Below are 243,793 nucleotides of genomic sequence, written 5' to 3' on the forward strand. Positions count from 1 at the left end.
TCTGAAAACTCAGTAATGCATTCACGACTGCTCTCAACTCCAGACGATTGATAGGCCAAGTCGCTTTGAGCAGGGTTCAAGAATCCTGAGTCACCCAACCCAGGCAATGGGCCCTCATCCCGAAAATTGGAAGGACTGAGCCATCACGCCAAGCTGTCCCTGGCTCGACCCAACCAAGGGAGATGCTGCTGATAATCCAGAGAAGTCGGTGACCATCTGCTCAACAGGAAGATCTGAAGAAGGTCGCATGTGAGCCCTTACCCACGGGATGCCTTCTAAGGTGGTCGCCATGGAACCGAGGAGCTGCACAAAGTCCCACACCCGCAAGGGACCGGACTTGGGAAAGTAACTTGACTCGCCAACTATCGGGTAGAAACACTTTTCCCTGTTTCGTATCGAACCAAACTCTGAGGTATTCCAGATTCTGCGAAGGAAGATGACTCTTGTCTCTGTTGATGACCCAACCCAAGGATTGAAGAAGCGCAATCACTGGTCGGTGACCAACCGACTCTCCTGCTCCTTAGACACCCGAATTAGCCAGCTGTTGAGATAGGGATGAACCTGAATCCATTCCTTCCGTAAAAAGGCCGCCACCACAACCATGACCTTGGAGAAAGTGCATGGGGCTGTGGCCATTCCAAAAGGAAGAGCCCGAAACTGGAAGTGCCGCCCTAGAACAGCAAACCTGAGAAACCGCTGATGCGGTTGCCAAATGGGACTGTGCAAGTAAGCCTCTTTCAGATCGAGAGCGGTCAAGAACTCACCCAGCTGTACTGCAGCAATAACTGCTCGCAACGTTTCCATGCAGAAGTGGCGAGCTTGCAAAAACTTGTTCACTTTCATAAGATTGACAATAGGCCGAAAGGTCCCTCCCTTCTTTGGAACCATGAAGATGATGTAATAGCGGCCTGAGCGCATTTCCAGAGGGGGAACGGGCATAATTGCCCCTATTCGAAGCAGATCTTGTAAGACTTGCAACACTGCTGTCCGTTTGGACCACGAAAGACTGCAGGACTCCAGAAAAAAAGTCTGTGACGGGTGAGAAAAATTCTAACTTGTAACCCTCTCGAACCACATTGAGGAACCAGGGGCTCCGGTCGGCCGTTTGTCAGATCAAAAGGAAGAGCGCTGATTAAAGCGGGGACGCTGAAAAGCAGTGGTAGAACGCCCTGTGCGATACCATCGCGCCTCCGAAAATGAGCTTTTGACGATCCCTGCCTGGAACTAGGCTTGGGGCTTGGGTCTTGGGTCTGTCCTCGGGAAGACACTGAGATTTGGAATCTTCTCCAAATCCTCACTAAACAGCAACTTCCCCCGGAAAGGCAACTTGATGAGTTGCTGCTTAGAAGCCATATCAGCTGCCCAATGCTGAAGCCACAAAAGGCGTCGGGAGAAAACAGCCAGGCCCCTGAGATTGGCCGAAGCCCGAACCAAATCATACAAAGCATCCGCCAAATACACGCTATATCCATTTGAGACAACTGTGGAGCTCTAGAAGGATCCACCTCCAGATCAGCTTCCATAACAGAATGGAGCCAACTGAGACAGGCCCTAGCCACATACGAACTGCACACGGACGCCTGAAGAGCCAAGGTGGGCCACTTCAAAGGCCTGCTTCAAGGAAGATTCTAGACGTCTATCTTGCATATCCTTGCGTGCCACACCACTTTCCACTGGCAGCGTAGTTTTCTTAGTGACAGCCGTCACTAAGGCATCCACCTTAAGAAGAGCTGAAACCGGATACAGACGGGACATAGCCCTGGCCACTTTAAGCACCCCATATGGGTCTGCCCATTGAGCTGAAATCAGCTCCTCAATAGCCTCATGTACCGGAAAAGCCTTAGAAGGGCATCTGTACTGGCCATTTTGGGATTGAACGCCTGAGAGGCAGCCACCTCCGGGTCTTCAATATTTAAAGCTTCTAAGGCCTGGGAAATAAAGGACAATTCCTCCTTATGAAAAACGCACACAGCTCCTCCCCCTCATCCAGGGCTATCTGTCTCCCTTCAGAAAGAGCCCCTAGCGACGGGGCCGTAGTCACGGGAACAAAAGACCCCTCCTCGGACACTGAAGAGACCTTCCGTCTCTTAAGGGAAGCAATCTCCTCCAGAGACAAACTCAAAACTCCCTGGCCACCCCCAGAAACCTCTGAGGCAGGAGCTGGGACAGAAGGGGGAAGGGACCGCTTCAGCATATAAGCCTGATGTAAAAGCAAAACAAACTCAAGAGAAAACAGGTCTCCTGAAGAAGATAACCCTGTAACCATGCTCCCAGGATTAAAAGCAGACGTACCAGGCACTGCTAAGAGCTCTCCCAACGAAGGAGAAGAAACAGGGTCAGAAGCCGCTTCAGAAACCGCCTCAGCGCGGGAAAGCACTCCTTCAAGAGAAGGCAAAGGCCCCTCCAACACCACCACGTCAGCGCACCCAGCGCTCCAGAGACCCGCAGCCAACTGCTGTTTCCCACATCAGGAACAGCGTTTAATCGCCTCCGCTGCCATCTGACCCGCCCGAAGCCAGAAATAACCCCAGCACTTACCTGCTGCTGCGAGAAGCGCGGGACCTGCACTTAGAAGTCGAGGAAAACGCTCCGACTCTGCAGTAAGACAGGACTCAAACAGGCAACTGCAAACACAAATACCCTTCGCTTCGTGAAGAACCCTCTCTTCCCCTGTACTTTTTTTTTAAGTAAATTTATGGTTTGTTTTTTAAGTGAGGAGGTAGGAAAGGAGAAGAGAGTAGCAGAAGCCTGTAGAGAGGGAATATGGAGTGTTGCAAGGACTCAGAGACTGAGTATGCTCCCAAAGCTGACACCCTCAGTCAGGCACCCCCTGCTCAAATTGGCCAGCGGCCCAGGAGCCCCTCAGTAGCCTTGGATCCAGGAGCTGGAGAGAAGCCATCCACCACCTGCTGGAGACAGAGATATACTAACTGAGAAAGGGGCTGGCCGTCAGGCATCACTGCCTTCAGTTTGTTTATCTCTATCTCCACCTGCTGGTAGGCGGACTTAACCCACCAGTTCCTGGATTCATCTGCTGCTGGTGACAAGTAATCCATGTTGAAGCGAAACAATATACATGTGTGATAAAGGCTTTAGGCCTTTAGACAGACCTCACAATACACAAGAAAATCCACAACAGAGTGAAACCATTAAATGTTCGGAGTATGGTAAAAGCTTTGGTTGGAAAGAAAGCTTCAGACGCCATCAGAGAATCCACACAGGGATGAAACCATTTATATGCACTGAGGAGGTAAAAGCTTCATTTGCAATGTTATAAAAAATAGAAAGCTAGCCATCAGGTAGAATAATGGAAAAGTGAGATCCCAGGAAAGCAATAGGGCACTCTAGGAGGCACTGATGTGGACTTTGTAAAATGCTCTCAGGTATACATCTGATCATTGCTCCCTTACCTTGTCTGCTAAGCCCCCCAAAACCCACCACCCCCAACTGTACACCACTAGCATATCCCTTACGGGTGAAGGGGGCACCTATATATGAGTACAGTGAGTTTTGGAGGGCTCACAGTTTCCTCTACAAGTGTAACAGGTAGGGGGATGTAAGAGCCTGGATCCACCACTAGACTACTCCAGGGACCTGCATGCTGTTCTAATGGATCTGAGTATAACTACTGAGGGAGGCACAGAGGCTGGCAAGTAATGTTTTTCATTACATTTTTTTTTTTTTTGGGGGGGGGGGGGGGGGGGGTTAGTAACCACTATGGGAAAAAGGGGAGGTCATTCCTGATTTCCTCCAGTGGTCATCTGGTTATTTAGGGCACCTTTTTGTGCCTTATTTGTAATAAAACCAGGTCTAGCTCAAAATGTCTAAGTTTTAGTCCTGGACGTTTGTGTTTTGTTCCATTATGGCTGAAAAATGTCTAAGTCTTAGGAACGCCCAAGTTCTGCCCTGAACACGGCTCTGGCACTCCCCCTTGAGACTGGGACGCACTTCTGAAGGTCTTCAGAGAAAAACATCTAAAAATAGGTTTTGAAAATACTGATTTGGACGTTTTTTTGAGAGCAAAATGTCCAAATGCAGACATGCCACTTTTTGGACATTTTTCTCTTTTGAAAATGAGCCTGATAGTATACTACTTACAATGTCAACACAATATGTAATAGAACATATTAATTGACGCTGTAGAGTATAAGCAAAGCTGGACCATAAAGATAGATAAGAGAGTAAGAGGAGTTAGAAAATAAGGTGACTAATTTAAAGAACGCTAGTGTAGGAGTAGATGAATACTTGATTATTGTTTCTCTTTGGCATTTCTGGGCCACAGACTGTAGAAATCCACCCAGCCCTGTCCTTAGGTTCCAACTACTAAAGTTGCCGTTGAAGTCCACTCCAGCCTATCCAAATCCATCTCGTCATTTGCGGAACACAGACCCTAAGTCTGCCTGGCATTGTCCTCATGTTCCAAATTAATGGATTTTCTGTGAAAGCCCTCTCCAGTCCATCCTAAACTGTACAAGCTTGCCCAGCACTGTCCTTAGTCTTCACAGCTAGAGTCGCCATCTAAGTGCCACTTGACATGCAAACACACGTGCAGCCATTTGTTTTGGGGTTTTTTTTACACCCATCCATTTTCTAATTAGAGATCTTCTATGTTGATCTCACGCCCTTTTTAATTTTGTTACCATTTCTCCACCACCTCCCTTGGGAGGGCATTCCAGGCATCTACCACCCTCTCCTGCAAAAATGTTTTCTTCTTTAAGGGGTCCTTTTACCAAGTTGCGGTAAAAGGGGCCCTGTACTAGCGGTGGGGGCTGTTTTTACCACAGTGGGTAAAAAGGCAGGAAAAAGAAATTACCATGCGGTAAGATTTCAGTTACTGCATGGCCATGAGCAGTAAGTGCTCCCTGCTACCCACTGAGGTGGCAGTAAAGGCTCCCGCACTAACGCGGAGATAACCGGGTAGCGTGTCTTGCTGCCTGATTACTGCTGGGTTCGTGCCTGTGGAAATATTTTTCAAATATTTCTGCTAGTGCTGGATATGCTGCATGTTGGGGGTGGAACTATCACTGGCGCCTGGGTTGGGCCAACGGTCGCTCGATTGGCATGCGGTAAGCCCGGGGTGGGCTCACTGCCGCTTTGTAAAAGGGCCCCTAAATATTTTGTTTTTTGTTAATATTTATAGCATTGTGATTCCTTTTGCTAATCTAGTGCTTAGCTTGTATATTTTCTTGTGAAATTTCTGAAATACAAATTTAGAAAAAAAAAGTCAATAAAAGAGAGAATAATACTCTGACGTATTTAAAATTTTGCACTCTTTAACACTAACGTGTGCAAAGCAAGGAATGTTCAGTTACCATAAAGGGAAGGCTTTTTATTACCCTGTGCTAAAGATTTGATTAGGTTACATTATTATGAAGGATTTATCTCTCTCATTTTGATTCAAGAGTTACAAGCATTTCAAATAACATCAGAACAATCAGGAAAATGACGTTAGAAATTATATTTAAAATTAAAAGTTAAGACCCACCCCGTCTAGTAAACAAGTAAGTTTTCAAGGTTTTACGAAATAAAAAAAATAATTCTTCATCAGGTGTAATTCTGTAGTACTTACTACTACTATTACACATTTCTATAGCGCTACTAGACTTACGCAGCGCTGTACAAATTAACATGAAAAGACAGTCCCTGCTCAACAGAGCTTACAATCTAAATTGGACAGACGAACAGACAGCTAGGGGTGGGGAAATTGCAGTGGTAGTGATAGGGGTGATAAGTGAGGGTGTTGAGTAGATTGTAAGCTCGTTGAGCAGGGACTGTCCTGCTATGTTAAATTGTACAGCGCTGCGTAACACTAGTAGCGCTTTAGAAATGTTAAGCAGTAGTAGTACTTGCAACTTGCTGATTAACCAATGTCCATTTCTATTTTTTTTTTTTTTAATATAATTTAAGAAATCAATAGCGAACGGCCTTCCGGACGACGCCAACCGCGATGAACTCACACGGATACGCTCAGCCTCCGCCTCCACGTAGTAGGTTTATCCAACCAGTGTAATCTCAGCACTGGGCTGCCCCGCCCCGCAATAAAAGGGCCTCTCCGAAGGCGCATGCGCACCTCTAGCACGGCAGCGGCCGCCGCAGCGAAGGAAGTAAAAAGCCTACCCGCGCGCGCCGCGTACCAACGTCAGTGGGCGCCTCTGCTGATGAGTCGCAACCGCGCGTGAGCCGCTGCAGTAGTAGCTGAGCCTCGCGCGCGCACACACACACGGAGGAGACGGCCTGACGAGCTTTTTTTTACTTAGCACCAACGGCCGGAGAGGAGCAGCCGCCGCCGCCACGAGACAGCCGCTGTCACCATGCCCAAGAATAAAGGTGACGGCAACCACTGTCTGGCGTCCCTCTTGGGGTAGGCCTCGGCCTCCGGCCTGTGCGGGCCGTGCTGCGCCTTCCCTCTCTTCTTACACTAGTTGGGGGAGGGGGGGTTCCTGGTCTCCAAAAGCCTTGTCGGGTGTCCCGCTAGATGTTAAGTAGTAGTAGGTGGTATGAAGAAGAAGAAGAGGAGCAGCCTTCGTATCTGGAGAGGCCTTTGGCCCGTGGGAAAGGCTGTTCGCTGGGGTTCCTGGGGACAGGTTTAGCTGGAGTCGTTTCAACAGAGAACTCGCGGCCAGTTCTCGCCTCGGAAAATGGCCGAAATCCACTGGATGGATGGGGGATGGGGGGGAGGGGGTTTAAGTAGAGAACAAAATAAAGCATGGAAAAGAAAATAAGATGACACCTTTTTTATTGGACATAACTTAATATATTTCTTGATTAGCTTTCGAAGGTTGCCCTTCTTCCTCAGATCGGAAATAAACAAATGTGGTAGCTGACAGTGTATATAAGTGAAAACATTCAAGCATTACTATGACAGTAAAATAGATACCATTGGAGATTCTACATGGAATGTTGCTACTATTGGAGATTCTACATGGAATGTTGCTATTATTGGAGATTCTACATGGAATGTTGCTACTATTGGAGATTCTACATGGAATGTTGCTATTCCACTAGCAACATTCCATGTAGAAGGCTGCGCAGGCTTCTGATTCTGTGAGTCTGACGTCCTGCACATACGTGCAGGACGTCAGACTCACAGAAGCAGAAGCCTGCGCGGCCACATTGGTGATCTGCAAGGGCCGACTTCTACATGGAATGTTGCTAGTGGAATAGCAACATTCCATGTAGAATCTCAAACAGTAGCAACAGTGGAGGAGTGGCCTAGTGGTTAGGGTGGTGGACTTTGGTCCTGGGGAACTGAGGAACTGAGTTTGATTCCCACTTCAGGCACAGACAGCTCCTTGTGGCTCTGGGCAAGTCACTTAACCCTCCATTGTTCCATGTAAGCCGCATTGAGCCTGCCATGAGTGGGAAAGCGCAGGGTACAAATGTAACAAAAATAAAATAGATACTATTGGAGATTCTACATGGAATGTTGCTACTATTGGAGATTCTACATGGAATGTTGCTATTCCACTAGCAACATTCCATGTAGAAGGCTGCGCAGGCTTCTGATTCTGTGAGTCTGACGTGCAGGACGTCAGACTCACAGAAGCAGAAGCCTGCGCGGCCACATTGGTGATCTGCAAGGGCCGACTTCTACATGGAATGTTGCTAGTGGAATAGCAACATTCCATGTAGAATCTCAAACAGTAGCAACAGTGGAGGAGTGGCCTAGTGGTTAGGGTGGTGGACTTTGGTCCTGAGGAACTGAGTTTGATTCCCACTTCAGGCACAGGCAGCTCCTTGTGGCTCTGGGCAAGTCACTTAACCCTCCATTGTTCCATGTAAGCCGCATTGAGCCTGCCATGAGTGGGAAAGCGCAGGGTACAAATGTAACAAAAATAAAATAGATACTATTGGAGATTCTACATGGAATGTTGCTACTATTGGAGATTCTACATGGAATGTTGCTATTCCACTAGCAACATTCCATGTAGAAGGCTGCGCAGGCTTCTGTTTCTGTGAGTCTGACGTCCTGCACGTACGTGCAGGACGTCAGACTCACAAAAACAGAAGCCTGCGCGGCCACATTGGTGATCTGCAAGGGCCGACTTCTACATGGAATGTTGCTAGTGGAATAGCAACATTCCATGTAGAATCTATAGAAATCAAACAAAATAAAGCATGGAAAAGAAAATAAGATGATACCTTTTTTTTATTGGACATAACTTAATATATTTCTTGATTAGCTTTCGAAGGTTGCCCTTCTTCCTCAGATCTGACGAAGAAGGGCAACCTTCGAAAGCTAATCTGGGTTTAAAAAAAAAAAGTTGGGACAAATTCCTGGAGGAAAAGTCCATAGTCGGCTATTGAGACAGACATGGGAAGCAACTGCTTGCCCTGGGATTCGTAGTATGGAGTGTTGCCACGATTTGGGTTTCTGCCGGGTACTTGTGACCTGACTTGGCCACTGTTTGGAAAACAGGATACTGGGCTAGATGGGCCATTGGTCTGACTCAGTATGGCTCCTCCTTATGTTCTTATGAATAGCTCCTGCTGTCCCATCCAGTTTCGGCACTGACAAGCCCATTGAGAGTGAAGTTCGTATCTAAACCCCACCTGACATGAAAACAGAGCTTGTGTCTCTTTTTCTGGGTTTTTTTTTCGCAGCGTGTTATTTCTAGTAAAAAAAAAAAAGGTGCCGGTACTCAAATGCTAGGCCACCCTTCAGGGGTGGTGGGGTGATCGCTGAGGGACCCACCCCACAATAGCCAGGCCCCTTTCAATTAGTCACAGAATCTATGACAAGACAGAATTGGTGTGTAGAGCCTGAATTCTTTCATTAAAACTTGGGGTTCATGGGTCAATTTTAGCAGACAGTGGAAAAGGTGCAGGTACTCAGTACCTCCAAGTACCCCCTCAAAAAAAGCCCCGGTTTTTCGGTTCAAAATGTAATGGAAGCTCGATGCCACCTTTCTTTAAAATCAGCTAAAAAATAATTACTAGCGACTGGTTGGCCAAAAACATGATAGAGCTTGTCACTTTTTGGTGACTGATTCAAGGAGAACTTAATTAACTAATATCACAGAAACTTGTGACCCATGTGGAATGAATTGTAGCTTCAAGCCATTCCTCACTGGACACTTGTCTCACAAAGCGCTAAATAGAAAATAATTGTGCCTATCTAGTCCGTCCATCCCCATCAACTATTAAATTCTTAATCTCTTAAGTACATTAAGTATCCCCTACTGAAACCGACCCAAGCATCTAGTATCCTGTTTCCAGTAGTGGCCAGTGCAGTTCATAAGTATCTAGCAAGAACCCAAAATAGTAAAAAAGCTTTTATGCTGCTTATACTAAGTACGTGTGGATTTTCCAAAGTCCATAATGGCTTATGGACTTTTCTGTAAACATCAATCCAGTTCAGTATAAGTTCTTATGTATCGCTATTCCCCAACAAATGGTTCAATGTGGTTTGCAAAAGAACATAAAATTAGTAGTGCAACTAGCAATGAAACGGGAGACGACGGATTAGAGGGATTTCCCGTTTTGTAAAACTTTGTGGGGGTTTTTAAACACTGCTATGCTAACTGCTTTGACAATATTCAAGGTGACAAAGTGATACAAATGCTCAAGAACAGGTGTTACCTCACTCATTCACTGTTTCCAGATTGTTTATGAATGTTTAAAAGAAAAAAAAAAGTGTTCACAGCACAGACCCCTGGATAATCCCACTATTTACTCTTCTCCATTAAGAATGCTGGCCATTTAATCCTACTGTGTTATTTTTAACAATTTCTTAATCCACAGCAGGAGACTGATTCCTATTCCATAACTTTCTGATTTCTTCAGGAGTAGTTCATGGGGCATTTTGTCAAATGTATTTTGAAAATCCCTCTCTTTAAAGATTCTTTGTGCTTGTCCCATGATTTTTGAATTAGATGTAATCCTTGTTTTCACTACTTCCACTGGGAGGCGGTTCCATGTATGTACCACTCCTTCTGTAGAGAAGTAGGTCATTAGATTACTCTTGAGTCTGTCCCTTTTCACCCTTGTTCTGTATTGTCTTGTTCCAGAACTTATCACACTTGCCTACTGTGCATTTATGGAATTTCGTCTTTCTTCTCCTGTCTTCTGAAGTTTGTCTATTGAGATCTGTCTGTATATGCTTTATGACAAAGGCCACCAATCATTTTAGTAACCAACTTCTAGATCAGTGGTTCTGATAGGAGGTATCACTAAGAATTTGGTGTAGTTAGCAAGCCTGTATTTCCCTTTACAACCATCACTGCCTGCAAGCTAGGAAGACCAGCAGTCGAGTCAGGTTCTTGAAATCCCTTTAACTGATCCCTATTTCTGCTTCTTTACCACCCCCAGCCCCAACTGAATGTGTTGTAGGTCTGCTGTTCATAGGTTTTGTTTGCTATATAATTTCCGAGTAGCATATATGCAGGTTTTACAGAAGAAAGGTTGAGGCAGTCTCTAGATTGGCTTTTGTTTCTACATTTTTGAAGGTACCCTTTGCATAATTGTACACAGTATTCTAAATGAGACCTAACCCTTACCGTTCAGTGAATCCAGACTGCCCCTATCGGACCGACTGTTCACTTGTCTATTAGATTGTAAGCTCTTTGAGCAGGGACTGTCTCTCTTTGTTAAATTGTACAGTGCTGCGTAACCCTAGTAGCGCTCTAGAAATGTTTAGTAGTAGTAGTAGATGCACTAACATCTGTCTTTTGCTGCCTCTTAAGTCTGCTAACCTTTTATCCCTAAAGGGAAAGGGGATGCGATTTGATTACTGCCTTTCTGTGGTTTGCGTATTATTTACAGGTACTTATTTTGTACCTGGGACAATGGAGGGTTAAGTGACTTGCCCATGGTCACAAGGAGCTGGTGAGAATCAAACCCGGTTCCCCTGATTCTTGGGCTTCTGCACTAAATAGGTAACTTCTAGAAGCGGGGTCTGACCGATAAGGAGAAGCTCACATGGTACTGCAGATCTGTCTGTTTTGTAGTTACTCCAGCATTCTGAGATTTCCCAAGCAGTAAGTGATAACTAAAAATCTGTATTGCAGAAATGTGCTGCTTAATGATTCAACTATATCAAGTGAAAATTGTACTAAACTATTTTTAAGTAATTGAAGCAGCTCTCTATTTTAAGAATCATAAAAGATCACTTGATAGTATTGGGACATATTTTTAAATTTTGATTTTTACACAAATGTCCACCAAAAAAAGGTGAATGACTGGGGAACACTCTTCCTCTGTGCAAGAAAGAGGATCTGGCGTCCATCTTTTATTTTTTTTTGATAATACGGTTTGTGCCGGGCAAATGCATCGGATTTGAGCTGGGCAGTTTCGTTTTCCAGCGATAATGGAAACCAAAGGCGCCCAGCTCAAAAACGAACAAATCCAAGGCATTGGGTCGAGGGAGGGGCCAGGATTCGTAGTGCACTGGTCCCCCTCACATGCCAGGCCACCAGCCGGGCACCCTAGAGGGCACTTGTAAGAAGTTAAAAAAAAAATTGTAGTACCTCCCAAGTCCGTAGCTCCCACCCCTTGGGTGCTGAGCCCCTCAAATCCCCCACCCCCCAAAAAAAACTCACTGCCCACAACTCTACACCATTATCATAGCCCTTATGGCTGAAGGGGGGGCACCTACATGTGGGTACAGTGGGTTTTGGGGGCGGTTTGGAGGGCTCCCATTTACCACCACAAGTGTAACGGGGGGGGGGATGGGCCTGGGTCCACCTGCCTGAAGTGCACTGCACCCACTAACAACTGCTCCAGGGACCTGCATACTGCTGTGATGGAGCTGGGTATGGCATTTGAGGGTGGCATACAGGCTGGAATAAAAGTTCTTAAAGTTTATTTTATGGTGGGAGGGGGTTAGTGACCACTGGGGGAGTCAGGGGTGATCATCCCCGATTCCCTCCCGTGGTCATGTGGTCATTTAGGGTACTTCGTGAAAAAAAAGGATAAAAAAAAGACCCAAATTCACGGTAAAAACGCCTTTCTTTTTTCGATTATCAGCCGAGGGCGCCCATCTCTCCTCAGCCGATAACCACGCCCCAGTCCCGTCTTCACCACGCCTCCGTCAACTGATTGCAGTTGAAGACGCCCAAAATCAGCTTTTGATTATACCGATTTGGGCGCCCATCTCCCGATTTGGGTCAAAATCTGGGCGCCCATCACTTTCGAAAATAAGGCGGATAGGCTCTTAAGTTGAAAGAGGATTTTTAAGTTAAGCATATAACTTCTGTTTTTTCAAATTGCATTTTCTGCAAAAGTAGGAAATATTTTCACTGGATGACTTACAGAAACTATGCTCGCAATAATTCTTTACACCTTTGACTATTGCAAGTCCCTTTAATTGGGGCTAAGACTTCTCTTTCAAAGCTTCAATTGTTGCAAAATATTGCAGCTAGACTAATCTAAGGAATATGTTTACTAAGGTGCGTTAGCATTTCTAACGCAACTTTAAATTTAAGACACGTTAAACACTTAATGTGCCTATACATTTCTGTGGGCGCATTAGTGTTTAATGCGCGTAAACCATTTACGCGCGTTAAAAACGCTAACGCACCCATAGCGCACCTTAGTAAACATAGGCGTAAATAAACTAAACTAAATTCAAGCACATTGCTCCCTTGTTGAGAGGTTTCCATTAGCTTTCTGTATGGACTTGAATTGAACTTAAATTGCTATGTCTTGCTTTTAAAATGTTATAGGGATTTATTCTGTCCTACAGTACAGGCTTGATTATCTGACATAAACGGAACTGACCTGTTGGTTAAGTGAAAAGTCAGATAATATAGTAAACACTACATAATTCCCGCAAACAATGCATAAACAAAGGCATAGAGTTCCCAATTAAAAAAAAAATTTTCTAAAACAAAGATTTGTAATAGAAATAAATGTGATGATGTCACCGTGGTGGGGGGGGTGGCTGTTGAATATGCTGGATGGTTGGATTAGCGAAGGATGAATAATCGAGACTAGTACAATTTGGGGTTTTTTTGTTCATTTTAAAATTCATAGCTATTCCAAATATAAACTTCAAATTCATAGCTATTCCAGTCAATTGCAACACAAGTATAAACTTCAGCTTCCTGCTGTTTCATGTTTACATCTCTCATCTACTTATGAGAAATGACTTATCTCTACACCTATTCTAAGGAATGCTTTAACAACTGAAATTCGAATGGAGCATAATTATTTGAGATGTCTTGGGGGTAGGGGAATCAGGCGAATTCCCCCCGGGACAATTCCCACTTATGGGGAACAATTCCCACCAAGGACTTTTCCCTCTTGGTCCTTCCCCACCCTCCCTAGTCTCTTTATTGACCATAGCTTCTTTCTTGTATCGGGTCCCGTAAGTCCTGGTGGTGGTTTTTGTTTTTTTTCGGGGTTTTTTTAAATGGTGTCTGGAGCAAGGATGTTAGAACAGCATACGGATGTACACAGAGGACGTATTATCGTATTATAGCGGAATAACTTTTCATAGATAGAGTAGTAATTTGTTATAAATCGTAGTTAGTGTGTTTATTTTGAGGGGCTGAATTAGGTTGAAACCTCATTCTCTATTTCTGTGGATAAAACTCTCATCCTTCCTGTGTCATCAGCTCGTAACCTTGGGGTCATCTTCGGTTCCTCCCTCTCCTTCTCTGCAAATACTTAGCAGACTGCTAAAACCTGTCGTTTCTTTCTCTATAATATCAGCAAAATTCGCCCTTTCTGAGCACACTACCAGAACCCTCATCCACACCTCTCGATTAGACTATTGCAACTTGCTTCTCACAGGTCTCCCACTTAGCCATCTTTCTCCTCTTCAGTCTGTTCAAAATTCTGCTGCACGACTAATATTCCACCAGTGTCGTTATGCTTATATTAGCCCTCTCAAGTCACTTCACTGGCTTCCTATCCGTTTCCGCATCTCTTATTGACCTATAAGTGCATTCACTCTGCAGCTCCTCAGTACCTCTCCACTCTCATCTCTCCCTACATTCCTCCCTGGTAACTCCGTTCACTGGGTAAATCTCTCTTATCTGCACCCTTCTCCACTGCTAACTCCAGACTCCGTTCCTTTTATCTTGCTGCAACATATGCCTGGAATAGACTTCCTGAGCCGGTACGTCAAGCTCCATCTCTGGCCGTCTTCAAATCTAAGCTAAAAGCCCACCTTTTTGACGCTGCTTTTAACTCCGAACCCTTATTTTATCATCCTCACTTTAATATTCCCTTATCTCTTGTTTGTCCAGTTTGTCTGTCCTAATTAGATTGTAAGCTCCGTCGAGCAGGGACTGTGTCTTCATGTTCAAGTGTACAGCACTGCGTACGTCTAGTAGCGCTTTAGAAATAAGTAGTAGTAGTTTGGGGGCGGGAGGAGGGGTATTCTCCCCCCCCCCCCCCCCCCCCGCATCAGCTGCAGTTTGTATTTACTTATGATATTTAGATCCTGGATTAAACATGAATTAGGTTGAAACCTAGTTTGGGGAGGGTGAAGGGGCATTGCCCCCCCCATCTCAAACTATATGTCTGGAAGGGGAAAGGGATGTTTAAAAAATAATGTTGTGGGGGGGGGGGGGGGTGAGGGGTTACTGGTCCCTCAAATGATCTGGAAGAGAAAAAGGAGGGAGATTACTTCTTTGTATTTTTTGGGTTATGTGTGGGAATTGTCCTCCCTGGTGTGGTGGGAATTGTCCGGTGGGAGCTGACCTACAGCCATCGGAAGCTGTTAAAATCCTGGTTATTTCAGAAATATCTTTTATGAATTTAGATCACAATTATTTCCTTTGTTAGTCTGAATAGATTTTGTTCATGAATTGCAAACTATCCTGAGCAATGTGGTCGATGGTATAGTAAAAAAGTTTTATTACTATAAGCTGGAATTAATTGAAAAGGGATACAAGTGCAGGAGAAGAGTAGAGCAACAAAAAATAAACTTAAAAAGGAAGAAATATAAAGAAATCTTTCATCCAGCCTCTTAAAAATGCTGACTGGAAGTTTTGCAAAAGTTTTTCAAAGCTGTTTACACCCTGCAAGTTGCTTTAGGAGCTTTAAACTGTATTAGGCTCTTAAAACCAAGCCTTTGTAAGAAAGATCAGAATGCATTTGTATGGCTTGTGATTGTTTCCTGCTGCAGTTAGTAAAGTAGTATTCTAGTAAACAATTGTTGCAGTGGCTTTGAAGAGTTCTACTGCATTTTGTTTTAAAGTCACCTTTTCTGACTTGCGTGAAATAAATTTTCAGCTTCATAAAGTGTTGGTAGCTCTTTGACAAGTTTGTGAGACTTGGTGTGTCGTCTTATGTTGGTCAATTTTATTGTGATGTTGGATTCAAATTGTAATCTTTTCTCTCTTGTACAGATTTTATAGCACATGAAGACCTTGACTTTTTCTTTTTTCATCTGTCTAGGTAAGGGAGGTAAAAACAGACGACGTGGTAAGAATGAAAACGAGTCGGAAAAGAGAGAGCTAGTATTTAAGGAAGATGGACAAGGTGAGAATTTTGTTTTACTTAAACTGCAGTAGTAATGGGCATGGCCCTGTGGTTGAGACACTGTTAGCAGTACATAAGAACTAACTCAATGGCTGGGTGTGCTGTGGAGGTGGCACATTTAAGCCCTGGGTGGAAAGGAAGCTTTTGTTGCTGTAGTGGTTCACAACTACTGAGCACTGTTAAGTTATTGTCTCCTCTCTCCCACTGCTGGAGCAAACAAGGTAGCTTTATTGTCCAAGCCACAACAGTTTGAACAAGTGGGATTGTGTGCCCTTCTTGCCAACATAAGGAGGTGAACAAAGTTTTCCAGTGACACCACTGAGATATGGGCTGGTGCCTTCTGTAACTCAAGTATTTCTCTACCTCCAGCAGATTGTAAGGGTTTTTCAGGCTAGTGCTGGTCCTAGCCCTGGCTCCCCAGTTCACAGGCTACTTCTTATTTCTGTGGTCGAGCTTAGTGGCCACACTCCAATCCTTGGTATTAGTCATGGCCAGTCAAAAGTGGAGCTCATTCTCAGCAGCCTCCAGCTAGCACCCAAGGATGCTGAGTCTCCACAGAGACCTGGCCTGTTGGGGTGTTGGTCCCCATCTTCCCTCCCTCCCCCTGCTTCTGTTAAGAGCTCTCCAGGAGCACCCTGCAGAGCTAGGCTGCACTTAGATCCTCAGTGTATATTTTAGAGTGTCTAAGCTTCCTAGCTTTACTTTATTTCCCTGCTGTTCAGGGAAATAGTTTTTGTTTAAAAAATTTTGTTGAGAAAAGCAGCAGAGCCATCCCAGAGAACCCACCAGTGTAGAGCACCACCTATACGTACAATAGAAATGTTTCCGAAATGTTACGTTCTTCAATAGTATATTTTCTAATCAATATGCCCTATTTTGGGAAATTAAATACTCTGTTGGATGATGTATAATGTAACATTGAAATAGATATTTAGCCAGTGTTTTTGCTCTGTTTTTCTTTTCCTGCAGAGTATGCCCAGGTGATCAAGATGCTGGGGAATGGCCGATTGGAAGCAATGTGTTTTGATGGTGTAAAGAGGTTATGTCATATTAGAGGAAAATTACGAAAGAAGGTGACTAGACTCTTCAAATTTTTAAGTCTAGTTTTATAGATCAAAATTTGTGACTATATCTGACAGTGATAAAGAAAATATGAGAAACCAAGTTTAAGTAGACAGTTACCCTGCTTGCGGAACCAGGCTTCCTACTATTGTGGAAAGGCACCAATGAAAATTATTGTGGTGTTCTTAAATGTTAGGGTTAGTGCAGGCCTTGACATTTTCTTTGATCGTTGAAGTTTCCTAAAAATGTAGGAGCCAACCAATGAAAACCCAGACAGTGTCTACCCGCCTCCACCACCCTCTAGACTAGAGATTATATGTATATATTTTTCCATTTTGTGTCTATGAGAAAAGAGAGCTTAATGCATCAGGCCCTTCCTTATCCTGCTAGGCAATTCCAGGCCAGTGGGTTGAGTCCCCCCCTACCAACAGGTGGAGGTAGATACACTGGTGATGTCACTGGAGTAGTCCAGTTTAAGGGCTGGTGTAACCTGGAATTCTCTAATATTTCTTTACCTCCAGTGGATGGTGTAATTTTTATTTGGTGCAGCATGCTGCAACCCCCTGGAATTCAGTCTAAAAACTGCTTCTCTTGATATTGAATTCTTAGGCTGGCGTGCTCCTGGGGTTTGGACCAAAATTTGCTTTACCTATTCCTCCCCAATGCTGAGTGGGCAGAGTGCCAAACATTGGCGCTATTCCTGCAGCAAACCCTACATCAGCTCAGAGCTAGCGGTAGGGTTTGTGAAGCATTGGGGAGGAATAGGGAGCTCTGACCAGCATGCATTTGCATTCTTGCAGGCCCCCCCCCCCCCCCCCCCCCAAAAAAAAAAAAAAAATCCCCCCACATGCCAGTTTTCCATGGTGGCCCAGTTGTCTTCCCCCCTCCCGAGACGAGGGCACAGGATATCCAGCCTCCCTAAACTCCCCATGCCCCCAAAAAATCTCTGGTGGCTCAAGTGGGCTGCTAAGATAAGCACCCCCCCCCCCCCCCCCCCCAGTACCTCTGCTTTGGAGAGTAGCACTCCCTCCCCTCCCTTCAAATGCAATGCGATGCTCTGCCCAGCGCATCCCAGGATGCACTAGGCAGGGCGCAGTGCCCCCCGCCCCAGCATGGGGGCTGGAGATCTGGTGGGCTTCTCTACCATATAAGGGAGTTTCTCCCTTTTCTCAGAGAACAAGCAGGCTTCTTCTCAAATGTTGGTCGACGTCTGCGGCGGCCCAGGAAACCGGCAAAACTTTGCAAGTAATGCAAAAAAAACCTTCGAGAACGCTCCATCACGCGAACGGCTTCACGTCCGCAGCGCGAGCATGTCATCCTCAGTTTGTTTTCATCCGCATCTGAGGTGACACGGTATTCAGCTATGTTCCTTTTGGCCCAGGAGACTTTTTGCGTGTTACCGCTTCCTTGTTCTTCTTTTTCTTCTCGTTTTTTGTTTCGACAAAATAAAAAAATTAAAGTTTATTTTCCCTTTATTTTCCTTAGTTTTTCTCACTAAAGTTTGTTTCCTTTTTCGCCGCGGCTGGCTTTTAGGCTTCTCGGCCGGGTTTTGTTTTCCTTCTTGTACCTTTTTACTGGCATCAACGAGTCTTTTAATTTCGCAGCCGCCGTTTTTCCGTCCATGTCATCGAGGACACCCAGCGGTTTCAAGCGTTGTACTCTGTGCAGCCGGACCATCTCTGGTACCGACCCCCAGTCGTTTCTCCAGTGCCTTGGGCCCGATCATCTTCCAGCTGCTTGTAGGCTGTGTCCTTTAATGAAAAAACGGACCCAAGTGTCTCGGGAGGCTCAACGGGAAAAACCTTTTGCTGATTGGTCCGGTCCTTTGGCATCGGTACAGAGGTCTGCAGCGTCAATGTCGAGGGAAGCATCGACTTCAAGAGCACAGGTAATGGCTGCCGAATGACCACATAGCGCTTGGAGCAGCGAGGCATCGAGTGGGTCTCCACCTGTCTCGAGTCCTACTGCTATGCAGGCCCCCCGGGACCGACCTTCGTCAGACCCGGCCCCAAGGAGGCGTGAGGATTCCACATCCTCCTCTTCGGTACCGAGGAGTCTCAATGACAGCCGTCGAGCGAAGGCTAAGAAGCACCGTCATCGATCTCCTATGCGCGGTACCGAGAGCTCCAGGGAACCGAGGGATTCAGCACCGGAGAAGTGTCAGCGCCGAGAGGACCGCTCACCCTCTACAGAGGAGGTGCCGATGCGTCTGTCTTCTGGCAGCCTGGTACCGGCTGTCGATCCCCCTCAGATTCTGTTACCGACTCCTGCACCGGCCCCCCCCAGCCTTTTCCGATGGAGGCTCTCAACGAGCGCATCAGGGCCCTTCTTCCAGAGCTTCTGGAGGGATTGCTGCGCCAGTCTACTTTGGTGCCAGGGGTGCTTGCGCCTTCTGCACCGACTGTTGAAGCAGCATCTGGTCCTTCGCCTGTGGTGAGGTCCCCTTCCTCTGCCATCCGGGTCGACATCCCCCTCAAGGTCGTCGTTCCTCGACGTCGAGACAGGCTCGGGTTCGGGCTGCTCTTAGAGAGATTTTGTCCGATACTGATGATGAGCGCTCGTGGAAGGAAGAGGAAGATCCCAGATACTTTTCTGAAGAAGAGTCCTATGGGGTCCCCTCTGATCCTACTTTGCCAATTGAAAGAAGGATGTCTCTGCCTGAGAGTCTTTTTTTCCTCCTTTGTTTAGGCAGTGTCTAAGGATATTCCCTTCCCTATGGAGGTTGTGGATGAGCCCAGGGCCGAGATGCTCGAGGTCTTGGATTATCCTTCTCCACCTACAGAGGTTGCAACGGCTCCCTTGCATAACACACTCAGGGAAGTTCTTATGCGAAACTGGTCGTTCCCTTTCTCTAATCCAGTGGTCCCCAGAAAAGCTGAGTCCCAGTGCAGAGTCCATGGAGAGCCAGTAATGGTGAAGTCTCAGCTACCTCACGATTCCATGTTGGTGGATTCTGCTCTCAGGAGAGCCAAGAGTACTAGGGACTATGCCTCGGTGCCGCCAGGCAGAGAGTCTAGGACCTTGGATTCTTTTGGGAGAAAGATGTATCAGGCCGCAATGCTCGCATTCAAGATTCAAACATACCAGCTCTACATGAACATCCACTTGCGGAACTCAGTAAGGCAACTGTCCAGTTTGGTCGAAGCGCTTCCTCCGCAACTCGCTGAACTTTTTCACCAGGTGGTCAGGCAGCAGAAGGTGTGTCAAATTCCTGGCCAGGGGTACTTACAACACTTTTGATGTGGCATCCCAAGTAGCTGCTCAAGGTATAGTGATGCGCAGACTCTCATGGCTGCGCGTCTCTGACCTGGATCATAAGACCCAGCAGCGAATGGCAGATGTTCCTTGCCGGGGGGGATAACCTTTTTGGAGAAAAAGTAGAGAATATGATCGATCAGATCAAGAAGCACCATGATGCTATGGATTCTCTCTCCCGCCGGGCGTCTTCTGCTACCACCTCCTCATCTAGGAGGTTTTTTTGGAGAGAAGAGGAGTGCTCCCTATTCCTATAATAGGCATAGGTACACTCCTGCTTCTTGGCAGCCTGTCCAGGCTCAGTCCCAGCGCGTTCGTTCCCGTCAACGGTGTGCACCTAAGGTCCCTGCGGCTCCCCAGCAAAAGCAAGGAACGGGCTTTTGACTGGCTCCAGTGCAGCATAGCCTCAGAAGGAAGTGTCCGTGCCAGACGACTTGCCGGTCGGGGTGAGGTTGATATTTTTTCACCAAAGCTGGCCTCTCATAACCTCTGGTGGGTTCTTCAAATAGTCTGGTCAGGATACACCCTCAATCTGGAATCCAAACCTCCGAATTGCTCACTGGGAGCTCGCTCATACAGCTCCAAGCACAAGCAGTTACTTGTAGAGGAACTCTCCGCCCTTCTAAAAGCCAGTGCGGTCGAACCTGTTGCACCAGGGGAAGAAGGGCTGGGATTCTATTCCAGGTACTTCCTCGTGCAAAAGAAAACGGGGGATGCGTCCCATCCTAGACCTAAGGGCCCTGAACAAATTCCTAGTCCGAGAAAACTTCAGGATGGTTTCCCTCGACACCCTTCTTCCTATGATTCAGGAAAATGATTGGCTATGCTCTCTGGACTTGAAGGATGCCTATACCCACATCTCGATAACACCCAGCTCTTCGATTTCGGTTGGGAACTCGGCATTTTCAGTACTGTGTACTGCCTTTTGGTCTCGCGTCTGCGCCCAGGGTTTTCTCAAAGTGCCTGGCAGTTGTCGCAGCATCGCTACGCAGACTGGGAGTGCATGTGTTCCCTTCTCTCTTCGATTGCCTGGTGAAGAGCACCTCGGAGGCAGGCGCTCTAAAGTCCATGTGGATGACTATTCTGGTGCTAGAGCTACTGGGGTTCGTGATCAATTATCCCAAGTCCCATCTTGTCCCGGTTCAAAAATTGGAGTTCATTGGAGCTCTGTTGGACACACAGACGTCTCGAGCTTATCTTCCCCAGGCAAGGGCAGACAATCTACTGGCCCTCGTGTCCATGGCTCAACCGTCTCAACAGATCACAGCTCAGCAGATGTTGAGACTCTTAGGACACATGGAGGCATATTTTCAAAGCACTTACCCTTCCAAAGTTCCATAGAAACCTATGGAACTTTGGAAGGCTGTGCTTTGAAAATATGCCTCATGGCCTCCACAGTTCATGTAATTCCCATGGCACGCCTACATATGAGATCAGCTCAATGGACCCTAGCTTCCCAGTGGTGCTAGGCCACAGGGGATCTAGAGGATGTAATCCATCTCTCCACCGACCTTTGCAGTTCCCTTCAGTGGTGGACCATTCGATCCAATTTGACCTTGGGACGTCCATTCCAAATTCCTCAGCCACAAAAAGTGCTGACGACAGATGCATCCCTCCTGGGGTGGGGAGCTCATGTAGAGGGACTTCACACTCAAGGAGCTTGGTCCTTTCAGGAAAAGGGTCTTCAGATCAACCTCCTGGAACTACGAGCGATCTCAAGGCTTTCAGAGATCGGCTGTCCAACCAAATCATTCTGATTCAGACAATCAGGTTGCTATGTATTACACCAACAAGCAGGGGGCACCAGATCTCGCCCTCTGTCAGGAAGCCGTCCAGATGTGGCTTTGGGCGCGCCATCACGGCATGTTTCTCCAAGCCATGTATCTGGCAGGCGTAAACAACAGTCTGGCCGACAGCTTGAGCAGCATCATGCAACCTCACGAGTGGTCGCTCAACATGGGCGTTGTCCACAAAATCTTCCGAGCGTGGGGCACCCCCTCAGTGGATCTTTTTGCCACTCAGATCAATCACAAAGTCCCTCAGTTCTGTTCCAGACTTCAGGTACACGACAGACTAGCATCAGATGCCTTTCTCCTGCATTGGGGGACAGGCCTTCTGTATGTATATCTTCCCATACCTCTAGTAGGGAAGACTTTGCTGAAACTCAAGCAAGACCGCGGAACAGTGATCTGTTTGCTCCCTTCTGGCCTCATCAGATCTGGTTTCCTCCTCTTCTGGCGTTGTCCTCCAAAGAACCGTGGAGATTGGAGTGTTTGCCGACCCTCATCACCCAGAACGAGGAGTCGCTTCTACATCCCAACCTCCAGTCTCTGGCTCTCATGGCCTGGATGTTGAGAGCTTAGATGTTGCCCCCTTGGGTCTCTGCGTGTCTCCCGAGTCTTGCTTGCTTCCAGGAAAGATTCTACGAAAAAGTGTTATTGTTTCAAATGGAGGAGATTTGTCGTCTGGTGTGACAGCAAGGCCCTAGATCCTTTTTCTTGTCCTACACGGTCCCTGCTTGAATACCTTCTATACTTATCAGAGTCTGGTCTCAAGACCAACTCTGTAAGAGTTCACCTTAGTGCAATTAGTGCTTATCGTCGTGTAGAGGGTAAGCCTATCTCTGGACAGCCTTTAGTTCGCTTCATGAGAGGTTTGCTTTTGTCAAAGCCCCCTGTCAAACCTCCACCAGTGTCATGGGATCTCAACGTCGTTCTCACCCAATTGGGACTAATGGAAAGAAAATTATCAGGTAAGAACTAATTTTACCTTCTGCAAGTTCATTTTTCAATTCTGTCAGTACTCTGGGATGTATGCCATCTGGTCCAGGCAATTTGCTACTCTTCAGTTTGTCAAATCGTCCCATTACATCTCCCAAGTTTACAGAGATTTGTTTCTCTGACTAGCATTGAATACCATTTCTGGCACTGGTATCTCTTCCACATTTGCCTCCATGAAAACCAAAGCAAAGAACTTAATCTCTCTATTGCCTTATGTTCCCTAAGTGCCCCTTTTACCCTTGGTCATCTAGCAGTCCAATTGATTTTAGTTTTCAACATTTTTATTGATGACAATCAAAATAAAATACATTCCACATCTGGGCTAAATAACATATCAACATTATAACATATATAACAGAAAGCCAATGATTGAGTCCGTCATCAATTTTTATTTGCTTTTTGTTTCTAATATACCTAAAAAAGTTTTCACTCTGTGTTTTACTTCAACGCCTTCAAATCTTCAAAGTCTCTTTGCCTTTCTTATCAGCGCGTTGCGTTTCACTAGTCATTCCTCATACTCTTTTTCTTTTTTTCTTTTTTTTTCAGTCTGATCCATTTTCTGAAGTATTTTCTTTTGGCTCCAATAGCTTCCTTTACCTCACTTTTTAACCGTGCCAGCTGTCGTTTGGCCTTCCTTCCTCCTTTTTTTTAATACATGTAATATTTCTTGTTTGGGCTTCCAGGGTAGTGTTTGAATAGCATCCATGCCTGATGTAAATTTTTGACTTCTTCAGCTGTGCTTCTAAGTTCGGGGGGAGGGGGGTTCCGTTTTTTTTTTTTTTTTTTTTACTATTCTCATTTTATCATAGTCTCCTTTTTGAAAGTTAAATGCTGACATATTGTATTACTCCAGAGATTATATTAAATCTGGTCATGTTATGGTCAGTGTTATCATGTGGCCCCAGCAACATTACCTCCTACACTAGATCATGCACTCCACTAAGGTTTAAGTCTAGAACTATTCCCCCCTCTTGTTAAAGCAGTCTTTGATTTCATCAAGAAATGTTACTTCCCTAGCATTCACTAATGTAACATTTACCCGGTTAATATCAGGGTAATTGAAATTATTGTGTTCCCTGGTTTGTTAGCCTCCCTAATTTTTTATTTTATTTTATTTTTGTTACATTTGTACCCCGCACTTTCCCACTCATAGCAGGTTCAATGTGGCTTACATATTATATACAGGTACTTATTTGTACCTGGGGCAATGGAGGGTTAAGTGACTTGCCCAGAGTCACAAGGAGCTGCCTGTGCCTGCAGTGGGAATCGAACCCAGTTCCCCAGGACCAAAGTCCACCACACTAACCACTAGGCCACTCCTGTCCCATCTGATAACACTTCAGCATTTGTCGATTCCAAGATGTGTTGTGTCCTGCAGAGTTTTGTCTGTTCAATTCAAGGCCCTCCTTAATATATAATGCTACCCCTCCACCAATTCAATCCACCCTATCAGTACGATATAATTTGTACCCTGGTATGACAGTGTCCCATTGGTTATCTTCCTTCCACCATATCTCAGAGATGCCTATTATCTCTTTTCATTTAGTGCAATATATTCTCCCCTCTTATTTCTTAGGCTTCTGGTATTTGCATATAGACATTTCAAGCAATGTTGTTCCTAACTACAACTTGCTCAGCAGTTGGCAGAGATGATTTGCAATCTAGTCTACTGATTTCTATTGCAACTTCTCTATCGGGATACTCTTATCTTCCCTGTTTTTGTGATATCTTATAAAGAAACCTTGTTCTGAACCATGCACTTTTAAACAACTGTCAGCCTTCCCCCAGTTTGTAGTTTAAAAGCTGCTCTTTCCTTTAAAAATGTTGATACTAGTAGCCTGGTTCCACCCGGGTTAAGGTAGAACTCATCTTTCAGGAATAGGCTCCCCCTTCCCCAGAATGTTGCTCAGTTCCTAACAAATCTCCTCCTCCCTGCACCATCGCTCATCCACGCATTGAGACTTTGGAGCTCAGCTTGTGTCTTGGGTCCTGCATGTGGAACGGGGAACACTTCTGAAAATGCTAACCTGGAGGTTCTGGATTTGAGCTTTCTACCTATCTCCCCACATTTTCCTGTGTTATTGGTACCCATATGTACGAAGACCACAAATGTAGTGGTACATTTGAGCAGTTTGAATATGAAAGAGGGAGATGGGACAGTAGCAGAGTTGATGAGGTTCAGTGAAGGTTTTTTGATAAGTGGTATAATCATAGCTTGTTTGAAGGAAGAGGGGATAGTTTCCATGGCAAGTGATTGAGGATGTGGCAGATGGAGGGTATGACAGAAGAGGAGCTAGAACGGAGTTTCTGGGTGGAAATGGGGTCAGAGGAATAAGTAGCTTGTTTTAGGAAAAGATGGACTGTTTCCTTCTCTGTGAGATTCCATAATTAAACTGTGTAGTGCATAACTCTGGTGTTGGTCTCAAGACTTGAGGCTAATGCAAGAAAATTCAGCATTGCATGTCTTAAAAATGAGAGCTGCACATGCAAGGGTGGAACAGCGCATGTTTCTTTGAAGCAGTGGCCAGGTCGGGGATGAAATCCTAGGTACCAAAATTTTTGTGTTTTTTTTTTTTTTTGAGGGGGGGGGTTGGAACTGGATGACTTGGCTTCTGTGGTTAAGCACTGATTTAGTTAAATTCATACTACCACACTTCAAAGATTGCATCTTATTGTACCAACGCTTTTTTTTTTTTTTGCCCTAAAGTCCAGTATGCAGCATAAACCTCCATTCTCCGAGGACAAGCAGGCTGCTTGTTCTCACTGATGGGGTGACGTCCACGGCAGCCCCTCCAATCGGAAACTTCACTAGCAAAGTCCTTTGCTAGCCCTCGCGCGCCCGCGCGCACCGCGCATGCGCGGCCGTCTTCCCGCCCGAAACCGGCTCGAGCCGGCCAGTCTTCTTTTGTCCGCACTCGGTACGGTCGTGTTTTCGCCGTGTCGAGCCCCGGAAAGTCGACCTCGCGCGTCCAATTTGTTTTGAACGTGTTTTTTCCTTCGGGAAAGCTTTGTCCTAGTCGGGAAGTGCTCCGGAAACCCCCCGCCGGGTTTCGTGTAAATCCTCCCCGTACTTCCAGCTTTTTTGCCCCGGTAAGTTTTCTTTCGTCGTCGGGTAGGCCTCTTTTCGGCCTCGGTCGAGATTTTTTCTCCCTCTAAATTTGGTGCTCCAAATTTCGCCATTTCGGCTTTTGATTTCGCCGGCGTGATTTTTCCGCCCATGACATCGAAGCCTTCCAGCGGCTTCAAGAAGTGCACCCAGTGCGCCCGGGTTATCTCGCTCACTGATCGACACTCGTCGTGTCTTCAGTGTCTGGGGGCCGAGCACCGCCCTCAGAACTGCAGTCTGTGTTCCCTGCTTCAAAGGCGGACTCAGGTAGCGAGACTAGCCCAGTGGAACGTGTTGTTCTCGGGCTCTTCGTCGGCATCGGCACCGGGATCTTCGAGTGCATCGACGTCGTCAGCGTCCAGACCATCTTCCTCGGCCGCCCCTGCATCGAGTGCATCGAGGCATCGGGCCTCTGCATCGGCGCCGAGACATCGGATAGCTGCATCGACGTCGGTGGTACCAGGACCTCGTCTGCTGATGTCGTCGGACGGTGGTGCATCGGGTGGAGTGCAGGTGAGGGCTGTCCATTCCCCCGCTGGTGGCGGTGAGCCCTCGGGTGGGTCTCCTCCTACCCTGAGGGCTCCTGCGGTACAGCCCCCCCGAGATCGACCTTCTTCAGTCTCGGCCCCGAGGAAGCGACGGATGGATTCGACGTCCTCCTCGTCGGTGCCGGGGAGCTCTGGTGACATGCTTCGGAAGAAATCGAAGAAGCATCGACACCGGTCTCCTCCCCGTGTCGGCACCGAGAGCTCTGGGTCGCCGAGGGATTCGGCACCCAGCAGGCATCGGCACCGAGAGGACCGCTCACCCTCTGTTCAGGAGGTGTCGATGCGCTCCGCTCTGGACAGCCCGGAACAGCCTCCACGCCCGGAACAGGTACTGACGTCGACGCCTGCATCGACCTCTCAGCCTTTCTCTGCAGCCGCTCTAAACGAGAGCCCCCGGGCCGTTCTCCCAGAGATTCTGGGAGAGCTGTTGCGCCCTACCCCTCCGGTACCGGCGGTGCTTGCGCCACCGGTACCGTCGAGCGTGGCGCCGGCTGGCCCATCGCCCAGGTTGAGGTCCCCGACGTCGGTACCCGCGTGCGGTACCGACCGCGGCCACCTCCCAGGAAGGCTCCCCGACTACGTCGGCGGAGGGAGCTTCGCCGATGCGGGCGAGGGAGTCTACCTCTCGACGCCCCCTCGTGGACGGGGTTCCACGGAGTCGAGCAGGGCGAGGTTGCAGACACAGGTCCGTGAACTTGTGTCTGACACCGAGGGTGAGGCCTCGTGGGAGGAAGAGGAAGATCCCAGATATTTCTCTGACGAGGAGTCTGAGGGTCTTCCGTCTGATCCCACTCCCTCTCCTGAGAGACAGCTTTCTCCTCCCGAGAGTCTGTCTTTTGCCTCCTTTGTCCGGGAGATGTCTACGGCCATCCCCTTCCCGGTGGTTGTGGAGGACGAGCCCAGGGCTGAAATGTTTGAGCTCCTGGACTATCCTTCTCCACCTAAGGAAGCGTCCACTGTTCCCTTGCACCATGTCCTGAAGAAGACATTGCTTGCGAACTGGACCAAGCCATTAACTAATCCCCACATTCCCAAGAAGATCGAGTCCCAGTACCGGATCCATGGGGACCCAGAGCTGATGCGCACTCAGTTGCCTCATGACTCTGGAGTTGTGGATTTGGCCCTAAAGAAGGCTAAGAGTTCTAGGGAACATGCTTCGGCGCCCCCGGGCAAGGACGCTAGAACCTTAGACTCCTTTGGGAGGAAGGCCTACCATTCCTCTATGCTCGTGTCCAAGATCCAGTCTTACCAGCTCTACACGAGCATACACATGCGGAATAATGTGCGGCAGTTGGCGGGCTTGGTTGATGCTCTTCCCCCTGAGCAAGCCAAGCCTTTTCAGGAGGTGGTCAGGCAGCTGAAGGCGTGCAGAAAATTCCTGGCCAGAGGAGTTTATGACACTTTTGATGTTGCGTCCAGGGCCGCTGCTCAAGGTGTGGTGATGCGCAGGCTCTCATGGCTGCGTGCCGCCGACCTGGAGAATAGAATCCAGCAGCGGATTGCGGACTCGCCTTGCCGTGCGGATAACATTTTTGGCGAAAAAGTCGAGCAGGTGGTAGAGTCTCTCCACCAGCGGGACACCGCATTCGACAAGTTCGCCCGCCGGCAGCCTTCAGCTTCTACCTCTACAGGTAGACGATTTTTCGGGGGAAGGAAGACTGTTCCCTATACTTCTGGCAAGCGTAGGTACAATCCTCCTTCCCGACAGCCTGCGGCCCAGGCTAAGCCCCAGCGCGCTCGCTCTCGTCAGCAGCGTGCGAATCAGCAAGGCCCCGCGGCTCCCCAGCAAAAGCAAGGGGCGAGCTTTTGACTGGCTCCAGCAGAGCATAGCCGACATCCAAGTGTCAGTGCCGGGCGACCTGCCTGTCGGAGGGAGGTTGAAAGTTTTTCACCAAAGGTGGCCTCTCATAACCTCCGATCAGTGGGTTCTCCAAATAGTCCGGCAAGGATACACCCTCAATTTGGCCTCACAACCTCCAAATTGTCCACCGGGAGCTCAGTCCTACAGCTTCCAGCACAAGCAGGTACTTGCAGAGGAACTCTCCGCCCTTCTCAGCGCCAATGCGGTCGAGCCCGTGCCATCCGGGCAAGAAGGGCTGGGGTTCTATTCCAGGTACTTCCTTGTGGAAAAGAAAACAGGGGGGATGCGTCCCATCCTAGACCTAAGGGCCCTGAACAAATATCTCGTAAAAGAAAAGTTCAGGATGCTTTCCCTGGGCACCCTTCTCCCCATGATTCAGCAAAACGATTGGCTATGCTCTCTGGACTTGAAGGATGCCTACACACACATCCCGATACTGCCAGCTCACAGACAGTATCTGCGATTTCAGCTGGGCGCACGCCACTTCCAGTACTGTGTGCTACCCTTTGGGCTCGCCTCTGCGCCCAGGGTGTTCACAAAGTGCCTAGCTGTGGTAGCAGCGGCGCTTCGCAGGCTGGGGGTGCACGTGTTCCCATATCTCGACGATTGGCTGGTGAAGAACACATCCGAGGCAGGAGCCCTGCAGTCCATGCAGATGACTATTCGCCTCCTGGAGCTACTGGGGTTTGTGATAAATTACCCAAAGTCCCATCTTCTCCCAGTGCAGAAACTCGAATTCATCGGAGCCCTGCTGGATTCTCGGACGGCTCGCGCCTATCTCCCAGAGGCGAGGGCCAACAACTTGTTGTCCCTCGTCTCGCGGGTGCGAGCGTCCCAGCAGATCACAGCTCGGCAGATGTTGAGATTGCTGGGCCACATGGCTTCCACAGTTCATGTGACTCCCATGGCCCGCCTTCACATGCGATCTGCTCAATGGACCCTAGCCTCCCAGTGGTATCAGGCCGCCGGGGGTCTAGAGGACGTGATCCACCTGTCCACGAGTTTTCTCGAATCCCTGTATTGGTGGACGATTTGCTCCAATTTGACTCTGGGACGTCCCTTCCAAATTCCTCAGCCTCAAAAAGTGCTGACCACGGATGCGTCTCTCCTGGGATGGGGAGCTCATGTCGATGGGCTTCACACCCAAGGAAGGTGGTCCCTCCAAGAAAGCGATCTACAGATCAATCTTCTGGAGTTGCGAGCGATCTGGAACGCTCTGAAGGCTTTCAGAGATCGGCTGTCCCACCAAATTATCCAAATTCAGACAGACAATCAGGTTGCCATGTACTATGTCAACAAGCAGGGGGGCACCGGATCTCGCCCCCTGTGTCAGGAAGCCGTCAGCATGTGGCTCTGGGCTCGCCGTCAAGGCATGGTGCTCCAAGCCACATATCTGGCAGGCGGTAAACAACAGTCTGGCCGACAGGTTGAGCAGGATTATGCAACCTCACGAGTGGTCGCTCAATTCCCGTGTGGTGCGACAGATCTTCCAGGCGTGGGGCACCCCCCTGGTGGATCTCTTCGCATCTCAAGTGAACCACAAGGTCCCTCAGTTCTGTTCCAGGCTTCAGGCCCACGGCAGACTGGCGTCGGACGCCTTCCTCCTGGATTGGGGGGAAGGTCTGCTGTATGCTTATCCTCCCATTCCTCTGGTGGGGAAGACTTTGTTGAAACTCAAGCAAGACCGAGGCACCATGATTCTGATTGCTCCCTTTTGGCCGCGTCAGATCTGGTTCCCTCTTCTTCTGGAGTTATCCTCCGAAGAACCGTGGAGATTGGAGTGTTTTCCGACCCTCATCACGCAGGACGAAGGGGCTCTTCTGCATCCCAACCTCCAGTCCCTGGCTCTCACGGCCTGGATGTTGAGGGCGTAGACTTTGCCTCTTTGGGTCTGCCAGAGGGTGTCTCCCGCATCTTGCTTGCTTCCAGGAAAGACTCCACTAAGAGAAGTTACTTCTTTCATTGGAGGAGGTTTGCCGTCTGGTGTGACAGCAAGGCCCTAGATCCTCGCTCTTGTCCTACACAGACCCTGCTTGAATACCTTCTCCACTTGTCTGAGTCTGGTCTGAAGACCAACTCCGTAAGGGTTCACCTTAGTGCAATCAGTGCATACCATTACCAAGTGGAAGGTAAGCCGATCTCAGGACAGCCTTTAGTTGTTCGCTTCATGAGAGGTTTGCTTTTGTCAAAGCCCCCTGTCAAGCCTCCTACAGTGTCATGGGATCTCAATGTCGTTCTCACCCAGCTGATGAAACCTCCTTTCGAGCCACTGAATTCCTGCCATCCGAAGTACTTGACCTGGAAGGTCATTTTCTTGGTGGCAGTTACCTCGGCTCGTAGAGTCAGTGAGCTTCAGGCCCTGGTAGCCCAGGCCCCTTACACCAAATTTCATCACAACAGAGTAGTCCTCCGCACTCACCCTAAGTTTCTGCCAAAGGTTGTGTCGGAGTTCCATCTGAACCAGTCAATTGTCTTGCCAACATTCTTTCCCCGTCCTCATTCCTGCCCTGCTGAACGTCAGCTGCACACATTGGACTGCAAGAGAGCATTGGCCTTCTATCTGGAGCGGACACAGCCCCACAGACAGTCCGCCCAATTGTTTGTTTCTTTTGATCCCAACAAGAGGGGAGTGGCTGTAGGGAAACGCACCATATCCAATTGGCTAGCAGATTGCATTTCCTTCACTTACGCCCAGGCTGGGCTGGCTCTTGAGGGTCATGTCACGGCTCATAATGTTAGAGCCATGGCAGCGTCGGTAGCCCACTTGAAGTCAGCCACCATGGAGGAAATTTGCAAAGCTGCGACGTGGTCATCTGTCCACACATTCACATCTCATTACTGCCTGCAGCAGGATACCCGACGTGACAGTCGGTTCGGGCAGTCAGTTCTTCAGAACCTGTTTGGGCTTTAGGATCCAACTCCACCCCCCGAGGGCCCTGTTTGTTCTGTTCCAGGCTACACTCTCAGTTAGTTGGTAAATTTTTTAGGTCAATCTCAGTTATGTCCTCGCCGTTGCGAGGCCCAATTGACCAATGTTGTTGTTTTGAGTGAGCCTGGGGGCTAGGGATACCCCATCAGTGAGAACAAGCAGCCTGCTTGTCCTCGGAGAAAGCGAATGCTACATACCTGTAGAAGGTATTCTCCGAGGACAGCAGGCTGATTGTTCTCACAAACCCGCCCGCCTCCCCTTTGGAGTTGTGTCTTCCCTTAAGAGTTTGTCTTGCTACATACTGGACTGGCCGGCTCGAGCCGGTTTCGGGCGGGAAGACTGCCGCGCATGCGCGGTGCGCGCGGGCGCGCGAGGGCTAGCAAAGGACTTTGCTAGTGAAGTTTCCGATTGGAGGGGCTGCCGTGGACGTCACCCCATCAGTGAGAACAATCAGCCTGCTGTCCTCGGAGAATACCTTCTACAGGTATGTAGCATTCGCTTTATCTCGAAAGCATTAGGAATCATGCCAGTTATCTAAGAGCTCTTTCCATACACTGTACAGCGTAAGAAGGAAGTGGGACAGAGCAAAGCTACTGTGCTACCTACTCCAATCCCTGAAGGCGCTACTTAAGAAGGTTGCTTAAACCAGGGCTCAACAAATCCTAAGTGCCAGGTCCACCATGGTGACTAGAAATTTGTTTCTGGTGCCTGAGATTGTTGTCCCCAATTTTTGTGGTTGACATCACCACTGCCAGAGCAGGAATTTCATCTTCTGTGCTTTGTGCATTCTGAGTCTGAGCTGCGCTGGAACTGTTGGGCTAATATCGGGTTTCTCAAGATCAGTATGAGAATTCTTGCAGCACATGACTCAGATTCATACACAACGCACATAGGAGAAAGTTCTTGCTGTCCAGGAGCAAGGTAAGGGGTAACAGCCATGAGGGTTAAAGGGAGAGGAGGAGAGAGGCGCTGGGACTATTGTGGCAGCTGACTAAATACGGAGGGTGTGGAGGGCAGCTAACTGACTTGCTAGGGTATAGTCTGGGGAGGGTGGAGGCAGCCAACTGGCTTACTGGGCTGTAGGTTGAGGGGAGGGGGTAGAAAGTGACTGCTTCCAGAGTGATGAGGCCTTGCTAAGGGTGGGCAATATAAGGGAGATGGGAGTCAGACTGACAGGAGATATGGGGGGTTGATTGCTGCAGTGTATTTTTTTTCCATTGGTGTTCAGAACTGTGTTCAGGACCTGATTTACTAAGCTTAATTTTCCTTTGGGCAAGGAAGAAGAAAATAGCCTTGGTAAATCGGACCCATAAAGGAGCTGGTATAGACTTCAGAGGAGGCAGTGGTGGTGGGTGAAGAGGGTTGAGAGAGGTCTCAACCAGGTTTTGGGGCTGGCTCCTAAATACAAAAAAATTTTGTCAAAGCCTGGCTTAAGCATTTCCAAAGAGTTAAATGCCAGATAAGTCTAAGAATGGAAAAGAAGAGAACTTTGGTTGGGGATTGCCTTATTTCCCTCCCCACCCACCCGCCCCCCCACCCCCCCCCCCCCCCCCCCCCCCCCAATGGGCCCAAAGTGATTCACATAATGGAGCTTTTGATTTTACTCCTAAGAAATGGAAGCATATATGCTCAATCACATGGAAGAGTAAAGGGTCAAAAATAGAAGTCATGGCCAACTTGCAGAGATATCAACTTCCAAGAAAAGCAGATAGGGAGAATGGTTAGTATGAAACATTGAGGATTTAGTGCATCTTAGTTATAATTGGGGTTAGTGTAAAATTTCTGAGCTTAGGCTATAGACTTTTCTGTTGTGGAGGAGGAGTGATCATCTTGCGCTGATCAAGTTTGTGCTGCTGCTGATAGTTAATACGTACCTCCCAGTTAAAACATTGTAGGCAGGGGAACAAGACAGACTGGTGTACAAAAATGGGCTTTATATGATAAGATTTACTAGGTTTCTATATGTGAGATTCATTAGCATACATTTTGTCCAAAAACCAGGACCAGAGGAGAATGTAGTGTCTTAATTCATTTTGATCATCCAGTGTTACTGTAGATACATCAGGTTTCTAGCTCTGTACAAAGATAAAACATGGAGTCCACCTTGTGAGGTTTGTGCATCATTCAAATGAAGCTTCTGAAATAACCAAAAATGTCCCCCACACCGCAGATTGTTTGAGGGACAGAATAGCCTCTGTGGTTTTATACAGGCAGCTTTCATCAGAATTCCTTTTGATCAGTGTTGATATGCAATTTCTATATTTACAGTTATCCATGTTGTACTTTCTCAGCTACTTTCTGATTGAATTTAAACTTTTTGCGCTAAGGATCAGTTGAACACATTGCTAGAATTAGATTAGTCAATTGACTGTTTTGATAAATCCTAATATTTTGACTTTCAGGTGTGGATAAATACGTCCGATATTATATTGGTTGGGTTAAGAGATTACCAGGTGGGTGCTTTCTATAACATTTATCATTTTAAATTATGATGTCTCATCTGTGTGTATAAAACTTTACTATACTATATAAAAAAAACTGAAGGAAATGAAAGATAATTTATATTCTAGATTAGTATTTGCTTTTCCTCCCTTTTGGCTTGAAAGTTGACAATGGGCTTTACCAGACATTTAATATCTACTATAATAAAACTCACCCTCAACGTTCTGAGGACAGTGACGTCAGTGAAGCCAAGCCTTGACTTCCTTCAAAAGGTTCGAAGGTTCGTGGTGGTGAAGCCACCAAAATCGCTCCGGGCCCCGCCCTCGAGGGCGGAGCAATGGCAGAACAACGAAGGGGTTGGCAGGGAGGGAGGCGGGGTCGGAAATCGCTCTGGGCCCCACCCTCGCGTCAAACGTCATGACGGGGGCGGAGCAATGGCAGAACATCGAAGGGGTTGGCCAGGGAGGGAGGGGAGGGGTGTTACCGACAAAAACCTTGCTAGCGCCCGTTTCATTTGCTCAGAAACGGGCCTCTTTTACTAGTCTTTAATTTTTCCTTGTTGGCTTTCGCTCCCGTTTGGATTGAATGTTGACAGTGGGCTTTACCAAATCCAGGAGAGAGTTTGAAAGATATTTCATGCTTTTGCTACATTTAATATTTTTAAATATTTTCTTGCTGGCTTTCCATCCTTTTTGGATTGAATGTTAACAATGGGCTTTACCAAACACCTATTAATAAGTTGTTGCTAAAAAATCACTAGTTAAACATAATATCCTAAGAACTACTACTACTAAACATTTCTAGAGCGCTACTAGGGTTACGCAGCGCTGAACATGAGAATTTACACAGGGTCAGACCAGGGTCCTTCAAGCGCAGTATGTTTCCAACAGTGTCAGTTCAAGTCACACATACCTGACAGGATCTCTTAAAATAGCAAGATTCCATTCTACTTATACCCATGAATAAGAAGTAGCTCCCCCCACCCCCAAAAAAGTATGCTTTTAGTAGTAGTTTATGGATTCGAACAGAGCTATTCTAACTGCTTTTACCGCATCCTCCAGCAACAAATTCAAGCTTAATTATGTGCTAAATTTTTAAGTTCATTTTAAGTGTTCTACTAGTGAACTTCCTGGCATGTCCCCTAGTCTTTGTACTTTTTGAAAGAATAAACAGTTGATATGCATTCTACCCATACCATTCCACTCAAGATTTTGTTAGATCTCGGTCGTCTCTTCTTGAAGCTGAAAAACCTTAACCTCTTTAGCTATTCCTCAGTCAGTCCATCCCCTTTGCTCTTCGCTGACCCTCTTCTGGTTTTGCTATATCTTTTTGAGATACAACAGTTGCAACAAGGAGAGAGAGAGACCTTAAGAATATTCTTATTTTATTTTCTGTTGTTTTCCAAATAATTTGTAACATAACATTTGCTCTTTTGCCTCTTTTGGCTGCTGGCACACAATGAGCAGAAGATTTCAATGTGTCGCCCACGGTGAAACTCGGATCTCTTTCCTAAGAGGTGACCTCTAAGTGAAACCTAGCTGCTGTTTGGGCTATTCTTTCCTATGTGGTTACCTTTTTGCACTTACTCAGGTGCAACTACAATTTGGGTAAGCACTTTCCATTCTCCGAGGACAAGCAGACCATGTTCTTGCATGTGGGTAACATCATTCACATCGCTGGAACAGAGCATTAAAAAAAGCTAATAACTGCTTTAAGAGCATGCACAACATCCCCACCGCTCATGCACGAGAGCCTGCCCGCCCACCTCAAGCATGCGAGACCATCAGTTTCTTCTCGGCAATTGTGAGGAGATGATGTGCTTTCTGTGGCTCCTCACACTGTCCAGTGTGTGAGGTGTGTTTTTTAGAGCATATAGTGCCTTCCTGGGGAGATTTTTTTTTTTTTTTTTTTTAAATCATCTTTCACCATATTTTTTGGTCCCTTTTCGGTTTAGATGGGTTTTTTTCCCCCCACACTTTTTAGGCCCTCTTAGGCCTGAGCTCCAATGGGCATTCGTCCCTAATTTTTTTGTGTGCTTTGCCCCTTTTTTTCTGGCACCATCGAGCCATTTGATTTGGCCATGACTGTTTTTCCCTTCCACTGTCATCGAAGGTTCCCAATGGCTTTAAGCACTGTACCTGGTGCAATAGGACCATCTCTGACAAAGATATTCCTGGTGTCTTGGGGCCTGAGCATATCCCTTCCAACTGTGTTGTGTCTTCATATGAAGACAATAACCCATCTGACCAGAGAGGCTGAACGAGAAACCTTTTGGAGCCTGGTCTGAGTCTCGACATCATCTAGAGTTGCATTACTACTACTACTACTATTTAGCATTTCTGTAGCGCTACAAGGTGTACGGAGCGCTGCACAAACATAGAAGAAAGACAGTCCCTGCTCAAAGAGCTTACAATCTAATAGACAAAAAATAAAGTAAGCAAATCAAATCGGTCCATATGGTTGCTATGCCTATTTCTAACACTGGGAATGGATATGCATCAGGTGGGTCTCCATCTGCCTCGATGCCGACTGCTATGCAGGGCCCCCACAACCTGTCTGAATCGGACCCATTCTCATTGGCACAGAGGATGACCAGCATTGGGCAAAGGCCAAACGGCATCAGCATTGATTTCCCCTTTGACACATGGTGCCGAAAGCTCTAGGTTGCCAAAGGAACCCCCGTCCTCGAGAAGCATTGGTGCCAGGAGGACCACTTCCATATAAGAAGTGTTGATGCACAGGTCTCCATGCAGCCAGGACCTTGCACCCATTTCGAACCTAGCAGTTCAGCAGCCTGTCTTTGACCTGACGCCCCAGCCTTTCCTGATGGTCTGTCTCAGTGAGCACATCTGGGTCATGTTCCATGAGCAGTTAGCAAGGCTTTTACAACAGACTGGATCAGTTTCTGCAGTGCTTGTGCCTGCTGCCCCACAAAGACCCTCGACCTGCAGTGAGGACTGATGCAAGTGTCATGTGCGGCTTTGGTATCAACAGCCTCCCATGCTGGCATCCCTTTGACGTTGGTGGAGGAAGTTTCGCCAGAGTCAAGGATGGAGCCGACACCTCGAAGCCCAGCTTGAGGGCGTGGGTCCTTTGTATCGAGGCAGGCTCAGTCTCTGGTCTCCCATGAGGAGTTCTTAACTGTCACCAATAAGGAGCACTCCTGTGAGTCTGAGGATACAAGATACTTCTCAGAGGGGGAGTCCAAGGGTATCCCACCTGTCTCCTCCTTTCCTGATGAAAGAAGAAAATCTGAACCTGAGAGCCTTTCCTTTCTATCTTTTGTCGGGGAAATGGCGGCTGCCATTCCTGTTCATTTAGAGATGAGGACGAGCCCAGGGCTGAGATGTTCAAGGTCCTGTACTACGATTCCCCTCCTAGAGGTTGTTTTTGTACTTGGGGCAATGGAGGTTTAAGTGACTTGCCCAGAGTCACAAGGAACTGCAGTGTGAATTAAACCCAGTTCTCCAGTTTCTCTGCACAGTGCACTAACCATTAGGCAACTCTGTCACTCCCCTTCATTCATATCCTTTCTCCTTTTTGAAAGATGTTTTTTTGGCTATAATAGCCTCTTTCACCTTATGTTTTAACCCTGCCAGCTGTTTGACCTTCCTTCTACCTTTAATATTTTTGATCTGGATTTCTGATAAGGTATTTTTAAACAGTATCCATGCCAAATGTAAATTCTTAACTTCTGCAACTGCTCCTATTCCCCCCCACCCCCCCACACTTTTTTTTTTATCAGTTTCCTTTTTGAAAGTTATTTTTGGGAAGTGAGAGCATTGCACCCGTAATCCTTTTCTGGTGCTTGCTTTTCCAGTCTGAGTATAATAGTCTGCAGTAATCATTTTATACCTATAATGTGCTTAAAACTATATAACCAGTGAAACATTCCTGAAATTGTTTATTTTTTCTAGAAGATGTTCTAAAAAACTAAAAAAAAAAAAAAAAGTTAATATTAATACATTCTTGAAATAGTAGCAAGTATGAATCTGTATTTGGAGAGCATGAAATTCTTTCAATTTTTCTTTAAACAGTTGTAAAGCAATATACAAAATTGTGCTTTGGGGAGGGGGAAATGTGTAAGAGTAGTAAATTGAGTATAATTTCTTGGTGTGGAGCAGTTCATTCAGATACATTATTTGTGCTAGGATAACAAAGCTGACGTCATTCTAAAATACAATGCAGATGAAGCCAGAAGTCTAAAAGCCTATGGAGAACTTCCAGAGCATGGTAAGAGCAGTTTGGTTATGCATGAGATTTCTGAGTGCCAGTGACCAGAAAGCATTTTCACCTTTACACTGTCATTTCTTTATAGCTAAAATCAATGAAACGGACACATTTGGCCCTGGTGATGATGATGAAATCCAGTTTGATGATATTGGGGATGATGATGAAGATATTGATGATGTAAGTAGGAATAACATGAGTACTTTATCTCTAGAAATCTGAGCAACCTCATTTCTTAATTCAAAAATTAGTTGGATTGTAACTGGATCCCAACTGGAATAGACTCCCTGAGCCGGTACGTCAGGCTCAGTCTCTGGCTGTCTTCAAGTCTAGGCTTAAAGCCCACCTCTTTGCTACTGCTTTCGACTCCTAACCATGACTCTCTTACTCAACACCCTCACTTATCACCCCTACCACTGCAATTTCCCCACCCCTAGCTGTCTGTTCGTCTGTCCAATTTAGATTGTAAGCTCTGTTGAGCAGGGACTGTATTTTCATGTTCATTTGTACAGCGCTGCGTAAGTCTAGTAGCGCTATAGAAATGTTTAATAGTAGTAGTATGAGCCAAGTATAGGACAGTCAAGCCATTGTGACATCACTGATAAGGTTGGCTCTTAGGCATTGGTGGACTGAGGCATTATGACATCACAATGTCAGCTCTGGTTAAATCACCGCAGTTCCTCAGTACCTTTCCGCTCTCATCTCTCCCTACACTCCTCCCCGTGAACTCCGTTCGCTGGGTAAATGTCTCCTGTCGTCCCCCTTCTCCCCCACTGCTAACTCCCGGCTCCATTCCTTCTATCTCGCTGCTCCCTATGCCTGGAATAGACTCCCTGAGCCAGTACGTCAGGCTCAGTCTCTGGCTGTCTTCAAGTCTAGGCTTAAAGCCCACCTCTTTGCTACTGCTTTCGACTCCTAACCATGACTCTCTTACTCAACACCCTCACTTATCACCCCTACCACTGCAATTTCCCCCACCCCTAGCTGTCTGTTCATCTCTCCAATTTAGAGTGTAAGCTCTGTTGAGCAGGGACTGTCTTTTTCATGTTCATTTGTACAGCGCTGCGTAAGTCTAGTAGCGCTATAGAAATGTTTAATAGTAGTAGGTTTATTTTTTCAAACATCTTTGTTTATACCCTACACTGTCTAGTAAAGTGTTCTATTACATATTGTGTTGACATTGTAAGTAGTATACTATGCCATACTTTGTATTGTTTGAATATTTTTACTGCTGTAATTGTCTATTGCTTTGATTTATTCTTACGGTACACCACCTTGAGTGAATTCTTTCAAAGAGGCAGTAAATAAATCCTAATACATAAATAGTGTATTGAGATAATGGCGACTGATCCTTATGTGATGTTGTCGACCAATCTGCTCTCTGGTTCTTTACTGCTTTAGTAGTGTATTGTTTATCTCTAGATCTTTGAAGAAGGAACAATAGTTAAAACATGGTTTGAGACGATGAATGTGCAGATTTCTAGAGTGAAAACTATCACCATCTTCCCCACATTTTGACCTTTTTCTTATCGGTGCTTTCTGCATTAGTCCTCCAAATTTCTCTGTTTCTTCTACTGATAGGCACATTGTCCTCCTTCCTCTATTTATCTTGTACTTAATCCAACTACCACCGCCACTGTACACCGCCTTGAGTGAATTCCTTCAAAAAGGCGGTAAATAAATCCTAATAAAAAATACCAGACCGTTTCCCAGAGCTTATAACCAAGATAGTGACAAAGGTCAAGCAAGATTTTTAGTTAATGTTCATAAAGTTTCCAGAGGAAAATTGAGGGGTACTGCTGCTGAGTAGGAATCAGTATTAAGTAGTCATGCAGAATGGTTCTCTAGGACTGCAGGCTAATTCATTTTCTTTTGTTCAAATAATTCTTAAAAGTAATGAGAGAAGGGAAGGGTGGAAGGTGACTACACTTGGCTTTACTTGTGCCTGCCACCTAAGAGGGGATGGTTTTATTTAGCATTACAAAGTATGTATCCCACAAAGATATTCTTCTTGCCAACATAAACCAAATCATTAGTAATTTCTCCTAGATATTATCACTCATGTAAGCGTAGTAGTTGTCAAGTGAAGCTTTAATTTGATACTTTTTTTAATATATCCAAAATGTACTCTAAACTTGGTTTATATATTTTTTCTTTACAGATCTGACGAGTGAAGATTAATCCCATTCCAGTTTCACAATTATTCTACAATATACTGAGTGAACTCTTCCCACTGAAGACACTTTGTGCCCAATAAAATGATTTTCAATATTTGTTTTAATGTATTTATATTTGTGTAGAGGCTGGGATTGATTGTCTAGAAAATGAAAGCATCACATTCATTGTCATCTGGGCTATTTGTTTAATTTAGTTTACACACATGGGTGTAAGACATAACTACATTTACTGTAAAACATTATGATGACATTTCATCCCTACAATTTCTGTAGACTGTTTTAAAATAAAAATTGAGTTTCTGGTAAATTACGGATATTCGATTCAAATATTTTGTTCAGTTCTATGTCCCGTCCTTAGATATGTCTCTGGGAATTCTTTCCCTTAGCTAGCTCACAGAGATCAATACTCCAGATAACAAGGATTTGCAGTTAAATTAGTAATATTGTGTTTTTCATGTTTAGTAGTATGGGAATATTTTTCTACACATTTTGATACAAAACATGCATTGTTTCAAAAAGATTGTACATCTTGCCACCAAGATGGCAAGGTCTCCAATCAGTAGCAATTTTCTGTCAATTCATATTGCTGTTATCCTGTATAGAGTAATTGCAAAAGTTCAACACTGGGTGGTGCTCAAATTACTGAATATTTCATTCATACATTCAACACTTGTTGCTGTGTAGACGGTTTTGGGGATTTGGGGAGATTTTTTTTTCCTGATTTAAAAGTGAATAGCTAATTAACATGTGATGTGTTGCGTGTATATCTTGAATGATATTTTTACATTATGGAAAGGCTCCTATGAATAGTAGCTTTACAGTATGCCATCAAGGACGTTCACACTGTGTTAAACTAGCAAAAAAAAATTGTATTTACTGTGGAAATAATTCTGTATTGTATTTCATATAGGTATGTTGGAATTGGATAATGATGGCGCATCCTCCAATCCAGAGGCCTTCTTTGACTTACAAATTAGATCCTCCTAGCTTGACAGAAGGATCTTGATCTCGTGATTAAAAAAAAAAAAAAGGAGAAATGCTTCTGTATTTTTGGTGCTCAAATGCCAAATCTGATATTTTTCCATTTCTTCTATTTGCAGTTTCTCTAGTATCCATATAGTCTTCAGAGGCATTACTGAGATGTTCTGTTTGTGTTGGATATCTGAGTTAGATCTGATGAGGGAAGTGTACATTTAAAGATAATGCTTGTTTTTATGCTAATAACATTTTAAAATCTTCCTCATGGTGTGAAGGTAACTCAGTTAAATGAACTGTGTGGTACGGTTTGGTAATTGGATGTGTAAACTTTAAAAATTACACTGTGTAAATGGGAGAAATAGCTAAAATTCATGTAGGACGTTCTAAAGAGTAATTTTTGTTCAGAGATAAGCTGAGAAGTAAAATAGATAATGAAAAATATCCTTCATAATGGAAGAAGCATGACTATGAAGCTTAATAAAAACAGATGTCATACATATATCCATATGTTTTACTTGTTTGTCTTTTTTACTTTAACATATTTTGCTAAAATAAAATGACTGTGTACCCAGCTTGTTAGATATACAGTTGGATGTGAAAGTTGGAACCCTTGGTCAAATTGTATGTTTCAATGAAACCTGAAGGGAACTGAAGCTGACACAATCTCTACATTGTACAAAGTTAAGCACAGCATTTTTCTGAAATTTTTAATTCATAATTACTATTTATTGGCTGATTTATAAAGATTAAAAATAAAAGTGAATATGGCTTGTGCAAAAGCTTGGATACTTTCCAGTTGATTCATTAGTACTCTTTGTTTAAGATGTTAATAAGATCCAAAAAGGTTTACTTGTTTCAGTAATAAAGGATCTAGAAAAATCTTTTCGTGATAATCTTTCATTAAAGGGTCCTTTTACTAAGGTGGGCTGTGCTAGTGTAGGCGCATGTTTTGGGTGTGCGCAGATCCATTTTTCAGCGCACCTGTAAAAAGGGCTCTCTTTTATTTTTTGCCAAAAATGGATCTGCGGCAAAATAAAAATTTGCGCGTGTCCATTTTGGGTCTCAGACCTTAACGCCAGCCATTGACTTAGCGGTAAGGTCTCTCACATTAACCGTGCAGTAATTGCCTACGCATGTCAAGTCGGAGTTAACTCCCAATTTTCACCATGTACCAGAGAATAAAATATATTTTCTGGCGTTCATAGCAGACACGTCAAAAATGAAATTACCGCACAGGCCATGCGGTAGCCAGGTGGTAACTCCAAATTTATGCACATTGGGCACACGTAGGTACCTACGCAGCTTTGTAAAAGGGCTCCTAAGCCAGGACCCCGATTTTTGCATGTTTAAGGTTAGGGAACTCTTACATCCCAACATCAGGTCTCCAGCCCTCACTGCCTGGTGTTAAGAAGGTCATATTTTGTTCAACATCTAATTCTTCTGGCTTCTTGGAGAAATTTCAGAAGAGGTCTTTGGTTTTAAGTGAGAGAAACTTGCCATTTGGGGTGATGGGTCCTAAATTCCCCTTTCCTATCCCACACAAGCTGCTTGAATACCTTCCCCATTTATTAGGTTTGAAAACCTACTCCATTAGGGTGCAACTGGTCCATATTACCATGTAGAAAGTAAACCATCTCTCTACAGCCTGTTCATTTTAAGCCAGGCTTGCATCTTTTGATGGCTTCCTGCCATTTTTTTTTTTTTTTTTTGGGGGGGGGGGGGGGGGGGGGGGGTACTGATGGTACTGATCCAGAGGAGGAAAGCTCCTATTGAACTAGAAGAATCTTGTGATCTGAAGTAGCTGACCAAGAAATTATTTTTGGTGGTCATGTCAGCATGTGGAGGCAGACACTGATCCACCCTACTCCAGTTTTTTTTTTTTTTATGGGGGTGCATCTTAAGTTCTGCCTAAATGTGGTTTGCGCGCCACCTTAACCAGTCAATCATCATTCTAACATTTTTCCCCAAGCCACATATCCTCTGAGGTTTAGACTGTAACTCCATCCTTTGAAGTCTCTTCTTATTTCCAGGTTGCCTTCATTTGTTGTTGTCCATTGGTTATGTTTTATTCATTTCCCCCTTTATTTTAAGGCAGCTTGTATCTAGGGATTTTCTTGCATGAGGACTATATATCCTGCTTGTTCTCGGAGCAAGTCAAGCTGCTTGCCAGTAACAGGTGTGCTCAGAGGACAAGCAGGACAGTGTGTTCTCACAAATGGGAGTTGACATCAGACGGATCCTTGGTGCGGATGCTACTCAATTCTATCTCGTAAGAAGCCTTTTGCAGCATCACACTGCACATGTGCAGGTGTCTTCCCACCCAGCATGAGTACGTGGGACCAGCAATCTTGTTTTCCAAGGAGCAGAGAGGTTGTGTCTGCAAGCTGTCCTCACCATATGTTGGCTTTATTGGTTTTTTTCTCCTGCCAGTTGGTGTCGTCTAGTTTAAAGCTTTATATGGAACTGAGATAAAGTCATGCAATGACACAAATGCAAGAACCCCTTCATGTGTTGCATTGCTCTGGAAAGCATGGAGCTGTGACAGCTTGTTTATATTCGCTCTGGGTGTAATCCAAGCATGACGGATGCCTTATGCTGTCCTGAGAGCATGTTCTCATCTTCACTTTCCTTGAAGATTGCAAATTTCTCATAATTTAAAAACATCTTGTAGTAGTGCAAATGCCTTTCTTTGCTGTGCCATTAGGTGTGAACTGTGGCATCTTGTTTGCAGTATAGGCATGTAGAGCAGCTGTTAAATAAGTACATAAGTATTGCCATACTGGGAAAGACCAAAGGTCCATCGAGCCCAGCATCCAGTTTCCAACAGTGGCCAATCCAGGTCACAAATACCTGGCAAGATCCCAAAAAATGTACAAAACATTTTATACTGCTTATCCCAGAAATAGTGGATTTTCCCCAAGTCCATTTAATAACGGTCTCTGGACTTTTCCTTTAGGAAGCTGTCCAAACCTTTTTTTAAACTCCGCTAAGCTAACCACCTTTACCAGTATAGCCAGAGGGTGGTGGATGCTTGGAATGCTCTCCCACGGGAGGTGGTGGAGAGGAAAACGGTAACGGAATTCAAACGCGGGGGATAAACATAAAGGAATCCTGTTCCGAGGGAATGGATCCTCAGAAGCTTAGCCGAGATTGGGTGGCAGGGCTGCTGGTTGGGAGGCGGGGATAGTGCTGGGCAGACTTATACGGTCTGTGCCCTGAAAATGACAGATACAAATCAAGGTAAGGTACACACAAAAAGTAGCACATATGAGTTTATCTTGTTGGGCAGACTGGATGGACCGTGCAGGTGTTTTTTTGCTGTCATTTACTATGTTTACCACATTCTCTGGCAACGAATTCCAGAGTTTAATTACACATTGAATGAAGAAAACGTTTCTCCGATTTGTTTTAAATTTACTACATTGTAGCTTCATCGCATGCCCCCTAGTCCTAGTATTTTTGGAAAGCGTGAACAGACACTTCACATCTACCCGTTCAACTCCTCATTATTTTATTAGACCTCTATCATATCTCCCCTCAGCCGCCTTTTCTCCAAGCTGAAGAGCCCTAACCACTTTAGCGTTTCCTCATAGGGAAGTCGTCCCATCCCCTTTATCATTTTCGTTGGCCTTTTCTGCACCTTTTCTAATTCCACTATATCTTTTTTGAGATGTGGCGACCAGAATTGAACACAATATTTGAGGTACGGTCGCACCATGGAGCGATACAAAGGCATTTATAACATCCTCATTTTTGTTTTCCATTCCTTTCCTAATAATACCTAACATTCTATTTGCTTTCTTAGCCACAGCAGCACACTGAGCATAATCTTTAATATCAATCTTAGCAGAGTAAAACAAAACAATACATCATAATAAAAAGCAACTCCAAGTCAGAGTGATCAAAAGCTTGCATAAATATACTTTTCAATTTCTTCTGAAAGAGGGAATAATTTGATTTCCACAAATAGGGAGCCTTTAAAATAATAGCCAAATGGGCTACCTGCACTAGAGGAACCCATTTTGCAGGGGTTCTTAAGCTGTGTTCTGTGGATGGGGAAAAAACGTACAATTTTATTTTCCCTTACCTCTGACTGAAATTTAGCTTTTCATCCAATAATGAATATAGGCTAGAATTTAATTTATGGCCTCTAGACTCCAAAACAGTTTAACTTCAATAAACCTCACCATCTAAAATGATTATACCCTAAAACAGCAACACCAGAATACATTTACTTATAAATTACCTTGTTCACTGAAAATGTGTAGTTGATAGTGGTCAATGCATGTTTGTTTTTTTAAATATTCTGATAACTGTATTTGAGCATAATCATTTGTAATATAATCTATATGTATATTATTTTTTTGTATTCTGAGAAGGGGTTCTTAACTTTCACCAGACTCTCTAAGGGGTCCATGGCACAAAAAATGTTAAGAACTCCTGCCATAACATTTTTCCCACTAGATCTAACAGAGTGTATAGTCTGTGGACTAATCGATAAGTTTGCTAAATAAGATGGAGAGCCATGATACAGAACAAAATTGCAAATTTTAAATAGATGAATCTCTTCACCAAGGCATTTAATAAAACCCAATCAATCGATGGGGGAAAAAATAATCTTGACAAAAATAGAAAGCCAAGGCAATGCTCAGGAACCAGAGAAACGTTCTCGAGATACACAATGTGCAACCAACCCAGCTGCAATCCTTGAAGTGAACTACCCAGTAATCCACACAAGTGGGGTCTGCAGTAGTCCTACTAACAAAGAATCATAGAACTATATGAAAATCTGCAAAGGATTTATAGTGAATCCTCCTATCCAACTGCTATTAAAAAATTCTCACCACTTCCTTAATGTAAGGTTTAAACGTTAACTCAGAGTCCAACAAAACTCCAAGACTCTGTACTTCAGTCCAAACAGAAATTTCACAATCATCTATTTTAACAACAGTATGCTCTGGAAGCAAAGGTTGACTAACCCACAGAATCTCAGTCTTTGCAAGATTTGAGACTAAGAGATGTAGTTATTAATGGGAGCTAATGTTAAGACATATGATTTTAGACTATAAATGTATATACGAGGTAATCTCTTTAACCAAATTAATGTCAATCTAGAAAATTAGGAGATTCACAATAATATGCATCAAAAGGTCTGACTGAAGAACAGAGGAAAGGCCTCGAGAAGCCCCCAGCATATCTACAAACTTCGGGGGCTGGGCTTCTTCATCATTGTCCAGAAAACCTCTGTGTGTGTGTTACTAATTTCTAGTATTTTTTTCAATTATATTCCTTTACTTTTGTCTTTCGTTTTCTAATAAATCGCTTAATACATTCAAATCAACACCAGACATTACTTAGCTTTATCAGATGTCTAGGCATGCGAATCCTTCTTACACTCTGACCACAACCAACGATGGCCGCCGTTTCGAAGACCTGCCTCAGGGTTCAGTGGTCTGTGTATGATCTCCGCAATGCATAGTGATTTTTCGAATCTAGCCCGTTATAAACCATAAAATTATATTGCTCTGTTTATCACCCTCCTCTCACCTATACACCCCCATCCTGTTAGACTATCACTGAAATGCTTGGATGTTTCACTTATATATACTGTAATCTACCACATTTGCTTATTTCCGATCTGAAGAAGAAGGGCAACCTTCGAAAGCTAATCAAGAAATGTATTAAGTTATGTCCATTAAAAAAGGTATCATCTTCTTTTCTTTTCCATGTTTTATTTTGTTTGATTTCTATTGATTGTATAATTCTAGTAATGTGTTGGTGAAAGTCTAATTGATCTTCAAGAATACGGGCTTCACACAGATCTTTCTGGTGCCTAAGTTTAGGTATCATCTACAGAATCCGGCCCTATGTGCACACTTCTGATGACATTCATACCGGAACAAAAAACTAAAAAACATGAAAATTTTCTGGCTGCCCATTCCTATTGGGTAACCTTTCCAAAAACATATAACTGCTTGAATACAAATGTTTCCAAATTGTCTAAAGGAAATTTTTTTGACTACAGTCACCTTCAAACCTTCTGACAACTTTATGTTGATTTCTTACAAACTGTTGCCAGTTCAGATGGGCAGGTAAGCAACATTCTTTAGTGATGAATAAACTTCTCTCCCAGCACAAAACACGAGATTTTTGCCTGAGAAGAATGACACAAAACCAGATGAGTTAAGACATGCATTGAACAGCACGCTCTGCAGAACTGTCTGTTTTCTTCATGGGTAACTAATTCAACACATTAGCATTTACAAGAGGTTGCATGTTCAGGCTAAAGTGAAAAATAATTACTTATAATTAATTGGGTAACATTCTGGGGAAGGGGGAGCCTATTCCGAAAGGATGGGCTCCACCTTAACCAGGATGGGACCAGGCTGCTGGCATCAGCATTTAAAAAGGAGATAGAGCAGATTTTAAACTAGAAATGGGGGGAAGGCTGACAGACGCTCAAAACCGCATGGTTTGGGATAAGGTATCTTTCAAAGATATCACCAAAACAGGGACGATAGGGTATCCTGATAGTGAGGTTGCAAAAGAGACCGTAGTAGATCAGGTGTCAAATAAAAATAAAAAATCAGACAAAAGATTGCAAATTAATACTGTCAAGTACTAAGCATGATGTAAATAGGAATAACAAACATAGTTTGAAATGTCTAAATGCGAATGCCAGGAGCCTAAGAAATAAGAAGGGAGTTAGAATATATTGCACTAAATGAAAAATTAGATATAATAGGCATCTCTGAGACCTGGTGGAAGGAGGATAACCAGTGGGACACTGTCATACTGGGGTACAAATTATATCATAGTAATAGGGTGGATCGAATTGGTGGAGGGGTAGCATTGTATATTAATGAGAGCCTTGAATCAAATAGATTGAAATTTCTGCAGGAAACAAAACACTTCTTGGAATCATTGTGGATTGAAATTCCATGTGTAAAGGGGAAAAGGATAGTGATAGGAGTGCACTACCATCCGCCTGGCCAGGATGAACAGATGGATGCAGAAATGTTAAAGGAAATTAGGAACGCAAACAAACTGGGCAAACTGGGCAACACAATAATAATGGGTGATTTCAATTACCCCGATATTGACTGGGTAAATGTAACATCGGGGCACGCTAGGGAGGTAAACTTCCTTGATGAAATCAAGGACAGCTTTATGGAGCAGCTGGTACAGGAGCCGACGAGAGAAGGAAAAATTCTAGACCTAGTCCTTAGTGGAGCGCATGATCTGGTAGGGAGATAATGGTGCTGGGGCTGCTTGATAACAGTGATCAAAAATATTATCGAATTTGATACTAGCCTTGAAGTAAGTATTCATAGGAAATCAAATGTGTTAGCGTTTAACTTTAAAAAAGGAGACTATGATAAAATGAGAAGAACGATGAAAAAAAAACTTAGAGGAGCAGCTGCGAGGGTCAAAAGTTTACATCAGGCGTGGATGCTGTTCAAAAACACCATCCTGGAAGCCCAGGCCAAATATATTCCGTGTATTAAAAAAGGATGACAAAAGACCAAACAACAACCGGCATGGTTAAAAAGTGAGGTGAAAGAAGCTATTAGAGCTAAAAGAAAATCCTTCAGAAAATGGAAGAAGGAACCGACTGAAAATAATAAGAAATGGCATAAGGAATGTCAAGTCAAATGCAAAGTGCTGATAAGGAAGGCTAAGAGGGACTTTGAAAAAAAGATTGCGTTGGAGGCAAAAACACATAGTAAAAATTTTTTTTTAGGTATATTAAAAGCAGGAAAGCGGCAAAAGGATCAGTTGGACCGCTAGATGACCGAGGAGTAAAAGGGGCGATCAGGGAAGACAAAGTCGTAGCAGAGAGATTAATTCTTTGCTTCAGTCTTCACCAAGGAAAATTTGGGTGGGATACCGGTGCCAGAAATGGTATTCGAAGCTGACGAGTCGGAGAAACTTAATGAATTCTCTGTAAACCTGGAGGATGTAATGGAGCAGTTCTACAAACTGAAGAGTAGCAAATCTCCTGGACCAAATGGTATTCATCCCAGATTACTGATAGAACTGAAAAATGAGCTTGCGGAGCTATTGTAATATGTAATTTATGCTTAAAATCGAGTGTGGTACCGGAAGATTGTAGGGTGGCCAATGTAACGCCGATTTTTAAAATAAAGGTTCCAGAGGAGATCCGTGAAATTATAGACCGGTGAGTCTGATGTCGGTGCCGGGCAAAATGGTAGAGACTATTGTGTTAATTGTACAGCGCTGCGTAACCCTAGTAGCGCTTTAGAAATGTTAAGTAGTAGTAGTAGTAGTAGTAGTAGTGAAGGGAAATCTTGCCTCACCAATCTACTACATTTCTTTGAAGGGGTGAACAAACATGTGGATAAAGGTGAGCCAGTTGATATTGTGTATCTGGATTTTCAGAAGGCGTTTGACAAAGTTCCTCGTGAAAGACTCCAGAGGAAATTGGAGAGTCACGGGATAGGAGGTAGTATTCTGTTGTGGATTAAAAACTGGTTAAAAGATAGAAAACAGAGAGTAGGGTTAAATAGTCAGTATTCTCAATGGAGAAGGGTAGTTAGTGGGGTTCTCCAGGGCTCTGTGCTGGGACCGCTGCTTTTTAACATATTTATAAATGACCTAGAGATGGGAGTAACTAGTGAGGTAATTAAATTTGCTGATGACACAAAGTTATTCAAAGTTGTTAAATTGAGAGAAGATTGTGAAAAATTACAAGAGGACCTTACGAGACTGGGCGTCTAAATGGCAGATGACGTTTAATGTGAGCAAGTGCAAAGTGATGCATGTGGGAAAGAGGAACCCGAATAATAGCTATGTCATGCAAGGTTCCATGTTAGGAGTCACAGACCAAGAAAGGGATCTAGGTGTCGTCGTTGATGATACGTTGAAACCTTCTGCTCAGTGTGCTGCTGCGGCTCGGAAAGCAAATAGAATGTTAGGTATTATTAGGAAAGGAATGGAAAACAAAAATGAGGATGTTATAATGCCTTTGTATCGCACCTCAAATATTGTGTCCAATTCTGGTCACGGTATCTCAAAAAAGATATAGTGGAATTAGAAAAGGTGCAGAGAAGGGTGACGAAAATGATAAAGGGGATGGGACGACTTTCCTATGAGGAAAGGCTAAAGTGGCTAGGGCTCTTCAGTTTGGAGAAAAGGCGGCTGAGGGGAGAAATGATAGAGGTTGATAAAATAATGAGTGGAGTTCAACGGGTAGATGTGAAGCGTTTGATTACGCTTTCCAAAAATACTAGGACTAGGGGGCATGCGATGAAGCTACAATGTAGTAAATTTAAAACGAATCGGAGAAAATGTTTCTTCACTCAATGTGTAATTAAACTCTGGAATTCGTTGCCACAGAATGTGGTAAAGGCAGTTAACTTAGCGGAGTTTAAAAGAGGTTTGGACGGCTTCCTAAAGGAAAAGTCCATAGACCATTATTAAATTGGAGTTGGGTCTGGGACAAACAGCATAAAATGTTTTGTACATTTTTGGGATCTTGCTGGGTATTTGTGACCTGGATTGGCCACTGTTGGAAACAGGATGCTGGGCTTGATGGACCTTTGGCCTTTCCCAGTATGGCAACACTTATGTACTTATCTTACATTTTATACATGCGAATCAATATCAACATCCAATAACAATATTAAACTAACATTAAACAATCCCCAACCACAATATATTTACTGTATTCCTGCACAACCCCCACCCCACCCCCCACTCTTTACTATCTATAGTCTTTGATTTATTTTGAACCTTCTGTCTTCTGACCCCAAACCATCCCTTTGTTCCTTCCCTCTCCCCCTCCCCTCTTCTCCCATCATCTCCCTGCCTCTGTTCCTTCCCAGGTCTTAAAGGGATATACTTAATCCCTCCCCCAATCAATTGTCAAAGGTAAATACTATTAGTTAATTGAGGTTTTTGTCTTCATGTTTAAAGATTGTCTTCCTACATTAAGAGACAGTAGAAATACAATATTTTACTGGAATTCATATTCAGAAACTATCAAGAGAATAGCATTAGTTTTTTTAGCCTTTGATGTCTTGACGCACATATCCGTTCTTATGGAGAATATTTAAGTAAGAACTTACTCTGTCTCTCTGTATTCGAAGAAGTCAAATAATTATTTTATTTGCTCCCAGTAAATCATCTATTGGAGAGCTGAAATCCCAAATGCAGGTCTTGGTGGAAAGGAAAAGTATTGTTACCAGAACCCATTTTTTGCTGTATTGTTTCCATTATCTTGACTTATGTGGTGAAATAATGGCAGGGCTTCCCCACCCACTGGAAAGATGCAGCTGTTACAGGGCTAAGGATGTAGGTCTGTCACAGATAATCTGTGGATGAAGCTTCATCCGTTGCTAAGCAGAGGAGAATTTAGGTGTATTTTCTTACCAAGATGGAAACGGCTTAACCTGCCCTGGCATTAAAAATTGGAAGTCTCTTACATGACTTCATAGAAGCACATGCCAGGGCTGACTCATAGAGCTTCCAAGCAACCCAGTTCAATGAAGGAGATCTTAGGCTGGCCCTGGATTTTTGATGCCCCATTTTGATACATTCTGCAATCAGATGGTAAAAATGGTATAGATCGAAAAGAGAAGGGGTCCAAGGACAGATCCCTGAGGAACTCCAACAGAGAGCGGGATGGGGGTGGAGGAAGAACCATGAGAGTGTACTCTGAAGGTACGGTGGGAGAGATAAGAGGAGAACCAGGAGAGGACAGAGCCCTGGAGCCCAAATGAAGACAGTGTGGCAAGAAGTAAGTTATGATTGACAGTGTCAAAAGCAGCGGATAGGTCGAGGAGGATGAGGATGGAGCAGTGGCCTTTGGATTTGGCAAGGAACAGGTCACTACAGACTTTAGTGAGTGCCGTTTCTGTCGAGTGTAGAGGGCGAAAACCAGATTGAAGCGGATCGAGGATGGCATGAGAGGAGAGAAAATCGAGGCAGCGGCTGTGAACGGCGCATTCAAGTGTCTTGGAGAGGAAGGGTAGGAGGGAGATGGGGCGATAGTTGGAGGGACAGGTAGGGTCAAGTGATGATTTTTTGAGGAGTGGTGTGACTACAGCATGTTGGAAGGTGTCAGGGACGGTTGCAGTGGAGAGAGAGAAGTTGAGGATATGGCAGATGGAGGGGGTGATGGTAGGAGAGATGGTGTTGAGTAAGTTGGTGGGGATGGGGTCAGAGGAACAGGTGGTGCATTTCGAGGAGGAAAGAAGGAATAAACTTCCTCAGCCCATACGCCAAGCCCCCTCCCTGCCCATCTTCAAATCCTTGCTCAAAGCCCATCTCTTCAATGTCACCTTCGGCACCTAACCATTTCAACTCTACCCAGGAATCTAGACTGCCCCAATTTGTCTGTCCGCACATACTGTCCATCTCCTTTCTCTCTTCTACCACCCTGCCCCTGTCCAGCAATTTTCCTTCGCACCATCCCCCTCCCATTTATGGCCACCTGCCCACCCTCTTCTCCCCCCAACATCCCCCTTTTTCTTCTTGCCACCCTGCGTGGTTTAAGTCTTTTTTAATTTTCCTCCGTCCCAGCGGCCGCGTCATTTCAAAGCCCTGCCAGTCTCTAGCCTTCCCTCCCTTTGTGAGTTCGTTCCCGCAGAGTCCCGCCCTCGAGGAAATGACATCAGGAGGCGGGACTCCGCGGGAACAAACTCACGAAGGGAGGGAAGGCTAGAGACGATGTCTCCAATCTCGTCTCTATCCTCCTCCTCCCCCTCTCTTCCCTCCCCTTCTCTTGTGCCCTCTGGAATGCCCACTCGGTCTGCAACAAACTGCCCTTCACCCACGATCTCTTCATCTCTCGTTCCCTTCAACTGCTCACCCTAACTGAAACCTGGCTCTCCCCGGACGACTCGGCCTCAGTCGCGGCCCTTTGCCATGGAGGCTATCTCTTCTCCCACACTCCCCGCCCAGTTGGCCGCAGTGGAGGCGTCGGGCTACTACTTTCGCCCTCCTGTAGTTTCCAACCCCTCTCCTACCGCAGTCTCACTGCTTCTCATCCTTTGAAGCACACTCCATCCGGCTATTCTACCCATTGCCACTCAGAGTGGCAGTCATTTACCGCCCCCCTAATAAATCCCTCTCTTCCTTCCTCACCGACTTCGATGCCTGGCTTTCCGTTTTTCTTGAACCCTCATCTCCGTCACTCATTCTCGGAGACTTTAACATACACGTTGATGACCAATCCGACCCTCACGCGTCTCAGTTCCTCACTCTAACATCCTCCTTCAACCTCCAGCTATGCTCCACCGCCTCGACTCACCGAGACGGCCACTGTCTTGACCTCGTCCTCTCCTCCTCCGGCTCCCCCTCCAATTTCCACACTTCAGCTCTTCCTATCTCGGATCATCACCTGATCACCTTCACACTTCTTCACACCCCACCTCAGCCCCGTCCAACTCTAACCACTACCTCCAGGAATCTCCAGGCTATTGACCCTCCCACCTTATCCTCTTGTATCTCCAATCTCCTCCCCTCCATCTTGTCCTCCGAGTCTGTCGACAAGGCTGTCTCCGCATACAATGTCACTCTCTCCTCTGCTCTGGACACCTTCGCTCCATCCACCTCCCGTCCCACAAATAGGCATATTTTCAAAGCACTTAGCCTTCCAAAGTTCCATAGGTTTCTATGGAACTTTGGAAGGCTAAGTGCTTTGAAAATATGCCTCATGGCGTACTAATCCCCAGCCTTGGCTGACCCCTTGCATCCGCTACCTTTGTTCCTGCACCCAATCTGCCGAACGCCTCTGGAGGAAATCTCGCACCCATTCAGATTTCCTTCACTACAAATTCATGCTATCCTCCCTCCACTCCTTCCTATTCCTTGCCAAACAGGACTATTACACCCAACTGAACAATTCTCTCAGCTCCAACCCCCGTCGTCTCTTCGCCACCCTTAACTCCCTCCTCAAAGTGCTCTCCGCTCCTACCCCCCCTCACTCTCCCCTCAATCACTGGCCGATTACTTCCGCGACAAGGTGCAAAAGATCAACCTTGAGTTCACTACCAAACCATCTCCTCCTTTTCACCCTTCAACCCTCGACTAACCAACCCAGGCCTCTTTCTCCTCCTTTCCGGACATCACCGAGGAGGAAACCGCTCGCCTTCTTTCCTGCTCGAAAAGTACCACCTGTTCCTCTGATCCCATCCCCACCAACTTACTTAACACCATCTCTCATACTGTCACCCCCTCCATCTGTCATATCCTCAACCTCTCTCTCTCCACTGCAACTGTCCCTGACACCTTCAAGCACGCCGTAGTCACACCTCTCCTCAAAAAACCATCACTTGACTCTACCTGTCCCTCCAACTACCGCCCCATTTCCCTCCTACCCTTCCTCTCCAAAATACTTGAGCGTGCCGTTCACAGCCGCTGCCTTGATTTTCTCTCCTCTCATGCCATCCTCGATCCACTTCAATCCGGTTTTCGCCCTCTACACTCGACAGAAACAGCACTCTCTAAAGTCTGTAATGACCTGTTCCTTGCCAAATCCAGAGGCCACTACTCCATCCTCATCCTCCTCGATCTATCCGCCGCTTTTGACACTGTCAATCATGATCTACTCCTTGCCACACTGTCCTCATTCGGGTTCCAGGGCTCTGTCCTCTCCTGGTTCTCCTCCTATCTCTCCCACCGCACCTTCAGAATTCACTCCCATGGATCCTCCTCCACCCCCATCCCGCTATCTGTTGGTGTTCCCCAGGGATCTGTCCTTGGACCCCTTCTCTTCTCAATCTACACCTCTTCCCTGGGCTCCCTCATCTCATCTCATGGCTTCCAGTATCATCTCTATGTGGACAACACCCAGCTGTATCTCTCCACACCAGACATCACCGCGGAGACCCAGGCAAAGGTATCAGCCTGCTTAACCGACATTGCTACATGGATGTCCAACCACCACCTGAAACTGAACATGTCCAAGACTGAGCTCATCGTCTTTCCACCAAAACCCACTTCTCCTCTTCCTCCTTCTATCTCAGTGGATAACACCCTCATCCTCCTCGTCTCATCTGCCCGCAACCTCGGAGTCATCTTCGACTCCTCCCTCTCCTTCTCAGCACACATCCAGCAGATAGCCAAGACCTGTCGCTTCTTCCTCTTCAACATCAGCAAAATTCGCCCTTTCCTCTCTGAACACACCACCCGAACTCTCGTCCACGCTCTCATTACCTCCCGACTCAACTACTGCAACTTACTCCTCACCGGACTCCCACTTAGACATCTATCCCCCCTTCAATCTGTTCAGAACTCTGCTGCACGTCTTATATTCCGCCAGAACTGATATACTCATATCACCCCTCTTCTCAGGTCACTTCACTGGCTTCCAATCCGATACCACATTCAGTTCAAGCTCCTCCTTCTTACCTACAAATGTACTCAATCTGCTGCCCCTCACTACCTCTCTACCCTCATCTCCCCTTATGTTCCCACCCGAAACCTCCGTTCACAGGACAAATCCCTCCTCTCAGTACCCTTCTCCACCACTGCCAACTCCAGGCTCCGCCCATTCTGCCTCGCCTCACCCTATGCCTGGAACAACCTTCCTGAGCCCCTACGTCAAGCCCCCTCCCTGCCCATCTTCAAGTCTCTGCTTAAAGCCCACCTCTTCAATGCTGCCTTCGGCACCTAACTCTTACCTTCAGGATATCCGGACTGCCCCAAATTGACTGCCCCATCGTATCGTCTACTCACTTGTCCTTTAGATTGTAAGCTCTTTGAGCAGGGCCTGTCCTTTTATGTTAAATTGTACAGCGCTGCGTAACCCTAGTAGTGCTTTAGAAATGTTAAGTAGTAGTAGTAGGAGGAGGAGCAGGGCTTTGAAATGACGCGGCCGCTGGGATGGAGGTAAATAAAAGAAGTAAACCCCCAAAGGCGGCGCAGTATGGCGGTGCAGCACCGCAGCAGTGCCCTTGAAGGCAGGTGACCTCCCTGCGATGCTTACCCCTCTTACCGGGTTTGACCGGCCCTGAGCAGCGTGGTGGTACTACCCACCCCTAATGCGCTGTCATTTTTGTAGCACCAGAGTGTACCCGGCAGTAATCGAGCAGTGCCGCGTGCTGCCCGGTTACTGCCGTGTTAATGCGGGATCCCTTACCGCCACCGCAATGTGTGGCAGCAAGGGCTCCTCCCCAAAATGGCTGCGTGGCACTTGCCACACGGCCATTTCCTGCAGAAAGGCAAGACTTCCGTTTTACCAGTTGCGGTAAAAGCGGGCCTCGGCACGCTTGTAAAGCACGTGCTGATGCCAGCACCGGCCCATAATAGGCTGACCTAAGGATGATGGGTTAGGTTGGGCAAAATGACCTGGAACCCACTTCAAGGGGTTAAGGTCAGACAATTGTGACTCAAGTTCAACCATTTGGCAATAGTTATCAAATGACTATTGATAGGTGCCATATGCAGTTATGCAGAAACACATCATCGGCAAAAAAGACCCCCCCCTGGCACTTAGAGATTGAACCAAGGCTGTTTATGGATTCAAAACCAAATTAAACTATAGGAAAGACAGTATCAATCCCTGAAGTACCCCACAACCTAAGGGAAATGCACTAGAGGTCTGTGATTGAAATGACACTAAGACTGAAAATCCAAAAATGATTTAAATCAACAAAAGGCCCTTACCACAAACCCAAAAAAACGATGATCAATTTCAATTGTCAACTGGAAAACCTCTATCAGATAAATTTTAAGAAGTTCTAAGGGTGTCAAAAAATGTGTAACAGGGAAATTTAAAAACTTCACATTTTGGGCTCTATTCTCCATTAGTAAATGAATGGCTGCTAGACAATTCTTGGTAGTTGCAGAAACAGCTGGTTGAGTAGGTCATCTGAGATTCCACCTTGTCTAACCATTGTTCCAATGTTATTGTGTTTATACAATCATTCGGGTCCCAGCACACAGGGGCAGGAGACCACAGACCAGTAGCATAGCCATAGGTAGGCCTGGGTGGGCTGGGGTCCACCAACTTAGGGCTCAGGCCCACACAACAGTAGCACACGTTTGGCAGTAGCTGATGGAGATCCCAAGCTCCGCCAGCTGAAAACTTCCCCCTGATGCTCTCCACAATACTGGCACCTGCGCATGCTCAGTTTTCAGTGCATGCCTGCTGCAGACTGCCATGGTAGAAAGAAGCATTTTTCCACCAGCTGAGATATTATTTTGGTGTGTGGGGGAGAACACTTGGTGCCTACCCACTTCTTGCCTAGGCCCACCAAAATCTGCTGTCTGGCTACGCCCCTGCCACAGACCGAGGGAGGAGCAGTCAGACTTAAATCAAAGCTCCTCGAATCACACACAGGAAGGTAAGGGGGTAGGCGCGGTGGCCCAAATGTGTGGGGGGGCCCAAGTTCGGGGAACAGTCGGTGGTCCTGCCCCAGGCCCGGCTGTGTCTCTCGGTGGCCCTGATTGTGATCTGCTGAGAGTAAGAATTCTTGGATGAATGAAACGTAGATGTTTGCCAATAAATACATCCCCCCTCCGGTGCTGTCCCTGGCCCCCTCCAGTGCTCTTCCCCCCACCCTCAATCAAAACAAAGGAAATACCTGAGCTGGTGGGGATCTGCAAGCCCCACCAGCCGAAGACCTCCTTCTGGCAACAACAACCCTTACACCCTGCGCAGCTGGTGGTAGCGTGCCGGAACCACTGACATGGCCAGCCTCCGCGTATGTGTCCAAACTGAGCATGTGCAAGGGATAGTACATCGGCAGCGGCTCAGCGACACTGCTGGCTGGATCAGGGTGTAAGTGTTCTTTTTGCTGGGCCTGGGAGGAGATCTTTGGCTGGTGGGGCTTGCCAGTCACGCCTACGGAGCACTGATTTCAGGTGAGCCTGACCCCAAAGTGGATGGGCCCCGGTCCTGGCCCACACAGAGACTGACCCTGGTGCCGGGCCCCCCCTTTGGAGGCTGGGCCCAGGGAATCTTGACCCCCCCCCCCTCTCAGCAGCCCTAATACACCCAAATTTAGATGCAAGTGGCCAAGCTCATGATGTAGAGAGGGTACACTGCGCAGCGCATCCTTTACGGAATACTATCTTAGCTGGATCATAACAGGGCCTAACTTTGGGTGCCATTCACTGAATATGGCCCATCCTACTATATAAATGAAGAGTGACCGACGTGCCACGCATGCGCAGAACGGCACAGCTGTTCTGCGCATGCACGTCACGTCACAAATCTCTTCCGAGTTCTGATGTTGACCGGTGAGCACCGGGTGGGCGGGGATCGTCCGACAGCAGCTCCGAGGCGCACTCCCTCTCCGACAGGTACGATGAGCTGCTGCCGCCGCCGCTGTGACCCGGGCGCTTTCCTCTGCCACCATCCCCCGGGGCGGCTTTCCTGGACGGGGGCTTGGCTGCACCCGGCGTTGCGCCAACCGCTTTCTTGCCCGTTTTAATGGGCTCAGCGGCTTGTACTTCATAAAATATAAGCATACTTGGTGATTGGTATATACAGAGGTATGAAGAGATAGAGTAGGAGGTTGACCACGGATACCAAAGACTGGAACAATAGACTTGGAAGTAAAAGCCTATCTTCACCGGCACGATCTTTTCAAACCAAAAGTCTTTTTCAAGACCATTATCTAACCCACTCCATCAAGGGATTGGATGTCCCGTATACAGTTTATTCGGTATTTCACCACATCAAGGCACTGGATGTTCTCTGTCTATACAGACTCCTGATGCAGGCCTAGCAGCCGAAACACAACGTTTGTGTTGAGTCTAGTTGCGCTATAGAAATGATAAGTAGTAGTAGTAGAGTCATTTTTTCAATAAACATTTTTTACTTCCAAGTCTATTGTTCCAGTCTTTGGTATCCGTGGACAACCTCCCACTCTTTCTCTTCATATCTCTGTGGTTTCTCGTGGGACGTTCGAGTTTTCCGCTTTGGCGGATTCTCCCGGATTGGTACATACACAAAGAGAGCTACTTCTGCTTTGGAGCACGGCCATGCGTGAGGTTGTTTAGGCATTTAGACAACATGTGCATTTATCTATCTTCATAGCCTCGGCACCCCCGTTGTAAAATTACCCTCCATGTGTTCCATAGTCTCTTCTGGGTGGCCGGAGTCACATTCTGGAGGGCTTCTAATTTTCCATTTATGCAGGGGCAGACTGACCATTGAAACAATAGGGCACTGCCCAAGGGCCTACAGTAATGGGGGGGGGGGCACTCTCCCCTAGCTTCCATCGACTTTAATCACTTCCGATAGGTGGTTAGGGGCCCATGACCCTTATTGGCCGAGGGCCCAGATCACTGTCAATCCGCCCTTGCATCAGTTATCGCATTTTCCCCTGGATTTGTGTGGTTTGTAAATATGAGCCAGTTCGCTGTTTATCAGACAACTGATGCGGATTAAAAAACAAAACAAAAAGAAACCACACAGAGTTGGGTGCCCAATCTTCCCTCCCTCTTGGAAAACAAGGAAGCAGCCTTCAAGGGGAAACATGCCAGCACACAGATCATTGGCCTGCAGCTATGAAAGCTCAGCCTGGTTTTTACCACACCACCTCTGCACGTCTCACTTGCATTTTCTGAGCTACTACCCACTGCTTGGAAAGACCATTGGGTTGTCTTTCTGTCCCTCTGCTTTCTTCTTAGACCTGTGTCACCAGGTGGCCCTGCCAGTCCCCTCCCTTACCTGGTGCTGCTGAGCTGGCAGGATCCCTATACAAAGTGGAGAACAGAAAGAAACCCACAGAAACCGAGAAATAAGTCTCAACCCTATCAAGGATCAATAAAAGGCATCACTGCCCCACCTCAGACGATTCCAGGACTTGAAAGCAGAGCTGCCAAGTTCCAGTAGGAAGACTTTTTGGCCTGGGTTTCTGCCAACCTTATCAGAGTGCATTATGGAACCTGCAGTACTGATGTCAATGAATAGACTCAAATTTGGGACAGTGAGTTTAAAACCAGGAGCAGCCACACAAGAATAGGAAACAGGACTACATTTCTATAGCGCTACAAGGCATACGCAGCGCTGTACACCACACACAAAAAGACAGTCCCTGCTCAAAGAGCTTACAATCTAGATAAGACAGGTAAACAGACAGGGGAAGGGAATAAAGAGGTGAGGATAAAAGGACAGGGCACGTGAAAGGACCGTCCAGAAACAGAAGCATAAGCAGTACAGGAGGGAGGGACAGAGAGAGAGAGACGTGGAAAGAGTGGGAGAGTGTCTCAGATAGAGGGAGGGAGGGAGGGGAAGGAGAGTACAAAAGGAGGAGGGGGAAGGGAGGACAAGCAGATAGCACAGGAGGCGGAGGAGAGAGAGAGAGTGTTCCGTGTTACTAATGGAAGATGGCGGAAAGGAGTGTAAGGACCTCGCCCGATCCCCGGCCGGCAGCAGGTAGGAGCGGGGGCAGAGGGGCCGAGGATCTATAGAATGTTCAGGGGAGGGGGAGCAGGTGTCTGCACTGCCGAGCCGGAGAGGGTTGCTCCCTCCTGCAGTGCGTGTGCGGCGGGGGAGGAAGAGGGGGGGAGGCTCCGATCTGTCAATCAATATCCGTCCCCCTCCCTGGTTGTCTCCTTTTTTTTGCTCCTGCCCGTCCCCCCCTCCCAGGTGCAGCACAGCTGTTTCCAGGCTCGGTTAAGCTGCAGGCCAGATGTTGCACTAGGAAGGGGGTTCGAGCCGCAGATCCCCAAAACAACTCAAGGGTTTGAAGGAGCACAAAATTTGAGAAATGTGGCGTTACGTTCTCCATACGATTCGGCCATAAATAAAACGCCTGTAAGCAATCTAAAGAGAAAATGAAGGTCGCTCAGCTTATTCGGATTCATTCATCCCTTCTCTCTCTGGCCTTTCTATTTAGTCACCTCTATCTACCAATTGAAATATTCTCAACTGGCTGTGACTGGGGGGTGTCAAACCTGGACAGGCAGGTTACAGGTCCCTTGTCACATACTGCTGATGTAATCCTCCATCAGGTCACTTCGACATAGTCCTGGTCTGAGTTGATTAAACCAGATTCCCTTTTCCCTGCTGCTTAAATATTGACTTTGGTCGGTGCAGCCGTATACTCAGGGCTTATATTATGGGATTTACACAGACGCATTGTTTCCTAGCTCAGCTTGGCTTGTTCATTAAGTTTCTCCCACATTCTCCATGCATTTTCTGTCTGAGGCTGTTCAGGGCTTTTATTTTTTTTCAAGGTGTTTTTGTTTGTTGTTAAAATTGCTCCTGACCAGGATTAGTTAGGTTGGTATTAAGCTGTTGTACACAGGTGCCAGTTACCTAGGTCAAGAGGGACACTTTGTGGTCAGTCCTGGGTTTAAAACTTGTATGGCAAAGCATTATGGTATTTGTAGTCCTTGATTCTACTATTGAAGGTTGTCATTAATCCAGGACAGGCCTCTCAATGTCTCCCTCCTGGAAACTCTGCAGCTCACACTTCCGTTTCTACCCTTAAGAGCATCAAATTCCCATCTGAGTTTACATTTTGTTAATCATTTCTTGGTCACTCTCTTTGGTTGTTCTTGTATGGTTACTTTTTAATTCCCGATGAGATATTGGGCTATTTGGGTTGACTCCAGAAACAAAACATGTCCCCCCTTTATAAAGACAGATGCGATTAAAATCTCATATGTACATTATGCATCCAACCCATGTGTTGCAGCTGAATTGAAAGAGACTTTACATTGAATATAGTCTGGGGGGGGGGAGGGGGGGAATCAAAGCTCCGGTGTGCAGTCTTCCAGGAACAAAAGTGTCAGAGGCCTGAGATTTAATATCTGTTATCATTGAACAAATGCAGTCATTTGTGACCTATAAATCTGCATTGGTTGTCGGCCTGTCCTGTTTACTAGTAAAATATAAACATCTTGCTGAGGTCCTGGAGTGTATCGAGTGTCAGACTGTGCCCGATTAAACAATTGTGCAGGATGTGGAAGGAGCATTAGCTGTATGAGACTGACACTACTGGGATCAGAGCCCCCTCCCCTCCCCACCCCACCACCCTTATCTGGAGGTTTCTCTTCTACACCAGGTGGAAGCCCTCTCCCTTCTAGATTCTAGGTTTCCTTCCTGCAGGTTAAGTAGTTCTGCAAATAAGGATTTAGCAGTAACAGTAGTGTGAGAAGGGATTTCTCCAAGGGGGAGGGGGTGGCCGGGGCAAAGTAATGTTTTGCATCACCCAACAGAATGCTGGAGTGGAGGGGAAATCTAAGCTAAAAGCCCACCTTTTTGATGCTGCTTTTAACTCCTAACCCTTGTTCACTTATTCAGAACCCTTATTTTATCATCCTCACTTTAATATTCCCTTATCTCTTGTTTGTCCTGTTTGTCTGTCCTAATTAGATTGTAAGCTCTGTCGAGCAGGGACTGTCTCTTCATGTTCAGTGTACACTATAGAAATGATATGTAGTAGTGGTAGTACTCTTTGGAATTCCGGAATCTTGTCACTCTTTGGGATTCCGGAATCTTGCCACTCTTTGTCCTTATCTGGCCTGTTTGTCTGTTCTGATTAGATTGTAAGCTCTGTCGAGCAGGGACTGTCTCTTCATGTTCAAGTGTACAGAGCTGCGTACGTCTAGTAGCACTATAGAAATAAGTAGTAGTAGTGAATGGCTAAGAAAATGGGGGGGGGGGGGCAAATGCCCCCTCTGTCTCTACACCCACGAGCAGTAGCCTGTTTGTAGAATTCTTTAAATTCATTCCGCTGCAGTTCCCTTGTGTGTTAGCAGGAAATTCCCCAGTGTTTGCTGCATTCCTATTGGTGGAGAAGGGCTATGTGGTCACAGGTGACATCACACCGCGCGTGAACCAATGAGATCCTAGTGGCTGCTCCTAAACGTTTGTGGTGCTGCAGGGTACACAGAGGGAAGAGCTGGCTTTTAAAAAGAATATAGTATTCACTGTGTTTTCCATTGTGTCTTTTAGTTATGTCTGAAAAGGCACCAGAGGCGTAGCCTATTGGATGGGTCCTTCCTTGTGCATGTGCCCCCTCCCTCCCACCCCCCTCCCAACCACACACCACAAATATTTTCCTGGAGATATTTTTTTTTAAGCACAAAGCAGAGAGTAGGAAAGGTAGTGTCTTCCAAACAACCGGAGACAACGTATGTAGAAAATCAAATCTTTATTCAATGGTAAACACTGACATACTTGACCCTGACTCATATTTTTTTAAGAACATGAGGGTTTTTTTTTTCACCTACCCACATCTTCTCCCTCTTCTCTGCGGCATCCCAGAATCTGCGGTCCTGTCTCTGAACTCTGTCCCTCCCCGATGTCAGTACGGGCATCCTTGGTGCCTGCAGCGATTCATTGTCGCTGTTTGCGCTGGTCCCGCAGGCTTCCATCCGCCATGTCCTGCCCTCGCTGACATCATTGCCTGTTTCCTGTCTGGCGGAACGAAGCAGATGGAAGCCTGCGGGGCCAGTGCCAGCAGCAAGAATGAATCGCTGCGGGCACTGAGGATACCTGTACCGACATCGGGGAGGGACAGAGTTCAGAGACAGGACCGCAGATTCTGGGATGCCGGGTTTCAGAGACCGGAATGCCGCGGAGGAGATGGGGGGGAAGAGAGCAGTGTGGCGTGATTTGTTGTGTGGTATTTTGGGAGTAACATTTATAAAAGCATACCTGATTGGCCCGTTGTGACTCCCAGTTCAAGTCTTCAGTCTGGACCTGCTGTCCAGGTGCGAGAAAGTTTTTTTTTTTTTTTTGTTCCATTTGTACCCTGCGCTTTCCCACTCATGGCAGGCTCAATGTGGCTTACATGGGGCAATGAAGGGTTAAGTGACTTGTTTTTGCATGAGAATGACACCTAGGTGGTTGGAGTTGAGGCCCATGGCTACAAGATCCAAGGGGAACCAGGCTAAGTATGACTGTTGCAGTGACCCAACTATGTTCATGGGGGAAGGGCAGATGGAGGGGAAAAATAAGGGGCAAAACAAACAAACAAAAAAATGCTGGCTTGTACAAATGAAGGGTTATTGCACCAAATCACAGCCTGGTTTCAACCGAGCTGAACTGAAAAATGCAACTGGAGAGAGCGGTTGGCTCAATAATTCAGAAAACCAATGAAAGAATACCTGTTGGCAGGAGATAAAGCACTCACGGGAAGGCGCTTCTAGGCAGGAATGATGTAATGTGAGTTGATCTAATGAAGACAAAGTACAGTTTGAGGTTGTACTTTCTGCAATGGGAGAAGCTGTGGGCTGGGCTATTGGGCTGTCAGGTTGTGTGTACGTCCCAGAGCTGCTTGCTATGTTCATTGCGGACTTAATATACCATCGTTCTGGGTACAATCAAAGCAGTATACGGTACTACAAATAGGAAAAGGAAAGACAGCATCATCATCAAACATTATAGAGAAATTTAAAAAAAGAGAGAGAGAGACAGGGGGTGGAGGGCAGGAGGCAGAGACTGACTGATGGCTCACAGACTGTGGTGGACCTGTGGTTGAACACTGAGGGGGAGATGCACTAAAAAATCGTTAACCGATTCCCTTAGCGAATCGGTAAGGAACGGGCATGCATCAAGGAAAAGGAATGCAAATGAGCTGCTCGTTGTAGCTCGCTTGCATTCTCTATTCCATCGGTAAACAGTCGGCCAGTCGAGCATGCGCAGAGCAGCCAAGCGTTATGCTGGCTGCTCTGCACATGCTAAATACGTCCAAAAAGCGCCCAACACTCATCTAAAAAAAAAAAAAAGCTGTGTGTCCCAAGTGCTTGTGCGGGACTTAAAATTTATGGCACCTTCGCTATGCCTGTGGCCGTCCCTGCGCCTCCCTGTGCCGCCTGGGAAAAGGAAGACGCCGCGCCACTCACCCTGCTCCACGGCCTGCTGCAGGAAGGCTCCAGTGTTCCTCCCTTCCGTGATCCCAGCTCAGCTGCCACCCTTCAACTCCCGTCCATCTTCCGCCCCTAGGTCTCTCTCAGCCAATCACAGCGCGTTTAGCTCTCACTGGTGTCAGCTAAACACGCTGTGATTGGCTGAGATGCCGTGGGGGAAGGGGGGCTCACAATCGTTCATTAGTCCTCTCTTCAGCTGCCAATGAGGAAGGGAAAAATGATTTAAAACAGAAGAGCGATAGTAAAAATTAAGAAGTACGACGTCCTTCTGTTGTTTTGCGTGAAGGACGTCTATAAAGGACATCCCGGATGAGCACTTGGACGATTGCGGTTTTTATTGTGAAGTGAAGGACGTCCAAAAAAAACGTCTTTGGAGTGGGGGTTTTCTTTTTCAGGTGAAGGACGTCCAAAAAGGACGTCTCTGCCGACATTTGTTTTTCTTTCCTTTGGCCCAACGAGAGGTGTAGACCTCCCGTTAGGTTTTCCACGGTAAGGGGATCGGAAAATGGTAGCGCATCTCATTATAATAGCCTTTGGATCATCTGCGTTCCGTTTTCGTTAGCTGCTACCGTGATCGGAAAATGGCTCGGACAAGCCTTTAGTGCGTGCCAGGGTTTACTACTTGCTCGTTAATGGCTCGTAAAGTTTAGTGCATCTGGCCCTGAGGGAGGGCAAACTAACACTGAAGAAAATTAAGAAGACAATGAAACTAGGGGTAAGAGAGCTCAGACCTTAAGGGAGTAGGAAGAGAATTTCAGAGAAAAGGAGCAAGGTAGAAGAAAGCTGAGGACAGGTGGAGTCCAACTGTGTGGAGAGACTCGAAAGCTGAGTGAAGAACGCAAGGGGGAGTGCGAGGGGTGATGAGACTTGCACGGTAAGGGGGGGTGGGAACCTGAGTGCAGAATCTTAAAAGTGAGAGTCAGGACTTTGTGAAGGATGCAAAGGAATCCTGTTCAGAAGGAAAGGATCCTCAGCAGCTTAACCGAGATTGGATAGCAGAGCCGGTGGTGGGAGGCGGGGCTGGAGGTTGGGAGGCGGGGATAGTGCGGGGCAGACTTATACGGTCTGTGCCAGAGCCAGTGGTGGGAGGCGGGACTGGAGGTTGGGAGGCAGGGATAGCGCTGGGCAGACTTATACGGTCTGTGCCAGAGCCGGTGGTGGGAGGCGGGGATAGTGCTGGGCAGACTTATACGGTCTTTGCCAGAGCCGGTGGTTGGGAGGCGGGGCTGGTGGTTGGGAGGCAGGGATAGCGCTGGGCAGACTTATACGGTCTGTGCCAGAGCCAGTGGTGGGAGGCGGGACTGGAGGTTGGGAGGCAGGGATAGCGCTGGGCAGACTTATACGGTCTGTGCCAGAGCCGGTGGTGGGAGGCGGGGATAGTGCTGGGCAGACTTATACGGTCTATGCCAGAGCCGGTGGTTGGGAGGCGGGGCTGGTGGTTGGGAGGCGGGGATAGTGCGGGGCAGACTTATACGGTCTGTGCCAGAGCCGGTGGTGGGAGGCAGGGATAGTGCTGGGCAGACTTTTATATGGTCTGTGCCAGAGCCAGTGGTGGGAGGCGGGACGAGGTTGGGAGGCAGGGATAGCGCTGGGCAGACTTATACGGTCTGTGCCAGAGCCGGTGGTGGGAGGCGGGGATAGTGCTGGGCAGACTTATACGGTCTATGCCCTGAAGAGCACAGGTACAAATCAAAGTAGGGTATACACAAAAGTAGCACACATGACTTGTCTTGTTGGGCAGACTGGATGGACCGTGCAGGTCGTTTTCTGCCGTCATCTACTATGTTACTATGATGCGGGATTTAATAGGTAGCCAATGATGCTGTCTCAGAAGAGGGCAGATGTTGTCAAAGCGTCTTGCATGGGAGAGAAGACGTACAGCAGTGTTCTGCACAGTTTGAAGTTTCCAGAGAGAGAGAGACGATCTGCAAAGATATGTTGCAGTAATCAAGCTTAGACGGTCCAAGGGCATAAAGAAGAGTGGCACAGCTTTCCTAGTGAGATAAGGCCTCAAAGAGCATATAAGTCGGAGAGAGAAGAAACAGCTTTTTACTGTGGAAGCAATGTGAGAAGAGAAGGTTAAGACACAATCAAAATGGACACCAGGATATTTGAAAGCATCCACCAACTGAATGGGGGAACCACTGATAACAGGAGAGAGGATATAGGAAGTCCTTTTCTGGTGGTGCTGCTGTTGTCACGGTGGGTTAATTCTTGCTATGATATATGCAAAATGATACACTGGGTGCAGTCTCGGCTTCTCCGATTTACTGCTGGTGCTTTCTCTCTTATTTGCATTGTGCCACAGAGAGCTTCCTGCTAAATTCACAACAAGCAAGGGTATAAGACTAAACCAAAAATTACCACTAAAATGTTTCATTTAAATTAACATACATAAGAAAACTGTGTGCATTAATTTTAAAGTGAAGAAAAATTACAGTTGATCTTCTAAAACAAATACAATAATCACTGGGCTGAAAATATATGTAAATATGCTTGAAAACCACATGGGAAACAGTGAAGATAACTTTAAAAAAAATCTCTTGACAATGCTTGATGTCTAAAAGTTTATTGTACAACCTATAGCCCAATTACCATCAGGTAAGCCCCCTGTGCTAAAAAATTAAAAATACTTTTTTGGCGCCGGAAATGCCATGCGGTGGGAGTCGGCATTATCAGCGTGTACAAAGCTCGCAGTAGCCCTACCGTAGCTTGGTAGAAGGGCACCTTAGTTAAGCACGTTGCCAGAGAATGTGGTAAAGGTGGTTAGCTTAGCGGAGTTTAAAAAAAGGTTTGGACGACTTCCTAAAGGAAAAGTCCATAGACCGTTATTAAATGAACTTGGAGGAAAATCCACTATTTCTGGGATAAGCAGTGTAAAATGTTTTGTACTTTTTGGGGATCTTGCCAGGTATTTGTGACCTGAATTGGCCACTGTTGGAAACAGGATGCAGGGCTTGATGGACCTTTTGGTCTTTCCCAGTGTGGCAATACTTATGTACTTATGGTTAGTGTTTAAACCCAGAACTGGCACCTAACTTTTGGTGCAACCATTTGCACCAACGGAAATGTGGCGCAAATGTACGTGACTAAATTTGGCGCATATCCCTGAAGCGTGTAAATGCTAGGATTACCCCCTTCCACCCATTTCTGTGCCCCGTTTTTTACTTGTGTGTAAAATTTAGGCACGGATCCTGCACTTAAATGTACACATTGGTGACATTTATAGAATTGTGGGGGTTGGTGCGTATTACCCTAGCGCCTAACTTTAAGTGACCCTTTGAGAATAATCCCCTATGTGTAGTTTTCTAGAGGTTGATATGAAAAAAAAATTGGTTTCTGTTAGTTTTTAGATCTCAGTGTTTTTCTGGTATTGTGATGTATGTTTACACAGTTCCAAATGGATGAGCTGTGCTACCTTGGTGTACCTTTTTATATACAGACCTTTTGATTTAAACAGATCACACCCAGTAATCAAATGTGTAACCATTCCAGCTGTGTGAATGTGTGTTCTTCTGTTTTGTTTTTTCCATTTCCTATCATATTTGTAGAAAACCTTTCCCAAAACATGGCATTGAATCCAGATGGCATCATAAGCATTCTGATTCATAAAGATCCATCAAGTCCCATATCCTGTTGCCAAAAGTGGCCAATTCACAGGTGTCTGGCAGAATCCCCCAAACTAGCAAGGTTTTTATGCTGCCAACCCCAGGGATAAGCAATGGTTTTTCCCCAGGTCTGCATCAATAATGGTATATAGACTTTTCCTCCAGGAACTTGTCCAAATCGTTTTTTTTAAACCCAGCTACATTAACTGCTTTTATCATACCCTCTAACAATAAGTTCCAAAGGAGTGGAGGAGTGGCCTAGTGGTTAGGGTGGTGGACTTTGGTCCTGAGGAACTGAGTTCGATTCCCACTTCAGGCACAGGCAGCTCCTTGTGACTCTGGGCAAGTCACTTAACCCTCCATTGCCCCATGTAAGCCGCATTGAGCCTGCCATGAGTGGGAAAGCGCAGGGTACAAATGTAACCAAAATAAAATAGATACTATTGGAGATTCTAGATGGAATGTTGCTATTCCACTAGCAACATTCCATGTAGAAGGCTGCGCAGGCTTCTGTTTCTGTGAGTCTGACGTCCTGCACGTACGTGCAGGACATCAGACTCACAGAAGCAGAAGCCTGCGCGGCCACATTGGTGATCTGCAAGGGCCGACTTCTACATAGAATGTTGCTAGTGGAGGAGTGGCCTAGTGATTAGGGTGGTGGACTTTGGTCCTGAGGAACTGAGTTCAATTCCCACTTCAGGCACAGGCAGCTCCTTGTGACTCTGGGCAAGTCACTTAACCCTCCATTGCCCCATGTAAGCCGCATTGAGCCTGCCATGAGTGGGAAAGCGCGGGGTACAAATGTAACAAAAATAAAATAGTTATGCATTGAGTGAAAATTCTTTGATTTGTTTAAATGTCCTAATTAGTAACTTCCATGTGCATGCTTCTAGTTTTTCTTACTTTTTGAAAGAATAAAACAACTGATTTTTTTCCCCATTCCAGTCCGCTCATTATTTTATAGACCTCTGTCATATCTTTATTTATTTCTTTGCTGCATTTATATCCCACATTTTCCCACCTCCCTCTGCTATCTCACCTCCATGAGGAAGAGTCCTAATCTCTTTAGCTTTTCCTTATAGGAGAGTCTTTCCATTCCCTCTTATCATTTTGGTCATCTCTTAATGCAATGATGAGAATTGCACACAATACTCAAGATGGTTTCTCACCATAGAGCGATAAAGAGACATTATGATATTCTCTGTCCCTTCTTAATAATTCTTAGCGTTTTATTTTCTGTGCTAGTAAGTATCCTCCTCCTCCCTGCTGGACATATGGACCAAGCCACAGGGGGAAATGCTGGGCTAGGGCCTCAGAGGAAAGGAATTTAACTTCCTGCCCCACTGCCTGCAAGGGCCGCCGAGAGACTGGGCTGGGCTCGGGGCAAGGCCGCCCCTGGGGCCCCGCCCCCTCTGTCCGCCACCGGGCCAGGCTCCCTGCATTGAAATCACAGCGCCTCTCACTTCAGTGTGAAAGCGCTGCAGGCAGCAGCAGATCGGAAGTTACGTCAGACGAGGGCGGGACACAGGGAGGGAAGGAGGCTCGAAGGGAGGCAATCTGCTGCTGCCTGCAGCGCTTTGACGCGGAGGTGAGAGGCACTGTGATTTCAATGCAGGGGGCTCGGCCCGGTTGCAGACGGTCGACGACGGAGGGCGGGTGGGAATGTGGCGCTGGGCCCCGGGAAATTTTGTCCCCCCTGTCCCCCCCTCTCGGCGGCCCTGCTGCCTGTTACCATTTTTCCTTCACCCAGAATCTTGACCCTCCAGGCAACCACATACTTCACCCAATGGAAGCACTGGCCCTGTGTGAAACCATACATGTGCACTTAGGGGGTCTGCTCGTGGTAAATGCTGAAATGCCCAGAGGAATATAATGGGCGTCTTGGCGTTTACCACCAGCTGTTTCTACTGCGAGCTAAAAAATGATAGTGCAGCTTAGGAAAAGACTCCCTTAAGTGCATCATTTTGCACTTGTCCACAATTAATTTCTTCTGCTATTTGGATGATGGATGCCCAGTCTTAACAATCTCACAAAGTCTTCTTGTGATTGAATAATTTTGTGTCATCTGTATATTTGATCACCGCACTTGTTCCCATTTCTAGGTCATTTAATAATGGTGAACCTGCTATAGATCCCTGGGGCACTCCACTGTTCATCTTTCTCCATCGAGAAAATCGATTAATCTCTGTTTTCCAGCTCTTAACCACTTCCCAATCCACAGTAGAATATTGCCTCCTATCTCATGGCTCTTTAATTTCCTCAATCTCTCATGAAGGACTTTGTCAAACGCTTTCTGAAAAAAATCTAGGGATACTATCCTGCTTATAATCGAACGAGAAAAACGCCCAAGTTCCGACCTAAATCGGGAGATGGGCGTTTTTCTCACAAAAACAAATAAAGCGGTATAATCGAAAGCCGAACTTTGGACGCTTTCAACTGCACTCCGTCGCGGATGCGGACAAAGTTGACGGGGGCGTGTCGGAGGCGTGGTGAAGGCGGAACTGGGGCGTGGTTATCACCCGAACAGAGATGGGCGCCTTTCGCCGATAATGGATACGTTTGTAGCTAGAATTTAGGGCACTTTTCCTGGACCCTGTTTTTTCACGAATAAGGCCCCAAAAAGTGCCCTAAATGACCAGATGACCCCCAGAGGGAGTCGGGGATGACCTCCCCTGACTCCCCCAGTGGTCACTAACCCCCTCCCACCACAAAAAAATGATGTTTCACAACTTTTTACTTTCACCGTCAAATGTCATACCCTCCTCCCAAGCAGCAGTATGCAGGTCCCTGGAGCAGTTGTTAGGGGGTGCAGTGGACGTCAGGCAGGTGGACCCAGGCCCATCCCCCCCCCTACCTGTTACAATTGTGCTGCTTAATGCTTAGTCGTCCAACCCCCCCAAACCCACTGTACCCACATGTAGGTGCCCCCCTTCACCTCTTAGGGCTATAGTAATGGTGTAGACTTGTGGGCAGTGGGTTTTGAGGGGGATTTGGGGGGCTCAACACCCAAGGGAAGGGTGCTATGCACCTGGGAGCTCTTTGACCTTTTTTTTTGTTTTTGTAAAAGTGCCCCCTAGGGTGCCCGGTTGGTGTCCTGGCATGTGAGGGGGACCAGTGCACTATGAATCCTGGCCCCTCCCACGAACAAATGCCATGGAGTTATTCGTTTTTGAGCTGGGCGATTTCATTTTCCATTATCGGTGAAAAGCAAAAACGCCCAGCTCACACCTTGGCGAATAAAACATGGGCGTCTATTTTTTTTGGAACATACGGTTCACTCCGCCCCTTCACGGACCCGTTCTCGGAGATAAACGCCCATGGAGATAGGCGTTTCTGTTCGATTATGCCCCTCAATATCAACTGGCTTACTTTTTTATCCACATGTTTATTCATACCTTCAAAAAAACATATAGTAGATTGGTGAAGCAAGGCTTGCCTTGGCCAAAATCTATGTTGGCTTTGTCCATGAAGCCAGTGTTTTTCAACTGGTATGGCCCGGCACATTGGTGTTCCACAGTCTGTGGGGATACCGCAAGGATCCCCTCCAGGTCTATGGGGATCCCATGGGTATCTCCTCCAGGTCATACACATCGCTACAGGGTGGCAAGTGCAACCCCTCAAAATTGCTTTGCCACCCTAAACAGAATCGGTGCACTTCCCCCTCAGGTTTGGATTTGCCTCAGTATCTTCCACCCCTTGGGTCTCTGTCCTCTCTGCTGCAATTCTACAAACTTTGCAGTTGCCAGCAGCTATTAGAAACAGGCCTTCCTTCGGTCAGCCCCAGGGTCCTTCCTTCTGATGCGACTTCCTTTTGCTGCATGGGAGTGACGTGGCAGTGAAAGGCAATGTTCTAATAGCTGCTGGCAACCGCAAAGTGTAGAATTGTGGTGGAGAGGAGAGGGAGGCCTGATGGGGTGGGAGGAGGAAGGTAGGCAAAAATATTGGACCCATGGGAGGGACCGGGGTTGGGGAGGAAGAGGAGGAGAGGTAATACAGAGGAAAATGAGTGGTGTTGCACATGTAGGGAAGAGGAGAAACAGGCTACACTTGACAGGAAGGGAAGAGGGGAGAGATCTGAGAAAGAGGTAACAAAATTGAAGAAAGCCTCATTGACCGACTTGGATAACATTGTGGTAGTGCATTCATCAGTTAAAGATAAACTATTGATCCATCGTAAACTGGAGCAATTTGAAAATCAGACTAGACATTTGAATCTTCAGTTACTTAATTTTCCCAAAACTTCTAGGGTTATAGACATTGGACGTTTTAAGAAATATCCTACTGATGTTTTGCATATACCTCAGGAAGTTATTCCCCCAATTAATAATTTATTGATCTATCAAAAAAGACACAGGGGTAAATGCGTCCAGCTATATTAGACGTCTATCAAGAACAAGTCTCGGACTGGGCCATTTTACTAGTTAGTTTTTTTTTTCTTTTTGAAGAATATGTAAATATTGTTATTCATTCATATTTCTGCAATTTACAATCTTTGGGGTCCTTTTACCAAGCCGTGATTAAAAAGTGACCAGCGCTGCTGTCATCATATGGGTTTTCCACGTGCTGTGGCCACAGTGCGGCAGCCACATGCTAACTTCCTAATTAGCACGTGACTCTTACCCATCACCTATTTAGTAGGCAGTAGGGGCTCCCACGCTAATCGGGCAGCACATAGTACCCGCACCCCCAGACACGCCTCCCACACCAACAGATTAAAAAATATATAAGGTGAGAGTAGCGCACACACTGATGGCCAAACTATTACAGGGCACCTTGGCAAGTCCCACGGCAGTGCTCTTCTACCGTACAGTAGGCAGGTACTAGTGTCTACCTCAGCTTAGTAAAATGGCCCCTAGGACTTGGGGGACACACAATAAAGCTACAAAGTAGTAAATTTTAAAACAAATCGGAGAAAATATTTTTTCACTCAACGTGTAATTAAACTCTGGAATTCATTGGTAGAGAATGTAGTAAAAGTGGTTAGCTTAGCGGGGTTTAAAAAACATTTGGATGGCTTCCTAAAGGAAAAGTCCATAGACCATTATTAAAATGGACTTGGGGAAAATCCACTACTTTTATTTCTAGGATAAGCAGCATAAAATGTATTGTAGTTTTTTGGGATCTTGCCAGGTACTTGTGACCTGGATTGGCCTCTGTTGGAAACAGGATGCTGGGCTTGATGGACCTTCAGTTTGTCCCAGTATGGCAATACTTATGTAAAACATGGATTTTTCTTGTCATGGCACGGGTGTCACAAAGGTGATTTTGGCTTTGGGTGCCACTTTTTTTTTTTTTTTTTTTTTACTACAAATTCCTCCTTTTTGGGTTTAAAGAGGACCATGCCAGGTCAGGCCTCCACATCTTCTGCTTAATGATGTGGGTTGATGTAAGATTCCCCATAGTTATCATGCTTAATGCCAGATTTCCTTTTTTTTTTTTTTTTTTTTTAATCATAAGTACATAAGTACATAAGTAGTGCCATACTGGGAAAGACCAAAGGTCCATCTAGCCCAGCATCCTGTCACCGACAGTGGCCAATCCAGGTCAAGGGCACCTGGCACGCTCCCCAAACGTAAAAACATTCCAGACAAGTTATACCTAAAAATGCGGAATTTTTCCAAGTCCATTTAATAGCGGTCTATGGACTTGTCCTTTAGGAATCTATCTAACCCCTTTTTAAACTCCGTCAAGCTAACCGCCCGTACCACGTTCTCCGGCAACGAATTCCAGAGTCTAATTACACGTTGGGTGAAGAAAAACTTTCTCCAATTCGTTTTAAATTTACCACACTGTAGCTTCAACTCATGCCCTCTAGTCCTAGTATTTTTGGATAGCGTGAACAGTCGCTTCACATCCACCCGATCCATTCCACTCATTATTTTATACACTTCTATCATATCTCCCCTCAGCCGTCTCTTCTCCAAGCTGAAAAGCCCTAGCCTTCTCAGCCTCTCTTCATAGGAAAGTCGTCCCATCCCCACTATCATTTTCGTCGCCCTTCGCTGTACCTTTTCCAATTCTACTATATCTTTTTTGAGATACGGAGACCAGTACTGAACACAATACTCCAGGTGCGGTCGCACCATGGAGCGATACAACGGCATTATAACATCCGCACACCTGGACTCCATACCCTTCCTAATAACACCCAACATTCTATTCACTTTCCTAGCCGCAGCAGCACACTGAGCAGAAGGTTTCAGCGTATCATCGACGACGACACCCAGATCCCTTTCTTGATCCGTAACTCCTAACGCGGAACCTTGCAAGATCCACCCAATGTCTTTATTTCCTCCCCCTCTCTTTTTGCAGTCTAAAGAATTAAGAATTTAAAGTTGTTTTTCATTTTTATTTATTGAAATTTTTCAATAAATTCAAACATGCGTAGGATAAGCATAAAGGAATCCTGTGCAGAAGGAATGGATCCTCAGGAGCTTAGTCGAGATCGGGAGGCGGGGCTGGTGGTTGGGAGGCGGGGATAGTACTGGGCAGACTTATACGGTCTGTGCCAGAGCCGGTGGTTGGGAGGCGGGGCTGGTGGTTGGGAGGCGGGGATAGTGCTGGGCAGACTTATATGGTCTGTGCCCTGAAGAGCACAGGTACAAATCAAAGTAGGGTATACACAAAAAGTAGCACATATGAGTTATCTTGTTGGGCAGACTGGATGGACCGTGCAGGTCTTTTTCTGCCGTCATTTACTTTGTTACTATGTTCTTGTACAGAAAATAAGGAAAAAGAGCTTCTTCAAAACAATAACCCTGAAATCATTAACCCTATCCTGGTCCAAGGCACTGTGGGGATGAGACCAAGCAGAAAAACAAAGGAAATAAAAGCATTCAACATGCAACACAATGAAGAAAAAACCCATTGTAACACGGTGCTCTCCAATTACAACTTACTATACAGACTTCAAGCTGCCTCTCCCCCCCCCCCCTCCCCCGGCAAGGTAGAGATGACCCTCCTGCTGTTAATAAAGGTGGAAAGCTGTGAGGGTTCAAAAACTTTACTTCAGGAAAAACAGTGCTCCTAACTGTAGAACACCTGTCTTAAGTAATAGAAAACTTTCTTCTTTTCTGGTTTTCTTTAGTAAGGTCAAGAAAATTCCAGACCTGGGATCCCAGAAACAAAACACCCCTCTTCTTAAAGAAAAGGCGAAGAAACCAATCGCGGTCGGCAGGTAAAGCAAGAGTAACTAGCAAAGTTGCAAAAGTCACCGATTCAGAGTCGGACGTCTCCAGAATCTCAGAGACGGTCCATTTCTGGGTAACGATTTGCTCGTGCCTGAGGAGGTTCTTTCTTTCCAGATGGCAGATAACCCCACTTGAGTTATAACTGAGGAATAGATTCATCTGGAACCAACAAAATCTCCTTACGATGGCGTTTTAAACGTATCATCATTTGTAACAAAAAGGCAGTCTAGGAAAACTAATAATCTGAAGATTAGGGAGCCTTGCACTAATGCTCCAAACTTTCAATCCTTTTCATTAAAGAATTTTCCTTAATTTTAAAGATGTATTCACCTCTTGTATAGATTTTTAATTGTACCTTACGTTCTTCTACGCATTGAAAGTTCTGATTCATCTGAGCTTTGAAGAGTATTTAAACTGGAGGCATGCAACTTGAACATTAAGCTTTAATACAGCAAGCTGTACAGATAACGCGTTACCAAAGTTAGCAACAGCCTCCCAAATTGATTCGTGTGAAAACTGTACGACTCTGAAGAGTGATTTCTGCAACCTGACCCATCACAGATAAAGATTGGCCCACAGCAGGTGCTACCTCATCTCCCAGTTTGGCCACTCTTGTCCTACCGGTTACTGCTGGTAGTTGACCAAAAGAGGAAGAAGACACATCCCCTTGCTTGAGTCCTTCCCTCCTGGCCCAAAAGCTTAAAGAATCCAGGTCTGGACTTGGGAGCTTTAGTCGCTATAGGCATAGCCAAAAGCACTCCCTGAATTGACCTGGAGGGCCCTCCCTGGTCAATCCCAAGAAACTGTCCATGACAAAGCTTGGTCTCCACTATAGAAGGCCCCAAACACTAAGGGGGGTAGTTCGTAAGTTGTGGTAAAAATGGGGTATCTTACCACAGGACTCGCTAACCTGCAGTATTTCATTACCACAAGTTAATTCATAGTTCATATTTATTTGATGTACTGCAACTAGGTCATTGACATCTAAGCAGTTTACATACAAACATAATACAAATCTGGGTAGATAAGACAAAGCATAGGAGAAACAGGGTGAGAGAAGTAGGTTGGGTTAGTGATGCCACAGTACACGAATTATGCAACTTGAGGTCAACATCGCAAGCAAATTGTTGATCCTCCACAGGAGCAGCAGACCACAAACCTGTGGCCCAATGTTCCTGAGGAACCTTCCTAAAGGGGCTGGAGCTGAAGTGTCTTTCCCTCACTCCTCTTAAAGGGTAGGTCTCCACACCCCCAGGCCTACTTCTTTGAATTCCTGGTAATCGGAGTTCTGGAGCAGTCTCCAGTCACTCTTCTGGCCTTGCTGGCGCTGGGTTCAAAATGCACTGCTGACTCCTAATGGTAGTCTCGTGGTAATACCTTTAGGGGTAAGGCTGCTATATACTGTAAGTCTTTTGCCCCCTATATGGTGGCTTGGTTCTTAGCAGTAGGCCCAAGAAATTACCAACAGAGGGCTGCTGGCACCATTTTGAACTTGGCTCCAGTAGAACCAAGGATGACTGGGGATTGCTTATGCCCCAGAAACCCTAGATTATCAGGGATTCTAAGAACAGGCCTGGTTGGGGGTGGGGAGAGAGATATAAACCTACAGGTGGGTGGTGGTCTTTCGGGTGGGCAGGTCTCTACATAGGGAAGAGGCAGTTTGAAGGGGGGTGTCTCTAAGGGGGAGGTCTTTTTTTTTGGGGGGGGGGGGGTATCCAGAGGAGGAGAAAATGCACACATCAGCTTTGGTCCCATTTAAACTGGTACTCAGGAGTACTGGACCACAAGTGAGCAGTCTGATGCTCCAGGGTTTACCACAAGCTGCATTACTCGATTTTCCTAATAATGAGATGTTTTGCATCTCATTATGTTTCCAGTGGAGTACTACTACTACTACTACTACTATTTAGCATTTCTATAGCGCTACAAGGCGTACGCAGCGCTGCACAAACATAGAAGAAAGACAGTCCCTGCTCAAAGAGCTTACAATCTAATAGACAAAAAATAAATAAAGTAATCAAATCAATTAATGTGTACAGGAAGGAGGAGAGGAGGGTAGGTGGAGGCGAGTGGTTACGAGTCAAAAGCAATGTTAAAGAGGTGGGCTTTCAGTCTAGATTTAAAGGTGGCCAAGGATGGGGCAAGACGTAGGGGCTCAGGAAGTTTATTCCAGGCGTAGGGTGCAGCGAGACAGAAGGCGCGAAGTCTGGAGTTGGCAATAGTGGAGAAGGGAACAGATAAGAAGGATTTATCCATGGAGCGGAGGGCACGGGAAGGGGTGTAGGGAAGGACGAGTGTGGAGAGATACTGGGGAGCAGCAGAGTGAGTACATTTATAGGTTAGTAGAAAAAGTTTGAACAGGATGCGAAAATGGATAGGGAGCCAGTGAAGCGACTTGAGGAGAGGGGTAGTATGAGTAAAGCGACCCTGGCGGAAGATGAGATGGGCAGCAGAGTTTTGAACCGATTGGAGAGGGGAGAGGTGACTAAGTGGGAGGCCAGCAAGAAGCAGATTGCAGTAGTCTAAACGAGAGGTGATGAGGGTTTTGGTAGAGTGCTCGGAAAGAAAGGGGCGGATTTTACGGATGTTGTAAAGAAAGAAACGACAGGTCTTGGCGGTCTGCTGGATATGAGCAGAGAAGGAGAGAGAAGAGTCAAAGATGACCCCAAGGTTTCGAGCTGAGGAGACAGGGAGAATGAGAGAGCCATCAACAGAAATAGAAAACGGGGGGAGCGGGGAGGTGGGTTTGGGGGGGGGGGACAACTAATATGCATTATAGTAATATAACGCACAATATTGCCATGTAATGCACGTAAAGAAGGAAATAGTATGCATTATTGCCTTAAATCACCCTAGTAACTAAAAATCGAGATCCAATGTAATTCCTGTAGCAGAGATCTAGCACTAGTCTCGCTGCCATATTCTGGATCACATGCAAATCTGTCTATCAATCTACCTGGTGGTCCAAAATAGCAGGATGGAAGCCTGAACTGCTGCTTATAATGTTCCTGGTTCAGTGTAGCTCATCTATTCCATTCTTTGTTAGAGGATAATCAATTCCCCAAAGAGCACTTTAACAGCATTGCATAATATAACTTTTGAGAGGAGGAGCGGCCTAGTGGTTAGGGTGGTGGACTTTGGTCCTGGGGAACTGAGGAACTGAGTTCAATTCCCACTTCAGGCACAGGCAGCTCCTTGTGACTCTGGGCAAGTCACTTAACCCTCCATTGCCCCATGTAAGCCGCATTGAGCCTGTAACAAAAATAAAATAGATACTATTGGAGATTCTACATGGAATGTTGCGACTATTGGAGATTCTACATGGAATGTTGCTATTCCACTAGCAACATTCCATGTAGAAGGCTGCGCAGGCTTCTGTTTCTGTGAGTCTGACGTCCTGCACGTATGTGCAGGACGTCAGGCTCACAGAAGCAGAAGCCTGCGCGGCCACATTGGTGATCTGCAAGGGCCGACTTCTACATGGACTGTTGCTAGTGGAATAGCAACATTCCATGTAGAATCTCAAATAGTAGCACCAGTGGAGGAGTGGCCTAGTGGTTAGGGTGGTGGACTTTGGTCCTGGGGAACTGAGGAACTGAGTTCGATTCCCACTTCAGGCACAGGCAGCTCCTTGTGACTCTGGGCAAGTCACTTAACCCTCCATTGCCCCATGTAAGCTGCATTGAGCCTGCCATGAGTGGGAAAGCGCGGGGTACAAATGTAACAAAATAAATAAATATTACCACCTTCAGCTCTCAGATCTGACTGGATCAGTATGTCTTTTGATATTCAAGTTGGCAGCATCCTAGTTGCTTTGCTGTGAGCAGTACTAAATAGTGAATGTCAGGCAGCCTGCTCACCAACCTTCTTGAGAGTGGAAGTGCTTCCCGAAAAATGGTTTCCTGCTTTTGACGGCTCTTAAGAGCTAGACATTGGCTAAATGTACACTGTGCAACTGATTTGACATGAGCACAAATGTATCAATATCGGTACCTAAGAGGATTCTTTAAAGCTTGCTTAGGTAAAGATTTGTTGCTGAGTAATGGTCCTTGAGTCAGCAGGATGTTTGTTTACTTGAATCTTTTGACGATTCTAATGACTTAGTTTTAATGTTTTTGGAATCGGGTTGTTTCCATTTGTATCAGCTTTGATCTCCTTTTAAGCAGCTTTGACTTCCTGGATGAACTGCCCTAATGCCAGAAGCTCCCTGGTGGTGTCTGTAAGGCAGGGCCCTTCCTTGATAGGCTTCCGATGGACAGTATCGAGGGCAAATGGAAAAAGAATGATCTGTCCTTCTTGACACATAAGAGCCTGAACAATTACATAAGTACATAAGTATTGCCATACTGGGAAAGACCAAAGGTCCATCGAGCCCAGCATCCTGTTTCCAACAGTGGCCAATCCAGGTCACAGATAACCGGCAAGATCCCAAAAATGTACAAAACATTTTATACTGCTTATCCCAGAAATAGTGGATTTTCCCCAAGTCCATTTAATAACGGTCTATGGACTTTTCCTTTAGGAAGCCGGCCAAACCTTTTTTAAAGTCCGCTAAGCTAACTGCCTTTACCACATTGTCTGGCAACAAATTCCAGAGTTTAATTACACGTTGAGTGAAGAAAACTTTTCGCTGATTCATTTTAAATTGACTACATTGTAGCTTCATCGCATGCCCCCTAGTCCTAGTATTTTTGGAAAGCGTGAACAGACGCTTCACATCTACCCATTCAACTCCACTCACTATTTTATAGACCTCTATCATATCTCCCCTCAGCTGCCTTTTCTCCAAGCTGAAGAGCCCTAGCCGCTTTAGCCTTTCCTCATAGGGAAGTCGTCCCATCCCCTTTATCATTTTCGTCGCCTTTGGTAGCTCAAAGGATTTGTCCCCCTTATCTTCCCATTCTCTTCCCTGTTGGAATGTGCATCATCCTCTGAACTTGACTTTAGTAGTTTAGGGTGTCAAAAACCTCAGCTGCTTTTGCCATTTCTTAGTATATTTAGGCTCTAGACTCCAATGACTGCAAAACATGGCTGCCAAATTGATATACAAGTCTTGTAAATCTGTTCAAGCTACACTTCTACTGATTCAGTTACAGTGGCTACTGTTTCAGGCTAGACTAATATTCAACGTGGGAAGCTTTAGTATGTATACAAGATTTTGAAAGTTACTAGTCCTGATAGTTTTATTTGTCTTTTCCCTGATTCCTTAAAATCTTAAGAACAAAGAATAATCTGATCCTACTTTTACAGTATAAGAAACAATTGGAAAAATTTTTATTGAGCTTCCGCAGTTTGGAATAGTTTACCTACAGCCCCTTGCTTTCAACCTTCTTATCTGGTTTTTCATCATTTGAAAACCACCTTTATTTTGTAGTTTTTCTTAAATATGCTTATTTGTACCTCTTTGGTTTTTCAGTTGTATTGTTTTATATTTTCTGGTACACTATTTCCTTTTTGTAATCTGCCCTGGACCTGAATGGAAAGAGGGTGGAATATAAACTTTAATACAGTACATAAGTAATGCCATACTGGGAAAAGACCAAAGGTCTATCGAGCCCAGAATCCTGTCCCCGACAGTGGCCAATCCAGGCCAAGGGCACCTGGCAAGCTTCCCAAACGTACAAACATTCTATACAATCAAGCCATTGTGACATCACTAATGAGGTTGGCTCTTATTGGTGGAATGAGCCACTATGACATCACAATAGGTTAAATCACTGCTCTATGTAATAAAAGTGAGCCAAGTAGAGGACATACAGTAAGTACATAAGTAATGCCATACTGGGAAAAGACCAAGGGTCCATCGAGCCCAGCATCCTGTCCCCGACAGCGGCCAATCCAGGCCAAGGGCACCTGGCAAGCTTCCCAAACGTACAAACATTCTATACGTTATTCCTGAAATTGTGGATTTTTCCCAAGACCATTGGACTTGTCCTTTAGGAAACCGTCCAACCCCTTTTTAAACTCTGCCAAGCTAACTGCCTTCACTACGTTCTCCGGCAATGAATTCCAGAGTTTAATTACGCGTTGGGTGAAGAAAAATTTTCTCCAATTTGTTTTAAATTTACTACATTGTGCATATTTTACGGACCATCGGGAACAATTACATGGAAGGTTTCTAGCTCACCTTGGGCTTCGGTGCATTGCTTCCAGGATGGAACTGAAAATGGAAAGGGATATGCTGTCAAATTTTATAAAACACTGAGGAAAAGGCAACTGTGTAATCTGTAACCATTTCAAAGTCCTCAGTATGCAGTAGGTCAAAATTCTTCTCCATGAGACCATGTGACTTTACTAAAGCATGCTAACACTCGTGCAAGAGTTAATGGTGCTTTTAACAGACTTTTAACACACACAAACTTGATTGCATGCGCCCCTAGCACTTTTAACAAGTCTGAACTAGCTCGGCAGAGTTATAATTCAAAAACTTAAGGTCATGAGATGCAAAACAGCTGTTGGCGCAGGGGAAAATGCACAAAAGTGAACACAGATGCATTAATGCAGAAAACAAGAGTGGAGTAGCAGCCTAAGGGTTAGTGCAGTGGGCTGAGAACCAGGGGAATTGGGTTCAGTTCCTGCTACAGCACCTTGTGACCTCAGGCAAGTCACTTAACCCTCCATTGTCCCAGGTACAAAACACTTAGATTGTGAGCTGTTAGGGAGAAAAAAATACCAGTATCAAACATATAAATGACAAGTGACCGACTCACCCGCAAATGCGCAGTAGAGACCGAACGTTGAGAGTGCAGAAGTCCAAGCCCCGCCTCCACCAGCAGTACAGCCCAATAGGGAGGAGGGCTTGGACATGGGCGTGGAAATCGAAGGAGGAGGGAGGGAAGGAGGGGGCAGAACTGAGGGAAACGGACGCAGCGATGGGAGGAGAACTGACGACACGACAGGAGGAATCACGGGAGGTAAAGAAAGCAGCTGAAGGAGGACACGACGATGGCGGAAAGAGGGGGGGCGACGGCGGGGGGGGGGGGGTGAAATGGCGGCAGAGGGGACGGCAGGGCAGAGGAGGTCACAATCGCGGTACACTTAGGAGATGGGTAGACATGGATGGGAGCCCGAGGATGGAGGGTAGGGGAGAGAACAGTTGATGGACACGGGTGGATGGAGCGGATGGGAGGGGGGAGAGGAGGGTTGCTGGACATGGGGGAAGGGCAAGGGAGAGAGCAGGGTTGGTGGACGGGGGGAGGCCATAGGAAAACAAAAAACTCGCCCGTTGTTACAGGGTTAACGGCTAGTATAATGCATAAGCCACTTTGGTTGTACCACAGAAAAGTAGTATATCAAATGCATAACCCTTAGCTAATGACTGATTTATTGTAGACCACCTGGCTGCCTGATCATAAGAGATTGATGGAGTCTAATAGTTTAAGAGGGACACTACCAATATCTGATACCTGATCTCGGGGCTTTACCGAGGGCTGTGAGAGTGGTATGGCCACACAGGGAAGGGGAGGGCACCAAACCTGCTCCATGTCTGTTGCCTCCTCTTGGCCATGGTGCATTGGGTGGGGTGGAGGTGCCGGGGACATGTTGCACAGAGCACAATTCCAGTTTGGTCTGGTCTTTCCTGATCTACCTCCTTTCCACATCCTCTCCCACTGCTTCCCAAAAGATTCTCTTCTCTTTAACCATCCGTGAATACTACTTTTATTCATTTTTATTTATTTAGTGCATTTGTATCCCACATTTTTCTCACCTATTTGCAGGCTCAAAGTGGCTTACATAGTTTTGTTATCATTGTTATTACAGGGTATCAGGTACAATTGGTAATGTGAAGCGGTTATAAGTAGGGACGAAAGAAGAAGGAAGGGATTGATTAGGGTAGTTATAGAAATCGGTCAGTCATTGAAAATGTTACAGAAAGGACTCTTTCCATTCAGCCGCATTTGACTGTCCAGGATCAACACCTGGCTGGTTAAATGCAGGATGACCAGCCATGTACCACTAAATATTGCCAGTAGCAGCTAGCTGGTTATATCAGGTGATTTTATAACCAGCTACCTGCCAATTTTTAAAATCAGACTGGCCAAGTTTGGTGGCCATGTTTGGCCGCATGAAACCTTGTAATATTTTTGGCCGGTCTGACTTTAATCGGCCAGTGTTTGGTTAAAGTCTGGCTGGCCAACGTTAATGGAAATGGTCCGGCTCTCGGCGCCAACCGTGGCAGTTAGCCTGTTTAACTTTTGTGGTCTGAAAATCGGCCTCTTTGTGATTTTTTTTTCTGAAGCATTAGTAATAAAAAAAAATATTGAACGTGTAGTAGCTTTCCAGAACTCCAGCATCTGATATATTGGGCTTCTAAAACGCACATCTACCGCAATATCTTTGTTGGGTCTTAAGTAATGGTCTACTAAGGCTCTAGCGTTCTGCAGAACCAGCCAAGGAACCAGTACAAGGAAGCTGATGGTGCTACCTGCACCTCTGACCATTTTAACCGCTATAAGGTCCTGTTGCAAGATTGCTGAGCGCTCAAATAGTATAAGAGGTGGTATGGTGGGCATTTTCAGGTCTGCTCTGCAAAGCAGCTTTTGCAGGTTGAAACAATGTTATCTACATTGATCTGCCTGAAAACTGTCCTCTCCCCCCCACCACCCCATTTTTATTCCCTCAACATTTCACCCAAATGTTGGCCTTCCCTCAACATTTCATCTCTCCAGAACTAGCGGGGGAAAAATACAAAGTCTAGCTTTGAACATGGCAGCAGTAATAATTTTGTGAATGAGCATGACTAGGCAAGCATGTGCTTATTTTTGGGTTTGGCTCGTGTCTTTTTCAGTTGTAGCTCAAGGTGAGTTACGTTCAGGTATAGTAGATTATGCCCTGTCCCTGGAGGGATTGTCGTCTGTCTGTACATGAGGCAGTGAAGGGTGAAGCGACTTGCCTCTGGTCACAAGAAGCCGTAGGGGAATTGGGCTCCCCTGGTTCTCAACCTGCTGCTCTAACCGTTAGACTACACCTCCACTCCAATGGAATGGCTTACTACTTAGAGCTGGAGAGCTGCCAAGTTACTCTGTCCTAATGGGGATTTTAGCCCAGTCCTGGATTTCTGATAAGCCTATCCTGGTGCATTATGGGACCTGCAGTACTCATTTCAACAGCTAAAATCGGGGAATATAAATAGCACACAGAGTTGGGATATAAGTTCAAAAACAGGACTGTCCAAAATGGCTCCCTCTGCAGCACTGGGCTGGAAATCTAGGCACATCATTTTCATCTTCCATTGCCTCGGATACTAAACAGAGAGGACAAGGGTAGACTGCCCGAAAGAATGAGATTTACAGGCAGTGTGTCTGAGAGATACATGTTCAAAGTGTTACGTGTGAAGAAAACTTCACAAATGAAAGAAGCAAAATTAAAATGATATTTAGCCTTTCTGAAAGCAGAAACAATATTAAAAACGTAAGTATTGCCATACTGGGACAGACCAAAGGTCCATCAAGCCCAGTATCCTGTTTTCATTCAACAGTGGGCAATCCAGGTCACAAATACCTGGCAAGGTCCCAAAACAGTACAATATATTTTAAGGCTGCTTATCCTAGAAATACGACAATTGGTAGAGATATATTAGACGGATCACTCAATAAATTTAGTTCAGGGGAAGTCTCATAACGTCGCTACCAATGACCAGCTAACTGCCGGTTTAATGCGACAATTCTAATCATAGACAACCCCCTACCTTCCACATTTTTTATTTTTTTACGTGATATGCTTAAAATAATCTCAAACTTGTGCAATTGTATGATTGAGTGACCACCATCGAATCAGTGGAAGTCTTCTTATACAAACATTTGATATCACCGGTCCTATTTATTATAGGTACTTTCAAAACACTTATCTGTGTGCATAAATCTCGAGCGATCCCAGGAGCTCTTACTATCCCGACAGGTCCTGTTTCGCTACGGAGCTTTGTCAAGGGACAGTCGGGACTAAACCGACTGGCCCTTGACAAAGCTCTGTAGCAAAACAGGACCTTTTAACCAGTTTTTAATCCACAATAGGACACTACCTTCTATCCCATGACTTTCTAATTTCCTCTGGAGTCTTTCATGAGGAAAATCCAGATACACAATATCGACCGGCTCACCTTTATCCGCATGTTTTTTTTTCACCCCTTCAAAGAAATGCAATAGATTGGTGAGGCAAAATTTCTCTTCACTAAATCCATGTTGGCATTGTCTCATTAATCCATGCTTTTGAATATGTTCTGTAATTTTGTTCTTCATAATAGTCTCTACCATTTTGCCTGGTACCGACATCAAGCTCACCGGTCTATAATTTTCCAGATCACCTCTGGACCTTTTTTTTTTTTTTTAAATCAGCGTTACGTTGGCCAGTTTTTCAAAGGAATTTGCCCAGGTAACTTAATAGCTAACTGGGGGCTCCTTTTATTGTTTATCGCTTGCTATCAAGCAGGGACTGTCTCTCTGTGTCAGGTGTTCAGTGCTGTGTGCGTCTGGTAGCGCTATACAAATGTTAATAAAAATAATAATAAACAGGAAGTACTGCTGGGCATTTAGGTGTATCTAAATTTTAGGTGTGCCGATACTGGATTATGCTACTATTCTATCACACAACATGAGGCCATTATAATAGTCTTTCACCACATGGCATTGGGGCTCCTAAATAGAGATGGCCACTTATAGAATTTCCCCTAAATTTCTTTGAAACTAACTTTTAAGGAAGCTATGCCAAGTTTTACTGATTGCAAAGATGATGTATATTGAAATAAGTGCCGTTTTCAGACCTTATCTAGAGAAGGGTCCCATCTGGGCCTAAAAAGCTGTTGGATACACTTCACACTTATTGAATAAATCTATCACAGCCTGCAAAGAAGGATGGTTTGGAGAGGATAAATATGCCCATTGGAGTGTTACGTACCACTTTTTTCTAATTAGGTGGACATCTTATGCCATTTAATGTTTCGTAATAAATGTTGATTTGAGAAAGGGGTAGAAGTGGACTCAGAAAGGGAGACAATGTGCCTTAAAGTTCTTGAAGGAAAAGTCCATAGTCTGTTATTGAGATGGACATGGAAGAAGCCACTGGTTGCCCTGGGATTGGTAGCATGGAATGTTACTACTCTTTGGTGTTCTATATGGAATCTTACTGCTATTGGGGGGTTCTACATGGAATGTTGCTACTCTTTGGGATTCTACATGGAATGTTGCTACTCTCTGGGATTCCGGAATCGTACTACTCTTTGGGATTCCAGATTCTTGTTGCTCTTTGGGATTCAGCATGGAATGTTGCTACTAATTGGGTTTCTGTCAGGTACTTGTGATCTGGATTGGCCACTGCTGGAAGCAGGATACTGGGCTAGACGGACCATCGGTCTGACCCAGTATGGCTGTTCTTATATTCTAAAGAATCTGCTTCCTAGGGAGAGACCATTCATTCAGGATATTTTTGAGAAGATTGTTGAGTATAAGAATCATTTCCATTATGGCTTCCATATGTGCATCGTCAACTTAATATTTCATTGTTAGCAAAAATAACCCATCATCCAGCTGACTCGTGGCATTCAGTGTGATAGTTGCTCCTTATTAATCATTTGGTTGGCACATACCAGGTATATGCAGGCAGATTTCATGGGATTGTCTTACTTTATTTATTTCTTTATATCCATTCTTGTTTTAGTTTTCTAACATGCTTTGTACCTAAATTATGAAGCAAGAAATTAAATGGCAAGAAGAGTTGCATAATGGGAGTTTACAATCCAGTCAAGACAGACTGACAGATGCACAGACACAACAGCAGAATACTAAGAACCTAATAAATAATGAAGCTATGATTTGGAAGGAACTAAAGTAGGCAGGCAATGGATGACACTGAGTGACTGGGAGCTGGGCAATTTGAAGCAAGCAAACGTGCAAGGAGATGACGTCAACAGAAAAGGACCAGTTGGCAGTGTTTAAAGTAAATTTATGTTTAAAGTAAAATTCGGACACAAATGAAACGGGCGCTAGCAAGGTTTTCCTTGGCTCCCCTGCAGCCACCCATGTCCAGCGACCCTTCTCTCCCCCTGCAGCCACCCATGTCCAGCGAACCTCCTCTCTCCCCTGCCCCCTCCTGCCACCCATGTCCAGTGACCCCCCCTGCCCCCCCTTCAGCCACCCATGTTCAGCGACCCTCCTCTGGACATGGATCAGCTGTGAGGCATGTTTCCCCCCCCCCCCCCCGGGTTCTGAAGTTGACATCATAATGGCTACGGTGATGTCAGCCTGATCTACGGAGCCTAGCAGACCAACTCGGAATAAGCCACGGTCCCAGGCAAGTCAGAACGTTGGAGGTGAGAATTATTATATAGGATGAATATCTTAACACAGTACAATTAACACGTTAAAAATTTTACTTAAGTGAAAGTAAAAACGTTATCACCTAAATATAATACTTTTTGAGTAAAAAAGTAAAAGTACCGCAACTACGCTGAATGCAACTATTAACGTGTTTATCCCAATAATTTTATTGCTCTAATTTTAATCCACTTCACTTTTAGTAAAACTAAGGGCCCCTTTTACTAAACCATGCATGGAAAATATGATAATGCCCATTTGTCATGCAGAGAATCACTAGCAAGGCTTAGTGAAAGGGGCCCTAAATTTTAAAAATGACTTGTCACTCGTGCGAGTGCACTTGTGAGTCATTAATCCAGCACAGCTACAAAGGTGTTCAACAGCTGCACTAGCCGGAAGTGGATTGTTCAGTCTGATAAAAAAAAAAGGTCCTTCAAATCAGGCCAGGCTACAATATTACTGATGCCTTTTGACAGGGTCTGTCAGTATTGATCAAGGGAATCTCTGTCTGAAACACTTGACTTCCGTATAGCAAAGAATACTTTATCATCATTGTCATTATCTATGTTAGAAGTAGTCCTAATTCATCACTTGTATCTTCATCTTAAGTTGTCATTGTGCTATCCAATTACCAAGAAAGCTTTCGCAAAGTTGGAATCATTGTCAAGCATGGAAACCCTTCAGTCTTAAGGCCAGACAAGCAGATTTCCTCTCTAAAGACTTAATCTAGGGGACAGTCACCCCAATGTAAGATTTCCAAGGGATGACCAGCAAGTCTGTTGTGGTAAAGACATATTAAATTATAGTCCCAATGTTCTTTGGCAGTGGAGTGGAGGAGTAGCCTAGTGGTTAGTGCAGTGGGCTTTGATCCTGGGGAACTGAGTTCAATTCCCACTGCAGCTCCTTGTGACTCTGGGCAAGTCACTTAACCCTTCATTGCCCCTGGTACAAAATAAGTACCTGAATATATGTAAACTGCTTTGAATGTAGTTGCAAAAACCTCAGAAAGGCGGTATATCAAGTCCCATTTCCCTTTCTCCCTTTCCCTTATGACATCACAATATCAGAAGTGAGCCAAGGCAATCAAGCCATTGTGACATCACTGATGAGGTTGGCTCTTATTGGTGGAATGAGGCATTATGACATCACAGTATCAGCTCCAGTGGAGGAGTAGCCTAGTGGTTAGTGCAGTGGACTTTGATCCTGGGAAACTGAGTTTGATTTCAACTGCAGCTCCTTGTGACTCTGGGCAAGTCACTTAACCCTCCGTTGCCCCTGGTACAAAATAAGTACCTGAATATATGTAAACTGCTTTGAATGTAGTTGCAAAAACCTCAGAAAGGTGGTATATCAAGCCCCATTTCCCTTTCCCTTTATAGTGGGAGCCTTACGAGCATGCAAATGAAATGCCCAACGCTAATCCTAATTTTTGAGTTTGAAACTTTTAATGCAGAGAATATACTATATTTTATATATTTCCCTACTAATATAGTAACAGACCTCAACTCACTTCACAAAAGAACTCAGTCTTATGGCTTACCAACATCGTCATCGGTCTTCGCTGTTGTCAACTTAAATTTAAATCCAACTTCATGAAGGGTCTTATGGGCTTGTCCCATGGATTTGTGAGTTCTACCACTGTATTTGGCTCCTATAACATCTGTTGGAAGTCTGTTCAAGCACACACCACCCTCTCGGTGGAAAAGAATGTTCTCATTTTCTTTTTGAACTGTTTGTTCTTGAGCTTTTCGGTTTGTGGAAAATGCTTCCTTCTGGTACGCTGATGTCTTCTAAATATTTGAATGTTTGTTTCAGATCTGTTCTTTACCGTCTTTCCAAAAATATATAGAATGCCCCGAACACAGTCTCACTGTATTTTTTTTTTGTAAATAAATTTTTGTTTAAATACTGACCCTGAAAGAGCCATGAACAGCAATTTATAAATTGGCACTAAAGATTGATGCCAGTTGTACACAGAAGTTATAGAAAAATAACACACATGTGATTGGCACCACTATTTGACAATTATGTGTACGTGCTATTTTATAATGTGTAGAAAAACAAACCGTGGGGGAGATATGATAGAGGTCTATAAAATAACGAGTGGAGTTGAACGGGTAGATGTGAAGCGTCTGTTCACGCTTTCCAAAAATACTAGGACTAGGGAGCATGCGATGAAGCTACAATGTAGTAAATTTAAAATGAATTGGAGAAACTTTTTCTTCACTCAACGTGTAATTAAACTCTGGAATTCGTTGCCAGAGAATGTGGTAAAGGCGGTTAGCTTAGCGGAGTTTAAAAAAGGTTTGGACGGCTTCCTAAAAGAAAAGTCCATAGACCGTTATTAAATGGACTTGGGGATAATCCACTATTTCTGGGATAAGCAGTATAAAATGTTTTGTACATTTTGGGGATCTTGCCTGGATTGGCCACTGTTGGAAACAGGATGCTGGGCTCGATGGACCTTTCGTCTTTCCCAGTATGGCGATACTTATGTACTAAAGAAATCCTCAAACAAGATGTTCAAAAAAATGTTTGTTGAAGTCTTCACACGACCTGACACGAATCGTGTTTTGACCAAAATGGCCTGCCTTGGTGGTCTAAACACTGCACAATGCTTGGAAAATGCTTTATCAAAATACTCCTAAAAGAGGTCAGAAATGGCAACTGCAATGCAGAAAAGACAGCGTCTTGCAGCTCGGCTCCAAAATCTCACTTTGCTCAGCAATGTAGTTGCAAGACATCGGTTGAGGGGAAAAAAAAAAAAAATAAAATCTACAAATAAAACCATATGGTTGCATTTGCAAGAATAATATTATATACAAAAATATATGTAAAATAACAGAGAAATAACGTGTGCCAACATCGCTTAGCACATTACAAGGGGTGTAAACGTGGGCAGCATATGGGCGAGTCATGGGCGTGTCTTTGAGATATGCAGGTAACTTCCTAGACTATCGCAAGTTTTATTTTATTTATTGCACTTGTATCCCACATTTTCCCACCTATTTGCAGGCTCAATGTGGCTTACAGAGATCTGTTATGGCATCGCCGTAACAGAGAAGAAACACAATTGGTGTTACAGAGGGATAGAAGAAGACAGGAGGATCAGGTTATGCAGCTATACAGTGAGACATTTTGAATAAAGGAGTGTAAGGGTTGTGTTCTAGTCATTATGGGTTCTCGTGGTAGGCTTTGTTAGAGAGAGGTTTTCAGAGCTTTGCGGAAGCTATTTAGTTTGTTGATCATTTTCAAAAGAGTTGGTAGTGCGTTCCACATCTTCGTGCTCATGTAGGAGAAGCTGGACGCTTGTGTTAGTTTGCACTTGACCCCTTTGCAGCTGGGAAAGTGCAGGTTGAGAAAGGTGCGGGAGGATCGTTTAGTATTTCTGGGTGGAAGGTCCACGAGATCTAGCATGTAGGTCGGGGCATCTCCATGAATGATTTTATGAACAATCGTTCAGATCTTGAACGTGGTACGTCCTTTCAGTGGGAGCCAGTGTAGGTTCTTTCTTAGGGGTTTTACACTTTCATATTTTGTTTTTCCGAATATGAGTCTGGCTGCAGTATTCTGGGCTGTCTGGAGTTTCTTGATGGTCTGTTTTTTACAGCCAGCGTAGAGTGAGTTGCAGTAGTCCAGGTGGCTTAGCACCAGGGATTGTATCAGGTTTCGAAAGATGGCTCTTGGGAAGAAAGGTTTTATTGTTTTGAGTTTCCACATGGAGTGGAACATCTTCTTTGTTGTAATCTTCACGTGGTTTTCGAGTGTGAGATTTTGGTCAATGGTGACTCCTAGAATTTTTAGATTGTTTGAGATGGGGAGTCCACTTCAGAGCACAATTAGGTGTCAACAGTTACAATGGCCATTGGTTTGGTGTCTAACAATGTCAACTTACACTAGTATTCTGTTATGGTATCTTGGTGCCAAGAAGCTATTGGCACTAAGTACATGGCATTGGGACACCTAAATCTTGGTGCCAGTTTAAAGAATTACCACTATAGTAAAGAGAATGACTGGCTTGTTTTCAGCCGGTTCTCAGACAAAGAAGGTTTTTAGGCTCTGAGCTGCCGGCAGCAAGTTGTCTAGAATTTATGCCCTGTACAGCGAAAAACGTCAAAGTACACAGCAAAGCAATTCAAAAAACGAAGCACAAAGGGCTCTCAAGAAAAGGTACAAGTGTGCCTTATTTATGACTCGACATGGGCCATGTTTCGGCATGAAACAACGCCTGCCTTGGGGAGTCAACTCAACAGCACAAAACACGTGAGCTGTTTATTCAAATTGTTATGCTCGATATATTGTCAATCCACTCTGAAAACTGAGAAACCCAAGCTTAATGCGGAGCAAACCACCATAGAAATGCTGGTAGAACTTATGCCCCCACATCTTCTGAGCCTTATCCGGTGCTCTCGTGGCTGGATCATGCCTCCTATCCAGTGCTGTGAGACGCACACTTAAAACATTTAGTAGGGCTCAGTGTTATGCACTTCCAGGCGAAAGGTCTTTGGGTCGATTCCCAGATTGTCTTCTACACCCTGGGTCTGCTGCAGAGGAGGCAAGCTTCCCCAGTCCCTATGGGGAGGAAGTAGAGGCTGAGATGTAAGCACAGAACCTAGGAGGTAATTTTCTAACACGGTGCCTCATAATTGGTGGCCTAATAATGCAAGTAGTGAGCTTATTCTACAAGGACACTTGTGTATGTCACAAGAAGTGGAGGAGTAACTAATGGTTAGTGCAGTGGACTGAAAACTAAGAGAGCTGGGTTCAATTTCCACTGCAGCTCCTTGTGACGACCCTGGGCAAGTCATTTAACCCTCCATTGCTCCAGGTACAAAACTTAAGATTGTGATCCCACTAGGGACAGAGAAAGTATCTGCGAATAATATACATAAACCCAGGGCTTTTTTTGAGGGGGTACTGAGTACCTGCACCTTTTCCATTGTCTGCTAAAATTGACCCATGGACACCAAGTTTTAATGGAAGAGCTCAGGCTCTACACACCAATTCAGCCTTGTCATAGATTCTGTGACTGGTTGCAGGGGGCCTGGCCACTGTGGGGTGGATCCCTCGGTGATCACCTCACTCCTGAAGGGTGACCTAGCATTTATGTACCAGCACCTTTTTTGCTAGTAAAAACGTACTGCATAAACCATTTTGATTGTACCACAGAAAGGTGGTATATAAAGAATACATGATAAATACTGACGTCAGCATGTCAAAATGTAGGTGCAAATGTTTATGACGGGTAAATGGCTCGTTTACATGTTCCCTAAGGACCCTGTTTACTAAGCCGCATTATAGGCGCGTTAGCATTTTTGACACGTGTTAACCATGTGCGCTCGTTAACCATGTACACGCGTACAATATCCTCATAGGCGCCTACACAGTTAGCGCGTGTGCTAATTGTAGGCACATTAAAAATGCTAGTAATGCACCTTAGTAAACAGGGCCCCTAAATGTGACATTTACTCATGCAGCAAAGGTTATTTATTTATTTGTAGCATTTGTATCCCACATTTTTCCCACCTATTTGCAGGCTCAATGTGGCTTACAATTGTTCCGTAATGGTGATCACCAGTTCCGGAAAAGAGAAATACATAGTTTAAGGTGAAGGAAGACAGAGTGGGTTAGGTATTCAAGTGAGGAAGTTCATTTTCATAATAAGAAATAAAAGGTAATGGGTAAAACTTCAGGCGTGATATATTATCTCGAACAGTGGAATATAAACTTCAAATCATGATAAAATTAGTACGGACGATTAGGAAAATAAAGAGTGGATCTAGTGTGAATTTGTTTACTATCAAATTAGGATGGAATTAATTGTGGTATGCTTTTTTTTTTTTCTGTTAAGTTGTCCATGAAAATGTCCACCTCACCTATGGCCCACTCATGCTCCCCTCTCGTGAACGCCCCTCTAATAGTTATGCACTATGCAATGGAGCGTATAATTCCAGAGCAGCCATGAGGTGCAAGGCTACCGTTTATGCACTAACCCACATGGATGGCAGTCAGGCTTATTTTCGAAAGTGATCGCCGGCGATCTTCCGACATAAATCGGGAGATGGCCGGCAATTTCTCAAAAGCGGCGAAATCGGTATAATTGAAAGCTGCTTTTTTGACACCATCGCCGCTTTCCCGTTGCCGAGCCGGTGAAATGTTCAAGGGGGCGTGTCGGTGGTGTAGCGAAGGCGGGCATGGGCGTGGCTAGCAGATGGGTGGCTTTCGCGGATAATGGGAAAAAAAAGCGGCGTTCATCAGTATTTCGCCAGGTTTACTTGGTCCTTTTATTTTCACGACCAAGCCTCAAAAAGGTGCCCCAACTCGCCAGATGACCACCGGAGGGAATGGGGGATGACCTCCCTGTAGTCCCCCAGTGGTCACCAACCCCCTGCCACACTATAAAAAAATAAAAACCTTTTTTGCCAGCCTGTGTGCCAGCCTCAAATGTCATACCCAGCTTCCTGACAGCAGTATGCAAGTCCATGGAGCAGCTTTTAATGGGTGCAGTGCACTTCAGGCAGGCAGACCCAGGCCCAACCCCCACCCCTACCTGTTACACTTGTGGTGCTAAGTGTTGTGCCCCCCTTCACCCATAAGGGCTATGGTAATGGTGTAGAGTTATGGGGAGTGGGTTTGGGGGGGCTCAGCACCCAAGGTAAGGGAGCTATGCACCTCGGAGCTATTTGTTTATTTTAAAAAAATTTTTAGAAGTGCCCCCTAGGGTGCCCGGTTGGTGTCCTGGCATGTGAGGGGGACCAGTGCACTACAAATGCTGGCTCCTCCCATGACCAAATGCCTTAGATTTCACCGGGTTTGAGATCACCAGCATTTTTTTCCATTATCGCTGAAAAACAAAACCGGCCATCTCAAACCCGGCGAACTCTGGCATTTGGCTGGGCTAAACTGTATTATCAGAAAAAAAAGATGGCCAGCCATCTTTTTTGATAATACAGTTCCGGCCAGCTGTTGCACCGCCGCCAAAATAGATCGCCGGCGACGTTCGATTATGCCCCTCAGTATCTCATGTAAATTTTGTTCTGGAGCGAGGGACTAGTGGCTGGATTTAGACCCCCATGCAGATGGCCTCTGGAAGTAGTCTTCATCTGTGGTTCCCAAACTCGAGCCTGTTACTGAAGTGACCACACTAGGAACTGTGGGAGCAGGAATGTATTTAAAGTTGAAGAAAGTGTGCGGGATTGTCCCAAGAGTTCAGAATTTTGGGGTGGCCATTTGGATGTGTTTAGGTGCAATGTTGGGGATACAAATGCATCCGAATCCAAAATTATGCCAATCAGACTCAAGGCTTGTGAGTTCCTGTATTGTGCGTAAATCAAGAGCCAAGCAATGCATTGTATTGCATTAGATTGCCGAGTATCCACATTGACGACATGGTAAAACCAAATACTTGAATTATTACACATGGAAAGGATGTCCATTGAAATAATGGGGCTTTTGAAGGTGTGGAGCCTTGTTTTAGAGACATTAATGATGAGAGTGTAACTTGCCTTGTTGAATAATTTTAGACGTTATCATGGTTGGGGGGGGGGGGAATTGGAATTTAAAGGGGGGAAATAAAATCTTATTTCATTGACTTAATGTGCCATATTGTACAACTTATATTGCTGTTTTGAAGAATTGGTGGCTGTCATGAAATAAAAGAAAAGTCCCCAGGTAGCTGCAAACGAAGGTTGAGGATGACTGAACCCCTGAACTTTATTCTACTTCCAGCTCATTTTGGAAGGAGAAAGATGAAACTGCTGATATGTTTAAAAAAAACCCAATTGGTAACTAGATGTGAGTCTCTTATACCAGATCTGCAGCTGGTCTAATTTGCAAGTTATATTTTCCTTAAATCATTAACTGTTGAAAAACCTCTAAGTTTGCAAAGAAATGCAAGGGGTAGAAAAAAAGGATTCTACAGAAAAACAGAAGAAAGTGTTCAGAACGCTTCCATAGCGGTTGACAGCTGCTAAACTTGGCATGAGGAGGGAAAACGACTGTTCTTGAAGTAGTCATCAAACCAGGTATCGTTAGTTTCCTGAACAAAGCCATAAAGAGAGGGGGAAAGTTGTTAATCATTTACTTTGTTTCACCTAGGGCTTCTGGTGGTATGTCCTGCATTTAGAACAACAGACAAAGCACTTAGAAATTCCACAGGTTACAATGCAGCTCTTTTTCAAAAAAGAAAAACATCAAAAAAGTGGCATAAATCTGCATTTGGATGTTTTTCATACAAAAAAAGTCCAAATTGGTATTTTCAAAACCAATTTTTAGATGTTTTTCTATGAAGTCCATCAGAAGTTCATTCAAATCAGGGTTGTGTTAAAGGCCCGTTTCTTTGAGAGATGAAACAGGCGCTAGCAAGGTTTTTGTGTGCAGCGACCGTCCTGTTCCCCGGCCCCCCCCCTGCAGGCACCCATGGCCAGGGACCCAGCTGTCCCCCAACCCCCCTCCAGGCAGGCACCTGTCCGCTGCTGTCGCTGGCGCTCCATCCCCGGCCCCCCCTGCAGCCACCCATGGCCAGGGACCCAGCTGTCCCCCAACCCCCCTGCAGGCAGGCACCTGTCCACTGCTGTCGCTCCATCCCCCGGCCCCCCCTGCAGTCACCCATGGCCAGGGATCCAGCTGTCCCCCAACCCCCCTCCAGGGACCTGTCCGCTGCTGTCGTTGGCACTCCGCGATGCGCATGTGAAAAATGGCCGGCGAGGGGCAGGGGGAGATGGCGTTTCGTGGAGTGTGTTTGCTCCGCCCTCGTCGTCATCACGTTGTGACGCGAGGGCGGGGCACACACTCTTGGGCAAACCGGATATCTCGCCCGCTTCAAAGTTCCGGTTGGAGGCTTCATAGAACGTTGGAGGTGCCTTTTATATATAGAAGATAAGGCACAAAAGGATGCCCTAAATGACCAGATGACCACTGGAGGGAATCAGGGGTGACCCACCCCTTCACTCATAAGGATTAATGTGGGCAGTGGGTTTTGGGGGGCTCAGCAGACGAGATAAGGGAGCAATTGCGAGATGTGTAACTGGGAGCATGTTTTTGAAGTCCACTGCAGTGCCCCATTTATCTTCTGGGATGTCTGGAAGACCAGTCTACGAAAAATGCTGTCCCCTCCAACATCCCAATGGCTTGATTTTCTACATTTTTCACTTGGGACGTTTTTGTTTTGAAAATGGACCAAAAAACAAAATGTCCAAAGCACAAAACCTTGTTAGAAACAGTATTTTCTAAAACAAAAGATATCTGTTTTTCTTTTTGGAAAATGAACTTTTCTTATTCAGAGTTTGGACGTTTTTTGCAAAACACCTAAAGTCGGACTTAGACGTCATATCAAAAATGCCCCTCCACGTAACTTTATAAGTCTAAGTGCTTACAAATAAGTGTGAGAATTCTGTTTTGTCTTTTTCTTTTTTTCTTTTGATGATTACTTTCTATCTGAATTTTTTTTTGTTTTTCTCGGAAATTTGCATCTGCAAAAGGATGTAAATTGTCAACCAGAGTAAAAGCAGCGCCAACACTCAACAGTCTTTTGTCATAAAGCATATGGGACAGAATCTAAATGTAGATACTTTGGAAGAAGGGCTGGGGAGAGAAGCAATTAAATACCTCCAAGGTATACATTCACAGGAAGCGAGTCTCTCGGTGTTGCCAGATGGGTCGGTTTCCCACCCAATTGGGCTGGTTTTTAAGCCAGGATGCTGGAAATTTTCGAAGGCTGCGGGCTGCGGGAAATTGGGCTTCTTTTTCGTTGCAGCTGTGCGGGGTTTGTGCTCTTTTCCGGGGCTTCTATTGGTCCAATTTGGTCCAATAGAAGCTTTTCCGGGGTTTCTATTGGTCCAATTTGGTCCAATAGAAGCTTTTCCAGGGTAGGGTTGACAGGGGCGGGGTTAATGACATCAGAGATGATGTCAGGGGCGGGGCTAACAACGGCAGAGGTGACGTCAGGGGCGGGGTTGGTGACGTTGGAGGCGGGGTTTGACTTTGGGTGGGTTTTGGGCTGGTTTAGGGCCAATTTTGGGTGGGGAAAATTTTTACTCTCTCCTTTTAATAGAATGGAAGCTCTGGAACAAGGGGCCAAAGTGGAAAGGAACAGACTCGGCAGTGAAAAGGGTGGTGGATGCACAGAACAGCTGTGCAGCAGAGGTGGCTGAGGTGAGGACTCTGAATTAAGGGATAGGGGGTGATATTTGATATACCGCCTTTCTGTGGTTATAATCAAAGTGGTTTACAGATTATAGGCAGGAACTTATTATGCACCTGGGGCAATGTAGGGTTAAGGGACTTGCCCAGAGCGGCAGTGGGAATTGAACCTGGTTCCCCAGATCAGTGCCGTAGCGAGGGCTAATGGCACCCGGGGCGGGTCGCAGTTGCGCAAACCCCCCCCCCCCCGGACCGCATTCTTACCTGTGGGAGGGCCGATCCGCCCCAAGTGCACGTCACTCGGAGCTGCGTCGGCCCCGCTGGTTCCCTGCTCTCTCTGCCCCAGAACAGGTTACTGTTCCGGGGCAGAGGGAGCAGGGAACCAGCGGGGCCGGCACCCCCCCCGAGCATGTGCACCCGGGGCGGACCGCCCCTCCCGCCCCCCCCTTCCTACGCCACTGCCCCAGATTCTCAGGCACTAACCATTAAGCTACTCCTCCACTCTAGGGGACAAGCACAGGAGGATCTCTGAGGGAGAGGACAGGATCATAAATTTGAGCAGTTGATGTGGACTGACAGACTGGATAGGCCATGTGGTCTGTTTCTGTTCTAAGTTTCTTTGTAGTTTCTAAGCTGGTACAGTAGCTACAGCCCTACCACCCACTCTCCATCCATGGCACACTCCCTCCCAAAAAATAAATTCAGAAAAATAAATGGCATGTAATTAGCTTGTCTGATATTCGGAAAGGCGAAATATGAAGGTGCTAGACCCCTTAGAGAAAAATTGCATTGGCTTCCACTGAAAGATCGTATTGCATTCAAGATATGTACCTTGGTTCATAAAATTATTTACGGAAATGCCCCATCTTACACGTCAGACCTAATAGATTTACCAGAGAGAAATAACAAAAGTTCATCACGCACTTTCTTAAACCTCCATTATCCCAACTGCAGAGGACTCAAATACAAATCAATACATGCATCTAGCTTTTCATACATCTGCACACAACTATGGAATGAATTACCGACCACCATACGAACAACACACGACCTGATGACCTTTCGGAAGTTACTGAAGACTTACTTGTTGAAAAAGACATACAAAAAAGATCCCCCATAGGAATTGACACCTAAGCTTCACTACTACTACTATTTAGCATTTCTATAGCGCTACAAAGCGTACGCAGCGCTACACAAACACAGAAGAAAGACAGTCCCTGCTCAAAGAGCTTACAATCTAATAGACAAAAATAAAGCAAGCAAATCAATTAATATATAGAGGAAAGAGGAGAGGAGGGTAGGTGGGGGCGAGTGGTTACAAGTCAAAAGCTATGTTAAAGAGGTGGGCTTTCAATCTAGATTTTAAAATGGTCAGGGATGGGGCAAGACGTAGGGGCTCAGGAAGTCTATTCCAGATATAATGGAACTGTTCTAATTTGTCTTTTAATTTACACCCTAATTATTGAACATTATATCTTGTCCTGATGTCATTATGTTATGTTGTAACTATTTATCTACTTCTTACTATACGTAATTTTCTTATGCACCTTAATTGCAACAATTCTGAAATTCTTCTCCGTTAATGTGATTGCCATGATATTCTTATGCACCCTATCTGTTATCTGTATTTTGATTTTCTTATTCCATCAATGTGAGTGTTGTTGTATTATATTGTAAGCCACATTGAGCCTGCAAATAGGTGGGAAAATGTGGGATATAAATGCGGCAAATAAGTACATAAATAAAATTACTGCAAGATGCTTTAGTGCATCCTGTGGTAAAGCCTTTTTCAGTGCACTAGTGCACCTTTAGTAATAAGGGGCCCCAATGTTTGTACACTCAATACTGCATGATGCCCAATCCAGATTCCGGTCGAGCCATAGCACAGAAACAGTATTAGTCACCCTTATGACCAAATTTAAACAAATAATAGCAACCGGGAACAATATACTCCTCCTACAATTTGACATGTCAAGCGCCTTCGACATGGTGGACCACGAAATCCTACTACACATACTTGAATACTTTGGCATTGGAGGAAATGTCCTGAACTGGTTCAAGGGGTTCCTAACCCTGCGCTCATATCAAGTCACATCACACTCAACCACGTCCAAGGCATGGACACCTGAATGTGGAGTTCCACAAGGATCACCTCTCTCACCAACTATTTTCAACCTAATGATGATCCCTTTAGCAAAACTCCTATCAAACCATAACCTCAATCCATATATATACGCCGATGATGTGACAATATACATCCCTTTCAAACAAGACATCAAAGAAATCTTCAACGAAATCAATCAAAGTCTACACGTCATGAACACATGGGCAGACACATTCCGTCTGAAATTAAATGCAGAAAAAACTCAATGCCTGGTACTCACCTCCCAATACAACACTAACGAATTCAACGCAATAAATACACCAAACCTAAACCTTCCAATCTCAGAAACGCTAAAAATCCTTGGAGTCACTATCGACCGCCACATAACACTTGAAACCCATGCAAACAACATAACTAAGAAGATGTTCTACTGCATGTGGAAACTGAAAAGGATAAGACCATTCTTCCCAAGATTCGTCTTTCGTAACCTAGTGCAATCCCTCGTCCTCAGCCATCTGGATTACTGCAACTCATTATATGCAAGCTGCAAAGAGCAAACACTGAGGAAACTTCAAACAGCCCAGAACACAGCAGCCAGACTCATCTTCGGAAAACCAAAATATGAAAGGGCAACACCACTACGAGAGAAACTACACTGGCTTCCACTTAAGGAACGCATCACTTTTAAGGTATGCACACTAGTCCACAAGATCATTCACGGCGAAGCCCCAGCCTACATGTCCGAGTTGATTGACCTACCACCCAGAAATGCTAGGAGATCTTCCCGAACATACCTCAACCTCCATTTCCCTACTTGCAAGGGCGTGAAATACAAGACGCTACACGCGTCAACCTTTTCTCACACGAGCACGCAGCTTTGGAACACACTGCCGCGCAACTTAAGAGCGATCCACGAACAAGCATCCTTCCGCAGATTACTGAAGACCCATCTATTTGAGACAATTTACGGAAAGAACCAAAACACATAAAGTCCACACTCACTGTTCATCAATGCATCATACATCCACTTATGATCTCTCATCCCCCATAATTCCACATTACTCATACATTTACTCACAGAAATATGTATACCATGTGCCTTTGTGTCTTAACACTGCCCTTAAGCTTCCCATTGTCTCCTCCCAATGTCTCAATGTTGATGTCCCATTGTGATATTCCTAATGATAATTCGATTATCTCGCATAACTTGTACAATGTAACCCATAACCAAGTTGTAACAAATTTATTTTCATTATTCATATCTTATTGTAAGCCACACTGAGCCCGCAAAGAGGTGGGAAAATGTGGGATACAAATGCAAAAAATAAATAAATAAATACCTGAGGGCAATGGAGGGTTAAGTGACTTGCCTAAGATCACAAGGAGCTGTAGTGGGGATTTGAACCCAATTCCCCTAGAGTTCAACCAGCTGCTCTAACCATTACACTGGCTTTTTCTGCCTTTTTTTTTTTTTTTTTTTTAGTTATTTAAATTTCACCCTCTGTACTATTAGGCTTGAATGGATGTTCCCAGTCTGGCCCAAGACCATAGAAGTCTTCCTTGCCTGATGCTGAGTCACCAGGAGCAGCAGCAGACAGTGACTCATCAATCGGAGTAGGAGCAGCAGGTCTCTGCCTCTACTCAAGGAGCTGAGTCTCTCTACCACTGCTTGAAGCAGGAAGAAGAGCCTCAAATCCACATGTATATAATTGAGCAAAGACTGAATAGAGATGGGGTGGGGAGGGGAAGCTGGAGAGGAGAAAAAATCTAGATGAGTGAGGGAGAGCAGAAAGCGCTGTCCCCGTGCCACCAGGGGAAAATCCACTGTTTTATTTTTAGAATAAGCAGCATAAAATGTATTGTACTGTTTTGGGATCTTGCCAGGTACTTGTGACCTGGATTGGCTAGTGCTGGAGGCAGGGTGCTGGGCTTGATGGACCTTCGGTCTGTCCCAGTGTGGCAATACTTATGTACCTACGGTAGATGGAGGGTGACCTAAAAACAATGCTCAGCCACGTGCACAAGTTATTCTTCCACCTCGCCCTTAAAAGCAAACATCCTCCTATCCCAGTTCAGATTTTGTTACTTGATTAACTTTACGTGGAAATAGGCCAGTTTATGTTAATGTGGAGTTTGGATGCATCAACAAAGTAGGATTCATTTTTAAGCTTTTAACATTTTTATTATTATTTTTTTAAATAAAAGATGAACAACAGAGAGAATTTATGCTCACAGGTGGTATCCGATGTATGTAAATCGCATAGACTGTGAACCAGGCATTTTGATTCTGTTAATGGAGAATGAGTGTAAAACATACTACTACTACTTAACATTTCTAGAGCGCTACTAGGGTTACGCAGCGCTGTACAATTTAACAAAGAGAGACGGTCCCTGCTCAAAGAGCTTACAATCTAATAGATAAGAGTGAGACAAATATAGGACAATCAAGCCATTGTGACATCACTGATGAGGTTGGCTCTTAGGCATTGGTGGAATGAGGCATTATGACATCACAATCTCAGCTCTGGATACCAGAGACTGAAACTCTTCACACTAAGGGGGGAAGTGGGCCAAGTATAGGACAGTCAAGCCATTGTGACATCACTGATGAGGTTGGCTCAGGCATTGGATGAATGAGGCATTATGACATCACAATCTCAGCTCTGGTTAAATCACTGCTATATGTAATACTACTACTACTACTTAACATTTCTAGAGCGCTACTAGGGTTACGCAGCGCTGTACAATTTAACAAAGAGAGACAGTCCCTGCTCAAAGAGCTTACAATCTAATAGATAAGAGTGAGACAAATATAGGACAATCAAGCCATTGTGACATCACTGATGAGGTTGGCTCTTAGGCATTGGTGGAATGAGGCATTATGACATCACAATCTCAGCTCTGGTTAAATCACTGCTATATGTAATACTACTACTACTACTTAACATTTCTAGAGCGCTACTAGGGTTACGCAGCGCTGTACAATTTAACAAAGAGAGACAGTCCCTGCTCAAAGAGTTTACAATCTAATAGACAAGTGAACGGTCGGTCCGATAGGGGCAGTCTGGATTCACTGAACGGTAAGGGTTAGGTGCCGAACGCAGCATTGAAGAGGTGGGCTTTAAGCAAAGACTTGAAGACGGGCAGGGAGGGGGCTTGGCGTAAGGGCTCAGGAAGGATGTTCCAAGTATAGGGTGAGGCGAGGCAGAATGAGCAGAGCCTGGAGTTGGCGGTGGTGGAGAAGGGTACTGAGAGGAGGGATTTATCCTGTGAACGGAGGTTACGGGCGGGAACGTAAGGGGAGATGAGGGTAGAAAGATAGTGAGGGGCAGCAGACTGAGTGCATTTGTAGGTAAGAAGGAGAAGCTTGAATTGAATGCGGTATCTGATCGGAAGCCAGTGAAGTGACCTGAGGAGAGGGGTGATATGAGTATATCGGTTCTGGTGGAATATGAGACGTGCAGCAGAGTTCTGAACAGATTGGAGGGGGGATAGATGGCTAAGTGGGAGGCCGGTGAGGAGTAGGTTGCAGTAGTCCAGGCGAGAGGTAATGAGAGCGTGGACGAGAGTTCGGGTGGTGTGTTCAGAGAGGAAAGGGCGAATTTTGCATACGTGACAAAATACCGTAACAAGCTTGTGCTATGGAAATTGCCAGCTTCCCGGCCATCTCAGGAGCTACATTTCCGCAAGCAGGGATGGAAATGCGCAGTTAGACATCTGCTTAGCCGCACGATGCAGAGAGTGCTTCGTGGAGAAGACGGCACCGCATGAATCTGAGCACAGGACACCGTTAGCTGTTCAGCCCCAAGGAAGAGTAGTTCACAGAAGGCTTTAAGATCAGCATAATGCAAGAACTTAAACATCAGGTCAGAGGAGGGTTAGACGGGCGAGTTCATTCTTCTGCAATAGTCTGAGAGGATTTAATGCCATTTTTTTTCCTGTGAGCATAACGTTACCTGCAACTTTTAAGGCAGAACAGGAAGGGGACACACAAAACTTGATCAATGAATGAACTCTGTTGCTTTTTGGGGGGCTGCCCACTACTACCACATCTTTCCTATCTTACGTTGTAGCTCCTTTACTTCTCTCTCCGATACTACATACCCCCTCCCCTTCCTTTTCTTCTCTCTATTCCTTTCCTTCATTTTTCTGTATCATATTAATTTGTTAGCCACTCAGATATTTTATGTGATGAGCGGAATACTAAGTGCTTAATAATAATAAATTTGGGGACATGGGCATAGCAGTGTTGGGTGGGCCTGAACCCAAAGTGGGTGGGAACAAGAACCTCACTCCTCACCCAGCATCTCCCCCTTCTCTCTCCTGTAGTCGCTCCAGAGTCTCTGAACTCTAACCCCCCCCCCCCAGCCCCTCCATACCTTTTCAATCTAAATTCAGTTCTATGCCAACAGTGAGTAGAGACTTGTATCCACTGGTTGTGCCGGCCCCGAGCCTGCCCTTGGAAGCAACTTCTCGTTTCCATGTAGGCAGCAGGTATGAGTCGCTGCTTGATGTCGGTGCAGAACCAGAAGATTTTAAAAGGTACAGAGGAGTGGAGTTGAGACCCTGGAACATCTATGAGGGAGAAATTCTGGGTGAGGGGCAGCGTTCTCATGGATACCCACTTTGTGCTCAGGTCCACCCAGAATTGGGCATCTGGCTACACCCCATGTCCCCTCCTGTCTGGAGGGGAGGGAGAGATGCTGGGAGTCTCCCTCTGGCGGGGCTTGGAAAGCTCTGCCAGCCACATCGGAGATGTGCGCTAGGTGGGCCTGTGCCACCCTGGCCCACCCACGGCTATGCCAGTGAGGTGACAGTTCAGTGCACAGATACAGACGGGGGAAAAATTGTATCTAATGCGTGTGCTAGATTGTTGTTCTGCTCATATAATATAGGCATGGCAAGAAATGTTTTTGCAAGTCTGATTTATCTGCAGAATAACATTTCAGGACATGCACAGATGCACTTCTTCCAGATATGTGCCCAGTACTAGCTACCCTCAGCACAGAACCTTCTGCACAGACAGGTTTACTCTGATTAGCTCAAAGCTCTGCAGCATGCTTCAGATTTGCACGTGATTAGTTGACTTCAGCAGGCAGAACTTTCTGATGCTTGTGTTGGAAGCTGTGCATTCGGCACACGGCACACAGCTCTAACATGTAGTACTCTCCTTCTCTGCTCATATCCAGCAGATTGCCAAGACCTGTCGTTTCTTTCTTTACAACATCCGTAAAATCCGCCCCTTTCTTTCCGAGCACTCTACCAAACCCTCATCCACACCCTTGTCACCTCTCGTTTAGACTACTGCAATCTGCTTCTTGCTGGCCTCCCACTTAGTCACCTCTCCCCTCTCCAGTCGGTTCAAAACTCTGCTGCCCGTCTCGTCTTCCGCCAGGGTCACTTTACTCATACTACCCCTCTCCTCAAGACCCTTCACTGGCTCCCTATCCGTTTTCGCATCCTGTTCAAACTTCTTCTACTAACCTATAAATGTATTCACTCTGCTGCTCCCCAGTATCTCTCCACACTCGTCCTTCCCTACACCCCTTCCCGTGCACTCCGCTCCATGGATAAATCCTTCTTATCTGTTCCCTTCTCCACTACTGCCAACTCCAGACTTCGCGCCTTTTGTCTCGCTGCACCCTACGCCTGGAATAAACTTCCTGAGCCCCTACGTCTTGCCCCATCCTTGGCCACCTTTAAATCTAGACTGAAAGCCCACCTCTTTAACATTGCTTTTGACTCGTAACCACTCGCCTCCACCTACCCTCCTCTCCTCCTTCCTGTACACATTAATTGATTTGATTACTTTATTTTTTGTCTATTAGATTGTAAGCTCTTTGAACAGGGACTGTCTTTCTTCTATGTTTGTGCAGCGCTGCGTACGCCTTGTAGCGCTATAGAAATGCTAAATAGTAGTAGTAGTAGTAGTAGTACTCAGCAGCGGTCCCTCATTGAGGTGGTGTTAGATTTTTGCAATGATGTCTGTGTGTACTGATTTTGTTTCACCAAATTCAGCTAATTTAATGAGCTGTTTTGCATGATGTTGCATTCAACAGCTCTCGAACAGTCTACAGCACATTTGGTCAATCTACAATATAAATACACTGATTCACTTTGTAAAATAAAAACCTAACCATAAAACAGCCCTATGATTTACACCTAGTTAGACCTGGTATAATTGTGGGCACCTAATTGCGACATGGGGGTGTGTAGCGTACAGTATTCTGGAAACTACATGCATAAGTGGTAGACACTTTCATTCTTCCCTGTATCAGGAATCTCGCTTTGGAACTCGCTCCCTCTGGCCATCAGAACAGAGGCTAACTACCTCACCTTCCGGAAGAGGCTAAAAACTTTCCTTTTCCAAAGACTGCTACATAACAAACATAACTCACTTAATCCTCCAGACCGACTAGAGAACTGTCAAATGAAACACCAACCATATATAACCAACAAGATACAATGTTCCACCTATACTATAGTAACATTGTACTCGCACAATGCCCTACTTATAATACAGTAACAACCTCTGTAAACTGTACTGAACCCTATACAGGGAATATTAGCGGTATATAAGACCTGAATTCACATACCCATGCCCCTCCAATGCTCTGCCCGCATATGCGTCCCCTTGTATTTATGCACCACGGCAGTGGTTCTCAAACCTGGGCCTGGAGGCACCCCAGCCAGTCAGGTTTTCAGGATATCCACAATGGATATTCATGGGAGAGATTTGCATCCCTCCCTCTCCTGCAGACAGGAGGGGACATGGGGCATAGCAGGATGGCCAGTTTTGGGTGGGCCTGAGCCCAAATTGGGTGGCCAGAAGAACCCTGCCCCTCACCCAGCATCTCTGCCTCCCTTCCCCTCAGTCATAGGTGTTTCAGAATGCATGCAAAATCTATCTCAACAATATTCATTGCGTTTGTCCTGAAAACCTGATTGGCTGGGGTGCCTCCCTACGGGTTAGATTCAAGTAAATGGTGTCCAAGGTTAGGTACGATGAACCAATTGCCCTCTACAGAATACTAGATTAGCGTATAATTTGCGTCTAACTTTGTGCGTGAGCACTTACGCCTGCCAAAAGCTGTTATAAATGCTCACACTCAATTGATAGCAGTTAGGCGCACAAATGCAGGTATTCTACAACACCAGGAGTAATTTCTGGAAACGTCCCTGACTCGCTCATGCCCCTCCCATGGCCTCACCCTCTTTGGGGTTGCATGCTATGACATGCATAACTGGAGGAGTGGCCTAGTGGTTAGAGCACCTGTCTTGAGGTTCAGAGGTGGCCGGTTCAAATCCCACTGCAGCTCCCTGTGATCTTGGGCAAATCACTTAACACTCCAATGTCCTCGGGTACAAAATTAGAGCCCTCCAGGGACAGAGAAATACCCAGTGTACCTATTGAGCCTACAAATAGGTGGGAAAATGTGGGATACAAATGTAATAAAGAAATAAAAATGTAACTCACAATGAGCTACTACTGAAAAAGGTGTGAGCAAAATCCAAATAAAAATTAACTCTTAATTACTGCCAATTAACACAAATTATTGGTTATCAGTAACTGAGTCAATTTGTACACAGATCTTGGAAACATGCCCAAATTTGGGCAAGCTGGGGGTATACCGCTCATGCAGTAGAATAGCCTTCGAACACTTGCGAGTGTATGTGGGGACCAAACACAATTGCCAGCAAAGAAAGGAAGTACAGAAATGACAAGTAATAGTAATTTTAACACTCTGGGATTAGATAGGTACTCTTCTCTCATCGATTCTCCTCTGCCCTCCCATCCATGGCCAGTGAATCTCCACTCCGCTCCTCTCACCTGCCCTCTTCTCCTTCCTGCCGCCCTGCCTTTAAGCCGTTCATGTTACTTGAGGTCACAGCGGCGGCAGGCTCAGCTTGTGTCGCCTCCAGTCTTCGCTTGTGTTCCCTCTCAGTGTCCCGCCCTCCTCTGATGTCATTTCATCTTTATGCGAGGGTGGGACACTGAGAAGGAAGGGAACGCTTGAGGAGAGCTGACGTTAGCTCATTTGCATGCTGTTACGAACCTAGCCAGCTAGCCATCCAGGGAGAGCCAAGACCTGTCGTTTCTTTCTTTACAACATCCGTAAAATCCGCCCCTTTCTTTCCGAGCACTCTACCAAAACCCTCATCCACACCCTTGTCACCTCTCGTTTAGACTACTGCAATCTGCTTCTTGCTGGCCTCCCACTTAGTCACCTCTCCCCTCTCTAGTCGGTTCAAAACTCTGCTGCCCGTCTCGTCTTCCGCCAGGGTCGCTTTACTCATACTACCCCTCCTCAAGACCCTTCACTGGCTCCCTATCCGTTTTCGCATCCTCTTCAAACTTCTTCTACTAACCTATAAATGTACTCACTCTGCTGCTCCCCAGTATCTCTCCACACTCATCCTTCCCTACACCCCTTCCCGTGCACTCCGCTCCATGGATAAATCCTTCTTATCTGTTCCCTTCTCCACTACTGCCAACTCCAGACTTCGCGCCTTCTGTCTCGCTGCACCCTACGCCTGGAATAAACTTCCTGAGCCCCTACGTCTTGCCCCATCCTTGGCCACCTTTAAATCTAGACTGAAAGCCCACCTCTTTAAATTGCTTTTGACTCGTAACCACTTGTAACCACTCGCCTCCACCTACCCTACCCTCCTCTCCTCCTTCCTGTACACATTAATTGATTTGATTACTTTATTTTTTGTCTATTAGATTGTAAGCTCTTTGAGCAGGGACTGTCTTTCTTCTATGTTTGTGCAGCGCTGCGTACGCCTTGTAGCGCTATAGAAATGCTAAATAGTAGTAGTAGTAGTAGGGAGGCAGAGTTGCCAATTATTATATAGAGATATTGGGAGTAATAGTAACAATGCAAATCGGAGACACTGTACTAATGGAAGATTACTCAAAAATGATAGAACCTTGAATTTATGTACCTATCAAGGTAGAGCAAAGATAACGCAGCCCTAGTCTTAGAGTTCACCTGACTTTCAAAGCACTATGCAATGAAAGAAAGAAACAGTTCAACCTGACAGACAGCAAAAAAAGTTTGCCTTTTTGCGGATGACACCAAGATTTCCAACAGATTGGACACCCCGGAGGGTGTGGAAAACATGAAAAAAGATCTGAAGAAGCTAGAGGAATGGTCTAACGTTTGGCAATTAAAATTCAATGCGAAGAAATGCAAAATGATGCACTTGGGGAGTAGAAATCCAAGGGAGACGTATGTGTTAGGCGGGGAGAGAGTCTGATAGGCACGGACGGGGAGAGGGATCTTGGGGTGATAGTATCTGAGGACCTGAAGGCGACGAAACAGTGCGACAAGGCGGTGGCAGTAGCTAGAAGATTGCTAGGCTGTATAGAGAGAGGAGTGACCAGCAGAAGAAAGGAGGTTTTAATGCCCCTGTATAAGACGTTGGTGAGGCCCCACCTGGAGTATTGTGTTCAGTTTTGGAGGCCGTATCTTGCGAAGGATGTTAAAAAAATGGAAGCGGTGCAAAGAAAAGCTACGAGGATGGTATGGGATTTACGTTCCAAGATGTATGAAGAGAGGCTTGCTGACCTGAACATGTACACCCTGGAGGAAAGGAGGAACAGGGGTGATATGATACAGACGTTCAAATATTTGAAAGGTATTAATCCGCAAACGAATCTTTTCCGGAGATGGGAAGGCGGTAGAACGAGAGGACATGAAATGAGATTGAAGGGGGCCAGACTCAGGAAAGATGTCGGGAAGTATTTTTTTACGGAGAGGGTGGTGGACGCTTGGAATGCCCTCCCGCGGGAGGTGGTGGAGATGAAAACGGTAACGGAGTTCAAACATGCGTGGGATATGCATAGAGGAATCCTGTGCAGAAGGAATGGATCCTCAGAAGCTTAGCTGAAATTGGGTGGCGGAGCAATTGGGGGGAAGAGGGGGTGGTGGTTGGGAGGCGAGGATAGGGGAAGGCAGACTTATAAGGTCTGTAACAGAGCCGGTGATGGGAGGCGGGACTGGTGGTTGGGAGGCGGGAAATACTGCTGGGCAGACTTATATGGTCTGTGCCCTGAAAAGGACAGGTACAAATTCAAGGTAAGGTATACACATATGAGTTTGTCATGGGCAGACTGGATGGACCATGCAGGTCTTTTTCTGCCGTCATCTATTATGTTACTATGTAACACCCTCACCCACTCACAAACACCGGATCCAGAAGCAGTCAGGGAGCTGTTGAACTCCTTTTGGAGAGGGCAGGTACCGTAGCTGGGATGGCAGGTGTTCTTCCTCTCAGGACAGCAGCAGTGGAGACCCCAGGCTGGTCAGTAGATGGTAGCTCTTCCTATATAGGTGAGCTTGCAGTTGGGGTGACCACTTCTATAATGAGCTGCCGTCCTGTGGCCAACATGGTTGGCTGTCTAACAACTGTCCTTGATAACAGCCAGCATAGACTGATATTGCTATAGAGCTGTTCTTATACCTTTGTTCTTGGGATTTGAAGAGTCATGCTGACAAGGACCAAATCTGTGGTTTTCCAATGTCTTTGAGGCCCAAAGACCTGGCTTCAGATGCCATTATTGTTTTTTTTTCTCTTGACCACGAAGGTCCCCAGCTCTCTTAAAAATAACAGTTATTTTACATAAGTATTGGCATACTGGGACAGACCAAAGGTCCATCAAGCCCAGCATCCTGTTTCCAACAGTGGCCAATCCAGGTCACAAATACCCGGAAAGATCCCAAAAAAGTACAAAACATTTTATACTGCTTATCCCAGAAATAGTGGATTTTCCCAAGTCCATTTAATAATGGTCTATGGACTTTTCCTTTAGGAAGCTGTCCAAACCTTTTTAAAACTCCGCTAAGCTAACCGCCTTTACCACATTCTCTGGCAACGAATTCCAGAGTTTAATTACACGTTGAGTGAAGAAAGATTTTCTCCAATTCGTTTTAAATTTACTACATTGTAGCTTCATCGCATGCCCCCTAGTCCTAGTAGTTTTGGAAAGCGTGAACAGACGCTTCACATCTACCCGTTCCACTCCACTCATTATTTTATAGACCTCTATCATATCTCCCCTCAGCTGCCTTTTCTCCAGGCTGAAGAGCCCTAGCCGCTTTAGCCTTTCCTCATAGGGAAGTCGTCCCATCCCCTTTATCATTTTCGTCGCCCTTCTCTGCACCTTTCCTAATTCCACTATATCTTTTTTGAGATGTGGCGACCAGAATTGAACACAATATTCGAGGTGCGGTCTCACCATGGAGCAATACAAAGGCATTATAACGTCCTCATTTTTGCTTTCCATTCCTTTCCTAATAATACCTAACATTCTATTTGCTTTCTTAGTTGCAGCTGTCTTTCATTAGCCATGGCGCATCAGCAATGTGCTTGAGGCCTACTGCATGAACAAGCCTCCGCATGAAAACTGGCATGGCCTAAGTCTGTAAGAAGTCAGGTTCACAATATAACGTACTGCCTTCCGTAGAGCCACTTTTAGCCCCACAAGTACTAGGTTTTTTTTGCTCATTTATGCTCATATAGGGCATTAGTCTGATTGCCTAGTTAAGAGGACTGTCCTTCACCTGATATTCAGGCCCCAATGCACAAAAGGCACCGTTAAATACCGAAGTGTCTATTTCCATGGTTAAAATTACTGATTTTTGAAACTGCGATCGATGCTCAAAGGAAATCGCACACAAATGAGATGTGTGGAAATTCTGCAAGCGGCTTGATAGGGAAGGAATCTAGCATGTGCACAGAACAGTTTCATGGAAAGCGTTGATCCACGCCTGCTCAAGACCAAAAACAAAAAGGGTAACAACCGGACTGAGCAGAGGCATGTCTGGAGGTGCGGTTGAGGGAGGAGTTTGCATTGATGCGCGACTTTGTTGAAATTAGTCACTTTATTTTCTAACTCCTCTAACTCTTACTGGGGCCATTTTACTGAGCTGCGTAAGCGTCTACGTGTGCCCGACGTGCGCCAAAATGGAGTTACCGCACGACTACCACGTGGCCCTTGTGATAAATTCATTTATGGCACGCGTCCTCTACACGCCCCCCCCAAAAAAGGTTTATTTCCTGGCGCACGTAGGTCATTACCGCCTGGTTAACACGTGAGACTTTACCACTAGGTCAATGGGTGACGGTAAGGTCTCAGACCCAAAATGGATGCGCGGCAATTTTGATTTTGCCGCATGTCCATTTTCCGTAAAAATTTTAAAAAGGTCTTTTTTTTTTTTTTTTTTACAGGCGTGCTGAAGAATGGATTGACGCGCACCTAAAACCTGTACCTTCACTACCACAAGCCATTTTTCAGCGCACCTTAGTAAAAGGACCCCTATGTGTTTCAGTTTTGGTTATACCCTACACTGTCAACTAAAACGTTCTATTACGTATTGTGTTGACATTGTAAGTAGTACACTATGCCATACTTTGTATTGTTTGAATATTTTTACTGCTGTAATTGTCTATTGCTCATGTTTAGTTGTTCTTACTGTACACCACCTTGAGTGAATTCCTTCAAAAAGGTGGTAAATAAGTCCTAAGAAATAAATAAGAAACCGTGTTGTAGGCGTGCATCCAGTGACATCACACGGAGTTTCCTCTTTTTCCACAACAACTTCTTAGCACTACTGTTACGGGTGGGACACACACATAATACATGCACACGACACATTTCACACACAGGTGTAGATATAATTAAAAAATGCAAGCAGACTGCTCCACTGAGAAGTCGCCCTCATGCAACGACAACTCCAGACCTGCTGGAACATTTTGAATGTTAAAGGTAGGCGCTGCTTTCTGTGTATTGAATGGAAGCTTCTGTGCATCACACGGAATATTAATGAGCTCATTTGCAATACTTTTGCATAGGATTATCGATAGCTGTTACCGTGAATGTTAAAAGAGATGCAGAACCTCAGTAGACGCTGAAGGATTGTGGATAGACGCAGAACCTCTCTGTGCAGTAGACGCTGAAGGATTGTCGATAGACGCAGAACCTCTCTGTGCAGTAGACGCTGAAGGATTGTCGATAGACACAGAACCTCTCTGTGTGTTAGACGCTGAAGGATTGTGGATAGACGCAGAACCTCTCTGTGTGTTAGACGCTGAAGGATTGTGGATAGACGCAGAACCTCTCTGTGCAGTAGACGCTGAAGGATTGTCGATAGACGCAGAACCTCTCTGTGCGTTAGACGCTGAAGGATTGTCGATAGACGCAGAACCTCTCTGTGCGTTAGACGCTGAAGGATTGTGGATAGACGCAGAACCTCTCTGTGCGTTAGACGCTGAAGGATTGTCGATAGACGCAGAACCTCTCTGTGCGTTAGACGCTGAATAATGTGCACCCTAGACTGACTAGAACCAGTCTAAATCGAACACTGCAAGCACAGTAAGCTTTGAGTATCGGGATCTCAGTCAGATACTTGGCCCGATACTGCCCCGTGTATTTTCACAGTGCATGGTAGTTAGAATTCTATGTTCAACGGCAGCCGGTGAACAAATAACTTGTTTTGATCATCAGCTAGTCTGTTGGTGCATGTAGAGAAATGGTTGGAAAGCCTGATGACTAACGTTTAAACTAATTTTCTTCAGGCTGTTATTTGCAGTGTTATGTAAGAGGTGACGGCTGCAATCTGCCTTGCTAATTTTTTCTCTTCTTTCTTTTCAAAAGCTCTGCACACAGAACAGCCTGTTCCATACGTCCCTGACATATTGCAATCGTGAATCAGAATTCCTCATTGCTAGAGACTCCTTCCTTTCCTGGCAGCATTGCCAGGAACAGGGTATATGAGATGGGAGCTTTTGTCTCCAAGTCTGGGGCTATTTATGGGTGTTTCACTAGGATAGTAGAACTCCTTTTTATGCAAAAGTTTGTCTGCTCTCTCAGCTGACTTCTGAACGGGTTAGCATTTTCCAGTTTCTAGCTAGTACAGATGATATTTACATACTGCTGTGGATTTTAGGGTGTCACCAGCTCCATCAATTCAGCTTTGCAGAGCCGGTGGGAGGAGGCGGGGCTGGTGGTTGGGAGGTGGGCCTTGTTCTGGGCAGACTTCTACGGTCTGTGCCCTGAAAATGGCAGAAACAAATCAAGGTCAGGTATACACATAAAGTAGCACATATGAGTTTAAATTGTTGGGCAGACTGGATGGACCGTGCAGGTCTTTTTCTGCCATCATCTGCTATGTTACTATGTAATGAGATTTATTTGAACTGACCTCCCCCCAGGGAAAAAAAAAAACCTGCTGAATTACATCTGATTATCTGTAGGCCTGCAGAAAACACCTCTGGTTTTGTATGCCAAAACACTTAATAGTGTCCAGTTTTAATAGTGATCACAGCCTTATAAAATGCACGTCGTGCACTATTTGCATCCTCTGGTCAGCCAGGCATGGTTTTAGAGTCCTTCCGCTCGCTCTTCATATATACAGGCTTGTTGTCTGGCTTTTTTTTTCTGTTTTGTTTTTTTGCCGCTGTTGTAACCTTGTTGTTGATGCTCTCACTCGGTCATGTCTTACCAGGGAGGGTAAAAGGCTCAGGGCAGATCTGTTGGAAAGGACCCTTCTGCTCTGAGGATCATCTACTATTACCTGAGGTGTCCTTCACAAGCACAACGTGGTCTGTTATGATTCCTTTCTACAACAGGAAGTGACATATCTTCTCAAGAAACCCAGAGGGTCTTTTACTCAGGCACATTAAATGTTAGAGACGTCAATGCATTCCTATGGGCCTCTCTAACGTTTAGGGTGCCCACAATTTTAGCGCGTGCTAAGAACACGAGCGCGCCTTAGTAAAAGACGCCCCCAATGATTATTCCATACACACTAATAGTGATCTTGCCAACCACTGTAAAACACAGCGTCATGCAACCTTCTAAATGTAATTGAATCAACGTAATCTCTAATAACTGTTAAATGTAAGCCACGTTGAACCGAAGCTCATTTTCTGAATAATTGTGGGATACAAGTATGAATGAGTACATAAATATCAGGGGTGGAGCTGCCGAGGTGGCACCGATTTTTCCTTTCCTCATCCCCAACGACTGTCTTGCAGATGACGAAGTTCAACAGAACGGACCACAGTGTCTCGCAACTAAAGTACAGTACCAAAGAAATGTGGCATACATTCTGTATCATGACAGATACCCACTTCATCTCTCTTGCCATGTCCCCCTAAAGTTTGTAATGTAACCCTGGGTGTTCAAGGTCAGCCCTGGACTGCTGCTGTCTCCTTCCTCCATGGCGACACAGAACCTATCGCTTATCTATCTTGCCACTGCTAATGAGGATGCAGCTTCAGGGGCGTAGCCAGACAGCAGATTTTGGGTGGGCCTAGGCAAGAAGTGGGTGGGCACCAAGTGTTCTCCCCCCAACACCAAAAAAATATCTCACCTGGTGGAAAAATGTTTCTCTGCACCTTGGCAGTCTGGGAGAGAAGTGTTTTTGTTACCATCAAGGGGAAGTCTGGCCAAGCTAAATGTGTGCTTCTGTTGGGGTGGGCCGAGGCCCACCCAGGCCCACCTGTGGCTACGCCACTGATGCAGCTCACTCTATAACACTCTCTGGCTGGTCCAGGTCTGCTGGCCTCCACTGTAGCAGTGTGCTGTTTTCTGGTGAAGTTCCAAGTTATTGCCTTTCAGGTACTTGGAAGAATTCTGCCCTCCCCCCCCCCCTGTTTTCCCATTCCAGGGCTGATGCAGTTGTGCTCTGCTTTGTCTTGCTCCCGCTCTCCTACTTTTGAAGGCAATTTGCTGCTTCAGGCTTTTTGTACCTCTGAACATGCTCTGCTGTTGAGAGGAGGACATGGACATCCTGGGTCACAAAGGACATTCTGAAGTCTATTTTCAAAGCCATTTACTTGGGTAACTACGAGCACTGCCGTGTGCATTGGGTATCATTGGATTAATGCAACAGTCATCTGTGGTCTTCAATCAGTAAACCTAGGACACCTTCAACTGATGCAGAACACTGCAGTAAACACTAATCGCAAATGCCAATTTGACCCCGCAACCCCTCTCTTACACAAGAAACACTACTTACCCATCACATCTAGGATGACTTGACCTAAGTTCTCAAGACGGTCTATAAGAATGCTCTTTTTCTGTTGCAGGTCTTGATGCCATGTGGACCCTCTAGGGTGCTCCGATCCACACATTGAAAGCTCTTAGTGATACCTTCATTCAAACAAATTTAGATTAGACACACAATTCAGCCTACCATCTGCAGTGTAGCTGGCCAACTCTTTGGAACAATCTTTCTCGTCATATTAGACAAGACGCTTCATGTTGTTGTAGATTTAAAAGCAGCCTAAAGACATAAGTAATTGGATCTTAGAATGTCATCAATCAGTTGCTGAGTGGGTGGGGCCTGGGATGCCTGAAGGAGCACCAGAGCTGGAATGTATTTTTCTCTTGTCTTGAAATTTATGTGCAATTGCTTTTGTTTGAGATTGACGTACTTCTTTCTTTTTTTAAATATTGCTTTGTTGTAAATTGCCGAGGAGCTCCGCTGATCAGAAGCGTATCGGCTCTGAATAAACTGAAATCTGAGCTGAGAATCACTTTTCTATAATCCAGCTAAAAGTTTAGAAATGTAGAAACGTGACAGTGGTCTGCCCATCATCAGTAACCACAAAGTCTTCCTTTTTCCTAAGGGATCCCACATGTTTGTCCCATGCTCTCTTAAATTCTGACACGGTCCTCATCTCCACACCCTCCACCGGGAGGCCATTCCATTACATAAGTACATAAGTATTGCCATACTGGGAAAGACCAAGGGTCCATCGAGCCCAGCATCCTGTTTCCAACAGTGGCCAATCCAGGTCACAAATACCCGGCAAGATCCCAAAAATGTACAAAACATTTTATACTGCTTATCCCAGAAATAGTGGATTTTCCACAAGTCCATTTAATAATGGTCTATGGACTTTTCTTTTAGGAAGCCATCCAAACCTTTTTTAAACTCTGCTAAGCTAACCACCTTTACCATTCCATTCATCCACCACCCTTTCTGTAAAAGAATATTTTCTTAGATTCCTCCTAAGCCTATTTCCTCTTTACTTCATTTTATGCCCCCATCATTCCAGAGTTTTCCATCTTTTGAAAAAGGTTCACCTCCTGTACATTAAACGTCTCCATTGTATCCCCTCTCTCCCATTTGTGCAAGCTTCCACAGTATGTGCACTTTAGTTGCGAAATGCATGCTTACAGTGTGACAAAATGGCATGTTTCCCTTTTACAGTAAACAAAAAAAGTGAGGTGAATCTGAAGAGGATATCAAGGAGTCTTTATTGTAAAACAAGCTGAAAAACGACCAGACACGGCCGTGTTTTGGCACAAAGGCCTGCCTCGGGGGTCTGGTAAATCTGTAATGTTATGGTAAAACATCTAACAAAAGAGTATTGTCAACATCCAGGCTGTTGAATCCTCAAGATGCGTCACGAACCCTTGCCGGTCGGACGGCTATTGCAGTTTAGTGTGTTTGCACCATCGAGGATGGCCTTTGTGCTGAAACACAGCTGTGTCGGGTCGTTTTCCAGCTTGTTTACAATAGTCTCCTTGATATCTACTACTACTACTACTATTTAGCATTTCTATAGCGCTACAAGGCATACGCAGCGCTGTACAAACATAGAAGAAAGACAGTCCCTGCTCAAAGAGCTTACAATCTAATAGACAAAAAATAAATAAAGTAAGCAAATCAAATCAATTAATGTGAACGGGAAGGAAGAGAGGAGGGTAGGTGGAGGCGAGTGGTTACAAGTGGTTACGAGTCAAAAGCAATGTTAAAGAGGTGGGTTTTCAGTCTAGATTTAAAGGTGGCCAAGGATGGGGCAAGACGTAGGGGCTCAGGAAGTTTATTCCAGGCGTAGGGTGCAGCGAGATAGAAGGCGCGAAGTCTGGAGTTGGCAGTAGTGGAGAAGGGAACAGATAAGAAGGATTTATCCATGGAGCGGAGTGCACGGGAAGGGGTGTAGGGAAGGACGAGTGTGGAGAGATACTGGGGAGCAGCAGAGTGAATACATTTATAGGTTAGTAGAAGAAGTTTGAACAGGATGCGAAAACGGATAGGGAGCCAGTGAAGGGTCTTGAGGAGAGGGGTAGTATGAGTAAAGCGACCCTGGCGGAAGATGAGACGGGCAGCAGAGTTTTGAACCGACTGGAGAGGGGAGAGGTGACTAAGTGGGAGGCCAGCAAGAAGCAGATTGCAGTAGTCTAAACGAGAGGTGACAAGGGTGTGGATGAGGGTTTTGGTAGAGTGCTCGGAAAGAAAGGGGCGGATTTTACGGATGTTGTAAAGAAAGAAACGACAGGTCTTGGCGGTCTGCTGGATATGAGCAGAGAAGGAGAGAGAAGAGTCAAAGATGACCCCAAGGTTTCGAGCTGAGGAGACAGGGAGAATGAGAGAGCCATCAACAGAAATAGAAAACGGGGGGGAGCGGTGAGGTGGGTTTGGGGGGGAAAATGAGAAGCTCGGTTTTGGTCATATTTAATTTCAGGTGGCGTTGAGACATCCAGGCAGCAATGTCAGACAAGCACGCTGAAACTTTGGTTTGGATGCAAGGTGAGATATCAGGGGTAGAAAGGTAGATTTGGGAGTCATCAGCATAGAGGTGGTAGGAAAAGCCATGGGATGAGATTAATGAACCAAGGGAAGAAGTGTAGATAGAAAAGAGGAGGGGACCAAGAACAGAACCCTGAGGTACGCCGACAGGCAGAGGGATAGAAGTAGAAGAGGATCCACCAGAGTGAACACTAAAGGTGCGGAGGGAGAGGTAGGAAGAGAACCAGGAAAGGACAGAGCCCTGGAATCCAAGTGAGGACAGGGTATCGAGAAGTATGCTGTGATCGACAGTGTCAAAAGCAGCGGAAAGATCAAGAAGAATGAGGATGGAATATTGACCTCTGGATTTAGCCAGTAATAGGTCATTGGAGACTTTAGTAAGCGCAGTTTCGGTTGAGTGGAGAGGGCGAAAACCAGATTGTAATGGGTCAAGAATAGCATGTGAGGAGAGAAAATCAAGGCAGCGGCGGTGAACAGCACGCTCAAGTAATTTGGAGAGAAAAGGAAGGAGGGAGATGGGTCGGTAATTAGAGGGACAAGTAGGGTCAAGTGAAGGCTTCTTAAGGAGAGGTGTTACCACAGCATGTTTAAAGGAAGCAGGGACAGTCGCAGTGGAAAGTGAGAGGTTGAGAATGTGACAGATAAAAGGAATAAGAGTAGGAGAGATGGCATTAAGAAGGTGGGTGGGAATGGGATCAGAGGAACAGGTGGTACATTTTGAGGAAGAAAGGAGAAGTGTAGTTTCCTCAATAGTAACTTCAGGAAAGGAGGAAAGGGAATGAGGGGAAGGAGAGAGAGGGGAACGGACTAGTGGAGGGAGAGCTGGTGAGGTAGAGAAAGCAAGGTTTATCTTTTGAACCTTGTTGTGAAAGAATTCAGCAAGGGTCTGAGGAGATAATGAAGGGGGAGTTGGGGGAGGGGGCACCTTGAGGAGAGAGTTCAATGTGGTGAAGAGAAGTCGAGGATTAGAGCCAAGAGAGTTGGTCAGTTGGATATAATAATCCTGTTTGGCACGTAAAAGAGCAGATTGGAAGGAGGTCAGCATGAACTTAAAGTGTAAGAAATCAGCAAGGGCCCGAGATTTCCGCCAGAGGCGTTCGGCGGAGCGGGTACAGGAACGTAGGTAGCGGATATTAGAAGTCAGCCAAGGTTGGGGTTTTGTACGCCTTACAGGGCGGGTCATCAAAGGTGCAAGAGTGTCTAAGGCAGAGGATAGAGTATTGTTGTAAGAAGAAACAGCCTCGTTGACAGACGTGGATGGTGCCACAGTAGAGAAGAGGTTTGAAACATGGGAGGATAGAGATGAAGGGTCAATGTCGTGAAGATTCCTAGATAAATTAGATAGGATAGGACGGGACTGGGAGGGAGGAGATTTAAGTGTGAAAGTTATAAGATGGTGATCAGAGAGGGGAAGATCGGAGGCAAGGAAACTAGAGGGTGAACAGTTGGAGGAGAAGATGAGATCAAGACAGTGACCATTTTGATGAGTGGGGGAGGTGGAGCATAGTTGGAGATTAAAGGACGACGTTAAAGCGAGTAACTTGGAAATATAAGAGTTGGAAGGATCATTAGCAGGAATATTAAAGTCACCAAGGATGAGAGAGGGGGAGGAAGGATCATGGAAGAAGGCAAGCCAGGCATCAAAGTCACTGAGAAAGGATGAAAGGGACTTATCAGGGGGACGATAAATGACCGCTATTCGAAGAGGCAGAGGAGAGAAAAGGCGGATAGAGTGGACTTCAAAGGAGGAAAAACAGTGAGATTGAGGTGGAAGAAGGGGTTGAAATCTGGAGGAGGGAGAGAGAAGTAGTCCAACACCGCCCCCACGGCCAGCAGAGCGAGGAGTATGTGAAAATAGATAACCGCCATGGCACAGGGCTGCGACTGAAGCAGAGTCATCAGGGCAGAGCCAGGTTTCTGTTATGGCGAGCAGATGGAGGTGACGCGAGATAAAGAGGTCCTGGATATAGGGGAGTTTGTTACAGATAGAGCGGGCATTCCATAGGGCGCAAGAGAAGGGCAGAGAAGAGGAGGGGAGTAGAGGAATAGAGATGAGGTTAGAGAGGTCACGGTGAGATCTGTAGAGTTTGGATAATAGTTGGTGAGGAGGGCCAGGATTGGGATTGATGTCACCAGCTGAGAGTAAGAGAAGGAGTAAAAGAGAGCGGAGGAGAGTAGGAGAGGTGTGGCCACGAAGGCGTCGAAGGCGAGAGGTATTTAGGTGGAATGGGGAAGGCAAAATGGAGGGAAGAAAGAGACGGAGATTAAAAGCCAAGAGGGAGGAAGAGGGTAGGAGAGAAGGTGAGGTGATGAAGTCAATGGATGGGAAGTGAGTTCCTGTAGCGGAGAGAGGTAGGGGGTGAGGGAAAAGATTAGGAAGGGACAGAGCTAGGAAGAGAATGTGAATAGGGGCCATAAATGATTAAGGTACTTAATCCTCTTTGGATTCACTTCACTTTTTTGTTTACTGCTCATGGTTACATGAGGTTTGCTCATAAGTACATAAGTAATGCCATACTGGGAAAAGACCAAAGGTCCATCGAGCCCAGCATCCTGTCCCCGACAGCGGCCAATCCAGGTCAAGGGCACCTGTTCTTGTCACAGTTTCCCTTTTCCACATTTGTAGATTGAGGTTGTGGTGTATGTGGAGTTGGGATTAGTGGTTGTGAGGTATGAATAGAATGTTTGCAGGGTGGGAGTGGGGGGTTCAGTGAGTGCTCACGAGAAACAGTCCAGTACAGCTTTATGTAGGTGGGAATGTCTGGGGCTATATGTATTTGGGAACAGAGTTGATACAAAGGTACTAGGCACCCTAGGCAAAACTTCAGCCCTGAGCCCCCCCCCCCCCCCCCCCCTCAATTTGCTTTCAGGTCCCTAGCACCCATGAGATTTTGATAAATAAATGAAATAACCATGGTCATTCTAACACCACCCCTCAGAACCGTCCCAGAAGAATGTATACTCAGACTTTGAAATATTAAACGATGTTCCTAACCCCATATCATCTCAGGAGTCAACAGCATTACTGTTCTTGCGACCACGTTTTTTTTTTTTAAACCTGCAATTTACTTGCACACAATATTTTACTCTGTTGGTATTTGCATTCCCAAGGACACTGTATTTTTAGTTGGGTTTTTTTGACTTGTAAAGTGTCTGCATGGGATTGTGTACGCTAATGTGACATCCATACCTTCTGCATTGATTTGTTGACTCCTGAGGAGGTTCCCCTGCATCAAAATTCAGATCTGTATTGAGTCCGACCAATAAAATTGCTTTTTACCCTTGAGTTGGAATTGTATTGGTCATTCTCTACTTTCATTTTTGCTCTGTGCCTTCATTTGTAGGGTTTTTTTTTTTTGCTCCCCTTTTCCTGTGGGTAAAAGTACTGGCTGATCTCTCTCAGACACACACACAGTCTGGTAGTCCTAATTTTGGCATGTGACAATGCCACAGTAGTTCTACCACGGTGTTGTAAAAGGGCCCCTTGGCTTGGCGTACACATGTGGACCGTGAAAAATTGCAGGAAGACCAGGCATCCGAATGGCAGACGAAATTGAATGTGGACAAATGTCAAGTGATAAGAATGATCTGAATCATTGCTACCTGACGCTAGGGTCCACCTTGGGGACTCAACACCCAAGAAAACGATCTGGGTGTCGTCGTAGATAAAACGCTGAAATCTTCTACCCAGTGTGTGACAGTAGCCACAAAAAGCAAACATGATGCTAGGAATTATTAGAAAAGAGATTAGTGAATAAGACCGAAAACACTATAATGCCTCTGTATCGCTCCATGGTGCGACCTCACCTGGACTATTGCATTCAATTCTGGTCTCCATTATATCTCAAAAAGATATAGCGGAATTAGAAAAGGTTCAATGAAGAGCGACCAAAATGATAAAGGGGATGGAACTCCTCCCGTATGAGGAAAGGCTAAAGAGATTAGATCTCTTCAGCTTGGAAGAGACAGATGAGGGGAGATATGATTGAGGTCTACAAAATCCTGAGTGGTGTAGAACGAGTAGAAGTAAATCAGTTTTTCTTTTACAAAGATTAGAGGACACGAGGAAGTTACATGGAAATACTGTTAAAACAAATAGGAGGAAAAGTTGTCACTCAATGAAACGTTAAGCTCTGGAACTCTTTGCCGGAGGATGTAGTAACAGTGGTTAGCATATCTAGGTTTGGAAACGTTCCTGGAGGAAAAGTCCATAGTCTGCTATTGAGACAGACATGGGAAAGCTATTGCTTGTCCTGGGATTGGTAGCATGGAATGTTGGTTAGCATATCTAGGTTTGAAAAAGTTCCTGGAGGAAAAGTCCATAGTCTGCTATTGAGACAGACATGGGAAAGCTATTGCTTGTCCTGGGATTGGTAGCATGGAATGTTGGTTAGCATATCTAGGTTTGAAAAAGTTCCTGGAGGAAAAGTCCATAGTCTGCTATTGAGACAGACATGGGAAAGCTACTGCTTGCCCTGGGATTGGTAGCATGGAATGTTGGTTAACATATCTAGGTTTGAAAAAGTTCCTGGAGGAAAAGTCCATAGTCTGCTATTGAGACAGACATGGGAAAACTACTGCTTGCCCTGGGATTGGTAGCATGGAATGTTGCTACTCTTTTTGAGATTCCAGAATGTTGCTACTATTTGGGTTTCTTTCAGGTACTTGTGACCTGGATTGGCCACTGTTGGAAACAGGATACTGGGCTAGATGGACCATTGGTCTGACCCAGTGTGACTTTTCTTATGTTCTTTTGAATTCAGTAATGGTATCTGGGTAAGTTATAAGCACTTGTGCATCAGCATTTAGGCATGATCGCTTAAATCGAGTAAAAGGCAGGCAGAAATGTTGATGCGTAACGTTGCAGAATTCTATGGGCTGGGCATCTACGTGAGGGACTTGCCTATGCTGTGCCCAAGTGTACACCTCTCACAGTTGTGTGAGCTATGCAGGTTGTGTGCTAAGTTTTTTGTTTTGTGTTGTTTTTTTTTAAATACCACTTAGCGGCCAATCAGAACTTATGCACGTGAATATTAAATCTATGTGTTATGGTTATAGAATTAGAGGACTTGAGAGCTTAAGCACAAAGAGAAATGGAACCTCTGGAAAGGGCTTTAAAATCTCTCCTCCCTCCCTCGCCCCCCCCCCCCCCCCCCCCCCCACTTCCCATTCCAAGGAAGAGGTAACCTGTCACTCACTGTAAGTTTATTTCACTTGTCTTGTGCCTAGTGACTTGACTGTTTTTTTTTTTTGCATTATTTATGGCCAGGACTGGGCCATTGCAGGTCCAGTGCAGTGTGTGCATTGCAGACAGCGGCTCATTGAAAACCTGAGCCAGCACAATATCCAGGCATGGGGTGAGGCTGCAGGGAGGAGGAGGAAGAGATAAAGGTTGGGACTGTAATAATCCTGCCTGTGTAAGCACTGCTGAAATAAAATCTCTAGAGACAGTCCTGTGATTAGTATCCTCTTCTGCCTGTACAGACAAGGTCCCCGTATACCCAGAGTTTGATATTGACTTCTGAATTGTGCTGATTCACTGCCTCTATTACACAGGCAAGATTCCTCTGCTTTCTCTCTGCATGACGTTGCAATGACATCAGATATATATATAGGCCATTGCAGCCTAGGAAAGAACAAACGCATTCCCTTTCTGTACCATACTTTGGACAGGTTGCTCAATTGATTAGACTAGATTGAGCCAGTCACTTTCTGTAGTCAGGTGAGCAGCGTGCCAGTAACCTTATGGTGGAGAAAATGAATGCTTCCAAACTACACAGACTCCCCTACATTATGCAAAGGGCCAAGCTTCATGGAATTAAACGTTAAAATTGTCATGCATCAGAGTGCATAAGAATTAGAGCAGAACTGCAAGAACAGCTCTTAACTTTGAGAACAGACTGTTTTTTTTTTACAAGGAATTCTGTTTATACAGAAACAAAATTTAGGACAGATGGAAGATCTCTGGCCCATCCGTACCAAATACAGTACTAAGCTTTACAATTTGTTCTTCTCTTAAAACCCTCTGTGCCAGGGGCGTAGCCAGACATCCAATTTTGGGTGGGCCTGGGCCCAAGATGGGTGGGCAGAAGAACCTTGCCCCGTCCCACAGGTGATTTGGTCTCTCCTACTCTTGCCTGCATGCCATGTGGTCTCTCAAACATCCCCCCTTCCCTGCATACCTTTTAAATAGCAGATTTTCACCAGCAGTGAGCAGCAACTAATACACACTGCTCATGTTGGCCCCACAGCCTTCCCTCTGATGCAGCTTCCTGTTTCCACCTAGGCAGAAATATATCAGAGGGAAGGCTGTGGGGCCGGTGCGAGCAGTACGTATGTCACTGCTCACTGCAGGCGAAGATCTGCTACTTACAAGGTATGCAGGAGGGACACTTGTTGGGAGTTTTCGGCTGGTGGGGCTTGGGGATCCCTGCCAGCCACATCATAGGTATGCTACTACTGGGTGGGCCTGAACCCAAAGTGGGTGGGCCTGGGCCCACCTTTGGCTACGCCACTGCTCTGTGCTTGTCCCAAGCTTTCTTGAATTCAGATCTAGTTTTTTTCATTTCCTCTGCTGGGAGGCTGTTCCACCCCTCTACCACCCTTTCCATAAAGAGGGATTTCTTTAGGTTACTTCTGAGTCTATCCCCTTTCACCTTTATCCTGTGCCCCCCTCATTCCAGAGCTTCCTTTCATTTGAACGAGACACGCCTCCTGTGTGTTTATGACATGGACATATTTAAAAGGTAGTGTTACATGCAGTTGTGGCAGCTAGTTCGCATCGTCCACCTCCATGCTAGCTGTCACAGTTGGCTATGCCTCTGCTCCACACCACGACCCACTCCTATCTGCATTAAGAAGGCAGTGGGGGGGGGGGGTTGTTTTTTATTTGGTTTTTGCTCTTTTTTTTTTTTTACTGTACAAGTGAGTTCTCAAAATAGTGTGCATAGACCATTCACACTGTCCAAATTCCTCACCGAGATCATCAAGGTTATGATCTCCATATCAGGAAATATTTACAGAAAATCTTCCCTTTTGCAGGTCAATTTGTTCATACCTGTCCATCCTGTGAAAGAGGGCAGAGACTTCATTTCAAGTATTTTCTGATGACAGAGAAGACAGGAGGATACTGCCTGATCCTTGATCTGAAGGCCCTGAACAAATATCTCACAAAATAAAAGTTTGGGATGGTTTCCTTAGGCTCCCTTATTACGCTCATACAAAAAGGGGACCAGCTATGTTGATCTAAAAGGTGCATACATGTACATTCACTACATCCAACCCACACAAGAAGTATCTGCAATTCATCATAGAGGAAATACCTTTACCAGTACAGCCAGAGAGTGGTGGATGCTTGGAATGCTACCAGTACAGCCAGAGAGTGGTGGATGCTTGGAATGCTCTCCCACGGGAGGTGGTGGAGAGGAAAACGGTAACAGAATTCAAACATGCGTGGGATAAACATAAAGGAATCCTGTTCCAAGGGAATGGATCCTCAGAAGCTGAGCCGGTGGTGGGAGGCGGGGCTGGTGGTTGGGAGGCGGGGATAGTGCTGGGCAGACTTATACGGTCTGTGCCCTGAAAATGACAGATACAAATCAAGGTAAGATATACACAAAAAGTAGCACATATGAGTTTATCTTGTTGGGCAGACTGGATGGACTGTGCAGGTCTTTTTCTGCCATCATCTACTATGTTACTATGTTACTTGCTAGTTTTGCACATGGTAGCCATTGGCACAGATCCCATGCTGATGTCTACTGTGTGGTAAAGCCTGTGCTAGCTGCTTAATGATGCTTAGTAAAAACAGCCCCTTTGTTCTTCAAGCATTTGATACATAATTTTTAGATTAATCATGATGTTTAGTTTTTGTAGATGTAAATTTGTTTTTTATTTTATGTTTTAATGTTGTCTATATTTCCTATGTTTTGTTGTTCGCCTCTTAGAAAATCGGGATATGCAGATTATAAACAAATTTAAAAGGTCACCAGAGCAAATGCTACTCCTGCAGCAAAACTATGGCTTCCGTTCTTGGGTGTTTTATAAATTGACAATTTAGGTGTTTGTTTTCCAGCTTGTTAAACAGTTCTATGAGGTATGTTGATCAATGTTTTCACACCACAGGTATGATTGTTGGATGACGTTTCTGTTGGAACCAAATATGTGCATTTGTATTATTTTAGAAGGCAGAAAAGGCACAAAAACTGAGTAAAGGATACAAGTCAGAGAGGGAGGAGAGAGTACTGAGGGATGTGGAGGCTGGTTTTTCTTTTTGGCATCAGGGGTATGTGTTAGGGCTCTGATTTAAGGTTTTAGCTAAGCATAATACGCCAAGACATCGCATACTGACGTAGTAAAACCCCCTTTATAGAGGAGTTTTCCATAGGACTTAGTTTATTTATTTATTTTGTAGCATTTGTATCCCACATTTTCCCATCTATTTGCAGGTTCAATGTGGCTTACATTGTTCCGTAATGGTGATCACCAATTCCGGAAAAGAGAAATATATAGTTAAGGTGGAGGAGACAGAGTGGGTTAGGTATTCAGCTAAAGAAAGTTCATTTTCATAATAAGAAATAAAAGGTATTGGATTAAACTTCATTCGTGATAAATTAGTATGGACAATCAGGAAATAAAGAGTTACGTTTTGTGTAGATCCGGTGCAAATTTTATTAACTGGCATTTAGGATGGATTATTTTGGTATGCTTTTTTGAATAGGTTGGTTTTCAATAATTTACGGAAATTAATTATATCGTGGGTTGTTTTTATGGATTTTGGCAATTCATTCCATAGTTGCGTGCTTAGCTAGGAGAAACTGGATGCATATGTTAATTTCTATTTTAGTCCTTTGCAGCTGGGATAGTGGAGATTCAGGAACGTACGTAATAATTTAGTAGAGTTCCTGGTTTGTGTGATTCCATGAAGCATTTTTTAAAAATTTAATATTTTATTGAAAACCACAAAGTACAATAAGATAAAAGTAATTATATACAACTTAGAAGGCATCAAAACATCACCCCAACAAATTAACAAGGTGTGGGGGGGGGGGGGGTTTCACCCATCTTGAACCCCCACAACAAGACATCCAAGCAAAAAATATCAGAGGCTAAAGGCTGGATCGCACATGTGGTTCCTTCATGGTGATCCCAAATCCACCACCAGGTAAAATCAACAATTTACAACACCCCAACCCCTCCCCCTTGCTCCACATCACAGATTTAAAAGATATGGCCCGATGTGGTACCCTGTCCCAAATTGATGACCTACGTTTGCTGAAATACTACTACTACTTATCATTTCTATAACGCTTCTAGACATACGCAGCGCTGTACACTTGAACATGAAGAGACAGTCCCTGCTCGACAGAGCTTACAATCTAATTAGGACAGACAAACAGTCCAGATAAGGACAAAGAGTAGCAAGATTCCGGAATCCCAAAGAATAGCAAGATTCTGTGCGGAATCCCAAAGAGTAGCAAGATTCCGGAATCCCAAAGACTACTACTACTACTTATCATTTCCATAGCGCTACTAGACTTACGCAACGCTGTACACTTGAACATGAAGAGACAGTCCCTGCTCGACAGAGCTTACAATCTAATTAGGACAGACAAACAAGAGATAAGGGAATATTAAGGTGAGGATGATAAAATAAGGGTTCTGAACAAGTGAATAAGGGTTAGCAGTTAAAAGCAGCATCAAAAAGGTGGGCTTTTAGCTTAGATTTGAAGACGGCCAGAGATGGAGCTTGACGTACCGGCTCAGGAAGTCAGAAATAGACACCAAGCTCTTGAATATCCTATTTTTTTCCATCCAATTGTTCCATCTTCATTAAACAATATAATTCATTCCTCCAGCCATTCACTGTAGGTGCATAAGGTTGTCGCCAACACATTAGAATACACTTCCATGCCAAAAAGAAAGCTTTATGCAGTAATGAATTTGGTTCTTTTTCTCAAACCTGTGAATCAGTTTTAATAAGATACACTTGTGTGCTGAAGACAGGCTGCCAGTTGAAATATATCTTTTCTTGCTATCCCTAGCAACCTCCCTCTGATCTCAGTGTGTGCTAAAGGAGAAGGGTCACAGCATATGCAAATGACCGAACTTACTGTGTGAAAAAGGACCACTAGCTGTGATCAAACTGTACATATAAAAAGAGTATAACTGCTAAAAGTAAATGATTTACAATATGTTTAGAGAGGCACAAACTGTGCAAGCATAACGGAAATGTGTTGGGTTTTTTTTGATGGTCAGACAAATGCTTCACCGTGATAGCTAGTGCCAATATTCAGCAATTAATAGTAAAGTCTTCAAGGGTTCCTACATACAAGTATGTTCCATGTAGTATCACTTATTTGCCTCAGCAGTGCACATAACCAACCTTCACTTAATGTTGGAAACGCCTGCACCAGATTCTTCATAGGCTTTTAAATATCATAATATTTAAAATCAATATTTTTTACCAGTTTTTATCTTCTTTATTACTTTTAACTTAAAGTACTTAACTTAATAGTAGGTAATCGGACCAGGGGTTCTAACGCGTCCGACATGCATGTTTCGCCAGCATGGCTTTGTCAAGGACTTCCCCCCATGCCGCTTCCAGTGCCAGGCCTTGCAATGTTTACTCACGGGATTCCCCCTGCAAATATTCAGCAATTAACCAGCCAGATTAACCACATAAATTGGATCGCATAAAAGTCAGTTCTGTCTTTTTTTTTTTTTTTTTTGCGGTAACCCATAGCTGGTTAAGCGCTGAGTATTGCATTTAACCGGCTATGCGTTAGCTGGCTCAGCATCCTGGAAATTCAATGCCGCTACCCAAATATAGCCTGGCATTGAATTTTTAGGTTTAGCACCGGCGGCAGTCAGCAAAACACTGATACTGCTGACTGAATATCGGGCCCTAAGGTTATAGAATGAGGGGGTTTATGTCCACCTCTGAAATGAAACCACATTAAAATTGTGGTTCACTACTTAATTGTAAAGTTTGTAAAATAAGGCAGCTACACATAGAAATTGCAAAAATTGTCACTTCCACATGTAAGTTCTATTCCTCAAATATGCAAATAGTACTGACACCTTCATATGGAGGCTACTGGATCTGTGCCATTCAATTTTTCAACAGTATATTTGTGAAATGGCCACTCCCACTGCACTTGCCGGAAGTTACACGTAACATAAGAACATAAGAATATTTTTCACAGTCCTCTTCTGCTTTAACAACTTTGAATAACGTTGTGTCATTGGCAAATGTAATTACCTCACTAGTTATTCCCATCTCATTTATAAGTTGTTATAAAGCAGTGGTCCCGGCATAGACCCCTGGGTAAACCCCACTATCTACCCTTCTCCACTGAGAATACTGACCATTTAACCCTACTCTGTTTGTTTTCTAGCTTTCAACCAGTTTTTAATCCACAATTGGATATGACCTCCTATCTCATAACTTTTTCTAATTTCCTCAGGAGTCTTTCATGAGGTACTTTGTTACATGCCTTTTGAAAATCCAGTCTATAACTTCCTGGATCACCTCTTGAATCCTTTTTTTTTTTTTTTTTTTAATTGGCATTACATTGACCAACCTCCAGTCTTCCGGCACCATGCTTAAAATTGCATATGGCTCACAGTAGCTCTGCAAGTTCATTTTTCAATTCTATAAGCAGACCCTTTGCCAAACTACCACTGGAATTGAGCATGACACATCTGAATGTCTATATGTGTAAGGTGGGGCTTGATGCAGTGGCGTAGCAAGGGCGGGGCGGTCCGCCCCGGGTGCATGCCACTGGGGGGGTGTCAGCTCCGCTGGTTCCCTGCTCCCTCTGCCCCGGAACAGGTTACTTCCTGTTCCGGGGTAGAGGAAGCAGGGAACCAGCGGAACCGACATCACCCCAGCGGTGTGCACACAGCAGGCAAGAATGCACTCGGGGGGGGGGGGCTTGGGTGATGCGCTGAGGGGGGTTGATACGCCGAGGGGGGGCTTGGGTGATGCGCCAAGGGGGGGGTGTCATGCCGCACCTGGGGGGAGGGTGCGCAGCGGCAAACTGCCCCAGGTGGCAGCCGCCCTCGCTATGCCACGCCACTGACTTGATGTGGTGGTTTTTGCCCATGCAGTGTGTGGGCAGAGGTGGTGATGTCTATACAAAATAATGTTGCACCTATAGAGAAGGTCTGAGCAATAGGAATTCATCTTTTTAAGTCTGTGATATTGCAATACCTCCTTAGATTACTTCAAAACATTTTTGAGATGACTATAACTTGTACGAGTATATACTTGTAAGTATAGCTCATGGACTGAGCCTGCACTGGTATGATATCCTGGGGAATCGGGTTTGATTCCCACTGTAGCTCCTTGTGACCCTGGGCCAGGGGCATAGCCAGACACCCAGTTTTGGGTGGGCCTGGGCCCAAGGTAGAAGAACTCCGCCTTGTCCCACAAGTGATTTGGTCTCTCCCTCTCTCATCTGCATGCCATATGGTCTCGCAAACATCCCCCCCCCCCCCCCCCCCCCCCGCATACGTTTTTAAATTGCAGATTTTCACCGGCAGTGAGCAGCAACTAATACACACTGCTCACGTTGGCCCCACGGCATGTATCGGTTGCTGCTCACTGCAGGCGAAGATCTGCTATTTACAAGGTATTCGAGAAGGACAGTTGTTGGGAGTTTTCGGCTGGTGGGGCTTGGGAATCCCTGCCAGCCACATCACAGGTGTGCTGCTACTGGGTGGGCCTGGGCCCACCCTTGGTTATGCCACTGCCCTGGGCACCATTGCCCCAGGTACAAATAACCTTAGATTATGAGCCCATTAGGAACAGAAAGTACCTGCAAAAATAGTGTATGTAAACCACTTTTGACTGTTTCTACAGAAAGGCGGGTATATCAAGCGAGGAATAAAACAAATACTCTTTTTGCACACAAAAAAAAGGGTAATGCATACACCATGTCTATACCAAAGAATTACAAGTCACGCTTTTAATTAGTGCTGTAGGCAGCTGGGAGAGAGGGAGGCTTCTAGCAAAGGAGAGTCCTTAACAAATAATTTTATTCCTGTACTTTAAAACTAAATAAACAGAAACCTAGAATGATCCAATGACTGTGTAAACAAGAGAAATCAGGTGACAAAGCAGTGAGGATAGTCATAAGGGAAGGAGCCAGGGAAAATAATATACTAAAACAAAGCCCTTTCAATGGAAACATCTGTTGTAATTATTCAACGTGAAAATATGGTAGTGCATCCACAGGAAGGAAAAAGACAACTGGAGAGCGCCTAACGGACATTGGGTGGCGGAGCCGGTGGGGGGAAGAGGGGTTGGTGGTTGGGAGGCGAGGATAGTGGAGGGCAGACTTATACGGTCTGTGCCAGAGCCGGTGATGGGAGGCGGGACTGGTGGTTGGGAGGCGGGAAATACTGCTGGGCAGACTTGTACGGTCTGTGCCCTGAATAAGGCAGGTACAAATCAAGGTAAGGTATACACATATGAGTTTGTCTTGTTGGGCAGACTGGATGGACCGTGCAGGTCTTTTTCTGCCGTCATCTACTATGTTACTATCCAGCTTATAATCGAAAGTAATCGCCGGCTATTTCCCGACACAAATCGGGATATGGCCGGCGATTTCGCAAAAGCGGCGAAAAGCGTATAATCGAAAGCTACATTTGTGATAGCTTCGCCGCTTTCCCTTCGCCTCGCCGGCGAAAGTTCAAAGGGGCGTGTTAGCGGCGAAGCGAAGGCGGGACATGGGCAAGCTTGGGCGTGGCTACCAGATGGCTGGCTTTCGCGGATAATGGAAAAATAAAACCCGGCGATAAGCAGTATTTCGCCGGGTTTACTTGGTCCTTTTATTTTCACGACCAAGCCTCAAAAAGGTGCCCCAACTGACCAGATGACCACCGGAGGGAATGGGGAATGACCTCCCCTTACTCCCCCAGTGGTTGCCAACCCCCTCCCACACTAAAATTATTAAAATACAAACCTTTTTTGCCAGCCTGTATGCCAGCCTCAAATGTCATACCCAGCACCCTGACAGCAGTATGCAGGTCCCTGGAACAGTTGTTGTTGGTTGCAGTGGACTGCAGAAAGGCAGAGACAGGCCCATCCCCCCCTACCTGTTCCACTTGTGGTGGGTAATGTTGAGCCCTCCCAAACAACCCAAAACCCACTGTACCCACATGTAGGTGCCCCCCTTCAGCCCTTAGGGCTAGGGTAATGGTGCACACTTGTGAGCTGTGGGTTTTGGAGGGGATTTAGGGGACTCAGCACACAAGGGAAGGGTGCTATGCACCTGGAAGCTAATTTGGTTGTTTATAAAAGATGTTTGAAGTGCCCCCTAGGGTGCCCGGTTGGTGTCCTGGCATGTGAGGGGGACCATTGCACTACAAATGCTGGCTCCTCCCATGGCCAAATGCCTTGGATTTCGCCAGGTTTGAGATCACCGGCAGTTTTTTCCATTATCGCGGAAAAACAAAAGTGGCGATCTCAAACCCGGCGAAATCCAAGGCATTTCGCCGGCCCACACCGTATTATCGAAAAAAAAGATGGCCGGCCATCTTTTTTGAAAATACGGTTCCGGCCAGCTGTTGCGCCGCCGCCAAAATAGATCGCCGGCGACCTATTTCGCCAGCGACGTTCGATTATTCCCCTCCACGTTACTCCAGACCGTGAACGTGCTCTTGGACTTTTATTGAAGTGTTCAGTTCCAAAATTAGGACATGAGCAGTTTGACCATATGACCCCTGATGCAGGCCTCTTTGCCGAAACACGGCCATGTCAAAGTCTTTGTTCTCCAATTGCATAGTAACATAGTAGATGACGGCAGAAAAAGACCTGCACGGTCCATCTAGTCTGCCCACGATAAACTCATATGTGTATACCTTACCTTGATTTGTACCTGTCTTTTTCAGGGCACAGACCGTATAAGTCTGTGCAGCAGTATTTCCCGCCTCCCAACCACCAGTCCCGCCTCCCATCCCGGCTCCGGCACAGACCCCGTATAAGTCTGCCCTCCCCCATCCTAGCCTCTCAACCACCAACCCCTCTTCCCCCCTCTTGCCTTTTCCCTTCCTGTGGATATATTTTCGTATTAGATTTTTTTCCAGTAAAAGTGACTATTTTTTTTTTTTGAGTCTGTTTATTTTCCTCGGCTCCTTTCCTTGTGGTTATCCTTCCTCACTGCTTCATCACCACGTCTATTTCCTGAGGACTTTTGTTGTCCTTTTTTTGCCTTTAAACAAGAGGAACTCTTGAACAGAGGCTGACTGGTTTCGTGTATAGGGGAGGGTACTACGCACCTGTGAGTGATATGCAGACAAGCACCAGGCCGTCGTGACGGAAACTGTGGTCTATATTCTTCCAAGCCTGGGGAGACTTAACTTCTTTGGTTTAGTTTCTGGGATTTATTCAGGAGTTTTATGTCCGATACCGAGTGCCAGAGGCTGTGGTTCTGGTTTTCTAAATAATAATAGAGTGGTAGTGGGATTGCTGTCATATATTTATCTACATTAAATCTTTCCCACTGCTTATGTAGGGAGAAACTCAAATAGGAGTGGCCTAGTGGTTAGGGTGGTGGACTTTGGTCCTGGGGAACTGAGGAACTGAGTTCGATTCCCACTTCAGGCACAGGCAGCTCCTTGTGACTCTGGGCAAGTCACTTATCCCTCCATTGCCCCATGTAAGCCGCATTGAGCCTGCCATGAGTGGGAAAGCACGGGGTACAAATGTAACAAAAATAAAATAGATACTATTGGAGATTCTACATGGAATGTTGCTACTATTCAGATTCTAGAAGGAATGTTGCTACTATTGAGATTCTGTTGCTATTGGAGATTCTACATGGAATGTTGCTATTCAACTAGCAACATTCCATGTAGAAGGCTGCGCAGGCTTCTGTTTCTGTGAGTCTGACGTCCGTACGTGCAGGACGTCAGACTCACAGAAGCAGAAGCAGAAGCCTGCACGGCCACATTGGTGATCTGCAAGGGCTGACTTCTACATGGAATGTTGCTAGTGGAGGAGTGGCCTAGTGGTTAGGGTGGTGGACTTTGGTCCTGAGGAACTGAGTTCGATTCCCACTTCAGGCACATGCAGCTCCTTGTGACTCTGGGCAAGTCACTTAACCCTCCATTGCCCCATGTAAGCCGCATTGAGCCTGCCATGAGTGGGAAAGCACAGGGTACAAATGTAACAAAAATAAAATAGATACTTTTGGAGATTCTACATGGAATGTTGCTACTATTGGAGATTCTACATGGAATGTTGCTATTCCACTAGCAACATTCCATGTAGAAGCCTGCGCGGCCACATTGGTGATCTGCAAGGGCCGACTTCTAGTGGAATAGCAACATTCCATGTAGAATCTGAAATAGTAGCAACAGTGGAGGAGTGGCCTAGTGGTTAGGGTGGTGGACTTTGGTCCTGGGGAACTGAAGAACTGAGTTTGATTCCCACTTCAGGCACAGGCAGGTCCTTGTGACTCTGGGCAAGTCACTTAACCCTCCATTGCCCCAGGTACAAATAAGTACTTAAGCCGCATTGAGCCTGCCATGAGTGGGAAAGCACAGGGTACAAATGAAACAACAAAAAAAATAGATACTATTGGAGATTCTACAGGGAATGTTGCTATTCCACTAGCAGGACGTCAGACTCACAGAAGCCTGCGCGGCCACATTGGTGATCTGCAAGGGGCCGACCTCTACATGGAATGTTGCTAGTGGAGGAGTGGCCTAGTGGTTAGGGTGGTGGACTTTGGTCCTGAGGAACTGAGTTCGATGCCCACTTCAGGCACAGGCATCTCCTTGTGACTCTGGGCAAGTCACTTAACCCTCCATGGCCTGCCGCATTGAGCCTGCCATGAGTGGGAAAGTGCGGGGTACAAATGTAACAAAAAAAAAAACTTCAGTGGCTTGTTATACCAGCTTGTAGGTATTGAAAAATTGTTTTTGTTTGAAAATTGGGGGGGGGGGGGGGAAGCCTCAAGGTGTTGCAGGATCAACATCTGATTTCACTCGCAACACTAACTCCCGTTGGCCATTATGCTGATCATAAGGGGATTCAAACCTCATCATCGGCTAAAAAAAACCACCCCAAATGTTTTCACTTTAATGTGGGAGAACAGGACTCCTATTGTTCAGTAGTTCGGTAACGGTCTATAAACATGACATTCGTGAAACACTTATTGGTCGTTATTTTGATCCCGATGGTTGCCTCAGCCACCTCTTCTGCGGCCGACGTTGGCCAGCGTTTCGCTCTATGCAGTGCTGACTAAAGCTGCGTCAGGGTCCTCTGTAACACAGAACATGTTACAGTTGCTGCCGTCAAGTTCTCCAAGTAATAACGCATCTAGTGTATAAGCTTCATACGTGGAGGGGCATAATCGAACAAAAACGTCTATCTCCATGGGCGTTTATCTCCGAGAATGGGTCTGTGAAGGGGCGGACCGAACCGTATTTTCGAAAAAAATAGACGTCCATGTTTTATTCGACAATTTGTGAGCTGGGCGTTTTTGTTTTTCAGTGATAATGGAAAATGAAAGCGCCCAGCTCAAAAACGAATAAATCCAAGGCATTTGTTCGTGGGAGGGGCCAGGAGTCGTAGTGCACTGGTCCCCCTCACATGCCAGGACACCAACTGGGCACCCTAGGGGGCACTTTTACAAAAACAAAAAAAAAAGGTAAAAGAGCTCCCAGGTGCATAGCACCCTTCCCTTGTGTGTTGAGCCCCCCAAATCCCCCTCAAACCCCACCGCCCACAAGTCTACACCATTACTATAGCCCTAAGGGGTGAAGGGGGGCACCTACATGTGGGTACAGTGGGTTTGGGGGGTGGTTTGGAGGGCTCCCATTTACCAGCACAAGTGTAACAGGTGGGGGGGGGGATGGGCCTGGGTCCACCTGCCTGAAGTCCATTGCACCCCCTAATAACTGCTCCAGTGACCTGCATACTGCTGCCAGGGAGGTGGGTATGACATTTGAGGGTGAAAATAAAAAGTTGTGAAACGGCATATTTTGTGGTGGGAGGGGGTTTGTGACCACTGGGGGAGTCAGGGGAGGTCATCCCCGATTCCCTCCAGTGGTCATCCGGTCATTTAGGGCACTTTTTGGGGCCTTATTCGTGGAAAAACAGGGTCCAGGAAAAGTGCCCTAAATTCTCGCTAAAAACGCATATTTTTCTTCCATTATCGGCGAAAGGCACCCATCTCTGATCGCCCGATAACCACGCCCCAGTTCCACCTTCACCACGCCTTTGACACACCCCCATCAACTTTGTCCGCATCCGCGACAGAGTGCAGTTGAAAACGTCCAAATTCGGCTTTCGATTATACCGCTTTATTCGTTTTTGTGAGATAAACGTCTCTCTCCCGATTTGGGTCGCAATATAGGCGTTTTTCTTTTTCAATTATAAGCTGGATAATCTACTGCTACACACAGTCCGGTCAGAAGGGCAATACTCTTTCATTCACAAAATGGCTGATATATGCTCTCCCTGTATGTGACGTCAGACGCCTACATCTCATGCAGGCCAATCAGCAAATAGTTTTCTGAGTGTAACGTCAGCCAGCACTCATGTTTCGAAGTTGGGCAGGAAATGAAGACACCGTGGGAAGTGCTGACACTCTTTTCTTTAAAGGGCCTGGAGCACTGGCATTGTACGTTCAGGGAACGTGGGCTGGTGTAGCTTTAGTTTAGCGGAGAAACATGTTACGGAAGTGCAGTGAGTACAAATTACTCCTAAAGGGGCACAAACGAGAGTCCTGTACAGAGCCTCCTTTTTATTTTCATTCCTTTTGCTTCGTGATGTCTTCCAAAGATGAAGGGTCCCTTTTTACCAAGGCACGGTAGAGCTACTGCACAGCAAAATAGCATGACCGCCGGTCACACCCGGGTGCCCTGAGGTAGTTTGGGTTTTGCTGCACACCATTTCCCATGCTAGAAAATTTAATTTTTATTTTCTAGAGTGGGGGTGGGGAGTAAGCATTCCCTGCGGTGATCAGGCAGTGCGGGCACCTTGCCGCATGCTGCCCGATCACTGCGTGAGCAGCGTATGAGCCATTTACCGCCTGCTAAGTAGGAAGCAGTATGGGTTCAGGCGGTAATGGCAACACGCTGATTTGGAAATTAGTGCGTGGCCATTAATAGGACAAATTTGAAAGTCAGCCCATTTTCGAGTCATGCTAAAAAGTGGCAGAGCACGTGGGAAACCCACACGCTAGAACTACTGCCAGGCACTTTTTAGTGTGGCTCAGTAAAAGGACCCCGAAGTGAATCAGTGTTAATGATATGTCAAAATACGTTTGTGGTAAGCAGTGCAAAAATATAACTGAAGAGAAAGGGGAATGGTAATTTGTAGATGACCTCTCCTTGGGGCCCAAGAAATAAAGATTTTCCCCTCTTGTGACCTGTATGTTGTTCCCTACGAGATAGATACAACCCCCTGGAAAGTGGTACTGTGAAGGAATATTTTTAGCAGTACGTGCCAGAAACTATTTCTTCACAGAGTGGTGGATACATGGAATGATCTTCCAGGGGAGGAAAAATAGTGACAGAGTTTGGGAAAGCCTGGCATAAGTACAGATGATGATTATGAAGAAGTGAAGGTGTGATAGCATGAGTGAGGGTTGGGTGTGAAGCCTCCGCAGACACAACCACCCAAAGGCTTAAAAGTGAAACAAAACTATTTATTAATGTTCAACAAGTTAGACTAAAGCCTGTTGACTTCCCAGGTGTGGTAAGCTGAAAATAGTCTCTTGAAAGTCAGTTACAGTCATCACATGGACCTGTCTTCTGCCAGGCTCCACAGTCACAACATATGCTAATTTAACTTCAGAATTACACAGGCCTGACTGGGCCACAGAAGGATCAGGAATTCCACAAGGTTCCAAACAAAAGGTTTTTTTTTCCCCCCTACCTTAGCCAGTTGTCTTGTACTTTACGCATAGGTTGTGAAAGTGTATGTTGGAGGGCATCGCCTCTCTTTCCTGGGCCTTCCTGGCTTGTCTCTCTTCTGATGTTTTATCTGGCCCGACTGAACCGTGGCCTCCCCGCTGAGCCCTTAAGAGCAGGCCTCTTAATATGGCCCTGTGAGGGAGTGTGTTTAAGGGGAACTGGCAGCTTCCTATACACTCCCATCACAGAACGTTGACGGCATTAGGCAGATGTGATAGGTCTGAAGGGTCCTATCTTCTATTGCAGTGGTTTCCAAACTTTCCCGATTCAAGGCACCCGTGGAGGGACATAATCGAACGGGGTGCCCAAGTTTTCCTGGGGCCGTCCTTGCAGGACGGCTCCGTAAAGGGGCGGGGAAACCTGTATTAATGAAACAAAATGGGCATCCATCTTTTGTTTCAATAATACGGTCGGGGACGCCTAAATCTCAACATTTAGGTCGACCTTAGAGATGGTTGTCCCTGGTTTTCGGCGATAATGGAAACCGAGAATGCCCATCTCAGAAACAACCAAATCCAAGCCCTTTGGTCATGGGAGGAGCCAGCATTCGTAGTGCACTGGTCCCCCTGACATGCCAGGACACCAACCGGGCACCCTAGGGGGGCACTGCAGTGGACTAACTGAACGGAAAAAGCCCTTCCCTTACCGATTTTGGAAAGGAACGGGCATGCATGAAGGAAATCACATGCAAATGAGCTGCTTGCTGTTAGCTCATTTGCACACGATTTCCTTCCTAAGGAGGGGAAGCCAGTGTGAGAAGGATATCCATGCCTTTGCTATGCCTCTGACACTGCCTTTATTTATTTATTTGGATTTTGGATCACAAGTAGCTGCAGTGGGATTTGAACCGGTCACCTCTCGATTACAAGACCAGTGCTCTAACCACTAGGCCACTCCTCCATTCCACTCCCTTGAAATTTGGCCGTCCCTGTGGGGGGGGGGGGGGGCAGTTCAGAACTTCCAAAATGAAAGAAGGACATCCACGCCTTCGCTATGCCTCTGCTGACGCACACACACCTCCTCCCCCAGGGACCTGCATACTGCTGCGATGGACCTGAGTATGATATTTGAGGCTGGCAAAAAAAGTTTTTAAAGTTGCTTTTTTTCAGGGTGGGAGGGGGTTAGTCACCACTGGGGGAGTCAGGGGAGGTCATCCCCGATTCCCTCCGGTGATCATCTGGTTAGTTTGGGCACCTTTTTGAGGCTTGGTCGTAAGAAAAAAATGTCGGCCATGTGCTCTTCAGGGATGCCCTTCTTTTGTGAGTGGAGGAGTAGCCTAGTGGTTAGTGCAGCGGACTTTGATCCTGGGGAGATCCTGGGGAACTGAGTTTGATTCCCACTGCAGATCCTTGTGACTGTGGGCAAGTCACTTAACCCTCCATTGCCCCAGGTACAAAATAAGCTTTAAATGTAATTGCAAAGTACCACAGAAAGGCGGTATATCAAGTCCCATTTCCCTTCCATTATTGCTCAAGGATGCCCCATCTGTTAGACACGCCCCAGTCCTGCCTTTGACATGCCTCTGACACGACCCCCCAGGGAACCTTGGTCGTCCCTGCAATGGGAAGCAGTTGGGGATGCCCAAAATTGTCTTTCGATTATGCCGATTTGGGCGACCCTGAGAGAAGGACGCCCATCTCCCGATTTGTGTTGAATGATGGGTTACAGTATGTACTCGGTTCTAAGTTGTTGCATACAGTTTGTGTCATTGACATATTCTCACATTTTCTGTTTTAGTGGTGGATGGACCCTTCAAAACCAATGAAAGACAAAGATTAGCAAAGGAAAGAAGGGAAGAAAGAGAAAAATCTCTTGGTAAGTCATACAGGTACAAGAGGGTTTGAGTTGTTTTAGGGAGGGAGGGGAGACGGGGAGAGAGTTAAAGCTGAAAGTCAGAAGGACTTCTAACATTTAACCTTGTAACACTGTGAGGAGGTGAAGAGTAGGGTTGGATTCATTTGACACCATCAGTATGTCTCTTCCCCCTCCCCAACTTCCTATATTGTGAAAGCTTATCACTGGTAAGTGAGCAGCTGGGGCAGAGAGAGAGAGGGCAATATTCAGTGGGATAATCTATCCACAAATCTACAAGCAGAGTTTTAACTACACTGTCCACTGAAGCTAAACCACTGAATATGGGCTCCTAAATTTAAATACATAAGTTATTCATTAAGTCAGGTTAGCTGAAATGAATAATAAGTGAAAAGGCTTCTGACCCTGGACCACCTCCTAGAATGGTTCCTTCTAAATAGATAACGTCTGAGATTCAGGCTTATTTCATTTGATTAACTGCTTAGGAAAATCCATCAAAGCGAGGTACAGTAAACAATATAAAAATCAGGACACATATTGGGAAGGAAAGAACGGCAATATTATAAAGAAAAGTCACCAGAAAAAAAGAGACCGCTGAACTGCCATGTCTGAGCCATCGAGATGTCCAGACAACAATTACACATTCAGTAGTCCCAAACGTTAACAAGAAAACTGATTTGTGATTTAACTCTGAAATGAACCACACAAATCTTTTTGAATATTGATCTTTGTATTTTTAGGAGGTCGATATTCAAAAGCCATTTAACCAGGCAGGAAAGTTTCCTGCCAAACATATTCCCCCGCTTAATAAAGTCTTATATTTTGCTGGTAAAGAGGCTGGAGGTGGGGGCACCACAATTATAGGGGAATTTTAGTCCAAAATCAAAAGGAAGATAATGAGTTAAGGTTTTATCTGCTATACCAGAAGATTAGATGTTTCTAATAGGGCAGCTTTATTGGGTTCATTTGTGTTCGTACAGGACCTTTAATGCCACACTGGGAAAAGACCAAGGGTCCATCGAGCCCAGCATCCTGTCCACGAGAGCGGCCAATCCAGGCCAAGGGCACCTGGCAAGCTTCCCAAACGTACAAACATTCTATACAATCAAGCCAATGTGACATCACTAATGAGGTTGGCTCTTATTGGTGGAATGAGCCACTATGACATCACAATAGGTTAAATCACCGCTCTATGTAATAAAAGTGAGCCAAGTAGAGGACATAAGTACATAAGTAATGCCACACTGGGAAAAGACCAAGGGTCCATCGAGCCCAGCATCCTGTCCACGAGAGCGGCCAATCCAGGCCAAGGGCACATAGTTGTTCTGTGTCAGAAAATATGGGTTTACCCAGATGTTACTAAGACTTCGCAAGATCATCTAAGTCTTTTTTGATACAAGAGATGCAGTGGGGCAACCTTTTTAGATCCACCACAGATGGTGTTACAGCTTGAAGTTGGTGATTGGGATATGGAGTGGAGGAGTGGCCTAGCGGTTAGAGCACCGGTCTTGCGATCCAGAGGCGGCCAGTTCAAGTCCCACTGCTGCTCCTTGTGATGTTGGCTAAGTCACTTAACCCTCCATTGTCTCAGGTACAAACTTAGATTGTGAGCCCTCCTGGGACAGAGAAATATCCAGAATACCTGAATGTAACTCACCTTGAGCCACTACTGAAAAAGGTGTGAGCAAAATCTAAATGAATAAATATTATATTATCTGATGGGCAATGGGGAAAATTCTATAAATAGCACCTTAAAAATTAGCACTGTGTGATTCTATAAATTATGCCTAAAGTTAGGCATAGCTTTATAGAATACACTCACACACCTATTTAGGTCACCTAAATCCAGGCCTAAATACTTGCGCTTAAGTTGGGCACAAATTGGGTGTATTCCATAATTTTTTTAAATGCTCACATGGCCATGCCCCCTTTTTGACTGTGCGCATTCAAATTTATGCCCACCTTGTTATAGAATACACCTAGAAAGTTGTGCACGTAAATTCTAATTAAAGCCAATCCTCCTCAGGTCCTCTTCTTCCCACAAAGGCTTCGTTCTGTTTCTGACATCCTGCATGTTGTACGTGCAGGACGTCAGACTCACAGAAACAGAACAAAGCCTTTCAGATCAGCCGGCAACGGACATCAGACTCACAGAAACAGAACAAAGCCTTTCAGATCAGCCGGCAAAGGACGTCAGACTCATAGAAACTGAACGAAGCCTTGCAGCAAGGCTTCGTTCTGTTTCTATGAATCTGATGTCCGTTGCCGGCTGATCTGCGAGACTGCGTTCTGTTTCTGTGAGTCTGACGTCCGTTGCCGGCTGATCTGCTGGCTAATCTGCAAGGCTTCGTTCTGTTTCTGTGAGTCTGACGTCCGTTGCCGGCTGATCTGCAAGGCATCGTTCTGTTTCTGTGAGTCTGACATCCTGCACGTACAACGTACAGGACGTCAGACTAGAACGAAGCCTTGCGCGGGATTGGGAAGAAGAGGACCTTGGCTCGGCTGGCGGGGGTTGGGGTCCCCCGCCAGCAAAGGTAGGGTTGGTGGTGGGAGGGGGGGGGTTGTCGGGTTGTCAGCAGGGGGGTCCAGGGGCAAATCTATGGGGGCCCAGGCCCCCGTGGCCCCATACTTGCTACTCCCTGCTTTATTGAACAGCGCTTAGATCCCATTCCTGCGCCTAAATTTGGATGCCAGGATTTACGCCTGCTGAAACCTGGTGTAAATGTTGGTGCCCAACTCTTGGGATTTGGGTGCATGAATGGCGGTATTCTTCTATAACTTCACACATACATTTGTCAAATACCCTGACCATGCCCCTAGCCTTTTGAGTTGTGTGTGTGCGGGGATGTAGGTACATGGGATTATAGAATAGCATGCAGGAAGATATGTGCATAAAATCAAATTCCCTGGTGGGCTCATAATCTAAGCTTGTACCTGGGGCAATGGAGGGTCAAGTGACTTTCCCAGGGTTACAAGGAGCTGCAGTGGGGGACTGAAGCCAGTTCCCCAAGTTCTCAGCCCATTGCATTAACTATTAGGCTACTCCTTCACTCCTAAGGGGCCCCTTAGTGTCCTAAACGGAGGTTCGTCTTTAGGGTAGGGGAATGATGTTTGGTGGTCAGTGCTGATTTACAGTGTTGGGCATCTAACTCCTAAATTTAGGCAACCTTCCATGACTGAAAGTCCATATCCGGTCTGACTTTTTAGGCACTTCAATTTAAGTTAACTTAAGGCACCTTAAGATGCCTATATTCTTTGTCGATTTGACATTTACTCTCGAGGTGTGCGTGAGCTTAATATTGCATGACATATGGAGGAATATATTTATAGGCAACTTTGAAAGTCAACGGATGTGCTGAATTTGTCTGTATAAGCCTCCCTGTCATTGGTGTGACCCCTGACGCAGGTGCGGTGGCACTGAAACACGGCCCGTGTTGTGTCTCATTTCAATCAAATTTGATCATTAAAAGGTTTTTATTATAAGCAAGGTGTCCCTTTTGTTTTTAAAAGCCCTTTGTGCTGTTTTTTTGCTTGGACTTTGTGCTCAGTTCCCTCTCTTTGTCACAGGAAAGAAGGGCAATAGTGATTAAGAAAACTGCTGGCTAAATCTGGCATGTCTTTGGGGGGGGGTTTAAGAGCACTTCAAGACTTTGATAAGGAATATTCACTTACATATGGGCTTTTGCCCATTGGCGTTTCATGGGAGCTGTCCAGGCTGTGGTGCTGAAAAGCCATGAAACACCCCATTGTGCAAATACACAACCAACCTTCCAGAGTATCCCTACCACTTTCCAGGGCTCAAAATCTACAGTAAACACCAAAGTTTTTTGTTTTTTGCTTTATTTTTATTTTATTTTAAAGAGGAATTATAACATAGTAAGAAGCTTACTAAAATACTCAAGTTTAATGATCCTTCCTTTTTTTTTTTTTTTTTTTTCGTTATTTCTTTCATCAGCTGCCAGAGAACAACAGATCCTGGAACGAGAGAGACGGGCAAAATTGCAGTATGAGAGGCAAGTGGAAGAGCGCTTCAAAAAACTGGAAGAACAGAAGCAGCGGGAGGAGCAGAGGAGAGCTGCAGTGGAAGAGAAGAGGAAACAGAAGATCCGAGAGGAGGAGGTGAGAACACCCTGTACTGGTAAAGCATTCTTCCCTACCCAAGCTCCTTGCTGTAGGGTTCTGGTTATTCTGTTTATTCTTTGGGCTGTGCAGTTTAAAATTAGAAGGTTTTTTTTTTTTACTCTTCCTCCCCCCTCCAACACACCCACACCCATCCAATTCTAAAATAATTCACTAAAGTAAACAGTTTTGAAATGCTTGCTAGAAGAACTAAATGGAAGCATGTTTCTCTGGTTTAGACTTAGCTGTAGTCCACCCCCACTCCCCACCCCCACTCCCTGCCATCTTACTTCCTCTAAAAATACTGCAAACATACAGCACCAATTCAATGGCAGGGTCTCATTGCTGTCTCGAGGCCCTGCATTATTGCAGAGCTGGCAAAAATGAGGAATGCAACGGTGGCATGGACTCCCATTCCTGCCCGGTCCAGAGGGTGCCTAAAAAAATTGGTCATTGGTCTCCATCACAAAGTACATAGGGACAAGCTTATAGATCTCAACACAAATACTGTGGAACAAAGATGGGAGAGGGGAGCTATGATAGACATTTAAACACCTCAGTGGCATTAATGTACAGGAGGAGAGCCTTTTTTAAATGAAGGAAAACTCTGGAATGAGAGGGCATAGGATGAAGTTAAGAGGAAATAGGCTGAGGCGGAATCGAAGAAAATACTCTTTCACCGAAAAGGGTGGTGGATGTGTGGAATGGCCTCCCGGTGGAGGTCGTGGAGACGAGGGCTGTGTCTGAATTTTAAGAAAGCATAGGACAGGCACATGGGGTCTCTTAGGGAAAGGAGGAGTTAGTGAGGATGGGCAGACTGGATGGGCCATTTGGCCCTTATCTGCTGTTATGTTTCTATGTTTCTACTTAAGTGTCCACAGTTGCACCAACTCTTCAGCAAATGTAAGGGGTCCCATCTAAATACCGCCAGTGGTGTTCATTGGTCAGCTGCCACCCTGGGTGGATCACCGCTGCGTCCCCCCCAGCCCATCACTGCATTTTAGTAGAAGGACCTCAAAAATGCCTAACAAGAAGTTATAGAAAAGTAGAGAGAGATGGAAACGTTTTTTTTTTCTGCTGCTTCTCCGCTAGTTTAACCCCTCGCTGCCATAGCAACAGCTAATTGAACCTGGTTAATGGATAGGATTTCTTCTGGCATGGTTTCCTCATATATCGTTTAATAGTTAAAATGCTGCTGTGATGATTTTATTTAGTAAAATTTTAAAAACATCCCTTTTCACAAAGCCAAGGCAATGAATGTAAGCACACAGTATTTATTGTCAATATTAATATCCTGTCTTTCTGGTTCCGTTCAAGATGGCTTAGTGTTCCACAGTGACAATATTTACAAAGTTGGATTAATTTAAAGCATTTAAAAGCAAGGACAGAAGTATACTGATAATACAAGGCCTCCTTACCTCGGTTTTCTTCTTCCAAAATAGCAAACTGTCCAAAGTTCTCATTAAATTCTCCATAAATCGGCTAAAGACCTCTTCGCGGACTGAATGATTTCCCAGCCCTTTGTAATCAAAACAAATACAGTGCAATCTGCTTAAGTGCAAGGGTCTGGGATCAAAGAAATGCATGCAGTTAACCAGAGCGCGCACTTAACCGTTGTGACCCAAAGAAGCTTGACATCTGATAAACATATGTACAGTACTGTTTATTATTATACATACAGTATACAGTCTCCGTTAACTGACGTTAGGCTTACTTGAAGTAATCAGTTATAGTCCTCTGAACAGTATTGGGTCTGTGAGTTCCATAGACTGTCTTCCAGACGGTAAAAACTGTCATAGCACTGACATCCAGTGGCCTCCAGATAGGCCCGCATGGTGTTGAGACTCTCTAGCGCTCTTGCAAAAGTGACAGGAGGAGGTTGTTGAATTTTGTCAGCATGTGCCTCGCTGCTCATTTCATCATCTGTTTCATCGTCAGCCATTGTTGCCTGCGTGTAGGCGCATATCTCGACATCAGTGCTGTCATCAGCTGTTTGTAGATCGTAATCAACAGCTACATGGCGATGGAACTCCTCTTCAGTAACACCGGCTGGTATGTCAATAACCTCTTCATCTGACATGTTTGCAACAGCTGCATCCCCCTCCACATCCTTAACAAAGCTTGCCTGCTTGTAGCAGTTCACAATGGTTGCCTGTGTAACATGATTCCAGGCTTCTTTCTGCATATGTAGGGAATCAACAGTGCTAGATTAAGAGCCAGTTCAACAGCACGTTTATCCTTGCGAGTCTGGTCATCCATAACGCTCATCAGACGACATAGCACAAGAGCCTGATAATGTTTTTTGAAATTGGCTATTATGCCCTGATCCATAGGTTGGATCAGAGAGGTAGTGTTTGGTGGTAGGAAGACCACCTTGACATTAGACAGCCTGACATCATCACTGTGTGCAGTACAATTATCACAAAGCAACAAAATCTGATGCTTTTGTGCCTGCATTCTAGTGTCTAACTTCTTTAGCCACTGCTTCCAAATTTCCCCAGTCATCCATGAATTTGCGTTAGCCTTGTATGACACAGGAAGTTGCTTAACTTTCTTGAAGCAACGGGGCTGTTTGCTCTTTCCAATGACGAGGGGTTCCAACTTCTCACTCCCATCCATATTGCAGCAAAGGAGGATCGTCAGCCGGTCCTTCGACGTTTTACCTCCAGTAGTTTCGGCATGTTTGAATGCAAGTGTTCCATCAGGAATCGCTCGCCAGTAGAAACCGTTTTCGTCAGCATTGAAAATGTCACAAGGTGCAAACTCATTCAAGATGGCAGGAAGAACTGAAACAACCCAATTTTCAGCACCAAAGTCATCAGCGTCTTGTTTCTCACCATGCTGTTTCTTGAATTTTATGTTGTTCCTCTCCTTCCATCTTTCCAACCATTCAACAGTGGCTTTCAATTCAGTTAGTCCAAGACTTTCAGCTAGCTGATTAGCTTTCTCCATAAGCAGTGGACCACTGACAGGAAACTGTCTACTCCTGACTCGAGAAAACCACCGAAGAAGAGCATCTTCTACCTCCTCAGCCTTTCCCGCCCGTTTTCGTTTCCATTGTGAATTTGTATTGTTTTGCCAGTCTTCCAGAAGCTGGTCTTTCTGCTTCAAGATACGTGAAATTTGACTGGGATTGACACCATATTCTTCAGCTATAGATGCTTGACTTTGTTTGTTTTCAATTTTTTAAGAACTTCTATTCGTTCAGCCAGTGTTAAAGCCTTACAGTTCCGCCACGACGATGACCCCAGTGTAAACTCTAACAACATTCTTTCACTTATTCTGCCTGTGGCAGTTAAAGGGGCGGTAAATTTGAAATCTCGTTGGTTGTCACGCGCCAATCGGCTTCCATATTCCGTGCGCGCTTATGCAGAGTTTTTCCTGCAGAGGAGCGGTCTTAAACCATGCATATAAGCGAATCTTGCACTTATCAGTGATGCTCTAAACCGAAGTTTGTCCCCATAGAAATTGATGGCGCCAAAAACAGGACTGAAGTACGGCATGCAGTTGAACAGAGCATGCGCTTATCCGACGTGCACTTAAATGGAGTGCACTGTATATATAAAAGATAATAACAGATGCACTGCTATACCTCATTCAGAATTAATTGGTAGTGAACTGACTGATAATTGAAACCCATTCTACCCGGCTTTTCCTTTTAACCCTAATTCTAATCAGTCTGGAATCCACCTTGAACTCCATTAGGAAAGCTGGGTTATAAATTCAAAGAAATTGATGAAAGTAGTGCCAGATCCTGCAAAAGAACTTTAGAGGGAGATGCATCAATCAAACGTTAAAAAATAAAAAACGTAAAAATGCTTAATGATTTTTAAAAAAATGAGGAATGCAGTACAAAAACGCTCCAGAAATGTTCGGATCGGTATTGCAAAGTAGGATTTATCACAGAATCGTTAAACCCGTCGTTAATCAGCGCCAAAAGCATGCGCAGAGCAGCCGAGCGTTATGCTGACTGCTCTGCGCATGCCACAAAGATGTCACAGACGTCAAACAAAAAAAAACCCCACAAACAAGTGTGTTTCGGGAGGGGGCAAAGGCGCTTGTCATGAGCGTCCTGTATGTATGCCTTGCCCCCCCCCCCCCGCTGCTCCCCGCTGCTCCCCGCTTCACCCCCACCCTCCCCCCCACCGCACGAAAAAAACTCCAATTTTAGCAGCCCCAGCCCTGGGCTGGCCCTCCTCCCTTCCTGTGTAATCTCCCACACTTGCTCCGCCTCCCGCCATGCTCCGGTCCCGTGCCCCGCCCCCGCCGCCCCCCCCTTAGGTCGTCGCCGCCGCTCCCCCCCTCCAAACGACCCCCCCTTTGCCTTACCGGCCCGTGCAGCGCCTCTCACCTCTGCTGCACGGGCAATAACAGCTGATTGGCGATTCAGCAGGCCTCCTCAGACGTCCCTTCTTTCTTCCTGGGCCCGCCCTCCTCTGACGTAGGGAGCAGCGGGGGGGGGGGGGCAAGGCGTCCATACAGGATGCTCATGACGAGCGCCCTTGCCCCCTCCCGATTTTTTTTTTCTTTTCTTTTTTGGTGCTGAGGGAGAGGGGAGCAGCGGCGACCTGGGGCGTCAATAAAGGACGCCCCTGACGCGCGTTTTCGCCCCCCTAGTTATTTTTTTAAATAGATTTCACTTGTAAACTTGTAGCAGACAGCCCTAACGAGAGGTCCAGACCTCTCGTTAGATTTCCTGCCTTTTTCCTGCGTAAAGGCAATCGGAAAAGGTTAGTGCATCTCGTTTCAATGGGGTTTTTACACTAATTGCTCATCTGCATTCCGTTTTCGTTAGCTGCTAGCTTCCTCAGTAAAAGCCCTTTGATGCATGCAACGGATCAAAATTTCCTCGTTGGAGGGTCATTAAAGGCTCATTAAGCTTTAGTGCATCTGCCTCTTAGTCTTAGTTTTTTTGTTTGTTTTCAATTCCTGTGTAAAAAAGTGACACTGCTAAGTTTCTTCACTTTCATCAGTTTCTAGGTTTTTGTACCATTCAGGAAAAGATATTTTATATTGCGCTTCGATAGTTTTTAAAGAAGAATCTAATTCTTTTTTTTTTCCCTTCCGTAGAGGGGGGGGGGGGGGGCTGGCGAAGTAGGATACCAGATGTAAAATATGATAATGGCCTGTTTTCTGTGGGAATGAAAGAAAATTCATTCCCGGTGCTAGGCTACTAATGACCGAGAGTTGAACAATGGATAGATGACTCCGAGGTGGTCTTTGTTGGAGTTTGGGGAGGAGAGATTGATTAATAACACTTCTGAAGTTGGAGTATGTAAGGAGAACTCGGTTATGTGCTAATCTGATGTTTTTTTTTAATGTTCTTGCAAAGAAAACTTTGCATATTTTTCATTTTTGTTGACTTTGGAAAAGCAGATTAAAACTGAGAACAAGCTGCATTTAAAAAGTGGCTTGTGGTAGTCTGGACACGTGAATTAGGCGCACACTGGGGCGGTAAATGGCGCTAAAATCAAAGGTAGCGCGTGGCTATTTACTGCCTGAGCTCTTACATTGACCTAGTGGTAAGGGCTCACACGCTACTCGTGCAGTAATCGGATAGCACATGCCAATGTGGCCTCGCTGCTGATTACCACCAGGAACCCCCCCCCCCCCCCCATGGTAGAAAATACACAAATATTTTCTACTGTGGGAAACAGCGTGAAACAACTTCAAAATTACCACCGGGTGCCCACACTAGTCCAACGTTTGCGTGCATTAGCCCTACCGCGTCTTAGTAAAAGGGCCCCTTGACACATCTTTAAACTAGGGGCATAACCAGACTTTGACGGGAGGGGGGTCCAGAGCCCGAGGTGAGGGGGCACTTTTTAGCCCCCCCCCCCCCCCCCCCGGTGCTGCCGATTTCCCCCCCCCCCCCCCCCGACATTTTTGACCCTCCGCTGCCACTGCCACCACCAACTTTGACCCCCCCCACGCCGATGACCCTCTTGACCCCCCTCCCGCCGCCAACCCGCCACCGCCGCCGTCGGCTACCTTTACTGGCGGGGGACCCCAACCCCCACCAGCCGAGGTTCTCTTCTTCCGGCGCAAGGCTTCGTTCTGTTTCTGTGAATCTGACGTCGTGCACAGAAACAAAATGAAGCCTTGCGCTGGAAGAAGAGGACCTCGGCTGGTGGGGGTTGGGGTCCCCTGCCAGCAAAGGTAGCCGACGGCGGGGGAGGGTTGGCGGCGGGAGGAGGGGTCGAAAGGGTCGTCGGCAGGGGGGTCTAGGGCCAAATCAACGGGGGGCCCAGGCCCCCATGGCCCCACGTAGCTACGCCACTGCTTTAAACAGGTCATTCCCGCACAATAAGGTAATTTTTACTGCAGGGCTAAAATGGCAGCGTTTTCTGTATTAATAGCCAAACGCTAATTTTCCATTAGAAAAGCCTCTAATTGCCACCTATTTTGTAGTTGGTAAGGGCTCAGGTGCTAAGCACAGCAATGTGGCTGCACTAACCGATTAGCGCAGAACATGCTTACTCTACCCCCCCCCCCCCAGACCCGCCCCCAGTGCTAAAAAAATAAATTCTGTATTTTAACACACAGAAACAGAACATGATGGCAGTTAAAGGCCAAATGGCCCATCCACGCTGCTCATCCTCAGTACCTCTTCCTTTCCTAAGGGTCCCACATGCCTGTCCCACACTTTTGTAAACTTTGACAGTCCTTGTCTCCACGACCTTCACCGGGAGACCATTCCACGTATCCACCACCCTTTCAGTGAAAGAGTATTTTCTTAGATTCAGTGGCGTACCAATGGGAGGCGGTGGGGGCGGTCCTCCCGAGTGCACGCCGCTGGGAGGGTGCTGCGCGTCTGTCGGCAACGCTCGTTCCCTGCTCCCTCTGCCCCGGAACAGGTTACTTCCTGTTCCGGGGCAGAGGGAGCAGGGAACGAGCGAAGCCGAAAGGCGCGCGGCACCCCCTCAGCAGGTAAAAATGCACCCAGGGGGGTGTCCTTTCGGCGGGGGGAGGTGTCCATCCTTTCGCCAGGGGTGGGGGGTCGCTCTGCACCCGGGGGGGGGGGGGCGCATCGGCGATTCACCCTGGGTGTCAGCCACCCTAGGAACGCCACTGCTTAGATTCCTCCTAAGTCCATTTCCTCTTACCTTCATCGTATGTCCCCTCATTGCAGAGTTTTCCTTCATTTGAAAAAGGCTCCCCTCCTGTACATTAATGGCACTGAGGGATTTAAACATCTCTATTATAGCCCCTCTCCTCTTCCAGTGTATACATGTTGAGGTTCCTAAGCCTGTCCCTTTATGTTTTATGACAGAGACTTGGTAGCCGCCTTCTGGACCGACGCCATCCTGTTTATATCTTTCCGTTGGTACATTCTCCAGAATTGCACACAGTACTCTAAATGGTGCCTCACCAGAGACTTACACAAGGGCACTATCACCTTTTTTTCCTGCTGGTCATCCCTCTCCTTATGCACCTGAGCATCTTTCTGGTTTTGACCGTCGCCTTTTCTACCTCTTTGGCCACTGTAAAGTCACCCCAAGTTCCGCTCTTCTTTCATGCACAGAAGCACTTCACCCCCTTGGATTCTTGTACCCCAAGTGCATTTCTTAGCACTAAATCGACTTTCTTCAAGCTTTGCTAGACCCATCCTCATGCCAGCCACACCCTCCAGGGTGTCCACCCTATTACAGAGTTTGCTATCATCCGCAAAGAGACAAACCTTACCAGACAACCCTTCCACAATATCGCCCACAAAGATGTTAAAAAGAGCCAGCCTGAGGACTGACCCCTGTGGCACACCACTGATACCATCCCTTTTCTCAGAGCAAGCTCCATTTACCAGTATCCTCTGTCTCCTTCCATGGGTAGTGCATGCCAATGCCAAAACTGCAATGAGACACCCACAGTAAAATATTTTTATCTGCGGTAAATGCTCGTTAGTGCTTACCACAGCTTAGTAAAAGGGCCCCTTTGCGATTTTACATGTTGGCCTCATTTAGAAGAGCAGGATACATTAGGTCTGTGCTTTTTTATTAAATGTTTCCCGGAAGGAATTCATTGAAATTAGTGTCTGAGTCATAGCCAGGGTAACATCGCTACATAAGATTAAAAAAAAAAATAAAATCTAAAAGTCCTGGATGAAACAAGGTGGTTCGACTATGAGATATTTTTTTTCTTCCTTTTTGAATCTGGAAATTTTCTATAACTCGATGTGCAGGAAGTAGGAATGGAGGAGTAGCCTAATAGTACGGTTGCCTGAAGACCAGGGGAATAGGGTTCAATTCTCATTGCAGCTCCTTGTGACCATGGGCAAGTAAGTTAGGGGTCCTTGTACCAAGCTGTGGTAAAAAGGGCCTGCCTTTTATAAGTGCATAAGTACATATGTGTTGCCATACTGAGAAAGACAGAAGGTCCATCAAGCCCAGTATCCTGTTTCCAATAGTGGCCAATCCAGGCTACAAGTACCTGGCAAGATCCCAAAACAGTACAATACATTTCATGCTGCTTATCCTAGAAATAAGCAGTGGATTTTCCCAGTCCATTTTAATAATGGCTTATGGACTTTTCTTTTAGGAAGCTATCCAAACCTTTTTTTTAAACCCCGCTAAGCTAACTGCTTTTTACCACATTCTCTGGCAACAAATTCCAGAGCTTAATTACACATTGAGTGAAGAAATATTTTCTCCGATTTGTTTTAAATGTACTACTTTTGTAGCTTCATTGCGTGCCCCCTAGTCCTAGTATTTTTGGAATGAGTAAACAAGCAATTCACGTCTACCTGTTCCACTCCACTCATTATTTTACAGACCTCTATCATTTCTCCCTTCAGCCGTCTTTTCTCCAAGTTAAAGAGCCCTTTTTGACATGCGCTGTGGCCCTTTTTACCACAGCGGCTAAAAAAGGTAAAAAAAATGACATGCCCCTGCAGTAAGATTTCACTTACCATGTGGTCATGCGGGGGGAGCACTTAACACCACCCACTGAGGTGGCATTAAGGTGTCCTGTGGTAACCAGGTAGCAAGGGGAGCTGCCCAATTACCACTGGGTTAGCACCACACTGGAAATCTGCCTATTTTCCATAGCACAGCAAATGGTGCATGCCGGGGCAGGAACCAATGCCAGTGTACACGTTTGGCTGGCGATAGCTCCGGATTAGTGCACGGTAAGCCCACGTTGGACTTACCGCTGCTCTGTAAATGGACCCCTTAATCCTCCACTGCACAAGCTACATAAAACTTAAATTGTGAGCCCACTAGGGGCAGAAAAAGTGCCCGCGGCACCTGCGCACATCCGATTGGAACTACTGCCTGGCTACCACGTGCCCTGGGCAGTAATTCCATTTTTTGATGCGCGTCCAAAACGCGCGGTCAAAATTTTCTACCACGTGGCGCTTACCTGACGGTAATTGGCAGTGTACACGCGCTGACGATTACCGCCCGGTTAACGTGCGAGACCTTACTGCTAAGTCAATGGGTGGGCGGTAAGGTCTCAGGCTGAAAATGGACGCACGCTTATTTTAATTTTGCCGTACGTCCCTCATCGGCCACAAAACAAGACTTTTTTTTTTTTTTGCAGGCGCCCTGAAAAATGAACTTGTGCGCATCTAAAACACGCACCTAAACCAGCCTTAGTAAAAGGTCCCATAATGTGTAAACTGCTTTGAGTTTTAACCACAGGAAGGCAGTATATCAAATCCATGACCCAGTGGCGTAGCCATGGGTGGGCCCGGGTGGGCCTGGGCCCACCCACTTTGGACTTGGGTCCACCCAAAATTCTAGTGCCCTTGTTATAGCTGGTGGGGAACCCTAAGATCCACCAGCTGCGGAGGTCCTCCAGAGGCAAGAATAGCTCCCTCTCCTGCTTGCTCCAGCCGGTGGCACTGTGTATGCACTGCTGTCGTGCTGGCCTCCCCCTGCCGCGCAAGCTTAGCTTTTGTGCAGCTGGAGAAAGAGTGGGAGCTGTACTTGCCTCTGGAGAACCACTGCTGCGGGTGGAGCTTGGGGATCCCCACCAGCTTAGGTATTAATGTTTTTTGCTGGTGCCGAGGGGGATATAGAGACTACATGTCCCCACCCAGTTTGCCCAGTGGCCCATCCAAAATCTGAGGTCTGGCTACGCCTCTGCCCATGACCCTTAATGAAAGTGCTCCTACCCTTTGGAATCTGCTTCCCACTGAAATCCATCTGGAGGAATCCTTGAAAACGTGTAAAAGGTCATTGGAAACGTGTGTCAAAAAAGCATTTGGTTTACCCGATTTTCTGAGGGAAGAAGATCACTATAGGATATCTTATGCAGTGGCATAGCAAGGGCGGCTGCCACCCGGGGCAGTTCGTTGTTGCGCACGACCCCTCCCCCCCCGGAGTGCATTCTTGCCTCTTGGTAGGTGGGAGCAGGCCGTGCGGCTGTCGGTTCTGCTGGTTCCCTGCTCCTTCTGCCCTGGAACAGGAATTGTTCCGGGGCAGAGGGAGCAGGGAACCAGCGGAGCCGACACCCCCCCAGCAGCATGTACCCGGGGTGGACCGCCCCCACCGCCCCGCCCTTGCTACGCCACTGATCTTATGATAATGTTGTTTTTCTTCTTTCTGTTCTGATATTCTTGTGTGAATGATATAGGTCTAATTTTATTTTTATTTGGCATTTTCTGGTCTATTATCCCTGATTTTATTTTCTAAACCACTGTGATCACTCACAGCCAGGTGGTATAGCAAATTTAATAAATGAAAAACCTGTGTGCACAGCTTTTACAAAAAAAAACAACCCCCAAAAATCCTGTAAGCTACACCCATGCTGCGTTTAGACATTTGGTTATAGCAGGTCTATGAGTGGTATAACTGCGGGTGGGTAATTTGTTAGTAGGTGGAGCTAATGCTGGCGTATGCTAATTTTCCATGATGGAATCTGGGTGCCCAGATGTGGTTATAGAATAGACTCCCAGTAACAGAATTGCCCTCTTAAAGGATAAAACCGTAACTGTGCCTATAATTAGGCACCCAGACTGCACCTGGTAGGAGGCTATTCTAGAAAAAAATGTTAGTGCTTTACTTTCCTTTTTAACAGTCTTGTCCAATCTTTTCTATCGGGGGCCATGTTTTATTTTGTGTAACATTTGGAGAGCCAATACATGTACCGTCATTTTGCTGCATGGTTAATTGAATAGTGGCAAAATATGATGGTGCACAGGGTTGCCATATAAAAAAAAAAATTCCCACAAAAAACCGCTCAAAAACCGCACACACCCCACCCCCGACGTCATCACCCCGCCCCTTCCGTCATCACCCCCACCCCCACCGTCATCAACCCCGCCCCTTCCGTCATCGCCCCCGCCGTCATCAGCCCCGCCCCCACCGTCATTGCCCCGCCCAAAACGTCACAAACCCCGCCTCTGTTGCCATTAGCCCCACCCCCCGCTGGCCGAAAAACCACCCAAAACCCGCACAGAAAAAAGAAAACGAGCCCAAAAAAACGCAACCCGCCGCAGGCAAAAGTTTCCCGTGGCGGGTTGCGGAAAACCGCTCAATTGGGCGGGAAAACTGCCCATCTGGCAACCCTGAGCATCATCCTCTCCTCCGCCTTCACCCAGTCTTTCTTTTTCCCTTTTTCTTTTTCTCTTTCTGTCTCTGTCATAGGTTACCAATAGAAATTAAACAAAATAAAACATGGAAAAGAAAATAAGATGATACCTTTTTTATTGGACACTAGTAAGGAAGGCCCGTTTCAAATCGCAATGAAACGGGGGCTAGCAAGGCTCCCCTCCGTCCCTTTGTGTCTCCGTGTGTCGCCGGCCCCCCTGCAGCCTCCGTGCGAATGTGTGACCCTGGCCCTTTTGGCACGCCCCCCCCCCCCATGTGCTCCGCCCTCGACGTCATCGTGTTTTGACGCGAGGGCGGAGCAGAGCTACAGTGCAGTACAACGTTGGAGCTGAGAATGTGCTCCGCCCTCAAGGTCATAACGTTTGACGCGAGGGCGGGGCCCACAGACTGTGATTTTCTGTGGCTTCAGAGCTTCGAACTTACGAACCTGGCTTCAGTGACGTCAGTGCAAATAGAACGTTGAGGGTGAGTTTTATATATATAGATAACGTAATACATTTCTCGATTAGCTTTTGAAGGTTGCCCTTCTTCGTCCGGTCGTCTGTCTCTTTCATATAATGGTGCATCATCCCTTCCTCTGCCTTCACCTAGTCTTTTTCTTTCTCTTTCGTTCTTTTTCTTTTTTTCTCTCTCTCTTTCTTTCGTTCTTTTTTTCTCTTTCATTCTTTCTCTCTTTCTCTCTTTTTCTTTTGTTCTTTTTTTTTCTCTTTCGTTCTTTCTTTTTTTTTCTCTTTTTCATTTGTTCGTTTTCTTTCTCTTTTTTCTTTCGTTCTTTTTCTTTCTCTTTCATTCTTTCTCTTTTTCTCTCTTTTTCTTTTGTTCTTTTTTTTCTCTTTCGTTCTTTTTCTTTTTTTTCTCTTTTTTTTTTTTTTTTTCTCTTTTTCGTTTGTTCTTTTTCTTTCTCTTTTTTCTTTCATTTTCTTTCTCTCTCAAGTACCCTCCCCCCTAGTCTTCCTCCCTTCTCTCTTATCTACCTCTGCCCCAGTCTATCTCTCATCTAGCTGGCTTCAGCTGCATCAAAACTGCACAACTCCAGCTTCCCCACTGCAACTTTGGCTCTCTGCAAGCTTCAACCACACAGTACAAGGAGCTGAGGTTGGGCTAATGAAACTGCTAGAGCTCCTGATCTCCTTGCACCGCACAACTCAAGCTTGAAGAGAGCCAAAGTTGTGCGGTTTTGACGCAGCTGAAGCCAGCCGGATGCGGGCCGGATAGCAGCACTTGGTGGGCTGGATTCTGTCCCAAATGCCTTAGCTTAGACAAGCCTGCGTTATAAAATCCCAGTTAACAGGGTAGACGTAAGCATTTATGCCAACCAAATAGTGGGAGTAAATGTGCACCTAAATTCCGATTGCTTCAATCACACCACCCCCTCCTCCGCTCTGAGCACTGGCTCCCTATCTCTGCTAGCCTTAAATTTAAACTCCTTTGTCTTGTCTTAGACTCGCTTTCCCTGCCTACCTTAATTCCTTCCTTGTTGCCTACACCCTTTCTCGCTCCCTTCGCTCTTCTACCGGCAACCTTCTTGCAGTCCCTTCTCTCCACCTATCTATTTCTCGGGAGCCCAATTTCAGCTACCTTGGCCCATCCCTGTGGAATTCCCTGCCATCACACAGCTATCTCGAATCATCCTACCCAAAGTTGAAATTGTTGCTGACAGTTGCCCCATGTAAGCCGCATTGAGCCTGCCATGAGTGGGAAAGCGCGGGGTACAAATGTAACAAAAAAAAAAAAAGCCCATCTGTTTATTGAGACCTTTGGCTCGTCTTCCTAGCTTCACTTTCTTTTCCTTTTGTCTCCACCCCTGGCTGTTTGTAAACCACATAGTTGCCTCCATGGATCACTTGTGGTATATCAAGTGCTGGAAATAAATAAATATGTGACCCAACTTAAGTGCCTGAATCCAGCAACACAACAAAACCAAATCCCGTAACGAACACTATATATAACTCTTCTTCTCAATGACTATCCTAATGTATCTGTAACACATGAACCTCTTTGATAATAATATCACGTTGTATATGTTTTTCATTGAAAGCAACTAACGCCTCACATTGAACCTACAAATAGGTGGGAAAATGTGGGGTACAAATGTAACAAATAAATAAATAGTATTCTCAGAGTTACTCATATCTCTGCAACCCGCCTAGACACCATTCCTTTGTACACTCTTCTGTTCCAAAAATACTAGGACTAGGGGGCATGTGATTAAGCTACAATGTAGTAAATTTAAAACGAATCGGAGAAAATATTTCTCCACTCAACGTGTAATTAAACTCTGGAATTCGTTGCCAGAGTATGTGGTAAAGGCGGTTAGCTTAGGTTTGGACGGCTTCCTAAAGAAAAAGTCCATAGACCATTATTAAATGGACTTGGGGAGAATCCACTATTTCTGGGATTACCAGTACAGAATGTTTTGTACTTTTTTGGGATCTTGCCGGGTATTTGTGACCTGGATTGGATTGGACACTGTTGGAAACAGGATGCTGGGCTTGATGGACCTTTGGTCTTTCCCAGTATCACAATACTTACAGTATGTACACGCTGTCAAAGACGGTGTTTAATGGAATAGTGGCATAATTTTTGAGTCTATATGCAAATATATGCAAATACATTATGGACTAGATTCTATATATATGATGCCTAAAAAAATCAGCACCGAAGCAAAATATTCCTAAATTTAGGCATACCCATGCAGTTTATAGAATATGCTAAATGCCCATCTGTGTGATTAAATTTAGTCGCAGTTACGTCAAGTAAAACTTGGTGTAGCTGCCGACGCCTAAATTAGGAACAGACGGGGTGTATTCTATAACCACGTGCATAGATTTTAGAAATACTCATGACCCGCCCATTCTACGTCCACGGCCACACCCCTTTTCAACTATGCAACTTAGAATTTATGTGCATCGTGTTACAGAATACGCTTACTGTTCTGCGTGTAAATTCTAATTAATGCCAATTAGTGTCAATTGCGTAAGTGGCAAATATTGGTGCTGATGGCTTGTTAACTAATTAACACGCTTGTGCTAATCCAGAATATGACTGGATTTGCTCACGCAACTTAATATAGAATCCCAGGGTATGTGGTAGTGTTGTAAATGATTATGCACATAACTGTCATGTAAACATTATTTCCTGTTTTAGAGAATTACCTCCTTAACGTATGTAAAAGGCCTGTTATATAATTACCCCATGGGTTATGCAGTAAACATACACACAGTCATAAGAAGACGTGTGCTTTTATGTGGCTCACATGTGAATGTGTTTGGCGGCATAGATTAGGTGGAGCCCAGGCAGAGTGACAAAGTATGCACGTGGTTCTTAAAATAGGGAAGGGAAATGGGACTTGATATACTGCCTTTCTCAGGTTTTTGCAACTACATTCAAAGCGGTTTACATATATTCAGGTACTTATTTTGTACCAGGGGCAATGGAGGGTTAAGTGACTTGCCCAGAGTCACAAGGAGCTGCAGTGGGAATCGAACTCAGTTCCCCAGGATGTAAGTCCACTGCAGTAACCACTAGGCTACTCCTCCACTAGCAGCATTCCATGTAGAAGCCTGCCCTTGCAGCCACGCAGGCTTCTGTTTCTGTGAGTCTGACGTCCTGCACGTACGTGCAGGACGTCAGACTCACAGAAACAGAAGCCTGCGCGGCCGTGTTGCTGATCTGCAAGGGCAGGCTTCTACATGGAATGTTGCTAGTGGAATAGCAACATTACCATTCCATGTAGAATCTCAGATAGTAGCAATAGAATCTCAATAGTAGCAACATTCCATGTAGAATCTCAAATAGGGAAAGGGAACTGGGACTTGATATACCACCTTTCTGAGGTATTTTTGCAACTATATTCAAAGCGGTTTACATATATTCAGATACTTATTTTGTACCAGGGGCAATGGAGGGTTAAGTGACTTGCCCACAGTCACAAGGAGCTGCAGTGGGAATCAAACTCAGTTCCCCAGGATCAAAGTCCGGCTACTCCTCCACTAGCAACATGCCATGTAGAAGCCTGCCCTTGCAGATCAGCAAAGCGGCCGGGCAGGCTTCGGTTTCTGCAGGACGTCAGACTCACAGAAACAGAAGCCTGCGCGGCTGCGTTGCTGATCTGCAAGGGCAGGCTTCTACATGGAATGTTGCTAGTGGAATAGCAACATTAACATTCCATGTAGAATCTCAAATAGTAGCAACAGAATCTCAATAGTAGCAACATTCCATCTAGAATCTCCAACAGTAACAACATTCCATCTAGAAATAATTTTTGTACCCTTCTCCAGGCTCTGTGTGTCCGCACTGCCCACACAGCCCTGGAAAGGCCCTGCAAAAACCATTATCAAAGTAGATTATAATAAAAGATCAGACACGAGGATATCACAGAGCTGAAAGTACTGAGTTGTAATTATAATTTGCACAGATATGCTAAGAAGATTTTCATAGACATTCCTCAGGTCCATGCAGACCTGAAAGGTGTCTTTGGTTGATATATTTATTTATTTGTTATATTTGTATCCCACATTTTCCCACCTATTTGCAGGCTCAATATGGCTCACATAGTACCGTAAAGGCGTTCGCCAAGTCTGGTAGAGAAACAAATACATGGTGATGTTGTGGTCGATTAAGGTTCAGGCACAATGGGGATTGAAGAGAGGAAAGGTTATATAGTGTCCATTACGAGCTTTGGTTTTGCTGTGTTGCAGAGTGTGTGCTTTTATGTTGGGTCGGTAGGGTATGCCTTTTTGAACAGGTTAGTTTTTAGTGATTTCCTGAAGTTTAGATGGTCGTAGGTTGTTTTCACAGCTTTTGGCAGTGAGTTCCATAGTTGTGTGCTTATATAGGAGAAGCTGAATGCGTAGGTTGCTTTGTATTTGAGTCCTTTCCAGTTTGGGTAGTGGAGGTTTAGGTATGTTCGTGATGATCTGGTTGTGTTTCTGGTTGGTTGATCTATGAAGTCTGTCATGTAGCCTGGGACTTCGCCTTAGATAATTTTGTGGACCAGGGTGCAGATTTTGAAGGTAATACGTTCTTTGATTGGGAGCCAATGCAGTTTTTCTCGGAAGGGTTTGGCACTTTCAAATCGTGTTTTACCAAATATCAGCCTGGCTGCTGTGTTTTGAGCGGTCTGGAGTTTCTTTGTGAGTTGTTCTTTACATCCCGCATAGATTCCATTGCAATAGTCTGCATGGCTTAGTACCATTGATTGTATTAGGTTACGGAATATTTCCCTCGGGAAGAAAGGTTTTACGTGTTTGTTTCCACATTGAGTGGAACATTTTCTTTGTTGTGGAGTTGACTTGGCTCTCAAGTGCAAGGTTGCGGTCGATTGTAATGCCGAATATTTTCAGGCTATCTGAGATAGGGAGGGTGTGGTCTGGGGTGTTTAGGGTTTGCACCTATTGTGTTGAGATGAGAGGATGGGGCAGTGTGTTTTGTCAGTGTTCAGTTTCAGTTGAAATGACATTATCTGTCATCAGCCCTGGTGTTCCTGGGTCTGGGGCGGAGTCCTGTGGGCCAGCCTGGAAAGGAGGGAGTTAATTCTTGCTCTGAATGGAAGGAGGAGATGGGTAGCAGAAGCTGGAGTGACCAGTCATCTCCCTTGGGACGCTGTGCAGGGACAGTCCCCCAGATGCTGCCAGTGGTGCAATGCTGCAGCTGCTGTCGGTCACACCTTGCGCTCTCTGGGCTCTCCCCATTCGTTTTATTTTCTTTCCCTCTGTCCTAAGATTATTTTCTGCACTGAAACCGAGGTGATTGGCATTGCTACTTTGATTAATTATCATTGGTGTTTCTTTTTTGTGTGTGGGGCTGGTCACTGTCTGCCTCGTCCCCAGGAGCGCTTTGGAGCTCTGATGCGCCGGTCCTTGGAACGCAGCCTGCAGCTGGAGCAGAAGCAGAAGAGATGGACCTGGGGAGGAACAGCCGGCAGAGAGGGTGAGTGGCAACATCTGGAGCCGGGGAGGGAGAGAACAGCTTCTCGGGGGCTGTTCTCCAGAGCAGCCAGGTCTTCACATTTCTGTAAGAAACTAGAAAGTGGTTTTAACACTTAAGTCAACAAGTCAGCTTGTTTTATTTGAAAAAAATTTTTAAAAAGTGCCTCATAAGTTCTCCATAATTATTAGCTTTTAAACCAACATTTTTATATTTATTGTAAAATACTTTACAAGAGCTATGGAGTCCCCCACCCCACCCCCCGCCCATTCACACATCCATTTAACTACATGTGGTTTTCATTCTGTTTGAATTTTCTCTTTGAAACTGATGTTTCGATTTTTGCATAATCATTTTTGTTTCTTTAAGCATGTCAGAAGAACAGATAAAGGGATCTCATTTGAGACTATGACGTTGGTGGGTGTGGGGGGAAGGGTGGTTGTAGCTCTTTATCCTATGGTTCAATTGCTAATCACCAGGAATGAACAGGTTAAATGATAGTGTGTGTCTCTAACTCTTTGCTGCTGTGTATGAACAAGGCTACAGGTCTCCAAAGCCAGGGAAGCTCCCCTGCCTTTTAAATGCATTTTCTTCTAGAAACTTCAAGAGAATCTTTCTTTTTGTATGGCTCGCTTATGCACCTAAAACCTAGTCCTGTGATGGATTGTTAATCGCTTCTCTTTGTCTGCTCTGATTTTCTGCTCTGTAGGTGAATCAGAAAATCCCCCATCCCCTCTACTAGATTTAGCTGCCAGCACCCACCCTCCTGCCCCCGTGACCTCCGGCACTGCAGCTGCCACGGATGCCTGCAATGGTATATCTGAAAATCACAGTCCCATGGTGTCTTTTGTGTTCTTTACATCCATCTGAAACTCTATGCTGTAGACCACACCTTCCTTTATTTCAGCCCAGTGCTTCACTGGGGCGTGGCTGAAAGCTCTCTTTTATTTCATTTTTTGCTAATTATAATTTTGCTGTAGCCTGCTGCATGCCTTTGCACAAAGAATGCTTTCTGACTGGCTCCCTGCTCTGTGACTTGCATACCTCATTCCTATATTTTGTGAGTGTACCAGGACACAGCTTTTCTGTTATGTTAATTTGGGATTTTGTTTCCCTGTGTGAGAATATTTCCATCTGAATACTAGTGCTGGCAATGAGATTCCTTTTTTTAAATAAGGGACTGTCCTTGTATGCTGATCTGGTTGATGAGTCACAGGGCCAGATCTTAAGGGAATCAACCCAAGTCTCTGAACAGCAGGGAGAATGAACTCCCTAATGACCAACGCTAATGACTTGCGGACTTAAGTGCAGGTAGTGTTGATCATGAGGGAGTTTTTGGAGCGTTGTGGAGAAGGTTTGTGCATAGGCATGCGCTCAAGAGTATACCCATGCACAATCCTCCCACAAAAGAGGTTTGATAGGTCCAGACTTTTATCTTAGATCTGTCAAAAGCCCTGGTGGACCCCAGACCCACTCCATCCCTGTGCCCCCACAATACATAAGGGCCTAGAGGTCTGGTGGACCCCAAATATGTAACCCCCCCAACATATAACCCTCTCCCCCTAAAAATACATAAAATCCTGGTGGTCTAGTGGGACCCTTAACCAGGACACTGACCCCCCCCCCCCCTTTGGAAGGCTATCCCTATTGGTCTAGCAGTGTCCCCCTCCCTCCTTGAAGAAAGCAGGAGAAACTAGGACTCCTTCCCTCCTCCTGCCGGGTGCCACCTCAAAAGGGCGGTGCCCTGCCCAGTGCATCCTGGGATGCACTGGGTGCGGCTTAACTACCATACATTGATGTCTGTTTCCTGCATCTTAAATATGTGTCCAAGCTAAAAAAAAAAAATTAAAATGATTGATTATATTTATTTGACCAGTGGCAAGGTACATGGGGTGCAAATATGGAAGGAGTTAGGAAGGAGAGCTGGTTGGGAGGGGCTCGCGCTTCATTCCATAGAATGCTAACTAGCTGGGGTAAGATTCTAAATGGCTCAGTTTGGCAGCTGGGAGGAAACCTTCAGAGAGGAAAACTGTGAGAGCTGAGTGTTCCCCATATGTCCAGATTTACCCGGACATGTCCTCTTTTTGAGGACATGTCCGGGCAACCGGGCGGGTTTTGCCAATCTGCCTGTTTGTCCGGATTTCTGGACAAACGGGGGCAGATCGCTAGCCTCCCCTCCCCTTAGTTACTACTGCCCTGGTGGTCTAGTGACCTCTTCCGCCTTCGGGGCAGGAAAGAGCCCCCTCTTTCCTGCCCGGAGCGCTGCCCTGCATGCATCCTTCCTGTTGGTGATCTCGGCGCCGATTCAAAATGACCACCGAGAGTTGAAGTGACCTCGCGAGACTTCAACTCTCGGCGGCCATTTTGAATCAGCGCCAAGATCACCAACAGGAAGGATGCATGCAGGGCAGAGGGAGCTGTAGTAAGGGGAGGGGGGGGGGGCACAGGGTGTGTGACAGGGGGGAGGGGAAAATGTGACAGGGGGCAGAGCGAGGGCGTGAAAGGGGGGTGTGGTGGGGCGGGGCATGTGTCCTTCTTTTGGGGGGACAAAATATGGTAACCCTAGCCTAAATATACTTTTAAGATAGCAGAATTGATGCTCGAAGAAGTCGGGGAACAGTCTGATGAGGATCTGTGTGTGAATGAGAGAGGCAAAGCTATGGAGTTGCTGCCTGGTAAGCTTCAGGAAGAAGCAGCCAGCGCTGCAAATGACTGTGGAGACTCCCGTGGGAAACAGCAGACTCTTGAGTGTTTTAGAGAGAGAGAGAGAGAAAAAAAAATAAAAGCTGATTGTTGAGATTCAGGAAGAAAACCGATAGCTCAGAAGCGTTTGTGCTTCTGGCCTGTGGGACTGAACTACAGAACTTGTGCCAGACTGCAGGATTTTAAAATAAATTAATAAACAAAAAACCCTTAAGCAGGGAAAGTCTACAGTGATTCTTTTTGGCTTGTGAGACAGGAGCACAAGTACTGCTAACATAATTCCTAAAGTGAGAAAAGCACTGTGTCTAGAAGCGTTTAAGAGCTTCAGTGGTTGAGGAGCAGCTACAGAAGCACCGTGAACGCTGGCTAAGACCTCATTAGCCAAAATATAACCCTGCTAGTCCTGACTCGGTTCTGGGTTCAAGCCAGTGGCGTAGCCACAGGTGGGCTTGGGTGGGCCAGGGCCCACCCATTTATGGCTCAGGCCCACCCAACAGTAGCACATGTTTAGTGGTAACTGGTGGGAATCCCAAGCTCCACCAGCTGAAGATTTTCCCCTGATGGTAACAAAAATGCTACTCTCTACGACACTTGCCACCTTGTAATTGAAAGAGAAAAACGCCTAGATTTCGACCCAAATCGGGAGATAGACGTTTATCTCACAAAAACGAATAAATCGGTATAATGGAAAGCTGATTTTGGACGTTTTCAACTGCACTCCATCGCGGAAGCGTCCAAAGTTGACGGGGGCGTGTCGGAGGCGTGGCGAAGGTGGAACTGGGGCGTGGTTATCGGCCGAGGAGAGATGGGCGCCTTTCGCCGATAATGGAAAAAAAGTATGCGTTTGTAGCTAGAATTTAGGGCACTTTTCCTGGACCCTGTTTTTTCCACGAATAAGGCCCCAAAAAGTGCCCTAAATGACCAGATTACCACCAGAGGGAATCGGGGATGACCTCCCCTGACTCCCCCAGTGGTCACTAACCCCCTCCCACCACAAAAAATGATGTTTCACAACTTTTTATTTTCACCCTCAAATGTCATACCCACCTCCCTGGCAGCAGTATGCAGGTCCCTGGAGCAGTTGTTAGGGGGTGCAGTGGACTTCAGGCAGGTGGACCCAGGCCCATCCCCCCCCCTACCTGTTACAATTGTGCTGCTTAATGCTTAGTCGTCCAACCCCCCCCCCCCAAACCCACTGTACCCACATGTAGGTGCCCCCCTTCACCCCTTAGGGCTATAGTAATGGTGTAGACTTGTGGGCAGTGGGTTTTGAGGGGGATTTGGGGGGCTCAACACACAAGGGAAGGGTGCTATGCTCCTGGGAGCTCTTTTACCTTTTTTTTTGTTTTTGTAAAAGTGCCCCCTAGGGTGCCCGGTTGGGGTCCTGGTATGTGAGGGGGACCAGTGCACTACGAATCCTGGCCCCTCCCACGAACAAATGCCTTGGATTTATTCGTTTTTGAGCTGGGCGCTTTCATTTTCTATTATCACTGAAAAACAAAAACGCCCAGCTCACAAATTGTCGAATAAAACATGGGACGTTTATTTTTTTCGAAAATACGGTTCGGTCCGCCCCTTCACGGACCCGTTCTCGGAGATAAACGCCCATGGAGATAGACGTTTTCGTTCGATTATGCCCCTCTATGTGCCCACCCAATTCTTGCCTAGGCCCACCCAAAATCTGTTGTCTGGCTATGCCCCTGGTTCAAGTTGTGTCTGAAGTGACTGAAAACAGCAGAAAAACAGTTGGGAGGGAAACCAGGCAAGGACTACAATTATCTCTTCTTTTGTAAAAGAAACAGGAAGTGACGGCTGAAGGGGAAAACACAAGGAAAGCACATTGTAGGAGACGGGGGTTTTCTTTCATTGCTTCGGATTAAGTTAGGAATAGTAGGTGCAACAAAAGATCATAGAAGAGAAGAATTCTCGCCTCGGAGGGATCCGGTCCAACTTCCGCTCCTGTGACAAGTTAGCCATCCGCAAGAAAGACTCCTGAACACAACAGGAGAGCTAAGTGTGACCATTGCAGATGAAATAGGGAAAAGTACTAAAGTGTGCACACACTCGAATAATGCTATTTAGCTCCAGATCAGGGAAAAGAAATGCGGAGAAACCCACTTACCCTAAAAGACATTGTATTGAATCTGATTAATTCATTCTCCCGAGATCTGAGCCTGTAAAATACGCAGAAGCAGTGGCGTAGGAAGGGGGGGCGGGGGGGAGCGGTCCGCCCCAACTGCACGCCGCTGGGGGGTGTCGGCTCGCACTGGTGCACTGCCCTCTCTGCCCCGGAACAGGTTACTTCCTGTTCCGGGACAGAGAGAGCAGTGAACCAGCGCGGAGCCGACACACCCCAGCAACGTGCAGTCGGGGCGGATCGGCCCTCCCGCCCGTCCCTCGCCGCAGGTATGCGCTCCGGTGGGGTGGGGAGGTATGCGCTCCGGTGGGGTGGGGAGGTATGCACTCCGGGGGGGTATGCGCTCTGGGGGGATGCGCTCCAGCGGGAGGAGGGTGCGCCGTGCTGCACCCCGGGGGGGGGGGGTGCGCAGCGGCGACAGAGAAATGTAGCAGGGAGGGATCAGAAATTAGTAAAAATGGGAGGAGAGGGGGCTAGGAAACAGCAGGATAGCAGTGGCCAACTCTAACACGATGTCCTATGGCGGGTCAAAGGCCTGGGCAAAAAGCCACGCCTTTGACCCTGATTTAAAATTCTTAAATGAGGGCTTAGCACGGATATGTAAAGGAAGGGAACTCCAGAAGGATGCCCGATGCCTAGTCGCTTCCAGTTGTATAAATTTTGGGCCAGGTAGAACCAGACGGTGATTGTTCAACCTATCTCTTCGACAAGATATATCACAAAGATCAACATGTGTAACTGTATAATCTTTAAAACTTCCAGAACTGTCTTATAATGTCTTCCTGCTTTACACCATCATGTATTTCACCACCGTGTAACACAAAACCCTCTGTAAACCATATGTATATTCACTTCTATTTCCACCATTCATGATGTATTGTAAGCCACATTGAGCCTGCAAAGAGGTGGGATAATGTGGGATACAAATGCAATAAATAAGTATAGAACGTAGAAGATGGGCTGGTGAGTATGGAATAGTAAGTGAGGATAAATATTACGGGAGACCAATCTTATGGGCCTTAAATGTAAGTGTCGATAGTTTAAAGATTATGCGTTGATCAATGGGAAGCCAATGATAGGATACCAGCATAAATTGCATAATTCATGCCTACATTGCAGGCGTAGACATGTACATGCCTTGGAGCAGTACGAATGTCCACACCTATAATTTTTCAGTACGTGCGTAGATTGCACAAGTGTACGTATTGAGTATAAAATGCTATAATCTACCCCTGCTCCCCTTATGTGCACGTCTCTTGGCAAAGTACGCGCTATCATGTAAAAGCACATACTTTTATGTGGGCCGCTGTTAAGAGGCCACATATGCACAGGAATGACTACAAAATTACCTCCTTCCAGGGTAATTGGTAAGGGGGCACCTAGTTTAAGAGGGCAAGTAGGAACATAGGTGCTATTTATAAAGACACTCCCCCCCCCGGATTCTACAAAATTGCGCATACCCAAATTTATGCCAAGCGTGTGAATTTGTACGGTAAGTTATAGAATAAAGGCAATTGCATGCGAAACTTAATCTACTAATTGCCTGTTAATTGGAGTTAACGGTCAATTATTGGCTTAAATGGAATTGGCACCAATTAGCATGTGTGCATGCAACTGCCTTTAGTTGCTATTCTAGAAGTTGGGCAGGCTGATTCCATCACATACAACTTCTAGGGGAATGGGCATGGGCAGGTCAGGGGCATGCCTAGGAGTTAGGCACCACATGAGCAATTATGCCAGCTTTTGACATGTGTAAGTGCTCTTGCCTAAAGTTAGGCGTGGAACTACGGACTTGGGCTAGTGTTTTATAATAGCACTTTGGCGTGCATCATCCTCGGTACTCTTCCATAGGGGTAATTCTCTATAGCTTGCCTAAAGTTGGGTACTGGGATGTCTACCCCATAAGGGTAATTCTCTATAGCTCGCCTAAAGTTGGGTACTGGGATGTCTGCCCCATAGGAGTAATTCTCTATAGGTCACCTAAAGTTGGGTACTGGGATGTCTATCCCATAGGAGTAATACTCTATAGCTTGCCTAAAGTTGGGTACTGGGATGTCTACCCCTTAGGAGTAATTCTCTATAGCTCGCCTAAAGTCGGTACTGGGATGTCTGCCCCATAGGAGTAATTCTTTATAGCTCGCCTAAAATTGGGTACTGGGATGTCTACCCCATAGGAGTAATTCTCTATAGCTCGCCTAAAGTTGGGTACTAGGATGTCTACCCCATAGGAGTAATTCTCTATAGCTCGCCTAAAGTTGGGTACTGGGATGTCTACCCCTTAGGAGTAATTCTCTATAGCTCGCCTAAAGTTGGGTACTGGGATGTCTACCCCTTAGGAGTAATTCTCTATAGCTCGCCTAAAGTTGGGTACTGGGATGTCTACCTCTTAGGAGTAATTCTCTATAGCTCGCCTAAAGTTGGTTACTAGGATGTCTACCCCATAGGAGTAATTCTCTATAGCTCGCCTAAAGTTGGGTACTGGGATGTCTACCCCTTAGGAGTAATTCTCTATAGCTCGCCTAAAGTTGGGTACTGGGATGTCTACCCCTTAGGAGTAATTCTCTATAGCTCGCCTAAAGTTGGGTACTGGGATGTCTACCCCTTAGGAGTAATTCTCTATAGCTCGCCTAAAGTTGGGTACTGGGATGTCTACCCCTTAGGAGTAATTCTCTATAGCTCGCCTAAAGTTGGGTACTGGGATGTGTGCACAGAGTTCAAATGCTATATCATCTGTTGCACATGCAATTGCCACGATCAAGGGCAGCCCAAGACATCTACAGCCTGAGGTGAGGAGTCCGCCCCCTTCCACCAGTTTACTTTTTCTTTCTTGGTTTTCCGAAGGTGGCAGCAGCGATTCCCAGAGGCTGCCCTGCCACCAGTCCCGGCCCCTTCTCTCTACTGCGACCTGCACCTCTGACGTAACTTCCTGTTTCCTCAGAGGTGGGCTGCAGTAGACAGAAGGGGCTGGGACCGGATACAAGGCAGGCATCTGGGAATTACTGCCACCGCCTTTGGAAAAAGAAAAGGTAAATTGGTGGAAAGGGGTTGGGAAAGTAAGGGCAGGAGACGATGCCGCCCCTGGCCATGATAGAATATTAGCAGAAGTCCACACTTACATGCTTAACGTTAGGCACACGCACTTGGCTACCTAAATGGCTGGAGTAGAAGTGTAGGCAGTTAAGTGCATAACTTCCAGTATTTTATGAGATGTGCAAGTGTCAGGGATACCCCCGACTCACCCATGCCCCTCCCAGATCTATGCACCTCGCTTGCAGTAGCAAACTATGGGAATTACGTGAACATTTTGTAGAATATCGACTAAGAGCAGTTACCCGTATAACTGCTAATCAGTGCCAATTATTGTCAATAACTGATTTTTAAAGCCAATTAGCCTCTGTTTAATTAATATACATGTGTAACTGACCTCATTCTATAAGTGTCTACATGACTTTATTAAAGCAGCAGAAATTGCACCAACCTTTCAGGTGCAAACAGTTACCCCGTGATCTCAAGCGGGTGTAAATGTTCAGGCATAGATTATTCAGTTATGCATAGAAATTAACATATTTTATCATTTTACATGTTATTTGCATACTCGGCCTACCGGCAAAGTATGCACCATGATGTCATCAAGCATACTTTTTACGCTCTCAGTATTTTCCAAGAGGCCATTTATGTGTCCTTTATAACAGTGGTTCCCAAACCTGGTCCTGAAGGCAGTCCAGCCAGTCAGGTTTTTAGGATATCCACAATGAATATTCAAGAGAGAGATTTGCATGAGTGGCTGGGGTGTTTCCAGGACCAGGATTGGGAACCACTGCTGTATAAGATCTACACATCTTTTTATTCAAAGACCTCAGGAGCTTAGCCGAAATTGGGTGGCGGAGCCGGTGGGGGGAAGAGGGGTTGGTGGTTGGGAGGCGAGGATAGTGGTGGGCAGACTTATACGGTCTGTGCCAGAGCCAGTGGTGGGAGGCGGGACTGGTGGTTGGGAGGCGGGGAATAGTGCTGGGCAGACTTATACAGTCTGTGCCAGAGCCGGTGGTGGGAGGCGGGGATAGTGCTGGGCAGTCTTATACGGTCTGTGCCCTGAAAAAGACAGGTACAAATCAAGGTAAGGTATACACATATGAGTTTTATCTTGTTGGGCAGACTGGATGGACCGTGCAGGTCTTTTTCTGCCGTCATCTACTATGTTGCTATGACCTAAAATAAAACGGGTTTTGGACAGAAAAAGTGGAGAATCGGGAGTAAGACCAAAGGAATGAGGCCAGCTGCCCCCAGTCAAATAAATATTTGAGGAAGATCAGCAGCTGTTAGGAACTGCTGGGTAAATGCAGAATTTCATGCAGTTGTAGCATGCTAGTGACGTGAACTTGAAATGAAGACAGGAAGGCATATTTTCAAAGCACATATGCTTCCCAGGCAACCTCCCCCCCCCCCCCCCCCCCTTTAATCTAGCCTTCTACAGGGGGATTCTGAGAATGACTGGGTCAGTCCAATGGAAAGGCAGAGGGAGTGTTAGATTTTGTTGGGGGTGAAGGACCTTGGCTGTTCAGTGGCTTGAATGTAAATGTCTTCAACGCATCTCTCTGCAGCTTGTGACAAACTTTCCGCTTCCTCAGTGAACCTGCCAAAGCAAATGGAGACGGCAGCCATCAGTAAGCGACTCTCCTACTCCACGGCGGCCATTACGCATTCCCCAGACAGAGGCAAGTGAAAAAGCTGTTTCCCGTGTCTCTCTCCTCGTTCTTGTCTACCAAAATACACCACCTTTAGGCCAGTTGGTCTGTTCTGTCCTTTCCGTTGCTGTGCTTTGTCTTACGAAAGTGGTTTGATGGGTTTCCGTGTGGTTTTTGCCCCATTTGCAGCTATGGACTGGCAGCTCCTGCTGCTTTTTAGAGAACTTGGAATAATAGCCCCATAGCTGACTGGGGAAAGGCCAAGACCTCTTCTGTATTTGCCTGATGACGTGGAAGTACCTGGTTAAAAAACGCTGGGAAGGCGCTAGCATGCTCTCAGATGCCAAGACAAGCCCATGCAGTTTTCAGCCCAGGAACTCATAGGGGAAGTCCTGCAGGGTTGCAGTGGCTGGAAGTGCTACAGAGGTAACCTTGGTCCCTTGCACTGGCTACCAGCAGGGGCCAGTGTTAAGAGTGGACAAACAGGGCAGTTGCCCGGGGCCCCCAAACCTGCCTGAAGTTGAAAGAGGGACAATCTGCAAGCAGGCTTTGGGGCCCTCTCCCTAGCATCTGCCCTGGTCCCATCATGTCTAGCACTAGCCCTGGCTATCAGTTGTGGCCAAAGTACTTCATCGCTTTGTCTCTGACCCGTTTGAGTGGAAGATCCTATGATTTATTTAAAATGTGCTTTTTTTATGTATCCATTTTTTAAAATGTAATTTTAATGCATAACCTGCCTTTCAAAAAAAAATTGAAAAGGGACAGAGAAGAGAGCAACTGGCCCTTCCGCTGATGCATGCCAGACACGATGAGTTAGCAGTTACTCTTAATCTGATGTTTAAAAAACGCTTACATTTAAAATATTTAAAGGGAATGGTGGTGTTTCTTTCTTGATGGCACCTCAGGTGTTTGGTGTTCAAAACCCTCAGTTCCTTTTAAGAATTAAGGTATTGGCTAAGATAATACCAATCAAAACAGCTGATCTAAGTCAGTCACTGAAACTTTCTCCTTTCCTGGTAAGGCACAGCGTCCTTGTTCCATGATAATCTGGTGCTAATATCTAGAGGGTCATGGATGAGGAACCAAGATCATAAGCCACTCTGGAGAGATGAAATGTGGCCATTCTTCTAAGAGAACGTTTCTCAAGCCCCTCCGGTCAACCTGGCTTTCAGGAAATCCTGTATGCACATCCTATTTCGTGCATATTCATTGTGGATATCCTGAAAACCAGACTGACGGAGGGAACTCGAGGACTGCTTTGAGAAATGCCATTCTAAGAGGTTCTGTATACGTGTGCGCTTAGACCTGATTCTATAAAGGTCGCCAAAAGTTGCTTGTGCAAATTTAGGTGTGGTCCCGATTTTCACGTGCAGTTTAATAAGATAACGAGCCAATTTGTGCCAGTAGTTGGCTTTTTAACAAGCAATTATTGGTGCTAATTAGATTTCATTGGGTGTTACGAGTGTAAAGTTAGACATGGGATCCACGCCTAAACTTTACGCATGGCCTGAAAAACGGGACATGGAATGGGGACAGTTATGGGCATTTCAGGGCAGAATGGGGATGTGGCTTTGATTTACGCTTGTAATCACAGAATGACGGTGCTCTGCATGTACATTTACATTTTTGTTTGTGCAAATGGTCACACCTAAATTTTCACGCAACCATAACGCTTAAGCATCAAACATATAAACGACGAGTGACCGTACTCACTCGCAAATGCGCAGTAGAGACTTCCCTGTCTGTCCCGCCCCCGCGTCAATACGTGATGACGGGGGGGGGGGCGGGACAGAGAGGGAAACTGCGCGAAGGGGAGGGAACCGTCGAGGTCGCCACCGCTACCCCCCTCCCCCCCCGGAGTCACCGCTGCCGCCACCCCTCCACCCGGCCCGTCTCTTCGCTAATCAACTTACATCTCCGCAGCAGGCAGAGATCAGCTGAGCTGCCGTCGGGCCTTACTTCCCTGCCTGTGTCCCGCCCTCGCTGATGTTACGTCACACGAGGGCGGGACACAGGCAGAGAAAGAAGGCTGACGGGAGCTCAGCTGATCTCTGCCTGCTGCGGAGATGTAAGTTGAATAGCGAAGAGACGGGCCGGGGGGAGGGGGGGCGGCGACCCACCAGCCCGTTTTAACGGGCTCAATGGCTAGTTTATTTTATAAACTGCATCGAACTTTTGGCGTGACTTATAGAATAATGCTTAAGCGGGTTTTTTTTTGCATTGATTTTTTTTAGGTGCCATTTACTAAATCTACCAGTGGCATAGCTATGTGGGGCCACGGGGGCCTGGGCCCCAGTAGATTTGGCCCTGGACCCCCCTGCCGAGCATCCCCTGCCGCCATCGCCGTGGGCTACCTTTACTGGCGGGGGACCCCAATCCCCGCCAGCCGAGGTCCTCTTCTTCCCGCGAAGGCTTCGTTCTGTTTCTGACATGTACTTAGCTTTTTTCCCAAAGTCCCAACAGGTGTACAGATCTCAAGATGAAACTTTATCAAAAGCCTCCATGTACAGTAGCTACTGCAACAAATAGAGAAGCTTCCAAGTTCACCTCTAAAACTCGCTTATGCCAGCTCTGTGGCTGGCGTAAATACTCGTGCCTAAGTTATAGTATTTTTGCTTTTACTTTTCTTTTTTTATCTTTCAACACTTTTTTTTATTGAAGGCAATATCGGAGTAACAAAAACGCAAGAGCCACTACATTAGCGACAGTCCATGTCACACACACATTGAAACTCATACAGTGGGCAGTCTAGGCCTTCAATTATCATTTTAACAAAGCCCCACCAACCCCCCCCCCCCAACCCCAACTCCCCTCCCCGCTAAATCCACTATTCACCATCCGAAACCCAATGTCACTGCAAAGCCCCACCCCTCCCCCTCCTCCATCCTATTCCCCTCCCCCCTATCTTGGAGGATTCAACCCAGGGCGTTGACTCTGATGGCACCTAGGTTGGTTCCGTGAGAACCACTCTTTCCCCTCCCCCCCTACCCAATCTAACTGGCTTCAGTCCCCCCCCACCAAATTAAATAAATCAATCTAGGTTGAGGTATCACAGTCGCCCTTTACATGATATTGACAATGAGGCTGCGCCCTCGGGGGCTTAAACTGGACAGGTAAGGAGTCCAAATCATCAGAAAGGCCTTCTTGCATCTGGGGGACCCCCTGGCATCCCCAGCTTCCCAAGTTGCCAATAAATGTACCTGATTCCTCCAGTGCCAATATGCCGGAGGACCAAATAAAGTCCAAATTTGTAATATAACTTTTCGGGCTACTAGGGTCAATTTGCGACACAAAAGGGTAACATGTCTACTCATAGGATAGTTCGCTTTGGGTTTGTCAAGTACAAATTGCTCCATTGTCCCCCGTACCACACAATGCAATATACGAGACATAAACCGTCTGACCTGTTTCCAAAAATTTTTTACATGGGAACTTTCCTTTTTTTAAAGGTATTAGTGCCTGCATTCCTTTGCAGAATATGTGCAATCGGGCACTCTCTGGGCACCTATATATAGATGCATAGTTAAAGAATTCCCTCTATATGTGAATTTCCAAAGTGGCAAATAGTTCATTTATTTTAGATTTTGCTCACACCTTTTTCAGTAGTAGCTCAAGGTGAGTTACATTCAGGTACACTGGATATTTCTCTGTCCCAGGAGGGCTCACAATCTTGTACCTGAGGCAATGGAGGGTTAAGTGACTTGCCCAAGATCACAAGGAGCAGCAGTGGGATTTGAACAGGCCACCTCTGGATTGCAAGAGCGGTGCTCTAACCACTAGGCCACTCCTCCACTATAGCAACATTCCATGTAGAATCTCAGATAATATCAACATTCCATATAGAATCTCAAATAATAGCAACATTCCATATAAAATCTCAGATAGTAGCAACAGAATCTCAAATAATTTATTTGGATTTTGCTCACACCTTTTTCAGTAGTAGCTCAAAGTGAGTTATGTTCAGGTACACTGGATATTTCTCTGTCCCAGGAGGGCTCACAATCTAAGTTTGTACCTGAGGCAATGGAAGGTTAGGTGACTTGCCCAAGATCACAAGGAGCAGCAGTGGGATTTGAACAGGCCACCTCAGGATTGCAAGACCAGTGCTCAAACCACTAGGCCACTCCTCCACTCCAAGTTGTAACTTGCGCTTGAAAATCTAGATACACTATGAGCAGGGGTAGCCCAAGACAATATGTGTTTGAGGCAAGAAATGAGCTGCCGCCCCGGCTCCACCGCTGCTGCCACTCCCCTCCCCAGCCCCCCTCCCCGAAATTACCTTTTCTGTTTGCTTTTCAAAATAAGGCGGTGGCAGTGACTCCCGCAGGCTGCCCTGCTGCCGTTGCTGGCTTCTTCTCTCTACTCTGAGCGGCCTGCCTCTCTGATGTAATTTCCTGTTTCCTCAGAGATGGGCCACCTGCAGTAGAGAGAAGGGCAGGCTATGGGAATCGCTACCACCGCAGTGTTTTGCAAACTAAGAAAAAGGTAATTTGGGGGAGGGGCAGAGGGCTACGCTACCTCACAAGAGTGCCACCTTAGGGTCCTGCCTCAGGTGGCCTAATGGTAGGGCAGACACTAACTATGAGTATTCTACCCTTCAGTTGCAAAAAGAAGCAAGTGAGAAAACTCATACTTTGAGAAACGCAGGGAAAACATATTTTGAACTGTAGTAACTACTTTATGCTGCCAGATAACTTTTTCACAAAAAAAGGACCCTCTACAGCATTTATTTCAAGCAGATTAGCAAATCTCTTCCCCAAAGTCAGATATACCATTAACCCAGTTTTAAATAAATGTCATTTGCTTCCTTTTGCCACTGGAGGGCAGTATTAACTGCCCCCGCAGTTTGCAATTATGTGGCCTGTTTGAAAATTGCCCTGAATTCCATCTTTTTTTTTTTTTGTTACATTTGTACCCCACGCTTTCCCACTCATGGCAGGCTCAATGCGGCTTACATGGGGCAATGGAGGGTTAAGTGACTTGCCCAGAGTCACAAGCAGCTGCCTGTGCCTGAAGTGGGAATCGAACTCAGTTCCTCAGTTCCACCACCCTAACCACTAGGCCACTCCTCCACTGTTGCTACTATTTGAGATTCTACATGGAATGTTGCTATTCCACTAGCAACATTCCATGTAGAAGTCGGCCCTTGCAGATCACCAATGTGGCCGCGCAGGCTTCTGTTTCTGTGAGTCTGACGTCCTGCAGCTTCTGCTTCTGTGAGTCTGACGTCCTGCACGTACGTGCAGGACGTCAGGCTCACAGAAGCAGAAGCCTGCGCGGCCACATTGGTGATCTGCAAGGGCCGACTTCTACATGGAATGTTGCTAGTGGAATAGCAACATTCCATGTAGAATCTCAAATAGTAGCAACAGTGGAGGAGTGGCCTAGTGGTTAGGGTGGTGGACTTTGGTCCTGAGGAACTGAGTTCAATTCCTACTTCAGGTACAGACAGCTCCTTGTGACTCTGGGCAAGTCACTTAACCCTCCATTGCCCCATGTAAGCCGCATTGAGCCTGCCATGAGTGGGAAAGTGCAGGGTACAAATGTAACAAAAAAAAGTACAGCTACTAGAACAAAGGAGTAAACTTAGAAATAGTGACAGCAAAAATGTACACATTAAAACAGCATATAACTTACTAGAAAATGTACAAATAAGATAATATACATTTTTGAATATCTATTTTCCCTGTTCCAATGTGTATCCCTTTTTTTTTCTAAGAAAAATTTCAATAAAATCTCTTTAAAAAAAACAGCATAGAATGCTCACGTAACAGCAGTGTTTTGTGCCGGTATGCGCCGGTACAGCGTACTGGCACCTTTTTCTGAGGGCCAGCTCACCTGCCCGCCTTCAGCTCCCCGACTTTCCGTTCCTGCTCCCTGCATTGAAATCTTTTATTTACCCGAAGTCGCAGCGGCAAACCGGCAGTGAAAGCAGCAGGCAGGCAGGCTCGCCTCCTTGTCGCTGCCCTTCCCTCTCAGCGTTCCAATGCCCTCGTGGAAAGGAAATTACGTCAGAGGAAGATATGATGCTTGTAACATCAGCACGATACAAACTAAATATCTTACTAAGTAGCATTATAATAGTAACAACAAAACTTTATTTCTAACCCGCTGTATCTGAAACATTCTAAGCGGGAAAGAAAAAATACATACATAATAAGATAGAACAATACAAACCAAACGACATTAAATACAATAAATAACACTAATAGAACATTCATGTAACAGATACGCTCACAAAGTCAGCACAATACAACAAGGCATCCGAGGGGAGCACAGAGACAGACAAGATGGGTAAGACAAAGGCATTGGGATAAATAAAAGTGGGCGTCTAGACTGAGGGTAAGCAAAAGTGCAAATATTGTACGTGGCACTCGTCCCATTTACGGAGGGTGTGGGAAGCTAGTCCCTGATGCTGTGCGAGCGATTGTAAGATTGGGTGCAGAAAGGAGTCAAAAGCAGTGGGATGTATTGTCAACTGAATTCTTCTACCCAAGCCCAATAGATCAAACATCAAGTGTAGATATCAAAAAGGCCTCCGTGCTATAACCAGCATGAAATGCAAACTGGTATTCATCCAGAATCATCTAAGATGTTCCAAAATTACCTCTTCGATAATTTTTGCAAAGAAAGAAAAGTTAGATATGGGTCTCTATTGGTGTTAGCACTGGTCCTATGGTGGCAAAACGTTCTGCATTAAGGAGCTGTGAATTATTCAACTAGTATATCTACAATCTGTAGGGAGGAGGGAGCCGAGATAATTGCTGCCTTTCGTTGTTGACTTTTGAAAACCACAACAAACATTCTTAAAAGGAGTGCAGTTAAAAATAATTTCAGGTTCAATGGAGAGGTGACTTTCATTCCCAAGCAGTGTGGTTAAAATAGGGCCAGAGCTGCTGGAAATACTTGTACTTCACTGTAATCACCTTTATAAAAACCATTAATGAGCAGCAAGAAACAAAACCATGGAGTGACTCAGCTTGTGCTGAAACAAAAGTCAGCTTGTGCTCCCTGAGCTGTTAATTGACTGTGGGGTGCAGAGATGCCAAGACTCACTCATGAGGAGTGTGCCACTCCTTTGAAGACTCTCGTGCTAGGTCACACTCCTTCAAAGACTCTTGAGCCCCTTCTCTCACTCATTAGAGCCTGGGTGCTTATGCACTGACCCTGATCACTGCTTTCATGAGAAGCAGCCTAAGGAGAGAAAAAGTTAAGTGGTCCCACCAGTAGGAAGAACTCCTGAGCACAGCTTCCTGTGTTCTCCCCTGCCTCCTCATCCTTTGTCCCCTGCTCCTGTTCTGAAACCCGCTCACACTTGTAGCCGCTGAGCAGAGGACATCATTCAGGCCAGAGAACTCACCCATACTGCCTCCACTCTGTCTTTATCCTTTCCTTTCGGAACCTCCAAAGAAAAGCAAATATCATTTTATGCTGTTTGTTTTTTGTTTTTGTTTTTTTTCATTTGCAAAGCAATACTACACTTTAGGTCTTTCTAGATTTATAGTTCAAGTGCATCATCTGAAAACTCTCATTCTTTGGGGCAGTAAATCTTACTCTTTGGGATGGTCCACCCTTGGTATTTCTGCAGGGGATTCTCTACCTCTCTTTTTCTCCAAAGCACATTCTAATGATACTAGCAAGGATCTGACTAAGGAGGAAGTTAGCAACATGGGCTACCACCAAGATGTGTTATTTTACTGTTTACCAGTGGCGTAGCTACGTGGGGCCAGGGGGGCCTGGGCCCCCATAGATTTGGCCCTGGACCCCCCTGCCGACGACCCTCTCAACCCCCCCTCCCGCCGCTAACCCACCGTTGCCGTCGCCAACCTGCCGTCGCCTGCCTTTGCTGGCGAGGGATCCCAACCCACGCCAGCCGAGGTCCTCTTCTTTTCGCAAAAGGCTTCCTTCTATTTCTGACATCCTGCACGTTGTGCGCAGGGCCGTGCCTAGGGTCTCTGGCGCCCCCCTGCAGACTGTCAGTTGGCGGCGACCCCCCCCCCCCCCCCCCCCCCGTGAAAATGATCGCTCACCACTTGCCACACTGACAGGAATTGTCAGCAATATTCTTAGAAACAAACTGCTATACATTGCAAAATAAGATAGCAGATGTAAATTCTCAAAGTGGACATATTCCAAACACTAAAATGAAAATAAAATGATTTTTTTCTACCTTTGTTGTCTGGTGACTTTCTTTTTCTGATCATGCTGGCCCAGTATCTGATTCTGCTGCTATCTGTCCTCCTAACTCCGTTTCCAGGGCTTCCTTTCCATTTATTTCTTTCCTTTCCTCCTTTCTTCTTCATTTCTGGTCCTCAGCTTCTGCCTATTTTCTTCATCCATGTGCAGTTTTTCTCCTCTCTTCCTTTTCCCTCATTTCATCTCCTTCATCTCTCTTCCCTCCCCTCTATGTCCAGCAATTGCTCCTCTGTCCCCTGCCCCCTCCATTCATCCCTATCCAGCAATTCCCCTCTCTCCCTGAGCCCTGCCCTGCAATCCATATCCATCCATGCCCATCTGTCCCCTCCATTCATCCCTATCCAGCAATTCCCCTCTCTCCCTGAGCCCTGCCCTCCCAACCCATGCCCATCCATGCTCCTCTGTCCCCTGCCCCCTCCATTCATCCCTATCCAGCAATTCCCCTCTTTCCCTGAGCCCTGCCCTCCCAATCCATGCCCATCCATGCTCTTCTGTCCCCTGCCCCCTCCATTCATCCCTTTCCAGCAATTCCCCTCTCTCCCTGAGCCCTGCCCTCCCATCCATGCTCCTCTGTGCCCTCCATTCATCCCTAATTCCCTATCCAGCAATTCCCCTCTCTCCCTGAGCCCTGCCCCTCCCATCCATGCTCCTCTGTCACCCTCCATTAATCCCTATCCAGCAATTCCCCTCTCTCCCTTCCATGACCCCCCACCTCGCATCCATGCTCTTCTCTCCTCTGTCCTCCCGCTCCCATTATGTCCCAGTTGGCCCGGCCCGCCCTCTTCTCCCCTCCCCCTTCGCATCCATGCTCATCTCTCCCCTGCCCTCCCGCTCCCATTGTTCAACTACTGCCCGCCCTTTTCTCCCCCCCCCCTCCCCCAACATCCCTTTTTCTTTTTTTTCTTTTTAAATTTACCTCCGTGGCGATCCAGCAGTGCATTGTCAGTGAAGGAGGCGGCACTCGCCTCCCGACATCTCTAGCCTTCCCTTCGCTGTGTTCCGCCTTCTTCTGACGTCATTTCCTTGACGTCAGAAGAAGGCGGAACACAGCGAAGGGAAGGCTAGAGACGTCGGGAGCGCCGCCTCCTTCACTGACGCTGCGCTGCTGGACCGCCACGGAGGTAAATTTAAAAAGAAAAAAAAGAAAAGGGATATTGGGGGGGGGGAAGAGGGCAGGCAGTAGAGTTGAACAATGGGAGCGGGAGGGCGAGCGAGGTGAGCATGGTGCGGCGGTGCCCCTCAGAGGGAGGCGCCCCCCTGCCATGCTTACCTCGCTTACCGTGTTGGCACGGCCCTGGTTGTACGTGCAGGATGTCAGAAACAGAAGGAAGCCTTTTGCGAGAAGAAGAGGACCTCGGCTGGCAGGGGTTGGGTCCCCCGCCAGCAAAGGTAGTTGAAGGTGGGTTAGCGGCGGGAGGAGGGGTCGAGAGGGTCGGCGACGGGGGGGGCAAAGTTGGTGGTGGTGGCAGCAGCGGGGTCGGCAATGGCGGGTGGGGGTGGGTGGCGGCAATGGCGGGGGGGGGGCTAAAATGTGCCCCCTCACCTCGGGCTCTGGATCCCCCTCCCGCCGAAGTCTGGCTATGCCCCTGCTGTTTACTGCACAAATTGAGACCAGTGGTAAAATAATACATCTTAATGGTAGCCCACATTGATAACTTTTGCTCTTAATGTGAAGAGTTTCAGTCGTTGGGAACCAGAGCTGGTATTGTGATGTCATAATGCCTCATTCCATCAAAGCCCAAGAGCCAACCTCATCAGTGATGTCACAATGGCTTGATTGCCGTATACTTGGCTCACTTGTATTACATAGAGGAGTGATTTTGACTTCTAGATACATTTCTTTTCTTTTTTTCCTAATTAAGAAGGGAAGTGATCAGCATGGGTGACTGTTTAGGATGTGTTATTTTATTAATCCAGGTTATTAGGAACTAGGACTCGCTGCATAAAATGGGACCTGTGGTAAAATAACACCTCTTAACAGTAGCCCACATTGATAACTATGCCCCTAAACTTGCCTGAACTTTTTATTTTGTCTTCCTCTTTCCTTTTTGTGCCTAATGCATGTTGAGGGTAATCTTCTGACAACATAAACATGGGAACAGTACTATAAATGCTTGTGTAGGCGCTTACAAATTCAGACCCAGTGAGACCCAGATAAGTGTCCGTGGGTCCAGGCATGGATGAAATGGACATGGGCTCAGCACCTGGAGTATTGTGTTCAGTACTGGTCTCCGTATCTCAAAAAAGATATAGTAGAATTGGAAAAGGTACAGCGAAGGGCGACGAAAATGATAGTGGGGATGGGACGACTTTCCTATGAAGAGAGGCTGAGAAGGCTAGGGCTTTTCAGCTTGGAGAAGAGACGGCTGAGGGGAGATATGATAGAAGTGTATAAAATAATGAGTGGAATGGATCGGGTGGATGTGAAGCGACTGTTCACGCTATCCAAAAATACTAGGACTAGAGGGCATGAGTTGAAGCTACAGTGTGGTAAATTTAAAACGAATCAGAGAAAATTTTTCTTCACCCAACGTGTAATTAGACTCTGGAATTCGTTGCCGGAGAACGTGGTACGGGCGGTTAGCTTGACGGAGTTTAAAAAGGGGTTAGATAGATTCCTAAAGGACAAGTCCATAGACCGCTATTAAATGGACTTGGAAAAATTCTGCATTTTTAGGTATAACTTGTCTGGAATGTTTTTACGTTTGGGGAGCGTGCCAGGTGCCCTTGACCTGGATTGGCCACTGTCGGTGACAGGATGCTGGGCTAGATGGACCTTTGGTCTTTCCCAGTATGGCACTACTTATGTACTTATGTACTTATGCACTAATGTATATTTTATAGAATACGGCCTAACCTTTCCTGACACACAGTTATTCCTGCCTGGGAGCGGTTGTAACTTTGTATAAGAGCTGTTCAGAAGTCTGTTTATTTTTTTAAGATTTATAGCCTGCCCATCCAACCATCTGAGCAGGTTACAATATAACAGACATAGCAAATGATCAGTAACATACAAACAGCAATATTATATGCACCCAGAGAAAACCAAAAAGTCACCCTCCTCCTAAGAACCAGCAAAAGCTCTGGAAAACGAAGCCTTCAATTGCTTTCTAAATAATGAAATGAAGAAATTTGATGCAGAGTAAAAGGAAGGGCATTCCAAAAATGTGGACTAGCAACAGAGAAGACCTGAGAACAAACTGTCTGCAATAATGGAATCAAGGAACATCCAACAGCCCCTGGGTCTGATACCGAAGGGGCTGTGCAGGACAATACAACCACAATTTCTGCACCAATGGTAATGGAGCCGCCTCATGGAAAACCTTGAATACCAACACTAATATCTTATGCCCATTGTGTAGTGCATTGAGTTTAAGACATAAGCATCGCCACACTGGGACAGACCAAAGGTCCATCTAGCCCAGCACCCTGTCTCCGACAGTGGCCAATCCAGGTCACAATCACCTGACAAGATCCACGGAGCAAAGCATTTTGTACTGCTTGTCCCAGGAATAGTGGATTTTTCCCTACATTCCTTTAATAACATTCTATGGCCTTTTCCTTCAGGAAGCCGTCCAAACCTTTCTTAAACTCTGCTAAGCTAACCGCCTTAACCACATTCTCCGGCAACGAATTCCACAGTCGAATTACGCGCTGAGTAAAGAAAAAATGTTCTCTTATTTGTTTTAAACTTACTGCACTCCAGCTTCATCGCATGCCCCCTTGTCCTAGTATTTTTGGAAAGCGTAAACAGACGCTCCACGTCTACCCGTTCCACTCCACTCAGTATTTTATATACCTCTATCATATCACCCCTCAGCCGCCTTTTCTCCAAGCTGCAATTCTTGTAGCTGAGGAGTAATGTGATCAAATTTACCTGTTCTCATAAGCACAAATGTGCCTTCCCTACCTAAAACACCTTTCCTGTGTCATAAATTTATACACACTCTTGTACTAAAGCGTGCTTATATTTTTCTTCAATAGACTATGCATTTAGTGAAAACTCTGCTCAAGCCCACACCCCAGCTGGTTTTATTAGTCGAGCCTTATGAGGACAGTTTTTTTTTTTCCTAGCCAATTTACCCAGCTAATTGGCATTTGAGGCATGTTAAATTGATTTAAAAATTGCCCTTCCTCAGCTTGGCTAAAAGCACGTATAGTTACCACAATGTGTATTTTTTTTCAACTGCATTTAGGAAAAGTGTTCTTAAGGGTGTGTTTTAGATGGGTTTTGGAAAGTAAATTGTATCGCTCTTAAAGTCTACGCACATTATTTATTTACCTTGAAAAATCTACCCTCATAAAAAGTAAGTGCAAAGTCCATTAGTATGTCCCAATGTGCAGGATCTAGAAATTGTACACCACCTGTGTCATTCTGAAGACTGCAGGAGGTACTGATAAAATCAAGGGGACAACTGGACTGTTTGTTCTGTAGCTTGGTGTGACTAAGGAAGAGGAGCTTTCGCTTCAGAAATACAATAAAAATTGGAACTTTGTTCTGCCCCCATATTCATGGAGGAGTATTATTTGTATTTATTACATTTTCTGTATATTACAGATTGTACTGGGGCTCTCCCTCCCCCCCTCCCCCCCCCCCCCCAATGCAATATCCTATGATTTTAACTGCTTATGAGCTTTGCCTTCTAGCTGTTAGCTCTGAGCTAGGGCCAGCCCTCCCTCTCTGCCCCTGCGGGCTGTGTGAGAGAGCCCAGTCTTGCTAGCATGCTTTTGTGATCAGCAGCTGTTCTAGGGGCTGATCCCTCCTTAATTTACTGTAATTCCTTCAAGAGTTTTCTTCATCTCCCCGAGTCCTTCCCTTTTTATTTACCCTGAGTTTCTCCCCCTTATTTCCTTTTGAGAGTTAACAGCTTTTCCTCTCAGCTGGGCTGAGGTTCTGGCCGACTCCTTGCCTGCGGAGTGGCTAGATGCACACTCTATGCAGAAGGCAACAATTCTGTCTAAGCAACTGAACTGTAAATTGGATTTTCTTTGTTTTTATTCTGAGTACTACAATAAAGAAGATTTGCTTAAGAGTTGAGTCTACTGGTAAAGCTTCTACTTGGGGATGGTATAAGCTGGCTGTTGAAGCTTCTCTATACTTTGCCCGGAACAGTAAAAACTTAAGAGGGTTCTTAATTTCTAATGATTTGTGTTTTAACTTGCCAGCTGCTTAGATTTACTAGAACTTCTGTTTTGAAGCTTCAGTAAATATTTTCTCTCCATAACTGCTTATAGAGGGCTTTCCATCCGAAATGATGGTGGGTGGTAGTTTCAGGTAACAGGGGACAAAGTGACCAGCTTTGGTAGGGAAGAAAAGGTTCCACTGTATTTCTGTGTTCATTATTTTTTATTAATTTTAAATAAAACATCCATCCAAATACAGTACAGAATATAGTAAACTTCCATTCCATTAGAAGAACCATATGACTAGATTACTGTCAAAGGTCAAAAATTCGAAGTAAGTATACAACAGGTATACAAAAATGGAAGTTGTATAAAAAGAAATGATAGCTTAAAAGGAAAGACTAGGGACAGAGGGAAAAATTAAGAAAGGGGAAAAGGGGAATCATAATATTGTGCTCAGATGGCTAACTAGTAGAATTTGATTCCAAATATTGCTGCAATGTTGACCAAACTTTATGATGAGACAGTTGGAAATGACCAAATCTTGGCCGTATAATATTTATGAATTTGTAAAACATTATTCCACCAAAAATGCATTTTAAGTTGTGAATTATTCTTCCAGTTGGATAATATATATTGAGAGCAGTGGTGTACCAAGGGGGGGGGGGGCAGTGGGGGCGGTCCGCCCCGGGTGCACGCCGCTGGGGGGTGCTGCGGCGCGCGCCTGTCGGCTGCGAGTTCGAATCGCTACGCTAAATTCTCTCATTCGCTGCAGCTCCCTCCCTCTGCCCCAGAACAGGTTCCTGTTCCGGAGGGAGCCGCAGCGAACGAGAGAATTTAGCGTAGCGATTCGAACTCGCAGCCGACAGGCGTGCGCCGCAGCACCACCCCCCCTAGCAGCGTGCACCCAGGGGAGGTGTCATTTCGCCAGGGGGAGGGCACATCGGCGATCCGCCCCGGGTGTCGTCGACGCTAGGAACGCCACTGATTGAGAGTTATTGCTATCAACGTGTCAAAAAGTTTAGAGTCATACCCAAATATTATCTTTGAAGGAGTTAGAATTTCAGTGAAATTAAATAGCGAGGAGAGAATTTGCCATACTTTGGACCATTCAAAGAGTACTGTACTTCTGGCCCCTATAGTTCTGTTTTTCTTGGAGAAATTGGAATTACAGTCCCTAAATGCAGTGATGCAAAACCAGGAATGACTCAGCCAGTCCCATCTGTTAAGGAAGTCAAGGACTGTTTGTTGAGGGAAAGCTTTCAAAAACAATTAGCAACCAGTAGATGTTTCACAATAACATGCGTAAGGAAAGCAACGAATTGCTATTTTTTTAATAAAGTTGACATCTAGGAAGCAAATGGCTCTGCGGCATTCTGTCAGTCAAGGCTGACTTTTTCTGTTCTTGGGGCTACTGGGCATCAGGTATCAATTTCCCTCTGTCTTGGTCCTGTTGGCGATGGTGCGGAAATAGGAAGTTGCATCAGCGGAGGGCGGGACAGACAGCGTAAGGGAAGGCCCGATGACGATCCACGCTTCTTTTACATGCAGGCGCGAGGCGCTGCACCTTGGTTGGAGGAAGCTGAGGAGGGTAGGCACTGGGTCGGGGGGGTGTCATCGTGTTGCACCCGGGGGGGGGAGCTGGCAGGGGTCACCCCCCCGAGCTGACACCCGGGGCGGACCCCCCCCTCCCGCCCCCCCTTGCTACACCACTGCTGTATTCTTTACCATGTAAGATGCTTTCTTTTACTATGTAAGCCGCACTGGACCTGCTGTATGTGGGAAAGAGCGGGGTATAAATGTAATAAATAAATAATATGTCCCAATAAAATAAATAAGTACAAATAAAATATGTTCAACACCTCCTCATTAGGGCTGGTTGAGTCTGTTCCGATGTTGCCTCGTTCTGTGCAATGGTATTGTTTTGATTTCCCAAAGAACAGGACTACAAGTCCCTAAATGCAATGGGGCAACCCCGGGACTGACTCAGCCCCCTCCTGATTGGCCAGAGTGAGGTGATGATAAACTCTACTGTAATGTTCACAATAAGTCGTTTCTTCTGCTGACAACAGAAGAGTGATCTTAGGGTAGAAATAATATATAAAGGCATTTGATGGAATAAGGAGAATAACTTGCCCAGTATGAACACAATCACTTGGAAAGGTGCCTCAGGACTGGTAGTTTTCCAGTTCAGCAAATTCTAGTGCAAGGTGTGGAGGAGTGGCCTAGTGGTTAGGGTGGTGGACTCTGGTCCTGAGGAACTGAGTTCGATTCCCACTTCAGGCACAGGCAGCTCCTTGTGACTCTGGGCAAGTCACTTAACCCTCCATTGCCCCATGTAAGCTGCATTGAGCCTGCTATGAGTGGGAAAGCGCAGGGTACAAATGTAACAAAAATAAAATAGATACTATTGGAGATTCTACATGGAATGTTGCTACTATTGGAGATTCTACACGGAATGTTGCTATTCCACTAGCAGCATTCCATGTAGAAGGCTGCACAGGCTTCTGTTTCTGTGTCTGACGTCCTGCACGTATGTGCAGGACGTCAGACTCACAGAAGCAGAAGCCTGCACGGCCACATTGGTGATGTGCAAGGGCCGACTTCTACATGGAATGTTGCTAGTGGAATAACAACATTCCATGTAGAATCTCAAATAGTAGCAACAGTGGAGGAGTGGCCTAGTGGTTAGGGTGGTGGACTTTGGTCCTGAGTTCGATTCCCACTTCAGGCACAGGCAGCTCCTTGTGACTCTGGGCAAGTCACTTAACCCTCCATTGCCCCAGGTACAAATAAGTACCTGTATATGTAAGCCGCATTGAGCCTGCCATGAGTGGGAAAGCGCGGGGTACAAATGTAACAAAAATAAATAAAACATGGGTACTGAACATTCCCACCTTAGTAATTCCCTTATCTCTTATTTGTCCTGTTTGTCTGTCCTAATTAGATTGTAAGCTTTTTCAAGCAAGAACTGTCTCTTCATGTCCCGTGTACATCTAGTAGAGCTATAGAAATTAGTAGTAGTCACTTAACCCTCCATTGCCTGTATATATACAGAAAGGCAATTTCAAGTTCCATTCCCTTTCCCATTGGGGGAGACTTGGACAAGGGGCAGGTAAGTGAATGACGCACTCAGACCCTAGGGTCAGGGCAGTTGACCTAATGTCCCCCAGAGGCCTAGACCTGGCCAACATCAGCTGTTGAATTTTGGTTTCCCCAAGTGGAGTGTAATGCAACATCTGTAAATTCATGTAACGTAACTGCTACCTCCTGGTCATCGGACTTCTACACGAAAAGAGGTCACAAGAGAGCTTTATTATATCACCGAATTATTGCTTTTTAAAAATTTTAATTTTATTTAGAGCGGTATTCCTTTTGCATGAGTCTAGAGCTGCATTATACACATGGGGCAGAAATCGAATTTGACGTGGGAAGGAAGGACTGTTTCGGACTGCAATGTTTTGGTGCATGGAAGCATTTGTAATATTTGTATTCTCTGATACTTCAATGTCTCAACTGCCTTTTGAAATTTGGAAAGAGCAAAAATACACTTGTAAATGAGAAGATTTAAAAACAACCACCTCTCCCACCCCCTACAAATCTCTTAGGTAACATGTCACTCTCATCTACATTATGGGATTTTCGTTTTATTTTGTGCATTTCATGGCTTTCATGGTATATTTTTGTTTTCTTCATTCCATTATTATTTAATGTTGCTTTTGTGTGTTTATTTGCTCCCATTCTTCAGCACACCGCATGTCCGTTAGTCCTATGGAAAATATCATTTCACGACTGCTGACTCCCACCCAGTCTTCCCTAGCCAGAAGCAAGAGCACAGGAATGCTCACCGAGCATTCTGATAGTCACTCAGGTAAAATGTATGGAGGGGGGAAGAGTAGCCCTAGAGTGGGGGTGGAGGAGCATTATACTGTTTTCCTGACCACTATTGTGGTGATAGTCATCAGAAGGTAATATGACAGTAGATGAAGACCCATATGGTCCATCCAGTCTGCCCAACAGTTTGGGTGTAGCAGAGCTAGAAATACTGAAGAAATGAAGCTGCTTCAATACTCAGAAGCAGGGGCGTAGCCAGACACCCAATTTTGGGTGGGCTTGGGCCCAAGATGGGTGGGCAGAAGAACTCCGCCCTGTCCCTCAAGTGATTTGGTCTCTCCCTCTCTCGCCTGCATGCCATATGGTTTCTCAAACATCCCCCTCCCCCGCATACCTTTTAAATAGCAGACGTTCACCGACAGTGAGCAGCCACTAATACACACTGCTCCTGTTGGCTCCACAGCCTTCCCTCCGATGCAACTTCCTGTTTCCGCATAGGCGGGAATACATCAGAGGGAAGGCTGTGGGGCTGGTGTGAACTGTATGTATCAGTCTCTGCTCGCTGCAGGTGAAGATCTGCTATTTACAAGGTTTACAGGAGGGAAATTGTTGGGGAGTTTTCGGCTGGTGGGGCTTGGGGGGATCCCTGCCAGCCACATCATAAGTGTGCTGCTACTGGGTGGGCCTGAGCCCAAAGTGAGTGGGCCTGGGCCCACCCTTGGCTACGCCACTGCTCGGAAGGGACCTGAGGATTGCCAGCAGATTTCAGGCTCCTTTTAAAAAGCTTCACTAGTGATTAGCGGCACGCCAAATGCAACGAAGCCCATTCAATTCCTGTGGGCTTCACCATATTCAGTGTGTGGTAATCACTACTGCGGCTTTGTAAAATGAGTCCTTTGTTTGCTCTAGGCCTATCCAGACCTGGTTTTACCCTATTGCACCTGCGACTCTGTAGCTGCAATTCATTTCAAGCAGGACCACAGATCCATGGCTGTAGTGGGGATAAGACACGGATTTGATCAGGCGGTCAAGAGCGGAGGAGGGGGATCTTGGCAGGCAACCCAGGGAATGGAGTTGGCTGGCAACCCTAAGGGTGACCCCTATGTTTTTAGAGTTAAATGCAGAAATCCAGCAAGGAACAGGTCTGGTTAAAGTTTCATACTGGCCACTGTGCTTGTACTCTGTCTGGTTCTCCTTGGAAGTCAAGCATTTGGATAAATGTTATAGGGTACTACTCGACTGGTAGTTTGGGAAGAGATAAGCTACTAAGCTTGAGCTGAAAAACAGAGCATCCTGCCCCAACAGATCATTTTTTTTGTTTGTTTTCAACTTTACTGCTTGTGTTAAATTTTCAAGGGGGGTGAGGGGAGGTTCCTTCCAAGCATCTGATTAGCTGCCTCCTTGATTCAAGCCTGGCATCACAAATGCTGGAAACCAAATACATTCGCCAATAGATTCTTTGTGATGTCAGTCTGGACCTCTTCCCCTTTGAAGTCTTCTTCTTGCCTGTTCTGTTCCCGTTCCCTCACCATACAATCTACAAATACCTACAGCACCTGAATGTACACTGCCAGGACTGTTTTCAGGCTTGGGGGCAGTATATAAGGAATAATTTTTAACAAATTGTTAGAGAAGCTGGTCAGAAGGAGGTTCTGCCTCCTCAGGAAAAAAAATAGCCTAATGCTGCATACAGAGAATTGTTTTCGGGTTGGTTTTTTTTTTTTAATTCTGAAGATAAGAAAGTTGTGTTTCAAAGCACAGCTATCATCCTCTCCTAATTTCTCTAAATATGTATGGTAATAAGTTTTGAAGCAGCTCCCTCTAGTGGTGAAGCTATATACTTTTTTTTTTTTTGTCTGGCTTCTATGAACACAACTTTTTTTTTTTTAATTAAGCCTCCATTGTAGTAATGTCCCATGAATACATATGAACATGGAACATAGATTATGCCACCAACTAAAGATCAGATCGTACAGTCTTCCCATCCTTTCTGGTTTCCAGTATCCGGTGCAGGGATAATGGAGAAGTACCACTGGAAAAGGGGAGACCAGAGCTACTGAGCATTGACGTGCAAGAGTTACATCTATGTTGCCAAACTAAAAGCAAGATAGTCATGATAACCTGTGTCCAGAGCTTGTAACCGGCCAGGGCTTGTAACCAGCCAGTTCTCTAATCTGACTGCTAACCTCTAACATATGGAGATAGCTCTCATGAACATTCACTCAGGATTTTCTGGAAACCAGACACACCTGTTTTGGGGAATCTTATTTATCAAATCTGTGAACCACTAAGCTAAGTCACTCTGCTTCTCTAAGTATAATTATTAATTAGTCAATGTAACCGAACTATGAACCTGTAGGGTTTCAACCATCACAGATTATCCTTGAGCTCTAGGACCTGTTACCATTTATTCTCTTAATTTGAGTATGTATTTTTATCTCTCCCATTTCTGTCTTTGCTTTCTCTACTCTGTCACGCTGTAACTCTATAGTATTCAATGTCTGTCCTCGTGTAGCACCGTCCAGTCCTCTCAGGTCTCCCTACAAGCCCTCCCCCTCAAGGAGTGCAGAGCGAAGAAAGACCGCCCCTGCCTCCAGCAGTGCTGAAGAGGCTAAAGGTCTGGCCTCCAACGAAACCAACCAGGTGGGCATATGAATGGGCATGTGACATTGTGGTTTGGAGTGGGGCTAAAGGGTGGTTGATAGAGGGAAATGGTATATGTCATTGGTGTTCATTCGAGGGCCACCAGTGGGTTGGCTTTCAGGATATCCCTAATGAACATGCCTATTACATTTGTTGTATGCCAATCTCTCTCATGTATATTTAATAGGAAAATCCTGATAATGTGCCCTATTGGCAGCCCTCAAGGACTGGGAGTGAAGACCAAAGGTACAGGTAGCCATATGAGGCACACCTCCCTTCTTCTGGTGCTGCCTCCAGAATAGTGGACATTCTACTCAACGATATCATTCTTAGAGGAATGGGCTTAAGTGCCGAGGCTGAGCTTTTGCTTGAGATTTTTTGGGCAGGAGGGAGGCTTGTCTGCTGCAACTTCTAAACATCTTACTGAACACTGATTTGAGTGAATTCCTTCAAAAAGGCGGTAAATAAATCCTAATAACTATTAATTTGGGAATTCCGGATTTAAAAGCAGATATGGAAGAATAATCACACAAGAGCCAATAAAGATGCAGAATTCTATTTTGCATAGTTTACTTATTTTACATATTTTTTTGTTGGTCCTAGTTAGTAACCTTTGGTGTTTCGGAGCAAAAGTGGGCAAATCACCGGAAGCCAGAGTGCAACTTCAATCGAGCACCTGGCTCTGATGGCTCTCCTATATAAGAGATTGAACAAGAGAATTTTCAGGATAGCTGGCCCTGCTGTTGTGAGTCCAAGTGTAGCTGAATCTTCATATAATGGGAGTTTCAGTTGATGGGATTCAGATCATAGCAACAGATTCGGTAGCAAAGAATATTGAGAAACACAGATCCATAATGGTGAAATCTAGGAAAAGATGAAAAGGAGAGCAATTCCCACTTGAACTTGCTAAATTCTAGCTGCTTAGTATACATTGTAAAAATACTCCACTTTCAAGAAAATGTCAGAAAGGGAATTTAATGCCACCCTTTGCTCTTACAGGTGGATAAACTGAAGAGAGACAAGCGATCTACCACGCCCATCCCTGCTATAGGGTCGCCTCTCAGAAGATCGGAGTCCCCTGCATGCATGTCCAAAAGGCCGCCTTCACCAGCTACATCCAAGTAAGATCTTTTTTTAAGATATTGATTCAAATGATCCACTTATCCTTCAAAAAGCTATATTCCCCCACCACATGGTAAACCTATGAACCAATGAGTTTTCTGTGTGGTTGCCCCCTCTTTCTGATATTTTTTTAGCTGTTGGTCAGTGTCACTTACAAGCTCATAGGTCTCTCTCTGTATTTATTTATTCAATACAATTTATAGACCACCTAATCCTAAGTGATTTACAATTTAAAATCTATATAATCCAGGAAACAAACCCACACACATTCAAACTCCTCTTACTGACTTACAAATGCATTCACTCTGCAGCTCCTCAGTACCTCTCCACTCTCATCTCTCCCTCCTCCCCGGGAACTCCGCTCACTGGGCAAATCTCTCTTATCTGCACCCTTCTCCTCCACCGCTAACTCCAGACTCCGTTCCTTCTATCGTGCTGCACCGTATGCCTGGAATAAACTTCCTGAGCTGATACGCCAAGCCTCATCTCTGGCCATCTTCAAATCTAGGCTAAAAACCCACCTCTTCGATGCTGCTTTTAACTCCTAAACCTAACCCTTCAACTGTCCCCTATCCCTGATATGTCCTGTCTGTCCTAACCCTTATCCCTTACTTGTCCTGTCTGTCTGTCATAATTAGATTGTAAGCTCTGTCGAGCAGGGACTGTCTCTCCATGTTCAAGTGTGAAGCGCTGCGTACGTCCGGTAGTGCTCTAGAAATAATAAGTAGTAGTAGTAGTACATACACTCCACAATCGCAGACAACCAAAATAATAGGTCCACTCACTTAACCACCAACTCCTTCTGTTTTTCATTCCCACCCCATGTCCTCAAAGCTCTGGGAGGCCTGGGTGTTGACTAAAAGCTGGAAGGCAATCCTTTCAGGAAACCATTCATATTTCAAGTGGCCTTTTCCAGCATCAGCAAAAATATTTTTCCGTTTCCCCTCCCTACCCTGTTTCCTCTGGTCCAGATATGTCACCTTGATGATGTTGCTCACCTCTATGTATAGAAAGACCGCATTGCAGCCCATTAGTTAAATCTCGGAGCTGCCTCAGTGGTTTCTATTAAAGGTGATACACTACAAGGTTTAGACAAACCAATAAATTCAACTTGTCTTGCTGGTAAAACATCTACCAAATTAAGGGCCCCTTTTACTAAGCCATGTAGGTGCCTACGTGTGCCAAACTGGAGTTACCGCGTGGCCCTTGCGGTAATTTCAATCTCGATGTGCGTCCGCAAAATATTTTTTATTTTCTGGCACAAGTAGCGGATGTGCGCAGGTCCTTACCACCCAAACTCCCTACAAAATCCCAAAAGATCATTAATGGATCTTATAGAGGGAGGAACCTTGTTCCATAACCAGGTAATGAAACAAAAGTAAGCTTGAGAATGAGCACACTCCAACTGAAAGGATCTGGCAGGAGGTAAAAGAAAATGCCTCTCACTCCGAGAAGGTAATGATTGCTTAGGAGTGTAAATTGGCAACTTATCAGAAACATATCTTGGTGTCATGCCATGAAACACTTTAAACGTCATCACCAGCATTTTGAAAATATGTTTCTTAATTGGACGTCAATGCAAAGAAGAAAGAGTAGGTGTGATATGATCATGCAAACCCAAATTCTTCATTAGTCGAACAACAACTACAAATCCTGCGTAGTTGACGTAGATGGTAAAACGAGGAAGAGACCAACTGAATATGGTTTATCGCAAGTTAATCCAGCATCTAACAAAACTCCCAGACTATGTACTTGGTCTTTTGCCACTATATTAGACCCTTCCCATGATAACGATGGATGAGAAAACTGGCAATTACCTCTACGAATCCATATGAATTTGATTTTGGACGCATTCAATTGCAACTTATTCAACATCATCCAGTTTTTTTTATTTCAGTCAAGTCAAATCCGCAGTTTCTCCAATTGGTCCTCCTGGGCTGATCCCAACAAAATATATAGCTAAATATCAGCAAATGATTGGATATGAATTCCATGTCCCAGCACAATATCAATAAGTGGGCATACATAAAGATTAAAAAGTAATGGTAGCAATAAAGCTTGTGGTATACCATATTCCTAAAACTTAGGTTTAAGAAAGTTCAGATTCAACTAACATACTCTAGGACCTATTCTTTAAAGAAAAAAAAATCTAAACCAGAGTAGAACAACATAACATATCCCAATTTCCATTAATCTAGTTAATAAAATCGTGTGATCAAGTGTATTAAAAGTGGCACTTTGATGTCTTACTGGTTCTATTGGACTTAAGTCTAAAGAGAATCCACGTACGTGGAGAACTCAATAGATCCCACGGCACGTAAACATTGTAATTGTTTTTGCAACGTGCAGCGTCAGACGGATCATTTAACAAACGGTCTTTTTAAAGACCATTTTTAAATCCTTGTCTGCACTTCTCTCATTCGTGACTTGAGTTCTCTTCATCATGTCACTTGATGATCATATTTTATCATCGTCGATAGCCACAAGACTCCTGATGTAGGCCATCCGGCCGAAACACAACGTTGTGTTGAGTCATTTTTAATGTGTAATTGTGTTATTATTATTTGTTTGAATATTATTAAATTTTGTTTATTTTAAACTTAACTTCAGGTCCAATTATTGGATAGCCTGGCTCATATTCCCACCTTTTTGTTTACACTCTATTGGACTTAAGTAACACATCAATCCCTTTATCTAAGGTATTTCAAACAATCATCAACAATGTCCAGCTAAACAGTTTCTGTACTTTGGAGCTTCCTAAAATTAGACAAACTTAGAAAGAACTCCCTGCTTCTCAATAAAGTCAAGCGGTTGTGTTAAAACCACCTTTTCTAAGACTTTAGATAAAAATATCAAATTAGACAGTGGCCTAAAATTGCCCGGCAGACCTGTGTCTAATATAGGTTTATTCAATATTGGTCCAACTACCGCGGTCTTCCAAGCCTTAGGTACGATTTCCAATCTCAAAGATTCATTAAGCAAAGGTATAACAGACTTAAGTGTTATATCTTTCACAGCCAATAGTAAAGTTGATGGACATGGATCAAAAATTTAAGCTAAATTATGCAAGGAAGCAATTAATTTTCCGAGTTCATCCAACAAAACAGCCTGAAATTGACCTAAACTATTACATTTAGGCCTCTTCTCAACACAAGAATCAGATTGATCTAAGAATAAACACCCAATATCCATAGGTTGGCCCCTAAATCCAAGGTAGAGTGAATTTTATCGATTTTCGCATGGAAAAACTCTGACACAATTTCACAATTCAATTGAGTAGACAAATATTGTTCAGTACGAAGCAAATATATTCTGGATCTATTAGGAGTTTAACAACAACTGAGGAAAAGTCTTTTTTTTTTTTTTTAGTCTCATGAATAGCAGATTTATACTCTTCTGACGGTCTCTTCCAAACACATCTGTCATCGGCTGTTGGCATTCTGCACCAAGTCCTCTCAGCCTTCCTCGCCTTTCTCTTTAATATCCTAAGTTAATTATTAAACCAGGGAGAGGAAAACTTATGGGAATTAGTTTTAACCTTTTTTAGTGGAGGCCACTGGCCACACATTCATACAAATGTTGAACACCTGAATTCCAAGCCTCAACAACTTCATCAAAAGTACAATGAACCAAATTCAATTTCTCTTGTAGCTGACAGATATCATGGACAAAAACCTCTAGATCTACTGAATTAGGATTGAACACTTCCTTAACAAAAGATTTTGGTCTGTGCATTAGCTAATTCACTCCCAATCAAAAGTGATCAGGTAGTGATCAGACCATGGCACAGGTAAACCAACACAATATGGAAGCATCTGAAACAAACACTAAATCCAAAAAACGCCCAGAGAAATGTATTGGAAATCAAGCAATTTGAGAGAAACCTAAGTCTGACCATCACAAAATGTAAAGGAGCTCCACTTAAATTTTGGCTAGTCAGAAAAATTAAACTCACCCAACACCACCTCATACTGAAAAGATACAGCCAATCCTATAAAATAATTCTCCCCTCCAACGTTCGGTCTCTGCCTGGGACTGTGGCTCCGTGGTCTGATTCCGGCAGTAGATCAGTGACGTCATCCGCTTCACACAGCCTCTTCTATCGCTTCTGTTTCTGCTGTTCGTGTGGTCCCGCCCTTGAGGGCAGGACCACACAACCAGCTGAAACAGAAGAGAAAGAAGAGGCTGTGTGAAGCGGTGTCCCTACAGTGCAGGAGGTAAAAACGTGCAGGAGGTGGGGAGGGGGGTCCTGAAACGACAGGGGAGGGAAAGGGGGGGGGAAAGGGGTCATGAAACTACAGAGGGGGGTCCTGAAATGACACGAGGGGAGGGGATTCCTGGAAATCAACTGGAAGGGTAGGGGCAGGTCCTGGAACTGGAAGGGGAGGGGGGTCCTGGGGTAGGGGGGATGGGAAGAAGGGGGAGGGGAAGAAGGGGGAGGGGAAGAAGGGGAGGGGTCCTGGAACTCGGAGAGGGGAGGAGAGGCAGAGTGGGAAGGGGAGAGGGGGGATGGGAAGAAGTGGCAGGGGGGTCCTGGAACTCACATGTAAAGAAGTGGGAGGGGTTTCAGGAACTCAGACAGGGGTGGAAGGGGGGAGGGGAAGAGGGTTCAGCAAACTCTCGGTCTTGCTGTGTCTCACATATGCACTCGCACATAGTCATTCTGACACACACACACTCTCTCACAGACACAATCACACCCAATCTCACTCTCTCTCTGACACACACATACACACTTGCAGTCTCTCTCTCTCTCTCACACACACATACACACACACACACACAGTCACTCTCACACACACACTCTCTCTCAAACATACACACTACGAGGAAAACCTTGCTAGCGCCCGTTTCCTTAAAAACTAAAACGGGCCTTTTTTACTAGTTTACTAATAATAGCTAACAGATCTAAAACACACATCGGTGGGAGGGATGCCCTATAGACTACCAAAAATAGAAGTTCTTTTTATCATGACCAAGAGAAATCATCAAAACATTCCAGAGCTTCACAATAATCAGTCATTCAAGGGACCAAAAAAATAGATTTTACTATCGCAGGCAGCGTTCCACCCCTCTCAAGTTGTATGTTTAACAAAAAGTCTTTGATAGTTCCCCTATGTATCAAGTTGTTTTAATGTGGAATAATCCTCCTTTATTTTTAAATATGACTGAAAATGTATCTAGTTCAGAAATATTTTGTTCAAAATCAGTTTGCTATCATTTATGTCTGAATTTTTGTTCTATTTGAAGTATTTTATGACGTATGATTAGGACGGGCTGTCGACCCAGTCCTCGGGATACACCTAGCCAATCGGGTTTTCAGGATATCCACAACGGATATGCAGGAGAGAAATTTGCATACACTACCCCGCCTTCATCCTATGCAAATCTTGACACATGGCTGGGTGTGTTCTAAGGACTGGGTTGAGAACCCTTGGATTAAGAACATACTGTGACTGCACACTGCTTTGGACCTACTGAGATTTAGCCAGAAACATAGCCAGGTTGTGACGCCGGGGGAGTGGTGCACACCAGGGGCGTATCTGCGTGGGGCCACAGGGGCCTGGGCCCCCGCAGATTTCACCCTGGCCCCCCTCCCGCCACCAACCCTCCCCCACTAATGTTGTTTACCTTTGCTGGCGGGGGACCCCAACCCCCGCCAGCCGCCGAGGTCTTCAAAGTTCTTGTTCGTCGTCCTCCGTGGCCATGCTGTACCCTGTTGATTCGGAGTCTGTCTGACGTCGCACCACGTTGTACGCGCGTACAACGTGGTGCGATGTCAGACAGACTCCGAATCAGCAGCATACTGCATGGGCACGGAGGAGGATGACGAACAAGAACTTTGAAGACCTCGGCGGCTGGCGGGGGTTGGGGTCCCCCGCCAGCTGAAGAATTATTTTTAAAAGCAGGCGGAAGCGGACCTCGGCTGGCGGGGGTTGGGGTCCCTGCCAGCAAAGGTAAACAACGTCAGCGGGGGAGGGTTGGCGGCGGGAGAGGAGGTGGAGAGAGTCGTTGGTGGCAGGGGGGGCTCTGGTAATGGCGGGGGGGAGTCGTTGGTGGCAGGGGGGCTCTGGCAATGGCGGGGGGGGGGGGGTCGGTGGTGCCGGGGGGGCTAAATGTGCCCCCTCCCTCTGGCCCTGGCCCCCCCTACTGCCAGTCCAGATACGCCCCTGGTGCACGCACTGCATAAACACATGGACCGCCTGAAAAATAGGCAGTGGCGGAAGTCCATATGGGGAAACAGTGGCGTAGCCATAGGTGGGCCTGGGTGGGCCGGGACCCACCCACTTTGGACTCAGGCCCACCCAGAATTGTGACAGTCTTGTTGCGGCTGGTGGGGATCCCCAAACCTTGCAAGCTGAAGATTTCTTCTCCTTGGGCAGCTAGCGCTTTTCCAAATGTCAGCCAGTAGCGCTTTCCTTGAACTGACGCTGAGGCCAGCCCTTCTGCACATGCTCAGTTTTTGCACATGCCAAAGCACTGAGCATGCACGGTCTGCCGGCAACAGCATCAGTTTGAGGCAAGTGCTGCTGGCTGCCATTTGGAAGAGTGTTGGCTACTCAAGGAGGAGGAGGAAATCTTCAGCTGACGGGGTTTGGGGATCCCCTACAGCCCAAGTATTTAATATTTGGGGTTTGTGGGCAGGGAGGGGTGGAGAGAGGAGCAAACTGGAGGGGAACTGGGAGGGGAAAAATCCATGCCCACCCACCATGTGCTCAGGCCCACCCAAAATTGGCCATCTGGCTACGCCCCTGTGGGGAAGCGGTCGCTCCCCTGGCGTCCCACCTAGCTACACCTCTGGATTTAGTATTCTATTGGTAGGCTTTTTGTTTTGTTTTTGTTTTTTTAGAGTCTTTCCCTTCCATTCTGCATCCAATATCTTTCAGCCTCGCTGGGCCTGTATTGAATAAGGGCCATAAGCGCTGCTTTGTTCTGGTATTACAGCCTATCATTGTCTTTTGGCCTTGGGAAGAATTTTTGAACTTGGATTTAACTCATGTCTTTTCGGTGAATGCAAGCTGCCATCCAGAAGTTGATTCTTTTCCTTGCAAACTCCCTTCTAGGACACTTCCTAAGACATGCCCTCAGTCTCCTGTGCACACCAAACTGCTAATCACTTCTCCGGCAAAGCACCAACCCCCCTCGGCCAGCCTTAGCCAGGAGACCATGAAAAAGAGAATGGAGAAGGAAGAGCTTGTCATGCAGAAACCTCAGGATCCACAGCCGGACGATGCTGCTGCCTTACCAAAGCCACAGAGAAGCGTCCTTTGTACGGGCAAAATGGAAGGCAGTGAAGGTAGGCCAGAACAGGACTGTTTCTGAGGGTATATTACACAAAAGCTATTCTTGTAACTACATTGATAGTTTTCTTTTCAAGGTCTATAAAATAATGAGTGGAGTTGAACGGGTAGATGTGAAGCGTCTGTTCACGCTTTCCAAAAATACTAGGACTAGGGGGCATGCGATGAAGCTACAATGTAGTAAATTTAAAACAAATCAGAGAAAATATTTGTTCACTCAATGTGTAATTAAACTCTGGACTTCGTTGGCAGAGAATGTGGTAAAGGCAGTTAGCTTAGCGGAGTTTTAAAAAGGTTTGGACGGCTTCCTAAAGGAAAAGTCCATAGACTGTTATTAAATGGACTTGGGGAAAATTCACTATTTCTGGGATAAGCAGTATAGAATGTTTTGTACTTTTTGGGGATCTTGCCAGGTATTTGTGACCTGGATTGGCCACTGTTGGAAACGGGATGCTGGGCTCGATGGACCTTTGGTCTTTCCCAGTAAGGCAATACTTATGTACTTATTTTATGCATGTGGGGGGGAGGATTCTATAAATGACGCTAAAAGTTAGACGCCAAAGAACTGGGTGCTAAGCAGAGTTGGGCACCAAATCTATTATAGAATATTAGCGTAAATCCTCAGTTACGCACTAAACTTTAGGTGTGATCACTCTGTGGCTGGCATAAATGCTGGCGCCTAGAGTCAAAATGCACATGGGAATAGTCAAAATGCCCTGATGTGCCCATGTCCCTCCCATGTTAATACCTCCTTTCAGTTGTGCATGAGAGAAGTTAGGCGCTCAGCCTACAGAATAAGGGTATAAGTTATTTTATGCATGAAACTGCTAATTAGTGCTTAATGCCAATTAATGGTACTTATCATCAGTTTGTTTATTTATTTGTTACATTTGTATCTCACATTTTCCCACCTATTTGTAGGCTCAATGTGGCTTACATAGTACCGGAGAGGCGTTTGCCGACTCCGGTGTGAACAAATACAATGTGATTTTGTGGTAAGATAAAGTTCATGTGGCAGAAGCCACATTAGGAATCGTAGAGCGGAAGAGTTGTGTTGTGTTCATTGCGTGCTTTAATTTTCTTGTGTAGCCGAGATCAGGCATTTAAGTTGGATCGGTGGGGTATGCCTTTTTAAGCAGGGTGGTTTTTAGTATTTTCCGGAAGTGTAGGTGGTCGTACGTTCCACAATTGTGTGCTTAAGTAGGAAAAGCTGGGTGCGTAGGTAGATTTGTATTTAAGTCCTTTACAGCTTGGGTAGTGTAGATTTAGATATGTTCGTGTTAATTCGGATGCGTTTCTGGTTGGTAAGTCAATTAGGTCTGTCATGTATCTAGGGGCTTCGCCGTAGATGATTTTGTGAACCATGGTGCAGATTTTGAAGGCAATCCATTCTTTGATTGGGAGCCAGAGTAAGTTTTCGCGGAGGGGTTTTGCACTTTCAAATCACGTTTTTTCCAAATATGAGCCTAGCTGCCGTGTTTTGAGCGGTTTGAAGTTTCTTTAAGGTTTGTTCTTTTCATCCTGCATAGATTCCATTGCAGTAATCTGTTAGCTAATTATGTTATGTGCGTAACTGACCCTATTTTATAACTGGGTGCGAATTGCACGCCTAACTTTAGATGCCACTTGTAGAATTTGAGGGCTATAAGGGAAATTCTATGAACTACTACTTATCACTTCTATAGTGCTACAAGGCAAACGCAGCGTTGTACACCATACATGAAAAGACAGTCCCTGCTCAAAGAGCTCACAATCTAAATAAGACAGGTAAACAGAACAATTAAGAGGTAAGGGAATTAAAGAGTTGGGGTACAGGGCAAGTGAGTAGTGGCTAGGAGTCAAAAGCAGTGTCAAAGAGGTGGGCTTTTAGTGTCAAAGAGGTGGACTTGAAAACGGGCAAAGACGGGGCTAGACATACAGGCTCAGGAAGTCTATTCCAGGCGTGAGGTGCAGCGAGATAAAAGGAACGGAGTCTGCAATTAGCAGTAGAGGAGAAGGGGACAGACGAGAGATCTATCTGCAGAGCGGAGTGCCAGAGGGGGGACGTAGGGAGAGACAAGAGTGGAGAGGTACTGGGGAGCGGCAGAGTGAATGCACTTATAGGTCAGTAAGAGAAGTTTGAATTGAATGTGGAAATGGATAGGGAGCCAGTGAAGTGACTTGAGGAGAGGGCTAATGTGAACATAGCGACTTTGGCGGAAAATGAGTCGCGCAGCAGAGTTTTGGACTGACTGAAGAGGAGAGAGATGGCTAGGTGGGAGGCCGGTGAGAAGTAGGTTGCAATAATCTAGGCGAGAGGTGATAAGAGTGTGGATAAGGGTTCTGGTAGAGTGCTCAGAGAGGAAGGGACGGATTTTGCTGATGTTACAGAGAAAGAAACGACAGGTTTTGGCAATCTGCTGAATGTGAGCAGAGAAGGAGAGAGAGGAGTCGAAGATGACCCCAAGGTTACGAGCTGATGAGACAGGGAGAATGAGAGGAGCTAATGTTTACGTGCTCATTGTCTAAAGGACCCTTTTTCTAAAGGGTTGGTGCGCAGCAACAGGCTTGCCGCACACCAGTCCATTACTACCACAGGAACCTGGCGGTAGTTCCCATCACCAGCTCGTGCCATTTCTGGCGCTACAAAAAATATTTTCAATTTTGTAGCGCCGGTGTTTACCCAGCAGTAATCACGCAGTGCCGCGTGCATACCCAGTTATCGCCAGGTTAGCGAGGGAGCCCTTATCACCACCTCACTGGTTGGTGCTAAGTGCTCCCCACAACACAGCCATTTCTTTTCCCCAAAAAAAGGACAGCCTTTTACCCGCTGCATTAAAAGGGGCCTCTGTGCATCAAAAACACACGCTGATGCTGACGCAGTCCCCCTTTTACCGCAACTGAGTAAGAGGACCCAATTCGTAGTGATTCATTTAGCTTTTGATATTCAGCCACTGAAGAAGCAGTTCAACACTGGGAGTCTGCCGTATGTGTTTATTTAATAAATTTATAACCAGCCTATCCAAACATCTAGGCGGAGTACAATATAACGCTCATAAAATAATACACAAAACATTACTTTCCCTTCACCTCCAGGGAAGCCCTTTGCGGGAACTACGGACGCCGAGGAGGCCACAAAGATGCTGGCAGAGAGGAGACGGCAAGCACGTTTGCAGAAGGAGCTGGAAGAGCAGGAGAAGCGGGAGAAGGAGGAGGCAGAGAGGTAGGCTCGCTTACCTGTGTCATCAGAGCCGATGTTCTATCCTTGATGAATATTTATCAGATGTATTTGCATATATACATAAGAACAAGGAGGGCGGCTACAAAACTGGTAAGCGGTCTCTGTCATAAAACATATAAGGACAGGCTTGTATACGCTGGATATGCTAAAGAGAGGCGGGAGAGAGGGGATATGATAGAGACCTTTAAATACCTTGGTGGCATCATTGTACAGTAGATGTGCCTTTTTCAAATGAAGGAAAACCCTGGAATGAGAGGGCTTAGGAAGAAGTTGAGAGGAAATACGCTTAGGAGGAATCTAAGAAAATACTCCTTCGTGGAAAGGGTGGCAGATGCGTGGAATGGCCTTCCGGTGGAGGTTGTGGAGACGATGACTGTGACAGAATTTAAGGAAGCATGCGACAGGCACATGGGATCCCTTAGGAAAAGGAGGAGTTAGGGGTTACTGAGGAAGGGCAGATTGGATGGGCCATTTGGCCCTTGTCTGTCATCATGTTTCTATTTAACATGGCTGACTTGCATGATTTGAGTACCTGAGAACCCTGGCCTGTTTGTGGTTCTCTAGGACCAGAGCTGAGAACCTCTGCCCTGTTTTTTGTTTTTTTGTTACATTTGTACCCCGCGCTTTCCCACTCATGGCAGGCTCAATGTGGCTTACATATACAGGTACTTATTTGTACCTGGGGCAATGGAGGGTTAAGTGACTTGCCTGCAGTGGGAATTGAACCCAGTTCCCCAGGACCAAAGTCCACCATGCTAACCACTAGGCCACTCAATGTGGCTGCGCAGGCTTCTGTTTCTGTGAGTCTGACGTCCTGCACGTGCAGGACGTCAGACTCACAGAAACAGAAGCCTAAGCGGCCGCGTTGCTGATCTGCAGGGGCAGGCTTCTACATGGAATGTTGCTAGTGGAATAGCAACATTCCATGTAGAATCTCAAATAGTAGCAACATTCCATGTATAACCTTAAATAGTAGCAACAGAATCTCAATAGTGGCAACATTCCATGTAGAACCTTAAATAGTAGCAACAGAATCTCAAAAATAGCAACATTCCATCTAGAATCTCCAATAGTAGCAACATTCCATGTTGTTGTTACATTTGTACCCTGCGCTTTCCCACTCATGGCAGACTCAATGCAGCTTACATGGGGCAATGGAGGGTTAAGTGACTTGCCCAGAGTCACAAGGAGCTGCCTGTGCCTGAAGTGGGAATTGAACTCAGTTCCTCAGGACCAAAGTCCACCACCCTAACCACTAGGCCACTCCTCCACTATTGCCTGTAGTTTCTGTTTCTCCGAGCCCATGGATGCTGTGGAGTTAAAGCAGATGAGAGAGGCCTAGGTGTGAACATTTATGTCCAGCAATACATATGGGGATTGTGCCCTAAAAACTCTTCTGATTGACTGTGAATAATGCATAAACAGGACCTCAAACTGCTCCTCTTGTGTCTGATCCTGCTCTACCATATTGATATGACTTTTGAGTGGTAGGCGGGGACGGGGAAATGTTAAAAAACATGAAAAAAACTGGCACATTAAAACCAAGAAAGATCTGAGATGTGCTGTATTTTTCCTGTCGCTGATCCTCGCTATGTCTTGCTTTGTGCGAGAAGAGTCGAGCTTTAGTTCATATTTTGGTTCATAGAGCTGACATTTTGCAATAGGTTTATTTAATTTCTGGCTGGAATCTGTCTGCCAATAATGTATGTGCATGGTGAGATTGCACAAGTTTTGGGGCAGCCACAGGATTTCACTTATACCAATGTTGAGTGGAGCGTCTTGCAGTGAAATGCTGTGTCTGCCCCAATACTAACCCCGCCGCCAAGAACCCTGAAGCAGCAGCCCGAAACGCTGGCCACCGTCGGCTTGGAGGCAGAAGGGTGACGAGGGCAACTTACAGCACAAGGATTGCGTAGTGCTGAAAAGATAGAGATAGCGGCACCGTATTTGAATACCATCGACCTGCGACTTGGACACAGAAAAGATAAGTGTTCTAAGTACACTACCAGTACTCGTAAATAGCGGATAGATTGTACCTGCTAAGAACAGAAGTGTGTTCTGCTTATATTAATCTTTTGCTGGAAACAATAATCTTGTGGACCAAGGTACAGATTTTGAAGGCGATACGTTCCTTGATTGGGAGCCAGTGCAGTTTTTCTCGGAGGGGTTAGGCACTTTCGAAGCGTGTTTTATTGAATATCAGCCTGGCTGCTGTGTTTTGGGCTGTCTGGAGTTTCTTTATGAGTTGTTCTTTACAACCCGCATATATTCTGTTGCAGTAATCTACGTGGCTCATTACCATTGCGGAATATTTCTCTTGGGAAGAAAGGTTTTATACATTTAAGTTTCCACATTGAGTGAAACATTTTCTTTATAGTGGAGTTTACTTGGCTCTCAAGTGTGAGATTGTGATCAATTGTAACGCCTAGTATTTTGAGGCTATCTGAGATAGGAAGAGTGAGATCTGGGGTGTTTAAGGTTGTGGGTTTATATTTATTGCGTTGGGATGAGAGGATGAGGCAGTGTGTTTTTTTCAGTGTTCAGTTTCAGTTGAAATGAATTTGTCCATAGGTCCATGATATCCAAACCGCGCTTGATTTCATCGGTGATTTCTGTTAGATCGTGTTTGAAAGGGATGTAAATTGTGACGTCATCTTTATTTATTTGTAGCATTTGTATCCCACATTTTCCCACCAATTTGCAGGCTCAATGTGGCTTACATTTGCCGTAATGGCGGTTGCCATTTCCGGGTAACAGAATTACAAATGGTACTGCGTTAAGGTGCATGCATACATGGTAACATACATGGAACATAACATATATGGAATAGATCATATACCATGTGCTGACATACATGGTAAAGAAGAATACATTCTGGTATCGCATGAAGGTTCCTGACTAATAAATTGGATTATAATCTGCATTAGGTCATCGACTATAGAGAAGACCCTGTTTTACATAAGGTTTAGGGTGGTAGTGTTTGTCATTTGCATAGATGAACGGTTGAAGGTTTCGGTTGGATAAGGCTTTAGCCGGGGGGGGGGGGGGGGGGGGTGGGGGGTCATCATTATATTGAAGAGTATTGGTAAGAGTGGTGATCCTGGTGGTACTCCGCAATCTGCTTTCCACGGTGGTGATATAACAGTTTTTGATTTGACTTGGTATGTTCTGGTTATTAGGAAACCCTTGATCCAGTCAAGTATATTTCCTCCAATCACGAAATGGTCTAGGAGGCGTAGAACTATGTTGTGGTTTACCATGTCGAATGCACTCGACATGTCGAATTGGAGGAGGAGTATGCTTTTACCTGTGGCAATTTCTTGTTTGAATTTGGCCAGAACATAGTAACATAGTAACATAGTAGATGACGGCAGAAAAAGACCTGCATGGTCCATCTAGTCTGCCCACGATAAACTCATATGTGTATACCTTACCTTGATTTGTACCTGTCTTTTTCAGGGCACAGACCGTATAAGTCTGTCCAGCAGTATTTCCCGCCTCCCAACCACCAGTCCCGCCTCCCATCACCGGCTCCGGCACAGACCCCGTATAAGTCTGCCCTCCTCTATCCTAGCCTCTCAACCACCAACCCCTCTTCCCCCCGCCACCCAATTTCAGCTAAGCTTCTGTGGATCCATTCCTTCTGCACAGGATTCCTTTAAGCCTATCCCACGCATGTTTGAATTCCGTTACCGTTTTCATCTCCACCACCTCCCGCGGGAGGGCATTCCAAGCGTTCACCACCCTCTCTGTGAAGAAATACTTCCTGACATCTTTCCTGAGTCTGCCCCCCTTCAATCTCAGGAAAGAGTCAGAAGGGTGACTAGTACGGTTTCAGTGCTGTGAGAGGGGTGGAATCCTGATTTTGATTCATGTAATAATGAATTATGCTGCTCTTGGTTATTTGCTTTTTTTTTTTTTTTAATATATTGCTCATGGATATTTACTTTTTTGCAAATATATTTTCTAATTTTGTATTTAGCGGATTATGGAAGAAACATGCATTTCTGTTACTTTTACCAGTATTTTTACTGCATACAGTGGTGGAAATAAGTATTTGATCCCATGCTGATTTTGTAAGTTTGCCCACTGACAAAGACATGAGCAGCCCATAATTGAAGGGTAGGTTATTGGTAACAGTGAGAGATAGCACATCACAAATTAAATCCGGAAAATCACATTGTGGAAAGTATATGAATTTATTTGCATTCTGCAGAGGGAAATAAGTATTTAATCCCTCTGGCAAACAAGACCTAATACTTGGTGGCAAAACCCTTGTTGGCAAGCACAGCGGTCAGACGTCTTCTGTAGTTGATGATGAGGTTTGCACACATGTCAGGAGGAATTTTGGTCCACTCCTCTTTGCAGATCATCTCTAAATCATTAAGAGTTCTGGGCTGTCGCTTGGCAACTCGCAGCTTCAGCTCCCTCCATAAGTTTTCAATGGGATTAAGGTCTGGTGACTGGCTAGGCCACTCCATGACCCTAATGTGCTTCTTCCTGAGCCACTCCTTTGTTGCCTTGGCTGTATGTTTTGGGTCATTGTCGTGCTGGAAGACCCAGCCACGACCCATTTTTAAGGCCCTGGCGGAGGGAAGGAGGTTGTCACTCAGAATTGTACGGTTCATGGCCCCATCCATTCTCCCATTGATGCGGTGAAGTAGTCCTGTGCCCTTAGCAGAGAAACACCCCCAAAACATAACATTTCCACCTCCATGCTTGACAGTGGGGACGGTGTTCTTTGGGTCATAGGCAGCATTTCTCTTCCTCCAAACACAGCGAGTTGAGTTCATGCCAAAGAGCTCAATTTTTGTCTCATCTGACCACAGCACCTTCTCCCAATCACTCTCGGCATCATCCAGGTGTTCACCGGCAAACTTCAGACGGGCCGTCACATGTGCCTTCCGGAGCAGGGGGACCTTGCGGGCACTGCAGGATTGCAATCCGTTATGTCGTAATGTGTTACCAATGGTTTTCATGGTGACAGTGGTCCCAGCTGCCTTGAGATCATTGACAAGTTCCCCCCTTGTAGTTGTAGGCTGATTTCTAACCTTCCTCATGATCAAGGATACCCCACGAGGTGAGATTTTGCGTGGAGCCCCAGATCTTTGTCGATTGACAGTCATTTTGTACTTCTTCCATTTTCTTACTATGGCACCAACAGTTGTCTCCTTCTCGCCCAGCGTCTTACTGATGGTTTTGTAGCCCATTCCAGCCTTGTGCAGGTGTATGATCTTGTCCCTGACATCCTTAGACAGCTCCTTGCTCTTGGCCATTTTGTAGAGGTTAGAGTCTGACTGATTCACTGAGTCTGTGGACAGGTGTCTTTCATACAGGTGACCATTGCCGACAGCTGTCTGTCATGCAGGTAACGAGTTGATTTGGAGCATCTACCTGGTCTGTAGGGGCCAGATCTCTTACTGGTTGGTGGGGGATCAAATACTTATTTCCCTCTGCAGAATGCAAATAAATTCATATACTTTCCACAATGTGATTTTCCGGATTTAATTTGTGATGTGCTATCTCTCACTGTTACCAATAACCTACCCTTCAATTATGGGCTGCTCATGTCTTTGTCCGTGGGCAAACTTACAAAATCAGCATGGGATCAAATACTTATTTCCACCACTGTATATAATTTGGCGTTCTTGGGAGTTCTCCAGTTTTTGTCTGCATGTTTCTTGTGGCCCCATATTTTACATAAGTACATAAGTAATGCCACACTGGGAAAGACCATCGAGCTCAGCATCCTGTCCACGACAGCGGCCAATCCAGGCCAAGGGCACTTGGCAAGCTTAATTGAGGGTCTTTCCGTGTTCTGCATGTGTGACTGACGTTAAGGATTCTGCTGGTATATAGTGTCCCTGTAGGAATGTGTAACCGTCCACCTTGTTCCAGTTTCCCAATAGTCGGTAATTGGTATATAGAGTGAGAAATAGTCTGACAGTAAATCATCTGTCAGATTTAATGTTAACAAATTTATTGTGTAAAGATTTAGGATATTGGGATGAATAGCAAACATAGATTGGCTACAGATACAAGAGTGTGGTGAAAATCAATTGGCCATTTGGAATTTACAGTAAAGAATATTGTATGTTTTCATATTATTTGTAAATTGGTTGCTGCCTGCATATATCATTTGTACCAATAGAATGGGTGTGTGGTTTTTTGTTTTTTTTTTTGAGAGAGAGCCTGTTGTTTAAACATTTACCAGCACACCACTGGACGGAGGATTCCTCTTGATCCAGGCATACTCCAAGCAAATCTTCCCCCACCAGAAAGATCTCTTGGCACATGGAATCTCCTCAGAGTAACCCAGGTTCCTGGTCCCTTCCCTCTGCAGATTCAACAGGGTAACCCCCTCACAGACATAGCAACTTTCTTCCTTACTCAGAGCTCTGTCATTCTCCTCTGGTTTTAGGGGTATCTCCTTTTCTTTTGCCCTGAGATATGGATCAGAGTTGCCAGGTGGACGGGTTTCCCGCCAATTGGGTGGCTTTCCGCGATGCGCTGCGGCTGTTTCACGCCGTGTGTGGTTTGCGTTTTTTGGGGCGGCTTTTGTTTTTGGCAGGGTTGGGGGGGTTTTTTGGCCGAGTGCACTTTTTCACCCCGTGGTTTTTTCGCCGACCGCACCGCAGCCAATAGGAGCCCCGCGGAGGCGTGCTTAATGATGTCATTTGTATACAAATGACCTCATATTTATTAATGAGGTCATTTGTATGGAAATGACTTTATGCGGTTTGGGGCTGGTTTGGAGCTGGTTTTGGGTGGGGAAAAATCTTCCCATCTGGCAACACTGATATGGATGGTGCTTAAGGCCCTTATCTAGGCAAGTCTATTGCTGCTGACTGGTAGAAAAGAGACTAAAATGAAGCATTTCCCTTTCAAAACAGGAGCCTTAAATTAAGAAAACTTACCTAGCAGGGGTGTAGGTAGAAGCCCATTTTGGTGGGAGCCCAGCGGTGGACTAAGAAAGCCATGCTTCTCAGCTCTACTCTCCCCCTCCCCCCTGGTAAAAGTCCTACTTTTGCTGGTGGAGGGTGTCTAGGCCCCTCCAACCAAAGAGGTCTGCTGCCCGACCCCCCCCCCCCCCCATGCTGCCTGAGTAGTGAGGAAGTTGGCGGCATGCTTCAGCCGCCAACGCCAGCACTCCTGCGCATGCTCAGTTCGTGCTGCGAAAACGAAGCGCCAGTGTGGGCGGCTGAAGCGCTCTTGTTGACTTCCTAGCTCCTCTTCTGCTGACAAAGAGTTGGCCATCCCTGCCAGCCATTCCACGGGTGCCACAATTTTGGAGGGGGCCTGAGCCTAAAGTGAGGGGGTCTAGGCCCCCAAGGCCTCCTCATGGCTTGACCACTGCCACCAGCTCCTCCTCTGTGGATGTCCCACTCCGTTACCCAGCTGAGTGTTTCTCCTCATGCTGGATACAGGGCAGGTATGCTCCTGAAAGGGCACAAAACAGCCTCTGCCCCACTAGCTGCAGGGCTGTTAGTAATCCCTGGGTTACATAAGCTTCATATGCCAAAGATGCTTTATCAAATTATCTCCATGCTTTACAAAACATGCGTGTAGGTGTGTAAAATTAACTTGGGAAAAACGTGCATGTCAAAGAGCTTGTGCATATATTCCCTGGAGTAATTTTCAGAGGAAGCTTATGCATGCTTTTGTTTTGAAAATTCACTGGTACCTGCACCAGGAAAAGTACTAGTTGTGTCCGTGCAGTTAAATTACTCCCTGGAGAATGTGTTTGCCAATTGACAGACTGATTCAGGCCTCTGTTATGGGAAATACAGAAATCTATGGGACATAAGGATTTTTGTTGTTTTTTTTTCCCCCTCTTGCTTGAGAACAATGTGGCCCAGGTACAGGTCCAACATGTCCAGATATTCGGACCTTTTCATGTGACAGGGTACTAGCTTTGTGCAGAATAGAGGTCTTTCCCCTGTTACCCCTAAGCACTCTCCAGAGCAGGGCCGCCGAGAGGGGGGGACAGGGGGGACAAAATTTCCCAGGCCCGGTGCCGCCCGCCTGCCCTCCATCGTTCCCTGGCATTAAAGTTAAGCACCTCACTTTCGAAAGCACAGCAACCAGCGGCAGACCACTCCTTCCTTCCGTGTCCCGCCCACGCCTGACGTAACTTCCGCGAGGGCAGGACACGGAAGGAAGGAGCGGTCTGTCGCTGCTTCTTGCTGCGCTTTCGAAGGTGAGGCACTTAAGGTCAGTGCAGAGGGCCCGGGGGTGGAGAGAGGGCCTGGTGGCGGGTGGAGGGGGGGCCCCGGGGCGGCCTTGTCCCGGGCCTGGCCCAGTCTCTCGGCGGCCCTGCTCCAGAGTGGTGCCATCCCATCCTGCACCCCACAAACCTTGAAACCCTTCCCTTCCGTTGCACCCCCTAAGTCTGAGCCTCTTCTCCAATGAGTACTCATGGAAAGCCAGTGGTTCAGGACATATGAATGCAGGTTTAAACCCCCTCCCTCCCACTCTATGCTGGGGCGGGAGGGCTGGTGGTGGCAGTGGGAATGGACGCTTTGAAGGTCTGGGGCAAGATTTGTAATATGGGGGCAGTGGGGTGCAAGACATTTGACACCGCTTTTAAATTTTGCTGCCCTAGGCCCAGATATAACAGGCCTGGGGGTAAATATAGGCCTAAGCCCTTATTGCATACGGGACTACCTTGGAATTTCAGTTCATGGCTGCCTGTTGCCTTTCTAAAGGTTAAAGATGGAGGAACTGAGCAGAAAGGCCGAAGAAGAAAGAGTTCGGGAAGCAGAAGAGGCTCTCAGACGGCAAGAGGAGAGAAAGCGCAAAGAGGAGGAAGAGAGAAGGAGAGCGGAAGAGGAAGCGCGGCTGAGAGCGGAGAAGGAGCAAGTCCTGAAGGAGAAGCAGGAGAAGGAGTTGCAGGCCCAGCTAGAAAAACAGGTACTCTGGTCATAAGAACATAACATAAGAGTAGCCATACTGGTCCCAGGGCCGGTCTTAGACAGGAGCGACAGTGGCGGTCACACAGGGCCCCGCGCTCCTGGGGCCCCCGCATCTTTGACACATCTGTCCTCCTGTCTCGGAACACCTCCCTGCTCTGTACCTTAATGTGCATCCACATTTCAGTACAGAGCATTAGGCAGCATTAGCGATGTTCATATCTCCTCAGCTGCCGAGCCCAGAGCCTCATCGCTGCTGCGTCCTTCCCCTTTTTAATGCCACTTCCTGCTTCCGCAAGGGTGGGATGCAGCAGCAAGGAGGCTCTGGACTCATCAGATGACGGGATATGAACATCGCTGCCACTGTCTGACGCTCTCTACTGAAATGTGGTGGATGCATATCAAGGTACAGGGTGAGGTGGGGTTCTGAAGCTCCTTATAAACTCTGATAAATTATGGCTTATGGTGACAGACGCAGGCGGGGGTGCAGGCAGGAGGCGTGGGTGGGGGTGGGGCAGGTGCAGGCGGGGGGGCCCCATTGGACCGGTCTGCACAGGGCCCCACAATTGCTAAGACGGGCCCTGACTGGTCCTGTATTGTTCCTCGAAAAACTGCTGGGTTTTTGTACATATTCCTCGGACTGTGGGGCAGTGGCATAGCCAAGGGTGGGCCCGGGTGGGCCCAGGCCCATCTATTTTGGGTTCAGGTCTACCCAGTAGCAGCACATCTAGGGTTACCATATGTCCGGATTTACCCAAGGCGGGTTTTGCCAATCTGCCTGTTTGTCCTGATTTCTGCCCGGACAAATGGGCAGATTTCTAGCCTCCCCTCCCCTTACTTACTACTGCCCTGGTGGTCTAATGACCTCTTCCACCTTCGGGGCAGGAAAGAGCCCCCTCTTATACGTTATACTTATACTTTATTCATGAATGTTTGAGAAGCTCGCCAGGTGCCCTTGTCCTGGATTGGCACTGTCGGGTACAGGATGCTGGGCTCGATGGACCCTTGGTCTTTTCCCAGTGTGGCATTACTTATGTACTTATGTCCTCTACTTGGCTCACTTTTATTACATAGAGCAGTGATTTAACCTAATGTGATGTCATAGTGGCTCATTCCACCAATAAGAGCCAACCTCATTAGTGATGTCACAATGGCTTGATTGTATAGAATGTTTGTACGTTTGGGAAGCTCGCCAGGTGCCCTTGGCCTGGATTGGCCGCTGTCGGGGACAGGATGCTGGGCTCGATGGACCTTTGGTCTTTTCCCAGTGTGGCATTACTTATGTACTTATGCCCTCTACTTGGCTCACTTTTATTACATAGAGCAGTGATTTAACCTATTGTGATGTCATAGTGGCTCATTCCACCAATAAGAGCCAACCTCATTAGTGATGTCACAATGGCTTGATTGTATAGAATGTTTGTACGTTTGGGAAGCTCGCCAGGTGCCCTTGGCCTGGATTGGCCGCTGTCGGGGACAGGATGCTGGGCTCGATGGACCTTTGGTCTTTTCCCAGTGTGGCATTACTTATGTACTTATGCCCTCTACTTGGCTCACTTTTATTACATAGAGCAGTGATTTAACCTATTGTGATGTCATAGTGGCTCATTCCACCAATAAGAGCCAACCTCATTAGTGATGTCACAATGGCTTGATTGTATAGAATGTTTGTACGTTTGGGAAGCTCGCCAGGTGCCCTTGGCCTGGATTGGCCGCTGTCGTGGACAGGATGCTGGGCTCGACAGACCCTTGGGGTCTTTTCCCAGCGTGGCATTGCTTATGTACTTATACCTGCTCTTGAACAAGTTATAGGTTTTTACTTTATTTGAGGTATCATCCATTATTTGATAATAAATATTTACAAAGCAAGACCAGTCAATCACAGGGTGGGGGGGAAGGGAGGCTTGGGGCATGGTTAGGTCGGGGAGGCAATCGCACCGGCATAGTTTTTGCTTTTTTCAAAACTACTGATTTTTTTTTTTACAGAAAAATACCCACAGAAAAAGCAGGTGCAATCTTTCCCTTTGAGAATTCCTCCTGAGCCTGAAAACTGCCCCCCTGTAGGAGTCCATTATTGTTTTTCATATATTTTCCATTTATAATAAGAGTAACATTAATTGTCTATCCACTCCTACCCTAGCTGAGATAATATTTAACCATCTCTGACCTCATGTGCAACTTTCTTTAAATTGGTTGCCTTACTTTCTAACTCCTCTTACTGTCTTACCTATCTATATGTTCCATCTTTGCTTATACCAGTGGCGTAGTTACGTGGGGCCTGAGGGGGCCGGCGAACCCGCCCCCGCCGCCGCCTACCTTTACTTTTGCTGGCGGGGGATCCCACTCCCCGCCAGCCGACGTCTGTTCTCTGAGTCTGACGTCCTGCACGTACAATTACGTGCAGGACGTCAGCAAACAAATTGAAGAGCAGGAAGCGACTGAGAAGAAGACGTCGGCTGGCGGGGAGTGGGATCCCCCGCCAGCAAAAGTAAAGGTAGGCTGCAGCGGCGGCGGGTTCGCGGCGGGAGGGGGGGCGGCAATGTCAGCGGTGGGGGGACGTCGTCGGAGGGAGGGCTAAAATGTGCCCCCTCCCCCCGGGCTCTGGACCCCTCCCCCACGGAAGGCTGGCTACGCCCCTGGCTTATACCCTTCACTGTCTATTAAAATGTTCTATTTCGTATTGTGTTGGCATTGTAAGTAGTAAACTATGCCATACTTTGTACTGTTATTTGAATATTTTTACTGCTGTAATTGCCTATTGCTCATGTTTGATCTATTCTTACTGTACACTGCCTTGAGTGAATTCTTTCAAAAAGGCGGTAAATAAATCCTAATAAATAAATTGTTCGGGTGGTTTCCACCGTGGTATGTGTGGACAGCACCTGATGGGTTCTACGAGAACTGTCTCTCCCTTATCCTGATCTCCGGACGTTATTTCAAGGAGTGTCTTGTTTTATGGCTCAAATGTTCAAGCTGTTCTTTGTGCCTCCAGAAGGATGAGGTGGAAGCTAAGGCCCAGGAGGCCGCAGAGAGCCTGCGCCTGGAGAGGGAGCAGATCATGCAACAGATTGAACAGGAAAGGCTGGAGAGGAAGAAGGTAAAGTCTGTGTGTGGCCATAACATAAACCTGGGTAAGGCAAGTCAGGAAAAGACCCAGTGACCTGCAGCCTCACTCAAAGCCCCCTGTCTTCCCATCACCGACACCCTGTACTTCCCATCAGACTTGTATAGGGACACGTCTCTTTTGGTGAGCTGAGAAAGTGTAGGCGGTGCAGGACAGGTGTTGTGTACCAGGACTATTGGAGTGGAGGAGTGGCCTAGTGGTTAGGGTGGTGGGCTTTGGTCCTGGGGAACTGAGGAACTGAGTTCGATTCCCACTTCAGGCACAGGCAGCTCCTTGTGACTCTGGGCAAGTCACTTAACCCTCCATTGCCCCATGTAAGCTGCATTGAGTCTGCCATGAGTGGGAAAGCACAGGGTACAAATGTAACAAAAATAAAATAGATACTATTGGAGATTCTACATGGAATGTTGCTACTATTGGAGATTCTACATGGAATGTTGCTATTCCACTAGCAACATTCCATGTAGAAGGCTGCGCAGGCTTCTGTTTCTGTGAGTCTGACGGCCTGCACATACGTGCAGGACATCAGACTCACAGAAGCAGAAGCCTGCGCAGCCACATTGGTGATCTGCAAGGGCCGACTTCTACATGGAATGTTGGAATAGCAACATTCCAAGTAGAATCTCAAATAGTAGCAACAGTAGAGGAGTGGCCTAGTGGTTAGAGTGGTGGACTTTGGTCCTGGGGAACTGGGTTGGATTCCCACTGCAGGCACAGGCAGCTCCTTGTGACTCTGGGCAAGTCACTTAACCCTCCATTGCCCCATGTAAGCCGCATTGAGCCTGCCATGAGTGGGAAAGCACAGGGTACAAATGTAACAAAAATAAAATAGAAACTATTGGAGATTCTACATGGAATGTTGCTATTCCATTAGCAACATTCCATGTAGAAGTGCGCAGGCTTCTGTTTCTGTGAGTCTGACGTCCTGCATGTACTTGCAGGATGTCAGACTCACAGAAGCAGAAGCCTGCGTGGCCACATTGGTGATCTGCAAGGGCCGACTTCTACATGGAATGTTGCTAGTGGAATAGCAACATTCCATGTAGAATTTCCAATAGTAGCAACAGTGGAGGAGTGGCCTAGTGGTTAGGGTGGTGGACTTTGGTCCTGAGGAACTGAGTTCAATTCCCACTTCAGGCACAGGCAGCTCCTTGTGACTCTGGGCAAGTCACTTAACCCTCCATTGCCCCATGTAAGCCGCATTGAGCCTGCCATGAGTGGGAAAGCGCGGGGTACAAAACAATAATAATATCACTGGCAGTATCATAACAAGAGAATGAAAGTGGAAAACAATTCTACCCAGGAATGATGAAGAGATGCAGGTGGATCTGAAATACCTATAACCCCCCCCCCCCCCCCCCCCCCCACATACACACTCACACACTCTTGTCAGATTTCTCATGTCCTGAAAACTTGACTACTGCTAGGGTTCTTGTGACACCATTCTGAACCTGGCACCAGCAGGAGTGACTGGGGTTTGCGTCTGCCTCCAACACATTAGACCACAAGAGATAACTTGAGCTATGTCCAGAGGGGCCTGTGGGGGTGGGATGTATTTCTAGGGGATCCAGGGAGACCCTGGGAGGGGATGGTAGTGGGACTAGAAATGACCACTTGGAATGTGTTTTTCCTGGGGGGGAGGGGGGCTCACGGAGGTTTGGGGTATCTTTGGCGGAGGAACCCAGGACACCCATTATATTTTTAACTACTCCAGTCCCCTTTAAGACATGCTCCTCAGAAGCATCGGGTCGCATGTTAGTGGCTTGATGCTCCTACAGAGCAATAATATGTAAACTGCTTTAATTGTACCACAGAAAGACTGTGTATAAATGATCTAATAAAAATAATGCAGTTTCTGAGGTTGATTGCAAGTTGCATTATTCCTTCACTGTGGGAATTGCTAACTGCGTTATTGTAGATTTAGTGCAGTGGTTCTCAACCCAGTCCACGTTGTACACTGAGCCAGTCAGGTTTTCAGGACATCCACAATTAATATGTATGAGAGGAGACCTAAATGGACTTGGGAAAATCCACTGCTTATTTCTAGGATAAGCAGCGTAAAATCTGTTTTACTCTTTTGGGATCTCGCCAGGTACTTGTGACGTGGATTGGCCACTGTTGGAAACAGGATGCTGGGCTTTATGGACCTTTAGTCTGTCCCAGTGTGACAATGCTTATGTTATGCATACAACGGAGGCAGTGCACGCAGCAGTCTCTCTCATGCATACTCAATGTGGATACGCTGAAAACCTGACTGGCTGGATGTGCCCCAAGGAGGTTTGATTGACAAATGAAGGTGGGAGCGTGGTTGGTCCATTATCTGGCCTGTAGGCGGAGCTTGCTGCCATGCAAAATAATGTATTTTTGAGTGTATCAAGATGGAGGCTGTGTGGTAGGGAAGCAATTAAACCTCCTTGGGTGTACATGGCTTTAGCCTTCTCACGTGACACTATGCTGGGGACTGCGTCACTTTAAACAGATATGATGTCCATTTGAAGTTATGTGGAGTACAGATTGTACTGCTGAAAATCCATGTGCAATTTTAGATAAATCGTAGCCATTTAGGGGCAGATGATTAAAACGCCGGCGCTATTCTGAATAGCGCCAGAAAAAATAGCACTGGAACAGCGTAGAACAGCACCCTAATGCGCAGAGCTAATGAGATACAAATATAGGCGCACTCATAGCTTTGAGCATTAGGGAGGTCAGCGGGAGGATTGTGCTTGGTGCATGCGCAGAAGAGTTCAGTGCTTAGCGCTTGTGCCTAGAAAAACCCGAATGTGAAGCACACGTTGGGGTCCGTTTTCTGCAGCCTAAATATAAGCATTTAATTTTTTCTTTTTCTAGATGCTTATATTTAGATGCAAGTAGCAGACGCCAATGTGCACCTGTGTGGTGTTTTTTATAAGTACATAAGTACATAAGTAGTGCCATACTGGGAAAGACCAAAGGTCCATCTAGCCCAGCATCCTGTCACCGACAGTGGCCAATCCAGGTCAAGGGCACCTGGCACGCTCCCCAAACGTAAAAACATTCCAGACAAGTTATACCTAAAAATGCGGAATTTTTCCAAGTCCATTTAATAGCGGTCTATGGACTTGTCCTTTAGGAATCTATCTAACCCCTTTTTAAACTCCGTCAAGCTAACCGCCCGTACCACGTTCTCCGGCAACGAATTCCAGAGTCTAATTACACGTTGGGTGAAGAAAAATTTTCTCCGATTCGTTTTAAATTTACCACACTGTAGCTTCAACTCATGCCCTCTAGTCCTAGTATTTTTGGATAGCGTGAACAGTCGCTTCACATCCACCCGATCCATTCCACTCATTATTTTATACACTTCTATCATATCTCCCCTCAGCCGTCTCTTCTCCAAGCTGAAAAGCCCTAGCCTTCTCAGCCTCTCTTCATAGGAAAGTCGTCCCATCCCCACTATCATTTTCGTCGCCCTTCGCTGTACCTTTTCCAATTCTACTATATCTTTTTTGAGATACGGAGACCAGTACTGAACACAATACTCCAGGTGCGGTCGCACCATGGAGCGATACAACGGCATTATAACATCCGCACACCTGGACTCCATACCCTTCCTAATAACACCCAACATTCTATTCGCTTTCCTAGCCGCAGCAGCACACTGAGCAGAAGGTTTCAGCGTATCATCGACGATGACACCCAGATCCCTTTCTTGATCCGTAACTCCTAACGCGGAACCTTGCAAGACGTAGCTATAATTCGGGTTCCTCTTACCCACATGCATCACTTTGCACTTGTCAACATTGAACTTCATCTGCCACTTGCACGCCCATTCTCCCAGTCTCGCAAGGTCCTCCTGTAATCGTTCACATTCCTCCTGCGACTTGACGACCCTGAATAATTTTGTGTCATCGGCGAATTTAATTACCTCACTAGTTATTCCCATCTCTAGGTCATTTATAAATACATTAAAAAGCAACGGACCCAGCACAGACCCCTGCGGGACCCCACTAACTACCCTCCTCCACTGAGAATACTGGCCACGCAATCCTACTCTCTGCTTCCTATCTTTCAACCAGTTCTTAATCCATAATAATACCCTACCTCCGATTCCATGACTCTGCAATTTCTTCAGGAGTCTTTCGTGCGGCACTTTGTCAAACGCCTTCTGAAAATCCAGATATACAATATCAACCGGCTCCCCATTGTCCACATGTTTGCTTACCCCCTCAAAAAAATGCATTAGATTGGTGAGGCAAGACTTCCCTTCACTAAATCCGTGCTGACTTTGTCTCATCAGTCGCATGGCCGCTTTAAATTTAGACGCAGAACAAGAACGCCAATCTATGTTTCACGTTTGGGTCTGCTGTTTCTCACAACCAGCACTCAAGGGCTTGCACGGGCTTCCTTCTGCTTCCGAAAGCATTCGAAACTGATAAGATTTAGCAGAAAGAATCATATGAGAAGCATGAGAATCATAGGAAATCCTCTCGTCCAACACCTTAATGCCTACTCGGATATGGCAATGAAGCTACAAAGTAGTAAATTTAACACAAATTGGAGAAAAGTTTTCTTCACTCAACATGTAATTAAACTCTGGAATTTGTTGCCAGAGAATGTGGTAAAGGCGGTTAGCTTAGCGGGGTTTAAAAAGGGTCTGGACGGCTTCCTAAAGGAAAAGTCCATAGATCATTATTAAATTGACTTGGGAAAATCTGCTGCTTATTTCTGGGATAAGTATCATAAAATGTATTGAACTTTTCTCGGATCTTGCCACGTATTTGTGACCTGGATTGGCCACTGTTGGAAACAGGATACTGGGCTTGATGGACCTTTGGTCTGTCCCAGTGTGGCAATACTTATGTACTTATGGCGTTATTTTTTACAGCTCTATGGTACCTTTGTTTCGGGCGCACTTTTCTGATCATTGGGGTGGAATAAAAAATGACCTTATTTAAATGAGCTTGACAACATTTGCATGCTACTTTATGTTAAGGCCTGGTGCACTCGTTGTGTGCTGCGCTAGATCCCTCTGATCGTTCTGCGCTGGTAAATGTCGGTGCTAGTATGGCACTAATGACCTCTAGCACTCACGTTTACTTTTGATCATTGGCATCTTTAAGTTTTATACTTCCAGTTTATGCATTTGTACTTAAATGCATAATTTTCAGTGCAGCCCCAAACCAAGTCTCATTTTAAAACCAATCTGCCCGAATTAGCTGGCCGCTGACTGGTTAAATCGCTCGCTGCTAATATTCAACTGCACTTAACCTGTTAAGTGTCGCTGAATATTGCATTTAGCGCCGAACACACAGTTGGTTATGTTGGGTCTTCGGGGGCGGAGTCGGCACTTGGCTGCTTAAGTGCTGATAGTCATCACTTGGGACCATGGGTGTAGCTACGTGGGGCCAAGGGGGCATGGGCCCCACAGATTATGCCCTGGCCCCCTCTACATTTGACCCCCCCCTGCCTCCGCCTGCCCCCCGCTGCATCATCAGGTACCTTGTTTGTTGGCGGGGGTCCCCAATCCCCGCCAGCAGGAGAGTCTTCTTCAGCGCCAGTCGACTCCGGCGCCTTTGTTGTGTGATCATCTGTTTCTGACGCCTTATGTCCTGCACCGTGCATGTAGCCCCGTGCAAGACGTAAGGCGTCAGAAACAGAAGATCACACAACGAAGGCACCAGAGTCGACCAGCGCTGAAGAAGACTCCGGCTGGCGGGGATTGGGGACCCCCGCCAGCAAACAAGGTACCTGATGCGGTGGCGGGGGGGGTTTGCGGTTGCGGTGATAGGGGGGGGGGTCGGCAGCTAAACAGTGACTCCCCACCTCTGGCTCTGGCCCCCCTCCCGCCGAGGTCTGGCTATGCCCCTGCTTGGGACCTCATCAATGTCTATCCTATCATTATGTGGAAACCCTCAGTCACTGAAGCGATGAATATCAACATAAGCAGCTATGTGTTAGCCGGCTTAAAAATAGTCAGATATTCAAAGTCAAAGCCCGCACAGGTCCCCGGCTTTGAATATCCAGGAATAACGCCATCAGCGGTGAGCAAAACACTAACCACCGAAGGCTGAATTTTGACACCAATGACTTTGGCCAATTAGCAACTTAAACAGTCAGTTATCCACATATAGACGAGAGAGTTTTTCATAGTGGCACAGCTGCTGACCAAGTCAGTGCTTCTAACATCGATCTGAGTGTTATTGGAGTTATAAAAATTGTCCACTTCCTGTTTTTCCTTTGTAGAAGGAAGGGCAGACATAGAGCGAGTGATCCTTTTAGGAGCAGTTTTCCAGGCTTTGCTGGGATTCAGTCAGTAATGAGTTGGTTGTTCTGATTCTTCTTTTGCAGAGAATAGAGGAAATCATGAAGCGAACAAGAAAGGGAGATGGACCAGAGGGAAAGGTACAGAACACACTGCTGCACCTAGATTTCCTCTCTCGTAATCCCTCCCTTCAGTGATTGTGCTCCTCCCCCACACCCCATCTCTCTCCCATTGTACAGCCTCATTCCTGATATCATAATAATGTTTGGTGGGTCATGTTCTGTAGGAAGCAGTGAGTAATTTAAACTGTGTCCAGAAGTGGTGCCATGCTGGGGAAACAGTGAATGACTTGAACTGTGTTCAGAACACTGCCATGCTGGGGAAACAGTGAGTGATTTAAAACTGTGTCCAGGAATCAGGCCATGCTGGGGAAACAGTGAATGATTTAATCTGTATCCAGAAACTGTGGCCGGCGGAGGAGAAGGAACAAGGGGTGATATGTGCTGTAACCAAGGACTGCGTCTGGAAGAGGAAATGGCTTAGGCCTTGCTGATGGAATAAAGCGGTTTTAAGCATATTTTTGGAGTCTGCTTCTGGGAGTTCTGTGTCCAGGGAAAGGCCCTTCCAGGGTCACCCGAGTTCATACCTGCAGGAAGGCCTGAAGGTGGGGGCCTGCTGACAATGTGCTGCTGTCTAAAAACCTTTCTAAACGTTTTAGTTTATGCTGTAATGCCCATCAGCTCTCTTAGAATGGACAGTCATTGAATATATGCTTTAAGAACAGAAAGAGGCCTGATTAAATTTGTGGGCACACATCTTGGGGTCCCTCTGTGTAAGTGGGCGACTGTTCCATGGGTGGTGCCAGCTCTGTGGGTGCTTGAGCACCTCCAGTATTGAAAGAATGTGTTTACTTTGTTCAGAAAAGGGTAATTTCCATTGGATTTGGCACCCCCAAATCATTTTGAAAAGTTGGTCCTATGCAGTGGTGTGCTGGAGCCGGCTCGCACCGACTCGCAAGAGCTGGTTGTTAATTTTTGTAGCATTTTGTGAGCCGGTTGTTCAGGCAAGGGCGAGCCGGTTTGCCTCTCCTCCCCCCCGAGTCGCAGGGCCCCAGCACATACCTGAAGGCAGCCGCCCTGGTGGTCTAGTGGGTTCTTTGGGGCAGGAAAGATCCCCTATCTTTCTGCCCGCTGCCAACGCTGACCCTCCCGCTGAGGCATTGCTCTTTAAAGATGGCTGCCGAGACTTCCAACACTGGCCTCACGAGACTTCTGCTGGAGTCTTGTGAGGCCACCCTTGTAAGTCTCGGCAGCCATTTTAAAGATGATGCGGCAGTGGGAGGGTCAGTGCCGGCAGCAGGCAGAAAAGACTGGGGATCTTTCCTGCCCCTAAGAATCCACTAGACCACCAGGGTAGCTGCCTTCAGGTATGTGCTGGGACCCTGTGGCTCAGGGGACTGGGGGAGGAGGTCTGGAATAGGGGAGTGGGGAATGTGGGGAGGATTCAGTAAAAAAAAAGTTGTATTTTCAAACATGCCAGCTTGTGCATATGGATGTACACAGAGGAAGTATAATAAGGGAATAACTTTTCATAGGCAGAGTAGTAATTTGTTATAAATCGTAATCGGTGTGTCATTTGGAGGGGCTGGTTATAGGGACACCCTAACCCTGTTATTGGTGCAGAGATTTTTTTTTCTGCTGGTAAAGTGCTTCTAAAACAGATATCATGTTATGAGAATCAGGTGCTCAATACTCAGAGTTTCTATCTACTTATTTACAGCATTTTGTACCACATCCTATATAATAATTCTCACCTCCAACATTCTGAGGCTACCTGGAACGTGGATCATGTTGGAGTAGATAATAGTGATGTCACACAACCCACACCAGATTGGCCAGTAGAAGGGAGAGGGGCGGAGCCACGATACAGGGAGCAGCGAATCAGCACAACACGGGGAATGCACAGCAGCAGGAACAGAAGCCTCTCTCACACACTCACTCTCTCAAACATACACACTCGGAGGAAAACCTTGCTAGCGCCCGTTTCCTTTCAAACAGAAACGGGCCTTTTTTACTAGTTAAACATGAATTAGATTGGAACCTTGGAGCATTTAAAATCTTTTTTTTTTTCTTTTGCTGGGGGCCTCTGCGCTCCTCCCCAAAATTGCAGCGCTGGCTATACCCAGGGAGAGAGCCTGTTGTTAAAAATTTACCAGCACACCACTGGTCCTATGCCTCTATGGGCTAGATGTTCATCTTTGGCTCATTCATGCTGTTATTTCGCTATTTCCCCCTTGCCCTAGGACTGATTTATTTACATTTCCATTTGTTTGTGAGCCAGAGCGGCTGACGTCTTGACTTCAATTTTGCTAAAGCTTTATCTTTTATAGAAGGAAGAGTCAAAGCTGCAGACTGAGTCGTCCCTGTGTTCTGAAAAACAAATTGCTACTACAGCCTACAGTGAGACAGGTAAGAACAGACAGATGTGACTTCAGTGTCCGTTTTCACAGTTTCACGTGCTACAGATTATTGGGGCAATACCTGCAAGAACTCCCTCTCAAGTTTTATTTGATAAAAGTAATTGTATTTGGTGCTGTCAATCCAGCCTTAATTGCTACAGATGTTAAGTGCTTTATTTAAGAAATTACAAGTTGGACTGGCAAGAGTTTTATTTGCTCTTTTTAAGGAAGGTTTTCTTTGCCTATGATTAGAATGTTGAGTAAGGGAAGACCTTAAAGAAGTAAAAGCTCTATCCTGCTCACTGAGGCTTTTTTCCTTCCTCAATTAATATATGCCATGATATTTAAGTGACTGTGAGGAGTATTTTCAAAGCTCTACCTATGGAACTTTATAAGTCTAAGTGCTTTGAACAGTGGCATTCCGTGGTTGCCTGACACCCAGGGCGGATCGCCACTGCTCATCCCCCTTCCCCCCCCCCCCGGATGCAGGGCAACATGGCATGGCACCCCCCACACCACACAGTCCCCACTTGCCTTCCAAGTTCCAGCTCCGTCCACCCCAGCGTGGCGCCTCGCATCTGCAGCGCTGCTGTAAAAAGAAGAAAATCGCCTCGTCGTCGGCCCTTCCCTCACTGTGCCCCGCCCTCGAGGAAATAGGAAATTATGTCACAGGGCGGGACACAGTGAGGGAAGGGCCGACGACGAGGCGATTTTCTTCTTTTTACAGCAGCGCTGCAGATGCGAGGCGCCACGCTGGGGTGGACGGAGCTGGAACCTGGTTGGTAGGTGGGGACTGCGTCGGGGGAGGGGAGGTGGACGGAGCTGGAACCTGGTTGGCAGGTGGGGACTGCGAGGGGGGGGTGTGGGGGAGGCAGTTCCATGCCAAGGGGGGGGGGTGTGGATGGACGGGGTGGAGCACCCCCCCCCCCACCCGTTGACACCCGGGGTGGACCGCCCCCATCGCTCCGCCCTTGCTACGCCACTGGCTTTGAAAATAAGCCCCAAAGTATATAGTGAAGGTATTTTGTGGTAACCTGTTAATTTTACCATACGCTTCACAGGGATTTGTGATAAGTTTTTAATAAGAACTTTGCTGTGGACTTTGCATCCTCTTCCGTGGCAACATTTTCATGAAATAGCAAAAAGTTCCATTTTTTAACCTATAATATTATGTGCAGAATGACTCCTCCCACCTCCCCCCTTTTGCAGGTCCATAGTCATCGGCATGGGCAGTCCAAAGCAGAATCCATACTGCAGTCCCTTTGTGACTGAGATTAACCCCTTCCAGGCTGAGCCAAGCACAAGCAGCAATGCTGCATGTAGGCTCAAGTCATTTGTCTGGAGGTTGTGGTCATATCTGGTCCCTTAGATGTTCACCATCTCTGCCGTTTAATGTTCTGAATGCGTGGCTTCATAAGTGGAATGACACTAAGAGGTAAAATGCCCGGGGAAGGAGGAGGGCGGTATGCAAGCTCCGCCTCAGGCAGCATCTTACATAAGTACATAAGTATTGCCATACTGGAAAAGACCAAAGGTCCATGAAGCCCAGCATCCTGTTTCCAACAGTGGCCAATCCAGGTCACAAATACCTGGCAAGATCCCAAAAATGTACAAAAACATTTTATACTGCTTATCCCAGAAATAGTGGATTTTCCCCAAGTCCATTTAATAACGGTCTATGCACTTTTCCTTTAGGAAGCCGTCCAAACCTTTTTAAAACTTCGCTAAGCTAACCGCCTTTACCACATTCTCTGGCAACGAATTCCAGAGTTTAATTATACGTTGAGTGAAGACAAATTTTCTCCGATTCGTTTTAAATTTACTTGCTTTGGGCTGGCCCTGGGCTTCTTCATTATGCATTTTAATACGCTGTATGCTGATTTCTACCAAAGGGCTAACCAGGGGCTGGTGGGCCTGATAGTCAGTTGGCAGCACTCAGCGTTTTGCTGATTACCACCGGCGTTATGCCTGAAAATTCAACACCAGGTCATGTCCAGGCTTCAGCATTGACTTTCCAGGTTTGCAACATTTAGTACTTAACTAGCTATGAGGCACGACATAAAGATAGGACTGACCGGCACTTAACCAGCCAAATGCTGACTCCGTCCCCAGAACACCCTCAAAATAACCGATTTTCAGTTCAGCACTAACTGGACACTTCCAGTGGCTCTAGCTGGTTAAATACCCTTGAAAATGACTGGTTAGCCCGAACAGGTGATTAACCGTTCAGGAGCCATTTCTGGCCGGTTAAATCGCTTTGAATATCGACCCAGGCATGTCTAACAATTACGCTCCTGCAGTTACAACAGCCCAGGGCTTTTTTTGAGGGGGTACTGAGTACCGGCACCTTTCCCACTGTCTGCTGAACTTGACCCATGGTTCTTGTATTTTCATGAAAGAGCTCAGGTTCTATATACAAATTCTACCTTGTCAGTGGCGTACCAAGGGGGGGGGGGCGGTTGGGGCGGTCCGCCCCGGGTGCACGCCGCTGGGGGGTGCCGCGGCGCGCGCCTGTCGGCTCCGAGTTCGCTAACTTCGCTCGTTCGCTGCTGCTCCCTCTGCCCCAGAACAGGTTATTTCCTGTTCCGGGGCAGAGGGAGCTGCAGTGAACGAGCGAAGTTAGCGAACTCAGAGCCGACAGGCGCGCACGCGGCACCCCCCCCCCCAGCGGCGTGCACCCGGGGGGGTGTCATTTTGCAGGGGGGGCACGCTGCACCCGGGGGGGGGGGCGCATCGGCGATCCGCCCCGGGTGCCATCCAGGCTAGGAACGCCACTGTGCCTTGTCATAGATTCTATGACTGGTTGCAGGGGTCCTAGCTATTGTGGGGTGAGACCCTCAATGATCACTCCACCCCTGAAGGGTGGCCTGGCATTTGAGTACCGGCACCTTTTTTGCTAGACAAAATGCACTGCAACAGCCATAGAGCTGGCATAAGGGCAGGCACCTAAATCTGGTAGTCCCACTCATGTCTCGCTCCTGTGTACCCCCACCCCCCTTGGTGTTATTTTTCATTGCAAAGAAAAGTCAAAACCTTGAATACTGGAATCCTTTACACAGATATCTTGAATGGGGTCGTATGCTTGACTTGATTTAAACAAATCTTCAAGAAACAAATAAATCCACATTGAATAAAATTTGATTTAGGCGCTAAATAAGCTGGGTTTCTTTTCCTCACCTATGCTGAGAGTTCTTATATTTCGTGCCTGATCGGGTAACCCTGGATACAGGTAAGTCACATTTCCACTTGGGTTGGGTTCTTTCTGTTGAGCCTCCTCCAAAGACTTTTGACATTTAGAAGTTGCAGCACTGAGGTCGGTGTTAGTACTGAAAGAGACCTTTTTTTTTTTTTTATACATGTCTGCCATGATTTACCATACTACCTGTTCTGCAAGTCTTTGTTAGGAATGGATGTTCAGGTTGATGGCCTGTGGTTTTCTTGCTTTTGCAGTGAAAGTTAATGGACTGATGGCTCATCAGGGGAACCAAGGCTTGGGTGATGCTCATACCGGAACTGCAGCGGTGTTTTCTGGTGGGCTTAAGCCAACTTCTGGTGTGATGTACCTACAGAACATGAATGACACAACAGATGAGGTTCAGGCTATGGATGTGAGGTATGTTCATGTCAGGGCCAGTCCAAGAGTATTGGGCACCCTTGTATTCCCCCCTAGGGTTACCATATGTCCGGATTTACCCGGACATGCCCTCTTTTCGAAGACATGTCCGGACGGGCCTTGCCAGTCTGCCCGTTTGTCCGGATTTCTGGACAAACGGGCGGGCGGCAGGCCTATCCTAGCCTCCCCTTCCTTACTATCTACTGCCCTGGTGGTCTAGTGACCTCTTCGGGGCAGGAAAGAGCAAAAGCTGGAGATGCACAAGTGACTCACCCGAGTTGGAACCCAAGAGGAAATGAATTGCACGACAGCCAGGTATTATTGAGACTACTGCAAACGTCCAAGTGCTCGTCAGGGATGTCCTTTTTTTGTTTTTGTGAGTGAAGGACGTCCGTGTCATGCACTTTAGAAGGACGTCCCTGACAAGCACTTGGACATTTTTTTTTCAAGATTGTCGTCCTTCTCAGACGTTTTTTTTAATCATCTCTCTATATAAAAGGCACCACCAACGTTCTATGAAGCCTCCAGCCGGAAGTGTGAAGGGGGAGAGATATCCGGTTTCCCCATGAGTCTGCCCCGCCCTCGCTCTCTCTGTAACAGTAAAGGAAAACACAGCAAAGCACGAAATCAAATCGCTCTCTCTGTAACAGTGAAGGACTCAGAGGGGGGAGGGGAGAGAGGGCAGAGGGCAGGGACACACACACTACCACATGCACACAGAAGAGAACCTTGCTAGCCCCCGTTTCATTTGCATCAGAAACTGGGCTTTTTTACTAGTTTATTTATAATTTTTCATTTTACAAGGGTCACTTGCAAACAGTAATACAGAGATGATTGCACATTAATACAAGATAAGAAGAAAATAATCCCAACTAGATATATGGATTATATACAACCTTTCTCTTTCTTAGACCACAAAGTGAAGAAAAAAAGGGAGAGTGAAATAAGACAAGGAGATCAATTAAACGGTAAACAGAAAAAAAGAAAACATGGTATTAACCTGATTATCCCCAGATATTACTCATTTAATTCATTATTCCACATTGATCATCTGGTTGGCTTCTTCAAGACCAAATACGGTGTATAGTCAATTCATTTCATTGAGAACATACTTATTGTCCAGATTTTAGTTAGAAATAATACATCTGATTACATTCTCCGTCTTTTAAAAACCAGAAATTATTTAACAGTACATATACTTAAGTCTCCAATTCAAATCCCACTGATTAAAGCCATCCCAGTTTTCACAGGCTTCACCCCTTTCGAAGTAATAATTAAGGAAATATTTCTGAGGAAAACTGTAGGAGTCATACCTGGAACTCTGGGAAAAACAATAATCTCGACATTAATCATCCACGATAACATCCACCTTATCATTCAAAGTTTCTGGTCCATTATCATTTTCAGGATCATAACCACTTCTAGCTTGTGTAGAACTTCATTTATTATATCAATTTTTCACTCTCAAAGGGTTCAGTCAAATTGTCCATGTGACTGTCCAATAAGATTATATCTGAAACAAAGTTATTTACTACCGTCGTCAGGTCCCGAAGCGCCTTCCAGATGACATTCAATGTAACCTCCACGGAAGCCAAAAACTCCAAGGTGATTTCTCTTGAGGTGTTTAGGAGTGGTTCCGCCGATTCAGGTTCTGCTGTAAACATCCTCCGTTTCAGCATATGCCTCTAACTCACTCCTCCACTCCTTTGGACATGGTAGTTGAATAATTCGGGAGTGATGGAGTTGTTTTTCCAGGTCCAAGAGCATCGACGCTCCTTTGCCAACACTAATCAAAGGACTCGCCGACCCTTTCATCTGTGGGCAGTTCGATGCACAGTGGTCCCGCACTTGCTGCTCAGGGGACAAAACGCTGGCCATCAGCGGCTGACCGCCGGTTGTTCCCTTCCTCTCAGTTAAGGAAAGTGCAATTGCAGAGAGAGAATTTACATAAAGAAGACAAAACTTCAGAGGGCAGCTGGGCCGCTGGGCATACGAACTTCAGGTCACCATCTTACCACTCTCCCAGTTTGGGACACTCGTCTGGTTTCTCCTCAGAGGCCTGTCTGATGTGGGTAACCCTTCAGCATAGCCCTCTGAGTCATTGACTTCTCAGACGTTTTAATCTGTCTCCCCGTTTTTTTTTACTCACTTTGCTGACATTTTTAAAGGTATGAAATATAAACACACACCACCACCGCCTATCCCTATACGCAGTCCCGCGAGCTGCGCCTTCCGATTCCCTCACAGCAGCCCCAACGAGCGGTGCAGACCTCCTATTAGGTTTTCCACAGTAAGGGGATTGGAAAATGGTAGTGTATCTCATTACAATATGAATTATACACAATATAATACTAATTTGCTAATCTGCATTCCGTTTTCGTTAGCTGCTACCGTGACAGGACAATGCCCTTTTGTGCATGTCCTGGTTTACTACTTGCGTGTTAAACTGGCTAGAACCAGTTTAAAAACCACGTTGCTGGCTCGTTAACTTTAGTGCATCTAGCCCTTGGTCTGTCTCTCTTCCTGCCCCTGTGTGCCAGGACCCAGGTCTCGCGTTAACACGATAACCTGGTCCCAACGCACGAGAGAAGGAGAGAGACAGACCGAGGGAGCAGAACCTTCTGCCTGCCTCCAGAAGACTTGCTGGTGCTCGGCCCCCCTTGGAGGCCAGGCTCAGGGAATGTTGCCCCCCACCCCCCCACCAGGTGGCCCTGCCCATGTGCACTATTTCAAATTTTAGTAAATTTTGGAAACTTGGATAGGAATGTACTGGGTGTGGGACCTGAAGTTATACGGAGAGTGTTGAAACAGAGCTGCCCTCCTGTATAATTTTATACACTTACCCCTAAATCTATAAAAGTCACCAAACATTGCACATTCAAATTTGGGGTGAGTGTCCAATTTGTTCACGCAACTTAATTGAGCCAATTAGTGCCAATAATTGGCTTAACAAGCAATTGGTGCTAATTGAAATCAATTCATATGTCTAAATTTAGGCCTATGATTCATGCTTAAATTTTATGTGTGTCCCGGAAAAGGGAGAGTCGTGGACACAGGGCTTTTTTTGAGGGGGTACTTGGGGGTACTGAGTACTGGCACCTTTTCCATTCTCTGTTAAAATTGACCCACGGACCCCAAGTTTTAATGAAAGAGCTCAGGCTCTACACACCAATTCTGCCTTGTCATAGATTCTGTGACTGGTTGCAAGGGGCCTGGCTATTGTGGGGCGAGTCCTCCAGTGATCCCCCCACCCCTGAAGGGTGGCTTAGCATTTGAGTACCGGCACCTTTTTTGCTAGAAAAAATGCACTGCGTGGACATTTGGGGATGGAGCATGGACATGGGTTTGTGCAATTATAGAATAAGGGAGTTCTGCATATAAATTTAAGTGGGGGCATTTGCTCCACGGTGTTGTTTGATGCAAATGAACAAGCCTAAATTTATTTGTGACCCCTGCGCTTAAGCACTATTCTGGAAACAGCACCTAACGTGAGGCAATGGCTTATAGAATGGTGCTTAAGCATTTTTTTTTTCCACACAGAATTTTGAGGCGTGGCTTATAGAACTCGCCCCTTAGGAGACAGTTTTATAATCTAGACACCCGCATTGTGCCTGTGCATGGGTAAATGTTTAGAATACTGGCAGTTAACGTGCATACGTGTATATTTACCTGAGAAAGCACCAGTAGGATGAGTAAGCATGATTCTGCAAATACCCACTAAACTTACATAAAGAACAGTGCTATGACTAGGCACTCACAGGTGCTTGTCCATTTGCACACGTATGTACAGGGAAAAGTAGCACTCACGCACATAATGTATGCTATTCTGTAAGGGGGGTACGCAGGGGGTCGATATAAGCAGGACTACCACATTCAGATGCCTGTACTTGCCAGCTCTATGGCCACTGTCAATGTGGGCACTTATATATTACATGCCCAGGGAGCAAGAGGCGAGGAGGCAATCCTGGAGCACAGGAGAAAACAGTCGCTCTACTCCCTAATCTACTACCTGAGCCTCGCCTTTGCTCCTGTTGTCCCTGGCCCACTTGCTCCCTCCCTCAGTTTCACTTCTTTTTTTTTTTCTACAAAGTAAGCCTTGGAGAAAGGTCTCTGTGAGGCCTAAGATTACTGGTACTTTAAAAGGGGAAATGGGACTTGATATACTGCCTTTCTGAGGTTTTTGCAACTACATTCAAAGTGGTTTTCATATATTCAGGTACTTATATTGTACCAGGGGCAATGGAGGGTTAAGTGACTTGCCCAGAGTCACAAGGAGCTGCAGTGGGAACTGAACTCAGTTCCCCAGGATCAAAGTCCACTGCACTAACCACTAGGCTACTCCTCCGCCCAAAAGACCTGTAGAGCTCTCTGCTGGAGACAGAGAAGAATGTTGAAAAATCAACACTTTCAAGACATGGTCTGTATTGGAGGGTTGACAAGAAGGAAGCCACTGTTGAAGGAAAGCCATATGATACGCCATGTGATGTTTGCAAAGACACGCTCAAGGGAAGCTGCATGCATGTAGGAGAGAAGGTTTTGTGATCAAAGTGGATCTTTCTGGTCTCAATGGGTGTAAAATACAACGCATCACTACAGTAAAACATGGCGGTGATAGAATTTGCTGTAAGGAATGCTTTGTAGCAGCACGGACAGGAAGGCTTGTAAAAAATCAAGGGAAAGGAGGAAGATGCAAAGTACAGGAAGGTCCTGGAGGAAAACTTGTTTGTCTGCCACAGACCTAGGACCAAGAAGATTCACCTTTCTGCAGGACAATAATTCTAAACCAGTGTTCCCAAACATGTCCTGGGGAAACCCCCCAGCCAGTAAGGTTTTTAGGCTATCCACAATTAATATTCACTAGAGATTGACACGCAATGGAAGAGGTGCGTGCAAATTTCTCTCATGAATATTAATTGTGGATAGCCTAAAAACCTGACTGGCTGGGGGGTTTCCCCAGGACATGTTTGGGAACCACTGACCGATGTGCAAAGCAAAAGCAACAATGGAGTGGCTCAGCAAGAAGAAAGTAAATGTCCTCAAGTGGCCCAGACCCGAATCCAATAGAAAATCCATGACAGAGCTTCAGTATTGCAGTCCGTGGATGATTGACAGCCAACCTGTGCTATTCTACCTAGAAAACATGAGCAAACACTGCACCATGTGCTATGCAAAGTTGGTAGACATGTATCCTAAGTCAGTGGCGTAGCAAGGGGGGGGGGGAGGGGCGGTCCTCCCCGGGTGTCAGCTCGGGAGGGGGGTGCTCCCTGCCAGCTCCCCCCCCCTCGGCGCATCCACACCCCCCCGACCAGCTCCCGCACCCTACCTTTAAAAAGAATATCGGAATCAGAGGCGCAGCACCTCGCGCCTGCCCTGCACGTAAAGGAAATGTGGACCGTCGGGCCTTCCCTTGCTCTATCTGTCCCGCCCTTGCGGAAATAGGAAGTTGCGTCAGCGGAGGGCGGGACAGACAGAGCGAGAGAAGGCCCGACGGTCCACATTTCCTTTACGTGCAGGGCAGGCGCGAGGTGCTGCGCCTCTGATTCCGATATTCTTTTTAAAGGTAGGGTGCGGGAGCTGTTCGGGGGGGGAGGGGGGTGTTGATGTGCCGAGGGGGGGGGGAATGTCATCGTGCTGCATCCGGGGGGGTGCAACGGTGAACCGCCCTGCCCCGGGCGGCAGCCCCCCCTGCTACGCCACTGTCCTAAGTGATTCACAGCTGTTACTGCTGCAGCAGGGGTTTCCATCAAGTGCTGAGTAGAGAAGTGTGAAGGCTTATGCATCAGTACTTTTTGGTTGCAAAACTAAAGGGGAGGGGTGCATAAATTGTGAACTGATGCATTTCCCAAAATAGATACAGTGATACCTCGGTTTTCGTCGATTAATCCGTCCGAAAACAATCGTCGAAATCCGAAACCGACGAAAACCGAGGCAATCATCAGGGGAAGGCTCAAACCCTTCAAAAATCTCTCATGCGCACATCCTGGGCAAAAACAACGCCACACTGAGCAGGAGAACACGTGGGTCGCCCTTTGTTTTCGCAAACTTAGCAGCGAGGTCACTTGGGCACGCCGACGAAATCCGAGGCAACCAACGAAATCAGAGACAAATTTTTCGCAAAAAAAAATAATCGGCGAAATCCGAAACCGATGGTAACCGAAGTCAACGAAAACCAAAGCATTACTGTATTTAGTATGATTAGAACCTTTGGGTTTTTGCATCCATTCATGGCTATTGAGATCTATCATATCTCTCCTTTGCCTTTACCACTGTCTTCCATATTTGTTCCTTGCACAAGGGTAAGGACCAGAGGTCATTCATAGTAACATAGTAACATAGTAGATGACGGCAGAAAAAGACCTGCACGGTCCATCCAATCTGCCCAAGAAGATAAATTCATATGTGCTACTTCTTTATTTGTACTGTCCTCTTCAGGGCACAGACCGTATAAGTCTGCCCAGCACTATCCCTGCCTCCCACCACCGGCTCTGGCACAGACCGTATAAGTCTACCCAGCACTATCCCTGCCTCCCACCACCGGCTCTGGCACAGACCGTATAAGTCTGCCCAGCCCTATCCCCGCCTCCCAACCACCAGCTCTGGCACAGACTGTATAAGTCTGCCCAGCACTATCCTCCCCTCCCAACTACCAGTCCCGCCTCCAACCACCAGCTCTGGCACAGACCGTATAAGTCTGCCCAGCACTATCCCCGCCGCCCAACCACCAGCCCCGGCACAGACCGTATAAGTCTGCCCAGCACTAGTCCCCCCTCCCAACCACCAGCCCCAGCACAGACAGTATAAGTCTGCCCAGCACTAGTCCCGCCTCTCAACCACCAGCCCCGGCACAGACCGTATAAGTCTGCCCAGCTTTATCCCCGCCGCCCAACCACCAGCCCCGGCACAGACCGTATAAGTCTGCCCAGCACTATCCCCGCCGCCCAACCACCAGCCCCGGCACAGACCGTATAAGTCTGCCCAGCACTAGTCCCCCCTCCCAACCACCAGCCCCAGCACAGACAGTATAAGTCTGCCCAGCACTAGTCCCGCCTCTCAACCACCAGCCCCGGCACAGACCGTATAAGTCTGCCCAGCTTTATCCCCGCCGCCCAACCACCAGCCCCGGCACAGACCGTATAAGTCTGCCCAGCACTATCCCCGCCGCCCAACCACCAGCCCCGGCACAGACCGTATAAGTCTGCCCAGCACTATCCCCGCCACCCAACCACCAGCCCCAGCACAGACCGTATAAGTCTGCCCAGCACTAGCCCCGCCTCCCAACCACCATCTCTGCCACCCATTCTAGGCTAAGCTCCTGAGGATCCATTCCTTCTGCACAGGACTCCTTTATGTTTATCCCACGCATGTTTGAATTCCGTTACCGTTTTCATCTCCACCACCTGATATTTCTTGGTGGTGGGGTGGGTGATGATGAGAGAGGAACTGTTAGACTGGTGAGCCTGTAGCTGTCATGTTAATAGTCCAGTGCTCGTAAGGATTGCATGTTTAGGTAATGGGCACTAGGTGGCAGCAGAGGAGGAGGATCTAGCCTCCCAGAGAAGGGTACTGTAGAGTATCACAGCACAGATCATCCTTTCTCTTCTCTTTCATACTTTGCCTGACTGGCATTCTCATGTAACCTCAGCACAGTGACACATTTTGTTTTACTCTGGTATTGGAATTAGTTATGGGGTGGGGAAAATAGGCTCTATTCAAACAATGGGGGGAGACGTATGAATTAGTTAAAACAATGATATTTATTATGAATAGGTGACTCAACACAGCCGTGTTTCGGCGCCGTAGCGCCTTCCTCAGGAGTCTTCCGGAAGTGTTTCAGTCTTTAAAGTGGTTGGCACACTGGGAAAAAAACAATAAGGAATACACAATCCTTTCTTCCAAAGGAGTATTCAATGGTTAGATGGATAACACTCAGGAAGATAATAGCATAAAGGATTGTGTATTCCTTATTGTTTTTTTCCCAGTGTGCCAACCACTTTAAAGACTGAAACACTTCCGGAAGTTCTGGAACAAGTCTCTCCCATTGCTTGAATAGAGCCTATTTTCCCCACCCCTTTTCTGTTTTCTCCCTTTTGTCCTGTGGGGATCAAGTGCACCTCCACACTCCGTGTGGTTTTTCTTTGATTGGAATTAGTTATACCAGTGGAATGCCAAAGCGGACTGAGCTGTCTGGCTTTTCCATCAGAATAAATTAACTTGGGCAATATTTAAGTGTGTGCTTTCTACATTCATAACTGATCAAACAGAGGGTGGAGGCATGTTTACTTCTGAAGCAACACGTTTAGGTGATTTGTGTTCATTCTGAGTGCTAGCTATTTCCGCCATCCAAATCTAGCTAGCTAGTCCTGTTCCTAGAACCAGCGATTTTCCCCCCTAACCTTCACCCCCAGTCTAGCAGCAACAACAAAAAAAAAACAAACAAACCCAAAACAAAACCTGTAGGACCCTGTAGCCCCCCCCCCCCCCCCCCCCAATCTAATGTTTTTATAAAAAATGGAACTCTGCCCTCTGGCTACCCCTTTCCACCTAGGATTCAAAAGGTTCACATGTTCAAATGTATTTGATACACCACATGTAAATACAGCATATTTGAGTAGTTAAAAAAAATAACATAAGAAAAATCTTGAGGAAAGAGTTGCAAAAGGGAAAAAAAACTATGATTACAATAACAGACTTCAGTTTTTAAAAAAATATAAAATACTTTAATAATACAAACAAATTAAAAATATATAAACTACCAGACCTGCAAAATGATTTTTTTTTTTTACCCAAGAGAGCCACCTTATGAATGAGCAGACAATTACCCCCACTCTGCAACAAAAACACCCCATACTTGTCCAGCAGTAGATCCATCGCTGATAGTGGGATGGCGGACCCCGAAAAGCGCTCCAAGTATCTGACCATTGTGGACCAAAAAGAATGAATTTTGGGATATGCCCAAAAGGCATGAAAAAGGGACTTAGTTTGTTGGTTACATTTATAACAAAGAGGGATTTCAATGTCGCCCATATTTAAAGAGTTGTTTTTGAGAGATAAAAGCCCTATAAAATACCCGAAATTGACATTCATGCAGGGCCGCCTCTACAACCAAAGCAGGGATCCTAGCAACCAATCTACCATAATCAAATTCTGCAAATCCATCTCCACGTCGGGTATATTTAAACAAAAGACATTTATATTTTTGAATTTTCCTGTTTCACCTTTTATTTCTACATCAGAACTATTAAAGAAATATTTTCAGGATATTTTAGGGTTGGCAGCAGAAAATCATCCACCAGTAACAAAAACTTATTACATAAAAAGAAAAGTAAGAAATACTGATCAGCCACCTCAAGAAGAAGTGAATCTTACAGAATTTCTAGAGACTTCTATTGAGAAAGAACGTGCAACTTTACTGGTTTCTTTTGCTCTTGAATTAGACAAGATAAATGTGTTGCGGTTATATTTTCATCATATAAATGACTTTTTCATGGGGGAGAAAATTAGTATTTTTCCAGATCTGGCTAAGGAGACTCAATTGAGAAGGAAGGAGCTCTTGACTTTTCGGTCAAGGGTATTAGCCCTAGGGGCTACCTTCTTCATAAAGTTTCCTAGCAGATGTTGTATTTCCTTTGAATCTAATAATTATATTTTCTCTGACCCCAAGAAATTGCAAGAATTTGTGGTTAGTAGGGAGCAGATGAAAGGCCCCGTTGGTGTAGCTTCCCAATTAAGAACTGCTGCCTGATTGTTATCACTGAAGGAACTTCTGCTCTTGATTTAAGTACATAATATATGTTATGATATTAGTTTTTATAGTTCCTTGATCTTGAATCTGATATTGTGGGTGGAGAATGTTAGTAAAATTCTTTATGTTATTTTGAGATTCTATTTGATTGGTACATTTCTACAATTTCTGTAATGTTTCTATATGGTTTTGTAATATGGAAATAAATAAAAAGAATTATAAATAAATAAACAAAAGACATTTATTTATTTATTTGTTGTATTTGTATCCGCCATTTTCCCACCTATTTGCAGACTCAATGTGGCTTACAATAATACATCCTGACAATCGCCAATCAAGAGTAGATAAAACAATTGGTTACATAATGAGCAAGTGTAACATAATGGATATAATCAATTCAATAAATCAGAAACAGACTGATTAAACAATTCGATAAATCAAAAAACAGATTCTCTAGTAAGTAATGATGTGTTGGATATATAATTTTATATATTGGATTTGGATCTGCTCTCTTTTCTTTTTTATCCTCTCCATTGTGGATCTTTGTGGGCTCCATTTAGCCACTCAGAGTTGCCTTGGTGCCAGCCTATTTGGCCACAGAATGAGTCAATGAAAACTGACCCCTGAGAATACAAGTGCCTGTCCTTTTATATATATACAAAGAGTGGGTAATCGCATGCTTCTCCAATTCTTTCTTTGCAGCCCTGTTTTAAAGGAAGAGCTCATCTCTATCCCAAAATATTCACCTGTGAATGAGATCCTGCCTCCAGTATCTCTGGCCCAGAATGGAAAGGGCAGCACCAAGGCCATTGAGGAACTGCTGGACTTCACGGGCCAATCTGCCTTCTCCAAGTTGTCCAGCGACACCATTGGTCTGGACGATTGTAACAGGAACTTACTTGATGGCTTCAGCAGCCCTGCACAGGAGGCCACACTCAACACCATCTTCTAATAGCCCACAGCACAGAGGAACCTTTAAGGTGCGTTGGCTCAGTATTTATCATGAGAGGGGGAGAAAGGTTTGGTCTATTATACTCCTTAGGCTTCAGCCTCTGCTGTGCCACAGTGCTAAGAGCTTCTATTCACAGCTACTTTGGGGATTTCCCTGTGTTAATAACTGCTCCCTTTCTTCTAACCTAGCCTACAGCGACTGTGCTTCGTATATCAGGGAACATCTCATTACCAGATTCCTTCACTCTCCCCTCTTGAGTACTTAGATACCCACTTTAAGCAGTCACTCTTTTCCTTCCCCCCCCCCCCCCCCATGTTCAGCAGTTGCTTCCATCTTGGGCCAAAGCAAACAAGGAGGTTTAATTGACAGGAGACAGTGTCACGTGACAAGGCTGTAGCCATAGCCGCCATCTTGATTCACTCAAAACAAAGCAAACTATTGGTCCACGCCAAGCAGTCCTTATTTCTAAGTGTTTGCTATTATTTTGGGTGACTCAATATGGTGGCAAGCTCCACCTACTGGCTTCAGGCCAGATAATGGGCTAAACATGCTCCCGCCATCTCTAGTCAATTAAACGGGCCAGATAATGGGCCCTTGAGATATTTAAACGTTTCTATCATGTCTCCTCTCTCCCTCCTCTCTTCCAGCGTATACATATTGAGGTTCATAAGCCTGTCCCTATAATTTTTGCATTCAAGACCGCTTACTAATTTTGTAGCCACCCTGTGGACCAACTCCATCCTGTCGGTCTAGAGAGCGGCTACGAAATTAGTAAGCGGACCCTCGCGGAAGTTACGTCAGATGAGGGCGGGACACAGGGAGGGAAGGAGACCCAAAGGGAGGCGACCTGCTGCCTGCAGCGCTTTCACACGGAGGTGAGAGGCGCTGTGATTTCAATGCAGGGGGCCTGGCCCGGTGGCAGACAGTCGACGACGGAGGGCCCCCGTTGGAGGCCCAGGCCTGGGGAATTTTGTCCCCCCTGCCCCCTCCCCTCTCGGCAGCCCTGACCACGAGCCTGCAGTAACCAATCCTTCACTGGCAAAAAAACAAAATTGGCTAAACCCTGAACTATAAAGGACTAAGCCTTTCTCTCACCCCTGTGGTCTACAATGTTGGAGTCCAGATGGGGTGAAGAATTGGCTCCTCTTGAAGGCTCTAGCAGATTTCCTGTGAGCCTCTCCTGATCAAGTTGTAGACCAATGTGTCTTGGCACGGCAATCAGCCGGATACCCCGGCTGGTGAAAGCCACAAAGCCACTTCTGAACTTGGCCTTGTGCTCCACTTAGCCTACAGAATTACAGTTTATGGGTGTTGGGGCAAATCAGTCTCCCTCCTCCAAGAGAGATGCATACACCATCAGCAATTCTTCTATTCTCCTTTGTTCATCTTTCTCTGTCACATCCAGAGTTGGCACTGCCCTCTGGGTTCCAGATGACCACTGGGGACCAATTAAGGACCAATCACAAACTGTTTACCTCTGTCCAACAGGTTACATATGGTCATTGTAATGAGGCCTTGGGCTTCAACTCTAACGAGGTAACGGCGGTTAGCGTATCTGGGTTTAAAAAAAGGTTTGGGCAAATTCCTGGAGGAAAAGTCCATAGTCTGCTATTGAGGCAGACATGGGATGGGAAGTATGGAGGTTTGCCATGATTTGGGTTTCTGCCAGGTACTTGTGACCTGGCTTGGCCACTGTTTGGAAAATAGGATACTGGGCTAGATGGAGCATTGGTCTAACCCAGTATGGCTACTCTTACGTTCTTATGTAAACAACTAGCATTACCTCATTCATGTCTCACAGAACAAAAGTCTCCTACACAGTTTCACACAAGATAACTGGAGACACCGTCTCTGTGAAGCTCTCTCCTACGCAGCTTCCCAGGAGATAACTGGCAGGCCAAAGCAAGTAACATCATGTCCTTGAAAGATGCAAGCCAGCATAATACTTCCAGGAAGAATAACAGAATCCATCTTCTATCAGAAAAGATGGTTCATGGTGTAGCCAGGCCACAGGCCCAACAAAGGTAAAATATACACAGGAAATACCCCTACAGCTCCCAAAGCCCCACCAGCTGAAGACTCCCAGCTTCTCTCCCTCCCTTCTCCCGCAGGTATTCGGCATCTCTTCCCCCCCCCCCCCCCCCCCCAAACTTCTCTGTATCTTTTTAAAGCCTTCATCTGTTTACCGGCAGCGAGCAGACACTCATTCTCCTCTGACACAACTTTCTGTTTCCACATAGGAAGGCTCAGGGTGTGAGGTGGCTGAGTCACTGCTCATTGCTAGCAAAGAAAATGAAGGCTTTAGAAGGGCGGGGGTGAGTTGAGAGACACCCAATCGCCTGGGGGGGGGGGGGGGAATGGAGAAAGAGAAGCTGGGTGGGATGTGGGGTTTGGGCTCAGGCAGTGGCGTACCAAGGGAGGGGCGGTGGGGGCGGTCCGCCCCGGGTGCACGCTGCTGGGGGGGTGCCGCATGCCTGTCGGCTCTTCGTTTTCATGCTTCCTTTGCCCCGGAACAGGTGACTTCCTGTTCCGGGGCAAAGGGAGCATGAAAACGAAGAGCCAGCAGGCGCGCGGCACCCCCCCCCCCCCAGCGGCATGCACCCGGGGGGGGGGGGTTCTTTCGCTGGGGGGGGGCGTCACGCTGTTCCGGGGGGGGGGGACGCTGCACCCGGGGGGCAGGGCGCATCGGCGATCCGCCCCGGGTGTCAGCCCCCCTAGGAACACCACTGGGCTCAGGCCCACCCAAAACTGGGTGGCTGGCTACTCCCCTGATAAAAACGCTCTTCTTTGTCACAGTTAATTTTCTGTCTATGCTCAGCCCTTTTCTCATACTTCTAGGAGCTAATCCAGGAAAGACCCTCCTGAGGGAGGTTTCTTCTTCGGTTTATATGAAACTCCTCAAGGGTAATTGAATTCCCAGCTAGCAAGCTTAGATGGTGATTTCACCTCCTCTGTGGTCTGCTCTCCCTCCCCACCAGTCCTGCTTCGTTGCTTTCTGGTATGAGAGACTCTTCCCTCTCTCTCAATGAATCCAGAAAATGACAGATAACGCTCTGCATTGGAACCCTAGGGGTTTTCAGTCTCTCAGGATCCTCCTGAGCTATGTGGCTGGGTCCTCTCTAACATGAGGTCTCATACCAGTAAGCAGAGCTAAATACTTATGCAATTTTTGGTAACAATTTAACTTCTAATAGAAAGCTTGACTGAATGAGAATCCTGGAGTTAAGGAAAACAGTGCCACGGACTCTGTGCAACCTTGTCAAGTTACTTTCTATTCCTCAGATTCATTGAACTACACTCTAGAAGCTGACCAAGTTTTGGATTCAGCACCAAAACCAACCCGAAATTCAGGTTCGAGTTTCGGTCAAAAATGCCTGAGCATTTTCGGTCAATCAAAAACTTGGCCCTGCCCCTGCCATTGCAGCCACAGGACCACCCTCTGAGCCAGCTTTCCTCCCAGCCCCCCCATCCGGGCCAATTCAGTGGCGTAGCCACAGGTGGGCCTGGGTGGGCCGGGGTCCACCCACTTAGGGTTCAGGCCCACCCAATGGTAGCACATGTTTAGCGGTAGCTGGTGGGTATCCCAAGCTCTGCCAGCTGAAGACTTCCCCCTGATGGTAATGAAAATGCTGCTCTCCACAATACTGGCACCTGCGCATGCTCAGTTTTCAGCGAATGCCTGCTGTAGACTACCAAGGTAAAGACAAGCATTTTCCCACCAGCTGAGATTTTTTTGGTAGTGGTGGGGGGGGGGGGGGGAGAACATTTGGTGCCCACCCACTTCTTGCCTAGGCCCACCCAAAATCTGCTGTCTGGCTACGCCCTTGGGGCCATGCACCAGTTTCTCTCCCCTCCCCTCTCCTTCCCTGTAGACCCTTCCTGGGCCTACCATCTATAGGCCCTGGTGGTCTAGTGGCTTCTTTGGGGCAGGAGAATCCCATGTTGTTCTTGCCCCTGGTAGCTCCGTGTTCAAAATGGCAGTCAAGACTTTTGTGCTGCCATTTTGGAATTGGGAATAGCATAAGCAGGAGCAAGTCTCCTGCTCATGCCAGTCCTAATTCCAGCATGGTGTCAGTAACCTTCTACAGCAGTCTTGTGAGGCTGCTGTGAGGGGCAGGAGCAATGTGGGATGCTCCTGCCCTGAGGAACAATAACAATGAGATTCTTATGAATCACTATATCCCCAAAATCTGGGTCCAATGCGGTTCATAAAGTAATAGTTAATCGACATAACGATCAATCCATCCATCACAATAAAAACAGAAACTAAAATACAACCTAAAATCACAATTTATTGAACAGAAATGTTTAATTTTTTTACGTAAAGTCCTCAATCCAAATACCTGAGGGGGGAGGGAGTTCGAAAAAGAAATTGCCAATGATGAAAACACGGTATTGACCATCTTGAAACAACACATAGGTTTGAAAAGGAGAGGCCAACGTGTGAGCTGTGTAAGCGAGCAGAAAAATCAAAATAAAGGAGTAACAATTAAGTTTATCAATAGTTCAGGAAGTAACGCCATTAAGAATCTGAAATATGTAACAGGCTGATTTAAACAAAATTCTCTTGTGTACAGGAAGCCAAATGTAATTTTAGCTATACGAGACGATATACTACTGAACTTAAGTTTAAAAATGAATCTGGCCAAAGTATTCCGGATCAGTTGAAGTGTTTTCAAAAGCTTAGAAGATAGACCAAAGTAAAGAATGATTTTTGTGCTCATATTAATACTTGCTTCCTGGTTTATGTATCTAGAACAGTCATCCCCTTCTTCCTGTACTGCTGTATCATACAGGACCCGAAACTGGCTAGAAGGCGTCGCACAAGAAGCCTCCCTGTCGCGATAAATGTGACTTGTTTTCTTTTTTACTTGACAGAGCCTGCCCCCATCACTCCATGGAGACCTCCTTCCCAACAGTGATACAAGATCCTGTCGGCTATAGAAGGTCTTTCTCCAAACAGCATTTCAAACATTCACTTCAAACGTAACTTGAATTCTTCCTGCACGGCGAAAGCTCATCAGGAGTGCCGCCATTCCTCCGTAACTGGTCTCGGGAAGGATCGCTCCTTCAGATTCACAAGCTTCTGGCGCTCATCTGGGCAAAAGGATCCAGGCTGTACCATTTGCATTTCGCCGGGTTGTCATTTCCCCGCCGATTTCCAAAGTTGCCTTTCCTTGCAAGACTTAGCCAGTTCAGCCGGGCACTGGGAAAGGCCAGCGATGCTCTTAAGTTCCGAGCCCTGCTGTTTTACAGACGCAGAGTCCAGCACCATCATATGCTGCAGTATATAATGAATAGATAAAATATCTATTTCAATTTTCTCATATTTTGTTAAATTTGAATACGCTTAGGGGGTTAGCTGTACAGTAGACAGTAGCAGAGACTGAGGCTTATCTCTACTTCCTTGGACACGTGACTTTCCCCTCCAGTGTTCTTCGAATTACCTTTACCGCAGTTTGGGTTTTGAGGTACACAATGGAGCAGCCTGAGCTTCAAAGTCCCAGAACAGCTAAAGGTCGGCTGGGGGTCGGCATAAGGCTGAATCCCTTGCTCAAATGTGCTGTGCACGAATCTTCCCCCATGCCAAACATTTTGTCAAGTAGAAAGATCTGTAGCATGGGTGTGTGTGCTGGGGGGGAGGGGGGGGCGGGTAAAGAAGGGAGTGGGGGTCTGGAGCTTCTAGGTCTGTGTAGGGTGTTCTGCCCAGGTTGAAACTAGAGAACTTGTAGCAGTGCTGTATTAGTTTTAGAGGGGTGGAGTCAGCTGCCGCTGCGACTGCAGATCTCAAAAGAAATGCAACAAGAAACACCTCTTGTTTATTTTCAGGTTAATTAATTTATTTTCTGCACCTTGTTGCTTGCCTTGTTTTTTTTTTTTTTTTTTTTAACAATCAGTGATATAGGAGCACATTGTGCATTTTTTAAG

At 46.0% G+C, this 243,793-nt stretch overlaps 2 protein-coding genes and 1 long non-coding RNA gene across 4 annotated transcripts; 2 read left to right on the top strand and 1 right to left on the bottom strand.

Annotated features, from left to right (window-relative positions):
- The first annotated feature begins 6,111 nt into the window (after positions 1–6,111).
- Positions 6,112–41,304, top strand: EIF1AX (eukaryotic translation initiation factor 1A X-linked). The gene is made up of 7 exons (XM_030202263.1): positions 6,112–6,327; positions 15,352–15,435; positions 16,405–16,508; positions 33,379–33,429; positions 37,570–37,651; positions 37,737–37,828; positions 39,810–41,304. Exons 1-7 carry the CDS (start codon positions 6,312–6,314, stop codon positions 39,813–39,815), a joined length of 435 nt encoding a protein of 144 aa, XP_030058123.1. The 5' UTR covers positions 6,112–6,311; the 3' UTR covers positions 39,816–41,304.
- An 18,771-nt stretch (positions 41,305–60,075) lies between these two features.
- MAP7D2 (MAP7 domain containing 2) lies at positions 60,076–243,499 on the top strand. Of its 2 annotated transcripts, XM_030202264.1 has the most exons (17): positions 60,076–60,163; positions 140,188–140,265; positions 144,218–144,381; positions 161,765–161,864; positions 171,300–171,413; positions 188,452–188,574; positions 191,029–191,180; positions 192,180–192,301; positions 199,367–199,599; positions 202,679–202,805; positions 211,532–211,736; positions 214,728–214,832; positions 221,187–221,240; positions 223,490–223,568; positions 227,009–227,171; positions 237,616–237,893; positions 242,744–243,499. In XM_030202264.1, the coding sequence occupies exons 1-16, from the start codon at positions 60,115–60,117 to the stop codon at positions 237,863–237,865; spliced, it is 2,118 nt and encodes a 705-aa protein (XP_030058124.1). In that variant the 5' UTR covers positions 60,076–60,114; the 3' UTR covers positions 237,866–237,893; positions 242,744–243,499. The 2 variants fall into 2 exon arrangements, with proteins under 2 accessions (XP_030058124.1, XP_030058125.1); XM_030202265.1 differs by lacking the exon at positions 188,452–188,574.
- On the bottom strand, positions 140,526–151,543 carry LOC115469527. Its single transcript, XR_003942024.1, has 3 exons — positions 151,454–151,543; positions 146,932–146,934; positions 140,526–140,535 (listed from the first exon to the last, which is right to left on the bottom strand). It is a non-coding gene; the product is annotated as an uncharacterized LOC115469527 (long non-coding RNA).
- Positions 243,500–243,793: the final 294 nt, after the last annotated feature.

The sequence above is a fragment of the Microcaecilia unicolor genome, chromosome 4 (genome assembly GCF_901765095.1).
Source record: "Microcaecilia unicolor chromosome 4, aMicUni1.1, whole genome shotgun sequence".
NCBI lineage: Eukaryota > Metazoa > Chordata > Amphibia > Gymnophiona > Siphonopidae > Microcaecilia > Microcaecilia unicolor.

Coding starts and splice junctions, on each gene's coding strand:
- EIF1AX (XM_030202263.1), top strand. Junction 15,436..16,404: donor ATTTAAGGAAGATGGACAAG/GTGAGAATTTTG, acceptor CTTTTCCTGCAG/AGTATGCCCAGGTGATCAAG. Junction 33,430..37,569: donor TTGGGTTAAGAGATTACCAG/GTGGGTGCTTTC, acceptor TATTTGTGCTAG/GATAACAAAGCTGACGTCAT.
- MAP7D2 (XM_030202264.1), top strand. CDS start 60,115: ATGGCGGAAAGGAGTGTAAGGACCTCGCCCGATCCCCGGCCGGCAGCA. Junction 60,164..140,187: donor CGATCCCCGGCCGGCAGCAG/GTAGGAGCGGGG, acceptor TTTCTGTTTTAG/TGGTGGATGGACCCTTCAAA. Junction 214,833..221,186: donor AAAGGCTGGAGAGGAAGAAG/GTAAAGTCTGTG, acceptor CTTCTTTTGCAG/AGAATAGAGGAAATCATGAA.